Consider the following 216356-nt stretch of genomic DNA (forward strand, 5'->3'; position numbering starts at 1 on the left):
CGGTTACAATGAAACGCTCCCCGGTGGGTGACTATTGTTTGTGCCTCGGCGGTTTCTTCATCGACCGGCAGTTGCTGATAGGCTTGTGCCAGGTCGAGCTTCGCAAAGACCTTGCCCCCCCCCAGCGAGTGTAGTAGGTGTTGCACTACTGGGACGGGGTAGGCACTTTGTTGCAGGGCACAATTGAGGGTGGCCTTATAGTCCCCGCAGATCCTTACTGACCCATCTGGCTTAACTGGGGTGACTATTGGGGTCTCCCATCGGGTGTGGTCGATTGGTTGCAAAACCCCCTGTTTGACGAGCTTGTCAATCTGCTCATCGATTTTTTTCCGGAGTGCGAAAGGCACCCGTCTTGGTTTCAGGCGTATGGGGGCGATATTGGGGTCTAGGCTGAAAGAGATAGGGGGCCCTCGGTACTTGCCTAGGGTGCCGTCGAATACTTCTTGGAAGTCCTTTTCCAGCTGCTGCTCCCAGTCGGCTTCTGTGATGTGGTTTATGCCCGTAACCTCGATGCCGAGTGGCGCGAACCATTGGAGTCCTAAGAGGCTGGGTCGGTTTCGGTCCACGATCGTCAGGGGAACCTTCGCGGTGCGGTCCTTGAAGGTCACCTCGAACTGTCCGGTCCCGATGACGGGGATGCGGTTCCCCTGGTAGTCCTTGATCACCAGCTTCTGGTTCTCCAGTCCTCCTTTCTGGATGGTTAGCACCAACCGCTTGATTTCTTTCCAGGCGACCATGGAGAGGTAGGACCCGGAGTCCACCTCCATCCGGCAGGGTTCACCCTCGATGTCCACCTCCACGTAGACTTTTCGGGCATCGGTGGTTTCGGCGTGACCGATGGTGACCGTCTGGTGGGTTTCCTCCCGCTGGCGGCCTTCTCTGTTTCGTCGCCCCCGGGTGTCTCGGCTCCAGCGATTTTCGGCTTGGCGGTCTCTGGTTCTGGGGGGGTGTCGTCTCGCCCCGGTTGCTCGGGTCTCGGCGGCGGGGGCTGTGTGTTTTTCTGAGTCTGCAGACTCGGGCAATGTGGCCCTTCTTGTTGCAATGCCGGCAGATCGTGTCGATGAACCGGCATTCTGATCGAAAGTGGCTGCCCCCGCACCCGGCACACTGGGGTCCCGACTTACGACCTCGTTCATCTCATTGGTCCCGTCCTGCCTGGAGCCGATGGACGTCTTCCTCCTCTTCCGTGGTATCTGAGGCGGAGTCCAGGTCCCCGTGGTGTGTGGTGGTCTCTCGTCGGTTTGCTTCGGGGGTTTCTGTGCGGTCCCCGTTTTCTGCCCTCCGAAGCCTGGCTGCTGACTTCCGGGTGGCTTCGGCCGTGGAGGCTTCTGCCAGGGCGTCGGCGAGATCAATGTCGCCCTTTGCCATCAGTCGGCTCTTCAGTGCCTGGTCCCTGAGGCCTAGGACCACGCGGTCTCGGAGGGCATCGTCCAAGTCCCGGAACTCGCACATCCCCCCTAGGTCCCGCAGGGCAGCTATGAAGTCACTGACGCTCTCGTCCTGCCGCTGGTTCCGCCGGTAGAATTCGTCCCGCCGGATGAGAATGGGCACGGCGGGGGCGTAGTGGTTCCGAAGTAGCGGCTCGAGATCGCCCCAGTCCCTCGCCTTCACATCTGCGGGCTTCGCGAGGGCTTCTGGCCATCTTGAACACTGCGGGCCCGCAGTGTGTGAGGAAGACGGCCCTCTTCTTCTGCCCGTTCGCATCCTTCAAGTTGCTACTCTCGAGGAACATTAGGAATTGGTCCGTGTACGATTCCCAGTCCTCGGTAGCCGGGTTGAATGGTGCTGGCGGGGTCATGCTGGCCATCTAATCGGTCTTTGTCTTCCTCGGGACACGTGCTCGGTGGTTATTCTCTGGATCCCACCTTCGTCGCCAGTGTCGTGTCCGCGCAGGAAGGAAGCTCGGAGTCAGTGACTGGTTTCGGTTACAGCTTAAAGTTGGAGGGAAAAACTGCGGCTTTTTATTCCCGAGCTGCGGCGGCCGCGGCCAATGGCACCGCTTCGAATCTCCCGCGATTAGTTTCCACTAATCGCGGGGGATCCGCAACGGGCCAATCAGTGCGGCTCGCTCAACCAATCCGGTCGCCGAGCGCTTTAGCCAATCGCGACGCGGGACTACGAGTATGTAAATTGACTGTACAGAACACCCACCCCATGGCTAACCCTTCCGAATATAATCTTTGTAAGTCGCCAACCACAATAGCTACCTAAGAGGCCTGGCAGGGTTGCGCTTATATCAAACTTATTTGGAATAGGGAGAGATGTTGATTTGGCCAAATGCAGGTAATCCTTGATTTATGACCATAATTGAACCCAACATTTCTGCTGATAAGCGAGGCGGTTGTGAAGTGAGTTTTGCCCCATTTTATGGCCTTTCTTGTCACAGTTAACTGAATCACTGCAGCAGTTAAGTTAGTAGTACAGTCATTAAATGAATGGGGCTTCCTCATTGAAGGTCATAAGAGGGGAACATGTGGAACACTGCAACAGTGTTGAGGGAATTATTTGTTTAGCAGAGTGATGGCTTTCAGGAAAAAACTGTCCTTGTGTCTAGTTGTTCTGGTGTGCAGTGCTCTATAGCGCCGTTTTGAGGGAAGGAGTTGAAACAGTTTATGTGAGGGGTCTGTAAATATTTTCACAGCCCTCTTTTTGACTCATGCAGTATACAAGTCCTCGATTGAAGGCAGGTTGGTAGTAATTGCTTTTTCTGCAGTCCTAATTATCCTCTGAAGTCTGTGTCTGTCTTGTTGGGTTTCAGAGCCAAACCAGACAGTTATAGAGGTGCAGATGACAGACTCAATCATTCCTCTGTAGAACTGGATCCGCAGCTCCTTGGACAGTTTGAGCTTTCTGAGTTGGCGCAGAAAAAACATTCTTTGTTGTGCTTTTTTATGACGTTTTTGGTGTTAGGTGTCCATTTTAGGTCATGTGATATAATAGAACCTAGAAATTTGAAGGTCTCTACTGTTGATACTGTGTTGTCTAGTATTGTAAGAGGTGGTAGTGTGGGAGGGTTTCTTCTAAAGTCTACCTCCATTTCTACGGTTTTGAGTGTGTTCAGTTCCAGATTGTTCCAGTTACACCACAAGGCAAGTTGTACAGCGCTTATATAAGTCTAAATGCTATTGCTATTGTTCACTAAATATCCTTTTGCACTAAAGTAGACAAAGGAGATAAGAAGGAGGAATAAAGAAAAGGGCAAATTTTATTCTGGGAGCCTAAATAACAGCCCACAATTTACAGAGAGCAAGTTGTGCATTACCAGAATTTTTTTCTGAAAAGGCATTTAGCCAGCGTTCTATTTTGTAGCCTTCCTTTTTTTAGTTCTTTGAAATTAAAATAATACATAATAAAATAATTAACTACTAGATGAGACTTGGAGATTAGTCACGGACTAATTTTAAATTAGACTCATGAATTGCACCACAAACAATGATGTGCCTCTTGCATGAAGCACCATAATGAAAAGAAGTAAAATGAGCTGAATTTAGAAGTTGTTGCTGGACAATATATTTGCCATTTTGTTTTGGTTTTTATAAAGATTGCTTATATTTGTAATTGTAGGAGACATTTTGATGTCTGGTACTGCGAGGATTCTATGCATTGTGGCCCAATTTTCTCCTGGTATGAACAATGTTTACAGGTGTATGGAATGGAATAGAATAGAATAGATTAGAATAGAATAGAATAGAATAGAATAGAATAGAATAGAATAGAATAGAATAGAATAGAATAGAATAGAATAGAATAAGGTTAGGGTAGTCTCATTTGTCTGAAATGTTACAAAGAGTAACTAAGATGATTAAAGGCCCAGAGACTAAAACATGTGAAGAACGATTGGAGGATTTGGGTTTGGCTTGTCTAGAGAAAAGAAGGACTAGGGGAGACATGATAGCAGTATTCCAGTATTTGAGAGGCTGCCACAAAGAAGAAGGGGTCAACTTATTTTCCAAAGCACCTGAAGGCAGGACAAGAAACAATTGATGGAAACTCATCAAGGAGAGAAGCAACCTGGAATTGAGGAGAAACTTTCTAACAGTGAGGACAATTAACCAATGGAACAGCTTGCCTTCAGACGTTGTGGGTGTTTCATCACTGGAAGTTTTTAAGAAGAGACTGGACAGTCACTTGTCTGAAATCATATACAATCTCCTGCTTGAGCAGGGGGCTGGATTAGAAGACCTCCGAGGTCCCTTCCAGCTTTATTCTGATTCTGTGTTGGAGCACCCACAACTTCTGCCAAGTCCTTCCACGGGTTAATTATTCTGTCAGGAAATTTCTCCTTAATTCAAGGATGGATCTCTCCTTGATTAGTTTCCATCCGTTGTTTCTTGTTCTGCCTTCTGGTACTTTGGAGAATAACTTGACCTCCTCTTCCCTGTGGTGGCAGCCCCTCAAATACTGGAACACTGCTTTTATGTCAACTCTGGTTCTAATTTGAGCCTACCTAAATTTTCTGGAGATGCAATGAAAGGTATATAATAAAAGCTAAAAACAAACCAGGCACCTTAGCTGCCTTTCTCAAGAAAGACAAGCATTTTCCAGATTTAATACCGCAAGAAGAAGCATCTCACTGCGAACCAGAGTCCATGCAGGAGCCCAGCAGCTGGTCAGAATTTCTGATGCCAGTCAATGGGAGTTATCCTCCGGATGCAAACACTGGCAAGGAACTAATGAGGCAGCCGAAGCTTTTACTCACTCCATCTGCGTAATTAGTCCCTTAACGTGGTAGTTCACAATTTTCCAAGGCTTTCACAGAAGGCCGCAGACCTCATAAAGACGTGCAAAGATCCCTGTTCACAGATTTTCGGGAAATTTACAGCCGTCTTGCCAAAGCTCAGTGCGATTGGGAAAAGGGAGATTCCACCGAGAGACCTAAAGCGAAAATAATGAGCAGTCTCATCTTTTTGTCTGTGGAGATTCTCGGTCATCCAGGTCATGGCTGTCCCAAAGGTGTTTTTTTCAACAGGCAACTGGAGTTTGTTTTGCCTTGAAGAGGAAAAACATTCCCTCATCCACCCGTGGTGGAATTCAAAATATTTTACTACCGGTTCTGTGGGCATGCATTCTAAAAAAGGAGGATTTTAAGCATTAAAACTTAGCTTACCTTCAGCGCTGGTGAGTAAAACAGCTGAGGCATGGAAATCTGCTCTGCGGCACCTATCAGCTGAGCTACAAACAAAGGAAATATAGGACAGGAAAGGGCGGGGCCAACTGCTGACTTAAGTAAGTTATGTTGGAAGTTAAGTTCATTTAGTGACCATTCTAAGTTACAACGACACTGAAAAAAGTGAGTTAGGACTAGGAGTGGGATTCAAATTTTTTAACAACCAGTTCTATGGGCGTGGCTAGGTGGGTATGCCCATGTGACTGGGTGGGCATGGCTTCTTCTTCTTCTTCTTCTTCTTCTTCTTCTTCTTCTTCTTCTTCTTCTTCTTCTTCTTCTTCTCCTTCTCCTTCTCCTTCTCCTTCTCCTTTTCCTTTTCCTCCTCCTCCTCCTCCTCCTCCTCCTCCTCCTCCTCCTCCTCCTCCTCCTCCTCCTCCTCCTCCTCCTCCTCCTCCTCCTCCTCCTCTTCCTCCTTCTTTTACAGCACCCCCCTGTTTTGGGGCCTTTCCTCCCCCGTAAGCCACGCACCCCACATTGCTCTCTTGTCGGTTTCTCCCTGAGTGCCCTAGGATGAAGAGGGCGTGGGCCTGGATCTGAATTCCCTCTGCCTTGCTCTACCTCTCCCCTGCTCTGCCCAGCCAGACTGTGCCCTTCCCCAGTTTCTTCCACAGCCAACGGAGCTACACTTCCACTCCCTGTCAGCTGCTCGGCCTCCCCACTCGAATCAGATTCCAACAGGGGCATGACAGTCCCATTGGAGAATATACATCCAAGGGGGGTGAGGGAAGACCAGAGTCTAGGATGAAATGGATGATGTATCTCAGAGTTGGCTGCACCCAGATAATGCCGGCATGTTCGCTCCTAATAAATCTTTTTTTTTTTTAAACTCTGAGAGATACGGCTAGAGACTCGTGATTTAAATGGGTGGGGGATGCTGGAGCCCTGACAGAAAGAAGCAACCTAGAACTATGAAGAAATGTCCTAATATTTAAAACAATAAACCAGTGGAAAAGCTTGCCTTCAGAAGTTGTGGGTACTCTATCACTGGAGGCTTTTAAGAAGAGATTGGACAACCATTTGTCTGAAATGGGACCAGGTCTCCTGTTTGAGCAAGGGGTTGGACTAGAGGACCCCCAAACCAGCTCTATTCTGATTGATTGATTGATTGATTGACTGACTGACTGATTGATTCAAGTTGCCTTCCACAGCCCTCTAGCAGGGTAGAACAGAAAGGCAAGTGAATCATATTTGCTGTGCAAGATATACATACATTTATATGCATAACCACCAGTGTGTCACGTACATCAGGGGTCCCCAACCACCGGTCCGCGGACCGGTACCGGTCCGTGGAACAAGTCCTACCGGGCCGCTGGCTTGCTGGGCGCCGCCATCTTGTTTTGATGAAAAAGTGCTTCCGGTGAGCTTTTCCGGGTAGAAAGCCATTTTCATCAAAACAAGATGGCGGCGCCCAGCTGATGTCGGTACCGGGCCGCGCCATAAAAAAGGTTGGGGATACCAGGCCACGGTGTAAAAAAGGTTGGGGATCACTGACGTACATGACCATTTCAGAAGGAAACAGTACAGGATCTTCCTAAACAGGAAATCTTTTATTCCTCCTCCCTCTCTGCTCCCAGCAAATGCCAATTTAACTCAAGGAATCATTTGGCTGAGCTCAGAATAAACCAAGTTTTGTCGAAGCAGGAATCGCTTGGTACAGCAGGCACTCCAGCAACACGCGCGGTGCAGAAACAGAAATCTTGCAGGTGTTTTCTTTCTTTCTCTTTCAGTGATATCCACAAGAGTCACAGTGGTTAGAATGCAGGATTGCAGGCTAACTCTGCCAATTGCCAGCAGTTCAATCCTGACCAGCTCAAAGTTGACTCAGCCTTCCGTCCTTCCAAGGTGGGTAAAATAGGGATCCAGATTGTTGGGGGCAAGAGGCTGACTCTGCAAACCGCTTGGAGAGGGCTGTAAAAGCACTGTGAAGCGGTATATAAGTCAAAGTGCTCTTGCTATTGAAATCTCACTAAGCTGATGGGACAATTTATCTACAGGCTGCCAGACTGCGCTGCATTCGGAAAAGTTGTTCATATTGGCAACCTCAATCAATCAGTCAATCAATCAATCAATCAGAATAGAGCTGGAAGGGACCTTCGAGGTGTTCTAGTCCAACCCCATGCCCAAGCAGGAGAACTTATTCCATTTCAGACAAGGGGTGGTCCAATCTCTTCTTAAAAGCCTCCAGTGATGGAGCACCCACAACTTCTGAAGGCAACTTCTGTTCCACCAGTTAATTGTCCTCACTATTAAGAAGCTTCGCCTTAGTTCTAGATTGCTTCTTTCCTTGACTAGTTTCCATCCATTTTTTCTTGTCTTGCCTTCTGGTGCTTTGGAATATAAGTTGAACCCCCTCCAATACTGGAACATTCCTATCATGTTACGCCTAGTCCTTCTTTTCTTTAGACCTCATACTTGAAGGAAGGCACGAACAAATAGGGCTTGCAAGGTTGTGTAACGCATGGAAGGATGTGCAAAAGGTATGGCAAAAAAAGTCAAGATGACAATCACAACAATGCAATCTGAGCACAGCCTGTTTTATATGTGCCTGTCGCTGCAATGCCATCATCCCTCTAACCATAGATTTCTTCTGCACACAAAGAACTAATATACTCTGTGTGTGTGTGTGTGTCAGTGGTGGGATTCAAATTTTTTTACTACTGGTTCTGTGGGCGTGGCTTGGTGGGTGTGGCATTGCTTGGTGAGTGTGGCATTGCTTGATGGGCGTGGCAGGGGAAGGTTACTGTAAAATCCCCATTCTCTTCCCACCCCACTAACCTGCTTTCCAGCTCTGTTCTCCTATGCAGGGCAACCAAAGAAGACCCAGCCAATCAGCTGGGACTAAATGGGAGGCAGAGAAGAGATGGGGGCGGGGCCAGTCAGAGGTGGGATTTACCAGTTCTCTGAACTACTTCAAATTTTCTGCTACCGGTTCTCCAGAACTGGTCAAAACCTGCTGAATATCACCTCTGGGGTGTGTGTGTGTGTGTGTGTGTGTGTGTGTGTACACACACACACACATAAACACACATATACTGTTTCCAAAGGAAAACCCTTGGTAGAAACTTATACATTGTTATGTTCTCAGCCTATAAAACTGCCCTCGGCAAAGGTTTTATTCTTTGCTTCATATCGATTCCTTTTGTTTCTCAAAAGTAGAAGACAGCACAAAACAAAGTTGTTGAAATGGGTTTTGAAGAGCTTGCTTGCCAATTTCTTGTTCATCAAATCCTCCATCTATCGCAGTGACTTTCTCCTATTCGGTGCCATTAAACAGGGGAGGGGGGAAGAAAAAGCTTTTCTCTTACGGAAAATATATCTTTTTAATTTTTCCTCTATCTTTCTGTTTTATTTTGATCTCTTTCCAACACATTATTCTGCTGGGCTCTAGCCACCATCTAGAATCGGAAAGGCTGTCGGTCTCCCTGGGATTTCTCTTTTTAATATCTTCTCTCCATCTTCTTCCTTTTATGTGAATTAAGTTTTGTCCTTTGTATTTGCCTTTGAAATATGAAAGTCTGCCCTAATAATCTAGAGAAATGGTGGCGTTTTCTGCATGAAATTAATGCAGACCTAAATTTGTATAAGACAGTCAAGCTACACCCCCTCTTCCCAATAAAATAAAACAACTCAGCATGAAAAACTTTAAGGAAAGTTTCCAAAGGTCAGACATGACTGAAGAGCTGACGATGAATATTTCTGCAAAATGTCCAGTTCACAGTGATTTCATAATGGGCAATGAAATGGTATAGAGCAGGGATGTCAAACTGGGTTTCTTCAATGGCTGGATCAGCATTGTAGTTCTCCTCTATGGGTGGAGGTGGGGGCAGGTGGAGAGACAGGATGGACACTTCCTGCCGGTGAAAAGGGTTACCTGCAACTTACCTACAAAGAGGTAAGTCACAGATCATAAATCATCAGATACAAACAACAGGTGATAAATTATAAGGTGCCAATAGAAGAAGGTATTAGGAAAGATGAAAAGACGAGAAGGATGGGTAGATGAGAAAAAGGAGAAGAAGAATAGCAATACAGTCCTACTACATGGGTAAATGTTGTGGTTCGCCAGCAACAGGTGTGGAAGGCTGAGGTCTCGGAGAGCGAGGACTCAGATGAGGGGCCTGCGTGTGATGCAGGGATGGGGCCAGGACCATCAGGGAGTGGAAGGCTGCCTTTGGAGATTGTGGAGGCTGGCAGCAGTGATGAAGAGTTCCCCGAGGAGCCTGTTGTGTATTTGCACCACAGTACTTTTCTTTCTTTCTTTGTAGACAACCTACAGAGCTAGCAAAAAAAGCAATGCAGCACTCAGATAAAATGTGTGTGACTGTCACAAGAATGACAAGCAGCGCATCTCTTCTCTCAATTTACTCTCTTTCATCCGTACAAATTGGTTACCTCTCCTGGCGTTTCCTATTTACCACAAATCTTAGGTATGCAACTGAGACTTGCTGACTGCCTTCAAGAAACCTTCCACTTCTGTTCAAGTGGAATAAGTCAGGGGTGATCAGGAGCAGAAAGCAGATTTTTCTGAGCGGGCAAGAGGGCTCCAGAAACGCCACTCTAAAAAAGTCTGACTAAAACCAAGAAACTGCCAAGAGAATCGCCACCCATAATTATTTATTTTAAGATTATCAAATTTGTTTGGTAAATTGACTTGCTGTTAGGGGGCTCGGTGGGCTCAGCGGGTAAAGATGCTGAGCTTGTCAGTCGGAAAGCTGACAGTCTGAGTTGGATACCAGTGGTGGTATGCTACCGGTTTGGACTGGTTCTACTGAACCGGTAGTAAAAAAAGCCGACGACCAGCTGAGAGGAGGGGGGGGAAAATCCTCCGACTATCAGCTGAGGGGAAAAAGAAGAGAAAAGCGCAGGATCAGCCCTCCCACTGGCCCCTGCGCTTTTCTCTTATCTTCTCAGCTGATTGGCGCTGCAGGCCTCAGGTGGTGTGAGGAAAGCTGCACACCGGTGTTAGGCAAAGCATGCCCACCAAGCCACGCCCACCAAACCAGTGGTAAAACAATTTGAATCCCATTGCTGTTTGATACCCAAATGCCACATAGCTTCTGATCTGTTCCTGCCTGCCGATCAGTTTGAAAGCATGCAAATGCAAGTAGACTAATAGGTACCACTTTGGTGGGAAAGTAAAAGCATTCCGGCACCTTTGGCATATAGCTGGCCACATAGAAAATGTTTATGGACAACCTGGCTCCCTCAGACCAGAAATGGAAATGATCACCATGCCCTTGAGTTGGACAAAACTGGACAAAACAACCTTTATCATTATTTAATTGTTATTAGTCTTGACCAGTGGCCCTAAAAGGAAAAAAAAGATGATTGTCAGTTAAGGCTTTTGCAGATTATGCTAAGAATGTGCCTTTGAGCAGTGCTGAAGCAATCCTAGTCATATTTTCTGTGGCAGTTTATGAAATGATGTCACAGGAGAGAGAGAGAGAGAAAGAGACACTTCTCGAACAAACAGTACTTAACGCCAGGTAATTTTGGTCACACGAGTCGCTGTTTAGTATTTGGCTGGTGCTCTTTTGAACAATCTCCTTCTTCACAAACACATTTAGAATGGATGACTAGCATTAAAGCCCCAAGACAATAATAGAGAAAATTATGGGCTGCTAAAGCTTTTGAAGAAAATCATTGCCATTTCTAGTAAATGCAATCCTTAGTTGGTAATAGAAAACAAGACCAATACAAAACAGTGGGATTTAAAAAAAATAATAATAATAAGATGTGCATAGGAGAGCTACTAGAAATGAAAGAGAATAGTCCTCAGCTGTAAAATGTTTTGAGGGTTTCAAAAAAGTTTTAGAGTGAATTCTAAGGGCAACAGATGTGTCCAAGGCCCACGGCAGCCCATTGCCCCATCGTTGGAACACAGCAGCTACAGAAGATCAGGGGTCTATCCTGATTCCCATTTGAGGGCTTCATAAAGGAAGAATGGGATACTTTTCTATGGTCAACTTGCTGTGGGATAATTCACTATGGTCAACACACCGCAGCCAACTCATCATAGTCAACTTGTTGTGCAACAACTCACAACAGCCAACTTGCCATAGCCAACTCACCATGGTCAACTATCCACGGCCAACTCGCCACAGCCAACTCACCACAGCCAATTCGTCATGGCCAACTCTCCACAGCAAACTCACCATGGCCAACTCGTCACAGCCAACTCGCTATGGCCCACTTGTTGTGGAACAACTTGCAATGGGACAATTTGCCATGGGACAATTCAACAATTCCATGTAATTATTTAAAATAATTAAAAAGTTATTTTAATTTTTGTCATTCATATTTTATTTTGTCCCTCCTTTTGCACCTTTTCTTTAATGATTCTATTCTACCATTTCTTCAATATTAGTGTAACTCTTGTCCTATGGTGAGTTGGCTGCAGTGAGTTGTCCTAGATCCTACTAGAAGCCCTTGAGGCAGAAGATACATAGATGGACTTCAGTTCTTGCTTCTTTTATAGCTTTTCCTTTTATCTTTTCCTTTAGAAGTTCTCATGAAGAAGGAAATATTCACCTTCCAGTGGAGCAGAAACTCAGATGTCTATGAAAGAGGCCCTGGACTTCTAATTTTGATCCCAAAGATTAAGCTAAAGATCCCTAAAATGCTGTGGGTCTCTTGACAGGAAGCTTTAAACTGGACTTCCTGGTTTTTCTTTGAAGACGTTTTGCTTCTCATCCAAGAAACTTCTTCAGCTCTGAGTTGAAGCAGGAAGTCCAGTTGCCTCCTGAAAAAGCACCTTTGGAACAACCATGACCTGGATGACTGAGAATCTCCATAAGACATTTAGCTATGTATTTTGGGATGAACACCCTTTGAAGGGTGAGGGACTATGAATGGATTTCCAGAAAAATTGTAGGTTACAAGGAACCATTTGCACTTCAGTTTGAGATGCAGACAACACAAACTCATCCCCAACAGCCTGTGCCAGTGTTCAACAATGAAGGGACACGGGTCAAAAAACATCCTGCAGAAAGCACAGCTCCAATTTCTCATTTGAACTCTGTCAAAGTTTTTGTTTTGTTTTTATTAGATTCAATTCAAAATTGATTTACTTATAAACATGTTTAGTAGAGCTTGTATACCACTCCAGTAAGTTTCTAAGCAGCTTATAGTAAATACAACCAAATCCAGACAAAAATACCGTTCTCATTCAAATCAGTAGCATATCCAAAACATTCAGTTACAGGAAGACCATTGATCGCCTTTCAATTATTCCTCTTTATTCACCTCTCACACTCTTTGTCCCCCATAAGTATGGCAGAAAAACAAATGGCAAGGAAATAAGCTCCTTGGATATTTTTCCGAAAGCTCCTTGGATATTTTTCCTCAGTGCCATCTTCGTGAGCAGGGACTCAAATGGTAGAATGAGAGAGCTGGCACAGTCTGAATGCAAGTAGAAGTTAACAGCCTGAATCTACATAGACAAGAAAGGAAACTGTAAGTTCCTTTAAAAAGTCATCCAAATCCTTAGTAAAACAAACTAGGATCTTATGTGCTGAATTGAAAATGACTAAGGGAGATCTAAGAAATGCACTTTCTGCCAGTAATTATCGATTAAAGTCCAATTTCTTATTTCCACACCAATCTGAAACAAGTCCTTCCTTTCCTCCTCTTCCTCCCCTCCTCCTCCTCCTCCCCCCCTCCTCCTCTCCTCCTCCTCTTCTCTTCTTCTTCTCTTCTTCCTCTTCCTCCTTCTTCCCCCTCCTCCTCCACAGCAAACATGATGGCAACACAGAGTCAACAGTTTCCATATGTCTTTGCTTGTCTCTGGTGGTGTCCCAGACCTGATAGCCCTATGTAGTCTTCTGCTACAGCTGGCAGGAACTGGGTCCAGCATCCACAGGTCACCATGTTTGTTTTCCGCTACTTCCCTTCCTTCCAAGCAGACATTTAGCCTACATGGTGCCATCTATCTGGAAGCTGTACCACCTCCTTGGCTGTTTTTCAGGGCTCTGTTTATTTGCCCTTTCTTACCACTCAACAATTGGCATACTTGCACCTCTTGTGATTGGTACAGTTTCTTGCAAATTGGTATTGTTGCCACCTGTCTTGCTCATTTAGTTAGCCCCTTGGTTAGAGAGTCAGATTCAGCAATCCTTATTAATTAAATCACCTGTGTAGTGTTGATCCAAAACACGAATTCACAATTCTGCTAAGGAGAGAAAAATGTCTACGGAGAGAACAAGGCTCCTTTTGACATCAAAAATAGTGCACCTGTGTTTCCAGGATTCAAAATGTGATTTTGAAAGGCACTTTCCCCTGAAGGAATGTGTATAACAACACACAAACATACTGTCACATATTAGCCCTGTGGGAAGAAATAAAGAGAAGCTAATTTAAATTGTTTCCCAAAATGTTGCTTATCACCCTCAGATGACAGCATCAAAGGTATATCAAATCAGCAGAAAGTGTTAGCCTCAAACTAAGTTCAATTTGCTATGCTTCTGTATGGAAAGACAGTGATTGTGTTGGACTAGAGCAGTGGTCCCCAACCTCTTTTGTACCACGGACCGGTACCGGCATCACAAAATGATCCACGGACCGGTACCGGCATCAGCACGCACGACCAAGGCAAGGCGAGCCGAGCGACCAGCCAGCCAGCCGTCCCCCGCTTCTCCCTGCCACATTCAACTCCTCCTTTGTACCTTTTTTGTGCTTTTCGGGCTCTTTCTTAATCTCCTCCTGAGTAATGCGAGACTCCACTGCCATCGGGACGGCTCTTTCCAACAACTGACGACCGACAAGTTCACCCGGAAGCACTTTCTCAAGCGCCGTTGAAACAAGATGGCGGTGCCCAAGCAAACCAGCGGCCCGGTAAAAAATGATCCACGGACCGGTACCGGTCTGGGGCCCGGTGGTTGGGGACCACTGGACTAGAGGGTAGTTCATTTCTGGGTTTTCCATCCTTCTCACTGCGGCCTCCATTCAAAGGGTTCTCCGATATTGTGAGTGATTGGGCTGTATTTTAAGGGCAGCCTGCAATCAAGAGTCGGAAGTAAAGCATGGTACTATAATTTATATTATTATACCACAGTGTAATAATTTGATGGGTTGGGGTCAGGGTTAGGGTTAAAGACGTTGAGCTTGTCAGTTGGAAAGCTGACATTCTGGGTTCGAGACCCGAGCGCTTCATGATAGGGTGAGCTCCCATTGTTGCTCCAGCTCCTGCTAACCTAGCAGTTCAGAAGCATGAAAATGCGACTAGGTAAATAGGTACCACTTTGACGGGAAGGTAACAGCATTCCATGCCCCTTGGCATGTAGCCATGCTAGCCACATGACCACAGAAGTGTCTTTGGACAACACTGACTCCCTCAACTAAAAAACGGAGATGAGCACCAACCCCTAAAAGTCAGATATGACTGGAAGGGGACACCTTTACTTTTTTCATGCGTGATGTCCTTTGGGTGATTTCTGCACATCACTGAATCCTGCTTATGTTTTTATCCCTGGACCATCCTCTGTGGCACCAACATCTCAGCTGGGCTTCTGTAGTAACTCTTTTCCAGTCTTCCTGATGCAGACAAAACTCTTATTGATATTGTCTCAGGACCCAAATAACGCAGATCATAAAGTGTTGCCAAGGAGTGGCAGCATCTGGAGCTATCACACGGAATAGCAACCCTGACTACAAATTAAATAATCCAAATGTTTATCCCAACTACATTATCACTGACTTCTGAAAATGAACTGATAAGAACTTCGAAAGACATAGTCAAACACACACCCAAAATCATCCTCTAAAATTCACCCTATGGATCCACCCCCAGACCCATCGTTGGATGTGAGTTCAGAGGAGAAGGGTAAGTTTGAGCCTGCAGAGAAAAGAATGGAGCCCAGTGTGGTCAGGATCAGGGCTTGGAGAATGCTAGCCAGATGGAGGAGCCTCGGCTGGGTGATCAGATGAGGGACAGGCTGAAGCTGAGGGAGGTGGAACAGCTGCAGCAAGTTGGCCAGGAGACTCCAGGTAAGGGCCTGAAGCAGCTGCCACCCCTTAGCAATGAGGAGGAGGTGGAGTCTGCAACTCCTGATCCAATGACACATAGAGCAGAGAGGAGGCAGGCTCTGGTCAGCTAGGCCAGTGGTCCCAAACCTTTTTTGTACCACGGCCCGGTACCGGCATCACAAAATGATCCACGGACCGGTACCGGCATCAGCACGCACGACCAAGACAAGGCGAGCCGAGCGACCGGCCAGCCAGCCGTCCCCCGCTTCTCCCCGCCACCTTCAACTCCTCCTTTGTACCTTTTTTGTGCTTTTCGGGCTCTCTTAATCTCCTCCTGAGTAACGCGAGACTCCACCACCATCAGGACGGCTCTCTAAACGCCGCTTTCCAACAACTGACGACCGACAAGCTCACCCGGAAGCACTTTCTCAAGCGCCGTTGAAACAAGATGGTGGCGCCCAAGCAAACCGGTGGCCCGGTAAAAAATGATCCACGGACCGGTACCAGTCCGGGGCCCGGTGGTTGGGGACCACTGAGCTAGGCTACTCGCTGAAGAACTGCACCTATGTTGCCTATTTAATCCCACCCTGAGGAGTTGAATGTTGTTGGAGCAATGTGCCCAGTTCTGTACATCTATGCTCATGGCATATATCCTGACCCATTTCATTCATGGACTGCTTTCCTGGACTTTGTGTGTGTCCATTGGACTGGGTGGGTTACCCAGTGACTCCTGTACTGAGCTTGGAATCCAGACCTATGTAATGGGGGTACTTTCTGAGGACCTGTTTGGCGTGTGTGTGTATTGAATAATCACCTGTAGACTCTTGCTGTGTGTTTGTGGGTCTGTGAGAAGCAGGGCAGCACACACCCTGACTTACTATGGCAATCACTTTCATAGAATTTCATTCCTGATAAATAGGAGAACCAAGTCAGTTGAACCAAGTCAGACAGAGATCTCTCTTGCACAACTATCCTTTTCCATTGCTTGGAGAACTTTTTGAATTTGTGCCAAATCCCAACGTCACGCAAATGCGATCCAAATGCACACGTTACATAAGTGCATTTCTCTAGGCTTAGAGAGTGAGACATGAACAAATGATAGGCCTCTAAAGTGTTCAATTGCAATTTCGAAAAGCAAAGGCAATAATAATAAATAAAAAATCTAGGAAAAATTAGCTTACTTAACTTCAAACAGTCCACAAGGAAGTATGGTAAGGGACAAGTATCATTTAATAAAAAAGAAGACGAACACATTTATGAGATGGCTGAGAGGGAAAATGTTCTCTTTGGAGAGCAATCTTGATAAACACACAAGTAGCAGAGTCTAATAAAGCTCCCACAGGGCCCATCTCAGCCATTTACTGGGCAAGAATAGGCATCGCCAAGGTCTACTGGAGGAACACAACACTCCTGCTGCGCTTTAGTGGCGTTTGAAAAAAAATTGCAAATAACTAGAATTACAGCTGCTTATGATTTTGTTTTAAAATATCCATGGAAACAAAGCTATTTCTAAATGAATCAACTCCAGTGCTCATTGTCCAAAGTATGTGATATGGAAAATATCTTTGCACGCACAAAACGGGAGATGCCAGTAGATATTACCACTTTGAGTTAAATGGCTTGAAAGAGCATTGGGGGAGGGGTTGGGGCCAGGTGGCGCCAGCATGAATTTTGCCTTTCACGGCTCACCTGAAATGTCCTTCAGCTTGATTGTTTGATAGATGTCCCCACACAAACACAATCAAGGACACCTACTTTAGTGTACTGATTCCTGCCTGCCTGCCTGCCTCCCTTCTTCCTTCTTTCCTCCTCCTCTCCCTCTTCTTCCTCCCTCCCTCATTACTTTCCTTCCTTCCCTCCCTCCCTTCCTCCCTCCCTCCATTTTTCCTCCCTCCTTCCTTCCTCCTTCCTTTCCTTCCTTCCCTCCCTCTCTCCCTCCCTCCCTTTTGCCTCCCTCCCCTCCTCCCTTCTTCCTTACTTTCCTTCCTTCCTTCCCTCTCTCCTTCCTTCCTTACATCCATCCTCCCTTCTTCCTTCCTCCTCCTGTCCCTCTCCTTCCTTCCTTCCTTCCTAAATTAATTCAAGGATTTCATTTTCATCACCCCCAAAAAACCTTCAGAGCTCCTTCTGAATTGGCTCTTAGTTGGGACCATGGGCCAAGGTAAGAAATCACACCATCCCATTCATCAGCATCTTGGAATGCAGCGTGATATTTTAATTTCTAACCCTGATAATTAACACAGCAAGTGAAGTGGTGGGAAATTATCGCACTTGCTTTGATCTCAAGTGCTGGCTCATTAATGTTTCTCATAACTTAAGCTTAAATGATTTATATTTCTAGTTTTGATTTCTCCACTCCGGAGATTATTCCACCATACTATCCTCAGGTGAACCTGGATTTCTGAAATGCTTGACTGTCAAATTGAGAGGTCAAGCGCCAAGGTCCATGCCATACCCAGCCTGGGGAAGTCAGGGATTTCTGTAGAACAGAAGTGCCCTTTTCCCCCCATCAACTAATAGCGTCTACTTTGCAATTGCTCTCCAACAGCAGTTCAAGTTGGAAACCTTCCATGCTATGATAATTATCTCTGTTATTGTTGGTAAGTCTGAAGGTGACTTTCTGAATAAACTGAGCTTCTAAATATAAAAACAAAAAGAAGGAAGGAAAAAAAGAAGAGCTGCCAATATCAAGATGGATTTAGGCCCCTACGTTAATTGTTTGGAACTGAAATGATGTTTCCTGAATTACTACTTCAAATTTTTTTGGGTGGGTGGGTGGGTGGGGGGAATGGAGGACAAAGGCTAGTGCTACAGTTTTATTTCCTAGCTGTATTATGGAAAATTTACAAATGCTTTTGCTTCCTATTTCACAGGTTATGCCAGCTCTGACAAAAGATTAATCATATTAACTACAAAACCCCACATTTGATTAAACAGTTTTCTTGTTTTCTAAGAAAACATAAACATTTTCCACTTTTCTATGTCTGCTTCCGAAGTATCACCAGGCCCATTTTATTGCATTTCAGTTATATTCAGTCTCAATCTATTCCAGTAATCTCCAATCCTTTTCTAAGCTTTCCTGTAATATTATTTATCCCAAGAGTGAATTCTGTGATACTTATGTGCAGCTAACAGAACTGGGAAGAATCTGTATGGATTGCCTATGAAAGAATGCTTGGGGAATTTTTTTAAAAAATTATTTGTTAATCAAGAGAACATCTTCAACTTTATATATTTGCATAAATATATTTGCATCTTCAACTTTATATATTTGCATAAACAGATACCCTGGAAAGAGAAACACAATGACAAACACTATTAGGACATATTATTGATCTGACTTTATATAAAGTTCTATCAATTTAAGCATGCATAAGCTGTGTTGCCATAACAACAGTGAAAGGGGTGTGTGTGTGTGTGTGTGTGTGTGTGTGATCAGGAGGGTCATAATCAGGAGGCTGTGAGTTCGATCCTAGGTTAGAGGCAGACATTTCTCTCTCTGGGCGCAAAGAGAAAATAACTGTTGCATATTGCAACTCCATATTGGTGTCAGGAAGGGCATCTGGCCAGTAAATGCTCGGCTCCAATTCAGTCACCATGATTCCGCCCTGATGCGAGGACTTACAGGGTCATTAAAAGGGGGGAAAAGGAAAGTGGGGGCACTTATAAGAAAAGTTAAGATGTCTGGGGCTTCCCAGATGCTCTACACTCTCTTAAAATAATACAGATGGCTTCTTGTCCCAAATCTGTTGACTTTGGTCAAAAGCTAACATTTTCTCTGCTTGCAGAGGAAAGCCAATTGAGTTTTCCACCATCATTTGACATTCCCTCTTTCGGTACTTCTCTCCAACTCAAGGCTGCATTATGACAGAAGGGAAATGAATGGCTCTTGTTTGATTGTTTAGTTCTGGGCTTCCTCATTTGGCCAGGCAGCAGTTTCTTGAACTATACTTTGCAGAATGAGTGCCAATTGGTTGGGCACTGCACCATGCTAGGTTGAAGCGAAGCAAAAGCAAAAGCAAAAAAGTGTGAATCAAAGGGTGTGAGTTAGACCAAGCTGCCATCAATGCCTTTTGATGAGACTTAGCTGCAACTCTGCTTTTCAAAGGACATAAATACAATGCTACGGGTGTTATTTTTAAAGAAAAGGGAAAAGAGAAACCCTAAGGCAAATAAAAACACACTTTTTGCAATTAAAAAATAATTATTATTATCCCTCCTTATTCCTGTTTTCCATATGGTTGTATACTGTTTTGATATTTGGGGGATGGAAGTATTAAAAATGAAGAGTTGGAAAGGACCTTGCAGGTCTTCTAGTCCAACCAGGCAGGAAGCTTCTTGGATGAGAGCTGAAGAAGCTTCTTGGATGAGAAGCAAAACATCTTCAAAAGAAAAAGCAGAAAGTCCAGGTGCCTCCTGAAAAAAGCACTTTTTGGGACAACCATGACCTGGATGACTGAGAATCTCCATAGGCATTTACTTGTTTGACTGTCAGGAAATTTATCCTTAGGTCTAGTTTGCTTCTCTACAACATAGGTAAGTTTCCATTCATTGATAAGTTTTCCTCTGTAGTTTCTTGTCTTGCCTTCAGGTGCTTTGGAGAATAGATTGAACCCCTCGCTCTTTGTGGCAGCCCCTCAAATATTAGAAGAGCCCAAACAATCTCTGAATATATTAAGGTTTCAATACATTAATTTCAACTACTCACAGTTATAATAATTGGTCCCCCAAAGATTGTAAACAGAGGATAAATATAGTTGATGAAAATTAAAGAGAAAATTAGAGACCGGACAGGAATTATAATCTCTGAATTTTCTTTCTCAGCCCTATATAATCCAAGAGTTTAACATCTGAGTGTATGCAGTCTGTTCATTGGCTGGAATACTTTTTTCTTTCACACAAAGAAAGCTGGTGTCATGAATTCTGTCTATTGACTTCTGTGACTTTTGCCTTGTTCAGCTGAATAATGTGGAGTTATTTCTTGGCTGTAAACACTGTTTGCATTGATTTAAGAAACACCCAAGGATACCTTACAGGTTCATGGTAATTCATTTTAAACACCATATCTATCACCAATCAATACAACATTACATCCAAGTTACTATGACACATGGTTTTTAAAAGAAAAAAGAAGTATATAAATCCAGTTACTGAACTATTAATACGTTATGTTTCTTTTTTTTAGAACAAAACCATTTTCTTCCAAGGAATGATTTTCCAAAGGAATGATTTCTGCAGCATGAGGTTTTATTCACATGTTGCATTTACACCAACATGGTTTGCTGAATTTTTCTTTTCTGTCCTATGTAAACTCACTCATTGTAATGTGTGAAACCAATCAATTGTGGGCTATTCAACAACAACTTTCCAAATGATTAAAAAATCTTTGAACTGAGCTCCTTTCCAACTCTACAAGCAACCCATAATTCAATCAATCATAGCTGATTGCTATATCTAACAGAAGATCTCTTTTGACTCCTGAAAGCAGTGAGCTTGGATCTTGATTGATTTCTATTCAACGGGTAGCAGCGAACGAAAATTGTTAGTCATGTGAAGTGAAATATGACTACTGCTACTTAATTTTAATACAGTTTCAATGCAATGTAGTGAAATCCATCCAATGTCTAGTTTCTTCCCAATTTTATGTCCCCTTTTCAGAATTTTGGCCCTTGATGTATCATCAAAGCCACATGTGTGATCACCAATGAGAAAAAATAATGGGGCTTCTTTATCCTCAAAGTGCAGGTCACAGAATAAGAGACTTCTTCAGGTTCTTTTCTGTTGGCCTTAGTGGTCCTGCTTGGACCTGTCTGTTAAGATAATAAAGGTTTGATAGCTGACCAGCTGCTGTAAGGCTGTAAGCCAAGATAATGAACTAAGGATGAGTCAGCAGAGTACTGCTGCTTTAAGAAACTGTCTATATAAGGGAGGCCATGTGAGGGCATCTCTCTCTCTCTCTCCTCATGTTCTATCTCCATTATAGTTCTCCGTGCAGAGTAAAGAAGATTGACTGATTGCCAGGTATTTGCCTACCACATCCATGTATGTATATAGCTGTCTTGTATATAAACCACTGTTAAAAGACAAAGCCTCTGTGTCCTGTGTTTTGCTCCTGGGTTGTCTCACAATAGTAGTCATGCTGCAAACACTCTGACACTGTCTTTCCTATCAGATCACTCAACATCCTGACGTACATGACCTTGGCTTTCACTGTGGGGCTTCATTTGGGGAAAGCTAGATACTGGGCTTGTTGATGGAAAGGTTAGCAGTTTGAGACCCAAGTACTGTGTGACAGGACTGCAACCGACGAACCCAGCAGTTCGAAAGCCTGCAAATGCAAGTAGAGAAATAGGTACCACTTTGGGTGGGAAGATAAGAATGTTCTGGGCACCTCGGGATACAGTCATGCTGGCTACATGACCACGGAAGCATCAGAGGTGGTATTCAGCAGGTTCTGACCAGTTCTGGGGAACAGGTAGTGGAAATTTTGAATAGTTCAGAGAACCGGTAGCAGAAATTTTGAGTAGTTCAGAGTACCACCTCTGACTGGTCCCCATCTATTCTCTGCCCCCTGAATTCCAGCTGATCGGCTGGGTCTTCTTTTGTTTCCCTACACAGGAGAACAGAGCTGAAAAGCAGGTTAGTGGGGTGGGGAGGGAATGGGGATTTTACAGTATCCTTCCCCTGCCACACCCACCAAGCCATGTCCACCAAGCCACGCCCCAAGAACCGGTAGTAAAAAAATTTGAATCCCATCACTGGGAAGCATCTTCAGACCACTCTGGCTCCCTTGGCTAGGAAATAAAGATGAGCACGTCCCCGTAGAATCGGACGTGGCTGAGTCGGGGAAACCTTTACCTTATAATCGTGGTGGGTTTTTTTTGACATTGTTTTAAATCTTCTGCCAAACATAATCAGGGTCTTCCTTCAAGGGTGGGATGCTGCCGGTGTAGCAACCAGTTTGGTGATCGCGCACTGTGCATGCATCAACACAATGCAAAAGGCCTTACCTACTATGTTACTTCAGGGGAGTAACAGCTGAGGAGCGGCAATCTGCTCTTCCATGCTAATCAGCCGGGGTGATAAAGGTCAGTACTGCACAGGGACAGGCGGATGGGCGCACATGATCGTTGCAGTGAACCACATTCAGAGTCAGCAGATATTCTCTCGAATCAGTCTGAACCAGCAGAATCCCACCCCTGTCTTCCTTCCCACAGTTCCCTGTTCTGTCTCACCTGTAGCCACAAGGTGAGAGTCCAAATTTCCAAAGGAAAATACTCAAACAGACAGAAACAGGAACGACAGAGTTAACTTCCTTTGGCTGAATCCGTCTTTGGCAGTTTTCCCAGAAGCTGCCTACCAAGTCCGATAATGATAACGAGCAAAACCATAAATCAGAGCCGACCGCCACACAGAATAATTCATCCGAACTGCTAACTCAAATAGACAAGTTGACCCGAACAGGGATTCAGAGCTAACACACCTCCTTATATTCCCTGAGGGGCGTGTCAGTCTCTTTTCTTTTTACGTTGTATGTCACATTTCTGCCTGCGTCTTTGCCTTGCATCAGACCAACATTTCTCGGCTTGATCTTCAGCCAATGACTCCGGCACGCTCTCCTGATTATCTGCCAACACCTGAGGCACAATCAGGGAGGAAGATTCTGGGGAGGAAGACGACTCCGAAACTTCCAGCAAAGCAGGCTCAAATCTTAGAGCCAAGTCCTCCTCTTCCTCCTGACTCCCGTCTGTGTCACTCAACAAAGCAGGCTCAAACCTTAATGCCAGATCTTCCTCATCACTCGAGCCTATGTCTTCTGACAGAGCAGGTTCAAACCTCCAAGTCACAACAGTTCCCCATGCCCTCTTTATAAGACAGAGATGAGACAATCAAACAATAATTAATAAATTATTGTTAATTTGTCAGCCCCTCAGTGGCAAAGCAAGGTTGAGTAACTCCTTTCTTTGTTATACAAACTTGTTCTAATGTTAGCAAAATTCATTCCTACCACTGCTGGTTGAAATCTGTCAGTTGTTTCTTGCAGTTAATTAATTGGCTTCCTTTTCCCAGAGTTTTCCAGTTATTACTTGTTAAACCTTTTTGAACTCAGGCTTTTTCCCTATTTAGAAACTCAGTGACCCTGTGCCAATAATTTCCATATATAACTTTCCAAAAATGATCAATTTTATCTTCGTTTGTCCAGGGTGAAACAGGTCTACATTCGAACTGTGTTTGAAGTGGACTAGATTTTGACCCAGTCCTTAAATTCTTTTGTGTCACAAATAAAACATCTAGAACCCCACATCAAGAACATTGAAATCTAAACAAAGGGACATATTTGCTCTTCATCTTAAATAGTAAGATTAAATTTTCAAAAGGAAAACCTTACTATATAAAAATTGCATTTAAACACTGCCACCTTGTGCCTAAACAGAACTATCTTCAATCAAAAAGCCAACATTCTGTATTTTGCATTTATTTATTTTATTTTGATTTGATTTGATTTGTCAATCGCTTACAAGATAATAGGTATAAGTATATACATAATTATGAATACATGAAATGGGTACATATAAGAAAAATAAAAGAAACAATAGGACAGGGACGGTAGGCACGTTGGTGCGCTTATGCACGCCAAGTTATGCAACTGAAGTATTGAGATCTTCCAGAACATGCAGATTTGAAATCTTATTAATGCATATTATGATTCTAATACCTAAGGGGCTGCCATAAAGAAGAAGGGTGGGTGGGTCAACCTATTTTCCAAAGCATCAGAAGGCGGGTGGGGGTGCGTGTGAAGCAATGGACAGAAATTAATTGAGAAGAGAAGCAACTTAAAAATCAGGAGAAATTTCCTGACAGTGAGAACAATTAATCAGTGGAATGACTTGCCTTCTGAATCTGTGGGTGCTCCATCACTGGAGGTTTTAAAAAAGAGATTGTACAATGGTATAGGGTCTGTGGTGAAGCACAGGCTTGGACTAGAACAGGGGTCGCCAACTGGTGGGCCGGGGACTACTAGTGGTCTGCAAGAAAATTTTGGTGATCTGCAGAGAAATATCACCCCCAAACCACCTCCCAAAGCAATAAATCTAGGCTGTGTGGGAACACAAGGCTGTGCCACCCAAATGGCCTGTGAGAACATAAGGCTTGCATCGCTTGCATTGCGAACAACATGAGGTAGTGAGAAGAGAGGGGAAAGGGTGGAGGGGGGAACTTGCCCCACTCACCCCACCCGCCTTGCCTGTCCATCGAGCTGCTTCTTTCCGCTTCTTTCGTCTTCTGCTTTTGGCTGCACGCAAGGAAAGCAGCAAAAGTCTTTCTTTCTCTCCCCCAAACTCTGCCAGAAATGAGTCTTTGGCACCCTGCGAGGCATCCTGCTCCAAGAGGCTGCGCTGGTGTGACAAGTCTCAGAAAGATTCATTTCTGGCGGAGTTTGGGGGAGAGAAAAAAAGACTTCTGCTGCATCTGCTGCTTTCTTTGCATGAAGCCAAAAGTCTCCCTTTCTCTCTCTCTCTGCCCCCCCAAGAACGGAGCTGGAGACGGTATCCTACAATCCCGAATAAAGAACGATTGATCGGTAGGAAAACAGGGTGGGGAATTTTCCTGCAGACTTTTTGGAGGATTTTCCCAGGGTTTCTGGTCCGCAGGATTTAAAATTATGAGTTTGGTGGTCCCTGAGGTCCAAAAGGTTGGCGACCCCTGGACTAGAAGACCTCCAAGGTCCCTTCCAACTCTGTTATTCGGTGGCACTTTTTCTACATGACAATAGTACTTCCAGTGGAGAGGTTACCTGTGACACATCATAAAGAGGCCACCTGAAGTTTGCTCCAGAACGGACGTTATTGGCATTTATTTTACCATTGCTATCCACATTGTTCCCTTTTTATCTTCTGAGATTTTATGTGATATAGAAACCATTAATACATTGAGAACAAGTAAGGGGTGGGGTGGAATGGAAGAGGGAACCGAACGTTCCTTTTATTAGGGAACATGCAAATGGTTGGACAAGCTGCAGCCTTTGGGGTGCCATTAAATGTAAAGTGGAGATCCACGCAACGCTTCTTTCTCAAAAATGAGAACAAGAAAACCCAAGTAGTCCAGTAAAGACTACAGCAGGTTCCCAAAGGTTGGCAATCAATTACTTTAAAGGGCCCCAAGATTTTGTTCGCATTTGGACTATCTGCCTTGGCAAGGCACTGAAATAAGCCATCATCAGGGGTGGGCTTCAAAAATTTTAGCAACGGGTTATCTGCCCGGTTGCTGGGTGGGCGTGGCCATGGTGGGCGTGGCCTAGTCAGCCTCCTGCTCTACAGCTGGGGGGCATTTTTGCCCTTCCTGGGCTCTGGAGGCTTTCCTTGAGCCTTCAGGTGGGCAAAAATTAGCCTCCCTGAGCTCCGGCGGCTGTCTGGAAGCCAAAAACTGACCTGTTTCCAGCCTTCCCAAACTTCTGGGAGGTACATTTTTTGCCCTTCCTGAGCCTCCATGCGCACCCTGCACTACCTGCATCCAAAACAGGCCATGTGGGACCGCTGGAAGGGGGTGGGTGGGGTGGGCGGGGCCAGCCAGGAGTAAGATTTGGGGGTTCTCTGAACTGCGCAGAATCTTAGCTAGTGGCTCACCCTGTGAACTCCTAGCAGCCCCCACCCCTGGTCATCGTCTTCAGAAGGAAAACAAAAAGCACAAGATCAGGGGTGGGAAACAGCCACAAAGCAAATAAAACATTCAGACCAACACCCAGCAAACTATTGAAAGGAAGTGGGGAGGGGAAGAGATTCTGTCCATTTCAGAAGGGGTCTACGAGGGAAGTCAAGGGTAGGAAACATTAGGGAGTCTCTCTTGTGTTCTTCAGCTAAAATCACCACCTTCCCCACCACACTGGATTCAAAACTAAAATGAAGGAAGAGAGAATTTTCTCCATCCCCTGAAGTGTTCTTGGCGGTAGAACAACAATCAGAAGCGCCAATTCGGAGCGGTTTGTAAGGTTTGTTTGCAGCTGTTTCTTCCTCCATGTTTTCTGCTCCAGGGTTTCTTCCGGAAAAGGTGTTCCATCTGTCCAGTCCAAAAGTCACACCTCCGCTCCAAATTTGATCTCACCTGAGCCAAGTGCATCCGTGAAGAGCAGGCCGATCCCCCCCCTCCCCCGAACTTCTGGCTCCAAGGCAAAGATAATTATATCATCTAGTCCATGGCAAGAGGCAGAGAGACAATTTGTAGTCACTGAAACAAAATGAGAACAGAAGCCCTGAGAGAAGATTCCACCTAAAATGACTCCGTTGGGATCCGTATTGGCACCAAAATCTCCTGAAACCCGTTTCCTGCATGAGCCTCTTATAATCATTGTGAGGCCATTTGTGTTCACATCCTTTGGGGCACCGCAGACTCAACCACAAAGCTGACTCTATACCTTATGCCACCAGACTTGAAATTCTAGAACTAGAAAACCTTGAATTACGCCGTCTTCGGTCTGATTTAAGCATGGTATATAAAATCATACATTGCAATGTCCTACCTGTCAATGAATACTTCAGCTTCAACCATAACAACACAAGAGCACACAATAGATACAAACTCAAAGTTAACCGCACCAAACTTGATTGCAGGAAATACGACTTCAGCAATAGAGTGGTCAATGTCTGGAATACTCTACCCGACTCTGTAGTTTCTTCCCCAAACCCCAAAAACTTTAACCTTAGACTGTCTACTATTGACCTCACCCCTTTCCTAAGAGGTCTGTAGGGGGCGTGCATAAGCGCGCCAACGTGCCTACCGTCCCTGTCCTATTGTTTCTCTTATTCTTTTATTTTTCTTATATGTACCCATTTCATGTATTCACAACTATGTATACACTTATACTTATTATCTTGTAAACAATTGGCAAATCAAATAAATAAATTAAATTAAATAAATAAATAAATAACCGTTCCTCATTTTGGTCAGGCAGTCAAATGTCCCAGATATGCAACTGTAGGAAGTTAGCACCCACCCCTCTCCTAGAAAAATGAAATATCCTAGGAAATATTAAAAAGGCAGAATATTTCCTCTAAAAAGAGTAGAAACTCAGAAGCAGAAACTTGCCTCAGAAGCAGAAGCTCACCCCTTCCTCACTTTTGTTAATGGGTGGGCCATTAAGGCCTGGGCCAGAATGTTTTACATAACAAAAAACAGGAGTGGGATTCAAATTTTTTAAAAACCGGTTCTGTGGGTGTGGCTTAGGTGGTGGGTGTGGCTTGATGGTCATGTGACTGGGTGGACATGGCTTGGTGGTCATGTTATTGGCCAGGTGTGGCCAACTCAACGTCACTCACATCGAGGCACACATCTCCTCGCCTGGCCTCTCATGACTGTGGGGATGCTGCAACAGTCATAAGTGTGAAAAATGGTCATAAGTCACTTTTTTCAGTGCCATTGTAACTTTGAATGGTCACTCCACAAAAGCAAAGTACCAGCAAAGGAGGGGGAAAAAATTCCAAAGAAGTTCCATAGACAGGAAGTCTAGTCCTGCCAAGAATGTAATAAGGGTTAACGGAGAGGCAGTTTCTATAAGCAACACCAGAATGTTTCCTTCCTGCCTTCCTTACAGGATTAGGCCAATAATTTCTTCTAACAACTGGTTCTCTGAACTGCTTAGAATGTTAACAACTGGTTCTAGCGAATAGGTGCGAACTGGTAGAATCCCACCCCTGAACAAAGATCTCCAGATAGAGCTATAGGAATTGCCCAAAGCCCTTTCATTACATCATCATCCAGCAAGGCTCAACCAAGTCTGGGACTCAGGACAGCCTACAGAGTTGCCCCTGCATGGCCCCATGGGAGTCTGACAACCAATCAGAACAAAAGCTCAGATTCAATTCCCAACAGAGGGTATAAAACCCAGGCACTCTCAGCATATCACCCTTTCCTTCTTTTCCTTCATCTCAAAGCATGTGATCGTCCTTTTCACTTTGGAGCCCCCAGGCATGTGGTCCTGTCCACCATTAAACCATCTTTCCAAGCGGTCACCATGTTTCCAATGTCTTTCTTCCACACTTGGAACTGAACCCAGAAGGATATTTCTTCCAACACAACAATGCAGAATGTTTGAAAATTGATACCAAAAAAGTGGGGAGAAAACAATGAAGAGCAAGAGAGAGAGGAAAAAAAGAGGAGAAAGGGAGGAAGACAATGTTTTCAGGACCTCCAAAAAGATTTTACTGTGTGCTAATCCAGATAAAAAGCTTTAGCAAGGACATTGCAAAACAAAATCCTGCAGGACAAACCTTTCATATTTTTCATATCCCTATTGGGATTTAAATTTGAGCTTGTATTCTTATTGGTTGTAGCAAGTACGATTAAGCAAGCAGGAAACCCCATCATATTGTTTATTTTACAGGAGCTAACAGAAACACATTCCAAAACAGATGCTAGTTTGCAGCATTTTTTAATATGCTGAAAATGCTGAACCAAATACTGATGACCAGGAGCCAATACAAACATGTTTGGACAAATGAGAAATATTTACTTAAAAAGATTGAAAAATTAGTCAATGGTTTGCTTTTCTTAGCCATGTTGTACTTTTATGCCCTTTGAATATTTTCACAATTTAGATGACTCATCTAAATGTTTTTTCACCATTTACTCATTAAAATAGGGGCAATATGGTGGCTCAGTGGTTAAGAGGCTGCGTTTGTTTCAACCAGCAGTCTCTGTTGCCCCCAACAATCTGAGTCTTCATTTTACCGACCTTGGAAGGATGGAAGGCTGTCAACCTTGAGCCTGGTAAGATTTGAACTGCCAAATTGTAGTCAGCCAGCAGTCAGCAGAAGTAGCCTAACCACAGCGCCACCTCGGCTCTTAGGTACCACTTTGGTGGGAAGGTAACAATGCTCTGTGATGTCATGCTGGCCACATGACCACAGAATTGTCTTTGGACAGCGCTGGCCCAATGGCCTTGAAATGGAGATGAGTATCGCCCTCTATAGTTGGCAACAAATAGCGAAGTAAAATCTGCAGGGACTCCTTTACCTTATTCAATCAAAAATGGAAGCAGAAAAGATGGCCTGGCATATTTTTTTTCCCCATGTCATGTGGAAGTCATGGGAGCTGAGGGAAAGCATTAACCAGCTTTCATTAACCAGGAGAGGTTTGGCTACATTTCATTGCAATGGCAGTGAAATTGCTTTTGTCAGTGAAAAATACCTTTTGGTTCATAAAGAGAAAAGAATGTAACGTATCCGGCCAAGCCCAACAATGCTGAATACATGGAATTCTTAGGGAAAATGTTATTCTCTCATCTCCCAATGCTCAAAAGCCACTAGGGAGCTATGTCTCGTGGTCTCCTTGTGAGGAACAGCTGTTTGGAGCACTTGTGGGAGATCTCAAATCCTCCTCTCCTTGTTCATTATGAAAATTTATGAACAGCCGGTCTACTCGCTGTCTCTTCATTCTTTGCCGTGATTGTTGGCTCCGCTTTTGGTGGAGGTGTTTTCTCTGCCATTTTTTTTAGCTATGGGATCTGATTTCTTTTTTTTCCTAGTAAAAGTACTTGATTGCTCATCCCACAGAGGTGCTTTTCAAAAGACAACTGGAATTTCTTGGTTTGTCCTTGGAAACATTTTGGTTCTCATCCAAGAACTTCTTCAGTTCGGATTGAATGACGAGGAATGATGTTCTCCACCATTCAGTCAGAACTGAAGGAGCTTCTTGGATGAGAAACGAAGCATTTTTTCAAGGGGAAATAAAGAAAGCTCAGTTGCCTTTTTGAAAAGCACCTTTGGGACAACCATGACCTGGATGATTTAGAATCCCTATAGATCAGTGGTGGCTAACCTTTTCGGGCTCCTGTGCCAAAAATTGTGCGAGCGCTTGCACACTCGTGCTCGCGTGCCAGCACCCAGAAGGCAATTTGCGCCCCCCCCCCAAGCCTCCTACGCATGCGTGCACAAACCCCACCCACCCACCCCTGCCGCCCCCTTACCTGCACTGTGCCCCAAGAGCCGATTTTTGGCCGGTTTGAGGCCTTGCTCTCTTCCCATCTTCCCTTCTTTTTGTCTTTCCTCTTTCCCTTTCTCCTTTCATGTCCCTTGCATGCTCAAATGTAAAAGGGGGAACATTTTGTTTTAAGTTTGTTCTCCCAGCCCTCTGCCAGGGAAAACACTTTATCCCACGAAGCCCCATTTTCGTTGGCTAAGGCACTACAGGCTGGTCCTTTGCTGTTTCCAAGGTGGCCCTGCAGGCCAGTTGTAAGCACCCCGCAGCCCAGATCCTGCCCACGACCCTTGAGTTTGACACCCCTGTTCTAGACAGATGGAGATGTTTGTCGAATGTTGTGCTCCTTACTTAACTCCCGTTAAGTTTATTTTCTATGTACTTTTTAAACCTAGAATTTAAAGTTTCTCAATCTTGATTTCTGTCATGCCCCTGTTGGAATCTGATTCCGAGGGAGAGATGGAACAGCTGACAGGGAGTGGGAGTGTGGCTCCGGTGGCTGTAGAGGAAACTGGGGAAGGGCACAGTCTGGCTGGGCATTCAGAGGAAGACCCAGGCCCACCCTGTCTTTATCCTAGTGCACACAGGGACAGATAAGGGAGCAATGTGGTTTACAGGGGAGGAAAGGGCCCTGATCCCCTTCATTGGCTGAGCTGGGAAAACTGTTTAAAAAGGCAAAATACGCATAGCAAAGTTGCTGGAAGTAAAGTGTGAATTATTTTGGTTTGTCAAGTCTTATCTGAGTTGTGGCGTCCTCCCAACTGTGTGTTTCATTATCTTTTGAAGTCTTCAATTCCTTATCCTGCTCTCTCTCGTTAATTGCTGCAGTCCGGTTTGTGTTGGTTTTTATTTATAATTTATATGTACCTTGGGTTCGGACTGAATTTCTTCCCTTTAAAGGCTGTTCTTGGGAGAGTTTTTTTCTCCAGCCGATGATAACTGGACATTGGGGGCCAAGTTGGAGGTATTAAAGGGACTTTACCTACTTTTGTGACTTTGTTGCTTTTGTGCCACGCCCTTTTGGGTCATCACCATTTCATTTCTGCAATGTCTAATTAAGAAGGAATGCGTGCCCAATGCGGTTGGGATTTCAGCTTGAAAATACCTTACCCAAAGAACTGCTCAAGTTGCAACTTCTGCCCATTTTTTTTTTTTTTGAGACATAACAAAGGCCTTTGACCACTGTGTCTAAGTGCAGCATCAGCAACTTTATTTACAAATACAAAAGAAAACAGAAGGAAAAAAAAATTCTTCAGTTATATTAACCTGTTTATGAGGTGCACGGAGAGTTACATTTTTCAAACACGGGACAATAAAGAATTTTTCACAATTTCCCCAGCTGGAATTTCACCATTAAAGCACAAAGGGATATTGAATAAAGTGAAGTGGACAGTTTTGAAAGGGCAATATTACTTAAGCGTAGCTTAACTTGAGATAAAGACTGCAACCACCTCTGCGTGTCTTCAAATGTAATTCTCACACAGTTCTGCACAGCTTTCTAGAAGGTGATGACTTTCTCATAAATACTTAGAAATAGGTTTTCTTTTTTTTTGTTTATGAAGGATGCAGTGTAGTCCTGCATCTTCTACATGATCTAGACAGGCAAACTTCTGGTCCTACAAAACGCACCCCACTCCGAATATTGATAGATTTGAAGCAGCCGTTTCCTTCCTCTGTTCTGTTGCAGAGGTTTCCTCTTCATATGTTTGGATCACATGGTGGTTGGGTGTCCAGCTATTATCAGAAGGGGAAAAAAACAAAAGACAAATTGCTCAGCGTGGAGTAAATTCAGATTTAAAAGGCTTAAAATAACATTTTTTTAAAAAATAAAAGGTTTGTTTACAAAATGAAATGATTAAAATTCAGAATCAAGTATTCCCCATATACATTCTATGATTTAGTCCTCACTTAACCCAAAGCAGGCTATTTTCAATTTTTGTTTTGTGGTGCATCAAATGAAATGTAAACCATTTACAAAGGCGCGTTATTTCATTTCCCCTTCAATCAGAGGGACTTTAAATGCCATTCCCTCCAATTTCCTAGTTGGTGCACAATTGGCTCTGGAATATAAGTTGCAATGCCTTTAAAGCCATGAAAAGCTCACATCAAAACTTATTCAGCTTTCTGCTATAACTGTCTGGTTTGGTTCTGCAACCCAACAAGACAGACACAGACTTCAGAGGGTAATTAGGACTGCAGAAAAAACAATTGCTACCAACCTGCCTTCAATCGAGGACCTGTATGATGCACGAGTCAAAAAGAGGGCTGTGAAAACATTTACAGACCCCTCACATCCCCGACATAAACCGTTTCAACTCCTACCCTCAAAATGACACTATAGAGCACTGCATACCAGAACAACTAGACACAAGGACAGTTTTTTCCTGAACGACATAACTCTGCTATACAAATAATTCCCTCAACACTGTCCAACTATTTACAAAGTCTACACTACTATTACTGTTAATCTTCTCATCACTCCTGATCACCCATCCCCTCCCACTTGTGACTGTAGGACTGTAACTTGTCGCTTGGATCCTTATGATTTATATTGACTGTTTCCTAGTATGATTTGATTGCTTATTTGTGCCCTATGACTATTATTAAGTGTTGTATCTAATGATTCTTGACTCTTGATGAATGTATCTTTTCTTTTATATACACTGAGAGCATTTGCACCAAGACAAATTCCTTGTGTGTCCAATCACACTTGGCCAATAAAGAATTCTATTCTATTCTATTCTATTCTATTCTATTCTGTTCTGTTCTGCTACACACCATTATTTTATTTCACTGTTTACATGATACTCCTTTCCAATTTAGATTTATATGCCGCTTCACATTTCTTTACCACACACTCTGAGCAGCTTACAAATGTCACCACATCGTTCTTTTAGCCAAAAAAAGAGAATATATCTAACCTTGTTTCTATTCTGAAATTGCTTCCAGATTTTTTGCTTGCAATGAAAAAAATAAATGAAACTTTGGTTTTGTTAACTAGATAGGCTTATTGTTATAGAAATGCTTTGTACATACTGTTGTGTAAAAACAAAAAATTGCAGTTGTAACGTTGGCATCTTTTACTGTGCTAAAGAGAGTCGGCAGTCGGTGCCTTTTTCTTTCCTTTTCTCCCTTTACACTATATTTCTTTTCTTTTCCCTTTCCTCTTCTTAGTTTTCCACTGCTTTTTAATTTTTTCTTTGCATTTTATATTTTGAAAAACCAATTTTTTTAAAAAATCATACAGTAAACAAATGTCAGCCCATTGGCCCCAACGATCTCAGTCCTCATTTTACCAATCTCAGAAAGATGGAAGCAGAGGTGGTATGCAGCAGGTTCTGACCAGTTCTGGAGAACCGGTAGCAGAAATGTTGAGTAGTTCCGAGAACTGGCAAATATCACCTCTGACTGGAGATTTTACAGTATCCTTCCCCTGCCACGCCCACCAAGCCACACCCATGGAACCGGTAGTAAAAAAATTTGAATCCCACCACTGAATGGAAGGTTGGCTCAACCATGAGCTAGTCAGGATCAAACTGGCAATATGAGCAGAGTTAGCCTGCAGTACTGCATTCTGACCACCACGGCTCTTCATGGAAAAATAACCCCTTAGTTCAGAGCAGACTAATTTATCCAACTTTGATAGCTAACTGTCTAACCAAGCAAAGCGTCTGATTTCCGAAAGAAACTAAAAAAAAAAAAAACATCCTTTCAGGATCAGGGAGTATTGTATTGTGACTGGTTGGAGAAGGAGCCATCTTACTTTTAAATCTGAGATAGCAGCTGTTGCAGAAGAGTTCGTTGTTCCGGATACGGACTTCTGCTCCAGCTTGTGATCCTCCGAGGTTCCCCTCGCAAGCAACACACTGTGTAGAGAAATCGGACAATTAGACCCGGTCACAGTGAGGATCGGAAGGCAAGGTGGTCAGCCAAGGATAAGAGGAACAGGGCGGGTGGATATCCTGCTACGCGAAGGAATCGTGGAGCGGGAGAAAACAAAACCAGGCTTAAAAGCTACACAGAAATGGAGATCCGCAGAGAGGCGCATCTTGCTTCCTGAAACGGAATTGAACATATGGCACATGGAAGAGTTTTGGCACCAAGCGGTTTCTTTGGAAGACTCCCGTGCAGATTCTTTGTGCTTCAGTTCAGCTCGCTTTCCTAAATGAGTTCCTGCTGCCCTTCGCTTCATCATAAATGTACCTCTTTCAAACGCAACAGTGAGATGACAACGACCAAATGTCCCCAGCAGTTGGGCCTGGCCCTGAACACAATGCGGCTCATTGGCCAAAAACATATTACTCTACGTAACTAAAAGAGGATTGCATTTAATAGTCTAGTTTAGTCTTCAAAATAGTCTAGTCTGGCTAGTCTAAAGGAAAGAAGAATTAGGGGGTGACATGATAACAGTATTCCAGTATTTAAGGGGCTGTTAGAAAGAATAGGGGCTCAGGCTATTTTCCAAAGCACATGAAGGCAAGAAGCAATAGATGGAAACTTATCAAGGAGAGAAGCAACCTGGAATTAAGTAGAAACTTCTTAACAGTGAGAACAATGAACCAATGGAACATCTTGCCTTCAAAAGTTGTGGGTGCTTCATCACTGGAGGTTTTTAACAAGAGACTGGGCAAGCACTTTTCTGAAATGGCATAAGTTATCTTGCTTGAATTCTTTCCCAATTCTAATTCTATTCTATATTCTATTCTATATTCTACTCTACTCTATTCTTATACAGGTAGTCCACTTAGGAACATAATTGAGCCATAATGAAGCAGATATGTTGGTTGTAAAGCAAACATCCAAGCTGCAATGGATTTTTTTTTTTGCTATTAACTAGAAATAAATGTCTCTTTTTTGGTTAAAAATGTACAATCACAGTCCCATGATGGTGGGATGCTGCAAACAGCCCTAAATGCGGGCTGGTAGGTGAGTGCATAAAAGGTGATCATGTGATCGTCAGAACTTTGAATTTTGTCTCATAAGCAGCCCTGGGAGGTTTATTGTCACTTCGGTCACCGAGCCACTGGTCATAAGAGAAGGAGTCCCTGCATACATGGCATGGCTTTAAAACATCTCGCAAAGACCATTCGGGATGGTTTGCAGTGGATATTAGCAATTCAGTATGTTTGGTATGTGCATTTACATCTCAGTGCAGAGGAAGATCTGTGCAAAAGTTGGTTGCTTTTATGCAGTGGCAGCGGTGTCCTTTTCCTGCTGTGATGGCACTCACCCGTGAATAATGTGTGCAAGGAAGTGGATAGGAAGGAAGCCTGAGACACAAGAGGAAAAACCCTCATTGCCCATTCTGCTTTGTCTTAATGTGTTCTCCATTGGAGAAGCTTCAGGCTCATTTGTCAGGAGAGGAGGAGGAGGAGGAGGAGGAGGAGGAGGAGGAGAGGAGGAGGAGGAGGAGGAGGAGGAGAGGAGGAGGAGGAGGAGGAGAAAGAAGGAGAAGAAGAAGAAGGAGAAAGAAGAAGGAGAAGAAGAAGAAGAGAAGAAGGAGAAGAAGGAGGAAAGAAAGAAGAAGAAGGGGAAGAAGAGGAAGGGAGGGGGGAGGGGAGGAGGAGGAGGAGGAGGAGGGAGGAGGAGGAAGGAGGAGGAGGAGGAGGAGGAGAGGGGAGGAGGAGGAGGGAGAAAAGGGAGGAGGAGGAGGAAGAGAGAGGAGAAAAAGGAGAGAGGAAGAAGAAGAAGAAGAAGAAGAAGAAGAAGAAGAAGAAGAAGAAGAAGAAGAAGAAGAAGAAGAAGAAGAAGAAGAAGAAGAAGAAGGGGAGGTGGGAGAGGGAGGAGGAGAAGGGGAGGGAGAAGGAGAAGAGGAGGGGGAGGGGGAGGGGAGGAGGAGGAGGAAAGAGAGGGAGGGAGGAAGGGAAGAAGGAGGAGGAGAAGGAGAAGAAGGGGGGAAGGAGGGAAGGGAAGAAGCAGAAGACAGAGGAGGGGAGGAGAAGAGAGAAGAGGAGGAGAGGAGGGGGGGAGGGGGGAGGGGGGGAGGAGGAGAAGAAGAAGAAGTAAATGTTAAGGAGTCCAGCAACAGTTGAACGTGGAAGGTTTCCTATTAGTGGACGGATTTTGTTGTGTTGGGTCTTGCACATAAGGGAGGGCTAGCAAAGCTAAGACGGGGATATCGGCTGCCACTCAAATGGGCAAGACGTACCCCTGCCTTTCACCGGTCCCCCCCTCTCACCTTAAAACAATGTAAGTGATAGCAAAGGCCAAGAGATTCGATGATCATAGCTGCTCCTTTGCCCAGAGTGTTTCTGCAGCTGGAACACATTCGCTTTCCACTCACCGACCTAAATATAGAACAAGAATGTGGTTGAGAAGCAGATGGCAGAATACCAGCAACCGAACCAGGAAAAGGCAGGGCCGCAGAATGAATCAGACCTCAGAACTGCAAGGAGAAAAGCAGAAATGTTCCTTCTTTTTAGATAGAAATGAGTCACCAGAAAGAGTTACCTTCTCCAAACTTTAAATGAAATACAGCCATTATGCAACCATTTAACCATCCTATAGATGGCTAAATTTAGGAAACACTCCATAAGTTTGAGGGCCCACCAAGTCATTCCTTATAGGTGAAAGACAGTTTCCAAACTGCAGCATCTGCTTCTTATAATGGATGGAAACTAATCAGGGAGAGAAGCAACTTGGAATTAAGGAGAAACTTCCTAAGAGTGAAAACCATTAACAATTACAGAACAGCTGGTCTTTTGAAGTTGCAAGTGCTCCAATCACTGGAGATTTTTAAGAAGAGAGTGGACAGCCACTGAAATGTTATAGGGGTCTGGACTAGAAGACGTCCAAAGTCCCTTCTAGCTCTATTCTGATTGATTGATTGATTGATTGTTTTAGGCAACATAATGCCCAACACAAATCCCTTTGAAGTTAGGCGATATAAAAGGTGGTGAATGGGACTTGAAGACCCAGCCCAGCCAGTTGCCGAATCTGGTAATACAGAGATGCTTCTGGGATGGGGGAGGCCCTCCCCACTTTTAGGCTTTGAGGAAGCCTTTGACTCTCTTTCTTGGAGAAAGAGAAGCCCAGGGGTCTTGGGTTCAAAGAAGGCCAACAAAGTATGTAAAACAACAACAGCCATGAAAGGAATAATCAAGTAACCTTAAGCACACTCGTAAGGTCTTTTTTTACAGAAAATGACACAATCAAATTGTTGGAATCTATTTCTATGCAACAACTATAATATTCAGCCAATAGATGGCAGCTACAGGTTTGGATCTATGCTATCTATCTACTCTATGCTCTTTCGTTCTAAGTAGAGTGTCCCATTACAGTTAAAACAGTTAAGCAGTAAAGTACATGGTGACTGTACTTTTCGTTTGATCCATGGTGATGTGATGTGATATATATGTATGTATGTATGTATGCATGTATGTATGCATGTATGTATGGTATTCAGCTTTGTTCGGGTATTTTCCCACATCAATATAGTTGTGCTTTTAAAGTTGTAGCAACGTTTCGACAGAATCTCATCTGCCATCATCAGGCTTCTGTATAGTGTTTGTCTGTGAGTCACACTTTCACACTTTCACAGACGAACACTATACAGAAGCCTGATGATGGCAGATGAGATTCTGCCGAAACGTTGCTACAACTTTAAAAGCACAACTATAATGACGTGGGAAAATACCCGAACAAAGCTGAATACCATACATAGAAATACCCGCGAAAACTTAAGAAAACAAATATATATATATATATATACACACACACACAGAGAGAGAGAATTTCTTACATAAATGATTAAAAATAAAGGGGTTCAGCAACTTTGAAAAAAAGGAACAGCAAAACAGATGCAAAGGTGTTTTGTTGGCACTCACTATATGTATTCAACCACCATAATTAGATACTTGCTGGAAAAAAATGTTGCTTATTCTCCTGTTAACAGAAGCAGAGTGACTAAAGTAGAGAAAAACACACAATTGTTCCAAATGAAGGTATGGCATTTATAAATCTCCCTAAAATCAATGAATCAACCATCTCTAGTAGCATTAAATGCCAGAATCACGGTAATTTCAGAGCAGTGGACAGTGTCTCAAGAAGATGGATGATCTGCTTTAGTGAAAGACACACAGGTAGTCCTTGACTTAAAACCATTCATTTAGTTCAAAGTTATGGCACTTAAAAAAGTAACATGATCATTTTTCACACGTATAACCACTGAAGTATCTCTTTGGTTTATTTGATCAAAATTCGGACATTTGGCAACTGAGTCATATTTATGATGGTTACAGTGATCAATTTTTGCAACCTTCTGACAAGCAAAGTCAATGGGAAAGCCGGATTCCCTTAACAACCGTGCCACTAATTTAACCACCGCAGTGATTAACTTAATAACTGAATGGAGCCAAGTATTTACTGGCCGGATGCCCTTCCTGTTGCCAATGCGGAGTTATACACAGCAGATATATTCTCATCATGCCCAGGAGAGAAACATCTGCAAGGGATTATGGGGTCATAAAAAAAAAGAGAGACGATGAGTGATTCACTTAACAACTGTGGCCAGAAAGGTTATGAAATAGGGCAAAACTCACTTAACTCTCAGGCTTAGCAACAGGAATTCTGGACTCGACTGTGATCGAACACCTGTATAATTTTTTTGGGGGTGGTATAACATAGCCAGTAATACTGCAAGGAACTCACAGATGATCTCGATGGTTGCCAGGTTGTTTCTCTCCCCCCCACACACCCCCAAAGGGAGAAACAACAATAATTCAGTAGATGCTTCATATACCTGTTGCGCTGTTGCGTCCCAGACTGAGAAGAGGAGGTTGGCGAAGGAGCTCGAGGAACAGAAGATGACGGGGGGATGTGGGGCAAGGAAGAAGTTTTCACCGAGGCAGAGGAAGCGGAGGGAAGACTGGAAGATGGGGTGCGCATGTAGGCCCGATTGGAGGTGGACACCACTGGAGGAATATGCTGGCCAAACTCTTGGCTGCTTGACAAAGATGTAGAAGATGCAGACTGGTTCATCCAGGAATGAGGTCTCCAGGAGTTTGTTCTTGAAGAGTCAAGATTATCTAAGCTCTCACCTCTGGAAGAAAAAATGTATAGTGGCTTTAGCTGATCATTCCACACAAAAGATACTACTATAGCCGGGGAATAATCGTGGAGAGCTTTATGGGGATTCTCAGCCATCCAGGTCATGTTGTCCCAAAGGAGATGGACAAACCTTCAAGTGTTCAGGCCTCACGGACTCTCTAAAAAGAATGCAAATTACCAACTTCTTCCGTCCTGGCCACTTTTTACAGAGCTGCAACCGAGTGAGTTTTAACAAACTGCATCACTGGTTCGGTGGCAGCAATACCTCAGATAGAAAGTCCATACAGAGAGTGGTAAGGGCAGCCGAGAAGATCATAGGAAGCTCGCTTCCCGGTATTCAGGATACTGCTTTTAAGCATTATGTGCTTAGAGCTCAAAGCCTTGTTAGAGACCCTGCAGCACACCCACTTTACGACCTGTTTCTGTTGCTCCCTTTTGAGAGGAGGTTTCCAAGTATTTCTAGCAGGACTACCAGATTCTGTAACAGCTTTGTTCCCTGTGTCATCTGTCTGGTAAACTCTCAAGATTTGTTTCTCTCACCATCCGAACTAGATTGTGTTGTTTCTCTGTGTCACATAATATATGTGGGTATATGCACAATTATAGCAATAGCACTTAGACTTATATACCACTTTACAGTGCTTTACAGCCCCTTCTAAGTGGTTTATGGAGTCAGAATATGGCCCCCAACAATTTGGGTCCTCATTTTACCCACCTCGGAAGGATGGAAGGCTGAGTCAATATTAAGCCTGGTGAGATTTGAACTGCCAGATTGTAGGCAGCCAGCAGTTAACAGAAGCAGCCTGCACTCTAACCACTGTGCCACCCTGGCTCATGATTATGTATGTATGTATGTATGTATGTATGTATGTATGTATGTATGTATGTAGTCATGTTTATGTAGTGTATTTTGGATGTGGTAACCCTTTGAGAGCTGTATGCAATGGATATTCATTTTAATGTATGCCAATTAGTGTACATTTAAAGTGACAATAAAGTTATTCTGAATCTATGTCGAAGGCTAAGTCTTGAAAGAATATAAATCCTTCCACTTCCCACCTTTCAGTCAGAACTGAAGAAGCTTTTTGGATGAGAAGCAAAACGTCTTCAAAGAAAAAAAACAAGAAAATCAAGCTGGCTCTTAGAAAAAAGCATCTTTGGGACAATTGTGGTGAGATTTCAACAAATGTAATTGAATCACTGGTGCTAATATAATGACAAGGTGCAGAAAATCAACATAGGAGAAGATGCTGAATATCACACACTGACAGAAGGATTGATCCTGAATATGCACTCACAAAGAAACCAAAGGACGGCTTGGATATAATTGAGAAGGCCCTTGCCAAAGCAGCTTATGCCAGGGGAAAATGCAAATGAAAAGGGGGAAATTTAAAGAAAGAATGAAAGTGGATCTCTTCTTCCCCAAAGCCACTTTTCCAAAAGGCAACTGGGACTTTCTTGATTTGATCCTTGAAAACGTTTCGCTTCTCATCCAAGAAGCTGCTTCAGTTCTGACTGAATGGCGGAGAGTAGAAGGAGTTACATTCTTTGCAGTCATCTGGTCGTTAGCACCAGGTGAATGCGATACCACATATCTCCTGCCTACAACACGGTCCTTTCAGCGGTCACTTCTATTAGCCACTCTGACTAGGTGACTCCGAGGATACAGATAAACTCCCAAGTGGCCACTAGTCTCAGAGAACTAACAACTGATCTACTGAGTGTTATAACGACCAGATCAGAGGTCGTATTCAGCAGGTTCTGACCAGTTCTGGAGAACCACAAATTTTGAGTAGTTCTAAGAACCGGCAAATACCACCTCTGACTGGCCCCCATCTATTCTCTGCCTCCCGAGTCCCAGCTGATCGGCTCGGTCTCCTTTTGTTGCCCTGCACAGGAAAATGGAGCTGGAAAGCAGTTTAGTGGAGTGGGGAGGGAATGGGGATTTTGCAGTATCCTTCCTGCAGGAGTAGGGAGGGAATGGAGATTTTACAGTATCCCTCCCCTGCCATGCCCACGAAGCCATGCCCACAGAACCGGTAGTAAAAAAATTGGAATCCCACCACTGGACCAGATAAGTGCAAAGAATATAAATCCTTCCATTCCCCAACCGTTCAGTCAGAACCTAAGAAGCTTCTTGGATGAGAAGTGAAACGTCTTCAAGGAAAAAACAAACAAACAAGGAAGTCCATTTGTCTTTTGAGGAAAAAAAAAAAGAGAGAGAGAGAGAGAAACACCTTTGACCTGGATGACTGAGAATATCCAGATTCCCTTCATCCATGGGTCAGAGGGGGAGATCAGAGTTAGGCACGCTCAATCGCAGTAGGGCTGTTCCTGGCGGGCTCCATTACCTCCTCATCCGAGTGCCGGTCAGACTAAACGGTTCTTTGTGAACGCTGGAGTTGCGTTGTCGGATCCAGCTGCTGTCTGTATGCAGAGAGGTCCTCTTCTTCATTTCCTGAAGGATCTGCTGCCTTTCCAGCTCAGCGGCCGACAAGCCCTGTTCCTTCTGAGACCTTTTCAGTGAGCTGGTGGTATTCCAAGATTGCTCAGAAAACTTCTTCTTCAGCCCTAATTTGAATTTTTTTTTTTTTTAGTTTGTTCAGAAGATGAAAATACAAAAGAAAAGAAAAAAAAAAAGGTTTAACGTCGAGAAAGGAAAGCAAGGCAAATAACCTTAACAAAATGTAAATTAAAAAAGAAAAGACAAAGCCATATATTTTGCCCCCAGTTGAACACGGACAAATCTATTGCGACAGTAATAGCTTCCCTCGTTGCAAAGCTGGTTCAACATTTATAAGCTTCGGCACCCAACTGCAACTCCACTGACCCGTCCTACATTTATATATACAGAGGGGTGGGGCTGCTGGGGGTTTGCAGGGGTTCGAGAGGAGAGGCCCTAAGATTCTGTGCAGTTCAGAGAACCCCCAAATCCCACTCCTGGCTGGCCCCTCCCTGCCCACCTCTCTCCTCCCAGGTGTCCCCACGTGGCCCATTTTGGATGCAGGTAAGTGCAGGGCGCGCACAGAGGCTCAAGAGGGCGGACAATGGGCCTCCCGGAAGTTTAAGAAGGCCGGAAATGGGCCCGTTTTCCAACTTCCAGAGAGCCTCTGGAGCCGGGGAGGCTATTTTCGCCCTCCTGTAAGCTTGAGGAAAGCTTCCGGAGCCCAGGGAGGGCAAAAACATCCTCCCACCATGGTGCAGGAGGCCGAATAGGCCACGCCCATGATGGCCTGCCCACCCAGCAACCAGGCAGAGAACCCCTTGCTAAAAGTTTTGAAGCCCACCCCTGCATATATAGTGTGAAAGAAAAAAAGAAAAAATAGGTTGTACAACCAGGAAGTTAAAGTTCAAAGCACTCTGTGATTGTGATTTACTCATAGAAAATCTACACCAGGGCTGTCAAACTGGACTTCTTTGAGGGCCGGATCAGCATTTTAGTTCTCCTCTTAGTGGGCCGGCAGTGGAGGTGGGGGTGGGGCGGGACAGGTGCCTCCTGCAGCACCCTGCCAGCCAAAACAGGGTGCAGGGGGGGTTTGTCTGCGCATAGCCCCCCTGCACCTAGTTTCTGTCCCCCATGGCCTCTTGAAACACTGCCGGCCGAAAACGTGCTGTATGGCTCATTTTTCGGCCTGGTTTTTGGGCATTTTTGGTTCATTTTTTGGCCTGTCTTGAACCCAGTTTAGGTCCAGTTTTGGGTGGCAGAGTGCTGCAGGAGGTCATGGAGGGTGAAAATGAGGTGGGGCTGCAGGCACCCCGTTTTATCTCCCAGAGGCACCACGGGCTGGTCCTTCTTACCTGGTTTACACGTTTCTTATTTAAAAATCACTCCTATCATTATCTTTGATTGGTCCAGGATCAAATCCCTTCGTTTGGTTCTTAACAATTTGGTATTAAGAACCAAACAAGACCTAATCTGAAACAAAGGATATTATATACTTTGATGCTGAAACGAGCCTGTCAGAGTATATTCATGAACTGGAATAGAGCTTGGTAACAAGGTCAGCCAATGAATAGGCCTAGAAACTAAGTCAGCCAATGAGGACTGTTTTGGAAACTGAAACTAGAAGTAGCCTAGGCTGGAAACTGAAACTAGAAGTAGCCTAGGCATAGAGCTATAGTAAGCTCTGCAATTCTGCAGCTCTGTGTTGAAGCTCTGAGTCTATTGAAGATGAAACTAACTTGCTTGCTTGCTGAAGACTGGAGCTCTGCTCTGAACTTGCAACATGATCCTGTTTGAGTTTGCTCCATGTTGGAGAAATCTACAACTGGTTTGTAAAATCTACTTATTATGTTTATAAAGATGTTAAATGAAGCATCAGCCATCTGTGTTTATTTTTCTGGCGCTGAATTATCGCTGCAAAACTCTCAACAGAGTAAGGGCAGAGATAATCCTAACCCTTGTTTATAGTCATGGATCCATGAAGTCATATCTTACAGGTAAGTCCTCAATGTATGACCACAATTGAGCTAAGTGGGACATTTGTTAAGTGAGTTTTGCCCCATGTTACGATGCTTCTTGCCCCAGTTGTTGTGAATCACTGCAGCTGTTAAGTTATTGAGCCACGGTGGTGTAGTGGTTCGAGTGCAGTACTGCAGCCTACTTCTGCTGACTGCCTGCAAGTTGGCAGTTCAAATCTCACTGGTTCAAGGTTAACACAGCCTTCCAAGGTCTAAGCTGACTCTGTAAACTGCTTAGAGAGGGCTGTAAAGCATTGTGAAGTGGTATATAAGTCTAAGTATTATTGCTATTACTATTAGTAGGATGGTTGTTAAGTGAATCTGGCTTCCCCATTGAATTTGCTTGTTGGAAGGTCACAAAAGGTGATCACATGACTCCCGGGACAGTACAACCGTCATAAATATGAACCAATTGCCAAACAGTTGATCACATGACAATGGGGATGGTGCAACAGTTGTTAAGTGTGGGAAATGATCGTAAGTCACTTTTTTCAGTGCCGTTGAAACTTTGAACGGTCACTAAATGGACAATTGTTAAGTACAGGACTTCCTATATTTACAGGTTCATCCTTCCTGGCTCTCTGCCTGTTTTCTCCCTCTTTCCATGAGAGCACTTACCACTGGTCTGAGGATTGTCTAAATCAGTAGTTGATCTGGATTTATTTCTGGGGGGGGAAAAGAGAAATTATATTATAGAGCTTCTTCACAGACTGACATATCATATTACTTGAAACAAACATAACCATTTCCGGACACAGAATGGGTGCTGGAAAACTTTGGTGATTCAGGGATTATTTCTAAAGATACCAAAGAAGCCCCAGAAAAATGGGAAGTAATAACTTCATGGCAGAAAATATGACTTCTCATAGGAATTTTTAAGATATAACTTCAGTATTTACTCAAGAGCTCCCAAGAATAGTTAACATGTGGTTTTGCCTGTTCCAAGAATCTCAAGGTTTTGTCTGGGTCTTTTACATATAAACTATTTCTTCCAATCTGTTGCAGATGTTGAAGATTTTATATCCACGTCATTGTGGTTGTGCTTTTAAAGTTGTAGCAACGTTTCAGCAGAATCTCATCTGCCATCATCAGGCTTCTGTATTCTGTATTCTGTATCAATACAGAAGCCTGATGATGGCAGATAAGGCATGAAACCAGAATGGCATTTTCTCTGCTGAATATCCAGGGCTGGCTTTAATTAAAAGGTATCTCTGCATCTTTTGTGCCTGCAAAAGAAGCACGCAAATCTGAGCCACACCACACACTAATGCAACGTCAGTAGATGTCAGCATTGAAGTGGCCACAGAGATCCTTGATGGGCTCATTCCAGATTACTCATCACAGATTCCTCATCACCAGCCAGGGATGAGGGGGGGTTCAGCCACACCTGGTGGGCAGGGGGGTCCCAGGCTAAAGAGCAGAACCTTGAGACGAATGGCCCAGAGAGTTTAAAGCAGAAGGAACCATTCCAGCACCTTCCAAACATGGGGGAACACCATATCTGTAACACTGATGCCTATGCTAGATAACACTGATGGAAGTTCAAAGAGGTTGGATAGCATTTGGTTGTCCTGGTTTGTTCCTGCCCTGGACCAAACCATGAGTCCAGCATGTAGGGACCAAAGGTTCTGACCAGTTCTGGAGGTTCTGACCAGTTCTGGAGAATCAGTAGTGGAAATTTTGAGTAATTTGGAGAACCGGGCAAATACCACCTCTGACTGGCCTCGCCCCCATCTATTCTCTGCCTCCTGAGCCCCAGCTGATCAGTTGGATCTTCTTTTGTTGCCCTGCACAGGAGAACGGAGCTGGAAAGCAGGTTAGTGAGGTGGGGAGGGAATGGGGATTTGGCAGTATCCTTTCCCTGCCACACCCACCAAGCCACGCCCACAGAACCGGTAGTAAAAAAATTTGAATCCCACCACTGGTAGGGACACAGTTAGGAAATGGTGTAACTAAAAATAAATGGAGTCACTCGATAGTGATTCATTTTCTAGAAGGGAAAGACCAGGAAGCACCATTTTCTTTTAAATTTCCAAACAGCACCCTTTGTAAAAATTCACTATTTTTTACCTGTCAATATTGAAGTGCTTTCCTTGCTCATTAGAGAGTCTTGGTGATTCATAATGTCTGGAATAAAGAGACCATAAACAAGAGTTAGCTGGGGTAAAGCCCAAGAGCTTCCGTCCATCCATCCATCTTCTATGGCTGCCCATCTCAAATCAATAACTGGGTGGTGAACAGTTATAAAATCATAACCATAACCAGGAAATCAGGCCCTTCACACACTAGAGTCTTCAGGCCCAGCCACATGGATCTTCAAGGATGTTGGGGCCATCCTAATTTCTGAAGAGAGAATTTTCTAAGGACAGGGATTATGACCAAGAAGGTGTATCTCGTGGCTTCTGCCAGCTGTCATTCCTTGGCTCAAGGGTCTTCAAACTTGGCAAGTTTAAGACTTGTGGACTTCAACTCCCAGAATTTCTGAGCTAACATGCCTGGAAGAGGGATTCGGGGAGTTGAAGTCCACAAGTCTTAAATCTGTCAAGTTTGAAGACCCCTGCCTTGGCTGATGGGAGCCATCTGTGCAATCACCAGAGGATAGAGATTGCATAGGCTATGACTGGCCCTCATTTTTTATCATCTAACTAATAATGTATATAGTTCTCCGGATCCCAAGTTCCATAACTAGTCTTGACAAGCATCTGAATTAGGAATACAGATCTGTACATGAAAATATAGCAAATAGTTGACTTGAACTTCCCACGTCAATTTTAACTATCAGGCCTCTGGCCCACATAGCTGCTAAAGCTTGGCAACTAGTGTTTTACTGGCAAGTTACCTTTAGTAGTAAGATCATGACCTGTAGAGTGTTGAGATTATCGAATACGATTGATGTGAAGGCTTTCGAATGAGGTAACAAAGCAGCATCAAAATATATAGGCATCGAAGAGCAAAATGCCTCCAAAGTAGGACCAAAGATAGCTATGGATGGAAGCCTGTGAAGGAAAATGGCCCAGAGAGACCCATTTCTCATCACATCATGATTTTAGGGGCAGTGAGTATTCTTAAGGAATCTGAGGAAGGAACACTTCCTGGATGTGGGCACCCTGACAAGCCCCTTCCTCAGTTTTACTAAGGGACACTCACACTGCACACTGGGACAAAGCCTCCATCCAGAAATACTGGGAACTAGAGGGGAAAAAATCACATCTATTTACTGCCTGGGAGCTAAGAGAATACGGCACAGACCCAGGCTCATTTTGGACACCAGTGGTTTTATGTCACATGTATTAATAATCCAGCTTTTATAGAATTTCCACAATTTCTTCCCTAAATCTTAAATCTACAATTATAAAATGGAATAATGCAAACCTTTGATACTGAAGTCTTTGCACTAAAGCCTCCTTGGTTGGATCCACCAGAAGCTTTTGAGATGCTTCTTCCCGATATCTTGGTTCCTTGATTGGTTCCATCAGAAGGTCCCGAGATGCTTCTTCCCGATATCTTGGTTCCTTGATTGGTTCCATCAGAAGATTTTGAGATGCTTCTTCCTGGTATCTTGGTTCCTTGATTGGTTCCATCAGAAGGTCCCGAGATGCTTCTTCCCGATATCTTGGTTCCTTGATTGGTTCCATCAGAAGATTTCGAGATGCTTCTTCCTGGTATCTTGGTTCCTTGATTGGTTCCATCAGAAGGTCCCGAGATGCTTCTTCCCGATATCTTGGTTCCTTGATTGGTTCCATCAGAAGATTTCGAGATGCTTCTTCCTGGTATCTTGGTTCCTTGATTGGTTCCATCAGCAGGTCCCGAGATGCTTCTTCCCGATACCTTGGTTCCTTGATAGGTTCCATCAACAGGTCCCGAGATGCTTCTTCCCGATACCTTGGTTCCTTGATAGGTTCCATCAACAGGTTTGGAGATGTTTCTTCCTGGTATCTTAAATCCTTGGTTATTTCTATGTGACTTTTGTAAGATACTTCATCCCAAAAACTTGGTTCCTTGAGTTGTTCCAGCATTAACTTTTGCGATGTCTCTTCCTGATACCCTGGTTCTTTGATGGGTTCAAAAAGCAGATTCTGAGATGTTTCTTCACCATGTTTTGGTTCTTTAATTGGGTCCATCAGAAGATTTTGAGATGTTCCTTCCCAACGCCTTGATTGCTTGACAGGATCTACCTGTGGTTTTTGAGGCACTTCTTCTGGATAACTTGGTTCCTTTGCATAGTACACTGAGTCTTGTCCATTCCACTCCTTCCCATTTTCTGTTTCTTGTAACTTTCTTTTCTGCTCCACCTGTAACACTCCTTGTTGCTGTAAGCTGCTTCTCGCTAGCTCACTATCTTTCCCCTGATTCTCTGGTTTGCTTTCCTCTTCCCAATTTCTTTCAGAACTAAGATAAGCAGTCCTATTACTTCCATTTCTTTCCCACAAAGAGGTTGGGGCCTCTTGTACACTCCCAGTCATGGCAGAGGATGTCAGGTTAGTCTGTTCCTAGAAAAAAAAATGTAAGTTTTGCAGAAGTTAAACACAGAAGAGAAATAATGGTGAATATCTGTAAATCAGGTGTAGGATGATGATGAAGGCTCGTTCTCCGAGCTTGTGGGTTGGTTTCTGAACACTTTGTTAGGAATATGAGTCACCTAACAGCTATTTGGGTTAGAAATATATAAACCAGGATAAACATTTTAAAACTGTAACTTTAAGAAAATGCAAAACTGTAATTAGGTGTGGTTTCTCAAACGGCCATAAGATGGAGCCAGAAACCTGGTTTGTTTAGTCTGAGTCTCACAAGAGAGTGTGTCTGAGTGAGTATCTCTGTTTCCTTCTGTTGGAAAATATTGCCGTTCCTCCATTTTTCCTAATTGACTGATATGACTGGATTTAATGTAAGTCTGATACTGAATTTTTTTGACACTGGACTTTGTTACTGAATTATCCCTGGATTGAAAAACTGACTGATTTACCTGTGAATGACTTTTGGACTGCTTATTTTGGACTTTGCTTAAACCTTTCTGGAAGTAAAAACCTACATTTATTGTACAGTGTATCTGTGTACTGTGTGTGTATTATTCAAACACTTCTCTCAAATACGTCTCCCTGTATGCGCTCATTCTCCTAACGGGGAATTACCTCAACACACTTCATTGCCAAACTAGGTAATACCTTCAGCGGAGTTTAGTGGATGTCAAGTGTCAGTATACATGAAATAAACATCACGTCAATTAAAAAACAGGATCTACAAATAATGGCTGGCATTCACATACCACAATCCCAAATCCTTACTCTCTACCCATACTGACACCAAATGGCATCAGTTTGATTGGAACAACACAAAAATCATTGGCCATGCTACCACCCGACACGCTCATGAGTTCATCGAAGCCTGGGACTCCACAAGGAATTCCATCAAGAGACACATTAACTTACAACCACCCTACACAGTGATGGGATTCAAACATTTTTTACAACCAGTTCTGTGGGCGTGGCTTGGTGGGTGTGGTGTGGCTTGATGGGCATGGTAGGGGAAGGAGGCTGCAAAATCCCCATTCCCTCCCCACCCCACTAACCTGCTTTCCAGCTCTGTTCTTCTGTGCAGGGCAACAAAAAAAGACCCAGCCAATCAGCTGGGGCTTGGGAGGCAGAGAATAGATGGGGGCGGGGCCAGTCAGAGGTGGTATTTGCCGATTCTCTGAACTACTCAAAATTTGTGCTACTGGTTCTCCAGAACAGGTCAAAACCTGCTGAAGACCACCTTTGCTACGCACCCTTCGGAATCCAAATCAACCACACAGCCCACCAGAGACAACAATGACCCTCAATCAACCTACACAACCCCCCACAACCAGCACTTTGCCTCCCAATGGCCTTTACCTGATGTAACATCCCCATCACAACACCTATCACAAGACTCTCACTGATGATTCACACCTGACCCATCACAAAACACACCCACACCTGAAGCCATCATATACAGAACACCAATACTGACCTAAACTTCGCTGAAGATGTTACCTGGTAACAAATCATTTGGAAAACCAACCCACAAGCTTGGAGAACGAACCTTCACCCACAGGCTTCTGTGAAAGTTAGGTATGTTTTTTTTTGCTATGAATTGAGTTACCCATGATGGGTCTTTCATTGGAAAGATATTCCAGGTAGCAACAGAAGTTTGGATCAGTGGATGAAAAAAATAAATCAAGCAAAAGATATTCCACCCTGTCTTTGGAGTTGACTATGTCACTTCAGATCATCCAAGTCTCTAGTGTTGTGGTTTGCCGGCAGCCTATGCAGACAGCAGCAGAATCGGACAATGGGGAAGAATGGGGACCAGTCCGGGAGTCTGGAGAGGACTCAAACAAGGGTCCTGTGTCCGATGCAGAGATGGGGCCAGGACCATCTGGGAGTGGGGTGCTGACTCCAGAGCTTCCGGAGTCTGGCAGCAGCGAGGCAGAGGAACAAGGGGAGCCTGTTCCCAATGCGCATGTGCACAGAGCTGCTAGAAGGCGAGAGCAGCTGAGACAAAAGGGGCGACTCGGGAGTAAGGCTTGGAGGTGATTGCCCCTCCAAAGAAGAAACCTTCATAGAAAGCAAAGTTGTTCGTTCTGTTCAGATTACTCCTTTAAGCTCTGTGTGGACCTTTGCAGTTTGGTTGGTTTTTATAATTCATTTTGGCACTCTAGTTGTTGGCAGCAATTCAAAGGAAAGAAAGGTGGGTGCTTATCAATTCCTGTTTTCTTTGCGTATTTTGGGTGGTTATTTGTAACACACGCATGTGAAGATTATAGACCATAACAGAATAACACAATAACAAATTGGAAGGGAACCTGGAGGTCTTCTAGTCTAACCCCCTCCTGCTCAGGCAGAAAGCCTATACCCGTGATGACGAACCTATGGCACGTGTGCCACAGGTGGCACGCAGAGCCATTTGTGCCGGCACGCGAGCTGCAGGCAAACTTACCCCACTGTGCATGCTGATTTTCGACCAGTTTGAAGCCTTTTTTGGCCTCCCAAAGGCTTGAGGAAAGCCTCTGCAGCCTTTGCAGGCCGAAAAATAGGCCCGTTTTGTCACTTCCTGTTTTTCCTACAATAACGGAAGTGATGAAACAGAGCTAATTTTCGGCCTTCAAAGCCTGCAGACGCCGGCAGAAGCCTTCCTCAAGCCTCTGGGAGGCCGAAAAAGGCCTCAAACCGACCGAAAATCAGCTGGGAGGCGCAGTGCAGGTAAGGGGGCGGCAGGGGTGGGAGGGTGGGGATTGCGCACACATGCGTAGGGGGTGTGGGGGGCATGCATTGCTTTCTGGGTGCTGGCATGCGTGCGCGAGCGTGCCAGCACATGTACAATTTTTGGCACAGGAGCCCAAAAAGGTTAGCCACCACTGGCTTATACCATTTCAGACAAATGGTTGTCCAATCCCTTCTTAAAAACCTCCAGTGTTAGAGCACCTGCAACTTTTGGAGGCAAGTCCTTCCACTGATTAATTGTTCTCGCTGTCAGAAAATTTCTCCTTAGTTTTAGGTTGCTTCTCCCTTTCTCTTCTCTCCATTCTTCTCCTGCCTTCCGGCCCTTTGAAAAACAGGTTGTCCACCTCTTCTCTGTGGCAACCTCTCAAATATTGGAACACTGCTATCATTGTTAGAACAGACGTTCTCCCAATTTTAATTTTCAACTCTGCGGTGCCTGAGAACAATTCCTAGACTTTGGCAGCTCATTCCTGATTTTTTATTTTTTATTTTTATTTTTATGGACACCTAAGGAAGAGTCTTCTTGCTGGGTTTGTGCTACCTGTCCAGGTACACCGTTCTCTTGGCTACCAAAACACTTTGCAGAGTTTTGTTTTTGTGTGTGTGTGTGTGTGTGAGGTTTATGCTTTCTCTATATTCAGCTTTTTCTCAACAAAGCCACAAGAACGGCCTGAGCTTCTGTTTTTCCAGATGTATTGTTTTAGGAACGGCTTTCACAAGCTCAAGAACAAATTTCTGCCAGAGAGGTCAAACCACAAAAAGGCTGAGAACTGACCTCCTTTAAGTAACTGGAGATGTCCTTCTCTGCCTCCTGCTGGGCCTTCAGCCACTCCTCCTTAAGCCTCTCTTGCTCGTGCTTGTACTGCTCCTGGTGGGGAAAAGCAAATCAAGGTGAAGTCTTAGTGCGAATGCAAAAAGAAACCGCAGGAAACAGGATATTTCCCCTGCCGACACACCCACCAAGCTGTTCCCTTTCGCACCATGCAAAGGATTGGACCAACGAATGGATGGGAATGCAAGGAAATTAAACAGACTGAGATGAGATAGAAGTCACTGCCTGCAGGCATTTTGGTCTCCTGGGCTCTTGCTGCATCCAAAGGAAATGACAATGGCCTGGAAAATCACCTATCACAAGCCCTTTGCACGCACGCTAAACAAGTTGTGCGACCACCCCAGAAGCAAACCACATCCACGTTGCAACATTTTTTCAGGAACAGCTCTTACACAGAAGATAACTTTTACATAGAATAACAGAGTTGGAAGGGACCTTGGAGGTCATCTAGTTATTCTCCAGCTACCTCATTGTAGGACATCTTTATCATTTTTTCTGTCCCTCCCACCTCTATCTATCTATCTATCTATCTATCTATCTATCTATCTATCTATCTATCTATCTATCTATCTATCTACCTACCTACCTACCTACCTACCTACCTACCTACCTACCTACCTACCTCTTCTTATTTGGAGTTTTCTTTTCCATTTTATCATCCTGCCAAGTATCTTGCATCATTAAGTGGTTTTTTTTAAAAGGAAAACCACCAAGCTCAGAGCACCAAGGACGCTTCGTTTCAACCCTGAGCTATAAATATTCTCCTTTATTGGTTCTTTCCTCTAGGTCAGGGGTGGGCAAACTTTTTGGCTCGGGGGCCTCATTGACTTTTAAAATTTGACAGACGGGCCGCTACCTGGTGTCGAAATGCCTGTCATTACAAGTCAAAATCAAATGAATGCAATTATTCAATCATTCACATCAAACCTTAATTCTGTACCAATCTTGGCGGGCGGATTAAAAGACCAACGGGCCGGATGTGGCCCTCGGGCCATGGTTTGCCCACCCCTGCTCTAGGTGGATCTCCAAGATCTGTGAAGGAGACTCAGCCACCAAACCATCCCCAGCTTTATATGGGCAAAGATCCCATTGCTAGCTGCTGGATGGGGAGCCAAATGGACCTGGATAGAATCGCCCTGCCCGCGTCTACCTGTAGGTAGCGTGTTGGGGCAGGGTTTGTATCCTCAAGTGCTTCAACCTAGAGGCCCTGAGGGACCAGGCTTGCTTTAGTCAGGATGCTCTAGCTCTAGCGGGAAGGGCAACCACACAGTTTCATCCAGACCTGGAGTAAGCGCTCCTGCTCCGCTTGCCATTTCTCTTGCCTTTTCCTCTCTTCTTCTTGATCCCAAGTCCAACGGCTGGAAGCTGCAATGGGTGGGACAGGGAGCTGCAACATGAAACGAAAGGTTAGCAGAGGGTTCTCCGCAGATGGCTTGCAATAAAAGAAGATCACTTTCTGATAGGAAAAATGGGTGCTGAGCCCTTTTCGGGGCAACAAATAGAACTGGAAGGCACTTTGAAAGTCTTCTAGTAGTCCAGGCCTAACCTAATCATCTGGTTGACTGATCGTTACTGATAATGATGATGATAATAATAATAGTGATAACAACAACAATAATAATACTACAACAACAATAATAATGATAATGATGATGATGTATTACTTACATCAAGTATTGCTGGTTCCTGGCCTCCTGGGTGATGAAGAGGAAAGAGGAGGAGGAGGAGGAGGAGGAGGAGGAGGAGTAGGAGGAGGAGAAAAATCTTTGTTACTCTTATCTTGAAGAAACCATTTCAGCCCAAATCAAAAGGTTGCCCTGGAACCACCCCTTTTTTTGGACCAAGAACTCATCTTCCAACAGGCAAACAGTTCTTAAGGTCATAGAAAGGAAAATTCTTATACAGGTAGTCGACGACTTAGACCATTCAAAGTTACAACGGCGCTGAAAAAAAATGATTTGTGACTGTTTTTCCACCCTTACAACTGTTGAGAGATTGGACTGCCACTTGTCAGAAATGGTGTAGGGTCTCCTGCTTGGGTGTGGGGGTTTGGACTAGATGCCCTGCAAGGTCCCTTCCAACTCTGATTATCTGTTACATGTTGCTGTAGCCCCAGGGTCACATGATTAAAATTCAGATGCTTGGCCACAGACTCATATTTATGACGGTTGCAGTGTCCCTGCGTCATGTGATCACCTTCTGCGATCTTCTGACAGAACAGCCAGATTCACTCAGCAACCATGTGACTAACTTAACAACCTCAGTGATTATTTTAACAGCTGTGACAAGACAAGCGGTAAAATGGGGCAAAATTCACTTAACAACTCTCTCGCTTGCCAACAGAAATTTTAGGCTCAAATTGTGGTCTTAAGTCGAGGACTACCTGCATTGGTTTCATATTTACACCATGAATTGCACCTTTTTCTAATCAATATATAGACAACAATAAAGTATTGGTGGTATGCTCCTTGATTTATTATGCCAGAACATCAAAAATCAAGTCTCAGAAGACAGTTTTAAGAAGATTTCCAAGAATGCTAGAATACTGTTTTGTCAGGGAATTCACATTCCTGTATCATTTCTAACCATTTCTTCTTTGCAAAATGATATCCCAAATCCCAACCAATCAAACATGTATGGCCTTCGAAAACAAACACGTCACACATCAGCCTTGGTAGGCTGGTGGGGCGACATCTAGAATGTGGTGCAATTTTTGAGGAAGGCGACCTGAGCGCACTTATTTTTGGAATCACCGTCACCGAGGGAAAGTTCAAGGCGAACAGAGAAGTAGTTTATGCAAAAACATTCACATGAGACAGAAATGGAATTCAGCCCCAGTGTTCCAGCTGACTCTTGTTGTATCTCTTTCACATGAGTTGTCTCGTGCAAAAATCCCAGCCCTGAAGAGCCACAAACTTCAAGAACTGCTCATTTTATAATCCTTTAAAAAATAAATAAATTCTAGAATGGATAGTATATCTAGTCCTCTTGTCCCAGATTCAGGTCCTCCCAAACTGCCTTGTGGCACTATGGTTCTCCTCAGGGATGGGTTGCTGGGGGTTAAGGAGAGCCCCTAGCTAAGATTCTGTGCAGCTCGGACAACCCCCAAATCCTACTCCTGGCTGGCCCCGTCCACCCCTTTCCACCCCTCCCAGGAGTCCCCACGCGGCCTGTTTGGATGCCAGGTAAGTGCAGGGCATGTGTGGAGGCTCGGGGAGGGCGAAAAACAGGCCTCCTGGAAGTTTGGAGAGACCGGAAATAGGCCCGTTTTTTGCTTCCAGAGAGCCTCTGGAGCCTGGGGAGGCTGTTTTCACTCTCCCGGAGGCTCGAGGAAAGCCTCCGGAGCCCGGGGAGGGCAAAAATGCCCCCCCCCCCGTCGTGGTGCAGGAGGCCGACTAGGCCACGCCCACCATGGCCACGCCCACCCAGCAACCAGGCAGAAAACTATTTGCTAAAATTTTTGAAGCCCACCCCAAAAATGCCCCCCTCCGGCCGTGGCGCAGGAGGCCGAGTAGGCCACGCCACCACGGCCACCCAGCAACCGGGCAGAGAATCCTTTGCTAAAATTTATGAAGCCCGCCCCTGACTCTCCTGCACAGACCTGGACTTCCTCTTGCCTCCTCCTGCAGTGTCAGCCTTCATCTCCCCACTTCCTCCCTCACTAGCCTGGGCCAAACCTTCCTTCCCCTGTCAGACATTTTGAGAAACAGTGTTGGCATCCATCTTTGCTTTTCCACAGTTGCTTCCCAACTGACTACGTTCGGATTATATTTTAACTTTTAGGTGATCCTGCTGCTAGGGCTTAGTGATGTGATACGACCCCTCTTCAGTATAATGCTTCCAAGAGCGCTGATATATAAAAAAATGAAAGACCAAGATAAAAATCAGTAAATCTTCCTGCATTAGCTTTATGCATGGAAAAATTCCTAAATTTTTCAAGTATTGCAATGAATGAATAATTGCTATTGGACCTGAGTTCCCCATGAAAGTATATTAGCTACCCAACAACAATTAAAGCAGCAAAGAGAACAAGGATATTTCAGTGTTTTTTTCTTTGTCAGTTGGGCAAATTTTTCTCTTTTGGGGTGGTGAGTGAGAAATTAATTTTCCTGAGAGAAATTTTTTTTTGCTCTTTTAAGTGCGGGACAAAAGCCAAAAACGACCTTTAATGCAAGATGTTCAGCTGCCCCAGAAAAACCAAATTAAAAACAGAGTTCCAAACAATACACATTCCTTATGCAAAAACCTGGTACTGGGGAAAAGGTTGTTCCAAAAAGCACAAAGAATTCAAGTTGCAGCTTTCTAGCTGCTTCCTTTCCTTTCCTTTCCTTTTTCCTTTCCTTTCCTTTCCTTTTTCCTTTCCTTTCCCCTCCCCTCTCCTTTTTTCCTTTCCTTTCTCCTCTCCTCTCCCTTTCCCTTCCTTACCTTTTTCCTTTCCTTTCCCTTCCTTTCCTTTTTCCTTTCCTTTCCTTTCCTTTCCTTTCCCTTCCTTTCCTTTTTCCTTTCCTTTCCTTTCCTTCCCCTCCCCTCTCCTTTTTTCCTTTCCTTTCTCCTCTCCTCTCCCTTTCCTTTCCTTTCCCTTCCTTTCCTTTTTCCTTTCCTTTCCCTTCCCCTCCCCTCTCCTTTTTTCCTTTCCTTTCTCCTCTCCTCTCCCTTTCCTTTCCTTCTTTCCTCTCCTTCTTTCCTTTCCTTTCTTCTCCTTCTCTCCTCTCCTTTCTTTTCCTTCCCTTTCATTTCCTTTCCTTTTTTTTTATAAAAAAAGTCATGTTCTGCATTTAGAGAAGTTTGGCCTGCATTTCTGAAGATCTTGTCAGCTCGGGCACAAAGCCTTGCCATAAAAGAGCGCCTGCGAGAGAGATGCTAAGGGCAAGATGTGATTATGACTAAGAGGGGCCTTTCATCTTTTGTATGGAAGCATTATTTTCTGAAGAAACTGAGAAAATGGTAAAATAACATTGGAAAGAGAAAAAGACCCTGAGTAACACATAATACATCAGTGAACATCAGTGAGAAACATTGTCTTCATCACTTCAAAACATTCCATGTATAACAAATAAAACAAGCACACACTTCTGAAGTGAGGGTGAAAATGGTGATGTGTGACATGCAAAACACACTCCTAGAAGCTTTCAAGATCTCACATATAGGATTCCTGGCCCAAAACACTCCCTTAACTTTTGAAGGATTAAAATTGCCTCATGGAGATAAGGCATCTATTCCTTAGCTAGCTATTCCATACCGATACACCAATTGTAATAATAAATGTGACTTTAATATTGATCATTTGTTTCAGACTGGTCAATTTCCAAAACACAAGATTTGCCAAATTTCAGCACGTAAGAGAAAAACTTGCAAATCAAACGAAAAAATCTGCTGTACTACATTTGGTGCTCGCTACGAACAGGATTTGAACTTATTACAAGAGTGTCAAAGGTTTGAGGGGGAAAAGGAACACACAAATCCCATTACCACAAAGATACACCCGTGAATTGTAAAAGGGACCTGATGCCACTAAGGAAAAGAATGGAAAGAGATTAAGAAAGTTGGCATGATAGAACCCAACACCACAGGTCTGATTAAGAGAAGGCAGGGGAGGCACAATTTCATGAAATTACATGAAATGTTAGCTTTAGGGGGGTGGGTGGGAGAATACTGATTGCTTTTACCTTGTTCAAAAAACTGGGATCGCCTTTTTAAGTTTTTCAAAGAAATAGGTTCTGTGTCTATTTGGAAAAAAATACGGAGATACAAACAGGTCAGTGTGGTGTGGTCTAATTTTATTGAAAATATCCAAGGTATTATTGTTGTTTGTTTGGTGTTGTTTCAGTATCCAGGAAACCACAATGCTGTTGCAGAGTAGTAGTTTGGCTTGACAAGGTACCAGCCCTGCTATAGGACATGCTTGTGCCCTTCCCAGGGTGTGCCACAGGAGAGCAAGCTGGCTTCGCACCAGTAAGAAAGACAAGTGGCTTTTCCTGCAGCATCACCAAAGGCCCCGTCCTTTCCCGGAGCTGCTTCACAAGTGGGCACCGGGAAGGTTCAGAGCCATCTGGAATCTGCCTGCCTGCACAGAGCACCAGCTCATCTCCCCAACAAAGTGGTACCTATCCATCTACTTGCGTAGAACATGCTTTCGAACTGTTAGGTGGATAGAAGCCGAGGCGGGTGACAGGAGCTCACCCTTCCCTGCAGTGCAAGGGCTCAAACTGTCGGAGCAGTGTCATTAAGCCACTGAGCCACAGTGCCTCTATATACTAGTCATGCAGCTGGGAAGGCCCGAGTGCCAATTCTGCTGTAGCAGAGCTGCCTACCCTCAGCCTAAACCACTTGTAAAGGAAACTAATTTGTCGTTCAGGGTTGAAATGAGGAATCCTTGGTGTTCTCTGAGCTTGACTGTTTTCTTGCAGTTGTTTCATTACCCAAATTAGGCCCTGTCATCAGTAGTAGAGTCATTATTTATTTATTTATTTATTTGATTTGCCAATTGTTTACAAGATAATAAGTATAAGTGTATACATAGTTGTGAATACATGAAATGGGTACATATAAGAAGAATAAAAGAAGAATAAGAGAAACAATAGGACAGGGACGGTAGGCACGTTGGTGCGCTTATGCACGCCCCCTACAGACCTCTTAGGAAAGGGGTGAGGTCAATAGTAGACAGTCTAAGGTTAAAGTTTTTGGGGTTTGGGGAAGAAACTACAGAGTCGGGTAGAGTATTCCAGACATCCATTACTGATGATGTTGCCAACTTTGGGCAATGAAACATCTGTAAGAAAACAACCAAGCTCAGAGAACGCCAAGGATCCCTAAACCATTTGACGCGGTAACTGTACGCAGGGTTTTGAGCTCCTCAGAGGGTTGGCAGGTCTTCTTAATTCACCCCTTTTCAAATTTTATTCTTTGGGAAGGAGCTCACCTGGGTTTAAAGAGGTTTCCTAGGGCAGCACTAAGCAGGACAGCAACTGCCATGATGATGGTCACTTCTTAAAGACCCCTCCTGGATGGCTACAATTTTGCTCCCAGATTACACTGTAAACTGGACTGAAAAGAAACAGAACTCTGCTCTCTGACCCTCACACAGAGTTCTAGCTGACAATGCGTGCTAGTGTTAGGTTACAGCAGGGGTCCCCAAACTTGGCAACTTTAAGACTTGTGGACTTCAACTCCCAGAATTCTCCAGCCAGCATAGCTGGCTGGAGAATTCTGAGAGTTGAAGTCCACAAGTCTTAAAGTTGCCAAGATTGGACGACCTCTGTGTTACAGGTTAGGTTTTTCTTTCCTTGTTTTCCCAGAAAACCCTAACCTTAAACAAAGAAGCTGCAATCAGGCACACAAGACAAATATACCTGACCAGGATAAGAGGTTTTTAAGCTTGAAACCCCTTACCCATTCCTCTGGAAGAAGCCATTAATCCACCCTGCCCGGCAAGTTAAAAAAAATGGGATTGTAAGGCACTCAGAGCAGGTTAAAAAACCTCCTCTCTTGGTATCAACTTGATGCATCTCTGCCTTTTTTTATTTCTAAATCCACTGCGTTTTTACTAACAGCCAATAAAAAATTATTTATTTATTACTGTTTAGAATAGGGGCACCCAACCTCCCAGTCCGTGGATTGGGACTGATCCATGGCATGCCAGAAACTGGTCCATGCAAATAGGCAAAGCCCCATCCATGGGATGCAAGAAGCACGAGAAACCATGCTCCCTCCAGTCTGCGGGAAAACCTCTCTCCATGAAACCGGTCCCTGGTTGCCCCAAAGGTTGGGAACCCTGTTTTACAAAACTGGTCCCTTTCTGCGGCTAAACTAATAAAAATTTAAGATCTCTTACTTCAAGTACACGTGGTAGTTTTACCTTTTGGTTCATAGGAGCTTGTATCATCTTGCATTCCATTGACTTTTGTTTCGGAGCCCTGAAAACAGAAAAAGAGCATAGGGCGGTTTTAATCTCACTTTTTTCTTACACCTCCATAAGGTAACACCTGACTTTGGCCCTTCTGACAAACCAAACCACCAACCCTCTGAAAGTTGATGCCCAGAAGAGCTGCATCTATTCAAACGTTCTATAGAAGGACCGTACAGATAATCATCTCCTTTTAACAACCCTATAATCCCTTTGCAAGGTGGAGTCTGGCCAACTGAATGGAACTCGCAGAGTTGTTTAATGGCCGGATGCCCTTCCTGTTGCCAATGCAGAATTTTGTTCAGCAGATATATTCTCATTGTGCCTGGAGAGAAATATCTGCCACTACCTAGGATCGAACTCACAGCCTCCTAGAGGCGACAACTCCACCTCTAGGTCACCGCACCACTCCAATGAACATACAGATAGTTCTTGTGATAATCCAGGGTGGGATACAAAAGCAACAAAGTCACAAAAACAGGTGAAGTCCCTGTAATTCCTTCAACTTGGCTTCAAAGGTCCAATTATCATTGACTGGAGAAAAAAACTCCCCTACAAACAGTTGCGAAAAGGAAGAAATTCCGTTCAAACTCAAAATACATATAAATTATAAATAGAAAAAAAAAACCAACACAAACCACACTGAAGCAATTAATAAGACAAGGCAGGATAAGGACTTGAAGATGTCCGCAGATATCGAAATACACACACTGGGAAGGATGCCAGAACTCAGATAAGAACTGAAAGACTAGAATTATTTCACGCTTTGCTTCCAGCACTGGGCCATGCGCAGTTTGTCCTTTTAAACAGTCCTCACAGCTGCAGCCCATGAAGGGGATCAGGGCCCCTTCCTCCCCCATAGACCACGCCATTCACATTTCTCCCTTATCCGCTCCTCCCTGCGTGCCCTAGGATGAAGAGGGGATGGGCCTGGGTCTTCCCCTGAATACCCAGCTGGCCTGTGCCCTTCCCCAGTTTCCTCCACAACCTCCAGAGCCACACTCCCACTCCCTGTTGGCTGTTCTTCCTCTCCCTCAGAGTCAGACTCCAACAGGGGCATGACAGTCCTCAACTTAAAACAGCTCATTTAGTGACCATTTGAAGTTACAACGACACTGAAAAAGTGACTTACGACCATTTTTCACACTTATGACCATTGCAGCATTCCCATGGTCATGTGATCAAAATTCAGACACTTGGCAACTGACTCATGCTGTATGCTTCTGCATGCACACACGCCTCTGAGTCATCCTTGACTCCTGGCAACTGTTTGGATTATTCCCTGAAATTTTAGGGGCCTGTGGTGGTATTCTACCGGTTCAGCCCGGTTCAGCTGAACCGGTAGCTCCGAGGATCATTTGTGAGCAAACCGGTTCGCTCCAACGATCAGCTGTTGGGCCCGCCCACTGGTCCTGGCTCTATACTAACCTTTATTTCCTGCTCTTCATTCTCAGCTGCTCTGCATGGCACAACCGATTGCCGCGCATCAGCTGTTTTACACACAGGGCTTGCAGCAGAAGGTGAGTTGCAAATGCTGCGCATGCGTTTGGCGCACGCACTAGGAAAACTTTTTGAAACCCACCACTTTAGGGTGACCAGCCCAAGGTCACCCAGCTGGCTGTCTAAATCAGGACTAGAACTCACGGTCTCCCAGTTTAAATCAGGACTAGAACTCACGGTCTCCCAGTTTCTAGCTCAATGTCCTTAACGGATATAATGTAATTTATGAGAATATGAAGAAGAAAATTTGTTAATACATAAGTATGGGATGTTAGAAAGGTTGTATTTGTGACTATGGGAATAATCATATAGTATAGGAGAATATTTTTAATGAATCGCATATTTTGTGATTCATTTGTATACGGTATATTATATTGTTGTAAGTTTGATATTATGGGCTAAAAGAAAATAAGATGGAAATTATATTTGTGTAAAAATGATAAGTGCAATATTGGAAAGGGGATTTAATCGGGGATAATATAATTTAAGATGAAATTTTGAATGATCAATGAAATGATATAAATAGATTAAACTGTAAACATGTTGAACATAAGGATATATGATCAAGGAAGATAGAGATTGATTAAAAATAAAGAATGATGTAATTTATGAGAATATAAAGAAGAAAACTTGGTAATAGATAATGATGTGATGTTAGAAAGCTCTATTTGTGACTTCGGATATGACTGATTTAAAATGTAAAATACCTGGAACCACACTGTTCTCTCAAAGATATATTTAAATAATTAAAAAATAAAAAACTTTTTTACCCCCCAAAAAATGTCCTTAACCACTATCCCCAAAATACTGAATATACTCCCATGTCTCCAGATCACTGTAATACCCATTCAGAAGGGTCTGGTACAACTCCAAGTTAAAGGGTAAAAGGACGTCTTGGAATTGCAAACAATTTCTTCTGGAGGAACACATCCCTACTTACATCATTCTGCACATGGCCATGCACCTCCTTTTCCGACGTCTGTTGACTTTGCGTTGAAGTGCGGTCTCCTGACGTGGCATCAATCCATTTGCTTTCAGGTGTACCTATAATGTTGGTAGCCATACTGGTAAGATTGAGGATTTTGTGCCTTGCAAATGGTGGGAAAGGCTGGTCTTTGCCCCAATCTGATTGATGTGTGGAGATCAAAAGAAATTGAAAAAGGAGACAGGGGGAATGTCAAAGTGTAAAGGGAACTGACAAAAACACATCCAAACCACACACAAAGAGGAGGAGGAAAATATATATATAAAACAAAGGACAGAAGAAGGAAGGAGTGATTGGGATGTTAATGTGGAATGACCTGTTAGGGCTTTTCATGAGAGACCGCCTTTTCCCCAAAGCAAAGAGTTAGTCAAAAGTGTGCACAATAAACAGCAAGTTTACTTACTAACAACAACTATTTTATAGACCAGTGGTGGCTAACCTTTTTGGGCTCCTCTGCCAAAAATTGTGTGCGCTTGCATGCTCGCAGCACCCAGAAGGCAATGCACACACACCATGCCCCCTACACATGTACATGCAATCCCCACCCATCCACCACCCCGCCGCCCCCTTACCTGCATTGCACGTCACAGCTGATTTTCGGCCGATTTGAGGCCTTTTTTGGCCTCCCAGAGGCTTGAGGAAGGCTTCTGCAGGCTGAAAACTAGGCCCGTTTTGTCACTTCTGGTATTTCCGGAAAAACAGGAAGTGATGAAATGGGTCTAGTTTTCGGCCTGCAAAGCCTGCAGAAGCATTCCTCAAGCCTCCGGGAGGCCGAAATAGGCCTCAAACCGGCCAAAAGTCAGCTGTGAAGTACATGCATGTGAAGTGAGGTAAGTTTGCCTGCAGCTCGCATGCTGGCACAAATGGCTCTGCATGCCACCTGTGGCACACGTGCCATAGGTTCGCCATCATGGTTATAGACCACCTTTTTTTTCCCAAGCAAGAATTAGTCAAAAGCTTACACAACAAATAGCAAGTTTACTAACATCAACTTTATTTTAATTTAGAAGAATTTCAAAATGTTGGGAAGTGAAGTTGATCTTAGAGCAGGAGTGTCAAACTCAAGGCCCAAGGGCGAAATCCGGCCCATAGGGTGTTTGTATCTGGCCCGTGGGGCCATCGTGGAAATAGCGAAGGACCGTCCTGGGGTGCCTCTGCCAGTGAAAACGGAGCTCAGGAGGATTGCATGCAGCCCTGGTGAACTCCATTTTCTTTTCTTTTTTTAAAAAAATTTATTTTTAATTTTAATTATGCAAATACAACACAATACATCCAACTTATACTTGTTATACATATATACATTTTACTTCATCATTTATAATCTCCTTATTTCATATATTAATAACTACTAGTATTTCGACCTTGTCTTCCACTATATAACCATTTATAAAATTTATTTCATGTTTTATGATATTTAGACTCTCCTCTGTCTTTTATTTCTAAAGTTAACCTATCAGATTCTGCACATCATAATTTTTCTTATTACTTCTGTTTCTGGAGGTATAATTTCATTTTTCCAATATTATGCATGTAATATTCTAGCCGCTGTCAATACATGTAACTGTCAATACATGTATTATTTTCTTCTTAAATTTTTCTGTTATTATTCCCAGAAGAAAAAATTCTAGTTTAAATAGAATATGCTCTCCCACCATTTGTTCTATCCATGTTTGAATCAATCTCCAATATATTTTTTGTAGCATTTTCATTGGCAGAGGGTTGCAGGAGGCCATTGTAGCTGGAAAAAGGAGCTCAGGAGCCCATTTTTGGTGGCAGAGTGCTTGGACCACCACAGACGCCCTCCACAAGTGACATCGAGCTGGCCGCATCCTCCTGATCAAACACAACCCTGATGCGGCCCTCAATGAAATCGAGTTTGACACCCCTATCTTAAGAGTCTTCACACATATCATTATCTGATGAACAGACACAATCAAAGTTCATTGCGATCAACTCTTTCCAAGGAAGTCTCTACTCCAGGAGATGACTTCCCCATTTCTAGAGAGTAAACTTGCTCAACCCGCTTAGTTACACTGCAATTCATGCAACGGTGACAAAATAATAAATAATATTCCTTGCCACAAATGCTTTTTTAAATTTTTTTTTACTAAAACAGAAATACTAACCGCAGATTCTTTTTAATGGAAACAAACCACCAGCTCTTACTGAAGGCTGTAAGAAGTCACCCACCATAATGCAACACAGAGGAAAGAGGAGACAACTCACACTGCCCTCAGCGTAAGTAAACACGCACCTTTCTGTCCATGCCGCCTCACGTCCATGACGAGGCGTCCATTTTCCAGGGCCCGGCTGATGGCGGCTTCCCACTCGCCCTGCTCCAGGTGTGAAATGCTGGTGCCCCCGAGGGATAGGATTTCATCCCCAACTTTCAACTGGCAAAAATCTGCAGGGCTGCCTGTTGAGAAGAAAAGCCAACGAAACCACATACTAAGACCTCCAAATCAGGGGTGGGATTCAAAAATGTTTACTACCGGTTCTGTGGGAGTGGCTTGGTGGGCGTGACAGGGGAAGGATACTGCAAAATCCCCATTCCCTCCCCACCCCACTGACCTGCTTTCCAGCTCTGTTCTCCTGTGCAAGGCAACAAAAGAAGACCCAGCCGATCAGCTGGGGCTCGGGAGAATAGATGGGGGCATGGCTAGTCAGAGGTGGTATTTGCCGGTTCTCTGAGCTACTCAAAATTTCTGCTACCGGTTCTCCAGAACTGGTCATAACCTGCTGAATAACCACCTCTGCTCCAAATATCCAAAGTCAGATTCTGCAGAGCATGTTAGCGCGAGCAAAGACTCCCTCCTGAAGCCTTAAGGCAGCTGCTTGCTTTCAGAGGTTTGGGGCTGCATGAGAGTTCTGCCTGCGTGGGCGCCCTTTGGAGCAGGTAGGGAAAGGAGGTGTCGGTGAAGTAATGTTCTGGGGTCAAGCGGACACCAAAGGGCCCTTTTGGAATGCTGGATGGTGCCATGAAAGTTTCTGTGACACCAAGAAAGGGGGGTTTCTTCTAAAGAAAGAAAGAAAGAAAGCCTTTTGGAAGGAAGATCAGTGTTGGAATGGGGCACTCCAGGCTGGAAAGTTAGCCCAGAGTTCCTTGCATAGCCCTGAGCTCCATAGTAAAAACTGTTAGGGGATGAGATGGTCATGCAGCTTGAAAGTTAATATCAAATGGTTTGAGGCTTTAGAACAGGGGTTTCCAACCTTGGCAACTTTAAGACTTGTGGACTTCAACTCCCAAAGTTCCTCAACCGGAGTTCCTCAGGTTTGCTGGCTGAAGAACTCTGGGAGTTGAAGTCCACAAGTCTTAAAGTTGTCAAGGTTGGAGAGTCCTGCTTTAGAAGGAACCAGCAGAGCCTTAAAGCGAGTCAATCTGGCATGTCCACAGTCTCTATATTCTTTACATTCTTTCAAGCTGCATTTTCCTTTCCTCTCCACTTGTCTCCTCTCTTCTCTTCCCCTCCTCTCTTTCCTCTCCTCTCTTCCCCTTTCTTCCCCTCCTCTCTCCTTTCTTCTCCTATTCTCTCTTCCCCTCCTCTTCTCCCCTCTCTTCCCCTCCTCTCTCTTCCCTTCTCCTCTTCTTCCCTCCTCTCTTCTTCTCTCCTCTCCTCTCTTCCCCTCCTCTCTCCTCTCCTCTCTTCCACTCTTTCCCCCTCCTCTCTCCTCTCGTCTCCTCTCCCCTCCGGTCCTGCCTTCCCTTCTTTCTCTTTCCTTTCCCAAAAAAGTACAAGAATTAAATGCTAATGTTTACCTTCTACTATTGATTTCACAAAGACACCAGAAGGATTCTGGGACACGGCAAATCCAAAGTTACGACTGCTCCCTGGTTTCTGGTTTATACTGATTCTCATATCACTGTATTGCTCCTAAAAAAAAGAGGAGGAGGAGGAGGAGGAGGATAGAGAAGAGAATGTCAACAGTCATTCGTTCACATTACCTTAGCTACTCTTTTTAGATTGTTTCAGGCATTCGTTATTTATGTCTTGTCTCTCCTGACATCTTAAGTGGTTTAAGAACCTTCCTATTGTTTGCAGTGTTAGAAATCAATCATAGCACTAAAAAGAAGAGTTGGTCAATGAGTATAACAGTCCTTACAGACAGGAACTGAGGCCTTCTTGGACTAAACCCCACAGAGCAGTGCAACCAAGAAGGCACTTCCTGCAGGATTATCCACTGAGGCTACTTCTTGTGTCATCAAACCGTCCTTCCCAATCTGTGGCGCTCTCTGTCCCTCTTCTGACCCCTCTAGAGAAAGTCTTAAGAGCCAAAGAATCCTTAAAACACTGTTTCAAGCCCATCTCTTCCCTCACTTTTGTGATTCATTAGAAGAAGCTCCCATTTCTTCACAAGGTTGACTACCTCAAGATTCCCTTTTTTTAGAGAAGTTATCCATGATTTTCCCTAGCTTACAAGTAACGCCTAATTCTTTGGGGGGGGGTGTACAGCTTCCTGTATTTTGGAAAAAACAGGAGCCTCCCTCCAACTTACGTGCCGTCTTGACTCCTCAGTCGCCGAAAGGGTTTTCTCCTTGGGGTCGGAAGATGTGACAGTCATGGAGTTGGAACTGGTGTGACGATCGGATTGAGGCTCCGACTCAGGCGTTCCTCTTCTCTGCTCCTCCAGCAAGTGGCTTGTTCTGGTCTTGTTGTCTTCTGCCACTTGGGGCTCCATCTTGCCTTGGCCTTGAACTCCTCCTGCCTGAGCCTTGGAGCCCCTGCTGTGCCCTGACTGAGGGCCCCTGGGCCCTTCGGGTCCTCCATTGTATTTCACAGCTGCATCCATCTGTAAGAAAGACATCTCCAACATTGGTCTGAGCAGCATCTACTGAACATTTTCCCCATGTTTTCCCAGCCCCTATGGGCCTCGCTAATCATCTGCAGTGTTAATATAGTTATTTGGATGGGACCATGGAGGTCTTCTAGTCCAACCCCTGCTCGAGCAGAGACCCGATATCACTTCAGACAAATGATTATCCAATCTCTTCTTAAAAGCCTCCAGTGATGAAGCACCAACAATTTCTGAAGGGAAACTCCACTAGTTCATTGTTCTGTCAGGAAATTTCTTCTTAGTTCCAGATTAGTTCTCTCCTTGATCAGCTTCCACCTGTTGCTTCTTGTCCTGCCCTCAGGTGCTTTGGAGCAGGGGTCCCCAACCACCGGTCCGCGGACCGGTACCGGTCCGCGGAACAACTCCTACCGGGCCGCGGCTTGCTGAGCGCCGCCATCTTTTTTTTCATCAAAAAGTGCTTCCAGTGAGCTTTTCTGGGTAGAAAGCTCACCGGAAGCACGTTTCATCAAAAAAGATGGCAGCGCCAGCGCTTCCGGTGAGCTTTTCCGGGTAGAAAGCTCACCGGAAGCACGTTTTCATCAAAAAGATGGCGGCGCCAGCGCTTCCGGTGAGCTTTTCCGGGTAGAAAGCTCACCGGAAGCACGTTTCATCAAAAAAGATGGCGGCGCCAGCGCTTCCGGTGAGCTTTTCCGGTAGAAAGCCACCAGCAGGAAAAGCTGGCGGAGGCGTGAGCTTTTTTTGATGAAAGTGCTACCCGAAAGGTCACCGGAAGCACTTTTTCATGAAAAAGATGGCGGCGCCCAGCTGATGCTGGCACCGGTGGCGGCGCCCAGCTGATGCCGGTACCGGGCCGCGGCGTCAAAAAGGTTGGGGATCACTGCTTTGGAGAATAGCTTGACTCCCTCTTCTTTGGGGCAGCCCCTGAGATACTGCTATCATGTCACCCCAGCCCTTCTTTTCACTAGATTAGATGTACTCAATTCCTGCAATGTTTTCAATTGAATTGAATTGAATAAGAAGCCAATCCACCTCAAAAGCAGAGCTCAATCCACCTCAAAAGCAGAGCTTGTGAACTCAAGGAAGCATGTAGTGTCCCTAATTTAATTGGGTCTGACTTTTTCTGCAGTTGTCTTTGCATCTGAGAGCAGGGCATGAATTCCTGTTTGCATGAAGTGGTGAGATTTATATCCTTGCCTTCCCTCCAGGAGAGCAGGGAAGAACACAGGTAGATATTGGAATACTGCTATCCTATCACCCTCTAATGCTTCTTTTCATTATGAAACTAAGTTGAAAGGATACCATACATTATATATAGATGGTGTAGGTTTAAATTTCAAAATTTAAGACGCTAAGTTTGATGGGACGATATGCAAATAGTAGACCAATAGTTACAAATCCAAAGTGAAATGTCACCTTTTGATTCCTTCTAAGTGAGTAGTTTTACCGTTTCTGTTGGAAATCTCCGTAAGGAGTTTGTGCATCTATACACACCCAAACATATTGTGTAAAAGCAGATTCTCAACAAGAATGAACTTTGGGTCCTAGTAGAGGGAGCAATTTCAATACCCATCTCAAATCCTAAAGGAGATAGGTCTTACCTTTCTAATATTCCTGAAACATTCAGGCAAATTGCAGATATGGTACACCCAGTATGTCATTGTGGTTTTTCGTGACATGTCTGTGATTGTGTGTTTAACACATAGAATAGAGTAGAGTAGAGTAGAGTAGAGTAGTAGAGTAGAATAGAATAGAATAGAATAGAATAGAATAGAATAGAATAGAATAGAATAGAATAGAAAATCTGGAATGGAATGGAAAAGAACAGAATATAGAATAGAATATAGAATAGAATATAGAATAGAATATAGAATGGAATATAGAATAGAATATAGAATAGAATATAGAATGGAATATAGAATGGAATATAGAATGGAATGGAATGGAATGGAATGGAATAGAATAGAATGGAATAGAATAGAATAGAATAGAATAGAATAGAATAGAATAGAATAGAATAGAATAGAATAGAATAGAATAGAATAGAAAATCTGGAATGGAATGGAAAAGAACAGAATATAGAATAGAATATAGAATAGAATATAGAATAGAATATAGAATGGAATATAGAATAGAATATAGAATAGAATATAGAATGGAATATAGAATAGAATATAGAATAGAATATAGAATGGAATATAGAATGGAATATAGAATAGAATATAGAATAGAATATAGAATAGAATAGAATGGAATGGAATGGAATGGAATAGAATAGAATAGAATAGAATAGAATAGAATAGAATAGAATAGGTGTGGCGTGGCGTGGCGTGGAGTAGAAATAGAAAATGGAATGGAATAGAATAGAATTAGAATATGGAATAGAATAGAATAGAATAGAAAACAGAGTTGGAAGGAACCTTGAAGGTCTTCTAGTCCAACCCCCTGCTTAGGCAGAAAACTCTACACCATTTCAGGCAAATGGTCATCCAATCTCTTATTAAAAACTTCAAGGATTGGAGCATTTAAAAGGCTGATTGTTCCACTGACTAATTGTTCATATATCATATATCCTTCTTTCTATTTTAGATACGTGACTGCAGATATAAGCGCAGTTGAAGTGTAAAATTAGCCAGAGGTGCTTCCCCAAATCTTAAGACAAAAGCCAGTTTTTACCGTAAAGGACCTGGGAAGTGAGGAGATTCCTCTCATAGGGGCTCCAAATGGCCTTGGGGTGACTACCGATGTTAACCTGGCTGTGTCCGCCTTCTGATAACTTCTCGATAAAGAGGCTGAAACCCGACCAGATCCAGTTTGGGCATTGGATGACTGGGAACTTGGCAAAGGGGACTCTATCCTTTCTTCGGACAGGCTGTCTACTGAGGCGAGAAGTTCCTCCTTCACCCCATGCTCCAGTTTCCGGTTCCTCAGCTCATGATCGTCTTCCTTTTTCAAGCCTCCGTTTGCCTCGGTTGGAACGCAAACCTTGGGAGACGCTTTCTCTTCCCGAAAGACGTCATCATTCGAGAAAGATATTTGTTCCGTCTCCTGCCAGGAGTTCCTCAGAGGAGCCTGATCTCGCCTCTCTCTAGAAGAAAAGCAAGAGTTTTGGGTAACCGATGACCTCAAACGTTGTGTGTGTGTGTGTAACCTGTAAGTGTGATGGCCTGGGGCATGGCACAAAGGCAACACAGACAGATAATCAATAAGAGTCCCTTTATTAGCTCCAAATTTGCCCCCAATGTACAGGTTACCTTCTGGCTAGAGAAAAACTCTCCCAGGAACAGCCTTTGACTGCAGAGAATTAAGTCCAAAACATGGTCAACACAAACTGTAACTATAAATCCAATCAAGCCAAACTGAGGTAATTAGTTTGGCAGGGCAGGAGCAAGAATTCCAGACGTGAAGGCATGGCAAAACTCACATGGTTGGGAAGACGCCATGAACACAGAGAAGCAAAGACAACACAGGATAAAGTTACGTTTGCTCCCAGCAGCTGCCGCAGTCAGCACTCAGTTCTTTTAAACTTTCATTCCCAGGTGTGGCTAATGAAGGGAATCAGGGCTCTTTCCTCCCCTGTAAGCCATGCAACACATGTTGCTCTCTTCTCCATTCCTCCCTGCATGCCCTAGGATGAAGAGGGGTTGGGCCTGGGTCTAGAACCCCTTGTTCTATCTCTCCTCTGCTCTCCCCAGCTGGACTTTGCCCTTCCCCAGCCTCCTCCACAACCAACGGAGCCACAACTCCCTGTCAGCTGTTTGTCTTCCTCCTTGGATTCAGACTCTGACAGGGGCATGACAGTAAGGTTGCAGTGCTGTGTTCCCAGCTACAGCTTATGAAGGGAATCAGGGCCCTTTCCTCCCCCGTAAGCCATGCAACTCACGTTGCTCCATTCCTCCCTGCATGTTCTAGGATGAAGAGGGGGTGGGCCTGGGTCTTCCTCTGAATTCCATCTCCCTTGCTCTACCTCTCCCCTGCTCTTCCAAGCTGGACTGTGCCCTTCCCAAGTTTCTTCCACAGCCAACGGAGCCACACTCCCACTCCCTGTAAGCTGCTCGGCTTCCCCCTCCAAATCAGATTCTGATAGGGGCATGACAGGTATCAAATCCAATCCTCGAGTTACAATCGTTCATTTAGGGACCGCTTAAAGGTAGAACAGCACTGGAAAAAAAAAGACTAATGACTGTTTTTCACACATTAGGGCCATGGCAAGTATCCTCGTGGTCACGTGATCAAAATTCAGATGCTTAGCAACTGACATGTACTTGTGACTGTTGCAGTGCCCTGGGGGTCACGTGATCTCCTTTTGCGACCTCCTGACCAGCAAGTCAATGGGGAAGCCAGATGCATCTAACAACCGTGTTATTAATTTAACAACTGTAGCGATTCACTTCACAACGGTGGCAAGAAAGCTCGTAAAACGGGGTTAAATTCACTTAGCTTAGCAATCTTGCTTAGCAACAGAAACGCTGGGCTCCATTGTGGTCACAAGTCAAGGACTATTTATAAACAGAATGTTATTGGTGCGTTCCTTCTTAAGGAAGCATGAAGGGCCCCCTTGTATTTCACTGAAAAGAACTCAGGACACCTGATAGCATCAAACTAGGACAAAATGAGAAAAGCCCAGGGAAGACCTTTAAAAGGCTCTTTTGCAGGACAAACACACCCCATCCCCCCCCTCCAATTCTTTCTAACAGTTATATAAGACTTATATTAAAAATGCAGAAATGGGGCCTAGGTCAGAACAAGCTGGTTTGCGATTTAAAGATAAATACCTTAACACAGAAAAACAAAAAAACAAATGAAGTTGAAAACAAACCTAGCTCGTACGGTGACCTTCAACGAAGTTGAAATTAAAAGGGTCCTTTCAAAAGGTGTAGTGAAATTATTGACATATTTGCTAAATTAATTTTATGGATGTTAGACCAGTTATCCTTTAATTATTTAGGAATACAATGATCGAATCATTCCCGGCGAGAAGAACTGCAAATTAAATATGCCAGCAAGCGAGGGTGTGTAAATGAATTCAAAGGCAGTCAATTAAATCGAGTGGTTGCTGCATTCAAGCCAACGTAAAAGAGGATTAAGCCTTTAAAAGCACCTAGGCATGGCTGGCTAGTATTACCTGTCTCTCTGCATTTCTCTCAGGGTTTTGCTGCGCCGTTCCGAGCTTTCTGAACTTCTCCGCTCGATTTCTTCTCTCTCCTCTTTTTTCCTTTGCAGGTCAGAGGTGTGACTCCTGCGCCTACTTTTCCATTTGGCCAAATCCTACACACAAACACACACAAAACTCCAAGCAGTGCTTATTAAGGCCTCGGACTGCAAGCTCCTCCAGCCGAACGCTCAGGGGGCCGCGTTCCCTGGCAAAGACTGCGCAACAGACTGTTTTCATCTGAGATACCTGGTCTGTTGCCTTCTCAAATGTCTTTTCCCCCAGCCTGTCCCCGATCTGAACAATGGCAGCCTTTCAAGCTTCCGGATGCTTAAAGAAGTTTTGCAGGAGAAAACGCACTGGCTGCTTTGAAAAGGAAGCTCGTAACATTCCAATATTCCTTCCTAATTCCTCCCTAAACCCTAATGGGCTTCCAACTTTATAGGCATTGTTATTCAAAGCAGCAACAGGAGCTGGTATATGTATATATTTATTATTAACCTGATCGCCCAGCTCAGGAGCATTCCACGTTATCTTGAATTACCTGGTGTAATTCAAAAGGGTGACTAAAAACCAAAACAGGATTGGATTCTCAGGCGCCCTTACTGATGAATATATTTCCACAATAGGAATTACTTCACTTGTTGTTGATGTTAATTTCAGCCCCACCGTCACGTATTACTGTTGTGGGAAGCCCCCTCCCCCCCACCCATCAGAAGAATAAAAATTTTGGGGAAATATTTAAAAAAAAAAAACAGGATAGAATATTTCCTCCAAAGGAGAAATGGGAAAAAATCTTAACCAGCTCCAGTCTTTCTGCCCCCAAGCAGAAACTAAGGAGGGCAGATTTTACAAATGCAGATTTGATAATCCATTCAGTCAAGACAGGATATTTTGAAACTCCTTGCAGCAAAGTTTGACAGCTAACAAAGGCAGAATGGTAGGATTAGAACAGAGTTGGTAGTCAGCAGGTTCTGACCAGTTCTGGAGAACCGGTAGTGGAAATTTTGAGTAGTTCGGAGAACCGGCAAATACCACTTCTGACTGGCCCCGCCCCCATCTATTCTCTGCCTCCCAAGTCCCAGCTGATTGGCTGGGTCTTCTTTTGTTGCCGTGCACAGGAGAATGGAGCTGGAAAGCAGGTTAGTGGGGTGGGGAGGGAATGGGGATTTTGCAGTATCCTTCCCCTGTCATGCCCACCAAGCCACACCCACAGAATCGGTAGTAAAAAATTTCGAATCCCGCCGCTAGATTAGAAAGCAGCCCCTCACCCAAGATCCAACACAGGACCAAAACTATTAGCCATAATAGGAATTGCCCAACACCTTTTCAGAACACTAGCCCCTTCATTGCATCACCCCCTAGGACAATTCAAACTTCAAAGTCACAGAAACTTATAAAGACTGATCTACTCATTCAACCATTTTGTCAGCTGCACCAGAACCACAAACTCTGGTGGTTCATCATTAAACCTTCTTTCCAATCAGCCTCCATGTTGTTCCCAGCGTCTCTTTCCCAGCTTGGAACTGAATCAGATGGATTTTCCTTCCAACACTGTTGTTCCTACACCTTAGCCCATGAGAACATGTGTGGCAGGCCATTCCTTAAGATCTGGCCACCTTAATGGTTGCACTTTCCAGTCTTGAGAAGTACCTTGGATCAGTGGTGGGATTCAAATTTTTTTTTTACTACCAGTTCTGTGGGCATGGCCTGGTGGGCGTGGCAGGGGAAGGATACTGTAAAATCTCCAGTCAGAGGTGGTATTTGCCAGTTCTCTGAACTACTCAAAATTTCCACTACCGGTTCTCCAGAACTGGTCAGAACCCACTGCATACCATCTCTGCTTTGGATTCTTCTCTGCTGTCCTTTTGGCTCCAACAAAATTTAGGCCTTTTCATCGTATATGGTCTTTATTTATTATTTGCTAATCAATTTTATATCTGCCGTTACAATATTTGCTATCTGCAGCTGTCAATTCATTCTGTCTATTCTTTTCTCAGAAAATGCCCCTTGCTGAATTCTCATCCGATGCCTTCTGCTGCCAAGCACCACCACCATTGGAAGAAAAATCCCATGGCTTCTCTAGCATTTCCATTGGAAGATATGGAGACCAAAGCTAGAGAACGCATCGTCGGAAGTTGTCCTGGCCCTTTAATCCATCTCCCATTACTCTGTTCCCGCGCTCAGCTCTTCTCCCACTGGTTGAAACTTCTAAAGAAGAACCCAAACCCATGTGCCATCCCATCTCCTGCTACTGATAGGCACAGGGTTAATGGCTGCCACCCAAATTCAGTTTGCTGTGACTGTCTTGTAGAACCACCCAGTGGGACACCAAAGAAGGGTCTTTCCAGGACCACTTACATCTTGCCACTGTTGGTCCTGTTCCCGCAGCTGAGTTTTTATCTTCTGGAGCTCTTCGTAACGCATCTGCCGGATTGTTTGTAGCTCATCTGCACTGACATCATTCAAGGATTTACTCCTGAAGGGAGGTAGAGAAAGACTTTTTAGAGTTCCAGACCATTTCCTTCTTCAAGAGGCGATTTAAGAATCTGATTAGCAGGAACAGGACTAGGGGTGCTCTATGACGAGGCAGTTTTTAGAGGTGTGTAGAGTGTGTAGGCCCTCTCCTACACACCCTCCTACACAAAGAGCCGCAGTGGCTAGAATGCAGTACTGCAAGCTACTTCTGCTGACTGCCGGCTGCCAGTAGTTTGGCAGTTTGGGTCTCACCAGGCTAAAGGTTGACTCAACCTTCCATCCTTCTGAGGTCAGTAAAACAAGGACCCAGATTGTTGGGTATGTAAAACTTGTTGACTCGTAAACTGCTTAGAGAGGGCTGTAAAAGCACTGTGAAGCAGTATACAAGTCTAAGTTTAAATCTTGACGAATGTATCTTCTCTTTTATGTACATTGAAAGCATTTGCACCAAAACAAATTCCTTGTGTGTCCAATCACACTTGGCTAATAAAGAATTCTATTCTATTCTATTCTATTCTATTCTATTCTATTCTATTCTATTCTATTCTATTCTATTCTATTCTATTCTATTTCTATTTCTATTTCTATTCCACCCCACCCTATCCAGTGCTGTTGCTATTGCTAAAGGATATATCTGTACCAGGAGATGACTTTAAATTGCTTATTGCATAATAATAGTACAGGACCTTGAATTTTCTGCCTAAGTCTTTCTGTTTCTTGTTTTGATTGACAAACTCTTAAGCAATTCTCTTAATAATTAGTCTGAATTGCCTTATATCTATATATGTCTGACTCTGCAAATTTCCTGTATCAGTCTAAGAACTATTGCTATCGCTATCTCAGAGAATCACAGAATTGTGGAGTTGGAAGGAGCCACAAGGATGACCTAGTCCAAGGGTCTTCAAACTTGGCAAGTTTAAGACTTGTGGACTTCAACTCCCAGAAATCCTGAGCTAACATGACTGGAAGAGGGATTCTGGGAGTTGAAGTCCACAAGTCTTAAAGCTGTCAAGTTTGAAGACCCTGATCTAGTCCAACCCTCGACAAGGGAGAGTAAGAGAGGTGGTTCACCAGCCACCTTCTCCTCCTTCAAGGATGGAGAAGTCACACCTGTCATATTGCGATGTAACGGATGTTACCATCAGATTTTGTTTCCTCCTTATATTTAAACAAAAAATGCAGGTTGCTGAAACTACCGCTTCCTGGCCATCTTCCGTAGGTTATCCTTTTATAGAACACTTGATGTAATGAATTTAATGAATTTTAATGAACGGGAATAAAGATGAGATGGCCATTCCCATAAGCCTTTTCCAGGTTCTGTGTCGTTATTTAGAAGGTCTCTCTCCCAAATCCATAATTCAAGACACTTTGAAAGTTACTACACTGAATAATCAAAGCAAATGTAGGCACACCCAGCAGTTCCTTCCCACTTCATGGTCAGGATTCTCTTGGTATGCAGGAAGAAAGAAAAAAAAGACTCTGAAGTCATGTATTTCCTGTAGCCTTAAAATATGCTGAGCAAAATAGACAGTAAAGCCGTACTACAAAAGCTAACCAGGGCTCTTTGCATTTGATCTTAAGAATTACAGAGCAAGCTGCTCCTCACTTCCCGTTCAGGTTTCTCTCCATAATCCCACCATTCTCCACCCTTTCCACTAAATATTTTTTCATCACAATCATCATCATCACCATCATCTTTTAACGACTCCATAATCCCTTGCGGGATGGAGTCTAGGCAATTGAATGGAGCCAGCAGAGTGTTTAATGGCCAGATGCCCTTCCTGTCACCAATATGGAATTTTGTTCAGTAGATATATTCTCACTGTGCCCAGAGAGGGAAATATCTCCCTTTACCTAGGATCGAACTCACAGCCTCCGGATTGTGAGGCAAGAGCTCCACCTCTAAGCCACCATACCATTCCATTTTATTTTTATTTTGGATGTTACAATGCAAGGGAGTTAAAGGTGAAAGTCTGAGAAACCACGGGGTGGGGGTGGGGGGGTGGGCTAAATCTAGATCGTCTTGGTCTTGTCCATTATGCGCAGCTGGAGTACCCCGACATTTGCACTACTGCAATTCCCTAAAATGGACCATGAAGCTGTGTGGCTCCCCCAATGAACAGAGGAGCGATTGTAGGTAGGCACGGGGCAAGAGAGAAACAAATCCCACATTTTTTAAAGAAATATGGCACAGTTTGGGCCTAATACAATGCAACGTTGTGTTTTATCAGCCAATTGATAGATTCATCCTATAGGTGCCTCAAGCTACTATGGCTTATTTCACAAGCCGCGCAGGAGCCCATCTGCTCTGCATGCTCTGAATGCTTCCTCCAGATGGGAGATCCCTTCTGAATGCCAAAAACAAAGCAAAAAGAGGAGGGAAAGGGGGAAAGATGTTTTTCTCAGACTCATCATTCTTCATCTCCCAAGAAAATGCCGTAAATGAGACAGCCTGATTGTATACGGAGAGAAAGAAAAAAAAAATCCAGGAAGGTTATAAATCTAATATAGCTACGTTGTATTTAAGGAGGAGGAGAAGGAGGAGGAGGAGGAGGAGGGGGAGGGCGAGGAGGAGGAGGAAGAGGAAGGCGAGGAGGAGGAGGAGGAGGAGGAGGAGGAGGGTGAGGAGGAGGAGGAGGAGGAGAAGAAGCAGCAGCTAAAGCAGAGAAAAGTAACATCTGACAAAACTCATAACTTTGTAATTAATAACAAACATCTAAGCAAATCAGAGTCAAGAGTTATACGTTCCCTCACAGTGACCCTGGCTGATTTCGGCAGCTGATAAACCTGTTAGGATGGAGTTAAACTCTAGATTGATTGCAGATCTGGTCCTCTTCCAAATCCTGCTGCCCCCCCCCCCAACCCTCCCCCCTCCTAGAGAAGACTTCAAAGAAGTAACGAAAGACTCATGCATCTTCACCCAGTCCTCATATGCCCCCCACCCACCCCCACCCCAAGGCAGGCTCCATGCACATCAGCGGTAGCAGCATCAGCCAAAGCAACTCTCAAGAGCTCAGTCTGGACCAGAATTTCTTTCCTGGCTTATCTTGTCTTTTTCTTTCTTTCCAAATTATATTGCCAAGACGGGCTGCTCTTCTCCCATCTGTCTCATCAACCAAAAAAATGGAGCACCTTAGTGATCTTTCTTTCTTTTTCTTTCTCTTTCTTTCTTTCTCTTTCTTTTTCTTTCTTTCTCTCTCTCTTTTCCTTGCTCTCCCTTTATCTATCATTTAGCCACCCATCCTCTCTCCCACCCATTATCTACCTACCTACCTACCTATTTGAAAATTTCTTCCCCCTATTGATTCTCCCCTCTACATTTTAAATTGGAAAAATGCTTTGCAAGAAAATGCTTTGCAGGTTCGTGTGTTTGTTCATGCGTGTGTGCGTGTGCACCTGTGTGTGTCTGTGTGTGTGTGTCTGTGTGTAAATGGACCCAACTTCTGCTCCCCTGTTAACAAAGGGAACATAGCTTAAGCTGCATGAGGTTCTGCAATAGCTGTGGGCACCATCTGCTTCTGTGCCTTTGCAATTTGCCACTGCATTTTGCTTGGCCCAGAAATGCATTTTAGGCATTGGAGGCCCGAAGAGCCGATATTACAGAGGTGCCTAAAGTGTCCTGAGTTTGAAACAGGCCCATCTTGGACTCTAGCATCCTCTTAAGTGCCAGATTTCCATCCAGAGTCCAGGGGAGAACAGGCCACTCGATTCCATTCTGAGAAAACAGTTCTTGCCTTGTTTTTCTTTTAAACTCCTCCAAGTTTTGAGAGGCTGGTGTGGGAGAGCCGGTTGGGCACATGTTCACAGACTGAGAATAATTCTGAACCTAAGTAAGAGGCATTGTTTTTATTCTCTCTAAATTCTTTGCTAGAGTTAAGATGAAAGAGCTGGAATTAAAAGCCCAGCGATGGCACCATAAGGTTGTCCTTCCCATAGGCTGTGATTTCCTTTTTAAATCATTGCCAGATGTAAAAAAGGATGTTGTGTGCATGGATTAGAAAGCAGTAACAACCCCAAGAGATACAGATTGGGGATGTTATTCTGTGTTGTTCTGAGGGGTATCCACTACCATAGTTTCTACTGTTGTTGAGGTACCCAAAAATATTATATTGGGTGGCCTACATTGCTGGCTATGTGGATGTAAGATCTTTTTAAAAAATCCATGTTCTATTATTTCCTTTATCTGCTCTGCGTGGGCTTTGATCCTCCTTTTTCTGTGGCCCCTCAAACGTTTTGGGGATTCTTCTACAGAATATGGCAGATTTTGACTTTCTGATGGAACATTTTTTTCATTGATTAAACTGCTCAACCACCCATGTTCCTCACAGAGATGTACGATTTAATCAATACAATAAAATGTCAAAACCCAAATAATTTAAGATTTAAAAGAATGCTCTGAACCCTGCTGTTTCACAGACCTGGGATAAAAAATCCCAGCTGCATGCCACTGGACACCTCCCAGACTTACAATTTCAGCATTATGGCTTGCGACAACTGGCTTACCCAGCAACAGGTATGTTTTATTTTTGCCTGTGACTTATTTGGAGTCTTTAGCCAAAGAGGAGCAGGGTTGCCAACCTTTTTGTCAGTGTATATTCATGAACTGGAATAGAGCTTAGTAACAAAGGTCAGCCAATGAGAGCTGAATTGAGGGCTGAAATTTAAAGAGAGAATCTGGGCCTGGTTTATCTCTGTTCTGTGCTCAGCTCTAAAGTGAAAGAGAAACTAACTTGCTTGCTCGCCGGCTGAACTAAAGTGAAACTGATGTCTGTTTCTGAGCTCCTGAGTTGCTGTTCTGCTCTATACCTGTAACATGTCTACTTTTGTTTGAGTTTGCTCCATGTTGGAGGAATCTATAACTGGTATTGTAAAATTCACTTTATGTGTTTATAAAGAAGTGAAATGAAGCCTCATCCATCTGTGTTTACTTTTCTGGCGCTGGATTTACGCTGCAATACTCTGAACATTTTTACCAGAACCGGAGCAGTTGGTGTGAGAATTTGCAAAGCTGTGCCTAGAGCTCACCCCCACCCCCTCTCCAGCTTCCAAGGAAGCATCTCCTGGGTCTCCAGAAGCAGTGGCAGCCCCCTGGGGAGGGGTCCCAAAGATGCTTCCAAGGGGGCTTTGCAAGCCAGTTGAGTGCCAGACCCAAAGCACATGCAGACAGGGCCTCAAGCGAAGTTACAAGGGGTTCGAGGGGAGGATTAGGGGCGTTCACAGTCTGCCATGCTTCCGTCATTCCACTTACCCGTGTTCCTCAGAAATCTTTTGCAACAGCCTGAGGGAAATCAGAAAACCGACAAAGTTCATACGTCCCGTTCCACTGGCATCGCTGTGTTATAATAATGCCTACAGGTTCATGCCCACCTGATCAGCTACAGCAGCAACTGAATTTGAAAAAGGGGGCGAAGTCCCTGGAACAGGGGTGGACTGCAATTTTTTTTTAACAACCGGTTCTCTGGCTGGGTAGGTGTGGCCGGTTGGTGACTGGGTGGGTGACGTCACTCATCACACCCAGACCCCACTCCCGGCCACTCACCTCAATGGAAGAGACAGGATTCAGCCACTTGGGCTAATCCCACCACTGACTGGCCCCACCCTCCCATTTTTCAGCCTGTTTTTTGGCCATGTTCAGGCTGTTTTGGGGCTCTTTTCAGGCCATTTTTGGCCCAGAAAACAGCCTGAAAATGGTCTGGGAAAAAGCCTGGAAACAGCCCCCAAACCACATCATTTTTGGGATGTTTTAAGACTATTTTTTGGACCTTTTCCAGGCCATTTTTGGCCACCAAATGGCAGAAAATGGCCCCAAAAATGACCCTGAAAATGGCCCGAAAAACAGCCTGAAAAAAACAGGTAGAGACAGAGCCAGCTAGTGGTGGGATTTGCAGGTTCGGCGAACTGTGCCTAATCTTAACTACCGGTCTGCCAGAACCGGTGCGAACTGGCAGTAGCCCACCTCTGTCCCTGAACTATCTCATCATCTTTATATTTTAAAGCACCGTTTTAACCTTTAAGCGTGACCCTAAGCACAAGTGGTCGTCTCATTGTTTGGATACGGACCATGCAAATGTACGAGCTTCACTTATGGAAATGCAATGGTTGAATCATCACAATGGTACATAGAACATTTTTTTTTTACTATTTCAACAAATATTTAGAGAGATCAAAAGCACACAGGGGGAAAACAACCAGCTGGAGCTGCCTTAGATTTTATAGATTTTAGAATATAAGGTGGTCCTCGACTTATGACCAAAAGTGTCCATTTCTAAGCAAGGCAGCTGTTAAGTGAATTTTGCCCCATTTTATGAACCTTTCCCCCACTGTTGTGGAAACAAAGCAAATCACTGCAGTTATTAAGTAAACCAGACAGTCAATATGCGAAACTGGCTTCCCGCATTGACTCTGTTTGGCAAAAGCCAGCTGGGAATGTTACTCATGGCGATCACATGATCCCAAGACACCACAACTGTCATAAATACATGCCAGTGGCCAACCACCCAAATTTTGATCACACAACCATGGAAAGGCGACAATGGTTGTAAGTGTGCAATGGCTATAAGTCACTTTTTTTTAGTGCCGTGGTAACTTTGAATGCTAAACCAATGGCTGTAAGTCAAGGACTACCTACTAATTTCAGAACTGCTCAAAGATCATGTGAATTCAATGCCTGGCCTTTGCCCAGTTGGTTGGTCTAGGAAAGAAACCAATAAGAAAGGCTGTTGCCATCAGAGAACTCTACATGGGTGGAACAATCAAACATTTATTCTAACAGAGGTCTTAAATTGAATATTTAAATTTATGAAAACAACCAGCTCGCAGATACTTATTTTCCAAATGAAACATGCACAATTGGTCCTTGGGAATGACGTGGTAAGCAAAGACATGGAACACTTAAAGAAGAACTCATGACGGGCACAAGGAGAATGGAATGGATGAGGTCATTTCAAGACGAGAAGGACTTTACCAGAGGAACATCAGAAATCTCATTAAGGTTGGCCAAGGACTGGGTCTCGCCGGTGAATGGTGGGGCCAATAATCAACACCTGACGCTCCAAACTTCTTCTGAAAAGGTTGGGAAAATCCTCCCAAAAGAAGGGGATCAAAAACAAACATCAGTGGAAACCTTCCTGCCTTTCTCCCCTCCCTCGAGAATCAACAAACACGTCAACTGATTTGGAACTGGGCTTCTTTTCCGAGCTGTGAGGAAACAATTCTGGACAATTCAGACAATGACAAGGCTTGTGGGGAAAATGGGGTTACAGAAACTGTTAAAAAAAGAAAGGAGAATGTTAAGCCGGCGTGGTTGCAGGGGCACACATTCTGAAAGGATTTAATGTACATTAATTAATGGATAGCCAAGCCAGATAAATATTGCCAAATTATAGATTCGACTTGGATATTTGATCAAAGGAATTGCAGGTTGAGCAGAAACACATGAAGCCCTTTGTGTGGAAAATAAAATGGGAAAAGGAGTCTATGCATCTTCCTTTTGCCTTATCTGCAGGAATGATTTTCAATATTATATGGAAGAGCTTTAGATTCACAGAAGACCTTTTAGAGAAAAAAAACCTGACAGTGATTAGGGCTTATGTTTATTCAAATATACATCTTTTTTTTTTTTTAGAATTGTTGTACATTAAGGGGTACCAGCTTCTTGTTAACAATAGAATTGGTATTCTTGACCCAGTACAATAAACACCATCTTGGAGTACTATAAACACAATCATCTTCTTCTAAAGACCACATAATCCCTTGCTGGGTGGAGTCTGGGCAATTGAACGGAGCTAGTAGTGTTTACTGGCCAGATGCCCTTCCTGTTGCCAATGCTGAGTTTTGTTCTCATGATGCCCAGAGAGTGAAATATCTTCCTCTACCTAGGATCGAACTTACAGCCTCCTGATTGTGAGGCGAGAGCTCCACCTCTAGGCCACTGCACCACTCCAATACAATAAACACAACTACAAATTGGTCTATAACTTCTGACGGATGGATTGCGAGCAGTTGATGAGCAACAACAGAACTGATGGGGACAGACATGAACATCGAGCTTAAAAGTCACACCAAGGCATGCTTCGTTGAAAACCAAACACCAAACAGTTCTCTTCCGAGCACTATTTCCAAATATTCAGATACAAGCACGGTCCATGCATGGCCATGAGCTGACCTTTCAACCATTTGCCGTTTCTTATGCCTGGTTTTGCTGGCCTCTCTGATGGCTTCCCATTTTTCCATATCTTCTTTGCTACACGCTCCTGGGCAGAAGCTCTTGGATTGCACATTGCCTCCCAGGCTGAGCAGCTCCATTTTCCGAGTCAACATATCGTCCTTCTTTTGCCTTGAAGAAGGAGGTAAGACTTTTCCTGTCTGCTCACACTCGCTCTTGAGGGTGGACTTGTCCAGCAGGCATAGAAATTTGGCCTGAATTTCTGGGGGTAGACTCCAAGGGTCCGGGAAAAGAGCAGGCTGGTATTTGTCAGGGGCACCCGATAAAGGCACTTCTTTCTTGTGCCGTTGAGCTTTGCGAATGGTGAGGTCATCTTTTTCTAAATCTGGAATGGTTTCATCTTCCCCATCTCTGGGCTGAAGAACAATTTCTCCTTCGACCTGAGGTCTTTGTTGACAAGACCTCCTAAGATACTCAAAATCTTGGAGAACGACTGGATTGGCATGGGAGGCACCCGTCTTACGGACAAACAAGTCATCGTTTTCCAAATCCGGGTAAAAGTCTCTAATCTCATGGATTCGTTGGTCATAGCCTGGCCTAAGGTAATTATATTTCCTGCACGTTATGAGCCGAGGCCCTGAAGATGGGTCAGCTTTGGCTCTATGATCAGAATTCAGGTAGTCCTCAGAATATTTTTGCAGGGCTCGAAGAAATAAAAACTGGCTGAGATATAAACGATACACATACACATTAGATTTGCAGTATGGTGTAGACAACAGAGACCACAACCTCAGCAAAGGCTTAACACCTGTAGCAAATTTATCAGCTCTGGGCTCTGTCATTTCTGCACCTGAATGAAGGATTCTTCCCACGGACAAAAATCTGCCCGCATCGGAAACAGATGCAGGAAAGAGGGGGAAAGAAAAAAAAAAATCACAATGCTTTCTCCTCTCCTTTTACTGTCATAGCAGGAGGTTTTGAAAAATGTCTATTTAGGAACATCCCATCCAAAGAGGCCTTCAGCTGCTGAAGTGATACAACCCAGAGAAAAAAGGCTTGCCAATAAACGAGCACTCAACTAAAAGGATGACCCAAAGATGCAGACACTGTAGAAAGGCGCACAAACATACAAGGAAGCAAGGCTAATTTGGATGCTCTGTTCTTTGAAAAAAAGGACAAGACTTTGGGAATAAACAGCAAAACAGGCCAGCCATTATAAAAGGCACGGGTAGTGGCAACCCAGCAGACATACAACAATCCCGATCGCTTTAGTAGCATCAATACCGAATGCTCAGGTGTAGAGATCGTATTAGAAAGACAGCTCTGCGTATCAATATTTCACGTCCCCGTTTAAGCAAGCCACAAACGCCTTCCCTTAATCAGCTAGTCTGGCTCATGCAAATTGTAGGAACCTTGGCAGCTCAGTGGAATGGCCACGTATCTCGCCGGCAGCCATTTCAGGTGTTGGCTGAATGGGTTGAGAGTCTCCTTGGCATCTGATGCCCAAGCGGTCCACGATGCTATGGCTGGGCTGGACTCTTGCATCTTCCTCTTCAGCACCTCCCATGTTACTGTATAGGATCCCACATCGGGAAGAAGGAGAAAAGGCAGGGAAATAAGTCCCAGCATGAAAACCAGGCGCGGCAATCTATTTCATCAAACACCAACAGTGCACACAAGAGGCCGCAGGCAAAGACGAACGGAGGAAACTATCCACTGTCATTGCCCCAAGGAGCAATGGACTCCCCTCTGTGCATTGACTCCCAACGAGTTCAAATGCGTTTTCTAGAAATTGGAATGAATGCAGAAAGAGCATGCAACATGACAAACCTGAATCCTTGAATTTCCTTATACCACTGTTTGGAAAAAGATATCCTTTGTGCTTTTTTCCAGTGTAACTCTTCGCCTGGAGCCCAAGACTTAGGGAGAAATTTATGAGAAGAAACTTTTACAGCTGATACAGCAGCACTTATTTTGCGAGCGTAAAGGTCATCTGCTTCAATGTCTGGGATGCCCGTGGTTTTCTCCTCCTCCTCTTCCTCCTCCTCCAAATAGTTGGAGAAGTCTGAAAGAATGTATGCCGCTGACTTGCATTCCATCCCGGGCCCCAAAATTCTTTGGTGGTTGCTGCACAAAACATCCAGTGAAGTTGGATTTTTTCAAATACAAACAGAAAAAAAATAGCTATTGAGTACACAGAAGACTGTAGGGGCCCTTTGTCTTAGAATTATTGACTTTTGAAACAAGTTAAATAAATTATAGGTGCAAAACCATTGTACTAATCAGGTACAAAAATGTTGAATGCATGGAGCCCTTCTAAGAGAATAAAATTATGTGAATCATTATTTTTTTTTAAAAAAACACTGATGTCTTAAAGCAAGGGTCTTCAAACTTGGCAAGTTTAAGACTTGAAGACTTCAACTCCCAGAATTCCTGAGCTAACATGACTGGAGGAGGGATTCTGGGAGTTGAAGTCCACAAATCTTAAAGCTGTCAAGTTTGAAGACCCCTATCTTAAAGAGACATTACTTACAGCAAGTTTTTCAGGAACAGATTATTTTGATCGAGAGAGCTGGATCTGATAAACAGGCCAATTGGACCATGATCCCAAAATCCTTACCAAAAGGGGAGCAGAAACTATTCTTTACCAAGGACCCATATTTTGGCAAGTCTTCTACCAACACCTGAAACATTCTCGCTTTCTTCTCCCAAGAGATGCTACCATCAGGCCAACAGATCATCAGTGATCATGCAATGCCACTCTCACCTAGTCTGATTCTCTGCAGAGATCCAGGCCAAATAGTAGTTGAAGAACAAAAACAAAAAGAGTAGCACTGATGATGTTACCTAGTTTGGGTGACGAAAAGTCTGCAAGAAAGCAACGAGGCTCAGAGAGCACCTCAACAAAAGCAACAGAATATAATTAATACCCATGGCATACACTAGAATTGTGTGACACACAAAACCATGGCAAACAAAGACTTGCAGTCACACGCAGCTGGTCCCTGTGAATTTCAGAAGATAGACAAGGGGAGATGCTCCTGGTCTACCACCCTACAGTTTCTACCCTCTTGGAGAATAGCTTGTGTGGAGTGAGAGATAAAGAAGGAGCCAGAATGGGAGTTGTCTCTTATTTTAGGTTCCAACCAATGAATAAACAGCAGCTTTACTCTCAATAATTAAAGAGACAGGAACCAAAATTACCAAGTTCCCCATAATAAAAGACGTGTGATGGTTGATAGTGATTCCTAAACCCGGTAAGCTTTAAATAAAATGTAACGTTGTCCAGACATCTTTCGGAGTTCCCAAATTAAACTAAGCTGTTCCTCAAATAAGCGTTCTTCATTTAGTTTTAATTGACACAGTTAAATGGCGGAATTGGTGACAACAACATCGTTTTAGAAGAGAAACGGACCTCATTACCGCAAAGTCTTCTCAATGGTTTTCACCGTAATTTGAATTACTAGCAGCTTTAAGGGAATTTGAGGGAGCAGGGCTACCATCCCTTCTGCCCAAACCTATGAGCAAGGAAGCATCTGGCATTTATTAGTCTGATCAACTAAAGTCTTAGATTCTTGGCTATTAAAAGTGCCGGCATGACTAGAACTAGAAATTGGAAGCATCTTTCCTTTATCCTTCCCCATTGGGTCTCTGACGTTCCCAGTTTGTTTTGGTTTAGCAAAGCGTCTCCATCTGCAACCAGTGTCAACTCTGAAGAGGGCCTGACTGAGGCCATCTTGGAAGCTTCAGTATTGCCACCATGGAGATGAGGGTTAGGGAGTAGGGAGGAGTAGAGACAGCTGGGGGAGGAGTTGTAGCCAAAACAAAAGCTTCCTCTGGGAACCGGGACATTCCCACAGATGGCTGAAGAGAGGAGGAGTGAAGTTACCAAGTTACCAAGCAAACTGATTGTTTGGGAAAAGGGGGGGGAAACTTTTAGTTTTAGTGAGGTGAAAATCGCAGGAACGGTTAGAGTCGGTCTTCACAACTCTGTGCTGATATAATACAGCCAATAAAACTGTTCTCTTAAGAAATCTACCTGCCTCGAAGTTCTGTTCGCTATGGGTATATTACTTGGAAGCCTAACAACAAGATCAGTCACAATTGGTCCCGAGAGCTAAAGCTTTAAATTAAGTTCTTACTGTTCACAAAGTTGAAATGCTAAATCAGGGGTGTCAAACTCCTCTTGTCATGTCATCGTCATGTGACGTGTCATGACTCCCCCCCCCCTTTGCTCATCTGGGGGTGGGCGTGGCCAGCGCATGACACATCCAGCCTGCGGGCTGCAAGTTTGACACCCTTGTGCTAAACCACCGCGAAGGGAAACAGCAGGAAAAGAAAATGGCATCAAGGAAAGGAAGGTGGCACATCGGAATCCTACCGGCAGCCATTTCTCAGCCTTTGCTGGCAAACGGACCACTTGAGATGTTTTGAGCGTGACAAGAATACCTCGAAAAATTTCCATCCGATTCGGTAAAGACAGGACTCGCCCAGCTTCTTCTGTTATCTTCGTTCTTCTCGATTCTCTTCTTTCTTAAGGGTGCTGGCATGTAACTTGGCGGCTTGGCTTTGCTGGGCAGGAAACGGTTGAATTCTGCAGCAGGCTTGGGTTCAACTAAGGCAACTCGGCGGTAGGACATGTCGTCTTTCCCAGGATCATGCATTCTGGCGCGGGTTTCGGAATCCGTGTCACTCTCAAAATCTTTGACGTATATAAGAAAGAAGAAAGTTGCAGTTAACAGTTAAGAACTGGGAAAGTTTGTGGAGATTCGCAGCCATCCAGGTCATGGTTATCCCAAAGGTGCTTTTTCAAGAGGCAACTGGACTTTCTGGTTTTTCTTTGAAGACATTTCACTTTTCATCCTTCTTCAGCTTCTTCAGCTCTCCTCTTCCATTCTCCACCATCCAGTCAGAGCTGAAGAAGCTTCTTGGATGAGAACAGAAACGTCTTTTCAAAGAAAAACCAGAAAGCCCAGTTTCCTTTTGAAAAAAGCACCTTTGGGATAAGAACTGGGAAGCCACAAAGTGAAAATAAAATACCGACTGGTTCATTGCTTTCTGCTGGAGACAAGCAGACTAAATGGGTTTTTTTTTTTTTTTTAGACAAATGCCATAACACCACATCAAAATTAACTTTGTTCTACTTCAGGAGATCCATTACCGTTTTTAAAATTCCTATTTTAGACTTACAAGATGATGCATTAATCCCAGCATTAATGCCACAAACAATATCTCACTCTAGAATCTGCATTACAGGTAATCCTCAACTTACAACCACAAGTGAGCCCAAACTTTCTGTTGCTAAGTTTGACAGTTAAGTGAATTTTCCCCCATTTTATGACCCTTCTCTCCATAATTGTTAAGGGAATCGCTGCAGTTGTTAAGTTAGTTAACACTGTTGGTAAGGGAATCTGGCTTCCTCCATTGACTTTGCTTGTCAAAAAGTCGCAAAAAAATGACCACAGGACCCTGGGACACTGCAACTGTTATAAATATAAGTCACTCTGTTGTGGCCTGTCGGCCGCCAACCCCTCCAACAGCCGAATGAGATGAGGAGGTGGCGTCACCATCAAGGCAGTCAGAGAGCTTTGAGGGGGAAGATGGAATGGAGCTGGCAGAGGTGGAGCCTGGACCATCCATCAGCCCTCAGATGGACAGTCAACAGCCCCCAGGTCTGGAGGTGGCTGATGAGGAGGAAGAGGAACAGCTGGGTCCAGTGCCTGATGCACAGATGTGCAGAAGGCACAGGAGAGGAGAGCAGTGGAAATCTATGGGCCGGTCCTTGGGAAGGAAGAGCCACAGCTGCTAATGAGGCCCCATCTTAGCTCTGGGGACAAAAGGCAGTGGGGAGAGATGAATAGGTGTGGCAGACAAGTATTCATCTTCCAGCCTTGTTAGCCTGCGGTGAGAGAGAGACTTTTTGCTGGGGCTGGTGGCACTCCTAATAAAGGGAACATTTATTTAACTACAGAGGGTTTGTCGTGTTTGGGAGACGGGTCAGAACACAGTTGCCAAGTGTCCGACCATGGATGGATGCTGTAAGGGACACAAGTGTGAAAAATTACCTCAGGTCAGGTCAGTCAGTCAATCTCTCAATCTCTCTCTCTCTCTCTCTCTCTCTCTCTCTCTCTCACACACACACACACACACACACACACACACGTGCGTATGTGTGTATATGTGTTTGTGTGTGTAAAACTCTAATGTTGAACTAGAGTCTATTTTTGAAATCAAGACTTTCCAGTGCAAAATCAAGGGATTTCGATGGAAAGGAAAGTTGGGTTTGGAAGGGAGTGAAAAAAATCTCCCACAGAGCAGAGTGAGACTGAAAAGGAAATTAACTGGGATGGAACCAAAATGCTGAAATTTTGACGTTAAGTATTTTTAGAGATCTGAATGATGAAATATATTGAGCAGAGCTGAAACAAATGCTACAGTTTTAACGTCCAAGTCAAGGAATGGTGAAAATAACAGTTCTAAATCGTGTTGAGAAGGATCAAAGGACGATAAGGCTGCAGGGGTAAAAAAAAAAAGTGCAACAGGAGAGAATTTCAAACGGAGGTTTTGTGAAGGAGTTGTGAGCATGGGTGGGATTCAACCGGTATAACAACGGGTTTGGTGAACATGTACTTTGTTTGTGCGGGCACAGCATTTTAAAACAGCCCATTTTCAGCTCTAATATTTATCTTCTACTGTAGCCCCAGTGAGTAAAACAGCTGAGGTGCGGCAATCAGCTGTGCCATGCGAATCAGCTGAGTGTTGTTGTACACCGGCAGCCTGCGGAGCTGGCAGCAGAGTTAGGCAGTGGGGAGGAACATGGGTCGATCAGGAGTCTGGGGAGGACTCAGATGAGGGTTCTGTGTCTGATACAGAGATGGGGCCAGGACCATCTGGGAGTTATGTGCTGGAGCCTCCAGAATCTGACAGCAGCAAGGAAGAGGAACAGGGGAAGCCTGTTCCAGTGCGTGCATGCGCAGAGCTGCCAGAATGCAAGAAGAGTTAAGACAAAAGGGGCGACTCGAGAGTAAGGCTTGGAGGTGATCGGCCTTCCGATAAGACATAAAGGAGGAGCAAAGGGACATGAACCTTTACAGGAAGCAACTTTGTTCGTACTGGTTGATTTGAAACCTGAAGCTCCGTGTTGAATTTGTTTGTTTAGTCTTGTACAACTAATTGGCAATTTAGTCATTGGCAGCATTTCAAGGAAGATAAAGGTGCATGCTCATCAGGCTTATCCCGAAGGACTTGGGCAGACTTCTGGGAGACTATTTACAAACTGTTTTGAGACTCATTACGGGCTATGAATGACTACAATTCACAGCCATTGAAATAAAACAAAAGGTTTTGGGGACTATTGTCAGTGGTGGGATTCAAATTTTTTTTACTACCAGTTCTGTGGGAATGGCCTGGTGGGCATGGCAGGGGAAGGATACTGTAAAATCTCCAGTCAGAGGTGGTATTTGCCAGTTCTCTGAACTACTCAAAATTTCCACTACTGGTTCTCCAGAACTGGTCAGAACCTGCTGAATACCACCTCTGACTAACGTGGTTTGTCAGTGTCTCAGGAAGCCTTGGTCAGAACACTGAGCTGCAAAATACAGAAATAAAGGACAGACTAGGGCAGGAGCAAGTGGGTGGGGCCAAATGATCACCGGAACTACCGGTTCGTCTGAACCGGTCCAAACTAGTAGAATCTCATCCCGGTTGTGAGGTTTTCTTAGCGTGTGCATCCACGCTAGGGTATTTTAGAAAATGTATTGCTGTTTTAATTCTCATGTATTTTTATTGCATTGATTAGTGTATTTCAAGTGCAACGCTCTAATGTATGCTTTACCAATCATTTTAAGCCACTGTTTGAAGCTAACAGCTTGACGTTTACTCTAAATTGCTTCGGGACTTTTGTTTTTGTTTTTTTTAAACGAGAAGCAATTTGCAAATGTTTTAAATAAATAGCTTAGAATGCTTTTTTTTAACAAAAAACAAAAAAAAAATCAGTTGCTCATCATTAAACCTTCTGTGCCTTCAGGCACCCTAGCAAAAATCTAAAGGACAACCTGAGAAAAATAAAGACATTCAAATGAAAGCAGCAATGGTGCAAAACAACCCTGGACTTGTTTCCAGGGTCTGTCTTCTCAAATAAAAAAGATTAACCCAAAGCGTAGGAATCACCTTCACTGCCGCCTTTCAGGGTGAGATCCGAAGAGAAGCTGGTGGAAGATCTGGAGCCGAAAGAGTCCAAGCTGTCTAAGGAATCGTCCCGCTTGTGGTTGGTGGACAATGAAAGGGGATCAATGCGTTCAGCGCACCAGAAATCCCCGTATCCGCTGTCTCTTCCACTTTGTTTGGGGCTGTAGGATTCCCCAAGGGCCTGTAGGGAAAAAAAAACACAAAAGAGGAGTTGACGTTCAGCAGAAAGCTTGTAGGATTCACAGACCAAAGCTTCTTCTCATCACAGCTGTCACAGATGGCAGAATAAAGAATAACAGAGTTGAAAGGGAGGTCTTCTCGTCCACCCCCCTGCTTAGGCAGGAAACCCTATACCATTTTTATCTATCTATCTATCTATCTATCTATCTATCTATCTATCTATCTATCATCTATTTATTTATTTGATTTGTCAATTGCTTACAAGATAATAGGTATAAGTACATACATACCGTATTTGCCGGCGTATAAGACGACTGGGCGTATAAGACGAGCCCCCAACATTTCCACTCAAAATATAGTTTTTGTTATATACTCGCAGTATAAGACGACCCCCCACTTGGAGGCATGCTTTTCAAGGCAAAAAGTCGTCTCATACGCCGGCAAATACGGTAAGTTGTAACACTTGGGGTATTCTGGATATAATTCTTGATTGACACCCCCAACCCCTTTCCCCAAACTTACAAAGCCACCAAAATGCGTTAGAGAGGCAGCCGCCTTTCTCAGGCTGGCACTCAATTCCTCTCCCTTTCTTTGTGACAGCCGCGTGCGTGCCATCGGGACTCAGGGTGGGGATAGACAGCTGCCAACTCTCTCTCTCTCTCTCTCTCTCTCTCTGTGTGTGTGTGTGTGTGGTGTGGAGGGTAATTCCTGCATCTCTGGCCTCCGCTCGGTTTTAAAGTCGCTTGGCCGGTTCCCAAGTCAAAGCGCGCGCTGGCCGGGAGACGCGGCGCCGGGTGGAAGCTTCGGTGCAGGGGAGGCAGATCTTTCTCTCTTAAGCGGGAGGAGGAGGGACAAGAGGAGGGACGGGACGGGACAGGGGGCGGGAGGAGGGCGCCGCCTTCTTCCACCGCCCACGGACCCTTTTCTTCCCAAGGGGACCCTGGAAAGCAGCTCGGGAGCCGGGTGGCCCTGCCCAGTGGGGTCCCATCAGGAACTTCCTGAGGACACCCCCGCCCCAAGCACAGCCCTCCCGGTCTTTCAAAGAGGGAGGGAGAAGCGGGAGGAGCAAATTGCCGCCCCCGCCCGCTGCCCAGAAGGAGGGCGCCACAGTCCACCCCCACCACCTTCTCCCCCCACTCCCGGGCCATTACGCGGCTCGGGGCTGGCTGGGCGGCGGCCCCGCCAGAGACCCTCCCGCTCCACCCCACCCCACCTCCAGATTGGCCTCCGCAAGCGCCCGAGCCGGGCGGAGGGTGGGTGGGTGGGTGGGAGGAGGAGGAAGAGAGACTTCGGCTGGGCTTGAAGGGGCCGCAAGTTGCGGAGCTCCGCCCCGTCACTCTTGCACCGAGTGACAATGTATTTACCGCGCATAAGACGACCCCCACTTGGAGGCATGTTTTTAGGGCAAAAAGTCGTCTTATACGCCGGCAAATACGGTAGTTATGAATACATGAAATGGGTACATGTAAGAAAAATAAAAGAAACACTAGGACAGGGACGGTAGGCACATTGGTGCGCTTATGCACGCCCCCTACAGACCTCTTAGGAAAGGGGTGAGGTCAATAGTAGACAGTCTAAAGTTAAAGTTTTTGGGGTTTGGGGAAAAAACCACAGAGTCAGGTAGAGTATTCCAGACATTGACCACTCCGTTGCTGAAGTCGTATTTCCTGCAATCAAGTTTGGTGCGGTTAACCTTGAGTTTGTATCTATTGTGTGCTCTTGTGTTGTTATGGTTGAAGCTGAAGAATTCATTGATGGGTAGGACATTGCAATGTATGATTTTATATACCATACTTAGATCAGACCGAAGACGGAGTAATTCAAGGTTTTCTAGTTCTAGAATTTCAAGTCTGATGGCATAAGGTATTCTACAACGAGTAGAGGAGTGGAGAACTCTTCTTGTGAAATATTTCTGGAATTTCTCAACTGTGCTAGCATCAGGTATGTAATGTGGGTTCCAGACTGATGAGCTGTATTCGAGTATTGGTCTAGCAAATGTTTTGTATGCTCTAGTTAGTAGTGTGATATTACCAGAGAAAAAGCTACGTAGGATTAGGTTAACAACTCTTAATGCCTTTTTGGCTATGTAGTTACAGTGGGCTCTAGCACTTAGATCATTAGAGATGAGTATTCCAAGGTCCTTTACAGAGCTTGGATCATCAACAAGATCTTGACTATTCAGCTTGTATTTTATTTTCTGATTTTTTTTGCCAATATGTAAGATAGAGCATTTATTTGTTGAGATTTGAAGTTGCCATTTGTTTCACCATTCTGATACATAGTCAAGATCTTTCTGAAGGGTAACACTTTATTGTCTGTGGTATTGAACAGCTTTACATCATCAGCAAAAAGAACGCAGTTGCTCTTAATATGATCACAGAGGTCATTTATGTAGAGTATGAAGAGAGTTGGTCCTAGAACACTGCCTTGGGGGACACCACTATTGACAGGTACAGAATTTGATAGGACACTCCCAATTTTGACCATTTGTTGTCTGTATGACAGGAATGCTTCTATCCAGTTATGCAGGTGTCCAGAGATACCATAAGATTTTAGTTTTAGGAGTAGTTTGCCATGTACCACTGAATCAAAGGCTTTACAGAAGTCTATGTAGATTGCATCTATTGCTTTGCTCTGATCGAGTTGTGTAGTCCATATGTTTTTGCAGTGTAAGAGTTGCAGATTACAGGATTTTTTTTTCCTGAAACCAAATTGTTTATTGGAGAGTAGGTTGTTTGTCTCTAAGTGGTGGATAATGGATTGGTTAATAATTGATTCCATGACTTTACAGGTGACGCAGCATAAGGAGATTGGTCTGTAATTTTCAACTAGGCTGGGGTCTCCCTTTTTGAAGATGGGGATAATCGTGGCTTTTGACCATAGTTTTGGCAAGTAGCTGGTCCTGAAAGATTTTTCAAAGATTATGCTTAGAGGTTTGGCTATGGCAGTGGATAGCTTTTTTAAGAAGTAGGCACATATTCCATCCGGTCCAATAGATAGAGATGGTTTTAGATTGTGTAGTGCTTTTTCAACATTGTCTTCTGTAAAATCGATATGTATTAGATCATTGTAGTTGTCTGTGGTTCGGCTAGGAAATACTGGGCATGATCCATTGCTGTTTACAAATACTGAGCCGAAGAATGTGTTAAAGATGTTGGCTTTAATGGTGTCGTCGTTGCAGTCTTTACCATCAGGTCCTATCAAGGATGGGATAGACCTTGAGTCTTTTAGTTTGTTGTTTACAAAATTGTAAAAAGAGCGGGTGGAATTGGTGCATAGAAGGTTTTCCTCTTGTTTAATGTGATAATTGGTGCATTCAGTCTTTATCGTTTCAGACAAATGGCTGTCCAATCTCTTTTTAAAAACTTCCAGTGTTGGAGCATTCCCAACTTCTGGAGAGAAAGTCGTTCCACTGATTAATTGTTCTAACTGTCAATAAATGTCTCCTTAGTTCTAAGTTGCTTCTCTCCTTGATTAGTTTCCACCCATTGCTTCTTGTCCTGCCTTCAGGTGCTTTGGAGAATACCTTGACTCCCTCTCCTTTGGGGTATCCCCTGAGATATTGGAACACTGCTATCATGTCACCCCTAGCCCTTGTTTTCATCAGACTAGACATACCCAGTTCCAGCAACTGTTCTTCATATGTTTTAGCCTCCGGTCCCCTAATCCTCTTTGTTGCTCTTCTCTGTACTCTTTCTAGAGCCTCAACATCCTTTTTGCATTGTGGTGACCAAAACTGGGTGCAGTATTCCAAGTGTGGCCTTACCAAGGCTTTATAAAGTGGTATTAACACTTTATGTGATCTTGATTCTATCCCTCTCTTTATGCAGCCTAGAACTGTGTTGGCTTTTTTGGCAGCTGCAGCACATGGCTGGCTCATATTTAAGTGATTGTCCACTAGGACTCCAAGAAACCTCTCAATGTTGCTACTATTGAGCAAGGTGCCACATATACTGTACCTGTGCATTTGATTTTTCTTGCCTAAATGTAGAACCTTACTTTTTTCACCATTGTATTTCATTTTGTTACATAGCGCCCAATGTTCAAATCTGCCAGAAAAGGGCTCTTAAAGTCACAGATTAAAATGAGATCCATGAAAGAAACAATTGGGGGATTGGGGGAAAACAGCAGCAACAAGGATGTTTTCTCATGATTTCATGGAGGAGAACAGCAATAAAATCACCATGCCTCTGATTTCAGATGGCTAATATCTCTGCCAATGATTTTGAAGCTTAGGGGGTCCATTCAGGAGGATCTGGGACATGTCTACCTTCTTTGGTTGCCTGCTTTGCCTGTACACAATGAGTGGATAAGAGGGCCAATGATTATCCAGTTGGGATATCAGAATGAGACAATTCACAGTGACCAACTCGCCATGGCCATCTCACCACGGCCATTTTGCCATGGTTAACCCGCCTCAGCCATCTCACTGAGGCCAAATTGTCACAGAACAACTCCGTGTAGACAAGTCCATGTGGGATAATACAATGAGAGGCACACTATCTGCCACTGTGTCTTCCACATTGTCATTTTTTTGTCAGTGTTATTTCCATCAAAGAAACAGTGGTGAATAATATTTGTCATGTTGAGTTATCTATCCCGTGTGAAAGTGTCCATAGTGAGTTGTCCTGAGGTGAGACAGATGTGGCAGGTTAGCCATGACAAAATGGCCGTGGTGAGTTGATCGCGTTATCTTAGACCCTTGGGATGTTTCCCTTGGGAATTCGGAGTGAAAAGGCGTCAGAAAAGATTTCCTAGAAACATCACTCAGAATCCATCTGAGTTGTCAGTTTGACCCTCAAGTGCTTTGAAAAGGGTTTGTTGAACAAGGCAGATGCTGAATAAGGTACTACCAGAGATATGGATACACCTGTGATGTTTGTCATTTCTAAAACGATCCTTCCATCGAGGCCTTACCTTGGTCAAAGCTTGTCCAAGCAATTTCTCAAAGGCTTTCAAATCCAGGTGGGGTCCATGATAGGAAGGGCTACGGGCTGCTTTCCTGCCCAGCCAGTACAAGGTAATCAAAACCTTAAAAAGGACAGAATTATGGAGAAAATACTTAGAATGATTAAACGAAGTTCCAGAAGTGATTATTCTCAATTCTAACATTCCTATAATAGAAAACTGACCAAGAGAGGCACAATTGCAGAATATGACGAGTGGTCCTGTTGGACTACATTCTGCATCCAGGGCAGGGCTTGTCCATCCTCACAAAAGACCCTCCTTTGAGGGATCTCTGAATTTTAAGCCAATTCACCAGATCTCAGTTGTATGGGGAGATGTCTCAATGATATCTCGGCCTAAACTGTGAAATGTTCTAAAGGTAGCGACCAACAACTGTTATCTGGAAGGGAACTCTTCACCAGAGCAGATCCTCAAGTAGAGATGTCATATGGAAGGTCATGAGCCAAAGTAGAACTTCTGAAAGGACTTCAAGGGTGGTTCTGTGTCAAGAGCGCCACTTTTTATGACTTCCTAATTATTTCTTTAAGTGTTAGATTTATGTCCTTCAGGAACCCAAGTGGCTCCCCTCTATTTCCATAGCTCCCCACAATGAACTTGATAATCAAGTCACCCAGGGGAAGATCTGCAAGGCTGGGTCAGCCTGATCCTAGATCTTTCCAATTAGATCCCCACACTTCTAATTACTACACCATTCCAACTCTTCTGTTAAAAGCTTACTTCAAATGGATAGCTAAAAATAAGCATTTCTGTTCTAATTCATGAGCATTCACTCTAAGATCCTTAGCCAGGGTTACCTAATACTGTTAGTGATACCAACTGCTAACACCCATATATTCTTATCGTGCCCTGGTCACATGAGCATCATTCAGAAACCAACCCTTTCAACAGCTACAGGCAATACTTCCACAACAGTATCTTTTGTGGAGTGAACGGTGCTTCTATACCACCATCTTCTCCCTTAAGGCCTCTCCAGATCCACCTAACACAGGATCCCCAACCTTTCGACGCCGCGCCGGTTCCGCGCCAGTTGGCGCCAGCCCGGTTCCGTGTCAGCTGCGCCGCCATCTTTTTGACGAAAATCACTTCCGGTGACGTCATCGAGTGATTTTTCGTCAAAAATGCGGCTAGCTGTTGGTGAGTTTTTCGGTAGAAATGGCTTTCTACCCGGAAAAGCTCACCTGAAGCGCTGGCGCCGCCATCTTTTTTGATAAAATTGCTTTTTTACCAAAAAGATGGCGGCGCCCAGCAACCAGCGGCCCGGTAAGGCTTGTTCAGGGTTCGGCACCGGTCGCGGATCGGCGGTTGGGACCCCTGACCTAACATACTTAAAGAAACAAGCAGGACCAGAGGTTTCTGAAGCAGATGCTTGATACTTCCCCAATTCTTCTTTCTTCCAGCTGAAATAAATCCTGGAAAACTCAGCTGGAAAAGAGTGAAACTAAACATAAAATTCCTATGTGTTTGATCTTCCACCAGTGCTCCTCCCAGCAAAAGCTTGCTAGTTACTCACATTAAGAATAAGTATCTTATAACATTTGTTTGGGGGGCGGGGTGCCTCAGTGGTTAAAGACACAGAGCTTATCAGTTAGAAAGCTGATAACCTGGATTCAAGACCCAAGAGCCACATGATGGGGTGAGCTCCTGTTACTTGCTCCAGCTCCTGCCCACTGCACAATTCAAAAGCATGCAAATGTGAGTAGATTAATAGGTACCACTTCAGTGAGAAGGTAACAGTGTTCTGTGTGCTTTGGGGTATAGCCATGCTGTCCACATGACCATAGAAATGTTTTTAGACAACAGTGGCTCCCTCAGCTAAGAGACGGAGTTGAGCACTGCCCTGTAGAGTTGGACATGATTGGACATGGAGAACCCTTTTACCTTTATCTAACATCTACTTTACAGTTGGAATCTTAAAAGTTACTGAATCCATCAGAGGCAACCAACTCACATTATGACCATGCTGATCCTGGACTTATGCATAACAAGAACTAGTTAAAAGTGTCAAACTGATTTTTTTCTTCCTTAATCTATCAATATGTGGATCAAATTAACAGCAAAAAGAAATAAAGAAATTTGCATATCTTACATTTTTTACTCTTCGGTCAGTTTCTTCTTGTCTGCAAGAAATACACAAATACACAAAGTTAACTTAGATTAATAGTTTGGCACAACTGATACAGAGCAGTAATTGCAAAACAAAACTGTCTGCCATATGCCATCATCACACCATTAATGCAGACCATAACATTCAAAGAAAGGGTTCTTTAAAGCAGAGAATTCCAGGTGCCTGGAGAACTCTTTACATCCCACCCAAAGCACATCAAAACGGAGAAGGACCACCTCTTCCAACTTAGAAACATGGAGAAATTTTCTGACAGTGAGGACAACCAATGAAAAAGCTTGCCTTCAGAAGTTGTGGGTGCTTCATCACTGGAAGTTTTCAAGAAGAGACTGAGCACCCTCTGTCAGAAATGATATAGGATCTCCTGCTTGAGCATGGGGTTGGACTAGATGACCCACAAGGTCCCTTCTAATTGTGCTATTTTGTTCTGTTCTGTTCTGTTCCACTCTACTGTATTCTACATTGGGAATTTCAAAGTCCTCAAGTTCTGTAGAATAATTTAAAATCTAGAACCCTGCAAAACTCCATCTATTAATTAAGTTGGAACAAATGCATTTTGCCCGATAGAGAATTTCACTAGAAAAATAAAAAGCAAATATTTTCTTTGCATAAGAAAATTGGACTCCCTCGAGAACAAGTCTCATCTTTGGGGTAGGGGACAAGGAGTCCCATTTCGAAGACAAAATAAATGCAAGACTTCCTTGCAATTCTGCAATTCCAGTGGCTGACTGAATAGCCAACACTAGTTATATAACAAGTCTCAAATGGTAAGAGAGTGATCAGAGAGAGGCACCACAGGAATCACATGTCTCTAGTAGTCCTGCTTAAAACTGCTAATTTATACATCAGATAATTTATGGTAGACACAGAAAATTCATCTCCAAATTTTTAACAATCTGTAGGTTGGTTGCCCAATCTTGAACTGCCACATCTCTGGACCAGTTGGAGAAAGGAATCACCTCCTGAATATGCAACATCAATTTTAGAAAAAAAAATATATATATACTCAGAAGGAGATCCATTTCACTTCAAGATACCATAACTGATTTATAAAATGATTATATGAGATAAATGAGAACATAGATAGAACAGGATGTTAGAGTGGAGAAATATGTTGAAAGTTCTTATATCCTTCATAAATCTATACAACCTCTGAAGGATACAATTACATGCTTGTCATAAATATTTCTGTGACTTTTCATTCCTAGCAATGGATTAATATTTGATTAATTCAAGTGCAAAAAAATAATAATCCACACATAATTTAATTTCCCTCACTTAACATTCTGAACATTTTATTATTGTTCCCAAGGGTGAAGGTTGCAAAACCCACTGTTTGTTTAGTGCAGAAATAAAAACAGTAAAAGGAAATGAAGACACCAGCACTTCAAAGTGCTTCCTTCTCGTGGCCAATACAAATATTTCTATTATATTTACAGTTGGAACAGGAGAAGAATGTTCTTTTGATGGCTCTGAACTCGGCAACAGGATACCACGTGGCCTGGTTAAGACAGATTGTGCATTGGATAGTTCAGTCTAGGACTCGCAGAGAGCTGAAGGGGCTGGTTTAAATAGGGCTTATTCAAGGAAATGCAGACAGCTCAGCCAATCAGGAGAAGGATTGAGATGGCTAATCAAGGCTCAGTCAAGCCTTCTGAAACCCTTACAAGTTTATGACTGGAAAATGTTGAGTCTCATTAGCTTAACAAATTGTTGAGATGCCTGAAATTGCTAGCACCTAAGGAACATTTCCACTGGGATCACGACACTGAGTTTATAAAATGTGCTGCATTTCTGCTTAGTTTTTTCTTTGCTCTCTTTCTTTTCAATTATATTTCCTCTTGGCTCTTATATAAGGTCTTTTGTTCTTGGAGAGTCACAGATGAAACTGAAGATAAGGACCCTGAAGTGCTTTTTTCCCCCAGTAGTTTCCATAGAAATGAGTAGCAAGCTTTATCCTTAGTGCTCTTCACCTGTTATGGACAGAGGTCTTCATATGGAATCCTAAACAGGACTCATTGTAAATGGCATCAAAGAACAATGGCTTCTCAACTATCTGCCAGTTGACATAGACAAGATCTTGTATGGGTCCCACCTGCTTAGAACAGGCCCAATCCACATTTACCTGCAGCAAGATTGGCTAAGATGTTCTATTGATCAGCAAATTGTTGGAGATGTAATTATAAACAGGGAACCTATTTTCATATGTGGTGGCCATGCCCTCAAGCTAGAAATTATTGGTTTAACATTAGGAAATGGCTGGAGGAAATGACAAAACAGAAAACTGAATTGAGACCAGAGACATTCCTATTGGGTATATTAAGAGATAAAATAAGTAAGAAACTTCAATATATTATATTACATATAATAACTGCAGCAAGAATAGCCTTTGCCCAGAATTGGGAAAGTGACAGCATTCCCTCCAATATTATGATAATAAAAAAGGTTTTAGAGTGTGCAGAAATGGATAGGCTTTCAATGAAAATGAAGGAGAGAGAAGAGACAGAATACTACAAAATTTGGAATTTATGGTATAATTGGCTGCAAGATACACACAAAACAGAGAGATGAAATGAAAGGTTATGGTGTAATGAAATAATATGGTATGAATAGGCATAATTATGTATACTTATGTATAAATATGTAAATTAACTACATAAATATATGAAAATATGACATAAATCAAATGTAAAATAATTGTAATAATATTTAGTAATATTCTATATACTTAAGAATATGTCAAAGTGAGTGAACACTACTACAAATATGCTGCAATGAATGGAAATATGTTTTTTTAATTGTTTTTTAATTGTAGAATTTGTTTAATAAAGTTTTTTAAACATTAAAAAAAAAGAACAGGCCCAATCCAGACCCTCAGATATAATCTATTCCCTATTATATATGCTGCTCTTGTATCAGCTCCCAGGAAGATCCAGAACCGTGATGGGGAACCTATGGCATGCGTGCCACATGTGGCACGCAGAGCCATTTGTACTGACACCCGAGTCGCAGGCAAACTTACCTAACTACACATGTGCTTGCCTCACAGTGGATTTTCGGCTGGTTTGAGGCCTTGGGAAGCCGAAAAAGGCCTCAAACAGGCTGAAAATCAGCTGGGAGGCGCAGTGCAGATAAAGGGGCGGGCGCGCGCATGTATAGGGGCATGGGGGCGTGTGCATTGCCTTCTGGATGCTGGCACACGAGAACACAAGGGCAAGCACACGCACAATTTTTGGCACAGGAGCCCAAAAAGGTTAGCCACCACTGATCTAGATGATTACCAGGGAAGCCACGCTTAATGACCCACCTAGGAGATAGGAACAATGGCTCCTCACCTACTTACATACTTGAGGACATGTATGGGGTCCCCCGAACCAACTTGCTCAGACTGGATATTTTTGGAGCTGAACGTTTCAAACCAAAAAGAAAAGAAGTCCAGTTGCCATGACTCAACTTCCAGACATCTGAAGGCTGACTTCGTCAGTCCTTCCGTGTCGACCTATCGTTCTGCCCACAGCTTTGGCCCATACTCTTTACCGCTCTGCACAGCTGCACATTCCACTGCCCATCGACCGCCCCAATGTCAGACAATACCCTCAGTCAGCAGGGCTTGGTCAGAACAGATGCCCTGGTTAGACATAAGACTTGAAATAACTTTATTGTCACTTTAAATGTATACCAATCGGCACCCGTTAAAATGAAATGTTGGTGCATACAGCTCTCAAAGGGTCACCACCTCCAATATACACTACATAAACATGACAGGCGAACAAGCAAACCAATAAATATGCCTATATCCCTACATACCCACATATATGACACAGAGAAACAACACAGTCTAGTTCGGCTGTATGCATGTACATGGTGAGAAAACTGAATCTTGCAAGTTTACCAGGCAGGTGGCATAAAGAACAAAGCTGTTACAAAGCTGTAACAGAACCTAGTAGTCCTGCTACAGATACTTCAAAACCTCTTCCCAGAGAGGAGAACCTAAACGTAAAATGGGTGTGTGGGGTCTCTAACAATGTTTTGAGCTCTAAGCATATACGCTTATAAGCAGTATCCTGGATAATGGGGAGTGAGCTTCCTACAGTATAACTTTCTCTGCTGTCCTTACTACTCTTTGTATGGACTTTCTATCAGAGGCGCTGCTGCCACCAAACCAAATGGTTGTTTGCTTTAGACTCGGGGAGCTGGTGTGACTAGCCACGCTGTTATCGGCTCTCCCCTTCTGTTTGGTGAAGGCTTTTTATCCATTTGTGCCTTGAATCACTTGGGTGATTCAGGAAAGGAAGAAGGCGAGGCAGAACTAGAAGAACAATCCACAGGCTAGAAAAACCTTCTTCCGGGCAGCTGTAGTTCCATTCACGGGAAGGATATTCAATTCATTTTAATTCACTATTCTTCTCAGGCAAGACACACAAACTATACCGGAAATGCTCCGTTTCTGATCAGAATGGTTAGCCCGCACAAATACACACCCCACAATGAAAGCAATTCAAGAATGCAAGCAGGAACACTTCCTCCATCATTTTCCTCGTCGTGCCATGATGCAGCCTAGCCTGTGGAAGTTGGCCACGGACTTTAATTCACTCCCAATTTAACCTTCTTTTGCTAATGTTAAGTTTTGTGGAAGGGAGACGGAAGCACGTTAGTCCTCATGACTTAAGACTCTGCAGCTATAATCTCATGTCCACGCCCTGGATCGCGTGGCAAAGATCTGATAGGAACAGGGGTCAAAGTCAGAATGAGTCCTAACTGAAACGAGGAAGACTCACAGCTTCTTCTGCAAACTGGGAGAGATGATGTAGATGAGCTCCAGGCACTTCCCTCAAAGCTCAGAATCCTTTTCACGGTAGCCTATTTTGGTTCTTCTCAAATGCAGGAGGTGGTTTGCTAGATTTGGGTAAGCAGCCTGAATGGTCTTGATTCTAAGGTCTCGGTGGGCCCAGTTTTCTGGCTTCTTCCTATATCTTCTGTCACCCTTACTCCTAAACTAAATGTGAACCCCAGGTAACTCTTGCCTTGTCCCATGATGACTTCCCAAGATCTTCCTTGAGTACAACTGTGTTGGGATACTTTTTGACACTCATTCTTGGAAGCTGGCTTTGGCCTTGGGACTCTCATTTTCTTTCTTTTGGTGCACCTTTACAGATTTTGCAATGGTTGTCCCAAAGATGCTTTTTCAGGAGGCAACTGGACTTCGTTTTTTTTTTCCTTTGAAGACATTTTACTTCTCATCCAAGAAGCTTCTTCAGCTCTGACTGGATGGTGGGGAATGGAAGGATTTATATTCCTTGCAGACAGCCGGTCATTTGCATCCTTTAAAAGGGTCGTTGAAGCATTTGGAGGTTTCTTTGAGTCCTCAGGGTCACCTGAGTAGACTTTTACAGACACTGCTGACTTTTAGCTATACAATTTGGGATGGGATGAACACCCTTTGAATGGTGTGGGAATAGGAAAGGATTTCCAGAGGAAAAAAAATTCAGACTACAGAAACCAGGAGCTCTACTCAGGTGACCCTGAGGACACAGTTAAACCTCCAAGTGGCCTCAACGACCCTCTAAAAGGATGCAAATAACCAGCTGTCTGCAACGAATATAAATTCTTCCATTCCCCGCTATCCTATCAGAGCTGAAGAAGCTTCTTGGATGAGAAGTGAAACATCTTCAAAGAAAAAACAAGAAAGTCCAGTTGCCTCCTGAAAAACCACCTTTCACCACAAAAGAAGAGAGAAAAGTTAAACTCCTGAAATGTTGATACCCGTTGCTTATCACTTTAAAAGCTGTTTGGCTGGATCACAAAGTGCAGTACACAAGATAAAACCAAAATTTGTATTTTCCAGCCATGGCAACCAGACTGTAGTATTATAGTGCCTCTTGCTGTGTCCAGAGCCAGGGCAGTGAAGAACTTTGAAACCTTGAATACTCAAAACACTTGAATACTTCAATACAGGCAGTTTAAAAATCACAAGTTTAGATGTTGGCTAAATCCATACTTGCTAACGAAGCTAAAAGCAAACATTTTGTCTTTTTTTAAAATGAATGACCAAAAATTGATCTCATAAACAAACATGTGAATGCCCAAACCCTTCCATTTTGTCCAAAATAGATACGGTACATTTTTATCTTCTATAGGCTGAAATAGAAGACTGCAGGATAAATAGAAAGCACAAAAGAGAAGCCAAAGACACGACAAAAGGATTTCTTGGAAAGCAGAAAAGCTTGAGAGTTCCTTTTTTTAAAATGCCCCAAAGCAGTCTGAATTTAAAAGAAGAAACTACTGGGGGGAAAAAAAGGAAATTACTGTGGTTCTTACTGTGGTTTTTAATTAGTTTGTGCATTTCTTGCCTTTTGAACCTTGGAGATGGAGGTTTATTATCCCTACTTTATCATCTGCTGATAATATGCTTTTCTTTCTGAACTGAAATGTGACAATGTATAGGATGACTCTGTTATGAGATGATGCACGTCAATGGTTTGTATCTTTCCTTCAAAGAGAGTAAAAGAAGCTTTCAGGATTTCCTTGGTTATCTAGGATGGTTGGCTTGAGTATCCTGTATCTTAATTTGGAGAGAGAGAGAACAGAAAAAAGAATTGGAAGGGACATTGGAGATCTTCTAGTCCAACCCTCTGCTCAAGCAGCAGACCTTTACCATTCCAGATAAGTGGCTCTCCAGACTCTTCTTAAAGGCCTTCAGTGATGGAGCACCCACAACTTCTGAAGGCAAGCTGTCCTACTGGTTGATTGTTCTCACTGTCAGGAAATTCCTTCTTAGTTCTAGGTTGCTTCGCTCCTTGATTAGTTTCCATCCATTGTTACTTATCTTGCCTTCAGATGCTTTGGAAAATAGATCGAACCCCTCGCTCTTTGTGGCAGCCCTTCAAATATTAGAAGAGCCCAAACAATCTCTGAATATATTAAGGTTTCGATACATTAATTTCAACTACTTACAGTTATAATAATTGGTTCCCCCAAACATTGTAAACATAAATATAGTTGATGAAAATTAAAGGCATTAAGTTCTGTATTTTGGATCCTTTTTTTACCATAACTGGGAAAACAAACTTTGAATATTTCCTTCCTTCCTTCCTTCCTTCCTTCCTACCTACCTACCTACCTACCTACCTACCTACCTGCCTACTTACATAAATGGCTTATCTATTCTCTAGTGACCCACCAAACAATTTCACAGCTATCCCTAATGTTAGAAATTAACCATCAATCATAGTAAGACTTTTTGGTGTTTCCTGAAGAACTTCTGGTACAGGAGAATGTCTGACACGTGATATTAGGAAATGTAAATTAAGGCCATTTTTTATTTTTTTTGGGCGAATAGAAAATGAAATACAGACCTTTCCCCCTATTCCATTGATCAACACATCTCACTTGCCAGTTACGAAAGTCCCCACCAGTGTCCTGGGTGCAAGCAATTCTTGGGCTTATTTTTAGACATGCCAATCATGTATGGGGCTGCAATCATGTTCTTTCTTCTCTGCATAGCTATCGATCCACTCTGCTGCCCGAAATTAGCATCGTGTGTGAGTCATCCGCAAGAATTTTCTGTTGTGCCTCTAGGACTCTTGCCATTGTACCCACTGGCGTTTAAAATAAAAAGTCTTTCTGAAAGAGAAAGATTCTTTCAGAGGTTGTCGTGTGACTCAGTATGTTCAGACATGATTATCAGAATGATGGGACTATCTGGGACCTTTTCAAAACAAGAGAAAACAGAGAAGCTGATTTAGGGTGGAAGACGGTTTCCATGCCCCCAAAATTTGGTTGTCAACGAACAGGGGCTGGGTGAGGAATACTTTCTGTCTTATTATAGCCGCTTGATCAAAAAGCAACCTTTGAACATGTTCCAACACATACACCTGTAGACAGAATAGAAACAGATCCACACCCTTTGGGATTAAACTCTGCTAAATGAGAAGGGAAACTGATTGGACACTCATTATAAGACCTTCAAAAGACATTCCACGCCATCTACCTGTCATTCTTCTTCTTTTTTTGGTTACTTAAGGCCAAGAATAGAAACAGAATCTGGATACCATCAGAACTGTTATCGGGACTGAAAGTCATCCCATATATGTTAAGGCAGGGGTGGAATTCAAATTTTTTAACAACCGGTTCTGTGGACGTGGCTAAGTTGGCGGGCATGGCTTGGTGGTCATGGGACTGGCTGGGTGTGGCCAACTCAATATCACTCACATTGAGGCACGCATCTCCTTGCCTGGCCTCTCATGACTGTGGGGATGGTGCAACAGTCGTAAGTGTGAAAAATAGTCATAAGTCACTTTTTTCAGTGCCATTGTAACTTTGAATGGTCACTCCACACAAGCAAAGTACTAGCAAAGGAGGGGAAAAAAACTCCAGAGATGTTCCTGAGACAGGAAGTCTAGTCCTGCCAAGAATGTAATAAGGGTTAACGGAGAGGCAGTTTCTGTAAGCAACACCAGAATGTTTCCTTCCTGCCTTCCTTACAGGATTAGGCCAGTAATTTCTTCTAACAACCGGTTCTCTGCACTGCTTAGAATGTTAACAACCGGTTGTAGTGAATAGGTGCGAACCTGTAGACTCCCACCCCTGTGTTAAGGTGAACAGGACTAACCTGGACTAGCCGTTTTATCCCTGCTTTGCATAGCAATCACCACTGACAAGGTCTCTCACACTCTCTCCTATACACACATCTTTCTAATTCATAGTTGGTCAACCTTCTAATCATCAAGAACTGCTTTATTATATTTAAAAAATGGAGGTTAGGCACAGAGGTGGCATTCAGCAGGTTCTGACAAGTTCTGGAGAACCGGTATCGAAAGTTTTGAGTAGTTCGGAGAACCGGCAAATACCACCTCTGACCGGAGATTTTACAGTATCCGTCCCCTGCCATGCCCACCAAGCCACGCCCACAGAACCGGAGTAAAACATTTTGAATCCCACCACTGGTTAGCCATCTGAGGGCCACAGAGTCCCCTCTTCTAAAAACAACATCATCAAGCAGGTAGTTCTTATGACTAGACAGTAAACTTTCAGCCACCCAACTCCTTTTATGAGGAATAGAATAGAATAACAGAGTTGGAAGGGACCTTGGAGGTCTTCTAGTCCAACCCGCTGCCTATTCTCAGCTAATAGTGAAATTCAGCTTTTCTTAGTACAGTAAATGAACATGGTTTCTTTCTTTCCTAACAAGAAGAAATGTGGTGGTGGGGAAACCTGAGAACAGAATTGATAGATGTTCAGGTACATAACAGGGAGAGAGAGAGAGAGAGAGTGAGAGAGGGGGGGAGGGAGGGAGGGAGGGAGAGAGGGAGAGAGAGGAGGAGGAGGAAAATCTTCGTTATTATTATCTTGAAGAAACCATTTCAGAAGAAGATGATGATGGTGGTTAGGAGCTATTTTTCATTGGCAGAGAAACTAAGACTAGAAATAATGGATCCAAGCTCCAGCCACCTGAGTTTCATTTCAATATAAGGAAAGACTGATGATAAGAGCTGCAGAGCACGGAACAGACAATCATGGGAGATTGCAGTAAGATTTCTCCAAAGAGGCTGGCCAGCTACCTCTCAAAGGTTTATTTATTTCGCATATGGCACCCCCTTGAAGGTTCATTAGTCTTTCCGCAGGTTGCAGTGATTTGGGCCCTCATAATCCCTTCCATCTTCACAACTCTCTGATGCTATGACTTTCAGAACAGTTGGCTACCAAAGGGAGTTATTAAGGAAGATACTCAATGACAACAAACTTTGTAGTCGGATTAAAATGAGCCGCAACGAAGACAAAGCTATATAAACCTATGACGCATATATACCTCTTCATCACCAAGCTAAAGCATTATTCATCTCTATGTAAGACATCTACCTACTCTGCATTCTACACATTACGTATGTTTAGCCGCTGATCAACATGGATAATCTCATGATCCTATTGTATAGATAAGCTATGGAAAGTACTCATGTGACATTCCTACAAATAGCCATAAAGTAGAAATATCAAAGGAGAGACAATTGCATTTAAGTGTTCTGTGGAGATAGGAGACGTTCTGTGACATTTCCTGTGATTTAAAAATTCAGTTATACTTCATTTAATTTTTACATGGAGATGTAAAGCTTTTAAAAAATACTACAGTACGGCGAGGTTAGATTCCATAATTAGCAGGACATCAGGAATACTTTCCTTTTTCAGTCTACAGTGAATGAATGAGTTCAAAACATGAGATTGTTTTAATAATTCAAGCACAATGAATTAGCATTGCCTGTCTAGGATTAAACCCAGAATGAAAATGGCCTCTAAAAAGGAATTGCTGCTAATAGTTTATAACTGTAGTGACTTGGGTAGTGCTATCAAGATAAGCTCTTGTCATACAAAGAGATGAACCATGTTCATTGTCTCCCCTCCACACACACACACACCTCAATTTGGCCTTGTCCGCAGAATCAGAAAAAGCAAAAAGCAACTTTCTGCCCCTCTGGATTTAACAGAACTTCACAGAATAGCAGAGTTGGAAGAGACCTTGGTCTTCTAGTCCAACCCACTCCTCAAGCAGGAGATACTATACCCATGATGGCGAACCTATGGCACGCACGCCACAAGTGGCACGCAGAGCCATTTGTGCCGGCATGCGAGCCGCAGGCAAACTTACCTCACCGTTACAGTAATATCAGAAGTGACAAAACGGGCCTATCATTTGGCCTGAAAAGCCTTGCAGAGGCTTTTTCAAAGCCTCTGAGGAACTCAAAATTAAGCTTCTTGTCCTGCCCTCAGATGCTTTGGAGAATAGCTTGACTCCCTCTTCTTAGTGGGCAGCCTCTCAGATATTGGAACACAGCTATCACGTCACCCCTAGTCCTTCTTTTCACTAGACTAGCTAATTTAGTTCTACGGAAGGCTGGATTGAAAGAGTCGAGTTCTTCCTAACCTTTTACTAGGGGTGTGATAATTTTAAGTGAAGAACACAGACAATGACATCCCCTAAACTCCGTAGAAGATGTTACTTAACCCGGCAACAAAATGTTCGGAAACCAACCCACCAGCTCGGAGAATAAACCTTGTGTGGCACAGAAAGGTCAATTAGAAAGACATCCTTCCCTTCCTAGGATGAAAAAAAATTTCTCTACTTTGGAGGGTTGAGGGCTATCCATAGGTCCACGGGGAAGCATTTCCTACGATTGTCATGATATCCATGTTGCACCTGATTGCCTTCAAGGCCACTGAAGGCAAAGTTCTGAGAGAAATTCCAACTGGTAAAAGGCCTCTGTTCATGTTTTCCTACTGCTTAAACAACTGGTATATATATATATATATTTATGTCTGCCAATCTTTAGCAGCTTAGATGTGAACTTTCTATTGAAGCAATTTATTTTACTAATTTATTTACGGTTTTGCCACCACTCCTACTGTCTGTAAATTGCAGAATTTAATTTAAAAGCACATTAGATCTGCGCGCACATTGAATACTCCATCCAGGAAAAGAGGTTTTAGACTGGCTCTGTTAAGATAATAACTAGCCCATAACCGTACATCTGGACGCAGAATTCACAGTTTCATCCTAAATCTGCTTCACAGGTAAATTCCTTCTGTAAAGTTCAAAGGTAGTTAATTACTATAATCTGTAGAAGACTGCAGAGTCAGACCTCTACAGAATTAAGGCAATTCAGACTAATTATTAAGAGAATTGCTTAAGAGTTCATAAATCAAAACAAGAAACAGACAGGCTGAGGAGGAAAATTCAAGGTCCTGCACTATTATGCAATAAGCAAATGAATGTCACCTCCTGACATGATAGCTGTCTTCCTATATTTGAGTGGCTGCCACAGAGAGAGGGTCAAGCTGTTTTCCAAAGCACCTGAAGGCCAGACAAGGAATAATGGATGGAACCTGAACAAGGAGAGATTCGATCTAGAAATAAGGAGAAACTTTCTGACAGTGAGAACAATCAACCGATGGAACAGAAGTTGCCCTCCGAAGTTGTGGGAGCGCCATCACTGGAGACCTTCAAGAAGAGATTGGACTCCCATCTGTCAGAAATAGTGTAGGGTCTCCTGCTTGTGCAAGGGGTTGGACTAGATGACCTACAAGGTCCCTTCCAACTCTGATTATCTGTTATCTGATGCAGATGCGTTCTTTAGGTGAAGATGCTTGCGTTGCAAACCAGATGGGGAGAGACATCTGGGCTAAGGCCTCATTCAGGATCTCTGCTCACCATCCGCTGGGAATTCACAGGGAATAATGCCCATTTACAAGTAGTCCTTGACTTACAACAGTTCATTTAGCGACCGTTCAAAGAGTGGTGCAGTGGCCTAGAGGTGGAACTCTCACCTCACAGTCAGGAGGCTGTGAGTTCGATCCTAAGTAGAGGCAGATGATTCTCTCTCTGGGCACAGCGAGAATGTATCTGCTGAATAAAACTCCGCATTGGTGACAGGAAGGGCATCCAGCCAGAAAACACTCAGCTCCATTCAGTTGCCCAGACTTCACCTCTCAAAGGGATTATGGGGTCGTTACAAGAAGAAGATGATGATGATGACGATGATGACTTTAGTGATCGTTCAAAGATACAACGGCACTGAAAAAAGTGACTTATGACCGTTTTTCACACTTACAACCGTTGGAGCATCCCCACACAGTCACGTGATCAAAATTTGGACGCTTGGCAACCGACTCATATTTATGACGGTTGCAGCGTCCTGGGGTCATGTGATTCCCTTTTGCGACCTTCTGACAAGCAAAGTCAACGGGGAAAACAGTTTCATTTAACAACTGCGTTACTAACTTAACAACTGAAGTGATTCTCTTAACAACTGTAGCAGGAACAGTGGCCAAATGGGGCAAAATTCATTTAACAAGGGTGTGACTTAGCCACAGAAATTTTGGGCTCAATTGTGGCCGTAATTTGAGGACTACTTAGAACTAACAGACAAAATCTTTGGTTCTTCCCATAGTTAATGAGAGCACCTACAATATATAGCAGAGGTGGCTAACCTTTTTGGGCTCCTGTGCCAAAAATTGTGCATGCAAGTTTGCATGCTTGCGTGCCAGTACCCAGAAGGCAATGCACGCGCCCCCACGCATGCACGCGCAATTCCCACCCACCCACCCCCGCCACCCCTTACCTGCACTGCGCCTCACAGCTGATTTTCAGCCGGTTTGAGGCCTTTTTCGGCCTCCCAGAGGCTTGAGGAAGGCTTCTGCAGGCTTTGCAGGCGAAAACTAGGCCCGCTTTGTCACTTCCAGTATTTTCGGAAAAACAAGAAGCGATGAAACGGGGCTAGTTTTCGGCCTGCAAAGCCTGCAGAAGCCTTCCTCAAGCTTTTGGGAGGCCGAAAACCAGCTGTGAGGCGCATGCATGCGCAGTGAGGTAAGTTTTCCTGCAGCTCGTGTGCCGGCACAAATGGCTCTGCGTGCCACAGGTTCGCCATCACGGCTATATAGGATTCATTTCTCAGAGCTACATTCTTTCTTAACTTGAAACTAATAATTCAAATTAAATATCTCAACATGTACGAAAGGGCACGTTGAAAATGGAAAAACCACTTCAAGGCCCTGAAACCTCAGGGTGCAGCACCTCCACAGATGATGCAAAAGACCGCAGGATGTTATGTAGCTTTCTCCAAGCGCCTGCAAGTATTTTTAGCTGGAGTTTCACATTGCACCCTATAATAATCTTGCCTGTTTGACTTTTGAGACATGCTCATTTCCTACAAGCGGAGATTAATGTACAATCTGCTTGTACGGAAAGTCAGCGCCAAGAAAAGCCTGGATGCACGCTTTCTTCTCTTGGTCCATCTAGTTTTTGGAATATATTTTCCCCCAGCTGATTAAAACAGGCATCGGGTTCCAAAGTTTGCAAAATTGGAAACTGACATCTGCAAAAGACATCTGCAAAAGACAGTAGCTTTCCAAATTCCCTCTTGGGAAGAAAGAGGTGGTGGTGTGGGGGGAAAGGATATGCATTATTTCTTTCATCACAGACTTCCACTGTTCTGGCTGGAGTTGCCATCCATCATATCTGGAAGACACCACCAAGTACTTTAGAGAGATGCCAGCTAAAATGGAGGGAGGAAGGCCCTGTTTTTTTTTCAAACACAGCTTGAAAGAAAAGGAAAAGGCTGTGGGAGTAAAGAGTTCGTTGCAAGAATGAAGGCTGCCTTTTCTCCAGAACAATCAGTAGACTGGATATCGCCCAGTTTCGCCCACAATCTCATCACCACTGCTTGGGCCTGCGGTTCCTAGGAGCGTTTCAACACAACTCTTGCCCAATGGATGTACTATTATTAAGCGGCCTGGTTTCTGCTGATTTTCTCTGCTAGGGACTTGCACCTCCGATGAGCTCCTGTTGCAGACTTATCATTCCCACCTTGCTTAAGCCAACCCAGAAGAAAGGAACCATTTCTGAATGGCTACGGTCCTGCAGCAGAAACTTTAGCCAAACCCTCTTGGACCACGACAGTCTGGACAGAGGAGCGTTTTTTTTCTTCATAAAGGCCAAGAAAGATCTGGAAAAACAACAACCCGATTTTGAAAAGAGTTAAAAGCCGCTTGCCTTCCAGTTTGGGGAACAGAGGTGAAAGCTGGGAAGGTGGGACACTTTCATAGGATCAGCCTATAAAAGGGGTTGCCCCAAAGAAGGGGGGGGTCAAGCTATTTTCCAAAGCACCGGAAGGCAGGACACAAAGAAATGGGACGAAACTCATAAAGGAGAGAAGCAACCTAAAACTAAGGAGAAATTTCCTGACCGTTACAACAATTCATCAGTGGAAGGACTTGCCTACAGAACCTGTAAATGCTCCAACACTGGAGGCTTTTTAAGAAGAAACTGGACAGCCACTTGTCTGGAATGGTATAGGGTCCCCTCTCCTGCTTGAGCAGGGGGTTGGACTAGAAGACCTCCAAGGTTCCCTTCCAACTCTGTTATTCTGTCCTGTCATTCTTTCTAATGATTGCATGTATCCATCTCATCAAGCTCAAAAAAGAAGAAATCCAGAATGATATGGTTGGAAGTTAGCACCCGCCCCACTCCTAGGAAGATGAAATATTTCAGGATATATACTAAAAAGGCAGAATATTTCCCTTAAAGAGAGAAGTGGAAACTCAGAAGCAGAAATTTACCTCAGAAGCAGAAGCTCACCCCCACCTTTGTTAATGGGCGGGCCATTAAGGCCTGGGCCAAAGTATTCTACATAACAAAGCCCTCTGTCCTTCTCACCACATGGCCTGGGAAGACTGCATCAACCAGCACTCAGCCTCCAAAGTTAGCTAAGACCCCCCCACCACCGCTGGGAGTCTGACAACCAACGGGATACATTTCTTAGACAGGAACAGAAAACACTAAGGTAGGGCCCAACAGAGGTTTTATAACTAAGGGTCTCTCAGCATTTTGGCCCTTCTTTTCCTTCACCCAACATCTTGAAGCATGTGATCGTCCCTTTCACTTTGGAGCTCCAAGCCATGTGGTCCTGTCCACTATTAAACCATCTTTCCAAACAGCCTCCATGTTTCCAGTGTCTTTTCCCCCACTTGGAACTGAACCCAGAAGGATATTTCTTCTAACAAAATTAACTCTCCTGCTATGGGCAAGGGGTTGGACTAGAAGACCTCTAAGGTCCCTTCCACCCCAATGACTTTGTGCTGTACCACACAACATTTACACAAAAACCCCGCTCTTTTCCTCTCTTGCTCCCAGATTGAAAAGCTTTCGGGGGGAGGGAAAAGAAAACGGGGTATTCCTCGAGATGGATGGTTACAACACATGGGTTTGTAAGACAGTGAGAAGACTGGCTGAAAACTCTCCTCCTCGCCTATCCATGCAAGCAGCCAGTTTGACAGCATTTTGAGAGAGGGAATTGCACCGCCTACTCCCGCAGCGGGAGGGGGACACAGAGAGAGAGAGAGAGGCAGCTCCGCAGGAATGCAAATCTGAAGCTGCCAAGCCTTCTTTTACCAGGCCCACACGTTGCCTCCACCAAAAGGAAACCTGTTAGGGAAACTTGCCGGCTGTTGCTTTGCTTCTTTCCTAACAGGAAAGGAAAACCGGTGCCATGGCGTTCCCGGCTTGGTCGCCTGGGAGCCATTCTGACACACCACAGCAGCTTACAATGGCTCTACCAGGTTGCAAAAGATTTAGTCAAAGGTGTTTACCCTTCTTTCAGGTGCCTTCTTTTCACTAAGCGAAGGGAGGGCCAAGTGGGAAGAGAGCGTTTATTCGTGTCCCCTTCCATTCGTGCCACCATTTGCCGAATGCCTCCTTTACCCTCCAGGAAGGCTCATAATCTTGACAAACTATGAGGGATTCGGCCGTTCACTGCTTCTTAACCTTAGAAAACCACATACATTTATGTCCACACGGGCGCACACCTTTTTTCTGGCATTCTCCAGCAGGTTGTGCAATGCACGTTCAACGAGCGAGTCGAAAATAATTATTTGAACAATTAAGCCAGTCCTTTTTTCTTCTCTCTCTCTTTTTTTTCTTTTTCTTTTTGAAGCCGGCCACAACGTCCTTGACATTCATTTCGCTAGATCTGTGCCCCTTCCTAAGATTGAACCAGGCACAGCGATAGATAGGCAAAAACTTTCTGACCATTTTCTTGGTGGTGCAGAGAAAACCGGGAAGAATGGAATTCCTCTTGGTTACTTTTGGGCCAATCGTTAGGGAGGGCTAAGATGACGAAGGCCGTATCTCAGAAAGGGATGCCAGGGGTTAACAGGTGCGGCCACCCAGAATTGCAGGTACAACTGAGGTTAAAGTTAAAGCAAAAGATTTCCTGGTCTACCGTTGCCGAGTGAAGCCGGCACCTATCATGTAGCTTGCATGCCACCTATCCCATATTTCTCTACAGAGGAGACAGTCTGCATTCACAGGATAGTTTTACAGAGGTCCTACCTGAAGGCTTGACTGAAGACAACCCTAGAAATAGACATCTTGGCCCAGAAGAACCACTCAGAACTGACAGCTTAGAGCAAAAACACCTTTTCCGCTCAAGTTTTGCATTTCCTCTCTGATTTGACATTAACTGCATATAGTCCTGGTCTGGTGACCTCAATGGGGACCCCAAATTTTTGTTGCTTAGCGAAAGGTTTGTCAAGTGAATTTTTGTCGTTGCATTTTACCATATTGTGTGCCACAGTCATTAACTGAATCGGCGTTGTTAAATGAATCTGGTTTCCCCACTGACTCTTCGGAAGGTCACCAAGAGGGATCACGTGACTCCAAGACCCTACAACCATCATAACTGTGAGTCAGTTGCCAAGTATCCACATTTGGATCACGTGAACTATGGGGATACTGCAGTGGTCGCAAGTTTGAAAAAGGGTTGTACGTCACTTTTCTCCTTGCCGGTGTAAATTTTAAACTGTCACTAAATGGACTGTTGTAAGTCGAGAACTACCTGTATCAATCTATCAAGTAACTTGGCACATTTTACATCATATATATAAATAAATAGATAGATGATGAGAGAGAGAGGGAGGGAGGGAGAGAGAGAGAGAGTGCACTGATAGACAGACTGGTAGATAGATATAGAGAGATAAAAAGGTAGAGATATATAAAAAGATAGATGATAGAAGAGAAAGATGATAGAGAGATAGAAAGGTAGAGATATAGATAGATGATAGATAGGGATAGATAGATAGATGATAGATAGATAGATAGATAGATAGATAGATAGATAGATAGATAGATAGATAGATAGATAGATAGATAGAAAGAAGAAAGAGATGATAGAAAAAGAGAGATAGAAAGAAAGGCAGAGATATAAGATAGGATAGATAGATAGATAGATAGATAGATAGATAGATAGATAGATAGATAGATAGATAGATAGATAGATAGATAGATAGATAGGTAGGTAGGTAGATATAGATGGATAGGAAGGCAAGAGATGAGAGAAAGAAAGAAAGGTATAGAAAGAAAGAAAGAAAGAAAGAAAGAAAGAAAGAAAGAAAGAAAGAAAGAAAGAAAGAAAGAAAGAAAGAAAGAAAGAAAGAATCCTGAGGACTGATTTAGCTTTTTCCTGGAACTTCACAGCAAATCTCAACTTGTACATCTCAACAAGATTCAACAACGTACACCCATAGAAAGCCGAGGACTTAGCCATACTTACTTGACAGTAACTCGATTAGATAAATCCTGAAGGTCACCAGGATGAAAAAGCTGAGCTTCTTTTAATCCCAGGTTTTCACAAGCTTTCAAAAAGACGTTGATATTATCCTGCGAAAGAAAAGCAGAAGGCGTCTGCTTAGTTTAAGGAGCGTGGCAAGAAAGCGTGCAGGTCTCAAAGTCCAGCCTGGTCTTCAGGATCACCGATGACAAGTAACATTTCCTGTGGCTCTGGAAGCCACTCCAGTGGGCTGGCGGGCTGGCTGGCTTGACTGACAGGCAGGTTAAAGATTAGCAGGTATAAAGGCAAAAACGGGGCTGGCCATTAGAGGAGCTGCGTTCCCCTCGGTGTCAGCTCTGCAAACAAACGCCCTCTCTTTAAAAAAAAAAAAAAGCTTTGCATGACATGCCTCACCTCTCACATTTAAAAATAACTCCGGCTGCTGACATTCACCCACCCAGGAATGGTTGGCAACGGAGGAGTGAAGGAGGAGGAACTCTTGTTTCTATGCCACCGAGGATTGCAGAAAGCACCACCTGCGAGTGGGTTTTGGTTACGGAGGACGGAGGAGAGAGAGAGAGAGAGAGAGAGGCAAGGCAGAAGGCGAGGCAAAAGCCAGAGTCTGTGGTTTCAACTGGACAAACTAGGTGTGGCTGAGCATAGATTTTCACACCACCTGCTCCAGGGAGCGCTTACCTGCAACCCTGCAGAGAGATGGGAGGAAATGAGGTTCTCCTTGCCTGGGAAGGCCAACCTGTCTAACTCTTCAGCGCAATTCCCTGATGCCCACCCTCCACCCCCTTTTCAAATGTTCAGCTCTAGATTACAAACGCTGGAAAAATGACACTATGGATAAGAAGCACGCCCGACTGGAAGAAGAGCAACCCAAACTTCAGAACTGGGGTTTGTTTCCAATTTAAGGTTTCCCCCCCACTCCCCAAAAAAAAGTTAGGCTGGTGTGCCTGTCGGGCTGACTTGCAATGTTTTTTCCTGGCTTCGTGCTGGCCAGCTGGGGCAGAGGGAAGCCCCGCTTAGCAATAGAAAAATGTCCAACATCCCACGTGTCTGGAGGGGAAGTGGGTGGTGTTGGTGGAATAGATGTTATCTTACCCTCCAGGCACAAGAGGTTAAGACTAAAACTAACTCAAGATCCCTGCTCGGAAAACAGAACGAGCCATTGTCTAGGACAGTCGGGGATTAGAACACTTGAAATTCATTTCTGTGGCCACAAACATTTGTATTTGTCCTATTTGGATCCTGTTTTGCGGGCTGAGAGAAGGCAGGGGCCCAAAGTCCGCGGCGGAGGAAAGGTTGGAGTTTTGCTTGTAAACAGGTCTCCGGATCATCCTGGGTGGTAATAACTCCTGCAGCCTTTGCTCTGTAGGAAGTTAGTGTTGTCCCCAAAACTGGGCTCTTGGCTTGATGTCGAAGCCGGTAAGTCACCGGACACAAGGTGTGATACAATATACTTTTATTTTGGTATCTTGGTTCAAAAGATAACCAAAGGCCCCGGTTACAATCTTATAGCAATTTTTATAGTCAAGGGGTGGTCGCATTCAGCCCTTTGCCCTTCCCCTAATAATGCATGCATAACAGATAATATTGATTAGTTATTTGGATCTCAGCCCGCTACATAGCTAAATGTCATGTCACCTGTGTTTCACCCCAGGTCACAGATATCTTGCAAAGTGTCCTAGTTTCATGTGCCAGCTATGTGGTTTTTGGGGTTTTTCTTATAAGCAAGCTATTCTTGTTCCTAACATCCTGGCTAGTGGTTTAAGATGCTAACTTCTGCCTCGTTAAGAATGTGCAGTTCCAACCTCTTTCCTATTGCAGAGCAGCTCAAGGTAGCTCCTCCCCCCGCGACCCCCGCCTTTCCAGAGAAAAAAGTAAAAGCAGTTTTAAATCTTTTTCTGAGGCAGCATCCCCACTCCTTCCCCCCCACCCTCCTGCTGTAGAGAGGGACAGGAAGGAGCAAGGCTGCTTTAGGCGCAAAAAATGAAGACAATAGAAAATGTATCAGAATTCATATTCCTCTCTCTCATGTCCATTCCATCCATACCTGGATCCTGTATCTCCACATATCACCCTTCATCTGATCCTTCATTGGCACCCACCCCTCTCCTAGAAAAATGAAATACCCTAGGAAATATTGAAAAGGCAGAATATTTCCCCTAAAGAGTAGAAACTCAAAAGCAGAAGCTCACCCCCCCCCACCTTCGTTAATGGGTGGGCCATTAAGGCCTGGGCCAGAATATTTTACATAACAAAGATCTCCAGGTAGAGCTATAGGAATTGCCTAAAGCCCTTTCATTACATCATCATCCAGCAAGACTCAACCGAGCTGGAACACATGTGGTCCAGACAAAGCCCACAAGGTTAGCTAAGACCCCCGCCCCTGGGAGTCTGACAGCCAATGGGATGCATTTCTTGCATAGGAACAGGAAACACTAAGGTGGGGCCCAACAGAGGGTATATAAGGGTCTCTCAGCATCTTGGTCCTCCCCTCTCTTTTCCTTCACCTTGAAGCACGTGATCGTCCCTTTCACTTTGGAGCTCCAAGCCATGTGGTCCTGTCCACCATTAAACCATCTTTCCAAACAGCCTCCATGTTTTCAGTGTCTTTTACCCCACATGGAACTGAACCCAGAAGGATGTTTCTTCCAACAGCTCCCTGGCACAACATCTGGCTAAGCTGGGCAGGTGCCCAGGATGCTAATTCTTTTGGGGGATCAACACACTCCCTCACGGCTTGGGGGTGTGTGTGGCCATACCAAAGGGCAGCCCATCCACTACTGTTTGCTCTGCAAACAACTCGAGGCGATTCCTGGATTCCAGAATGTATTTCGCTTCTGATGCTCACGGTTGGCTCCAACCAGCAATCCATGGAACGGCCTCCTCAAAGCTTCCCAATGTGCAATTATCAAAAGTTAACTATTGGGTCACTGGAGAAAGCACTTATGTCTGGAAGACTTCGTGGTAAAAGGAAATTGGACCGCCTAAGAACACGGTAGCTGGACACCATCAAAGCTGACACCAGCCAGAACACAGAACTCAAAGAAGCAGTACAAGATCAGAAGATGTGGAAAGGACCTGGACCATAGAATCGCCAAGAGCCGGACACAACTGGATGGACAACATCATCATCATCAACAACTGTAGGGTCACTCACTCCATCTTGCAGCCTCGGTCCTTCTCTTTTACGCTCGTGAGATTGTAGGTCCCAAGGCATATTTACTGAATATAAAATGATAGAATTGGAAGGGACCTTAGAGGTCTTCTAGTCCAACCTCCTGCTCAAGTAGGAAACCTTATCCCAGAGGTGGTATTCAGCAGGTTCTGACCAGTTCTGGAGAACCGGTAGCGGAAATTTTGAGTAGTTTGGAGAACCAGCAAATACCACCTCTGACTGGCCCCGCCTCCATCTATTCTTTGCCTCCTGAGTCCCAGCTGAGAATAGATGGGGGCGGAGCCAGTCAGAGGTGGTATTTGCTGGTTCTCCAAACTACTCAAAATTTCCGCTACCGGTTCTCCAGAACTGGTCAGAACCTTCTAAATATCACCTCTGGTTATTGTATTGTTATGAGAAAATGTCTGTGGGTTTGGCTAACACCTGCAGATGTGTCCTTGGTTCTCACAGCTCTCCCCCTTAAAGTCTGGAGCCTGCATTACTTCTCATCCTTCCCCCCCGGTTCATTGGCAAGCTGAGAAGTGATAATGGTTGCGACAGCATAAGTGCCAGGGCACGAATATTTTAATTCTGAGAATAGGACAAGGAAATCCTGCTGATGATGTTACCTCGTCTGGTAACAAAACGTCCAGAAACTAAATTAAAAACAAGCTTAGAGAGCAAACCACTGCCAAAAATCTAAAACCCGCGCTACAAGTCTTTTCTATTATTTCAGGGCAGAATTACCCCCACTGAGTTCGAGCCGTCTGGATCCAGCAACCAAACCATGGGACGATTTGTTATTTCTTTTGATCTCACAGCAAGAGGCAGTGCTGTTTGCACAAAAGGACCCCGAATCATGAGAAAGGCATGTGAGAGACAGGACATGTTATGCAGTAAGTATTTTTTTAAAAATAAATCCTGGCTTGCACTCAATTCCAGCTGAGCAACCCTTAAGTTGGCTGCTTTCTTCCCTTGCTTAAGCAAAGGGCTGGGCGGGAATCACATCATCAAGACGAATTCTGGAATGTGCCACGAAACTACTGACATCACCCTTCTCCCTTCAGCTGGGCACTCTTGCAAGCCCGGGGGGGGCATTTTAGCAGGTAGCCCAAGGGACAGGAGTGGGGGTGGGTGGGAAGAGGTGTGTAAAGGTATGTGTGAAAAAGGACAAACCACCGTCTAAACCAGGATTTGATCCCGCAGCACAGGTGCTGGATTCTTCTCTATCTTCATTCGTACGCTCGATCTTCTACACTTCTCGACTTACAACAATTCATTTAGTGACTGTTCAAAGTTTACAATGGCACCAAAATGCCTTACGACTATTTTTTCACAGTGACGACCCTCGCAGCCTCTCTTGGTCACATGATCAAAATTGCGAGCTGATTCACATTTATGACCATCGTAGGAATTGCACTTAGACTTATGTACTGCTTCACAGTGCTTTTTACAGCCCTCTCTAAGCAGTTTACAGAGTCAGCCTATTGCCCCCAACTGTCATACCCTTGGTAGAGTTGGACTCGGAGGGAGAGGAGGAACAGCGGGCAGGGAGTGGAGGTGTGGCTTCGGAGGTTGTGGAGGAGGCTGAGGAAGGGCAGAGGCCGGCTGGACAGTCAGAGGAAGAACCAGGCCCATCCCCTCTGCATCCTAGCACACGCAGGGAGGAACGGAGAAGGCAACAACTTGGCTTACGAGAGAGGAAGTGGCCATGAAACCCCTCATTGGTTGCAGCTCGGGAAAATAGTATATAAGAAAGATGGTTAAAACACAGCGTTGCCAGAAGCAAAGCATGTTTTATTTTGGGCTGAAGTTATCTTGGTTGGTGTGTGGGAATTGCTATCTGTTTCGCTGCGCTGCAAGGACAACGGGCCTTCTGGTAGTTGTTTGTAACACAGGCGAGGACAAGGTCGAAATGTTGCCACTTCTTACCCAGAATTGTAGCAAACTTAAACTTTACAGCTTTGTATTCTCATATGGTATTTTGTGTGATGTAATGAGTTTGTAACAACACACTAACAAAAAATTGCAAACGTTAACAAAGATTGCTTCTAATAAAAGAGGGTGTCAGAGCTTGCCCTGGGCTCTCATCCCGATTTGGCTTCAAGACGACTGCCTCAGTGTCTTCATTCATGAGAGACCACCATAACTGGTGACCCCGACGTGATCATCTGCGAGGTGGTACGTCTTTGGACCATCCATACTCATCGGCTGGCATAGCCTTGGTATACCTCATCCCTGATTCGATCGCAGGCGATCGCCGTGGATCCCTCGTGAGTATGGGTGGAGGATTCTCTCGACCAGAAATTGCACATTGAGGAACTAAGAGAATCAACCAAACGAAATTTTTCCTTTTTAAAAGAGGGGGCTCTCTTAAAAACCCCTCAGTAAATCCTCTTTAGACACTTCTGAAATGATGGTTGCAGCTATCACCAGAGGTAATAAACCATCTGGTAATTGTTACAATTGTGGGAAGCCTGGTCATTTTAAATCACAATGTCGAGCCCCGGCGGGGGCAGCAAAGCCCTCCGTCAGCAGAGATGCTCGACAGTAGAGGGGCCGGCAGCTAGCCCCTCTCCCAAGGCTGCCCATATACCATCCACTGTGTATGAATTATCAATGGCAGAAGATGTGTTCATATCCTTTCCCCATCTCTGTCAGCACACAGCTTCCTCCTTCTGCCTCCTTCTTCTCCGATAAAACTGCTCTTACAATCTCACTCTCATGCCCTTCTCAAAGGAATCTCTGTGGTTCCCGATCTGCTCTATCCTTCCTCAAAACTCTCAGCCTCTCTCTTTTTTTTTAACAAACTTTGTTAATTTTTAAAGACATGCAGAACATGGATACACAGAAACACAAAACATAAAAGCATAAAAATCTCTTTTTGAAAGTTGCTTAGTCCTGGGTCAAAACTCTTGGTACAGACACAGATTCAGATTCATGTTCATTTTGCATACCATTGGCATTTTGCATACCATTGGCATTTTGCATACCATTGGCATCTTATTGGCATTTTCAATTTTCTACATAGCTTCTCCTCTCTTTGAATTTTCTCGGTTTTATTTTGTTTATCTCCTCTCAATTCGAATCATAGTTTGTTATTCTTTGTTCTATTTCCAGCTATCCATTTATCTTTCTTCTTTGAAGAAAAACTTCTCCTGTGCACTGAATGGAGTGTGATGCCTTTAACTCTTTCCCCTATATTTGTAATACTTAATATAGAACACATAATTTGCACTGGGATTCTATCTGGTGCATTCTGAAATTGTGCAGTATTGTTATTCATTAATGTTGATGTTCATTTGTGTCTTGAACATTTGGTACATTGCTTTTCAGTTAAACCACATCACATATTATTGATCATTATTTCATTGCAGTGTTCCCCCTTCTCCTACTTCAGATCTTTCATTTCACAAAAAGTTTCGCTGGGATAACATAGTCTAATCATTGATGTTGACAATCATTTATGTCTTGAACATTTTACCCCTTTCGGTTAGATATCATGCCTTTGTGGAAACACTTATGCTTTCCGGGATTGTTTTCCCCCCACATCCCATGTCTTAAATCATTATTTCATTACAGTACTCCTTTTCTTGGCAAAGGTTTCACTAGATTATACTGAGTGTTTTGTCACATTTTGAATTGCATGTTGTTTCCAGTTTTCTATGGTTATTTCTGGATGCAGGTGTAGAAGTGCGGTCTTGTGTGCCTTTCTGAAATCCTTTTTCAGTGGAATTTGTCTATTATCTCTGGAGAACTTTTGCTTAAGGCCTCTCATCTCTTCCTTTCTCCCTTGCTTCTCCTTGTAAAATATTGGAAAAGAGTGCCTAGGACACCTTTCCCTTCTTGCTTTTCTTTTTTTTAAATTTTTGATATACAAGTTTCAGTCCATCCACACGTGATGCCATTGTGTAGACATCCTCGTACAATTACAACAATATTTAGGGGCTATTAATTGGACCCGTCCCTATTTTGGCATTACTACACATGCTCAACCCCTGTTTGATGTGTTAAAGGGAGGAACCACTCCAGGGGATAAAATTACCATTACAGATCATCAATTAAAAATCACCCAGGACATATAGCACATTATGCAGAAAAGGTGGGTCAACCAATGTCACAACAATGCTCCTATTTCCTTAATCTTGCTCAATACACCCCTCCTTACCTATTGCTGTATTAACCCAAAAGTCTCAGCACACTAGCAACCTCCTTATCTTAGAATGGATACATCTTCCTCAACACTCCTAAAAATCTCTTAGTCTGTTAAAACTGGTTGTTGAAAATGCAAATGAGGATTGAAAGAGGATTCTGCAGCCTCTATCTGCCCGAGGGGGCTTCCTCTCGGACTATCTAAAGGCTTGCAGAATCGTGGGAACTGAGGACCATGATTGTTTGTTGCAAGTAGGTGGATGGGTCAAGCAGGGTTGAAGAAGGAAAGAGGAAATCAGGATTTGCAGTCATGATAGGAGCAGGGGAGGTCATAAAAGGGCTCCTCCCTTCCTTCATGGTCTGCGCAGAAATGTGAGTTGTTAGGATTGGAAACCTGAGGAAAAAGAGGAAGATGAGTTGGAAAACTGAGAAGGGGTGAAGGTGGTTTCTGTGAATGCAAAGTATGTTTGAAAGTAAACAAGAAAGAAGCAAGGAAAAAGAAATGGGAGGGCGACCCCTGATGGGCTGGCCTTTCCAGAGAACACAGATTGATTTCATCGAAGTACTAACTCCATACGCATAAAATGCTTTCAACTACTGTCTATCCTTCACTTCAGTCTCTGTCTCTAAAAATCTTCTCTCTTTTTGTTACATTGCAACACCTTGTTGCACAGCACCAGCACCCGCTCTTTGTAGCACACATTCGCAGCCACCAACCCTTCCCAGAAATTCTCCAGGAAGGCAATGATATGGCTGATGCGGCAGCTGCAGCTGCAACCGCAGACAGCGCCATCTCTTGCATGATTCTTTCACAACAAACACCCTGGGACAGTCATAGTTATTTTCATCAAAATAAAAAAGCCTGGGCCAGACAGTTTAAATTCAAATTTAAAAATGTCACAGGGTTGCCAGGACTCCAGAATGCATTGAATGTTTGCTTGTTTACTCTTAACTTCCTCAATGAGTCCGGATCCCCCCATGCACAGCAGCATCACGTCATTTCGCTCCTCGCCTCATCCTGAACCCAGACCAACGGTATCAGCTTCCAGATCCTCAGTGGAAAGGTCCTGCTGAACTTATAACCTGGGGACGAGGGTACGCTGACAACAACAACACCATCTGGGTCCCTGGACGACAAGTAAGGCCTTTTCTACCCAAACCAGCCTTGCCTACATCAACATCATGAAGCTGCCCACTGTATTCATCATTTGCTTCCTGGGTTTCCACATCGCTCCTGCTGATACGACAGCCACCCCATCTTCCTGCGACGCCTGCATCAAAACTACTGCAGCGGAACGAAGACCCAGTCCACCCTGATCTATCATACTTTGAAGCCTGAATGCAACTCCATGACAATCTCCCCTTGTTTGCATAACAACACTCAATATGCACGATGCTACACCAAACAAGGTATCCAATGCTACGAACCAAAGGCTGTGGGGCCCATCACCGCCTCACTGTATGTCTATGCCTACAAAGGAGGATCCAGCTCTGACCTTGCCTCAACGTTCTCTACCAGTCAAGCAAAAAATGGGTACATTACCCATAATGTCACTCGGGGTTACCAACACTTTTGTGTGTTTTGATGCTTGTTTTGCCATCAACAAAGGCCAAGGTCCTAACGACACTGCAGGAGTCACCTGCGGCTCACACAGCTGGCAAAGATCTTATCTACAGGAAAAGAAATATCTCTTCCAAAAGGTGTCCGGGACTAATGTGGGGGCCACCACTGTTTACAACTACTGATACACCCCACCTATTGACTCTGCTCAAGTAAGAGGCCCTCAAAATATTAATATCACTGTTAAATCAAGCTCTACTTCATGTACCACTAACAAATGTAATCCTATTTGCTTGTACACTCACTTACCTGAAACAAGGGGTACCATACCCCCACATATATATTCTCAATAGAATTATAAGGTTGCAAGCTGTATTAGAAATTATAACCAATGAAACTGCTCTTGCTTTGAAAACATTAGCTAAAGAAAGTGCATTGTCTAGAACATATATCATGCAAAATCGTTTGGCGTTAGATTATCTTCTTGCCAAAGAAGGAAGAGTGTATGGAAAATTTAATCTTAGTAATTGTTGTATTGAAATAGATGATAGTGGAAAAGTTATTCAACAAATCACTGATAGAATGATCAAGATTGCACATGTACCTGTACAAACATGGAATGGTCTTGATTTTAGAGACATGTTTGGATCCTGGTTCCCAAAATTACCTGGTTTGCAAGCTATTGTAGCGCTTATTGGTATGATTGCTGCAGGATGTATTATATTGCCTTGTGTATTACCTATCTTTGTACGCACTATTTCTAACAGTTTATCCCTTTTGGCTGAGAAAAAGCCACTGCACAGGTAATGGCTCTCTGGAATCAACAAATAACTACCACATATGAACCACTGCCATCTGAAGAAGAGACGGAGAGCCAACCTGTGATGACCCAGACGAGGACAAGATGTTTGTGATGGTCGGAAGAAGTCACGAACGCCATGGATAACATCAGGATACACAGCACTCTTGCCTACGCGCCTAACAAAGGCTGCTGTTGGAACTAAAACACTCCCTGTCTTTTAAAAAAAACAAACAGAGGAGATGTGGGAATTGCTATCTGTTTCCTCATGCGTGCAAGGACAACGGGCCTTCTGGTAGTTGTTTGTAACACGAGGCGAGGGACAAGGTCGAAATGTTGCCACTTCTTACCCAGAATTGTAGCAAACTTAAACTTTACAGCTTTGTATTCTCATATGGTATTTTGTGTGATGTAATGAGTTTGTAACAACACACTAACAAAAAATTGCAAACGTTAACAAAGATTGCTTCTAATAAAAGAGGGTGTCAGAGCTTGCCCTGGGCTCTCATCCCGATTTGGCTTCAAGACGACTGCCTCAGTGTCTTCATTCATGAGAGACCACCATATTGGTGTCTTTCCAACAGACTGTGCCTTGTAATAATCTCTTTGAAGTTGGTAATTACTTATGCTGGTCCGTTGTGGAAATTCCTTCATTGTAGTTTGTTTTAGTTTTTTATTTCACCTCTATCTGATCATTAAGTTCGGATTGTATTGCTTTCTTTTGAAGACTATTTTTGAGTATGTTTTATCTCCAAGTGAGAATGATTGAACAGTGGGGCCAAGTTGGAGGCATTAAAAGACATTTATTTACGTTTTGGATTTTGTTACGTTTGGGTTACACTCCGGGTCATCACACCAACAATATGGGTCCTCATTTTACCCACCTCGGAAGGACAGAAGGCTGTCAACCTCGAGCCTGGCGAGATTTGAACTGCCAAATTGCAGGCAGCCAGCAGTCAGCAGAAGTAGTCTGCAGTACTGCATTCTATCCATTGTGCCACCGTTGTAGTGTTCTGGGGGGGTCGTGTGTTCCCCTTTTGCGACCGTCTGACAAACGAAGTCAATGGGATTCATTTAACAACCGTGTTCCTAACTTAACCACTGCAGTGATTCACTTTACGACGGTGGCAAGCAAAAAAAAAAGGTTGTGCTCAATTGTGGTTGTTAAGTCAAGGACAAACTGTACTTGAGTTTCAACAGGGCTAAAAGTTAGACAGGAAGGAGAATGAGTCGTAATAGCTGTAAATTAGTATACGCAGGCCCTACCAAATTGAAACCTTTCAGTCAGTTATACAAACACTTCTCTTCAAGCATTTATTCTCGCCACTTCAAGTTGTTTCAGTGTATTTTTCTTAATTCTTAAAACACTTCAACAGCACACACCTGTAGCTTGTACGAAGCATGACACAATTACAGCTGAACAAATCATGGCACTGTAATAACAGGAACACCAATGAATACAGGATAACAAATAAGCCAAATCAAAATATTAAAGTTGGATTGGGGTTTCCTCCCCCATCCACTAAATATCACACACCAGTTAATTTATAGCTTATACAGAATGGATATGTTTGAATATAAGGTGAATGGTGCATTTGTATAGATGTTAAGAATAAATATCCATAAGTATTTTCTTCTTCAAGAAAACCAGAGTGTAATAAATTATGAATAGGTACAATGAAGATTTTCTCTCTCTCCTTCTCTTTTCCTTTCAAATCTAGTCAGAGAAAGAATTGGGACAGAGTTTAGTGGGAGAGAGGTAGCCCACATACGGGATTACTCCACACAATTTTTCTGCATTACTCAACAGTTGTCATGGAACTGAACAATCATAATCTTCTATTTACCTTTGATATGATTTTTCTTTCCTGAGTCTTGGGTTATTCTCTGTAACAGAGTCACAACTTATTCATGGCTCTGGATTATCAGCAATCTAAATTTCATCATGTGACCACAAGATTTCTCTATCAAAAAGGAGATTAAATCCTTGTCATGTGAATTCATTGCATGGCCTTTTAAGAAAATGTTCTGAATCTTGAAGGAAACAGTATGGTAAAGGGCTATTAAGCCCTTTAATTAACAAAAATCAAAAAGTAGAATATTCTCTCTATATATATATATCTCTGTCTGATTGTCTGTCTGTCCGTCTGTCTGTCTATACCTATGTCTATCTGTCTGTCTATCTCTACCTATATCTGTTTGTCTGTCTATCTCTACCTATGTCTTTCTGTCTGTCTATCTCTAACTATATCTGTCTGTCTATCTATCTCTACCTATGTCTGTCCATCTGTCTGTCTATCTCTACCTATGTCTGTCTGTCTGTCTATCTCTACCTATATCTGTCTGTCTGTCTATCTCTACCTATGTCTTTCTGTCTGTCTATCTCTAACTATATCTGTCTGTCTATCTATCTCTACCTATGTCTGTCCATCTGTCTGTCTATCTCTACCTATGTCTGTCTGTCTGTCTATCTCTACCTATATCTGTCTGTCTGTCTATCTCTACCTATGTCTTTCTGTCTGTCTATCTCTAACTATATCTGTCTGTCTATCTATCTCTACCTATGTCTGTCCATCTGTCTGTCTATCTCTACCTATGTCTATCTGTCTGTCTATCTCTACCTATGTCTTTCTGTCTGTCTATCTCTAACTATATCTGTCTGTCTATCTATCTCTACCTATGTCTGTCCATCTGTCTGTCTATCTCTACCTATGTCTTTCTGTCTGTCTATCTCTACCTATTTCTTTCTGTCTGTCTATCTCTAACTATATCTGTCTGTCTATCTATCTCTACCTATGTCTGTCCATCTGTCTGTCTATCTCTACCTATGTCTTTCTGTCTGTCTATCTCTAACTATATCTGTCTGTCTATCTATCTCTACCTATGTCTGTCCATCTGTCTGTCTATCTCTACCTGTATCTGTCTGTCTATCTATCTATCTCTACCTATGTCTGTCTGTCTGTCTATCTATACCTATGTCTGTCTGTCTATATATCTATCTATCATCTATCTGCCTGCTTTTATAACAGATAACAATAAGAGCAGATATTTAATTAATTAATAAAATGACTCTAAAATATTTTCATGGCAATATCTGTAAAACCTTGCAGATATACTGTACCTGTAGAGGAGTATCTATACTTTTATGAAAGTTACAGATATTCTTGATATTCTTCAAGCAATTGAAATACAGGTAGTCCTCGAATTACAACAGTTCATTTAGGGACCTTTCAAAATTACAACTGCACTGAAAAATGTGCCTTATGACCATTTTTCACACGTAACGGCCGTTTGGATAGGTGATCAAAATTCAAACTCTTGGCAACTGGCTCCTATTTATGACGGTTGCAGTGTCTCGAGGTCACGTGATCTCTTGCTGTGACCTTCTGAGAAGCAAAGCCAGGGGGAAAGCCAGATTCACTTAACCATCATTTGGCTGACTTAACAACTTAGCAATGATTCGCTTAACAATAGTGATAAGAAAGGTCTTAAAAGGGGACAAAGTGCACTGAACAAATGTCTGACTTAGCAACATAAAATTTGGGCCCCATTGTCATTGTAAGTCCAGGATTACCTGTATAGTGACCCGAGGAACACGGTGATGACCCAAAGGGGCATGGCACAAAGGCAACACAATCAGATAATCAGTAGGAGTCCCTTTATTAGCTCTAACTTTGCCCCCAATGTCCAGGTTACCTTCTGGGCTGGAGAAAAACTCTCCCAGGAACAGCCTTTGGCTGCAAAGAATCAAGTCCAAAACATGGTCAACAAAAACTGTAACTTTAAGTCCAATCAAGGCAAACTGAGGTAATTAGTCTGACAGGGCAGGAGCAAGAATTCCAGACGTGAGGGCACGGCAATAACTCAACATGGTTGGGAAGACGCCAGGAACACAGATAAGCAAAGACAACACAGGATAACGTCACGTTTGCTCCCAACAGCTGCCGCAGTCAGCATTCAGTTCTTTTAAACTTTCATTCCCAGGTGTGACTAATGAAGGGAATCAGGGCCCTTTCCTCCCCCGTAAGCCATGCAACCCACATTGCTCTTTTCTCCATTCCTTCCCTGTTCCTCGGATGAAGAGGGGGTGGGCCTGGGTCTTCCTCTGAATTCCCTCTCCCTTGTTCTACCTCTCCCCTGCTCTGCCAAGCCGGACTTTGCCCTTCCCCAGCCTACGGAGCCACAGTCGCACTCCCTGTCAGCTGTTTGTCTTCATCCTCCGATTCAGACTCTGACACGGGCATGACCAATATTATATCTGTCAACTGTATGAAAGTTAGTCTTGACATTCTTTAAGCAAATGAAATATCTAAGAAAAACATAAATTTGGGCATATTCAAATGGCTACAGATGTATATATTCGTAGAATGCAAACTTTCTAATACACACACACACACACACACACACACACAAACCCTTGTCACAAATCTCTGGAAAAGTCAACAACTCTGAAGCTGTTTCGAGTTTATGTAATTCCATTTATGACAGTATCACACTTCTAGCTATATACATTTTCTGTTCCTTCCTGTTCTCTTCCTTCCTGGCAAGTTCTCATACCTTTTTCACCTCCTCTTCTAAGCCCAGTCAATTCAATAGTAGTTTGTCCCTTTCCAATTTTGTAACGTTGATGAATCACTGTCTTGAATGAAACGTACAGTTTTCCATAGTGTTCTAAAGAAAAATGGTGCAAGGTAGACTCAATAATGAAATATCCCAGACGGCTCCAATTTTTTTATTTTGTGAGTTCCTTTCGTTGAAGTACCGTGGACACCACAAGTTCGGCAATCTTGGGCTAGAAATTAAGACTTGTGAAATAATAAGCTCTTTTATAGAGAATAAATCCACTGGGCTGCCCCTAAGACCATATGATCATGCACTTAGCTACGGTTTTGTGGAACTGCACATTAACTGAAACTAAAGCTGCACATTGCTAGCCGCACCCTATTTTTTTAATGTAAACTGTACTGTCTTGTTTTGTTTTTTACCTTCCAAGGTACAATGCTCTAGATACACTTATCTCTTGGTAAACCCCTACAAAGAAGTAAGGAATTGATCCTAAGACCAGAGAAATCCAGAATCAGCTTTGGACACTGCTGTCTATAGGAAGGTGGAGTAGCATTAAAGATTATGTATCTCCAGATCTCATCGGGGCTAACCCAGATGCTAAGAGAGGCTTGCAGGGATTAAATCCTCTTCTTAAGGAAGCGGTGAATTTGACAGCTGCCAAGGAACTGAAAGGTGTAACGTGCAAAAAACAAAACAAAAAACACGACTAACCATCCACTATTCTCCATGTGAACCATCTCATTTTTTTTGTAGGCAACTTCCTGCAATTTTTCCGGTGCTGGATTGTGGTGCATGTGAAGTGTGTATTCAGGGTGGGTCCCAATAATTTAGCTTATATATTAAGAGCACGAGAACAGCTCTGCTGGATGATGCCAATGGCTTACTATTTAGGGCGATTTGGCACACTGTGTTGGGATGTCAAGGGGTCAGCGTGACCAGAAATCATCCACATGGGGGTCAGTGGTGGGATTCAAATTTTTTTTACTACCGATGCTGTGGGCGTGGCTTGGTGGGCATGATGTGGCTTGGTGGGTGTGGCAGGAGAAGGATACTGCAAAATCTCCATTCCCTCCCCATCTGTTGTGGTTAGCCGGCAGCAGGTGCGGAGGGCTGAGGAGAGCGAGGATTCAGATAAGGGGCCAGGACCATTAGGGAGTGGACTGCTGCCTTCAGAGATTGTGGGGGCTGGCAGCAGCGATAAGGAAGTTCCCGAGGAGCCTGTGCCACGTGTGAGTGCACGCAGTATTGCTCGTAGGAAAGAGCAGCTACAACAGCATGGGCAACTCGGGAGTAAGGTTGCAGGGTAATGGCCCCTCCTTCAAGAAGATAAAAGCCAGCTGTAAAACGAACATACTTTGCAGAAGGCAAAAATGTTTTGAAACCTCAGCATCGTGGACATTCCAGTATCCTGAGTTTGTATTTGAACATTCTTGTATTGCAAATTATTTCTTGTCTGTTATCTTTTGGCAAGTCTCACACAGTTTGGCAAGGCTTGTGCTTATCACAGCTAATTATTTTGCAAAAGCATGACAAGATTTCTGTTCTCTTTGGATTGTGTTTGATTTGTTGGAAAAGGGCGTGGGTCAGAACACCACCCCACTAACCTGCTTTCCAGCTCTTTTCTCCTATGCAGGTCAACAAAAGGAGATATTTGCCAGGTCTCCAAACTACTCAAAATTTCCGCTACTGGTTCTCCAGAACTGGTCAGAACCTGCTGAATACCCACCTCTGGCCCTGATGTGGCCCTCAATGAAATAGAGTTTTACACTTCTGGCCTAGAGAAAGAGCTGAAGGCGCAACTACACATCAAAGGAGGGCAGTATGAACCCAACTCCCAAACTCAACCGGGTTGCCATGTTCTAGCCAGACCCACTGCTGTCTGCTTGGCCAAGGGGCGGAGAGACCTGGTGTGCTGAAGCCACCAACTCTTCCCTGCTGTAGACATGGCTGGATGTGATCAACATGCTCCAGGGAAGGGCCAGAACCAGAAGGGTCTCAAAGACAGGAATCTGCCTGCTCCACTGATCCTCCCAACAGCTCATAATTGAAGCACGATGTCACCAAGAACCTGCTCCCCCATTAATTTGCCTGATCCTTTGCGAAGCTCTCAAATTAGTGGTTTGGCGGCAGAGCGGCCTGATTTAAAATGCAGCCTTGTGAACAGAAGAGCCACTTTTCCTGGTTCTGAAATTATTTGTGCAGACAAAACACCCGATCCCTCCATAAGCCCAGCAGCTCGTGGGAGCGAATAACCAAGCTTGAGAGATCGTTGTTATCTTCAACAAGATGAGATAGACAATAGGAGAAAATGACACTGGAGCAAAAAAAAAAAAAAGGACAAACCAAAGGGGAAAAAAAAAAAACAGGGAAACTTCCCCTGGCACTACTGTATAATAATTTCCATGGGATGGACAGAAATGTTATTTTCTCCTAAACGCCTCCAGTTAAACCTGCAGGAAAAGGAACAATCAAGGCTGCCAGACAAAGGACTTTCAGCCACCCCTGAATGTCAGTCCTATAAATTTGATTAATAAAAACATCAACTTCCCACCAATGCACTTTGCTTGATTTAGAAATATTGCCCAAATGGCTGGAAAAAGTCAAAATGTCCTAATGAAAGCATTAGATCCCACATCATTTTATGGCTTTATGGGTTTTTGTAAAGTTTTCCTGTTGTGCAATGGGAGGTCAAATCCAGAGTGTGTGTGCTGGTTCAACACAAACACACCCAGTGTTTTAGACGAGACAACAATCCTCCCTAGCCTAGGGGTTGGAGGGGAATGTCATTGTCACAGATTGGCTCTCAGAAGTCAAACAGATGGTGAAATGGAGGACGACATGAGGCTGTAGGCTAAAGTCATGGCCAGAGGAGGAAAAGAGAGAGAGAGGAAAATATAAATTAACTACCCGACAAAGTGTACGCAACTGGAATTGAGATTATTCGCTTTCATTTTCTCCCTTAGCTCCTGACCTCACCCTTTGATCTAACAACGGGGTGAGGGGTGGAGAAAACCCAGCTCATTCTCCGGAGTTCTTTTTCTCCAACTTTTTCAGTTAGGATCAGAGGTGGTATTCAGCAGGTTCTGACCAGTTCTGGAGAACCGGTAGTGGAAATTTTGAGTAGTTCGGTGAACCGGCAAACACCACCTCTGACTGGCCCCGCCAACCCCATCTATTCTCTGCCTCCCGAGTTCCAGCTGATTGGCTGGGTCTTCTTTGGTTGCCCTGCACAGGAGAACAGAGCAGGAAAGCAGGTTAGTGGAGTGGGGTGGGAATGGAGATTTTGCAGTATCCTTCCCCAGGAGTGGGGAGGGAATGGGGACTTTACAGTATCCTGCCCCTGCCACGCCCACCAAGCCACGTCACGCCCACCAAGCCACGCCCACAGAACCAGTAGTAAACATTTCTGAATTCCAAATGGGTGGAATGCAAGTCCTCAGACCAAGGGTGGGATGCTGTCCGGCTCTATAGACCCGGTAGCTCTGAAGAGCAGCAGACACCGAACCAGTTCTGTGTTTGCTGCTGTTCGGCCTACCCGCCTGCCCGGGATCTTACCTGTCCTTTATTTCCTGCTTTTTCAACCTCAGCTGCTTTGTGTGGCACAGCTGAGGTTGAAAAAGCAGGAAAAAGTGGCTTTTCAAACTCTGTGCACCTGCGCGCAGTGTTGTCCAGCTGTCCGGGCGGCACAGATTCAAGTTTTTTACATGCGCACACGTGTGTGCAAAACGTAATCACCGAACCGGTAGTAACACTGGTTGAATCCCACCCCTGCCTCAGACCCGGAAACAAAATGGAGTCACACACACTGCAAGAACAAAATGTTATACGGATGGCTGGAAATGAAATTTAGGTCAAGTTTTATAGTCCTTTTCCCTAACTGTTCCTTAGGATGGCCTGGCTTTTTAAACTCAATTTCACAAAAAATAACGCCAGATTCTACAGAGAGGCAAACTCAAAAAACACGGGTGTCAAACTCGCTGTGTCACGTTACCATCCTGTGAGGTTTCTTCCCTTCACTGGGTGGGCATGGCCTGCGCATGAAACCTCTGGCCTGCGGGCCATGAGTTTGACAGCCCTGCTCTATAGCAAGAGTCCCCAAACTTTTTGGCACTGGGTACCGGTTTCATGGAAGACAATTTTTCCACGGACTGGGTGTATGTGTGTGGGGAGAAGAGTATGCAGCTTAGATCCCTTGCATGCTCAGTTTACAGTAGGGGTTGCATTCCTATGACAATCTAAACAGCCTGATCATCTGACGTGGAGCTGAGAGGGTGGGAAGTGGCATCAAACACAGGTGAAGCTTCACTTGCTCACCCTCTGCTCACCTCCAAGCTGTGCAGGCCACGACCCCAGTAGCAGTCCATGGCCCAGGGGCTGGGGACTCTTGATTTGAGGGGGTTAATCCCCACCTAGAATATGGAGGCCTGGAGGCTGCCGACACTCCCTAAGACCCATCCTCATTTCAATCCCAGGCATGGGCTGCTGTGGCAGCTGGTGGTGGCTCCTTTCTCGCCCCTATCAACTCCACCAGAACCACCACCCACAGCCTGCCGATAAAGGGCAGAGCTTCCTCAAAAGTTTGCCCTCTCTCCACCCAGAGTCAACAAAAATGAAGGGAATGCTGATCAGCACCAATGATGCACATCATAAAAAAAAAAAAACTCACTCTGAAACTAGAGATGGAGAAGAAAGACAGGCTCGCAGAGTACTGGCCAGGAAGTGTTCAGGGCAGGGCAAGTATGCGCATTCTTGACCCACCCATTCTCAGGGCTGCCTACTTACTGGCTCCTATGTTGAAGGACATTCGACAACAAGGAGACAGCAAAAAAGAAGAAGATGACAGTCCTCCAATCCTCCGAGGTTTCTTTTTGCTTCACGCTCACTAGAATGCGCATCTTCTGGCAGAACCAGTTTGGGGTTCCAGCCTGCCAGGGGATGAGCTGCCAACTCCCTGGCATAATCCCTTGTCATCGGGCTCGCTGTAAAACAAGAATGCGTGCACCCAGGACTTTTTGAATGCCTTCGCTGTTGGGTTTAATCAGCCACAAATACAACATGTTGTTTGTGTTTCCACCACGGTGAACCCAGCTGCTCAGGAGGTTCCCATGTTTACTACACATACACAATACAATCCACCTAGAGACGGACAATCAAGCAGGTTTTATTTTCGGGGACAGGAAAGTGGCATGGTCAGGAACAGGAGTCAGCAACCCATGGCTCTGGAGCCGCATGTGGCTCTTTCATCCCTCTGCTGTGGCTCCCTGTCGCTGGTCAGTGCCACAATTTTGAGAGGAGCTTCCGGTTGGGGTGGGGGGAAGCATGGCATGCCAGGAGGAGACTCTGTGGCAAGGGGTGGGTTTCCTGGTAGGACTTTTGGTTACGACAGGTAGAGGGAAAAGGATGCCACGCTAGGGTGAGACTCTAGAATGGGGGAACCGGACTTCCGTTGGCTCCAGAATTGAGCAGGGGGGCTTCTGGTTAGGACCTTTGTGGCTGTTGGAGTATTTTAAGGTTGCTGACCCCTGGTCTGGAAGCTGCCTCCACCAACAGAGAAGGCTCAACTGCCAACCCAGAAGCACCTCAAGCGAGGAAGGGCCATCTCCTTCCCCTTCCTGGCAAGCTTCGCCCAACGTCATCTGGAATTCTCCACAACAAGATCAAACTTAGAAACCTAAACGCAAGCCCCCCTGGTCTCGCCACTCACTTTGGAAATTGGACCCGGGAGGTGGGGGGGGAGGGATAAATATAATTTTAATAGCAACGGCTCAGGAACTGCAACTAACCTGCCATTGGTATTTTGGAACAGACGAAATAATTAAGTTATTCAGCATGTCAGCACGATTCATTCTAGAGCAGAACGGAAGAACATTCTGGTTGTGGGAAAGGTTTTTGTGACCAGGCATGGCAGAACCAAAGGAACATCTGGACAGGAAAGGCCTGAGGAAGACGCTTGGGTGAATTCTGTTCAATGTGGACTTTTGAGTACAGAAACACATCCTGGTTCTCCAAAGCGTGTGTTGAGTTTTAGAGCAGCCCAGAAAAGATACTTAATATGAGGGTTTGGTTGCTGGTATTTAGCATTATTCTGTCTGTATTTATGGCAAAAACGGGCTTTATGCTACCAAGGCCACCGGCTGCTCTAGACTATTTACAATCCAACATTTGTTTCACACATAAATCAAATAGGTTCTACAGTTATTGGGCAAACCTCCGAGCAAATTAAGTGTGCCTCTAATAGCCTTTAAAGTTTAAACGCTATTTTCCCTCTTTGCATAGGGAGGGAGTGTGCTAAAGAAGGCTACTCCATCGCTTTTTTTTTTTAATCTTTCCCCATGATTGTAAAAGGGAAACGGGAAGTACTTCAGTTCATAAACCGTGACAGCTATGGCAGAGATTTTTACAACTTGCATTGATAAAACGACCAAATCGTACATCTTCTTTGAAGGGTTTATAATCTGAAGAGCTGTCATTACCTTCCTGGAGGTGGGGATATTATACATGGAAAAAAAAAATCCTATATAAAAAATGAAGGCATTTCTGTAGCTGCACAGGAATAGAGCCACATCCAGGTCAAACCATTGCTACTCTACAATTGAAGGACCCATTTCTAGCCCCTTCCCCCTCTCAGCCTCAGTAGCTTTCTTCATAACTTGGGGGCAGGGGTGGCCTTCACAAAATTTAGCAGCCAGTTCTCTGCCCGGTGGCTGGGTAGGCAGGGGAGCCATTTTCACCCTCGCTGGGCTCCGGAGCCTTTGAGTCTCCAGGAGGCCTGTTTCCCCTCCACTCCAGAGACCTTCCAGAGGCTGGAAACGGGCCTGTTTCTGGCCTTCTGGAACTTCCGGGAGGCCTGTTTCTCACCTTCCCCGAGCCTCCGCAGGGACCCTGCTCTTACCTGGGATCCAAAACGGTCTGCGTGGAGACTCTGGGGAGGGGAGGAGAGGGGTGAGCGGTGCCTCTGCCAGGGAAAAGGGAGCTCGGGAGGGCCATATGCAGCCTTCCCGGGCTCTGTTTGGGGCTGCGATGGCCTCCTGCAACCCTCTGCCAGTGAAAATGGAGCTCAGAGAGGCCATGTGTGGCCCTCCCGTGGGGTAGGATCAGAGGTGGTATTCAGCTGTTTCAGACCCGTTCTGGAGAACCAGTAGCGGACATTTTGAGTAGTTCAGAGAACCAGCAAATACCACGTCTGACCGGCCCTGGCCCCATCTCTTCTCTGCCTCCCGAGTCCCAGCTGATCGGGTGGGTTTTCTTTGGTTGCTCTGCACAGGAGAACGGAGCTGGAAAGCAGGCTAGTGGGGTGGGGAGGGAATGGAGATTTTTCAGTATCCTTCCCTTGCCGCGCCCACCAAGTCACGCCAAACTCACCAAGCCACGGGCAGAGAACCAGTAGTAAAAAAAAACCTGAATCCCACCACTGCTACTACACAGCCGGTAATCAGTCCTGTGGCTTCTTTGGGAGACCCTGCTTGTCATCCTCTATAGCCATGATGGTGAACCTATGGCACGCATACCACAGGTATCACACAGAGCCATTTGTGCCAGCACGTGACCTGCAAGTAAACTTACCTCACTGCGCATGTGCGTGCCTCACAGCTGATTTTTGGCTGCTTTGAGGCCTTTTTCGGCCTCCCAGAGGCTTAAAAAAAGCCCCTGCAGGCCGAATAGGCCTGTTTTGTCATTTCCTGTAATACCGGAAGTGATGAATTGGGCCTATTCGGCCTGCAGAGGCTTTTTTCAAGCCTCTGGGAGGCCGAAAAAGGCCCCAAACCAGCCAAAAATCAGCTGTGAGGTGCAGTGCAGGTAAGGGAGAGCAGCGGCGTGGGGAGGCGGGGGAATTGCACGCACATGTGCAGGGGGTGTGGGGGCACATTGCCTCCTGGGTGTTGGCACGTGAGCACGAGCGCACCAGCGTGTGCACAATTTTTGGCACAGGAGCCCAAAAAGGTTCACCATCACTGCTCTAAAGAAAAACAAAAAATCTTTCATCATAGGGCAAACACAGCCACCACCCACAAACAACTTGCAGTTGGTTCCGCCTCCATGACAGGAGTTGATTTTCATTTGGATGAAAATATGAATAAGGAGGCAGCAATAACATCACAACGTAGGACGGGCAAGAATTTATGCACCACTCCAAGTGTGTACATACACAGAACAATCTGTTTAGTCATCGTTATGCAATCCTAGCATTACTATCCTTTAAATAGGTCTGGGGGGGTGGAGGGGGGTGGAGAGAAATATATGCTTCTTCCAGCTCCATGAAAGAGTTTCTACACACAAAGTTTTGAACCCAAAATGTAATTCCCAGAGGTGGAATCGTTGCAAGGTGTTATTAGGTGATTCCTACCCCCCAAAGATATGAATCTCGGCTGAGACTAGGAGCTCTTGGTCACGATGAGTAACTACAAAAAGTATTTTCCTTCCTGATCCATGACTTCATCGCCTTCTCAGAGGGGTGCCACTCTGAACAGATCATGGGGTGAATATTCAGAAACAGTTTGTGCTGCTTAAAGACACACGGACCCGATCTATTTATTCTTCAACAATTCCTAGCTTTTCTAGGCAAACGCTTGTGTGTTTTTGTTTTATTTTTGCAAACATCTCTGTTTATTCGCTGCAGCTTTAAAAACCCATAGAATGTTTTAGATAAAGAGCAGCACAGATGGAATTTGCTAATTGGAACGCTGCCCTCCCGGCAAACACAATGCCCAATTGAAAACAACCAAGGACATCAATCTCTCCCCAAACATTTTCAAATAAACACCCAAAAATGTACTTTGTTATGAGCAGCATTTTGGAGAAAGGTCACGGTTATGGTTCTTAAAACTATACAATCCGCCCCCCCCTTTCCAGATGAAAGCCCAGAATTTGGTCCAGTGGATATTATAGAATAATGGAGTTGGGAGGGACTTTGGAGGTCTTCTAGTCCAACCCCCTATACTCAAGCAGGACCATTTCAGGCAAATTGTTGTCCAATCTCTTCTTTTAAAACCTCCAGTTCTGGAGGCAAGTTGTTCCACTGATTAATTGTTCTAACTTTCAGGAAATTCCTCCTTCGTTCTAGGTTGCTTCTCTCCTTGATTAGTTTCCATCTGTTGCTTCTTGTCCTGCCTTCAGGTGCCTTGGAGAATAGGCTGACCCAAAGTATGCATGCGTCCTTTAAAATGCTTGTTACAGACAGACAGACAGACAGATGTAGATAGATAGATAGACAGATAGATAAGATAGATGGACAGACAGATTTAGGTAGGTAGTAGGTATATAGGTGCATAGGTAGGTAGGTAGGTCGGTAGGTAGGTCGGTCGGTCGATCGATCAATCGATCGATCGATAGATATAGTTGTTGTTAGTTGTGAAGTCATGTCCAACCCATCATGATCCCATGGACAACGTTTCTGTCCTCTACTATCTTCTGGAGTCCATTTAAGCTCACACCGACTGCTTCAGTGACTCCATCCAGCCACCTCATTCTCTGTCATCCCCTTCTTCTATCGCCCTCAATCTTATAGATAGATAGATATAGATAGATATCTTGTAGATAGATAGATAGATAGATAGATAGACAGATAGATAGATAGATGTAGATATTGACTGATTTTTAAAAAGCCTTCTTAATACTGACCATTGAGGAAAACTCTCACCTCTATTTAGAAGTTGGTCTGTTGATTTGCATTGTATAATGCTTAAGAAGAGGCTGCCTCTTCCTCCTCCCCCTCCTTCTTTTTAATTTAAGTGCACAGGACCTTGATCTGGATCATGATTATTGTGGGCAGAATTCACAAGGTTCCCCCACCATCCTTTTGTTGGGAAAAATTCACATACTTCCTTGTGGCTTTGGGAGTTTGACTTCAAAATACGCACGCATAGTGTGGGATTGGGCCTAATGCACCAAAGGGAGTGAGGGTGGAATAAACATTTGGAATGATAATGAATGTTACATAAGAAGAGAGTGGGCAGAAGGGATGAGACCACCACATCCAATCCTTAGTGCCAGGATCTTGCTGTAGATCAAGCCACCAAGTTATCTCAAGATAGACAACCAGCTGGAGAATATGTCATCCGGGTTTATTTGAATTGGGGCCATTTCCACTGAGTTGGGTACGTTGCATAGAAACCCAGCAAAGTCTGCCTGCACCCAACACCTCTTTCATCAGGATAGAACTCAGAATTGTCACAACTCTTACAGGCTATTTTATTTTATTTTACAGGGTATTTTCGCTTACAACCTTTCTAACCATGAGATCCTCTTGTCTTTGGACAAAACATTGCATTTGAAAGGAGAAATGGAAGAGAAAAAGTTATGCTCTTTAGGGTTAAGATTCATATTGCAGCTTGATGACATTTGTGTACAGGAACTGCTGCAAAATTGAACTATTAGTCATCTCATGGCTAACCGGTTTGAATGGCAACCAATAAATCTTCATCAGCTCCATAAAAATAAGATGTAATTATGAGACATTAAAGCTTTAATCAGGATCGGTGCCAACCACCTCATATACAATGCCAAAAACATAATGTTACTACCTACCAGTCCAGCTATTGGTGTTGACAGACGGTTGATCTTTTTAATGATGCCAGGTTTGATCTTGTTAATTAGACTATTAAAAAAAGAGAAAAAGATAGGGTTAATCAAAAATTTAAACACATTTTAAAATTCTAAACATGGACATTAAAAGTACAAAGTTCTGCACATTTATACACACACACATGAATAGATTAGGTAGATTAATTATTGTTTGGTTCAGCTTTTGCATATATTAGATACCTGATATATATTTATATTAAATCAAAATATTTTTAAGCATTGGGAAATAAACTATATTAATGAAAGATGCTAAATGCAGGCTTCACATAGTTGGCTCTGTAAAATGATGTTTTTTAAATTTTCTTTGCTTTCAAGGAAACTCTGCTCTATTTAAGCAAAATATTTCATCCTAAATTCTTACCAAATCTTCAGCTGGCCTCAGTATCACTATGTATGAATCTACGGTCCAAAATCTTTCAAAATCTCTTTTGTTGTAGAATAAATTTCTGATAAGACTCTTGAGTTTCTTGGAACACAATTAGATGGCTGCTGGCGTAAAGACACAATTTCGCTTTATGATACCAGAAAGTTATTAGGCTTATCAGTTTTTTCTGAGAAACAGGACACCATCAACTCTGAGGTCTGTGAATCAAGATCTCACGGTGTGAATAGCAGAGAAGCTAAGGAAATCTTTATTCCCTAGTATGACTCGGATTTTCAAAAATCTTCAGAATAAACCATCAGTAGCCAGATTATCACATGACAATCTTTGAAGAGGCCTCAACTTCTCCTAAAAATAGATTTTATTGAGACCCAAGTCAGTCCATTTTTGGCTCCTGCTCTGCTGATAATGATGGATAAGCATTTTTATTTAATGACCAGTGAATTATTACGGCTGGTCTACTGGAGATCATTTCTATTAGATGGAATATTTATTGGTGATGATTTATTTCCCAGCTGTCAAGTAAAGAGCAGATATGAATCAGCTCCACTGACATTAAGAACAGGAGAATGTTGTTATGGACAGGCTAACATTGAAATTAAAAGACAAAGAAGATTCAATATATTATAGAGCTTGGGATGCCTGGTATGAGTGGTTTAGAAATAAAAAGAAAATAAAATGGCAATTAGGAAAAGAATGAGGAAGTATGTAAATATGTATATATGCTATAGAAAAGATTGAAGTGTATATTTAATTGTAACAAGAGTAAGATGTAATGGGTAGTGGAATAGATAATCATACATTGAAAAATGTAAGCAAATATACAAGATGTCTTGATGTTGATAACAATGCATATAGTTTTATATTTTTAAACTTTTGAATATCAATGAAATATTTAAAAAAAGGGGAGGGAACAGAATGCTCAGCTTGAAGCAAGGTTGAAGAACTGCTAGTTGATTCGATGTCCAAAGCACTGGGATTGACTCGAAGTGAATTAAGCACAGGGGTAGGATTCTACCGGTTTGGATCGGTTCAGGCGAACCGGATGTTAAAGTTACATCTGGTTTGCCAAATCGGTATTTCAACCGACCGGCTGGTCCCATCCACCCCGCCCCTCCCAGGAGTCTCCACGTCACCCATTTTCGATGGAGGTAAGTTCAAAGGCCTCTTGGACCCTGGAAAAACTGGAAGTTGCAAAATGGGCCTGTTTCCAGCTTCCGGTGGGCCTCCAGAGCCCATGGGAGGCTGTTTTCGCTCTCCCAGAGACCCGGGGGAAGCCTCCGGACCTTTGGGAGGGTGAAAACGGCTTCCCCCGGGGTCTGGAGGCCCACTGGAAGCTGGAAACAGGAAGAACTAGTACGCCACGCCCACCCAGCAACTGGGCAGCGAACCTGATTAAGCAACATAACCTCCAACCTCATGGTACCCAAGAACAATGATCCCTTCAACGTTCGTACTTCTATACAACGCGGGCAAAGTTTTTCCTTGATACAGTAGCTCAGCAATGACTAAGTGGTGCAGAAGTGGTATTCAGCAGGTTCTGACCCGTTCTGGAGAACCGGTAACAGAAATTTTGAGTAGTTCCAAGAACCGGCAAATCCCACCTCTGACTGGCCCCGCCCCTACCTCTTCTCTGCCTCCCGAGTCCCAGCTGATCGGCTGGGTCTTCTTTTGATGCCCTGCACAGGAGAACGGAGCTGTTAAGCAGGTTAGTGGGGTGGGGAGGGAATGGGATTTTGCAGTAACCTTCCCCTGGATTGGGATGGGAATGGAGGTTTTACAGTATTCCTCCCCTGCCACGCCCACTAAGCCATGCCCACCAAGCCATACCACGCCCACCACAGAACTGGTAGTAAAAATTTTTTGAATCCCACCACTGAAGTGGTGATTAAATCATCAATCAGAATAGAGCTGGAAGGAACCTTTGAGGTCTTCTAGTCCAACCCCCTGCTCAACCAGGACAACCCTATATGCTGCCTAGTCTCTTCTAAAAAAACCTCCAGTATTGAAGCACTTACAACTTCTGGAGGCAAGCTGTCCCCCTGGTCAATTCTTCTCACTATCATGAAGTTTCTCCTCCATTCCAGGTTGCCTCTCTCCTTCATTAGTTCTCATCCATTGTCTCGTCTTGCCTTCTGGGGCTTTGGAAAAGCTGTAACGCTAAGGGTGACCCATCCAAGAAATACAAAGCAAACCCTGCTAGCCTTTTATTACCCCCCACCTCTCTTTGTGTAATAAAAATAGATTGAAATCATTCCAAAGTCAAGAGGCATTGGCAAAGCATTTGCTGAAAACTTTTTGCCAAGAAAAGTGCAGAGACTTGCCCAGGCAGTCTCTGGGAATCTGACACAACTGAATGGGGGGGAAAAAAAACCCAAGAATATTAAAATCCAGAATTTAGGGAGATGTTGATTCAAGAGTTGTGGATGCTCCATCACTGGAGCTTTTCAAGAAGAGACTGAATGGCCATTTGTCCAGAATGATATAGGGCAGGGGTGTCAAACTCAATTTCATTGAGGGCCGCATCTGGGCTGTGGTTGTCCTCAGGGGGCCAGGCAGGCATGGATGACTGGGTGGGCATGGCAGCTTGATGCCACTCCCCAAATTGCTGGCATGTTTCCTTCCATGCATTGGGTGGCCCGATTTTCCTCTTCGAATTGTGTAGACTGGGCCAAAGCGATGTGGGTCATTACATTTTCCAGGATGGCCCCGCAGGTTGGATCCAACCATATCTTGGGCTGAATCCAGCCCATGGGTCATGTCTTTGACACCCCTGGTATAGGGTCTCCTTCTGGGTTGGACTAGAAGACCTCCAATCAGGGGTGGGATTCTACCAGTTCGCACCTATTCGCTAGAACCGGTTGTTAACATTCTAAGCAGTTAGGAGAAATTACTGGCCTAATCCTGTAAGGAAGGCAGGAAGGAAACATTCTGGGGTTGCTTACAGAAACTGCCTCTCCGTTAACCCTTATTACATTCTTGGCAGGACTAGACTTCCTGTCTCTGGAACTTCTCTGGAGTTTTTCCCCCCTCCTTTGCTGGTACTTTGCTTGTGTGGAGTGACCATTCAAAGTTACAATGGCACTGAAAAAAGTGACTTATGACCATTTTTCACACTTACGACTGTTGCAGCATCCCCACAGTCATGAGAGGCCAGGGGAGGAGATGCGTGCCTCAATGTGAGTGATATTGAGTTGGCCACACCCACCCAATAACATGACCACCAAGCCATGTCCACCCAATCACATGACCATCAAGCCATGCCCACCAACTAAGCCACGCCCACAGAACCGGTTGTTAAAAATTTGAATCCCACCCCTGCCTCCAGAGTATTCTGTAATGTGCCTTTTCAGAAAACTTGTTCTTTGTTCCTCATTCCTTTTTTTTTAAAAAAATAATAATTTTAAAGGGTGGCATCCAAATCAGAAGACATTTTGCTTGCAAGTGGGTGTTCATTAGCATAAAATGAAGCTTCAGAAGGAGGTCTCCATCTGCCAAACATTGTATATTCTCACATTTCATTGCCTGCCAGAAACAATAAAAACTACTTTAACATTGTTAAAATTAGGGTATTTGCTAAAAACCTGAGATGCCTTCTCGGCTTGTCGTTCTCCCTTCGGAGATCAGGGTGGCTTCAGCTTGTTGGCCCCTTGTAAGGCTTTGAAGATCTGGTTCTATGTCCAGGACCTGGGCCCCAAAAGTGTGCAGGGCCCCATTTCCTGCCTATATTATCATCTAAGAACATTTTTTTCTTAGTTGCTTTATAATATTTATTTTTGGCCTTTATATATTTATTTTTAGCCTAAGGATATTTATCCATGTGGTAGGGCTGTGTTGCTATTATCCTTCTCATCTTTCCTGTTACCTTCTCCTATTGGTATCTTGTGATTTGTCCCTTTGTTGTTTGCCTTTTATGATTTATGATTTATCACTTTGGGGTTTGTATGTACACTGAGAGGTTATGTATGTACACACAGAGCCTACATTTTGTATGTACCCTGTATGTTTGTATGTACAATGAGAGGTTATGCACTGGAGATAAATTCCTAGTGCATGCAATCACACTTGGCCAATTAAGAATTCTGTTCTGTTCTGTTCTGTTCCGTTCTGCTCCATTCTACTCTCCACTCCACTCAATTCCATTATTCTATTCTATTCTATTCTATTCTATTCTATTCTATTCTATTCTATTCTATTCTATTCTATTCTATTCCATTCTATTCCATTCCATTCCATTCCATTCCATTCCACTCTATTTTCTATTCTACTCTACTCTACTCTACTCTTCTATTCTACTCTACTCTATTTTCTGTTCTATTCCATTCCATTCCATTCTACTCCACTTCATTCTTATTCCACTCCACTCTACATTTTACTCTATTCTTCATGCTATGCTGCGCTATACTATGCTATTTATTTTTGTCCCTCCTCCTCCCTCTTCCTCTTCCTCTTCCTCTTCCAATTATTATTATTATTATTATTATTATTATTATTATTATTATTATTATTATTATTATTATTATTATTTGTTTTAATTGTTTAGCATTGTTCTCTGCCCAGATGGGTGGCTATAGAAAATAAATAAATAAATACATGAAAAGTTGGAAGTTCATTTCAGAGAAGTTCAGTTTTCAAAGAAAGTTCAGTTTGGGAACAAATAGGCACCACGCCAATATCAGAAAAATATCCAGGAGAAACCCCTACAGTGATACGTTCTACAAGTAGCACCTCACACTCTTCCCTACATCGCCTTCACTTTAACGTAGATGGCAAGTGCCCCCATGGAAGGCCAAAGCAAGGATGGCAGGATACAATGAATGCAGACATGAAAAATGCCCAATTGGATCCGGATGCTGCATTTGATTGCACAAGATGGCGTTTGTTGATCCAAAAAGTGGACTGGTAGGAAAAATCATGATGATGATGATGATGAATCGCAAGGCGGAAGACTCTCAGAAGGAATTGTTCATGCTTCTGAAATTGTTTACTGTTTAAAATTGTCCTTCATTCCATCGATACACTGAAAGCAGAGGTGGTATTCAGCAGGTTCTGACCAGTTCTGGAGAACCGGTAGTGGAAATTTTGAGTAGTTCGGAGAACCGGCAAATCCCACCTCTGACTGGCCCCGCCCCCATCTATTCTCTGCCTCCTGAGTCTCAGCTGATTGGCTGGGTCTTCTTTGGTTGCCCTGCACAGGAGAACGGAGCTGGAAAGCAGGTTATTGGGGTGGGGAGGGAATGGGGATTTTGCAGTAACTTTCCCCTGCCACGCCCACCAAGCAACGCCCACAGAACCAGTAGTAAAAAAAATTGAATCCCAGCACTGACTGAAAGATTCACACAAGATCTCTACTTCCAGAAGGTCCCAAAAGGAGAAAAATTGATAAAAGGAGTCAGGAAAAGCTGGAGTGAAACTTGCACTGGGAGACATTAACGCAGCCTTAAAACATACGAAAAGGATTGTCTGAATTATTATTATTATTATTACAAACAAGATGCTTTGTCAAAACCAAAACCAAACCAAACAAAAACAAAAACAAAAAACAAGGCTCCAATTTCCGGGTTGCTGAGTTTCTGAAACCAGGTTGGCTTCATTTTTACCCAAATAATATTGCCAAACATGACACAGAGCAGATTTTTTTTTTTAAGGGAAGCAAAATTATCTAAAAGGATGCTTAAAAATGACACTTAATATTGCAGTGACCTGGATCAGCCAGTCCAGAATCCAGGGGGGGAAAAATGTGGCCAGTTCTCGGAACACCACATGGGCTCCTTTCCATGTTTCCCTTCCCACCCTAAAGTTGTTGTTTTTTTTGGGTCCTTTCACTGTTTCCTCTTCAAATAAGTTTGCTAATCTAATTCAATTTTGAGACTGCCTGGCTCCTTAAACCAATCTGGGCAGCTTACAATTGAAAGACAACCACAGCATGCCGTATTTAGAACAAGTCCCCAACCAACCAGAAGATTATACACTCCCAATTAAAAACCCCAAATCATAGCAACTGCCCAACCAACCCTATCCCAAAGCCTGGGAGAACAACGGCATTTTTCAACCATTTCCTACACAACAGTTCCTGGGGAATAATGTTGCAGAAAGGACATTCCGGGGTCCTACAACAGAGTGACAATATGGGTGGTCCTCATCTTACGCCCACAATTGGGTCCCAAGCAGTGGTGGGATCCAAATTTTTTTACTACCAGTTCTGTGGGCATGGCTTGGTGGGTGTGGCTTGGTGGGCATGGCAAGGGAAGGACACTGCAAAATCTCCATTCCCACCCCACTCCAGGGGAAAGTTACTACAAAATCCCCATTCCCTCCCCATCCCACTAACCTGCTTTCCAGCTCCGTTCTCCTGTGCAGGGCAACCAAAGAAGACCCAGCTGATCATCTGGGACTCAGGAGGCAGAGAATAGATGGGGGCAGGGCCAATAAGAGGTAGTACTACTCAAAATGTCTGCCACCAGTTTCTCCAGAACTGGTCAGCACCTGCTGAATACCACCTCCGGCCCCAAGTGTCTGTTACTAAGCAATACCTATGGTTAAGTGAGTTTTGCCCCATTTTATGACTTTTCTTGCCCCCGTTGTTGACTGAACCACTGCAATTGTTATGTTAGGAACACAAGTTTAAGTGAATCTGGCTTCCCCGTTGACTTTGCTTGCCGGAAAGCTGCAAAAGATGATCACATGATCCCTGGATATGGCACCCCTCATAGTTGCCAAGTATCTGAATTTTGATCATGTGACCCTGAGGATGCTGCAATGCTCATCAATGTGAAAAATGGTCACTTTTTCCCCAGTGATTTTTGTAACTTTGAATGGTCCCTCAATGATTTGTTGTAAGTCAAGGACTTCCTGTGTGTCATTGATGGGACTCACTGACTCTCCCTGACTTATTGGCTAGGCAGAATTGCTTGGGGACAAGCCGTCCTTCAGCCAGCTAAGCTAACTTGGTTGTTTTTCCAATATAGCAAGAGCCGTGGTGACGCAGTGTTTAAAATGTAGTACTGCAGGCTACATAAGCTGACTGCCAGCTGCCAGCAGTTCGACAGTTTGATTCTCACTGGCTCAAGGTTGCCTCAGCCTTCCATTCTTCCAAGGTCAGTAAAATGTGGACACAGCTTGTTGGGGGCCATATTCTGACTCTGTAAACAGCTTAAAGAGGGCTGTAAAGCACTGTGAAGCAGCACATAAGTCTAAGCGCTATTCCTATAGCCATAAACAGTAGAGTATAAACTCATTTATAAGACACCAAAACACCATGAAATTCACGCCGTCACAAAGGCAGAATTTCTTAATAAGAGGAATTAATGTAATAGGTTTATTGGATCTCATTTATACTATATATATATATATATGGAAATGTGATTGTTACGTTGCTAAGATGAATAAGAAGAATGCTATGATTAATAATGGATAAGTAGTTTGAAATATGTACCTAATCGACACACAATTGAGATGGAATGGATTTTTTTTTTGTACATAAAAAAATAAAATAAAAAGCAACGGCAGAATTGCTTCTGCAGCTTCAGAGGAATTGACAATAGTATTAGTTCAACAGTACAGGATTTTCACAAAGAAATCCTGGCCTTTTCCGGCTCCAAATACTTACTCACAAAGAAGGATCCCATTTTCTAAAGCAGCGCGAAAACCCTTGCTTCCGAAACTTTTCCCAGTAACCGCCTGCGAAGAAAAACATAACAATAATGAGCAATCTCATGGGAAAATCAGACATATCAATGAGTAACTTTCAAGAGGGCGCATCTACGCTTCTTTGAAGAGCTGGAGCCCTCTTCTTTTCAACCGTGTCCTCATGAAGGAGCTGGGTATGATGCTTTTATGGTGCTCCGAGAAAATCCAGAGTAGTGGAACAGCCTAACGCTTGCAGAATTCATATCCAATCTTGAACTTAAGAGATTTTTGGTCTCAACCAGTTTGAGCTCAAAAGCAGGGGTGGGATTAAAAATTTTTAACAACCAGTTCTGTGGGCGTGGCTTAGTTAGTGGGCGTGGCTTGGTGGTCATGTGACTGGGTGGACGTGGCTTGGTGGTCATGTTATTGGCTGGGCGTGGCCAACTCAATATCACTCACATCGAGGCACGCATCTCCTTGCCTGGCCTCTCTCTCATGACTGTGGGGATGCTGCAACAGTCATAAGTGTGAAAAATGGTTATAAGTCACTTTTTTCAGTGCCATTGTAACTTTGAATGGTCACTCCACACAAGTAAAGTACAAGCAAAGGAGGGGAAAAAAAACTCCAGAGAAGTTCCAGAGACAGGAAGTCTAGTCCTGCCAAGAATGTAATAAGGGTTAACAGAGAGGCAGTTTCTGTAAGCAACACCAGAATGTTTCCTTCCTGCCTTCCTTACAGGATTAGGCCAGTAATTTCTTCTAACAACCAGTTCTCCGAACTGCTTAGAATATTAACAACCGGTTCTAGTGAATAGGTGCGAATTGGTAGAATCCTACCTCTGATCAAAAGTCTCTTTGATGTCTGATGGAGCAGACATCAAAGTCAGACAAAGCATTGGTTAAGGAAGCTCCCATTCATGAGCATAGAGACCTTTACTGGAAAAGGGACGTGATGGCGAAGTGTCTTAAATGGCTTCCTCAAGCAAGGGGTCATCTCTCACGCTGATGAGTTAGGACATTGCATTTAAATTAAACTGCATTCCAGAAGTATAATCGAGGTAATTTAGATTATAAATTACTGCAAGGTTTATCCAAGAGAAGGTCACATGCTGATCCTCATCCCATCCTATTGGTTTCCACCAGCAGCTGGCCATGCCATTTATTTTACCTCACTTTACCAACCCTGGAAGGATGGAAGACTGAGTCAACCTTGTGCCAGTCAAGTTCGAACTCCTGGCTGTGTCCAGAGTTAGCTTGCAATACTGCATTCTAACCACCACTTAGATGTTGGACACCTAAGTGCTCCTGGGCACTATGGTTGCACAAATCAAAACATTAGAGACAGAGAGATTGTTTGTTAAGATTAAAGGGTATTGATTAAACAATAGTGAAAATACAAAGCCATTTGGCATGGGCTGTGGTGGCACAGTGGTTAGAGTGCAGTGTTGCAGGATGACTCTTCCCATAGCTAGGAGTTCGATTCTCACTGGCTCAAGGTTGACTCAACCTTCCATCCTTCTGAGGTTGATAAAATGAGGACCCAGATTGTTGGGGGCAATAGGCTGACTCTGTAATCTGCTTAGAGAGGGCTGGAAAGAACTGTGAAGTGGTATATAAATCTAAGTGCTAGTGCTGTTTCTCCCCCAGCATCAATTCGTCCATAAACAGAAGAAATAACATCAAAGGACTGCCTTTGACCACTACACAGTTATGGCTCTCTAATCCCAGGGGCACTGTTAGAAAGCAAATCACGATCAAAACAAAGGGCCCAACACACAAGTGTTTGCACACACAACGCATAAAGGGTAAATTGGCCCCAAGGGAACTTTCAACCCTATAGATTTCTAGAAAAAACATTCGAGAAACAGGGCGACCATTGAAACATCTTGGCCATGTAAACCATCAGCTGTGTTTAATGGTTAATAACATGAAATTCATGTATGCCCACCAAAAGAGGAGCAAATGATCTGATCTTTTACTCTCCTGCTCGAGCAGGGGGTTGGACTAGATGACCTCCGAGGTCCCTTCCAACTCTGTTATTCTATGATTCTTATGCTCCTTAATTTGAAACCGCAGCAGCTGGGGGCAATTTATATTTCTCGCTGAGCGAGGGCTGTAAAGCACTGTGAAGTGGGATATACGTCTAAGTGCTATTGCTATTTAACCTCTAGTATTTTATTTCTACTTGTCTGTTGACTCAAAGGGCCTTTTCAAGGCTTGGCCCTCTCTGATTTCCAAAAGAGTCTGGCTGGAATTAGCGGCAGTCCTAGCTCAAGGCGTTGGGGTTATTGGGTGGGAAGGCTGCATTAGACAACTCATGTCTAACACATGTTGACAGTAGAAAATCATTGACTATTAAATTCAATGATTTCTAGTCTGATCAAAGCAAAAAAAAAATATCTTTGTTTTCCAGCTGGTTGAATCCAGGGTGTGGCTCATTTCTGGAACAAATGTGAACCGAAAGAGTCTCATGAAACTGGTGCCCAAAACAAAAGCTTTACCCATGTAATTGAATTCTGTATTTATTTATTTTTCTCTCCGCAGTGGGTTTCAGCCTTGATTTTTTTTCAATGGCTATAATTAAAAGATACTTTCTGAAATATTTCTGCAATGTGGTGTTGACTGAGCTGGCCCAAATGAGTATTTATACCCTTGCTGGACTCTGGCTTTTAAACTTCTGTTTCAGAAGACAGCAACCAAGAGGTCAAAAGCTACGAAGCCTTCTTATCGTGGACCATGATGTTAAACTTGCTCAGAGAAAGATCAAGAAAAGCTATTTTTGCAAAAAAAATTAAAAAAAACCAGCCAATTTGATCTTTATTATCTAGGCCAATTCCTTTCCAGAGTCCGGTCAGAAAGCTAAGGCTTTCTCATCTCCCGTCTCAAGTCTGCTTATCAAGACCGAGCAGTCAGCAAACTTGATTCTAATCTGGGTTTTTCCTAGACGTAACTTGACCAAGAATGGGTTGCCTCCAAACTGTCTGCAAAACTTTCCAAAACCTCATCCAATAATTCAGCTCTCAGGAGACTGGCAGACCCTGCCTGGCAGGGTTGACTTTACTAGCAGACATAACATCACAGAGCAAAGTTGGATATGTTCTCAAGAGCCTCGAGAGCCTCCGGAGCTGAAGGTGTCTTCTTCTCACCATTCTGAATCAATAAATCATCTTGAGGGACCGGAGATCCCGCCTTGCCAGCACTTCTTAAAATAGCTGGGCTATACACTGCACACTCAACCAAATTCAAAAAGTCATATCATGGCTTCTTCCAAAGACATGTAGCTGCTTTCATACATAACATTAAGCAGAGACGTTTCCAGGGTTGGGATTCGGCCGATTCAGGCCGGTTTGGGTGAACTGGATGTTAAATTTACATCTGGTTCGCTGAACCAGTAGTTGAACCGACTGGCTGGCCCCACTCACTCCTACCCTCCCAGGAGTCTCCACACGGCCCATTTTGGATGCAGGGTTCAGGGTCCGCGTAGAGGCTTTGGGAGGGTGAAAAACGGCACTCGGAAGTTCCAGAAGTCAAGAAATGGGCCTGGTTCCAGCTTCCGGAGCCCGTGGAAGGCCGTTTGCGCTCTCCCAGAGGCCTGAGGGAAGCCTCCAGACTCTGGGGAAGGCAAAAAATGGCCCTCCTGGAAGTTCCGGAAGTCTGGAAATGGGCCTGGTTCCAGCTTCCAAGAGTCTCTGGAGCCCGTCAGGAGGTCATTTTCTCCTTCCCAGAGGCCCGAGGAAAGCCTCCAGACTCTGGGGAAGGCAAAAATGGCCTTCCGGAAGTTCTGGAAGTCTGGAAATGGGCCTGGTTCCAGCTTCCAAAGAGTCTCTGGAGCCTGTCAGGAGGCCATTTTCTCCTTCCCAGAGGCCCGAGGGAAGCCTCCAGACTCTGGGGAAGGCAAAAAAATGGCCCTCCCAGAAGTCTGGAAATGGGCCTGGTTCCGGCTTCCGAAGAGTCTCTGGAGCCCGTCAGGAGGCCATTTTCTCCTTCCCAGGGGCCCGAGGGAAGCCTCCAGATTCTGGGGAAGGCAAAAAAATGGCCCTCCCGGAAGTTCCGGAAGTCTGGAAATGGGCCTGGTTCCGGCTTCTGAAGAGTCTCTGGAGCCCGTTGGAGGCCATTTCTCCTTCCCAGAGGCCCGAGGGAAGCCTCCAGATTCTGGGGAAGGCAAAAAATGGCCCTCCCGGAAGTTCCGGAAGTCTGGAAATGGGCCTGGTTCCGGCTTCCGAAGAGTCTCTGGAGCCCGTGGGAGGTCGTTTTTCCTTCCCAGAGGCCCGAGGAAAGCCTCCAGACTCTGGGGAAGGCAAAAATGGCCCTCCCGGACATTTCCGATGTCTGGAAATGGGCCTGGTTCCGTTGATGTTTGAATCCCACCCCTGGACGTTGCACTATGCTTTAGATAAAACACAATGTTCTGGTTCAGGTCCAATGTGTGGGAATTGCTATCTGTTTCCACACGCGCGTGCAAGGACAACGGGCCTTCTGGTAGTTGTTTGTAACACGAGGCGAGGACAAGGTCGAAATGTTGCCACTTCTTACCCAGAATTGTAGCAAACTTAAACTTTACAGCTTTGTATTCTCATATGGTATTTTGTGTGATGTAATGAGTTTGTAACAACACACTAACAAAAATTGCAAACGTTAACAAAGATTGCTTCTAATAAAAGAGGGTGTCAGAGCTTGCCCTGGGCTCTCATCCCGATTTGGCTTCAAGACGACTGCCTCAGTGTCTTCATTCATGAGAGACCACCATAACTGGTGACCCCGACGTGATCATCTGCGAGGTGGTACGTCTTTGGACCATCCATACTCATCGGCTGGCATAGCCTTGGTATACCTCATCCCTGATTCGATCGCAGGCGATCGCCGTGGATCCCTCGTGAGTATGGGTGGAGGATTCTCTCGGGACCAGAAATTGCACATTGAGGAACTAAGAGAATCAACCAAACGAAATTTTTCCTTTTTAAAAGAGGGGGCTCTCTTGAAAAACCCTCAGTAAAGCCTCTTTAGACACTTCCAAAATGATGGCTGCAGCTATCACCAGAGGTAATAAACCATCTGGTAATTGTTACAATTGTGGGAAGCCTGGTCATTTTAAATCACAATGTCAAGCCCCGGCGGGAGCAGCAAAGCCCTCCGCCAGCAGAGATGCTCGACAGTAGAGGGGCCGGCAGCTAGCCCCTCTCCCAAGGCTGCCCATATACCATCCACTGTGTATGAATTATCAATGGCAGAAGATGTGTTCATATCCTTTCCCCATCTCTGTCAGCACACAGCTTCCTCCTTCTGCCTCCTTCTTCTCCGATAAAACTGCTCTTACAATCTCACCCTCATGCCCTTCTCAAAGGAATCTCTGTGGTTCCCGATCTGCTCTATCCTTCCTCAAAACTCTCAGCCTCTCTCTCTTTTTTAACAAACTTTGTTAATTTTTAAAGACATGCAGAACATGGATACACAGAAACACAAAACATAAAAGCATAAAAAATCTCTTTTCTGAAAGTTGCTTAGTCCCAGGTCAAAACTCTTGGTACAGACACAGATTCAGATTCGTGTTCATTTTGCATACCATTGGCATTTTGCATACCATTGGCATTTTGCATACCATTGGCATCTTATTGGCATTTTCAATTTTCTACATAGCTTCTCCTCTCTTTTGAATTTTCTCGGTTTTATTTTATCTCCTCTCAATTCGATCCATTTGTCTTTCTTCTTTGAAGAAAAACTTCTCCTGTGCACTGAATGGAGTGTGATGCCTTTAACTCTTTCCCCTATATTTGTAATACTTAATATAGAACACATAATTTGCACTGGGATTCTATCTGGTACATTCTGAAATTGTGCAGTATTGTTATTCATTAGTGTTGATGTTCATTTGTGTCTTGAACATTTGGTGCATTGCTTTTCAGTTAAACCACATCACATATTATTGATCATTATTTCATTGCAGTGTTCCCCCTTCTCCTACTTCAGGTCTCTCATTTCACAAAAGGTTTCGCTGGGATAACATAGTCTAATCATTGATGTTGACAATCATTTATGTCTTGAACATTTTACCCCTTTCGGTTAGATATCATGCCTTTGTGGAAACACTTATGCTTTCCGGGATTGTTCCCCCCCACATCCCATGTCTTAAATCATTGTTTCATTACAGTACTCCTTTTCTTGGCAAAGGTTTCACTAGATTATACTGAGTGTTTTGTCACATTTTGAATTGCATGTTGTTTCCAGTTTTCTATGGTTATTTCTGGATGCAGGTGTAGAAATGCGGTCTTGTGTGCCTTTCTGAAATCCCTTTTTCAGTGGAATTTGTCTATTGTCTCTGGAGAACTTTTGCTTAAGGCCTCTCATCTCTTCCTTTCTCCCTTGCTTCTTCTTCTCCTTGTAAAATATTGGAAAAGAGTGCCTAGGACACCTTTCCCTTCTTGCTTTTCTTTTTTAAATTTTGATATACAAGTTTCAGTCCATCCACACGTGATGCCATTGTGTAGACATCCCTCGTACAATTACAACAATATTTAGGGGCTATTAATTGGACCCGTCCCTATTTTGGCATCACTACACACATGCTCAACCCCTGTTTGATGTGTTAAAGGGAGGAACCACTCCAGGGGATAAAATTACCCTTACAGATCATCAATTAAAAATCACCCAGGACATACAGCACATTATGCAGAAAAGGTGGGTCAACCGATGTCACAACAATGCTCCTATTTCCTTAATCTTGCTCAATACACCCCCTCCTTACCTATTGCTGTATTAACCCAAAAGTCTCAGCACACTAGCAACCTCCTTATCTTAGAATGGATACATCTTCCTCAACACTCCAAAAAAAATCTCTTAGTCTGTTAAAACTGGTTGTTGAAAATACAAATGAGGATTGAAAGAGGATTCTGCAGCCTCTAACTGCCCGAGGGGGCTTCCCTCTCGGACTATCTAAAGGCTTGCAGAATCGTGGGAACTGAGGACCATGATTGTTTGTTGCAAGTAGGTGGATGGGTCAAGCAGGGTTGAAGAAGGAAAGAGGAAATCAGGATTTGCAGTCATGATAGGAGCAGGGGAGGTCATAAAAGGGCTCCCTTCCTTCATGGTCTGCGCAGAAATGTGAGTTGTTAGGGTTGGAAACCTGAGGAAAAGGAGAAAGATGAGTTGGGAAACTGAGAAGGGGTGAAGGTGGTTTCTGTGAATGCAAAGTATGTTTGAAAGTAAACAAGAAAGTAGCAAGGAAAAAAGAAATGGGAGGGCGACCCCTGATGGGCTGGCCTTTCCAGAGAACACAGATTGATTTCATCGAAGTACTAACTCCATACGCATAAAATGCTTTCAACTACTGCCTATCCTTCACTTCAGTCTCTGTCTCTAAAAATCTTCTCTCTCTTTTTGTTACATTGCAACACCTTGTTGCACAGCACCAGCACCCGCTCTTTGTAGCACACATTCGCAGCCACCAACCCTTCCCAGGAATTCTCCAGGAAGGCAATGATATGGCTGATGCGGCAGCTGCAGCTGCAACCGCAGACAGCGCCATCTCTTGCATGATTCTTTCACAACAAACACCCTGGGACAGTCATAGTTATTTTCATCAAAATAAAAAGCCTTGGCCAGACAGTTTAAATTCAAATTTAAAAATGTCACAGGGTTGCCAGGACTCCAGAATGCATTGAATGTTTGCTTGTTTACTCTTAACTTCCTCAATGAGTCCGGATCCCCCCATGCACAGCGGCATCACGTCATTTCGCTTCCTTGCCTCATCTTGAACCCAGACCAACGGTATATTTTCATCAGCATCATGCCAGATCCTCAGTGGAAAGGTCCTGCTGAACTTATAACCTGGGGGCAGGTACGCTGCTGTTTCCTACAACAACAACACCATCTGGGTCCCTGGACGACACATAAGGCCTTTTCTACCCAAACCAGCCTTGCCTACATCAGCATCATGAAGCTGCCCGCTGCATTCATCATTTGCTTCCTGGGTTTCCACATCGTTCCTGCCGATATGACAGCCACCCCATCTTCCTGCGATGCCTGCATCAAAACTACTCGCAGCAGAACAAAGACCCAATCCACCCTGATCTATCATACTTTGAAGCCTGAATGCAACTCCACGACAGTCTCCCCTGTCTGCATAACAACACTCAATATGCATGATGCTACACCAAACAAGGTATCCAATGCTACGAACCAAAGGCTGTGGGGCCCATCATCGCCTCGCTATATGTCTATGCCTACAAAGGAGGATCCAGCTCTGACCTTGCCTCAATGTTCTCAACCAGTCAAGCAAAAATGGGTACATTACCCATAATGTCACTCGGGGGGATACCAACACTTCTGTGTGTTTTGATGCTTGTTTTGCCATCAACAAAGGCCAAGGTCCTAACGACACTGCAGGAGTCACCTGCGGCTCACACAGCTGGCAAAGATCTTATCTACAGGAAAAGAAATATCTCTTCCAAAAGGTGTCCGGGACTAATGTGGGGGCCACCACTGTTTACAACTACTGATACACCCCACCTATTGACTCTGGACAGGACTTGGGGATACCGTATCCACATATATATGCTCAATAGAATTATAAGGTTGCAAGCTGTATTAGAAATTATAACCAATGAAACTGCTCTTGCTTTGAAAACATTAGCTAAAGAAAGTGCATTGTCTAGAACATATATCATGCAAAATCGTTTAGCTTTAGATTATCTTCTTGCCAAAGAAGGAAGAGTGTGTGGAAAATTTAACCTTAGTAATTGTTGTATTGAAATAGATGATAGTGGAAAAGTTATTCAACAAATCACTGATAGAGTGATCAAGATTGCACATGTACCTGTACAAACATGGAATGGTCTTGATTTTAGAGACATGTTTGGATCCTGGTTCCCAAAATTACCTGGTTTGCAAGCTATTGTAGCGCTTATTGGTATGATTGCTGCGGGATGTATTATATTGCCTTGTGTATTACCTATCTTTGTACGCACTATTTCTAACAGTTTATCCCTTTTGGCTGAGAAAAAGCCACTGCACAGGTAATGGCTCTCTGGAATCAACAAATAACAAACACATATGAACCACTGCCATCCGAAGACGAAATGGGAGAGCCAACCTGTGATGACCCAGACGAGGACAAGATGTTTGTGATGGTCGAAGAAGTCACGAACGCCATGGATAACATCAGCATACACAGCACTCTTGCCTACGCGCCTAACAAAGGCTGCTGTTGGAACTAAAACACTCCCTGTCTTTTAAAAAAAGAAAACAGAGGAGATGTGGGAATTGCTATCTGTTTCCTGGCGCGTGCAAGGACAACGGGCCTTCTGGTAGTTGTTTGTAACACGAGGCGAGGACAAGGTCGAAATGTTGCCACTTCTTACCCAGAATTGTAGCAAACTTAAACTTTACAGCTTTGTATTCTCATATGGTATTTTGTGTGATGTAATGAGTTTGTAACAACACACTAACAAAAATTGCAAACGTTAACAAAGATTGCTTCTAATAAAAGAGGGTGTCAGAGCTTGCCCTGGGCTCTCATCCCGATTTGGCTTCAAGACGACTGCCTCAGTGTCTTCATTCATGAGAGACCACCATACAATGCTAACTATTAAGGCTGGTTTTAATACCTTAAGCTAAACATCCTATTATACTTTACTACACCTATGTGTGTATATCAGACCATGCCGACTAACATTCCTGCTGACCTCAAGCCTTTATTCAGTTTTCTTCCTAGCATTAAGCGTAACACTAGGTTGCACTAACAGAGGGATAGAATCAAGATCACACGAATAGTAATAGTACCACTTTATAAAGCCCTAGTAAGGCCACACTTAGAATACTGCATCCAATTTTGGTTACCACAATATAAAAGAGATGTTGAGACTCTGGGAAGTGTTCAGAGAAGAGCAATAAAGATAATTAGGGGCCTAGAAGCTATAAGATATGAAGAATGATTGCAGGAAGTGGGTATACCTACTCTAGTGAAAAGAAGGACCAGGGTGATACGATAGCAGTCTCCTTGTATCTTTTATTTTATGCATACTGAGAGCATTTGCACCAAGACAAATTCCTTGTGTGTCCTATCACGCTTGGCCAATAAAAGAATTCTAATTGTAATTCAGTACTTGAAGGGCTGCTACAGGGAAGACGGGGCCAACTTATTTACCAAAGGACCTGAAAGCAAGTCAAGAAACAATGGATGGAAACTCATCCACGAGAGAAACAACCTAGAACTACGGAGAAAATTCCTAACAGTGAGAACAATCAACCAGTGGAACAAATTGCCTTCGGAAATTGTGGATGCCCCATCAGTGGAGGCTTTTAAGAACAGACTGGACAGCCATTTGTCAGAAATAATATAGGTCTCCTGCATCAGCACTGGGTTGGACTGGATGCCCTCCAAGGTCCCTTCCAACTCTATTTCTGTTACTTAGAATGGAAAAGTAAGAGCAACATTACTCAGTCAGGTACTTTGTGCATTAAGAAATTAAAAATGGTCCCAGAAGAAGAAAGTGAGCTGAAGTTAATCAAGATAATAAGAGAAACTAAATCTCTTCAACTTTAGAACTTTAGAATAACTTCATTGTCACTTTAAATGCACACTAATTGGCCTACATTAAAATGAAATTGCATTGCATACAGTTCTCAAAGGGTCACTTACCTCCAATATACACTACATGTCTATTCGAGATGTACACTACTTGACAAAAATATAACTAAATAAAAGATTATGCATATAGCCACATATATTATTTGTCTCCGTTTCATATGGCTTTGCTTTGCTGACTCTGCAGATTTTATACGGAGGCAGAACGAGAAGGGACACCTAAATGAACACTTTGTGGAAAATATTTAATCAACATACGGAGAAACTATATCTGGTAGCAACTGTAGAATTCTTGTTTCAGATAAAATCTCTCGCGTGTTTGAAGTCTGGTATCCCAGACTAACCACCACATTTTCCACAAACCTGAGTCATTTTCAACTATGCGATGTATTTTGGAAGCCAAGGTTTTTTTTCCGTCATGGGAACCAATTCGCAACTGCGGATATAGATTCTGCACTTCTGGCAATCTTCATTGTCCCAACGAGATGCTTAAGGATGGGGTGGCACCACATGAAACATTTGTTTGCAAAAAAAAAAAAAATCACTTCGGGGTGTTTGGATCCAGAGATGTTTTCTCAGTGACATCAACAGAGCCAAGAGATTGCAATGGTCCCTTCTCCTCCCTACCAAAGCATTATGAATGCCCTTGAGAGATGCTTCAATTAAGCTACAGATAAGAGTCAAATAATGTGGTTGCTTGCATTCATTTTTTTTAATTATCTGGTAATAAATCTATATATATAAAAAAGCGAAATACCACTCATGCATCATCACAAAATTTTCAGAACCATACAGCCTACAAACTTGAAATTTGGCATGTATGTTTCTCTTGCCTTCTAGGTTCTCACTAAGAAAGGATTTTTTTGAAATGACCATCAGAGCATTAGTATTTCCTATATTATTATTAACACGCTCTGATACTAAGGAGTTCTACTCCCTCTCCCCACCTGAGAAGAAATATCTTCCAAATGCAAAACACAAGCAGAGGAGTTTCAGTTTCAGTTTTACTTTCATAGCATCAAGCAGCTTTAGTACAGAACAGTTGAGCTAAGCCACACCCAGGCTCCTTGCAGTCTCCTTCTTGCTCACACAGCAAATACTGTTTCAGTTTCTAAACAGCCCTGAACTCTCTCACACACTGACAGGACATGAATACTGAAAGATGCTGGTAGGCAGAGGCAGAATTTTTTTAATTATTTTCCTCCCCCCAAAATAAGCCCGACCACATAGTTTTGTAGCAAAGCACGGGTATCGAGCTAGTATATAAGATTCCTGTAAAGCACTGATTGTGCTGACATTTTGAGCCTCTCTATTCATCCATACATAGAATGTCCAAGGCAGGATCCAGATATGATCAGAATAAATCCAGTAAATCAGAATAAAGCTTTTCTGATCTCCATTGGGACTTTAAAATATGAACATTGAATTCTCCAGTAGAATCAAAGCATCTGGGCTTCCCATAAAATGAATGAATGATAACGATTTTAGAATTGCAAGCTGCCCAGAGTCACTTGGTTGATTTGGGTGGCCATAAAAATGTATTAGTTAATTGATTAATTACATGAGAGAAATGTTTTCAGTCAGTCTTGTGGTTTAAGCACCGTTAAGAATCTGTAATCTGCCCCTTTTCTCTGTATTCTTGCTCTTTTGGGAGTAGAAAAAAGAAGATTGGGATTTATCCCTCACACACACCCTCAATCAACTTTAATAGCATGACCAAACTTCTAATCTTACTTGATAAATAAAAGAACTTTAAATATATTTAAGGGAATACATGATTGCTGCTTCCCACAGATTTGGATTTATTCTGATGGAAAATGCTGTAAAGTCTACAGAAAAGAGAAGGCTGTCATCAGCAAACACAACCTAAGGAAAGATTTGAGGTGCACTATTACACTAAAAAATATTACAAAGCCAAATCAAAGCTCCTTTCTTGTCAAGAAATGGCCTCTGGGAAAGACATCAAAATCCCAACATCAGCAGGTGAGGACATAAATCAAGCAGAAACTGGATGAGCAAAGGGACTCTAGATTTAGGAAAAGTGAATATAGCACCAAAGCAATTTGGTAACAAAATGCTTCTATTTCTTTTTGCTCAAAAATATAGTTGTCCTAAAATAAAAGATGTGTTCTTATCCCAAGCCAAACTCCTTCTGTTATTTTCATTATGTGGGAAGCCCTCCCCCCCAAGAAAAATGAAATATTTTGGGCATTTTTTTTTAAAAAGACAGATTAAATTTCCCTAAAGGAGAAATATGCTTTAGAGCAGGGGTGGGCAAACTACGGCCCGCGGGCCACATCCGCCTGTTGGTCTGTCCAATCCGGCCCGCCCTGAAAAAAATCGCTGGGCGTGGCGTATTGCCCTGTGCCGCGTGGCCCCCAAAGCTGCAAAACAGTGCGGAGCGCTCTCGGGTAGGAAAGAAAAGAACTTTGCAAAGGCCTCGGCTGGGAGTTCGAAATCACCTTCGAGTGCGACCTCTCCGAAGGTGAGTCCCTGCCGATCCCCTTTTTTTCTGGGGCTTCCAGGCTTAAACTTTGCAAAGGCAAAGTTTGCAGGCTGGAGCATCTTCCCGCTGAGGAGCGGGAAGGGTTCCGCCGGCGGGTGGGCGGGCTGCTTAAACTTTGCTCGGGCGGCACTTTAAAAGCCTGCTCCCAGCACCCGAGCAACTTCCCAGCAACTTTCGGCTTCCTTTTTCCTCGCGGCGCTCGCGCCTGTCCCCGAGCCACGCGGCGGAGTGGAAACCCAGAGCACCACCGGGTCGCCTCCTCCAAGCAGCCCGCCCACCCGCCGGGGAACCCTTCCCGCTCCTCGGGGAAGACGCCCGCCTGCAAACTTTGCCTGTGCAAAGTTTAAGCCTGAAGCCCCGGAAACCCAAGCAACTTCCCAGCAACTTGCGGTTTCCTTTTTCCTCACGGGTGCTCCCGCCTGGCCCTGAGCCGCGGCGGAGGAAGCCCGGTGGGCGGGTGGGCGGGCTGCTTGGAGGAGGCTCGGGCTTCCCCTCCGCCAGGCACGAGCACCTGCGAGTTAAAAGGAAGCCGAAAGTTGCTGGGAAGTTGCTCGGTTTCCGGGGCTTCCAGGCTTAAACTTTGCAAAGGCAAAGTTTGCAGGCTGGAGCGTCTTCCTGTTGAGAAGCGGGAAGGGTTCTGCCCGGCGGGGGGCGGGCTGCTTAAACTTTGCTCGGGCGGCACTTTAAAAGCCTGCTCCCAGCACCCGAGCAACTTCCCAGCAACTTTCGGCTTCCCTTTAACTCGCGGGCGCTCGCGCCTGGCCCCGAGCTGCGCGGGCGGAGGGGAAGCCCGGCAGGCGGGCGGGCTGCTTGGAGGAGGCGACCTGGTGGTGCTCCGGCAGCAGCAACAGGCAGTTCCGCCCGGGCTCCGCTCAGGTGTCCGGCTGGGGCTGTCAGGAGTTGCTACGCGGCGCAGCTCGCGCGGCTCAGTCCCGCGTTGCCTTGGGAAGGAAAAGGCAAAACCAGGAGCCGCTGAGCCTGAGCCTCCGGTGCCGCTGCTCCCGTTGCAAAGCACCGCCACGGCTCTTCCTTTTTGCCTTTTCCTTCCCGAGGCAACGCGGGACTGGAGAGCGCTGGAGCCGCGCCGGCGGTAGCAACTCCTGACTCAGGGGCCTCCGAGGAGGGGAAGGAGGAGAAGAGGGGGGAAAGGGGGCAATTCCCAAAAATCTTGTGCTGACCCGGCCCGTCTGTCAAATTTTAAAAGTCAATGCGGCCCCCGAGCCAAAAGTTTGCCCACCCCTGCTTTAGAGGCATAAAGGAGCCCCCAAGTCTTCCTTAATAGCCCATAGCAGACGCCAGCATAGAAGGAGATAAAGAACTTATTGAAAGGTGAAGCCAACTATCTAGTTGGCTCTATTCATAAGCAAAGCAAATACTGCAGGCAGAAATCCAGGATATTTTGAAACTCCTTGTGGCAAAATTTGACAGCTAACAAAAGCAGAATGGTAGGATTAGAACAAGCAGCACCCCCCACCCCCAAGATTCAACACAGGACAAAAGCCATTAGCCACAATATTGCCCAACACCCTTTCAGAACACAAGCCCCTTCCTTGCACAACCTCCCCCCTCCCAAAGACCTGTATAAAAATCCTGGCACTCCTCACTCAGCTGACCCAAAACCACAAACCCTGGTGGTTCTGTTCACCAATAAATGGACCTTCCTTCCAGTCTGCCTCCAACCTGCATTTTGTTTCGAGCATCTTTCTCCCAACCTGGAACTGAACCGGATGGATTTTCCTTCCAACAATTACAATTAAAAAAAAACCTGCTGTTTGGTTTGGTCCTTCAGCTCAGGAAGGGTTTTTTTTCTGAGTAAACCGGCAAGACTCGAACACACCTCCCCTTTGATCAGGGCCACAGAGCAAGACCGACTTCGGTTCCCCCCGACTTTGCTGCCACCCTGGCTGAAATGAGCTAAACAAGTTGGGCATTTCTCTTTCTCGGGCGTGTTTCCGTGATCAAATTACCCTCTGCTAGTTGCTATGTACATTATCCACATACCAGCTATAGGATTAACAAGCCCAAAGCTATTATTATGCCTATAACCTCCTACAGAGCTTAAGGAACCCATTTCCAAAGCTAACTGCTCTGTTCTACCAGTAAAAAGTTCAGCTTTCGTGCAATCGACATGAGGATTTTGGAAAGTTGGAGGGTTTCTGGAGAGGGCAATGCAGAGGTGGTATTCAGCAGGTTCTGGCCAGTTCTGGAGAACCAGTAGAGGAAATTTTGAGTAGTTCGGAGAACCGGTAAATACCAGCTCTGACTGGCTCCGCTCTTATCTATTCTTTGCCTTCCGAGTCCCAGCTGATCAGCTAGGTCTTCTTTTGTTGCCCTACACAGGAGAACAGAGCTGGAAAGCAGGTTAGTGGGGTGGGGAGGGAATGAGATTTTGCAGTAACCTTCACCCAGGAGTTGGGAGGGAATGGGGATTTTACAGTATCCTTCCCCTGCCACGCCCACCAAGCCATGCCACGCCCACACCAAGCAACGCCCACCAGCCAAGCCACGCCCGCCAAGTCACTTCCACAGAACCGGTTGTAAAAAAAAATGTGCATCCCACCACTGGGGCAATGGGCCACAGGAAGGAAAAGATCCAAAAGGAGACATTTTGGCCCAGGAAGAAAAAGGGGTGAGACTAGGTCAAGGTTTAAGATGGGTTAAGCAGAATACAGGTCTCCAGGAGGGATGTAGACAATCAGGGCAAGGAATTGGGAGAATAATGCCAATACTTAAAAGAAATGCGCTTCAGAATGATGAAACGAGATCCAGGGAGAAATTAGTAGATTTTAAAAAGTGCCCTAATAATTCACACAAGGAAATGACAGAGTCAGCATACAGCAACAGCACTTAAGACTTACATACGGCTTCCACAGTGCTTTATACAAAATCAGCCTATTTCCCCCAACAATCTGGGTCCTCATTTTACTGACCTCAGAAGAATTGAAGATTGAGTCAACCTTGAGCCAGTCAGGATCGAACTGCTGGCAGTCAGCAGAACTAGCCCACAGTACTGCATTCTAACCATTGTGCCACCACGGCTTTTCACAGTGCAATCGTTGGAAAGCTCTGAGACTCTTGTTGTTAATCTTCTGAGCAATTTATTTATCCCTGAGCCCAAGGATGGGTTGCTGGGGGTCCACAGGGGTTCGGGAGAGCTAAGATTCTGTCCCGGGAGTCTCCACACGGCCCGTTTTGGATGCAGGTAAGTGCAGGGTACACACAGAGGCTCGGGGAGGGCGAAAAACGGGCCTGCTGGAAGTTTAGGAAGGCTGGAAATGGGCCCGTTTCCGGCTTCCAGAGAGCCTCTGGAGCCCGGGAGGCTGTTTTCGCCCTCCCGGAGGCGTGAGAAAAGCCTCAGGAGTCTGGGGGGGGACAAAAATGCCCCCCTCCCGCCGTGGTGCAGGAGGCTGACTAGGCCACGCCCACCCAGTAACCCAGCAGAGAACTCCTTGCTAAAAAAAATTTGAAGCTCACCCCTGTCCACCCCTACAGGACAATTCTGAATATGAGATTGGAGTCCTTCGTTCATGGAATATCTGAAGATCTTTGAATGGCTGAAATGTGAAATGGAAAACATGGCATCCGGGGGCCCCAAAGGAATTGACTTGATTGCCAATGAGCTAAACTGCAACAACATGCTGGGACCTATGGCTGTGGCCTTCCCTTAAGAGAAACCTCCTATGACTTCCACTAACTTTTTCCTCCACTCAGCAAAAGGAGACAACTGAAAATCAAATTACCCTTGGGGTAGTCTTTAAGCAGCCATGCCCTTCATAATATTACATTGACTCTCTCTGCAAATTGAGATGGAAATACTTTTCAGACACCTGCTATTTGCAACTTAACGTGCCACATGCCTCAGGGTGGTGCAAATGGCTTTTATGCATCTGGCTACATTGCTGTTTTCAGACCCCAAGGATTTCAACCTTCCCACTCTTCCCTCCCCCTAGAATGGTCCTATTTAAGCACGTCTGAACTCTCCCCACCTAGTAACTCAAACAAAAAACAGGCTGTTTCCTGTACACATATACATATACATATACATACATATACATATATGTATGTATTTATGTATGTATGTATGGTATTCGGCTTTGTTCGGGTATTTTCCCACGTCATTATAGTTGTGCTTTTAAAGTTGTAGTGATGTGGGAAAATACCCGAACAAAGCTGAATGCCCATGTAAGTACCCGTGAAAACTTAAGAAAACGTATGTGTGTATATTTCTGCTGTAGCCCTGCCATGGCACCCTGCCCATGTTCTCAGCTCCTTAAACCCTGCAGTTATTTCCTAGAACAAATAAAAATGTTATTTTCAAACCTGTATAGCAAGATACCTCTCTCACTTCGCTTCAAGTAAGAAATGCGAATTTGCAAATGCTTTTAACATTACCTCATGTTTCAAACGCAAGTGTCTATGGAGATGCTCAGTCATCCAGGCCATGGTTGTCCCAAAGGCAACTGGACTTGCTCTCTTTTTCCTTGAAGATGTTTTACTTCTCATCTCATCCAAGAAACTTCTTCAAAACCTGAAGGAGCTTCTTGGATGAGAAGCGAAACGTCTTTAAAGAAAGCAAAGAAAAGTCCAGTTGCCTTTTGAAGAAGCACCTTGGGGGGACTTCAAACACAAGATTAGGGCTACGAATGAAGGAAGAAAATATTAAATGAAGAGCTTAAAGTATTAAAATTCTCCATACAATCACATCCCTCCCTTTTTTTCCTATTAAAATTTTCTTCGTTCTGTTGATAACATTTCCTTATTGCCTGAACGTTTTCAGAAGGAGATAAGGCTGCCCCTTTATTCCAAGGTGAAGGGTATTTCTGTAAAATAGCCACCGTGAGCAAAGCTACAGCCTACATTTATTCGCATTAAAGATGAAATGGGCAATTTTATCCTCCTTTTCTCTGCAAAGAATTTGCCATTCAGCGCAATTCACCCAATCAGGCCGCGGGCAAGTCCTATGAAAAGGTTATCAGGAGGTGTACAAAGGCAATTGAGAGGCTGACAAAGGAAAGGGGAATTTTTTTTCAAAGTCTCTCCCATTTCTTAGATGTGGTTTTACTTCAATGAAGGGATCATCTCAGAGATTTATTGCAAAACGCACATGTTCTATAGATCTCAGAAGTCAGAGAGCAGACATCATGATATACTTCAACAGGAATCTGACACCTGATATTAACCGTACGTTTAGCTCCATTTTAGGCTGTAAATCAGCAAGACAACAGGATGTGGGCCTATTGTGCAACTTCTCTCAAGAATGTGCAGTTGTTACAACCTTCTACTGGAGCTCCGTCAACAGCTGCCTTCTTTATTTATTTATTTTTCTTCTTCTAAAGCACACAAGATGCCTCGTTTGTGAGGAAGGTGGCTTGGTTCATTTTGCTGAAATCTTCAAACAAGAAAAACCACTGTAATTAAAGCATTGGGGAGGCAAAGCGAGAGCCATGAATTTATTCAGGCTGATTCTTCGTAAGAAACAACAAATTAACAAGTGGGTTTAAATGCTTAGCCATCAATGTTTAAATGTCAGGCCGAGCTTGCAGAGAGAGGGAGGGAGAGAAAGAGAGAGAAAGAGGGAGAAAGGAGGGAGAAAGGAGGGAGACATAAAGAGAGTGGGAGAGGGAGGGAAAGAGAGGACACAGAGGGGGAGAGGGAGGGGAAGAGAGAAAGAGGGAGAGAAAGGGGAGAGACATAGAGAGAGAGGGGAAAGAGAGAGAGAGAGGGAGACAGAGGAGAGAGGGGGGAGATAGAAGGAGGGGGAGAGGGAGGGAAAGAGAGAAAAAGAGGGGAAGGGAGAGGAGAGATGGGGGAGACAGAGAGGAGGAGAGGGAGAGAGAGAGAGACATAGAGAAGATAGCAAGAACATAGATAAGGTAAGATAAGGTAAGCAAGATAAACATAGATAAGATAAGCAAGAAGACAGACTAATTCTTGAGTCCTATCACAAGGGACCTTCTGCTGCATATAGAGTCTGAACAGAAGAGTTTGTTTCCATAAAGGTTTTGCTGCCTTCTACCCTACTTGCAACAAGCAAGCCAATACGGTTGACATTCTAATTAGCAATCACACATTTGTACTATTGCTTGGTACAAGGAGTTGCCCCAAAGAAACCAATATATTAAATCCCAAACTTCTGGCATTCTTGTTCCAAACAGCAAAGCCACAACACAGATAGCCGATGATGAATCCAGTTTAGGGCAGAAGGACCATTTCTTCCCCTATTAGAGAAGGAAAACTGGATGAGCAGGAGTGTCCTAGAGACAAAGAGGCCAGATCTAGGCCAGGTAAACTGGCCAGAAACCCTGCAACAGAAACTTCCCTTTATTTCACAGCAAAACCTCTGAGTCATTTTGCAGACTAGCCAGAGAGAAATGGCTGCAGGGCTAGAAACTGAGGGAGGAAGCCGTGAGAGTCTTGATGTTAAGTTAGGGAATCGGGGAGCATCTTCCAATCTCAATGGGCCAGCCTTGCAAGGTAGGCCAGATACGAAACATGCATAGATGAGCTCACTCTGCTTTATTGTAAGGTTTCATAAATTTATTACAATCTTAGGACCACAATATCATATAACAGTGACGGCAAACCTTTTTGTTGTGGTTGGCCGGCACCCACAATGCAATGTGCCCCACCCCACCCCTGCACATGCGCATGCAACAACCTGCCCCAGCCAAACTTACCTGCACTGCGCATGTGCGTGCCTCCAGGCTAATTTTTGGTCCATTTGAGGCCGTTTTCGCTCTCCCGAGGCTCGAGGTAAACCTCTGCAGCCTCGGGAGGCTGAAAAACGGGCCTTCCAGAAATACCGGAAGTGCCCATTTTCAGTCTCCAGAGGGCTTCTGGAGCCTGGGGGGAGGCCATTTTTGCCTTCCCGGAGGCTTGAGGGAAGCCTCTGCAGCCTCGGGAGGCTGAAAACAGTCCTGTTTTGGCACTTCTAGTATATTCCAGAAGGCCCGTTTTTCGGCCACCCGAGGCTGCAGAGGCTTCCCTCGAGCCTCGGGAGGGCGAAAACGGCCTCAAACGGGCCAAAAATCAGCGGGGAGGTGCGTGCATGCGCAGTGCTGGTAAGTTTGGCGGGGGCTCGCGTGCCTGCACAAATGGTTCTGTGTGCCACCTGTGGCATGCATGCCATAGGTTCGTCATCACAGTTATGTAAGTTTATATTAACAGAATTTTGAGAGTGTCTCCCTTCATCCCTTCTACAGCCCAAGAAACTTGGGAAGGCCTCTTCTAAGCTTGGCCCTGTCCGCATTCCTGCTGGCAGCTAAGCTGTTTAATCTGATTGCTCTTTTGACTGTGTCTCTTTGCCCTGTCCCCCAAGGTCATTCTCACATACCATTAGGCAACATGATCCCCCAAGAGATGGGGGAAATCATGAAGAGAGTTATCATCAGATCAATGAATGAAGGAACTTCAGACTTGAGAGATGCTGGGATCTTTCAAGGTAGCTCCAACACACGGAAAACCCTCCTCCATCGGATGATGGAAATTGGGAGAAAATTACAGAAATCCTTGGGAAATTCCTCCAAGGACCTGTTGCCAGGAACTGACAAGGAGACACTCCTACATCTGCATTTTGTCTGTGGGTCTCAAACACTCTGATCCAACAGGATCTGTGACAATTTTTAATTTAACGATGAAGATTATAGCAATAAAGCCATTAAAAAAATATCCAGTTGTATGTCATTCATATCTACGAATCTCAAAAAGGATCCAGGCAGAGAAAAAGAAAGTTTTGCAAAAGCTTACAACATAACTATCTCCACCATCTGGAATGAGCCTTCTTTAATTAAGGCTTGTGAGCAAATTTCCAAGCTTCGTTCCAATCCCTACCTCCACAAACCACTTCTTTACAGAAATATTTCTGTTCCATCTCTTCAGTTGCAGCTCACAACTTTTTTTAAAATCAGTGCAACTTTTGTGCTTTCAAGACAACCCCCCCAATCAAATAAAAACAAGACAATCCTAAGAACATTTACAAAAAAAAAACAATACAAAAGATCCAACAAAAAGCATATTGCGGCAAAAGTACAAGGTCACAACTTTAATTATTTGGATTGCGGGTACAGAAAATGCTTTCCTATGAAGCAAGAGAAGCCACAGATTGAGTAGAGAGGGTCAAGCATTCCAGAAGAATTCTAGAATTTAGCTGTTTGGATTGGGGAAGTTCAGCTGGCCCAAAAAACTTCAGTCATATTCCAAGGAACCAGGCTTAATAGCAGTAACTGTTAGAGGGATCTTGGAGTCTTAGTGGACAACCAGTTAAATATGAGCCAGAAGTGTGTGGCAGAAGCCAGAAAAGCCAATGCAATCCTTAGTTGCATTAACAGAGGGATAGAATCAAGATCAAGTGAGATACTAATACCACTCTATAAAGCCTTATTAAGACCACACTTAGAGTACTGCATCGAGTTTTGGTCACCATACTACAAAAAAGATGTTGAGACTCTAGGAAAAGTGCAACCAGGATGATGAGGGGACTGGAGACTAAAACTTATAAAGAAGATTTGCAGGGACTGGGCATGGCTAGTCTAGTGAAGAGAAGGACCAGGGGAGACAGGATAGCAGTCTTCCAATATTTGAGGGGCTGCCACAGAGAGGAAAAGGTTCAAGCTATTCTCCAAAGCACCTGTAGGTCAGACAAGGAATAATGGATGGAAACTGATCAAGGAGAGATTCAACCTGGAAATAAGGAGATATTTTCTGACAGCGAGGACAATTAACCAATGAAACAGCTTGCCTTCGGAAGTTGTGGGAACTTCATCACTGGAGGCTTTCAAGAAGAGACTGGACTGCCATTGGTCAGAAATAGTGTAGAGTCTGCTGTTTGGGCGGGGGGGTTGGACTAGATAACCTCTAAAGTCCCTTCCAACTTTGTTAATCTAACCTAACCACATTCTTTAGGGCTCTAAGAGCAGCGACCCACACTTGGAATGGGGCATGGGATCCATTTTGTTCCTAGTGGAACCCTTCCAGGATTCTCTGTAGTAACTTGGCCTGCAAACACCCACCAAAATTTCTCACAGTTCTCTTCTGGAAGGGTTGTGGTTCTAAAGTTCCCCCTCAGGGGAAACCCCAAGCGGAACGTGTGTGTTGCATTAATCTGACCTGCTGATTGCTAAATTGTGCATCAATAAAGCCAGATCTGACCATCTACAAAGATAGAAGGAGTTGGCGCATCAGGTTTAAGCTGGGCAAGGCACTCCTCCCTTCGGTTGCCACCTAAGCTTCCGGCTACAAAACATGAATCCTATCATCAGAGGTGTTGAAATCCTCCAGAAATGATGGCACGTCTGTGTTTTGCCCGCATTCACCGTAAGCCTCTCTCTAACCAGTTCTGCCAGCAGGAACATCAGCTGAGAACCACCATGGAGTAACTGCAGCCATTTCCGGTCTGAAAGCTAACCACGAATCAGAGAAAGGGTCATTGCGATTAGAGCACGTTCCTCCAAATGCTAATGCATCTGCCAGTAGGCCGCATGGAGGTAGTAGTCCTCGACACACGACTGCCCTTGGGCCCAACATTTCTGGTGTTAAGCGAGATATTTGTTCATTGTTCCTTTTGCCCCGTTTTGCAGCCTTTCTTATCCCGGTTGTCAAGTACAGTTGGTAAGTTAGTAACCCGGGTTTGTTGAGGGTAATCTGGCTTCACCACTGACTTGGTTGCCAGAAGGTCACAGCAATGTGGATCGCATAGCCTTGAGACACAGCGACGAGAACCAGCTGCTTAGTGTTTGAATTTTAATGATGCAAAAAGTCTTAATTGTGGAACACGGTCGTGCGTCACATTTTTCAGTGCCGTTGTAACTTTGAACGGTCACTAAACGAACTCTGGTAAGCCAAGCACTACCTGTACTAAATCAACCTTAACAGAAGGAATTTCTCCAATTCACTCAGAACCGACTGTTCCAAGATGAGGTCTACTCTCTATGTAGGTATTCTGAGCCTATGAGGACAAACCATCTAAGTCAGGGGTCCCCAACCACCGATCCGCGGACCGGTATCGGTCCGTGGAACAAGTCCTACCGGGCCGCTGGTTTGCTGGGCGCCGCCATCTTGTTTTGGTGAAAAAGTGCTTCCGGTGAGCTTTTCCGGGTAGAAAGCTCACCGGAAGCAACTTTTCATCAAAACAAGATGGCGGCACTAGCGCCCGTGAGCTTTTTCGGGTAGAAAGCCATTTCTACCCGGAAAAGCTCACCGAAGCGCTAGCGCCGCCATCTTGTTTTGATGAAAAAGTGCTTCCGGTGACCTCACCGGAAGCACTTTTTCATCAAAACAAGATGGCGGCGCCCAGCTGATGTCGGTACCGGGCCGCGCCATAAAAAAGGTTGGGGATACCGGGCCGCGGCGTAAAAAAGGTTGGGGACCCCTGATCTAGGTGATCTTTCAACCGTATTTTTAGGAATCTGGTTCTTTTTCCTGGACCAGCCTTGCTCACTTTCATGTTCAGACTATCTTTAATATCCTCAGAACAGGAACACTTGTGTCTTTTCTGGCATCACTGGATTATCTGGGGGGGCCAGGGGAAGCACCATATGTTTGTAATTATTTTCTCTTTGTGAGTGCAAAACCATCTTTCCTTTAATAACTTATAGGAAACCAGATTCACAGTTCCTATCTTTAGATTTTAGGCCCCTTATTCTCCCAAGACCTGCTTTGGAAGTTATACATATACAGGGGTATCCAATTTAACTGTACCTACTTTAAACATCTGTATATTTTGAATATATTGGGAATAGGATGAATGTTTTTTGTTTTTTTTTGGACTGAAATCCCGGTTGATTTTGTAACCAGCCTGACCTCTGCTGTTCTTAAACGGAATTTGTTTTTGCAAACATGGCTTATTAGCTAAGCAAACCACTTTTTCTAAGATCGGTGTCTTTTGAAGCTCACATGTGCCAAGGTACCAGTTTCACATGGTTCAGCCACCCTTTTCTATGTATTGAAAGTTGAATGAAAAATATGGAACCCTGTTCGCCAGGAGGAAGAGTGCAGCCTTTAAATTAAAAGATAAGATACCAAGGAAATTTCTGCAACTCTTCCTTCGTTCTTCTTCAATGTCTTGAGAAGCCCATGAAGGACATACTAGCAATAGCACTTAGACTTATATACCGCTTCACAGTGTTTTTACAGCCCTCTCTAAGCAGTTTAGAGAGTCAGGCTATTGTTCCCAACAATCTGGGTCCTCATTTTACCCACCTCAGAAGGATGGGAACACGAGTCAACCTTGAGCCGGTCAGGATCAAACTCTTGGCAGTCGGCAGAGTTGGCCTAAAATGCTGCATTCTAATCACTGCACCATCATGGCTCACTGCCTTAGGAAGAAGGTTCAGCCATCAGTCATCTATTTCCAACCAAATTCTCCATTCAATTTTCACAATATTTTTGTACAGAAATTTGTGTTGCTGACTCTTTGCACCAAGGGGTCTTCAAACTGGGCAAGTTTAAGACTTGTGGGACTTCAACTCCCAGAATTCCTGAGCTAACATGATTGGAGGAGGAATTCTGGGAGTTGAAGTCCACAAGCCTTAAAGCTGTCAAGTGTGAAGAGCCCTGCTTTGCATGCTAGAAATAATACAACCAGCACTCCAAACAGCCAGAAGATAACTAGGATTTTCCTCCTTTCATTTGCTAAAAAGTGTTTATAAGGAATAAATAACCCATATTTAATGGGGGGATAGGTTGTGTTGCTGGAAGTGCTGGAAGTTAAACATAGTTTTTTGTGGGGGGAGAGACATTTTAATCCACACCCTGACTTGATCTTTTCTCAGAGGGGCTGGAAGAATGGTCAGCGCTAAAAATAAAATTAAGGAACATAAGCTTCAAGGTTGAAAGGCGGAGAAAATTCTTCCCAGTCATTGGTGATTGCTCTATATGTTCCAAATGGCCACATTACTCACAGACGCAGTGAAACAACTGCTCAGCTCTGACAATTTGAGCTGATAGGAATTTTAAATTGAGGAGGAGACACTTCATCTCCAGAGCGAAAGAGGCCATTTTCCCTGCAAACAGACCATCCCACGGAAAGATACTGAACGTTTTTCAAAGATGCTGGATCAGAAGTTAACGCGAACTAAGACTAATTCTAATGCAAGTAGAATTTGGGAGGCATGTTATTATTCCTGAAAAACCAGCCACCAAGTCTTACAGTGCTTCTCATGAGGATGGGAGGGTTTGGCCAAGGTGGCTTCTGGAGGTGGGGGCTCCTCCTTCAGGGTTTCTTCTCAGAGGAGATAAGGAGATGACTAGGTGGGGAAAGAAGGAAGGCTCTAGGAGACAATCTAGGCTCTGGGAAACAGGAGTCCCCAAACTTTTCTATACCCCACACCCCTAGAACGCTTCTGATATATTCTCACACCCCTTACAAAAGTAAATAATTATATGCATATATACGTGTGTGTGTGTGTGGTATTCAGCTTTGTTCGGGTATTTTCCCACGTCATTGTAGTTGTGCTTTTAAAGTTGTAGCAACGTTTTGGCAGAATCTCATCTGCCATCATCAGGCTTCTGTATTGTGTTCGTCTGTGAGTCAGGCTTTCACTTTCAAAGCTGAATACCATACATATAAATACCCACAAAAACTTAAGAAAACACATGTATGTATGTATGTATGTATGTATGTATGTATGTATGCATGTATGTATGTATGTATGAATGGTATTCGGCTTTGTTCGGGTATTTTCCCACGTCATTTAAGTTGTGCTTTTAAAGTTGTAGCAACGTTTCGGCAGAATCTCATCTGCCATCATCAGGCTTCTGTATTGTGTTCGTCTACATTGTGTATTGTGTTCGTCTACATACAGAAGCCTGATGATGGCAGATGAGATTCTGCCAAAACATTGCTACAACTTTAAAAGCACAACTATAATCACGTGGGAAAATACCCGAACAAAGCCGAATACCATACATGTAAGTACCCGCGAAAACTTTTACATACATACATACATACATACATACATACGCGAAATGGCACTCATGCATCATCACAAAATCTCCAGAACTGTAAAGCTTACAAGCTTGACATTTGGCACCTATGTTCCTCTTGGCTTCTAGGGGCTCGCTAAGAAAGGATTTTTTGAAATGACCATCAGAGCATTAGTATTTTGTATAATATTATGAACATACTCTGATGCTAAGGGAGTTCTACTCCCCCTCCCCACTTGAAAAGAAATCTGTTCCAAATGCAAAACACAAGCAGAGGAGAGGAGTTTCAGTTTCTGTTTCACAGCAACAACCAGCTTTAGTACAGAACAGTTAAGCCACGCCCAGGCTCCTTGCTGTCTCCTTCTGGCTCACACAGCAAATACTGTATAGTTTCTCAACTCTCACACACTGACAGGACAGTAGCCAGATGAATACCGATGGATGCTGGTAGGCAGAGACATAATTTTTTTCCCCTTATTTTCCTCCCCAAAAACTAAGCCCGACCACATAGTTTTGTAGCAAAGCACAGGTATCAAGCTAGTACACTATAATTTTGAAACTTCTAAAACCAAGTTTTCGCACCCCCTGGAATATCACCTCACACACCCCCGGTTGGCAACCCTTGCTAGATTCTAGAATCTAGCAGATCCCTTGGTCACCCTGCAAGGATCCAGGCCTTATCTCATGGAAGTTGATAGTCCATATTGTGCATAGAGATCCTTTCCTTTGGAAGAGCTCCAAAAGGAAAGGGGCTAGTTGAGCAACATTTGGTGGTGGGTGTCATTTACTCAAAAGTTCTCCTCTCTTCTGGGATCTCTCCAAACACAGAGAGGAGAGATTTACCACCCTGTTGTGCCCAGGGAGGAAGAATTCCAGATGGACAGCTATCCGAGATCCTGTTTTTCTCATTATATAAGCCTGCTTAGCCACACTTCTTGCCAAGATCTGATTTTTCCCTATCAGGGCAGGGCAAAGGGTGGAAGAACGTAGCGCACGATAGGATCAACTTCTCCGAAATTGAAACTGGGGAATAAGAGGAATGAGGTGGGTGAAGAGCTGGAGATGGTACAAATCAAGGCACTTTGGACCTGCTAAAAAAAAACCAGGTTCAGAGCCCAACCACCATGCATTCTGGGAAGTATTCCCACCCACTGTCCTATGGGGAAAAGAAGGGAAAGGCCTTTCCCACAGCCCCAGTAAAGATGAGAAGCACAAAAATAGAACGTCTATATCGATTCTTAGTCATTCAGGTCATTTTTTTTTGTCCCAAAGGTGTTTTTTTCAAGCGGCAACTGGACTTTCTTTGTTTTTTCCTTGAAGCCATTTGGCTTCTCGTTCAAGAATCGTCTTCAGTTCTTCAAGAAGCTTCTTGGGTGAGAAGCGAAACCGTCTTCAAGGAAAAACAAGGCAAGTCCATCTGCCTCTTTGAAAAGAAAAAGAAAAACACCTATGGGACAAAAACAGAACGTTTCGGGGTTCTATGACCCCGAAGATAAATTTCAAAGCAGTCTCATGATTTTTTAGCATCAATATCAATTGTTATGAGACAATAAAGTGTAAAGGTTTATCAGTGATTTATGAGTCCAGAGGTGACATGGATTCCAAAGTTCAATTATTTTATTGCTTCTCGGGGTCATCAGTGAGGCAGGAAGAACAGCTTTTGAACAGAGAGAGCTGGTATTATCTAATAAAACTCATAGTGTACAAATGGCAAACTCCAGTCGGCTCTGCCTCTCACCGTGTTCTCTGCCAGGTGGGAGATTTTAGTGGGCCAGGAAGGACTTCTTCTCTTCCCTAGTTGGACCCTGACCTGAATCCAGTCAAGGAGCTGGGAGGTCGAGCTATGATGCACCTGTGCTGAGAGAGGACCGTATTCCAGTATTTGAGGACTTGCCACAAAGAAGAAGGGGTCAACTTATTTTGCAAAGCACCAAAAGGCAAGACAAGAAACAATGGGTGGAAACTAATCAAGGAGAGAAGCAAAGCTGGAAATAAGGAGAAATTTCTTAACAGAACCAATCCGTCAGTGGAACGGCTTGGCTTCAGAAGTTGTGGGTGCTCCATCAGTGGAGGCTTTTAAGAAGAGACTGGACAGCCACTTGTCTGAAATGGTATAGGGTCTCCTGCTTGAGTATCGGAAGTTGGAGTAGAAGACCTCCACGGACCCTTCCAGGCTCCAGCTCTACTCTGGTTCTAATGCTGATTCCTAACAGTGAGAATAATTAACTAGTGAAACAACTTGCCTTCAGAAATTGTGGTTGCTAGCATAGCATAGCATAGCATAGCATGTAATAGCAATAGTAATAGCAATAGTAATAGTACAGTATAGTAATAGTACAGTATAGTATAGTAATAGTACAGTAACAGTACAGTAACAGTAATAGTAATAAATAGTATAACAATAGTATAGTAATAGTATAGTATAGTAATAGTATAGTATAGTATTAGTATAGTATAGTACCGTACAGTAATAGTAATAAATAGTATAATATAGTATAGTAATAGTATAATAATAGTATAGTATAGTAATAGTATAGTAATAGTAATAATAGTATAATAATAGTATACTATACTATACTATAATAATAGTATAGTATAGTATAGTACAGTACAGTACAGTACTAGTAATAAATAGTAATAGTAATAGTTATAGTATAGTACCGTACCGTACTGTACTGTACCGTATAGTATTATGTACTACAGGGTCTCCAGCAAGGGTTGGACTAGAACAAGGGTCACCAACCTTTTGGACCTCAGAGACCACCAAACTCATAATTTTAAATCCCGCGGACCAGAGACCCTGGGAAAATCCCCCCAAAAGTCTGCAGGAAAATTCCCCACCCCATTTTCCTACTGATCATTCTTTATTTGGGATCACAGGATACAGTCCCCAGCTCTGTTCTCGGGAGGGGAGGGGGGGAGAGAGACTTTTCGCTTCATGCAAGGAAAGCAGCAGAAGTCTTTCTTTCTTTCCCCAAATTCCGCCAGAAATGAGTCTTTGTGAGACTGGTCACGCCAGCGCATCCTCTTGGAGCAAGATGCCTTGCAGGGTCCCAAAGACTTATTTCTGGCAGAGTTTGGGGGAGAGAAAGGAAGACTTTTGCTGTTTTCCTTGCATGCAGCCAAAAGCAGAAGAAAGAAGCAGAAAGAAGGAGCCCAGTGGCCAGGTGAGGTGTGTGGATGCATGGGGCAAGTTCCTTCCCCTCCGCCCTTTCCCCCCTCCCATCACTACCTTGTGTTGTTCACAATGCAAGCGACACAAGCCTTGTGTTCCCATGGGCCATGTGAGTAGCGCAGCTTTGTGTTCCCACACAGCCTGGATTAATTGCTTTGGGGATGACATTTCTCTGCAGACCATCAAAAGGTTCTCTTGGACCACCAGTGGTCCCCGGCCGACTGGTTGGCGACCACTGGACTAGAAGACCTCCAAAGTCCTTTCCAGCTGTATTCTGAGTGCTTGACTTTCCACTTTGATTATTCATTTCGTTCCTATCCAGGGGTGGAATTCTACCAGTTTGCACCTATTCACTAGAACCAGTTGTTAACATTCTAAGCAGTTTGGAGAACTGGTTGTTAGAAGAAATTACTGGCCTAATCCTGTAAGGAAGGCAGGAAGGAAACATTCTGGTGTTGCTTACAGAAACTTCCTCTCTGTTAACCCTTAGTACTTTCTTGGCAGGACTAGACTTCCTGTCTCTGGAACATCTCTGGAGTTTTTTTCTCTTCCTTTGCTGGTACTTTGCTTGTGTGGAGTGACCATTCAAAGATACAATGGCAGTGAAAAAAAGTGACTTATGACCATTTTTCACACTTACGACTGTTGCAGCATCCCCATAGTCATGAGAGGCCAGGCGAGGAGATGCGTGCCTCGATGTGAGTGATACTGAGTTGGCCACGTCCCCCTGGTCACATGACCACCAAGCCCATGTCTACCCAGTCACATGACTACCAAGCCACGCCCACCACCTAAGCCATGCCCACAGAACCGGTTGTTAAAAAATTCGAATCCCATCCCTGTTCCTATTGTATCTTTTCTCAACGTCAAGCAAAGCGGTCTCCTCTGATCCTAACCCTTCACCAAGAGTCTTATGAGGTTAGGCTGAGTGACAGAACGCCTGGCCAATCAACTCTGTGGCCAACAACCCACATTACGTATCTGATATTAGCACAATTGAGAAAGTCCAGAAATATTTCACAAGAAGAGTTCTCCACTCCTCTACTCGTTGTAGAATACCTTATGCCACCAGACTTGAAATTCTAGAACTAGAAAACCTTGAATTATGCCGTCTTCGGTCTGATTTAAGCATGGTATATAAAATCATACATTGCAATGTCCTACCTGTCAATGAATACTTCAGCTTCAACCATAACAACACAAGAGCACTCAATAGATACAAACTCAAAGTTAACCGCACCAAACTTGATTGCAGGAAATACGACTTCAGCAATAGAGTGGTCAATGTCTGGAATACTCTACCCGACTCTGTAGTTTCTTCCCCAAACCCCAAAAAGCTTTAACCTTAGACTGTCTACTATTGACCTCACCCCTTTCCTAAGAGGTCTGTAGGGGGCATGCATAAGCGCACCAACGTGCCTACCGTCCCTGTCCTATTGTTTCTCTTATTCTTCTTTTATTTTTCTTATATGTACCCATTTCATGTATTCACAACTATGTATACACTTATACTTATTATCTTGTAAACAATTGGCAAATCAAATAAATAAATAAATAAAATAAATAAATAAAAACAATGGATCTGAGGTGGACCTCCCCGGCCACATTCCTCTCTTCAAGGACAGAAACGATGCCTTAGGTTCAGAGGATCACCGGGCCACGGAGCTAATCTCGCAGTTGTATAAAAGGGTGTGAGCAGAACAAAGAAACGCTGATAGACGTAAAAAAAATGGCATATGACAAATCACAAGTTTATTTTTTAAGATGTTGGAATGCTATTAATCTGGGCATGTTCATTCAGCCATTTGTAAACAAATGATTAGTTCAGATTTTCTGGAACCATATAGGAGAAAGGCTGTGCTGTGTGTGCGGAAATGAATCGCAGATTGAAACTTCGCTCACAAAAGTGGATCTGGATCTGGCGCAGGTAGTCCCTGACTTACGAAAAGTTCATTGAGTGACCATCCAAAGTTACAACAGTCCTGAAACAAGTGACTTACAACCGTTTTTCATACTTACGACCGTTGCAGCATCCCCGGGGTCACATGACCAAAATTCAGAGGCTCGGCAACGAACTCGTATTTATGGCGGTTTGCCGTGTCCCGGGGGGGTCATGGGATCCGCTTTTACGACCTTCCGAGGAGCAAAATCAACGGCAAATCCAGATTCCCTTAACCCCCCCCACCTTACTAACTTAACCAAATGCAATGATTCCCTCAGCCACTCTGGCAAGAAAAATCGTAAAATGGGCAAACTCGCTTAACAAATGTTTCACTTAGCAACATAAATTCAGGGCTCAGTGGTGGTTGTAACTCGAGGACTAGCTATACAGGATGGATCTGACGCATCAGCAGGCCTTCCTTGGCTACAAGCCAGTCTATTATCCCCACTGACAACAGCTTTCTACACAATACTTGACAAGCAAACACTGGCTTGGATTGCGAGCGAATGCTCTTTGCCTCCCTACACAAGAGAATTGCAAGTGTGAAGAAATCCATTTCTTTAAAATGCATTAATTTACCCCTTCTCTGAAAGCAGTTAGGTTGTGCAAGGTTGTGGGAGCTGCGGGAACTTGCCACTGGCCTTCAAGAATTAACCCCGTAATTGCTATTTTTCTCCTTCCTTTCTGATCCTGGTGTGCTGTAATGCTGCTGAAATCCTTACTCCGGGTGGTAAATTCACTGAGTCTATACTGTGTTGAACAGTTCTTTCAGGTCAATGCCTTGACTTAGATCCAAGTTTTAATAACAACTTGTAAGTGATACTTTTTTTTTTTGGTACCTGGATAGTCTTCCTTGGCAGCCAAAACTGAAATGCAAAAACCCTCCGTTGCTAAAAGATTGGAAAATTGCAATATAAGGAAAGATAGCTTTACTTGGATGCTCTAGCCGAGGAAGTTGGATATGAAACTGCCCTTTGCAGCAAGACCTGCTGTGAAGTGAAGCTGGACAATCATTTCTCTGAAATGACATAAGGTTGAGCAGGGGGTTGGACTAGACCAGGGGTCAGCAACCCGCTGCTCTGGAGCCACATGTGGCTCTTTCATCCCTCTGCTGTGGCTAAAACACTATCAGGTGTGAAAGATTAGGACTACCACACCTGGAGTTCCAATTAAACTGATTATATTACTAACCATGCCTATAAGTCTGTAGAGATTCTCAGTCATCCAGGTCATGGATGTCCCAAAGGTGCTTTTTTCAAGAGGCAACTGGACTTTTGTTTTTTCCTTGAAGATGTTTCGCTTCTCATCCAAGAAGCTTCTTCAGCTCTGTCAGGATAGCGGGGAATGGAAGGATGAAATATCCTGCAGAAAGCACAACTCCACAACACAGTCCTTTCAGCTGTTCCAAGAAGGCTCCACACCTTCTTGGAACTGCATTACTCAGGTGACCCTAAGGAGACAGACAAACCTCCAAGGGGTCTCAACGACTCACTAAAAGAATGCAAATGACCAGCTGTCTGCAAGGAACATAAATCCTTCTGTTCTCCACTTATTCTGTCAGAGCTGAAGGAGCTTTTTGGATGAGAAGCAAAACGTCTTCAAAACAAAATCAAGGAAGTACAGTTGCCTCCTGAAAAAAAACATTTTTGGGATAACCATGCCTGTGCACATGAATTTACCCAACGGATGGTTAGCACCATCTTGGTGACAGATACGGGTCACTGGAATGCAAGAAGAGTCAGACTTAGTTCCCTTGGAATCTACATAAAGATTCTAAGCCGATTCCTCTCTTCACCCCGTCCCCAGATTCTGCCACTCCTTCTACAAGCACAATCAACAGCTCCTTAAAACTCCAGGGGTGCTACTCCATGCTCTGGGGAAATCCAGGGATCCGCTGAGGAGTTATTTGTGCTTCTCGGCTAGCAGCTCTGCTGCCTGGGGTGTTTTGAGGAAGTTTCTTCTCCGACAGCAGAATCTGTTTCTGAGGTCTTGTGAGGACCTTTCCCTGCCTGGCTGCTCCCAATTGTCCAAGGAGAGAATTCCCATTCCCCTTGGTAACCCTCCCTGCTGTTTCACTCTTGGGCATTGAGGGAAGGTTGACATGGCTTCTTCAATAGCTCCTAAACCGAAACTTCAAAGGGCTTATTTCGGAGGCTGTAGAACACCAATAGGACCGCCAGTAGGAGTTGGAATGATTGATGTGTACTACAGATATATGTGTTCCTCACCGATAAAATAAATACAACACTAACAATAAAAAGGCTATTGAAGGATGGACACCATGATACAAAGGACTTGTTGACACTCTAGAAAGAAAGCAGAGAACAACAACAAAGATGGATAGCGGACTAGAGGCTAAACCAGGGGTGTCAAACTCAATTTCATTGAGGGCCACATCAGAGCTGTGGTTGACCTCGGTGTGGCTGACTGGACAGGTGTCGCCAAGTGGGTGGGCATAGCCAGCTTGATGCCTCTTACTGGGTGTGGCCGACTGGGTGGACGTGGCCAGCTTAACGCCACCCGAAACTGCTGGCATGTTTCATCTTCGCACTGGGTAGACCAGGCCGAAGCCATGCCAGCCCAATGTTTCTTCTTCGCATTGGGTAGGCTGAACTGAAGCGACGCAGGCTGGCCCCTTACATTTTCCAGGATGGCCCCGCGGGCCAGATCACATCACAGGCTGCATTCGGCCCGCCGGCCTTGTGTTTGACACCCCTTGGCTAAACCCAGTGGTGGGATTCAAAATTTTTACTACCGGTTCGGTGGGCGTGGCTTGGTGGCATGGCAGGGGAAGGATACTGCAAAATCCCCATTCCCTCCCCACCACTAACCTGCTTTCCAGATCTGTTCTCCTGTGCAGGGCAACAAAAGAAGACCCAGCCAATCAGCTGGGACTCGGGAGGCAGAGAATAGATAGGGGCGGGGCCAGTCAGAGGTGGTATTTACTGGTTCGCCAAACTACTCAAAATTTCCGCTACTGGTCTCCAGAACTGGTCAGAATCTGCTGAATATCACCCTAAACCATATGATGAATGGTTGCAGGAACTGGGAATGTCTAGGCTAATGAAGAGAAGGACTAGAGGTGACATGATAGCAGTCTTCCAATATTTGGGGCTGTTATTGTGAGATTGGGATCAATTCGCCAAAGCACCTAAGGGCTGGACAAGAAGTAACAGACCAAAATTTATCAAGGAAAGATCCAATCTAGAAGTAAGGATAAATTTTCTGACAGTGAGAACAATTAATCGGTTGCATGGTTTTGCCTCCAGAAATTCTGGGTTGCTCCCTCAACCAAAGGCTTTTAAGAAGAGACTGGACATTCATTTGCCCTGAATCGTATAGGGCAGGGATCAGCAACCCGTGGCTCTGGAGCCGCATGTGGCTCTTTCATCCCTCTGCTGCCACTAATCAGCGCCACAATTTTGAGAGGAACTTCCGGTTGGGTGGGGGGGAGCACGATGCACCAGGAGGAGATTCTATGGCAAGGGGTGGGTTTCCCGGTTGGCTCCACAATTGATAGGGTTTTTGGTTAGGACAGGTAGAAGAAAAAGGACCCCGCGCTAGGAGGAGACTCTATGGTGGGGGAACTGGACTTCCGCGCTAGGAGGAGACTCTATGGTGGGGGAACCAGACTTCCGCGCTAGGAGGAGACTTTATGGTGGGGGGAATGGACTTTCGCGCTAGGAAGAGACTCTATGGTGGGGGGAATGGACTTTCGCGCTAGGAGGAGACTCTATGGTGGGGGAACCGGACTTCCGTGCTAGGAGGAGACTCTATGGTGTGGGGAATGGACTTCCAGTTGGCTCCAGAATTGAATGGGGGTGGGCCTTCTGGATAGGATCTTTGTGGCTCTTTGAGTGTTTAAGGTTGCTGACCCCTGTATAGGGTCTCCTGCTTAAATAGGGATTTACACTAGAAGACTTCCAAGGTCCCTTCCAACTCTGCTATTCTGTAATTCTGAATGTGAGCATCCCTTCCTGTGACTGCCAGTTTAGCAGCTTCCTACATGGACCTTTGGCCAAAATGAAGAATCCCTTTACGTTGGTAACCCCCACGAAACAATATTTAATTGTACAGTTTACAGATGGTGTTTTAAACTCTGTCCGTCTCTGCCCAACCATGCCATTATGTTGCGGGCCTTTTAATCCAACCCTCGCATTCCTTTACATGTACACAATTCGATTCGGGGGGAAATGAAAACCAGCCTGCATGACATTGCCAAGAAGAATTCAGCAAGATGTTCAAGGAAATGGAAAAAAAAAAAAAAAAAAGGCCTGTGTGTGTTTAATTTCACCGCACGAAAACCAGCGCTCCCTGTAAATCCTTTTTTTTAAAAAAAAAATTCCTGTTGTCCTGATGTGGAAATGCCTACGAGATCCTAAAACCTCTATCATCACGGCTACTGTTGTCGTTGACCTCATCTTGGATCGAGCAGCAAAAATTAAAGCATTTAATTTTAATGTGCGCCTCCCTGCTCAGGAAGGGAGCTGCATTCTAGACTGCTCCAATATATTGAGTTAGTATGTAGCAGCATCAATCAAGTGGTTCCCTGACAGCTGCAATACCCAATAGCCAAATCATTTCAGGATGAAGAAGGAGCAAGGAGGTTTTCAAAGAAAGAGGGAAGCGATGTCAAGCAGCAAGATTTAATGCGCACCATATGCGCAAACCATCTACGCTTTGTGGATTTCCCCCCCAGAAGAGTTGAAGGTCTAGGAAAGCTAAAATAAAATAAAAAGGAATCTGGGCAGTATTTGGCACTCCCTCCCTTGCCCTACCATCCTTTCCTTGCCAAAAGCTCGCTGTGAACTAACTGCATGAGATGAAGCGTCTTCACAAAGCCTTGGCCCTGTTTTGTATGAAACGGGAGGCATGTGGAAGACATCTCTGCGAAGGCTTTGCCATGTGAGCCCACCATAAACTAGAGCGCACGCGAATCCGCTCTTCTGGCAAAGGCCAGTAAGGGAACAACCAAAGGGCTTACAACTCTTTACTACCGAGCATGCAGAGGGGGTGGAAATTGAATTAAAACCAGAATCTCTTGGCAGACCACGTTTAAGAATCCATAAACATGACAAAAGGATGGTGTCACAAACGTGCATCCTTTGTTAGATACTGGTTTATGTCTCCTAGTCGGAGTGAGGGGTAAGGTGATCTTTGAAAGCGCGCAGCTGGCAGTGCTCTCAAGTCTCAAAACCCAAGGCCGAGAGACTTTTGGATCTGGAAACGAACCAGACTGAAAACAACTCAAAAAGTTGTTTCAGATCTGGAAACGAACCAGACCGGAAACAACTCAAGAAGACCCGAGTGGCCCAAACTCTTCAGGAAACAGCTACGAACTGGCAATCCAATTCAAATAAACACCAAGGCCCCATGCCAAGGAAGCTCAATCTTTCCACACTAATATAAAATAGATGTCTTTGGAAACAGCGGGCAGCGGGAAGGCAAGCTTTTTTCTGGTCATGGCCTCAACCACTCTGGATTTCTAGAAAACCTCCCCAGAAACCTTTCCCTTTTATGTGGCCTTGGTAGATCTGGAAAGATACGGAGGAAGGAGCAATTGTCCAATTACAGCAACTGTTCTGTGTTGTGGGCCATCTGGTCTTTATGCTGGATCCTTCCGTAAAACAAGAGTTTAAACTGGGATGGTCTACACATGTGGTTATAATTAAATGCTCTGGGAGAAACAGATGATGTGCACCATATACAACCAGAAATCATACTGGTTCACAATGAACCGCGTTTACTTAAATAACCCAATGTTGACTTTGCACACAACGCTGAACCAGAAACTAGCGATGGGAGTTGGGAATTACGCACTGCACCAGGCATGGCTAATATGTGACAACGCAGCCATTGTCGTGCCATTTATTTTTCCCTTCCTCAAAAGAGGGATTTTGGCATTTTTGTGTGGTGGGAAGGAGCGGAATTAGCTTAGACTGAGTGAGTTATTCAACCCCTTTCTGCAACCAGAAGGAAGGCCCAGATCAAAGCTGACCCAGCATCCATATCCCAGATCAACTCTTCTTTGACTCAACTAATCTTAGAGCTGCGTGAGCAATCCAGAAGACATCTCAGCAGGTTAGTCTTGGACCAGAGGCAACATCTACCCTCCAGAAGAACTCTGTTGGGTGACTGTGCTTGATCACTGCCTCTCCTTAATGCCTCCAAACTGTATTTTTCCTGAAACCACACAGCTCTTTAATACGTTTCCCACCAACCAATACAATTCTCACCAGCATCTCAAATATTATGTGTTATTATTATTGCTTTATTAAGTTTATTTCCACCAAGGATCTATCAATTCAGGAGGATGGGAAGAAGATGGCTAACTGATCACAGCATCGTTGCTCCATAACAGGCCATAAAGAATTGGGTTTGAGGCTTCATTCATGTCTCAATCAAGTTTCTAATCCACTCACCGGGATACATCTGAGACTTTCCTGCTTAATCCAGTCAAGAACTGAATTAAGGATTAAGTATCTGGAGATCCATGATTGACTGCTGAACTGGGGCGGGAAGCCTTGATACAAGACATCCCTCTACAGGGCAAGGGTCAGCAGTATCTCTGTTCAGAAGTTACAGAAGGCTGGATCTGGAGACTAGCTGGGTGGGAGTCAACCAAGGAGTTTCAGCCACAAGTTGTCCTGGAAGCGGAACAAGCCTCCCAGAAGGAGGCAGACCAGCAAAATACCCACTGTTGCCAAGAAAATGAACTGGCCCAACTAAACTCAGCAGGGCTTATCTCTAGATACACATGCCCAGTGCTCTATTTTTAGAAATACCAAACAATGAAAAAAAAAAATGGAAGCTGTTGCTTTTTCTGGTCATTTGAAGGAAGGGATGCTTAGCATTGGACGGAAATGCATAAAACTTGGTTAATTTGGATTCAATGTTGTAAAATACAGTCTCTTGCTGCTCCTTGGTCTCCATGAAATATCCCAAAAGTGTTTTTTTTCAAGAGGCAATTGGACTTTCCTTTGAAGATGTTTCGCTTTTCATCCAAGAAGCTTCTTCAGCTCTGACTAGATGGTGGGGAATGGAAGGATTTATATTCCTTGCAGACAGCTGGTCAGTTGCATCCTTTTTAGAGAGTCATTGAGGCCACTTGGAGGTTTATCCAACATCCTGGAGCCAAGAAGCTCCACACCCATTGGGTGGAGCCTTCGTGCACTACTCAGGTGACCCTGACGACACAGATAAAACTTCCAAGTGGCCTCAATGACTCTCTAAAAGAATGCAAGTGACCAGCTGTCTGCAAGGAGTATAAATCCTAAGGACTTTTTTTTTTTTTTTTGGAAAAATACTTTATTAGTTTTACCTTTAAAAGAACTACACAACTACAAATTATGTATTAAGGACTTTTCAAGAGGCAACTGGACCAGAAGGCAGAACATGAAGCAATGGATGGAAACTAATCAAGGACAGGAGCAACCTAGAACTAAGGAGAAATTTCCTAACGCTTAGGACACTTAACTAGTGGAATGGCTCACCTTTAGAAGTTGTGGGTGCTCCATCACTGGAGGCTTTTAAGAGGAGACTGGACAGCCATTTGTCTGAAATGGTATCAGGTCTCCTGCTTGAGCAAGGGGTTGGACTAGAGGACCTCCAAGGTCCTTTCCAACTCTGTGGTTCTGTCTTGAGCAACTCTTGTGTGGTCTGTGGAAACAGCCACCTACTTGCCCTAACCTGGCTGCCTTCTCTTCTTGCAGAGCTTACTCAAAACAGGAAGGCTAATAAGGGGAAGGGTAGGCTTTCTTCCTGGGCAAATGCCAGTGGTGGGATTGGAATAACTTAACAACTGGTTCTCTGGCCAGGTAGGCATGGCCGGTTGGTCCTGTGACTGGGTGAGCGACGTCACTCATCACACCCAGCTCCGCCTCCCGACCACTCGCCTCAGAGGCAGAGGTAGGATTCAGCCAGTTAAGGGCTAATCCCACCACTGGTTTTTTGGGGACAGTTTTTTGCCCCCAAAAAACAGCCAAAGATGCTCCCAAAATAGCCATAAATGGCCTGAAAAATGCCCTGAAAATGGCCTAAAAAACACCCCAAAACAGCCAAAAACAGTCAAAAAACAGCCAAAGATGGCCCCAAAACAGCCAAAAACAGCCTGAAAAATGGCCAGAAATGGCCTGAAAAATGGCCTAAAAACAGCCTGAAAAGCAGGCCAAAAAATGAGCGGGAGTGGGGCCAGCCAGTGGTGGGATTTGCCGGTTTGCTGAACTATGCAGAATGTTAACTACCAGTTCATTCAAACCGGTATGAACTGGCATCTGCCCACCTCTGGGAAAAGCTTGAAAGAGGAGAGGAAGGTACCCTAAACAGACTGCCAGTTGGGTGCTGACATCAGCAGATCAAGTGTGTCCTACCTGTTCCGACACCTCTTTCCTTCTGAACCGCGGAGAAAAACCTTAGTTCCTTGCAAACCCAGATAAAGCTTTTGGTCGCAGTTCAATGAGAAGGAAGTCTTTTTGGCTCTGAGACAAGATTACAGCCATCCACTATGCTGGGCAAGGCAGAACTCAGATCCAAAAGCAAACAAGCCATAAGCAAAAAATAAAAATAAATAAAAAAACATCTAGCATTTCTTACTTCTGTTCCCAAGCACTCTGCTCAACACAGCTCTGACACCACAACTGCTTTCTCTGGGGAGCCTCCTACCCACATTCCTTTTGTGTCTCTACTTCCACTTTATGAAGCGTTTCATTGAATGGGATGGTCACAAAAATGCTTAGGAGGCATAATCTGAAAAACTGTACTTTGCAAAAAAAAACAACAACAACAACCCAAGGTTCAAATCCACGCCTTCGAGCAACTTCCAGCAAGGGAATATTATAGTATGTGTGAGCTAACTTGAAGGGCTCCTTCCAGACAGCCCACCTGGCCTCAGAGAAGGTGGGGTGAAGACAAAGGGGATAGGCAACCTGTCCCTAAGGGCTGAAGAGATATTATTGGCAGAAAGGAAACAACTGTTGTGGTAGCAGCTCAAGATGAGAAAGTAAACAAGTTGAACACGTGAATCTGTTGGCCTTGCGGTTTTTCCTTTCTAATCACCTCGCAAAAACAAGAAGATTCTGGACTCTTTGATAGCCACTTATCACCAGCATCTGCATATTGAAATGATCCTTGGAAAGAAAATTCCATTTCCAATGTTTCTTTTTAATGGGGGTGGGGGGGGAAGAATGCAATTGTTACCTCTAATGTAACATAAAGGTTCCCCTCACACATACGTGCTAGTCGTGTAAGTTGCTCTAGGGGGCGGTGCTCATCTCCGTTACAAAGCCAAAGAGCCGGCGCTATCTAAAGATGTCTCTGTTATCTTCCCACCAAAGTGGTCCCTATTTTTCTACTTGCATTTTTACATGCTTTCGAACCGCCGAATTGCCCACCTTTCTGATTGACAAGCTTAACATCTTAGCCACTGAGCCACCGTGTCCCTTTTAATGTACCGAATCATAATTAATAAAAGGATGTTCTAAAGCCATTTAATTGGTTTGCTTCAACAACAAAAATCCCCCGAGCAATGTGGCTTGAATGGCTAGCCCTATCGTTTCTGGAAGGTGCCATCTTGACCTACAATTGTCTACATGCTCTCTGTACCTAGAAGACGGTGGTGACACCTCCTTCAAGGTAGACTCACTGTTGGGATGGTCCAAGGTTGATTCCTTGGGCATGATATGGAAGTGGTTAGCACTGCCTTGTCCCAAAGATGTTTTTTTCAAGAGGCAACTGGACTTTTCTATGAAGATGTTTAACTTCTCATCCAAGAAGCTTCTTCAGCTCAGTGGTGCTTCAGAGCTGAAGAAGCTCCTTGGGTGAGAAGCGAAATGTCTTCAAAGACAAACAAGAAAGTCCAATTGCCTCTTGAAAAAGCACCTTTGGGACAACCATGACCTGGATGGCTGAGAATTTCCATAGACATCTACAGAGGTGGCTTTTAGCCAGTTCTGACAGGTTCTGGAGAACTGATAGCAGAAATTTTGAGTAGTTTGGAGAACCGGTAAATAGCACCTCTGGTTGCCCTCCCCCCATTTATTCTCTGCCTCCCGAGTCTGATTGGAGTCCCAGCTGATCGGATGGGTCTTCTTTTGTTGCATTGCACAGGAGAACAGAGCTGGAAAGTAGGCTACTGGAGTGGGGAGGGAATGGAGATTTTGCAGTATAACCTTCCCCTGGAGTGGGGTGGAAATGGAGATTTTACAGTATCCTTCACCTGCCACACTCACCAAGCCATGCCCACCAAGCCATACCACATCCACCAAGCCACATCACACCCACCAAGCCACGTCCACAGAACCGGTAGTAAAAAATAGATAGATAGATAGATAGATGATAGATAGATGATAGATAGATAGATAGATAGATAGATAGATAGATAGATAGATAGATACACACACACACACATTTATTTATTTATTTCCTAAATGCAGCCCTGATCTAAATCAAGCACTTAATCAAGCTTCGTTCATGAGCCAGGGAAGGTCAGCCGGAAAAGATCATATAGAGGTTATGCCATCTCTGCTTGGTACAGATCGAAACATGCAAAACAGGTAGACACAAGTCTTAAATGAAACAGTGAGACTGATCACGGGATGTCCAAAACCAACCCAACACAAAAGGTGCATTATCTAGCTGCTATCCTTCCTCCCAATTTCCACTGGGAAAGTGCTGCACAGAAAGAGTGGATTAAAGGCACCACGATGTAAAAACGATGTTGAGGTTCTTTTTTTTTTTATAGTGTGATGACCAAAACTGGATGCAGTATTCCAAATGTGGTCCATTATAAAGTGGTATTAGTGCCTCACGTGATCTTGACTGAATCCCTTTTGTTATTGCAACTTAGGATTGCATTTGGCTTTTTTGGCTGCGCTGCACACTGCTGGCTCATATTTAACTGCGTGTCCACTAAGACTCCAAGACCCCTCTCACAGTTACTGCTCTTAAGCCTGGGTTCTCCCATATAAGGTAAAGGTAAAAGTTTCCCTTGCACTTACGTGCTAGTCGTTTCCAGCTCTAGGGAGCACTGCTTATCTCCGTTACAAAGCCAAAGAGAGCCAGCGCTGTCCAAAGATGTCTCCGTGGTCATGTGGCCAGCATGACTAAACGCCACAGGTGCACGGAACGCTGTTCCCTTCCCACCAAAGTGGTCCCTTTTTTTCTACTTGCCTTTTTACATGCTTTCGAACTGCTAGGTTGGCAGAAGCTGGGACAAGTAACGGGAGCTCACTCCATTACACGGCGCTAGGGATTCGAACCGCCAAACTGCCGACCTTTCTGATCAACAAGCTCAACGTCTTAGCCACTGAGCCACCGTGTCCCTTCTCCCATATACAACTGCTTAAATAAGGTGACTTCACTGACGTTGTTACTGCAATCAGGTTTGTTCGGCTTGTTCAGGATCTCCACATCTGGATCTCATCACCAGCACTCAAAGGATGTTACAAACAAAGACATTAAAGAGCCCTGAGATGTTTACGAGGATTGGAATGGGCTGCCATGAGGCAAACAAAGGCCAAGCTACAAAGGGTATGGCTGCCACATGTCGTCTCTCCTTGGCGGCTTTAGCGTGGCACAAAAACTTTCAGGTAGGATCGGAAAAAAGCGACCCTTCCCACAAAGCCTCATGGAATGAGCAGCCCAGAAAGAACCAACTTGTCAAAGAGAAGAAACCACCCAGAAGGAATGAGAAGTGATGGCTGGGAATAATCCCATAATCCTATTTTCTTTTCTTACACTCGAAGAGACCGTTGGTAAAATCTGGAGAAGCTAATCAGAAGAAGCATTATCGATTATCGAAAAAATTTCAAAATGTGCAGAAATGGATAAACTGACTTTGGCGCTAAAAAACAAAGATACTTCACTATATTATGATAGCTGGAATTGTTGGTATAATTGGATTGATCAAAGATAAATTATATATCATAAGGCATAAGAGAAAAGTATTAATCTATAATGATATAGTGATATATGTAAAGAACAGGTGTGTGTATATGACATAAATCAAAGGTTATGAAAAAGATCTTGCAAACTGTAAAAATAAGAATGCTTTCAACTTTTCTTTTTTTCTAATTTTTCTTTCTTTTCTTTTTTTCTTTCTTCTTTTCTTTTCTTTCGTTCATTTGTGTATGTATTGTTGGTTGGTTTTAATTGTAAAAACTAATAAATTTTATATATATATATATATATATATATATATATATATGGGAAAATGAAACAACAAGCCGACCTTATATAAAGAAGCATTACTCCGTGTCTCTTCCCTTTCCTCCTCCCATGTTGCACTCCATCTGTGATGGACTACAGCTCCATCATTCCTAGCACGTGGAGTCACAGGAATCCTCATTACATCTAGGCTTGGGAGTACCATTCCAGGCCTTGCAAAGAAAAGCAGAGAAGTTTCTTCATGGTGTAGGGAGCTACCTGGGACAAAATAATGGAATAATAAGAGTTGGAAGGAAACTTGGAAGTCTTTTAGTCTAATCCAAGCAGGAGACCCTGTCCCATTTCAGACAAATGGCTGTGCAATTTCTTCTTTAAAAAACTCAAGTGTTGGAGGTTCCACAATTTCTGGAGGGAAGCCATTCCACTCATTAATTGTTCTAACTGTCAGGAAATTTCTCCTAAGTTGCTTCTTTCTTTAATTAGCTTCCATCCATTGCTTCTTGTCCTGCCTTCAGGTGCTTTGGAAAAGAGGTTGATCCAGGGGTGGGATTCAATTTTTTTAACAACGGGTTCTGTGGGCGTGGCTTAGATGGTGGGTGTGGCTTGGTGGTCATGTGACTGGCTGGGCGTGGCTTGGTGGTCATGTTATTGGCCGGGCGTGGCCAACTCAATATCACTCACATCGAGGCACGCTTCTCCTCGCCTGGCCTCTCATGACTGTGGGGATGCTGCAACAGTCGTAAGTGTGAAAAATGGTCATAAGTCACTTTTTTCAGTGCCATTGTAACTTTGAATGGTCACTCCACACAAGCAAAGTACCAGCAAAGGAGGGGAAAAAAACTCCAGAGAAGTTCCAGAGACAGGAAGTCTAGTCCTGCCAAGAATGTAATAAGGGTTAACGGAGAGGCAGTTTCTGTAAGCAACACCAGAATGTTTCCTTCCTGCCTTCCTTACAGGATTAGGCCAGTAATTTCTTCTAACAACGGGTTCTCTGAACTGCTTAGAATGTTAACAACCGGTTCTAGAGAATAGGTGCGAACTGGTAGAATCCCACCCCTGCGTTGACCCCCCCTCTTCTTTGTGGCAGTCCCCTCAAATACTGCTATCATGTCACCTCTAGTCCTTCTTTCCATTTAACTAGAGACGAACCCAATCCTGTCCTGTGTACAAGATGAGATCCTGGGGATGGGAGCAAAAAGCAGCTTGAGCAAGGGGAGGCCTCTTAACATTGCCACAATGAGATCCCAGATCTAGTGGGGCTGGAACAGATGTGGAACAGATGTGGATAGTCTCTGGCCTTCAAAGTACAAATCAAAACTAGATCAAAGAACACAGCAAATGCCACTTAAGTCCAGTATGCATGCAGGTAGTGCTTAACTTATGACCACAATAGAGCCCAAAATTTTTGTTGCTAAGCAAGACAGCTGTTAAGTGAGTTCCGCCCCTATTTTATGACCTTTCTTGCCACATTCATTAAGGGAATCCCTGTAATTGTGGAATTAGTAACACTGGTGTAAGTGGAACTGGATTCCCCATCGACTTAGCTCGTCAGGTGGTCGCATAAGGGGAATCATAGGACCCCTGGGTTTTCAGATTACAACCGTCATAAATACGAGTCAATTGCCAAGGGTCTGAATTTTGATCACGTGGCCAGGGGGATGCTGCAAGTCGTTAGTGTAAAAAAAAAATGGTCATAAGTCACGTTTTTCAGTGCCATCGTAAGTTCGAATGGCCACTAAATGAACTGTTGTACGTTGAGGTCTACCTACATTTGCTGCTGGAGATGATATCTGAAAACAGCCGGGTTTGTGGAGGATCCACTTACGGAGGAAGGAACCCAATCTCCCTTTCTGACGTTCAAGGTGTAGTTTCTCTTCCCTGATTTGTGATTTGGCAAAGTTGCAAATTGCTGGATGTGTTTGGAAATAAGTTCAACCCGCCCCAGACAGTTTTTTGCCTAACTCCTGTTTTCATCCACCCTGAGACACGAATATCCCCTTGGCAGGGATTTGTACATATCGTTTAAGCAGATGTTTAAAGAATCAAGCCAAGAGCAAAACATAGGAACTCTTAAAAAGCCCACCCAGGTTTTACAACAGGAGTGAATGGCTCGGTGGAGATACCCTGTTTCCCCCAAATTAAGACCCTGTCTTATATATATATATTTTTGGCCACCAAAAAAGGCACCAGGTCTTATTTTCGGGGGATATCATCCATTGACTAATCTCACTTGCGCACATCGCCCCCGGCCTCCTTTTGGCTGTCAGAGGCCTTCGGGAACTTCTTCTGTGGCTGGCAAGTTTTCCTGAAGGCCTCTGCAGCCGATAACAGAGCTCCGGATCGATCCAGAGCTTTGTCTTCAGCTACAGAGGCCTTCGGGAAAAGCGTAGCCAGCCTTGCGGGTTGCAGAAGAAATGCGCCAGCAAGGCAGGCGTCGGGGTGTTCGGCCTGGCTACAACTGTTCCAAGATAAAAATCAAGCTAGGACTTACTTTCGGGGTAGGTCGTATTTTCAAGGAAACAGGGTACTTGTAGGTGATGTGTTGTCCTTCAGACTTTTTTTCTCCAAATCAACATCTGATTTTTCTTCACTCAGCCCTCCTGACTGTTCAACACACCGTTATCCAGCCCCAGGATATTCCTCCAGTTGATCTTGGCCCATAAGATGAGACCAAATTGCCTTTTTCTGAAGATTCTTCTCTCCTGTTTGTCTCGACCTCCTTCTCAAAAACAGACTGGATTGATCAAGCCCAAGAAAGATTTAGGGACAATGGAAAGTTTTTCATGCAGAATTAGGAACTCTGTGCAAGATTTGTTTTGTTTCGTTTTGGCCCTTGGAAGAAAAGCAAACCTTTGAAAACCCAGTAGACAAAGAGATCCTTAAAGCAAATTCCAGAAATAGCAGCCTAACACAGCTAACTTTGGCTGCTAACCTTAAGAGTCACTGTGTTTAAAACTTTAAAAGCCATGCTTCCTATGGCATTTCTAGCCAACACCATGAGCAACCGACAATCAGAGTGTTGGAAGTTAAAACCCACCCCTCTCCTAGAAAAATGAAATATTTTAGGATATATTAAAAAGGCAGAATATTTCTCCTAAAAGAGATGTAGAAACTCAGAAAGGCAGAAACTCAGCTCCTCCTCACCTTTGTTAATGGGCCATTAAGGCCTGGGGCAGTCTATTCTACATAACAAAGATCTATCTCCTTCAGGCCGAACCATTTCATTGCCCTTCATTGCACCACCCACCAAGTTTCAACCAAACTTAGCACGCAGACAACCTACAAAGCTAGCTATGACCTCTGACAGCAACCAATCAGGATGCTCTTCCTGTGCCCCCAGGAAGTCCAAAGCTCAGAGAGGGCATAAAACCCAGGGACTCTCAGCATCTCCTCCCTTTTCCTTCGTCCAAGAGTTCCCAAGGCATGTGGTCCTGTCCACCATTAAACCATCTTTCCAAACAGCCTCCATGTTTCCAGTGTCTTTTTCCCCCACTTGGAACTGAACCCAGAAAGATATTTCTTCCAACAAAAGAAAAACAATGAAAGCAACTTTGAATGTAAACTAAGTGGCACTTGGGGAAACCCAACCATTTGCTAAGTCCTAACTTGATCCTGATCCAAAGTCAAGGCAGACCTCTAGACAGATCAAGCCAGGAGATCTGTAAATAACCCTGATTAATAATGGTCAATCCCCTGCTTTGCAAAAGCAGCAGGCGGGAATCCCAGCTTGGACATGATCTTCAAGGAGGTCTTCTTTTGAAGACTTTTGAGGGGTGGGATGCGGGGGGGAAAAATGGGGAGACGGAGTAAGTACATGAAGATGCTTGCCGGTTCTTGACTAAACAAGCTTCCTGGCTCGGATCCTCCTGCAAATTCTTGCAGAAGCGATCATACAAAAATGGTCGGTTCTGTGTTTTCCTACTGATCTGCTTGGCTGCCTGAAGGAGCTGGCTATTTTCAGGTGGTTTGTCTTGACGTTACAGTAATTTCTTTCAGATTTTTGGATAAACGGCCTGAAAAACTTTTACTTTTGACATTCACCAGATTTTAATTTTTATTTTTTTTCCCCCCCTCTTCCGAAAGGCTATATTTTTCTTTCACGCAAACCGCATGGCTCTGGAGCAGCTGCCTAGTAACTACGGCAAAATGATCTTCTACCCGAAGGAAGGAGGGGGGGAAAAAAAACCCACTTTTGTAAGAAACGTAGCCTCTTTTCTTCCAAAATTATTATGTCCCGGACCGATTGCAGACATGATCTCAGCTGCCCCCGGGAGAGAGAGGGGGGGGAGGGCGCGTTGCACCACCCCATCGCTCACTTTTAACACGGTGCCAGCCGTAATGAAGAACCCATTGAATGTGCAGGACGTCAAGATTCAAAGAGCAAAACCCACTTGAGGGAAGTTTGGGGAAACTTGACTCCCTCGCCTTTTTTTTAAGAGAGTCGACTTGTTGGTGCGGGGAAACTCTGCTTTACAGCAATTCCTGCTACTCTCCCCAATTTTAGGAGCGAATCTCCAGATGCAGCCATCCTCGTTTCACACGGAAAGTTAGCATTCCTGGGGACCAAGCATCCATCAAAGATTGCCTGAAGTTTTGCGACGCATTTGACTTTTCAGACTTCCGTTGATTTGCCCCCCCCTCCAAAAGGGCTGGGTCACAAGGCCATTTTCCTAAGGAATAGGCTGGGAGGGCTACTGGCTCAATAGGCCCATGTTGGCGAACCTATGCCACGCCTGCCGGAAGTGGCATGCAGAGCCATTTCCCCCGGCACGCGAGAGGTTGCCCGGAAGAGCCCCACTGAGCATGCATGCGTCCACTGCTGCCTGACACCTGGTTGTTGGGTATCTGGTGTGCATGTGCAAGGGGCGGAGGGGGCGGGAGACGCACGGCATGCGAGGGTTGAAATCGTGTGCGTATGTGCAGATGTGCGGCGTGCGAGGGTGGAATCGCGCACGCGTTGCCTTCTGGGTGCTGGCATGCGAGCGCACGCAATTATCGGCACGGGCGCCCAAAAAGGTTAGCCACCACTGCAATAGGCATTTTCACACACACACACACACCCAGACTTTCTACAATCATGGAGCCATGAAGCTACCAATGATTGCAGACTGGGATGTATTTCACTTCCAGCTCATCAGTATTCTCAACCTCTCGCTTATCTTGCGAGAGAGCTGCTAATCAGGACCACTATAGCAATCCAGGCAAGTCAGCCAAGATATCTGGAGATAGGGAGTCCCCGACGTACGGCCACTATCGAGCCCAAGATTTCTGTTGCTAAGTGAGACACTGGTTAAGTGACTTTCTCCCAGTGGTGGGATTCATATTTTTTTTACTACTGGTTCTGTGAGCGTGGTTTGGTGGGCGTGGCAGGGGAAGGTTACCGCAAAATCCCATTCCCTCCCCACCCCACTGACCTGCTTTCCAGCTCCATTCTCCTGCATAGGGAAACCAAATAAGACCTAGCCGATCAGCTGGGACTCAGGAGGCAGAGAGTAGATGGGGGCAGGGCCAGCCAGAGGTGGTATTTGCCGGTTCTCTGAACTACTCAAAATTTCCGTGTTTTCCAGAACCGAATATCACCTCTGGACTTGAGGCTAAAACATATGAAGAAGGGTTGCAGGAACTAGGTATGTCTAGTCTTATGAAAAGAAGGACTAGGGGAGACATGATAGCAGTCTTCCAATATCTCAGGGGCTGCCCCAAAGAAGAGGGAGTCAAGCTACTCTCCAAAGCACCTGAGGCAGGACAAGAAGCAATGGATGGAAACTAACCAAGGAGAGAAGCAACCTAGAACTAAGGAGAAATTTCCTGATTAGTGGAACAACTAATCAGTAGAACAACTTGACTCCAAAAATTGTAAATGCTCCAACACTGGAAGTTTTTACAAAGATGTTGGATAACCATTTGTCTGAAGCAGTGTAGGGTTTCCCGCCTAAGCAGGGGGTTGGACTAGAGGACCTCCAACGTCCCTTCCAACTGTTATTCTAAGTTCTAAAAAGGAAGGTATCCATTGTCTTCCCCAACATTTCTCTCAGGTCTTTTGAAAAGACGCCTGTCCTTCTGTGCCTTCAGCGTCTCAAAAGAAGTGGTTTCCTGTTCTCCCTTTGAAGTCATGTTGATGGGTTGAGATGGCTCTGCCCCAACCAACCCAACATCAGAACATCAAAGAGTCAACTGCCAGCTGAGAATTTTTGCATGGCCCCAGGCATTGCCTGATCTTTGACCATCTAAGGACCTGCCCGCTTTTCTTGAAGCCCAATGATGCTTTCCAAAGCCCCCGCCTTCCGAAAAGTCCAAAATCCGCACTGAGAAAAAGGAGGCATCCAACTAACAAACATGGAAAGACTTATGGCTGTCCTCTAGTGTTTGTGTTTCCATTGTTGTAGGCTTGTTCAAGAAAAGAATTTGCTTCAGATTTAGGGATTAAGATATTGTCTCCGATTTCCCAGACGGATTGATCTGATCTAACACCCTCCTTTGATGTACATCACAGTACAGGTAAAGGTAAGGTTCTCCTCACACCTACGTGCTAGTCATGTAACAGCTCATCTCCGTTTCAAAGCCGAAGAGCCAGCACTGTCCGAAGACGTCTCCGTGGTCATGTGGCAGGCAGGACTAAATGCCGAAGGCGCACAGAACGCTGTTACCTTCCCACCAAAGGTGGTCCCTATTTTTCTACTTGCGTTCTTTACGTGGTTTCGAACTGCTAGGTTGGCAGAAGCTGGGACAAGGAACAGGAGCTCACTCCGTTACACAACGCTAGGGATTCGAACCGCCGAACCTTTCTGATTGACAAGCTCAGTGTCTTAGCCACTGAGCCACCGCGTCCCTGAGCACCATAGTGCAGAAGTACTTAAACTAGTTGTCAAAGAGATGGAAACAAAAATGTCTCGTTGAGACCAATAAGAGTCAGCTAAAGAAAGGTATTTTCTTTTCTCCCAAAAGCATCTCAAACTGCAATGCCTTCAAAGAAAAAAACCAGAAAGTCCAGTTGCCTCTTGAAAAAGCACCTTTGGGACAACCATGACTTGGATGACTGAGAATCTCCACAGACATTTAGCTATGCACTGAACACCCTTCGAATGGTGTGGGAGCATGAATGGATTTCCAGAAAAAAAATACAGACTACAGGAACCATTTGCGCTTCAGTTTGAGATGCAGACGACACAGAATCACACCCAACAGCCCGCTCCTGTGTTCAACAGTGAAGAGACACCAGGCCCAAAAACATCCTGCAGGAAACACAACTCCACAACACAGTCCTTTCAGCAGTTCCAAGAAAGCTCCACACCCATTTGTGTTACTCAGGTGATCCTGAGAACACACACAAACCTCCAAATAGCCTCAACGACTCTCTAAAACAGGGGTCCCCAACCACCGGTCTGCGGACGGTGCACGGTCCATGGAACAAGTCCTACCGGGCGCTGGCTTGCTGGCGCCGCCATCTTGTTTTGATGAAAAAGTGCTTCCGGTGAGCTTTTCCGGGCAGAAAGCTCACGGAAGCACTTTTCATCAAAACAAGATGGCGGCGCAGCGCTCCGTGAGCTTTTTCAGGTAGAAAGCCATTTCTACCGGAAAAGCTCACCGGGCATGGCGTCGCCATCTTGTTTTGATGAAAAGTGCTTCCAGTGAGCTCACCGGAAGCACTTTTTCATCAAAACAGATGCGGCGCCCAGCTGATGTCGTACCGGGCGCGCCATAAAAAGGTTGGGGATACCGGGCCGCAGCGTAAAAGGTTGGGGATCACTGCTCTAAAAAGGACACCAATGACCAGCTGTCTGCAAGGAGCATAAATCCTTCCATCCCACACCATCCAGTCAGAGCTGAAGAAGCTTCTTGGGTGAGAAGGGAAATGTCTTCAAAAAAAAAAAGTAAGGAAGTCCAGTTGCATCTTGAAAAAAGCACTTTTGGGACAACCATGACCTGGATGACTGAGAATTTCCATAGATAATTTCTATGTCCATTTGAGAGGGCTACAACAGAAATTACTCTACTTAAAACAATCAGCTTGTTATATTTAGCTGTAAATGTTTTCAAGAGCAATACTGTCTGAGTTTTCAAAACAGCCCTCCCTGGCTGAGCTGGACTAAGGAGAATGATACATTTCCCTAGAGAAGGAAATGGCTGACATGAGGTGCAGGCATTTTATACCTACAACATGTTACTCAGAATAACAGAGTTGGATGGGACCTTGAAGGTCTTCCAGTCCAACCCCTGCTCAAGGCAGAAGACCTTATTCCATCCCGGACAAATGGATGGTCAATCTTTTCTCGAAGACTTTCCAGAGATGGATTATTCACAACTCCAGGAGGCAAATCTTGATAAATTGTTCTCACTGGTCAGGAAATTCCTCCTTATTTTCAGTGGGATCTCCCTCTGCCAAGCTCCCACCCATGGCTTCTGGTTCTGCCTTTAGGTGTCCTCGAACCATCCTTGGCTGGGAATGATGGAGGTTCTAATCCAGCACACCTGCAAAAACGGAAGGACTTGGGTTGATCCGAGGACACCAAGCCTGTTCTTTCACTGCTTCATAAAGATCCCATTTTGGCCACCCTACTACAAGAGAGATGTTGAGACCCTGGAGAAAGTCCAGAGAAGAGCAACTAAGATGATCAAAGGCCTGCAGACTAAACCATACAAAGAAGGACTGCAGGATTTGGGTTTGGCTAGTCGAAAGAAAAGAAGCATTAGGGGTGACGACATGGTAGCAGTATTACAGCATTTGAGGAGGTGCACAAAGGACAGCGGCATCTAATTATTATCCAAAGCACCAGAGGGCAGGATAAGAAACAATGGTTGGAAACTAACCAAAGAGAGAAGCAACCTGGTTTTAGGAGAAACTTCCTAACAGGGAGGACAATTAATCAATGAAACAGCTTCCCTCCAGAAATCATGGGTGCTCCATCACTGGAGGCTTTTAAGAAGAGACTAGACAGCCACTTATCTGAAATAGTATCGATCAGTGGTGGCTAATCTTTTCGGCTCCCACGCCGATAATTGCGCCCGCACTTGTCCGCTTGCTCTTGTGTGCCAGCACCCAGAAGGCAGTGCTTGCTGGGGTCCCCCATGTCGCCTACGCATGCGCTCACGATCACCTCCATGCACCGCGCATCTTTGAACATGCGTGCACGATTCCCCTGCCGCATGCCACACATCTGCGCATGTGCACGCGATCACCCCGCACATGTACTGTGCAGCTCTGCGCATGCACATGATCCTCCTGTGTGCCATGCCTCCACACATGCGATCCCCACGCATTATGCATCTCTGCGCATATGCGCACGTCTCCCGCAACCCCCCACCCCATGCATGCGCACCAGATACCTGACAATTGGCTGTCGGGTGCCGACGGTGCGCGTGCATACACAGTGGGGCTCTTCCGGGCAAGCTCTTGTGTGCTGGCAGAAGTGGCTCCTACTTGAGCAGGGAGGTGATTACAAGACTTCCATAGTCTGTTCTTGTTTTTGTTCCTGTTCTGTTTCTTGTTCTGTTTTCTGTTCTGTTTCTTCTTGTTTCTTGTTCTGTTTCCTGTTCTGTTTCCTGTTCTGTTTCCTGTTCTGTTTCTTCTTGTTTCTTGTTCTGTTTCCTGTTCTGTTTCCTGTTCTGTTTCTTGTTGTTTCCTGTTCTGTTTCTTGTTTCTTGTTGTTTCCTGTTGTTTCCTGTTCTGTTTCCTGTTCTGTTTCTTGTTCTGTTTCCTGTCCTGTTTCTTGTTCTGTTCTATTCTCCATTGTCATTACTCCTGCAGTCAACTCTTGCCATTACATCTAAACATTGCAGTGTTTAGAGTCAAAAAAATGTGTTTCCTCCTCTCAGCTCTGTGGTGGGAATTCTCTCCGCTTCTTTTTCTTTAAACTCAACATGCTTATGTTTTACTTTTCCCATTTCAAATGGCTCTGCCTGACACCCCTTGTCTGCATTACAGGCAGTGGAAAAGAGGGATCATTGTGGAGGCCCATTTCTAGAATGTGTTATCCATCAAGGAGACTCATGGTTTAGATTGTAGCCTTAAAATACATTTTCTCTAAGTATCAAGGCTATCGACTTACACAAACTGCTCCGGGTTGAAAGGATTACAATAAACATTGGAAATGTGGCCGCTGCGAGGCAGACAATTTAAAGCAGAGGCTGTATTAAAAACACAGGCATCTCTAGCGCTATTCACTCCATTGCTTCAATTTCGCTTTAGATACTTAATGTAAAGTTTGAAACAGAAGATTAAAGCGGCCAGTAAAATAGGCATTACAATCTTTCCACTAGGGAAGAAGTCTAGGGGGAAAAAAAACATCTTTTCATAGATGTTCCCTCAGCTGGGTAAGGAATGTTTGACAGAGGCAACGGTTTCTGCCATGGGCTGGGGGCAACAAAGAAAAGGAGGTGGTTCTTGTACCCCCTCCAGAAAGTCAGAGTTCTGCTGGAGGTAGGGAGATCTTTTGCAAAGCCAGACCTATTCCTAACCAGGCAGCCAGTCTTTCAGGGAACCAGGTTGTAAACTAATGGTGGGATTCAAAAAAAATTTATTACTGGTTCTGTGGGCATGGCTTGGTGGGCGTGGCAGGGGAAGGATACTGCAAAATCTCCATTCCCTCCCCACCCCACTAACCTGCTTTCCAGCTCTGTTCTCCTGTGCAGGGCAACCAAAGAAGACCCAGCCGATCAGCTGGGACTCAGGAGGCAGAGAATAGATGGGGGCGGGGCCAGTCAGAGGTGGCATTTGCCGGTTCTCCGAACTACTCAAAATTTCCGCTACCGGTTCTCCAGAACTGGTCAGAACCTGCTGAATACCACCTCTGCTGTAAACCATGTAGAAAACTAAAGGCCAAAACCAACACCAATAGCACTTTAGACTTATATACCCCTTCACAGTGCTTTGCAACCTTCTCTTAAGCTGTTTACAGAGTCAGCCTATTGCCCCCAACAATCTGGGTCCTTATTTTGCCAACTTTGGAAGGGTGGAAGGCTGAGTCAATCTTGAGTTGGTGAGAATTGAACTCCCGGAAGTGGGCAGAGTCAGCCTGCAATACTGTATTCTAAGCACCAAGTCACCACAGCCCATTCCAAATGGCTTTGCATTTTCACTATTATTTATTCAATACCCTTTCATCTTAACAAATTGTCTCTCTGTCTGTAATGTTTGGATGTGTCCAATGATAGTGCCCAGGAGCATTTAGGGGTCCAACTTCTTAGCCATGGTGGGGCAGTGGTTAACGTGCAGTTGCAAGCTAACTCTGGCCACAGTTAGGAGTTCGACCCTGACCGGTTCAAGGTTGGCTCAGCCTTCCATCCTTCCGACATATTGTCCCTTAACAATCTGGGTCCTCATGGAAAGCTGAGTCAACCTTGAGCCGGTCAGGCTGAAACTCCTCGCAGTGAGCTGAATTAGCCTGCAATGCTGCTTTCTAACCACTATGCCACCAGCGGTCAAAACAATTAAATGCTAAGTAACTAGCACCCAGAGCCAACTTTTCAAAGTATGATCTCTGCCCCTTGCTTTGCCGTTGAGTTTTGCATTACATTCAGCTTCCGGACACTTTTTTTTTTCAATTAGAGCCCTGAAGACACAACCCCCAGGATATCTTATGGAGCGATGTAAGAAAGGGTCAATCTCTTGTCAAGTTCAACCATCTCTTGAAGGGTGATGGCTGGTGCATGAGACACAATTGTGCAAAGACAGGTCTTGGTCCAGCTGCCACCCATGCATAGCAAATCAAGATCAAGGGATTTTTTTCTCTCTACAAGCCAGGTTTTTCAGGGGAGGACAAGCCAGTCCAAGCCTGGTTTCCTTCTTAGCATCAGTATCTCTATGTTTGGAGTGGTACGGTGGCCTAGAGGTGGAGCTCTCGCCTCACAATCAGGAGGCTGTGAGTTCGATCCTAGGTTGAGTCAGATATTTCTCTCTCTGGACACACTGAGAATATATCTGCTGAACAAAACTCAGCATTGGCAACAGGAAGGACATCCGGCCACTAAAACACTCAGCTCCATTCAGTTGCCCAGACTCCACCCTGCAAGGGATTATGGGGTCATTAACAGATGATGATGATGATGATCAGTATCTCTATGTTTCATTTGCTTCCCACATCTAGACCCCTTTTAAATTTCTTGGACATTCCCACTGTCATCTTAGGTCACTTTCTCCAAAAGCTCCAATACATGAAGAAAATCCCAGGATGAAGGGACTTTTAAGAAAAGCATTCGTTGTCTAAGAATGGAGGGGTCCTTGGTGCTCTCTGAGCTTGATTGTTTTCCTACAGGCGTTTCACATTACCCAAACTTGCTAGCGCTGATGATGTTACCTAGTTTGGTTAGTGAAACGTCGGCAAGAAAACCACCAAGCTCAGACAGCACCAGGGACCCCAACGTTTCAACCCTGAGCAGCAAATATTGTCCTTTAAAGGAGAAAAATTGCAGAACGGGGCCGTAAGGCACAGCAGTCAGCCTGGTGACTTCCGTAAGATGGAGAAAGATTTACGGAGAATAAGCCTATTAAGCGGCATTAGCTGTGATGGATAAATCAATCCTTTAAAATTGAAGAGAAGTTTGTATCAGCCGAACAAGGAGAGAGTTTTATGCTGAGACATCCAATTAGCTGCTTTCAGAAAGAAGAGCCGATTTTCATTACTGGCTGATTTTTGAGGACAATGTTAAATTTCAGTAAGTTTAACTGACAGACGAACAAAGTGCCAGTCCGAAGCGACTGCGAGAAACTACGTTCTGTGCCACTTGCTTGGAAGACAATCATTTCTGGTATCCCTCTGAGAAGTAGTGGCTCAGTTTCCTCCCAATCACTAATATGATTAAAGGCCTGGAGACTAAAACATATGAAGAAAGGTTCCAGGATTTAAGTATGACCAGTCTAGAGAAAAGAAGGACCGGGGTGACATGATAGCAGTATTCCAGTATTTGAGAGGCCGCCACAAAGAAGAAGGGGTCAACTTATTTTCCAAAGCACCAGAAAGCAGGACAAGAAACAATGGATGGAAACTAATCAAGGGGAGAAGCAACCTGGAATTAAGGAGAAACTTCCTAACAGTGAGGACAATTAACCAGTGGAACAACTTGCCACCAGAAGTTGTGGGTGATCCAACACTGCAAGTTTTTAAGAAGAGGCAAACTTACCTCACTGGGTATGCACGCGCCTCACAGCTGATTTTCAGCTAGTTTGAGGCCTTTTTCGGCCTCCCAAAGGCTTGAGGAAGGCTTCTGCAGGCTTTACAGGCCAAAAACTACCCCTGTTTCATCACTTCCTGTTTTTCCGAAAATACCGGAAGTGACGAAACGGGGCTAGTTTTCGGCCTGCAAAGCCTGCAGAAGCCTTCCTCAAGCCTTTGGGAGGCCAAAAAAAAGGCCTCAAACCGGCCGAAAATCAACTGTGAGGTGCAGTGCAGGTAAGAGGGTGGCAGGGGTGGGTAGGGATTAAGCGTGCATGCATAGGTGTGTGTGTGTGGGGAGACAAACATTGCCTTCTGGGTGCTAGCACATGAGCGCACACGCGCGCATATAATTTTTGGCACAGGAGCCCCAAAAGATTAGCCACCACTGATATAGGGCCTCCTGCTTGAGCAGAAGGTTGGACTAGATGACCTCCAAGGTCCCTTCCAGCTCTATTCTGATTCTGATTCCTAACAGTGAGAACAATTAACCGAGCGAAGCAGCTTGCCTTCGGAAGTGGTGCCTGCTTCACATGTTCAGACATTCAGGCTCTTCCAATATTTCAGGGGCTGCCACAAAGAGAGAGGGGTTCAACATATTTTCTAAAGCATCTGAAGGCAAAACAAGAAACAATGGATGGAAACTAATCAAGGAGAGAAACGACCTAGAACTAAGGAGAAACTTCTTAACGGTGAGAACAATTAACCAGAAGAACACAAGTTGCCTTCAGAAGTTGTGGGTGCTCCAACACTGGAGGCTTTTAAGAAGAGATTGGCCAACTGTTTGTCTGAAATGGTATTAGTCCCATGCTGTTAGCCGCAGTCCCAACAGATCCTAAATTACAGGAGAGCCATTTAAGAAAAGTTGGCCCCCAACAAGCCTCTCTCGGGAATCCAGCCGCAGTTTAAAAGCCGAAGGATGGGATTTCCCCTCTCAGCAACCTTGGGAAATGCCTTCCCTTGTCAAGGAAAGTTTTCACCTCAGGCCAAAACATTATCCAGGAAGCTGCCATTTCCTCTTGGAAATACTTGCCGTGATTGGAATTTAATGGTGCAGTCTGGTTCTCAGCACACCTGCGGTGGCGGCACCAGCGTAGGACGCCGGGGATCCGTGCCTCCCAGCCCAGAGACCATAAATACAAACTTATTTCAAAGTCTCTCTACGCCGAGAGCTTGGCTTGCCAAAACAGGCTAAGGGACAAGAGCTGTACTTAAAATTCCAGAAGATCCACTTCTCAGACAAAAAAAAAAAAAAAGGCAGGAAAAAAACACCTCTAGAGAAAATATCTTCAGATATAACTTCCAAAGTTTGTGATAATCTTTTTTTTAATAAAAGTTTTTTATTTATTTATTTTTTTTACACCTCTTCAAGTGAGCAACGTGATTCCAGGTTACAACATTCATAGTCATAATTACATTTCCAACTTTCTTATCTAATTTCATATCAAATCATTAACTATTCCACTGATCTTTAAATAAGTTCTCACTTCATATTTTCAATTCATTAATCCAATATCAAAGGCATTTCATCCTCACACGTATTCTTTATCCCCTATTATTTTCATTTCCAGCTTACCACCTATTTTATTTTACATTATTATCTTCATTAACTTTCTCAAAGCCCATGTATAATAAACAAACAAAAAAATAAAAATAAAGTAGAACTAATACATTCAGGATCCATATGGCATTTTCCTCAATCTACAATACATCTTATATTTATTCCAGAGATATTCATATAACCATTTCATATTTCCTCTTTGTTTCCATTTAACCAAATTTTACCTGTGAAATTTTACTAAATTTACATGCTCCTCCTTTTTAATCATAATATAATAATATCATTACAAATACTTTACAATATAATCCTTTCTGGTTTACCATATTCTCTGTTTTCTAACATCCTTTATATAATCAATTACATTTTCTATTTCGTGACTAATATAATACGTACAAAGTTTGTGATAATTTTGCTCAAGGCTTAATGAGACGAGAGGAGACATCTGGTGACATCGTTTTCAAAGCAAGCCCAAAGACCACAATGCCTGCGGTGAAATGGAAGCCATTTGCTTCTCTCAAAGGAACCTCTTGTTCATCAGGCGATTTCGAGGGCCCCTCCCGATTCCCAAAGGTTCTCTCCCTCAACATCAAGCATCAACAAGAGGTGTCAACCCATCACATCAACAGGACAACCTGTTGGGGGCCAGGTTATCTGAGACACCATCTCTTCCTGTTACATCCACCAGACCCACTGGAGCAGGGGGGCAAGGGATATTGGGGAGGTCTCCTTTCCTCTCCATTCCCCACGATCCTGTCAGAGCTGAAGAAGCTTCTTGGATGAGAAGTGAAGAAATAAGAAAAACCAAGAAAGCTGGTCATTTGCGTTCTTTTAGTGAGTCGTTGAGGTCACTTGGAGGTTTGTCTGTCTCCTTAGCATCACCTGAGAAATGAAGTTTCAAGAAGGTGTGGAGCCTTCTTGGAACAGCTGAAAGGGCTGTGTTGTGGAGTTGTGCTTTCTGCAGGATATTTCATCCTCCCATTCCCCACCATCCAGTCAGAGTTGAAGAAGCTTCTTCAATGAGAAGCGAAACCTCTTCAAAAAAAAAAAACAAAACAAAACAAGTCCAGTTGCCTCCTGAAAAAAAGCACCTTTGGGAAAAACCACAACCTGGATGACAGAGAATATCTACAGACTTTTAGCGATACAATTTGGGATGAACACCCTTGGAATGGTGTGGGAGTAGGAATGGATTTCCAGAGGAAAAAATTGCAGACTATAGGAACCAGGAGTACCACTCAAGTGACCCTGAGGACACAGAGAAACCTCCAAGTGGCCTCAACGACCCTCTAAAAGGATGCAAATGACCAGCTGTCTGCAAGGAGTATAAATCCTTCCATTCCCCATTGTTCTGTTGGAAGCAAACTAACTTCTTGGATGAGAAGCAAAACTTCTTCAAAAGGAAAAAACAAAGAAAGTCCAGTTGCCTCCCAAATAAGCACCTTTGGGACTCTCCTAAAGGAGGTGCATCTGGTGGGACCCGGAATTAGGGCCTTCTCTGTGGTAGCTCCTTCCCTTCGGAACATCATCCCTGCAGAGATTAGACTGGCTCCCACTTTGACATGCTTTGGCAACCAGAACCTGCTGAATGCCACCTCTGACGTGATCCAGATTCGGATGCTTGCCAACCAACTCATAGTTATGACGGTTGCAGTGTTCCCGGGGTGTGTGTGCGCGTCACATGACCTGACCAGCAAAGTCGACGGAGAAGCCCGATTCGCTGCATAGCTGGGTTACTATTTTAACCCCTGCAGTGTTTCGCTTAGCAACAGAGGCGAGAAAGACTGTACTGGGGGTGGAGGGGAGGACCTCAAACTCACTTCACACACGCCTCACTGAACCACTGAAATTTTGGGGGCTTGGTTGCGGTCGTAAGTCAAGGACTACCTATCTATGGCCTTTTGCTTGTTTGTAAGACGCTTGGAAGACACACACACACACACACACACACACACACACACAGAGAGAGAGAGAGAGAGAAAACGTGGCAGAATAAATCTTGCAAATAAATAAATAAGTAAATGAACCTTGATTGCTTATTGTACCGTATGACTATTATTAAGTGTTGTACCTGATGATTCTTGGCTCTTGATGAAGGTATCTTTTCTGTTATGTACACTGAGAGCATTTGCATCAAGACAAATTCCTTGTGTGTCCATTTGGCCAATAAAGAGTTCTATTCTATTCTATTCTATTCTATTCTATTCTATTCTATTCTATTCTATTCTATTTTATTCTATTCTATTCTGGTAGATTTTGGAGCAGGGGCTAAAAGTCCTGCATGCTGAGACAGCCTCAAGGCAGCTACCATCCGGCCTGCCCCCCCCCCCCCCCCTTCCCTTCCTTTCCCTTCCCTCTGGCTCTTTATTACTCAGGAGAGAAAAGTTGAGCCTTTTCGGGCAAATGCTCTGGAGGCACATAAACGCCACCCCGTCCTAAGCATCCTTGGTACTTTATAGGCTTTTGGGGCATCGCAGGGTGACAATACACTCCTGGGCTACCAAGAAGGATCTTTTCAATCAGAAGAGAGCAGGAAGGGACCTTAGAGGTCTTCTACTCCAACCCCCTGCTCCATCCAGCAGGAGACCCTAGGCCATTTGAGAAAGGAGGCTAACAAGCCTTTTTTTAAAAAAACAAAACAAAACAAACCTCCAGGGATGAAGCCCCTACAACCTGTGGAGGCCAACTCTTCCACTGGTTCATTGTCCTGTTTGGAAATCTTGTTCCCCATTTATTTCCCTGTTCGCACCAACGTGCCTACCGTCCCTGTCCTATTGTTTCTCTTATTCTTTTATTTTTCTTATATGTACCCATTTCATATATTCACAACTATGTATACACTTGTACTTATTATCTTGTAAACAATTGACAAATCAAAATAAATAAATAAAAAAATAAATAAATAAATAGGGCTCCGCGGAGCTTCTCTTTAAGGTAGCCCAAACTCGAGTCAGAAGCTTGGGGGGGCTCTGGTGCATTACAAGAGGCTTTCGGGGGAAGGAGCGCTGCTCACTCCTCTCTCTCTTCAACCAGGAAACCCCCCCCCCACCCCACCCTCCGTGGCGCTTCCCCATCCTGAACGGGGTTCAAGGTTTGCCTGCCCAGAGCTACTCGGAGGTTGCTCCGGGGCGCAAGGCAGGCAAACGACGGGGCGGCCCGAAGGGGAAGACGAGCAGAGCCCACGAAGAGGGGGAGCTCCTCTCGCACGAACGGCCACCAAAAGTACCCGGGGTGGTGGGGGTGGAAACGGGAAACCGGGCAGGGCAGCGGCACGCCGAGGTCATCATTCCCCACCCCCCGCCTCCCCCGACAGCCACAGGGTGTGTGGGAAGCTCCCCGAGCTCCGGTTGCTGCGCGCCTCGGAGGGTCCCTCCTTGGTTCCTTTTCCCACCCCGGCCGTCTTACCTCGACCCACCGGCGGGCTTCCACGAAGGCTGCTGCTCGGCCGTCCTCTCGGCCGTCCATGGCCGAGGACCCGCGGGGGAGGTGGAGAGGCGGAGAGCGCGGAGGTGCAGGGCGCGCGGGACCTCCAAATTTGGTGGGGGGGGATGGGGGGGGCGCCGGACTGGGGAGCTGCAAAAGCTGGAGGGAGCCGAGAGGTTGGTGGAGACCCCCACGTCCGTCCCCCTCGACGTCGGTTGCAAAGAGCAAGAGGCGCTCGGCGTCCCAGCCAGCCAAGCAGCCAACGCTCCGCCTCGAACCAAGCCGGCAGCGCCGAGTGAGCCCCAAGCCTTGGTTGCCTGCGTGCTTGCTTGCCTCGCCGGCCCCGCCCCGTCCCGTCCTGGATCGCGGGGGTGGGGAGGCAGGGGAGGAGGGAGCATCCAGGCACACCTCCTCCGGGCCTCCGTCCCGCGGCTGCTTCCACCTGGCGGCAGGTGAGGGCGAGGCAACCGCTTCCCCACCCCCCCCTGCCCGTTGCGGGCGCGCCCTCTCCCGGCGGGACGGTCGGGCTCGGGGGAAACTTAAGGGCGCGCAGCCAAGCCAGCCCGATCTCAGGATCTCCTGCTGGAGCGATGGGGGGTTGGGCTTGAAGACCTCCCCAGGTCCCTTCCAACTCCGTTATTCTGTGTTCTTGAGTTTTATGTCTTGGTACCTTTCCCAAAATCTTGCGCAGCCAGTCAGGATGGGAATCCTGGTTCCTATGGGGAAGATTGAGAATAGAATAGAATAGAATAGAATAGAATAGAATAGAATAGAATAGAATAGCAATGCAATGCAATGCAATGCAATGCAATGCAATGCAATGCAATGCAATGCAATACAATACAATACAATACAATACAATACAATACAATACAATACAATACAATACAATACAACAGTATATTTAACAAAGTTGAATGGGACCTTGGAGGTCTTCTAGTCCAACCCACTGCTCAGGCAGGAAACACTGGCCTATATCATTTCAGACAAAGCATTGTCCAATCTCTTCTTTAAAACTTATTGGAGCATTTGCAACTTCTGGAGGTAAGCTGTTCCACCGATTAATTGTTCTGTCAGGAAATTTCTCCATAGTTCTAGATTGCTTCTTTTCTTGATTAATGTCCACATCTTGTCCTGCCTTTTGGTGCTTTGGAGAATAGCTTGACTCCCTCCTCTTTGTGGCAACCCCTGAGATATTGGTTTGTTTGTTTGATTCTTTCATACATGCGTAATATGCATGCAACTCATCAAGCAGAACATTCAGGATTGAAATGAGGGCTCCTTGGTGCCATCACCGAGTTTCCGTTAATGAAATGCCTGCAAGAAAACAGCCAAGCTCAGAGAGCACCTAGGACCCCTCACCTACAACCAGTGGTGGGATTCAAACACTTTACTACTGGTTCTGTGGGCGTGGCTTTGTGGGCGTGGCAGGGGAAGGATATTGTAAAATCTCCATTCCCTCCCCACCCAACTAACCTGCTCTCCAGCTCCGTTCTCCTGTGCAGGGCAACAAATGTAGACCCAGCCAACCAGCTGAGACTCAGGAGGCAGAGAATAGATGAGGGCGGGGCCAGTCAGAGGTGGTATTTGCCGGTTCTCCAAACTACTCAAAATTTCCACTACCGGTTCTCCAGAACTGGTCAGAACCTGCTGAGTACCACCTCTGCCTGCAACTCAAGGCAGCAAGCATATCCCATGCACCTTCCTCCACAACAACCCTGTGAAGTGAGAGAGTGACTGACCACCAGCTGAGTCTCATGTCTAAAGCGGGACTAGAACTCACATCTCCTGGTTTCTAGCTTAGTGCTTTCACCACTAGACCAGTCCGGCTCTTGACTGGGTTTCCTTTCTGTCATCCAGCTGTGGGCTGGAGTTTTCTTCCAGAGGCAAATCTGGAACGCAGCTTGTGTGGGTTACAGATGCAATTTATTCTGCACCACGTCTGCACACCGCAAGCCACTTCCTGCCCCCCCAAAACAAGGAATGCGCTTACCGAAGGGATAGCAAAACCCCAGCAGCCGTCTTAGCTGACCCTGGTACCACAAAAGTCCCAATTTGCTTTGGCTGATGTCCCCGAGACTCCAGCCATCACAGCTTATGAAACAGACCCCTTGACCGCTTAGCATATTGGCCTGTTGTGATTTACTCAATGCGTACCGAATGCAATTGTGGTTTTGAAAAAAACAAAAAAACACAGAAAAAATAATTCCTGTTAGGTTAAAGCGTAGATTAATAGCACAAGCACGGGGTGTTCCATCCAACATCCCTACCGCAAATGTATTTATAGAGAGAGGAATGTTATGCATATGTTTGTTGTTTTATAGCCCTAGAAGCATTTTTTCTCCACCCCCCCAAAAAGAAAAACAATTTCTTTGGAAAACTCCAATTATCTAGAGCAGGGATGGTGACGCCGAGTGCCCAAACCAGAATGCACGCGCATCCACGTACATGTGAGCGTACCAGAGCACTGGAAACCAGAAGTTCAGCTGGCTGGTGCATGTATGCCTGGTTATTGGCCGTTTTTGGCCTAAAAATGGCTCCAAAATGGCCTGGTTTGGGGGTTCTTTTGGGGCCATTTTCAGGCTGTTTTCCAGCCTGTTTCAGGCCATTTTTTGTGCCACTTTCAGGCCTGTTTTCGGTCCATTTTCAGGCCATTTTGTGGGCCTTTTCAGGCTGTTTTTCAGGTTATTTTCCATGCCATTTTCCTGCCATTTTGGGGCTGTTTCCAGGCCATTTTTGTGTTGTTTCCAGGCTGTTTTTCAGGCCATTTTCCATGCCATTTTCAGGCTGCTTTCTGGTGCTCCAGTGCCCATGAAGAGCAGCTGGCCAGTGTGCATGTGTGTGCCAGCAGAAAAGCAGCTGGCAACGGCACACGTGCCCACAGAGAGGGCTCTTGCGTGCCACCTCTGGCACGTGCCACAGGTTCGCCATTACGGATCTAGAGCCTTCAAAGCAGTTTCTGCGTGTCCAGATTCTGATCATCCTATTCCATTATTTCATGCATAATTTCATATCTACAGGAGATTTATAACATGGTTTAAGGCAGGTTTAAGACTTGTGGACTTCAACTCCCAGAATTCCTCCTCCAGTCATGTTAGCTCAGGAATTCTGGGAGTTGAAGTCCACAAGTCTTAAAACTTGCCAAGTTTGAAGAGCCTTGGTTTAAGGGGAAATAGGAATGATGATGCCATTAAGCTTCAGAATGCAATCGCAGGAACAGCTACAGGTAATCCGGCACGGAAAAAAGGGACTTGTGGACCATTTTTCACATGACCCTTGCAGCATTCCTCCTGGTCATATGATCAAAATTCAGATGGTTGGCAATGGACTCATACTTACGACGGTTGCAGTGTCTTGGGGTCATGTGATCTGACGAACAATCTGGAGAAGCCAGATTCCCTTAACAATCGTGTTATACTAATTTAACACCTGCAGTAATTTAACATCTTAAAATGGGGCCAAACAATTCACTGAACAAATGTCTCACTTAACAACCAAAATGTTGGGCTCCATTGTGGTCATAAGTCAAAGACTACCTATATTTTACAGTGCTACTTTTTTTCAACAAAAAAATACCCTTTCTTTGGAACTCCTTAATTATTTAGAGCATTCTCCATGTCAAGATTCTGATGAGATTCCATGATTTCATGCATTGTTTCATCACTACAAAGTGTTTACAACATGGCTTAAGGATCAGGATAAGGGGAAGCAGGAATTATGTCGTTAAAAGTTGCAGAATGCAATTTCAGGCCCAGCTACTTGGCACGGTCTTTATTGTTGTACAGTTTAGACCAATGTTACGCCCATCCTATAAGGTGGCTCGGTGGCTAAGACACTGAGCTTGTCGATCAGAAGGGTCAGCAGTTTGAAGGTTCGAATCCCTAGTGCCGCATAATGGAGTGAGCTCCTGTTACTTGTCCCAGTGTCTGCCAACCTAGCAGTTCGAAAGCATGTAAAAATGCAAGTAGAAAATTAGAGACCACCTTTGGTGGGAAGGGAACAGCGTTCCGTGCGCCTTTGGTGTTTAGTCATGCCGGCCACATGACCACGCAGACATCTTCGGACAGCGCTGGCTCTTCGGCTTTGTAACAGACATGAGCACCACCCCCTAGAGCCGGAAACGACTAGCACATATGTGCGACGGGAACCTTTACCTTTACCTGCATCCTGGAAAGCCATTTTCCCATTGGCGTGAAGGAAAGATACCGCCCATGTCTGTATTCACGTGAGCTGAGATGGCCCACGCTCACCCCATTGACTCAAGAGATGGCGGCTTTGTCCCCACATGTGAGAAGGCCGCTTTTGTGCAGTCCCGTGGGGGGGACGGGGATGGGGACGAATAGCATTTGTTGACTGTGTGTCCACATCAATGGCAACTATTGTTCTCCTGGAAGGTCCGGCCAGGGAGATGTCAGCGTGGAGCTTCACAGCCTCTTTTGATGATGCTGGGAAGAGGCACCCTGCCCTCTTCAGAGATGTCAACACAAATGTTTCAGTGAAGAGAAACACTCCCCTTCCCCAACACACACTCTGCTTCTCTCCAACTATATGGATACTTCAACAAATTTAACCATAGAGCACACAATGGAGGCCCAGAGGCCTGGGAAAATATTTACAGACCCCTCACATCCCGGACATAAACTGTTTCAACTCCTTCCCTCAAAACGATGCTATAGAGCACTGCACACCAGAACAACTAGACACAAGGACAGTTTTTTCCTGAATGCCATCACTCTGCAAATAATTCCCTCAACACTGCCCAAGTATTTACAAAGCCTACACTACTATTACTATTAATCTTCTCATCACTCCTTATTACCCATCTCCTCCCACTTGCGACTGTATGAGTGTAACTTTGTTGCTTGTATCCTTACTATTTATATTGACTGTTTCCTAGTATGATTTGATTGCTTATTGTACCCTATGACTATCATTAAGTGTTGTACCTTATGATTCTTGACTCTTGATGAATGTATCTTTTCTTTTATGTACATCAAGAGTATTTGCACCAAGACAAATTCCTTGTGTGTCCAATCACACTTGGCCAATAAAGAATTCTGTTCTATTAATTCTATTCTATTCCCTACCCCTACTCCTACCTCTACCCCTTACTTCTCTTCTCTTCTAATTCTATTCTATTCCTTTCTTATTCTATTCGAATTCTATTCTATTTCTATTCTATTCCTTTCCTATTCTAATTCTATTCTATTCTATTCTATTCTACTCTATTCCACTGGTGTTTCAACCCGACACTTTCAAACTTCTGAAAACCTATTTAAAAGACTCATTTTAATCTAGCGATCTAACAATAAGCACAAAGAACTTTTTTGTTTTTTTTTCATTTTCATAGGTCTGCTTGTCATCACTGAGGCTGAATAGAAAGTGCTTTGCAAAGGTGGCTGGAATGTAGAATAAAAGTGTGAGGAACACATTCACAAGGCCAACGGTATGGGCTTTTCACCTAGGCTCGCTGGAAACCACTGCAGCTTTTGGAGCAGGCTGGGAAAAATTTCACCAAGACCTGACGTGGGATCCAAAGGTGGTTTTTTTGTTTTTTGTTTTCAAAAGGCAACTGGACTTTTTTTTTTTTTAAGTTTTGCTTCAGTCAGAACCGAAGAAGCTTCTTGGATGAGAAGCAAAACCTTTTTAAAAGAAAAATAACAGGTGCCTTTGGGACAGCCATTGACCATCTCCATAGATATCTGATGTGTGAGTATTTCAAGGAGAGACATTTCAAGAATAGAGGTGAATATATGTGTCCCAGGACAATGTTGCATGAATTGATGTCTGTCTGTTAAGTCATTGGCTGTTGTTTGCTTCTGCTGCCTCCTAAGTACTTGATAACCTGGTGGTAAATCACCCCTCCAGTTAAGTGACAATGGGCCGGTTTCCCAGGCTGTTT

At 44.3% G+C, this 216356-nt stretch overlaps 1 protein-coding gene and 3 long non-coding RNA genes across 13 annotated transcripts; 3 read left to right on the top strand and 1 right to left on the bottom strand.

Moving 5' to 3' along the window:
• Positions 1-31284: 31284 nt before the first annotated feature.
• Positions 31285-210809, bottom strand: LMO7 (LIM domain 7). 9 transcript variants are annotated; one of them, XM_087967408.1, is made up of 32 exons: positions 210437-210754; positions 149021-149091; positions 140973-141042; positions 116205-116311; positions 98074-98104; positions 95937-96050; positions 90822-91020; positions 87102-87354; positions 84483-84779; positions 84065-84223; positions 82653-83375; positions 79737-79766; positions 74372-74489; positions 71984-72126; positions 69535-69946; positions 66562-66855; positions 65825-65939; positions 64322-64483; positions 62023-62126; positions 59535-59592; positions 57346-57402; positions 53348-53373; positions 52962-53066; positions 51623-51715; positions 46979-48096; positions 45677-45733; positions 44225-44271; positions 41497-41716; positions 38838-39137; positions 36276-36384; positions 33861-33963; positions 31285-31831 (listed from the first exon to the last, which is right to left on the bottom strand). In XM_087967408.1, exons 1-32 carry the CDS (start codon positions 210494-210496, stop codon positions 31809-31811), a joined length of 5778 nt encoding a protein of 1925 aa, XP_087823534.1. In that variant the 5' UTR covers positions 210497-210754; the 3' UTR covers positions 31285-31808. The 9 variants fall into 9 exon arrangements, with proteins under 9 accessions (XP_087823534.1, XP_087823532.1, XP_087823535.1 ...); XM_087967406.1 differs by having other exon boundaries at positions 62023-62207; XM_087967409.1 differs by lacking the exon at positions 57346-57402.
• Positions 52062-53051, top strand: LOC148130599 (uncharacterized). The gene is made up of 2 exons (XR_015749935.1): positions 52062-52465; positions 52697-53051. It is a non-coding gene; the product is annotated as an uncharacterized LOC148130599 (long non-coding RNA).
• LOC148130600 (uncharacterized) lies at positions 116623-151801 on the top strand. Of its 2 annotated transcripts, XR_015749933.1 has the most exons (4): positions 116623-117104; positions 120107-120266; positions 148380-148508; positions 151585-151801. It is a non-coding gene; the product is annotated as an uncharacterized LOC148130600 (long non-coding RNA). The 2 variants fall into 2 exon arrangements; XR_015749934.1 differs by lacking the exon at positions 148380-148508.
• On the top strand, positions 153393-159129 carry LOC148130601 (uncharacterized). The gene is made up of 2 exons (XR_015750008.1): positions 153393-153451; positions 158600-159129. It is a non-coding gene; the product is annotated as an uncharacterized LOC148130601 (long non-coding RNA).
• Positions 210810-216356: the final 5547 nt, after the last annotated feature.

Source organism: Notechis scutatus, chromosome 5 (genome assembly GCF_049901735.1).
Source record: "Notechis scutatus isolate UNSWTSFEM ecotype Mainland chromosome 5, rNotScu1.2, whole genome shotgun sequence".
NCBI lineage: Eukaryota > Metazoa > Chordata > Lepidosauria > Squamata > Elapidae > Notechis > Notechis scutatus.

Coding starts and splice junctions, on each gene's coding strand:
- LMO7 (XM_087967406.1), bottom strand. CDS start 210,496: ATGGACGGCCGAGAGGACGGCCGAGCAGCAGCCTTCGTGGAAGCCCGC. Junction 149,092..210,436: donor AAGCCCGCCGGTGGGTCGAG/GTAAGACGGCCG, acceptor TTTTCTTCGCAG/GCGGTTACTGGGAAAAGTTT. Junction 62,208..64,321: donor GAGGCGGCATGGACAGAAAG/GTGCGTGTTTAC, acceptor CACATCAATCAG/ATTGGGGCAAAGACCAGCCT.